At 38.9% G+C, this 214,040-nt stretch overlaps 4 protein-coding genes across 8 annotated transcripts; 1 reads left to right on the top strand and 3 right to left on the bottom strand.

Annotated features, from left to right (window-relative positions):
* Window positions 1-33,109: 33,109 nt before the first annotated feature.
* On the bottom strand, window positions 33,110-36,270 carry GTF2H5 (general transcription factor IIH subunit 5). Of its 2 annotated transcripts, none has more exons than XM_025895704.2 (3): window positions 36,227-36,270; window positions 35,944-36,063; window positions 33,110-35,253 (listed from the first exon to the last, which is right to left on the bottom strand). In XM_025895704.2, the coding sequence occupies exons 2-3, from the start codon at window positions 35,976-35,978 to the stop codon at window positions 35,073-35,075; spliced, it is 216 nt and encodes a 71-aa protein (XP_025751489.1). In that variant the 5' UTR covers window positions 35,979-36,063; window positions 36,227-36,270; the 3' UTR covers window positions 33,110-35,072. The 2 variants fall into 2 exon arrangements, with proteins under 2 accessions (XP_025751489.1, XP_025751490.1); XM_025895705.2 differs by having other exon boundaries at window positions 36,209-36,257.
* A 3,586-nt stretch (window positions 36,271-39,856) lies between these two features.
* SERAC1 (serine active site containing 1) lies at window positions 39,857-63,890 on the top strand. 3 transcript variants are annotated; one of them, XM_018078265.1, is made up of 17 exons: window positions 39,857-39,948; window positions 40,480-40,616; window positions 41,302-41,338; window positions 41,670-41,806; window positions 42,114-42,203; window positions 43,093-43,224; window positions 45,158-45,279; window positions 47,278-47,406; window positions 48,749-48,862; window positions 50,474-50,636; window positions 53,375-53,525; window positions 54,316-54,457; window positions 55,224-55,324; window positions 58,278-58,375; window positions 58,915-59,097; window positions 59,579-59,722; window positions 61,585-63,890. In XM_018078265.1, exons 2-17 carry the CDS (start codon window positions 40,517-40,519, stop codon window positions 61,719-61,721), a joined length of 1,980 nt encoding a protein of 659 aa, XP_017933754.1. In that variant the 5' UTR covers window positions 39,857-39,948; window positions 40,480-40,516; the 3' UTR covers window positions 61,722-63,890. The 3 variants fall into 3 exon arrangements, with proteins under 3 accessions (XP_017933754.1, XP_017933755.1, XP_017933756.1); XM_018078266.1 differs by having other exon boundaries at window positions 39,858-39,948; window positions 40,439-40,616; XM_018078267.1 differs by lacking the exon at window positions 40,480-40,616 and having other exon boundaries at window positions 39,861-39,948.
* A 3,191-nt stretch (window positions 63,891-67,081) lies between these two features.
* On the bottom strand, window positions 67,082-137,026 carry SYNJ2 (synaptojanin 2). Of its 2 annotated transcripts, XM_018078244.1 has the most exons (27): window positions 136,906-137,026; window positions 126,249-126,335; window positions 114,941-115,211; window positions 112,286-112,511; window positions 103,915-103,998; window positions 102,099-102,160; window positions 99,008-99,104; window positions 95,865-96,037; window positions 95,379-95,460; window positions 95,014-95,163; window positions 94,751-94,916; window positions 92,696-92,887; window positions 90,541-90,625; window positions 89,247-89,387; window positions 86,305-86,497; window positions 84,385-84,543; window positions 84,007-84,163; window positions 81,393-81,510; window positions 79,374-79,592; window positions 78,075-78,153; window positions 76,672-76,840; window positions 76,114-76,263; window positions 73,475-73,609; window positions 72,177-72,289; window positions 71,635-71,743; window positions 70,137-70,339; window positions 67,082-68,238 (listed from the first exon to the last, which is right to left on the bottom strand). In XM_018078244.1, the coding sequence occupies exons 1-27, from the start codon at window positions 137,024-137,026 to the stop codon at window positions 67,456-67,458; spliced, it is 4,524 nt and encodes a 1,507-aa protein (XP_017933733.1). In that variant the 3' UTR covers window positions 67,082-67,455. The 2 variants fall into 2 exon arrangements, with proteins under 2 accessions (XP_017933733.1, XP_017933734.1); XM_018078245.1 differs by lacking the exons at window positions 112,286-112,511; window positions 114,941-115,211; window positions 126,249-126,335; window positions 136,906-137,026 and adding an exon at window positions 104,224-104,645.
* Window positions 137,027-152,047: 15,021 nt separating this feature from the next.
* Window positions 152,048-194,901, bottom strand: SNX9 (sorting nexin 9). Its single transcript, XM_008932331.3, has 17 exons — window positions 194,818-194,901; window positions 192,414-192,488; window positions 191,134-191,256; window positions 177,972-178,155; window positions 177,058-177,211; window positions 175,539-175,623; window positions 174,898-175,023; window positions 174,499-174,616; window positions 171,675-171,805; window positions 170,767-170,870; window positions 168,067-168,170; window positions 165,305-165,382; window positions 159,596-159,672; window positions 158,561-158,650; window positions 157,036-157,150; window positions 155,508-155,599; window positions 152,048-154,130 (listed from the first exon to the last, which is right to left on the bottom strand). The coding sequence occupies exons 1-17, from the start codon at window positions 194,893-194,895 to the stop codon at window positions 154,083-154,085; spliced, it is 1,782 nt and encodes a 593-aa protein (XP_008930579.1). The 5' UTR covers window positions 194,896-194,901; the 3' UTR covers window positions 152,048-154,082.
* Window positions 194,902-214,040: the final 19,139 nt, after the last annotated feature.

Raw genomic sequence — 214,040 nt, 5'->3', positions numbered from 1 at the left:
AGAAAACGACAGAAGTTACCAGTTTTTAAAATTCCTAAAAGCCTCATAAACAATAATTATTTCTGTTGGACAGCAAGACACATTTAAATCAGAAATCTGATAATCGCTGAGAAGCAGTTTGTTGCAGCAGGGAAGGACGCTGCATCAGCCTGCAGGGAGGGAGCTCTTGGTGATGCCTCCAAGCTGCACCACAGCTGGGAAGAGGACTGTGGGTATGTGCAGTCCTATGCTCACCACAGGCTGCTTGGCTAGAGCTATGAAGCAAGGCACTTCTCACAAAGACCTTCAGTGGGCTGGACATATGTGTCTGTATGTATTTTTTTAAAATATAAAAAGACAAGAGTTGCATTTTGCAAAGAAGTTGGGTTTCTCAGTCTTTGGCTTTGGGATCAAGAACTTAACTCGTCCTGACTGTCCTCAAATGTGCCACAACTGAAGATCTCAGTCTGCGTTAGAGGACCTCCACTCACCTCACAACCACTGCTTAGAGGTCTAGATGCAGTGCACGCATACTCCTGCCCTTGCAATAAAGAAGTGCAAAGCTAAAGAACAGCTTCATCTCCTCCCCATACCTTTTGTCCCCTTTTGCTTCAAGTTACGCGTTTGTTTCCTCAAGGTTCTGGAAGTTTGTGCCAAGGTCTCTGGGTTAAAGGAGGCATACAATGTAATGGAAACATACTAACTCAAGGAGTGGCCACTTTAGAGGTAACCTTGATAAGAGAGAATCACTGCAAAAGCCTTTGTAAAAGCCAGGAGCTTTAAATGAATGCTTGGAGCACAGCAAAGACTTCTGTACAGAAATGAGTTGTTTCACTACCACGACTCAGAAGGTATGAGATCAGCTGCATACACGTCTTGTTGGTAAATGAAGTTTTCAGTCTGCTCTGTCTGCAAAATCATGCCAAGTGTTGACTGGCCACCTGTCCAGACAGAAGCAAGGAGGCCAGCAAGACACAGGTGTCCTCTAGGCACAGTCATGTTCTGGTGGGTGAGCTGAAGGCAGGAAGGCATATCTGCACCTATGCAAATTCACAGAGCAGTCTTGTGTCCAAGTAGTATTACTCTGTAGAGGCCTTCACAATTCTGATTCTCTCTTCATATGAAATACCTAGGTAGATAAAATGTAAAATTTTGAAGTGGGGATAAGAAACAGCAGTATGCTGTAGTCGCCAATAGCTCAATCCCTCCTCATGCATGACTGTGACACTACTACCTTTCTAGTAAGAAGCCTGTAATAGGTAAAAATCACCAATTACAGATGTATGTGGTGGAAGGATGGCTATCAATGACCGTGTCTTCTACTTTCTTAAGCATGAAAAATAAATATGTGTTAAAATGATCATAGATGAAAATGAATTAATAGAAGGAGTTTCAGAAACACTAGAAAAGTACATTCAAAGAAAAACAGGAGTTAATTTAAGTAGGAATTCTGAAGATTTCACTTTAATACTCTCTGTACAACTACCAGATAGTGCTTGCTTTAATCTCTACAAAGTTATGAAAATGCTCTTCCATTGAACAAATATTCAGGTTTCATCAAGAAAGTACGCAAATGTTAAAAATTTCTGTGGGGTGTTTTTACGTCAAAGTAATATTCTCATTACTTGCTAGTTGGGTGCTATAATTTTATTCCTTTTTTTTTGCCCCAGGAAGTTATATAAGTGCAGCAACTGTTAAGCTACTTGGACCCAATTGTTTCTCTTCCTCAATAGAAAACTCTCAATGCTTCTTTAAATACACCTTTACCTAACCTATGCTTATCAGATTTTTTTTTGAAGCTCAGATTCAGAATCTACCAACAGAAGAATCAAAAGGAAAGATTCATCATCACAGTTAAATCTGTATCTTTTAGATATATCCTCACACAGAGGTAATGCATTCACATATAATCAAAGCTAAAGCTATGCATGACTAAACAGGAGGAAAAAACATTCTTTCTTCAGATTTTCTTCTTTTCCATTGCCAAGTTTCACCTTACTGCCTTTTCCAAGGAGCATGTGGATCTTCAGATGAAGAGGGTAAACTTCTCAAAACAGCCATAGAAAATACTGATTTGGCTGAAGAATGTCAGCTTCAAACATTTTCTATTTCATTTTGAAAACTTGGATTTGGGGAAGTAATATGATTGCACTTAGTAGATGTTGTGCTACTTAGCAGACAGCTTCTGCTAAATCTGACAAATATAGGTCATAGTCCTGCAATCATGCTTTGCTCAAGCACGCTTTGCCTTTCCTAGACAAAAGTAATAATAAGAAGATAAAAGCAATCTGAGGTCATTTCATAAGTAATTTTGACCTAAAATTTTATAGCTATCTCACCTAGCCACTCTTTTCCTTCTATGCCTAAATTAGATAAGCTTGTTTTAGTAAAATATTTTTTTTTATTAAATAAGTACTTCACGAAGTACCTCCAGAGGCACAAAAAAGCCTCATGTTTACTATAGTATGAGCTACTTCTGTATGTCTATGTGAAGGGGTGAAAAAGCAGAACAGTTAGAGAAAAGAAACAACATATAATCCACCTTGATAATTCCCTTTGTAAAACTCAACACCTGTACTGAAGGTTCCTATTCTGTATTAAAAAAGCTTGCTTGCAAACTATTAAAGGAAAATTCTACTGCTTTTTCTGGTAAGCAGCTTGGCAAGGTAACATCATAATCTTGCAGTGTCAGTCGTCCCCTTGAGCTTGCAAAGTCTGTTAAAACAAATTACATGAAAACATCTTTTTCAGGATTTCAATTCAGTAGCTTAAGAGGATCAGTATATTCCAGTTTCTTCTTAGATTCAAGGAACATAAGACAGTATAGTACTTCAGTGTCTAAGGCTGCACTGACACCTTAATACTTTCTCCATTAACTGTGTATTATGCAGAAACCACATAATAGGAGGTTACTGTGAGAAAACTATATACTTTCTTGTTACCTTTATTAACTAGATTGTATGAAATCAACAGTTCAGCATCTGCTGAAACAGAAATTACATTTGATCTGTAGCAGACGGATGTACAAAACAAAGATTATTTAGAGAAAAAGGTAACAATACACTACTTCATAAAGCTGATACAAGGCTTCTGAAATTAAATACCTCAAGAACATTTTAAAAAAATTCTACCCAAATAAGTAAAATCATATATTACTTTTCATTTACTCTTCTACTGAATGACAGCATGAAACAAAGACAGATGATGAACATACACAAATTACAATGTCAGAATACAAAAATTCTATTCCTAACTATTAAAAGAATTAAATATCTAAATTAATATGGGAAAATCTATTACTCAGTGACTCTAAAACCTCAAATAATATCTGACACAGCTGCTGATCTAATTGAATTGTCAACCCACCAACTCAATATTAGGCTGCTTGATGTAAGATATAAAACAAAAAAAAATCTATTATACTTCATCTATAATCCAAAGATTATATGTTTGCCTGAAATCAGCCTATTTCTTTATAAAAAGATACAAACCAAGACATTACATGTAAATATACTGCCTTGTTTATAACTGCAGACCATCACAACACAGTTGTTTTACTGCCACTGCTATTTCTCCTTGCATCTATATTGTAATGTATTTCTCTTGTACAAGGGGCTGTGTAATGCTTGTGTCACTGGTCAAAATAGAATACGGAAAGTTGCTAGGATTACCTGGGAGAAAAAAAAAAGAATAACCCACTCATTGCATTCCCAGGATGAGCAATTCAGTGCATTAATAAAACTACAAAGCCAGCGTAAGGAGGTGCCATAAACTGTTCCAAGTATGTTAAATAACTGAAACATAGAATCAAATGGATAAATGTTCCACAATACGCTTGCAAAAAAGCAAACCTCTAAAGACAATTATCATATAGAACAAATAATTTCACAAATTAAGGCACCTGAGAGATATGTAATATGCCAGTTTTATCTTCCAAATACTCCCCACACCGTCGATCCTACAGTAATCCTTCCAAAATCTATCACTAAGAATGGGAATAAATAACATTTTACTGATGGATAACCACAAAACCCATAAAACACATATTCCATCCTTTCCTGTCCATCCCTACTGGACACAAAGTCCTTAAGCAATTGAACTGCAAAAGATCCTACACATACATGACATTTAACAGACCTGCTAACAAAACCAAGTTTTCTTCCCCTTGCTCTAGAGAATGACCAAAGTATAGCATTAGGTTTAAGAACTCTCTAGAACATCTTTCCTGTTTCCATCCATGTAGAGGGAGATATTCAACCCTTGGTATTCCAAGACAGCTACAAATTATCTGCAAAGCCTTTCTGGTCTGTTGAATTATCTTGCCTTTTTTTTTTTTGTTATTTCTATTGGGTATGTAGGTAGGAGACAATATTTACAAGTTTTATGGACTTTCCCCTCCCTTTGGGGGCAAAATGTCTATAAAATAATACAATATCCAATCTATATGATTTTATCTGCTTAACTACAGTTAGCATCTGAAGCAAAGTACCTTCTGGAGTCTTATAACGAGTTTAATCAAAAAAGGCTAGAAAGCTGTATTATGTTGATTAAAGCTTGAGAAGCTAAAGCTCACATTCACAAAATAGTTAAATTGGTATATCAGTTGACTGAAACCAGTAACAAGGCTTTTTATAGATATAACTCACGAGCTTTATTTTGCACTTGTTATGTTTACCAATTTTCATTTCAGATGAAGAAATCCATCTCACAGAAGGCAATATGAACCATAAAATAAAGCAAGACAGCGCTAGATTCTTGACAGACACATTAGAGCAACACAAAGCTACAGGGATCTGATTACAGACTATCTTCTGCTAGGCAGTCAGTCTCCTGCTGGGATGGGGAGCACATACGCTGGGATGTTCTACAACAAAGCAGTGTTTGTTTCCTATATAGAGCCTTACAGATGTCACAAGATTATTCCCTCTCAATGCTTCAACGTTTTATCAAAATTTTTAAGCAGAGCATAGCAAGGCACTTACTGTTTAATAACATTACCCCATGCAATGTGTTCTGTGATTCTTGGATCTGTTGCTCTCCTTGCAAGAGCCAAAAGCCAAAGCACAAAGCAACTGCTCTGGGTTGATAAGGAATGCCCTTTATTGCTGATTCTCAGAACAGTACCCAGAATATCAAGAGTTCTAACAGACTAAAAGCAAATCCAAGTCTATCTTCTGGAATGTCACATGCAGATGCAGACAAAATCAGGTGCATGCAGGTCATCTGCTCTGTTCAACACTTGTTATTGGTTTTTTGCTCAGAAGCAGAGCTACAAGTAACTGACACCTTATCCATTTTCAAATGAAGCTTCTATAATTACATTGCTATGCCCTACGGAAACACTACTGGGTTTCTCATAGCAACCTTCAATGATTCAAACACATAGCTCCGCTCTAACCACAAAATTACTAATACTAAGAGAGCTTCATCATTCTTCAACAGAAGAGTCAACATGTGACTGGCAGTTACCAATGTCAGTGGTAATCCAACAGCTTTATCCAAGTCTTGTCTCCTGAGAAATAAAGCTTTATGGAAAAAGTAGTAGTAAATTCAGTATACAGTAGGGTAGGATTGCTTCTATAAGATCTTTATCACTACTTGCAATGCCTTGAATGCCAAACTACAAAGTCTTTTTAGCAACTCTGTCAGATAGGTAAGTATGATTCCTTCCTAAAGGTACAGGCCCACAAGACAAGCAAAGCATTCAAAGCAGCCTATGCCACAGAAAGACTTCTTAATCTCTACCACCCCAATGGCCCACTCCAATTTCCCTTCCTAGATCTGGTTGGCCCTCATCCCCCTTTTCATTGCTGGGTGCCTGTCTGTCATGTCCTTGGGCAGACTCAGTTTCCTAAAACATCAGAAAATAAATATTAAAAAAAAAGTGAGAAATACTCTGTGGCCTTGGGGAGCTGGATTAAAACACTGATGGGTCAGACGAGTGTTGGAGTTGAAGTTAAGGAGCAGGCACAAGACTTAGGTGCAGGGAGACATTTCAGAAACAGAAAGATGTTAGCTCAGCTGCACCATGGAACTTCCTCCACAGGACAGAGCTGGAGCACCTTTTTTAATACTGAAGGGAAAGACAGCATCAAATATGAAGGCAGAATTTACCATTACTGTCTTCCAGCCTATGCTACCATCCTATCACCATTGAGTGTAGCTCATCTGCTATTTTCCTGTCAATTTCTATCTTGTTTCAAAACTTCATTGTCCACTTCTATCTTTCATTCAAAAAAAAGAGTGGTTAAATGTTCCTTCTCATTTTCTGGACCAGATGTTCTCCAAACTGCCATCTGTGCCCCACTGACACACTGTATCTGCATACATAACACTGCAAGTACTCAAGGTACTCTGAAGTGTTGTAAGACCCAGCTTAGAACAAGAAATACCACTGACAACAGTCCAAAATCCAGTGTCAACAATGTTGCTGGGGATAACAAAACAAACCAAAACCAAAACCAAACAAAAAAAACCCGCCAAAGTATTTTAAAGGATTGCATTTCAGGATTATCTTCCAAAACTCAGAACCGTATAAAGTTACTTTCAAAGGAAACTAGAATTCCATTTACAGATATCCAAGTTTTACAAGATTTAGAGAATGTTACTAATAAAATTACAGTAGATTTTTGGACTCATATGCCTCTATTAATCATGTTTTTCACTGAAAATTGAACTATTTATTTTAAATAAAACAAAGAATTATCATTAGTTTGTGTACTGGGGTGACTTTCTAGACGCTGCATCACTTCATCAGTAGAAATAGCTGATCTCAACATCACATTTCAATTTTATTACATTGTGTAGGAAGAAAACAACCCTTTTCAGTTTCTCCTTGAAAAAAAAAATGGACAAACTATACTGAAATAAACACAGAATTTTTCATCTATGAAGAAAATCTGTTGCAGGCTGATCTGCCCCTTCAGCAAACTGAATCCAACTATTTACTCAACAACTTCCCTCACTTTAGTGGTCTGATACACTTTTAAAACTTCAGCAAAAACATTTAACCAATACATACTCAGATTATTTATCAGCAAAGATATTTTATTTAAATTTGACAACACTATAGGCTAAATTTACTGTAATAGACTAAGATTAAAAGTTACACCTAAAAACAGTATCTTTTCATATCCATTTTTAGCCACCCTGTAAGTGCTCTCTGACATATAGTAAAAAAAGACTTCTGGCAATGGTATTGTCAGAAAGGCTTCTCCTCCATCAGGGACCCACGATTTTGCATGTCCATCACAACACAAAAAGGTCCCAAATCTCAGTTTAAAAGCTGATAATGAAGATAATACCAAGCCAAAAAGCCAAATTCTAACATAAACTGCATGAGGTACAGGCACACATTCTCTTCTAATCATCCAGCAGTAGACTGGCGACAGTCTCTACCAGGTATAGCAGGAGAAGACATAGCAAACTGACAAGGTCAGACTTTGTCAGTCTGACATTTTGTCTGCTTTACAGACTAAAAAAGCAGACAAAAAATAGACGTATTAGTTTTACTTATTTAAAACTTCAGGAAAATACAGTCTTTATAATTCCAATCTCAACATCTACAAGATTTCAGATGGATGAATATGGCATGAACAATGCATATGTCCAGTTCATAACAGAGGTGCTATGCAGAAATTGGTATTTCTACTTCCCCTCATTCAAAGCCATCTACATATGCAACCGTGACAAGAAAAATTGTAATGGTTATTTGCCAAATCCTGCAGTCATATGCAGCAGTGGGTCAATCTTTCAAAGCTGGTTCCAATCTGACCGGTGACTGATCTGCTCCCTTCCAGCTGAGGCATCAGGTCACGACAAACATTATCCCAGTCATGCAGCTAATGGCAGAGCTGGAGGGAATCCCTCTAAGAGGAAAGTAGAGACACAAGGAACAAGTTTCCTTCTGGGAAAATGGGATGAACTAAGGCTGAACTAAGGCTAAGGATGAGGCAGGTGGTTCACAGGGTAAAAAGAGCACTAGATCAACATGTGGAATTCATGTAGTTTTATTTTGAAGCCACGATGCTACAGCTCTTGGGCAAAAAGCCCAAATCAGATTTCAGGTATGGTATTAATTTCCTGGACTGAGTAAACAGGTCAAGAGCCTTACATACATACTAGAGTGTCATCTGCCATCCTGTACAAGGGATGCTTAATTAGCTTAGTAAAGATACAGGGTTTGGGGAGGAGAGAGGTGGCAGAATCTGTATCCTTCAGACTAGTAATAGCATTTGTAGGACACATGCAAAAAAAAAATTTAAAAAGGAAACAAAACCAAAGTTATTGAAGCATTTTTTTTATTAGCACATCAATTAAATGCTCAATTATTTGACATCAGAAATTACATGTTCATAAAATCCACTATGCAAGACAATCCTGTCTCAATAAGTTAGACAGCAGTGTTATTAAAAAAAAATGTGCAATCAGCAATTAAGCAAAACAGACACAAAATGCTGATGAAAAAATTAGGAAGGCAGTGATTCCCTTCAAATTATTCCCGTAAAGACCTAACTGATAGAAATATACAATATGTGTCTGCCTTAAAAAATTAATGCAGATTGCAAACTCCTGAGAGGAGAGAGTGTTATCCTCATGCTGGACTGTTCACAGACATATTTTTGGCTACTACTGTAATCACATAACATGACAGGGGCTGGGGGAACAGAACACGACGTGGAAAAATACCTCCTTGATAACCACTATACTTGTCTCAACCCAAAAGCTGTGTAGCTTTGCTTCATTTTTGTTTCTGTGTGACAGAAATATGCAACAAAAACAGTGGAAAGCAGGAAGCAATCTTTTCAGCAGATCAAGGCATAGGTTCAGCAAAATATGCTTTTATATTCTCAAGCTACAAACACACTATGAAACCTTGCTGATTGTGGGTATAACCACAAAGAGTCAAGGCATTTGACCCAAGGATGTTATGACTATGCTATATACAATCAATTTCTATGATACTAAGGATCTAACAAGCCCCTGACAATAAACAGTGCTTTTCTAGATGAGAAAGCAAGCTGCTGCATGGCAGCATTTTCAGGCTTTCCACTGACATCATGCTAAGAAAGAGGTAATTGTCCCAAGGCAGATTTTGACTTATCACCAGCATGAGGGAATGCCTTGTTTACAATCCTTAAAGATTTTGAATCTAGAGGAAAAAGAAAAAAAAGAAATCAAACACAGACTACACAAACCTATCAGAAAAAATTTAAACTTTTGTCCACTTAGTTTCTAAACACCAGAAAAATTCTGCAGAAGATACTCCATGTGAATGGGTGCTAGGGCAAATAACTCACAACTTGAAGTATCACATTTATTAAGCCTTTGATCCTTCAAATAGTAGAGTATGGCACACCTCTATATTAAATAGTCTGACAACCTTAACATAAGAAGAGAGACTATAGGTTTCGGAGCAGTAGCCATTTTTTGTCTAAATAGTGTTTTGACCAGAGTTCTGAAATTTTCCAAAATAGTGAACAAAAGCCTGTCAGTTCACAGCAAGAGTGCTGCAAAGTGCACTAGATAGCCTAATGCTGCCAAACAAGCTGCACACTTCTTTGAATCCAGCATCTCTCGCAACTCTTCCCTCCCTGTTATCGCTTATTCATACTTTGAAATATCCTGCAAGAAAAGCTTGAAAGAGAAGGTCTGACTACCTATGGTACAGGCCACCTAACAAACATCAGAGTTTAGAGAGCAAAAACCTTAACGGTCTCACTATGAGGAACTGTGCACAGTATCAATCACACAGCCACAGGAGCCTGTCCTGAAAGAAAAACTCAAAAATGCGGAGGGAAAAGAGAAGAAACATGACAGTGCTATCATCTTTTGATGAATTTAAATCCCTGAGAGACCCCTGAATTCACTCAGGTACTCAAAGAAGGCAAGTAAATCTGTGAAGACAAAGTATAAGCCCTTCAAAAAGTAGAAAGAAAAAAAGATAGGTGAACAAGACATGTTACAAAGAGAGGTGGCAAGCAGCTCAAGATGAGACACCCAGGGAGCTTCACACCACAATTTGAGAAACCTAGTGAAGAAAATTATTACAAAAGAATGCAATTTTGCTCACTGCATTTTTCATGGTATGTTTCATTTTTTTGGTTTAATTTGTTCAGAATAAACATTTGCACCAGAACTAATAAGCCTCAAAACAAGGACCTTCTTGAGTTTTCTTACCCCACTCTCTGACCTAAGAAATTTTATATTCACCTTTTTATCTGGAAGTACAGTTCTTCACAGCGTCTCTACCTATATCCAGATACAAGAAATAACGGTCCTATTACCAGTTAACTGCTAACTGTACTGCTGCAGTTAACTGTTAACTGTAAATGATTAACAGTTTGTGAGAGCAAACTTCATACCTGCATCATGAATTTAAGTCTCACTTTCTCAGAAAAAACCACTAGTTTAATGTAAGCACCCAACTTCACTTATAATGCAAAGACAGTGCTGTGCAGAAGTTTAGGCACATAACCCTAATGTTTAATTTTCATCCTAACATCAACATCAATAAATTCTATTTAGTATATTATATACTACACTGTTCAAAAATAAATCTGGGGCATCGTAGCTGAGTTAATCATTAAAGAATTAAAGAAAAATGTTATAGGAATTAGTAATCTGTCCTCCAGAAACAATCCCAAGCAGGTAGGATAAGACTTTCCAGCAAAAGAGCAACCCTGCTTTATTTGTACTGCTTCAATAAACACAAACATTGCTGTGAAAATGAAAACTCCCACAACCTTACATAAATATCTGCAGCCAAAAAGCATCTCTGTGGATAAAGCTGAATACTCTGCAGATGTATTTTCTAATACGCAGGGGAGATAGAAATGCACTAGCTTTTCATCACAAATACACTCTGACCAATGAATGAATGATCTCATTGCTAACTCCCAACACACCATACTCTAATCTAATGACACTGTGGACTCCTTCCATGATTCCCTATCCAGTACAAGCACGTGCAGGAATCCTTCAATACAAGACTGCTTCAGTGGATATGTCCAAATACATGCCCTATGTGTATACCTCATCCAGGTAGGCACTTTTGTCATTCTTATGGTTTTAAAGTATTGTAACCTTAGCATTGTTTCTGCGTCTGATGGTTTACAACATTAAGTGACAAGCCAAGAGTTTATAGCCTCAAGAATCAACTAGAACACCAGGAAATAAAGAGTTGCATACCTGTATTTATAGCTTAGCCTGTCCTGTTTCAGTCCCCTCTCTTTCTGGAACATTTTTAGTTTAACTGGTACCCAGCCTAATCACTCTCAATTGAGTGAACATTTGACTCAATTCAAACTACACCATGATTTCTTTTAACATGAGCCTGAAATTTTGAACCTTTTATCCAATGTCCTAGGAGTGCTTTACCAGCCTCAGTGAATCCTACAAGAAGTAGGAAAATAGCATTATTCTCATTATACTGCTGAGTAAAAGAAAATTAAGCATCTCAAGGCAATACAGAAGCTTATGGTAGAATTGAGAGAGTACAGAAGTTCTGACTCCCAGCCTGCTGCTGTAATCCTCAACTAATGCACAAGAAAAATAAAATCAAAATTTAACTGTTACTTTAGACTGATACAGGTTGGTTTTGTTTTTTTTAAATCACCATTTCATCAGAACACTCATCTACATCAGGTTGCAGTTGCCTTTTAATTTGCTGTACTTATATGGCAGCAGCGTCCTACAGCCTCCTTCACCTTTCCAACCACAAGACCCGCCAGAGTAAACACCAAACAGAGGCAGAACTTCAAACACACTAGGAATTACTGGAATACCTGGGGTTATCTGAAGATAAGCATGGCCTCCCTCACACAAATGATTCTGAAATCTGATCCAGAGGATGCATTCATTTATCTATAACGAAGGACTGGAAAAGATGTCAAAATTCATTAGGATGTCTCAAATGAAGGAAAAACTCTGGATCACTAAAATTAAGCAAAAACAAGACAGAAACCTTTTTTAAAAATAGATCTTGCTGTGCAGCCAAGTATGCCTGCATGCAATTGTTATTTATTTTTAAATTGGGGCAATTTTTCAGGTAAATTTTTAGATCAGCTAACACAATGAGGTGCTTTAAAACTAAACAACCAAAAAAAAAACCAAACAAGATTTATCTCCTGATGATACTTGTCAAAACTGTGACTACACAGCCAGAGGAAAATCAGTATGATCCAAAACCTCACGACATATCTGTCCCATTATATCTTCCTTAAAGATGATGGACAACTAGTAGCAGATCTACTCCTGAAGACACTATAAAAATCCTATTGCTATTTCCAACGCAAAGGTCATTTGATCGTTTTAGGAGGATTTTGATTAAAGCAAATGCTGGCTAATTCTTGGTTTCCCCGTGAATCCTTGGATGACAAGGATGGACACAAATTCAAATCCAATTCAGGGATCAAAGTTTTCCTAGTATTTCTGAAGCTTCAATGAGCAATGCTATTTTAAAATTCAGAATCACAGAATCAGAACCACAGAATATCCTGAGTTGGAAGGGACCCGCAAGGATCCAACTCTTAACTGCAAGCACTACAGCACTGGACAATTAAATCACAAATATTTTCTCTCCAAACCAGCTAGAAGTTTCCTCGCACTAGAAATATTTAAAGCAAACTCCAAAGGGAGAAGGGGAAGACAACTATCCAACCATTGGAATATAACCTCCCTATGACAGGGACAAAAGGCTTTACTGTTGCATCTCATGGAAATAGGAGGCAATCTTTTGTGAGATCTTTCAGCATTACTGGTCACTTTTAGCCCAGAACAACCACTATTCAGGTCATCTGTTTTCTGTATTAATAATGACTGCAAAACCCACCAGCATAGTACTGAAAATGAAACTGTATTATAAGAATTTTCCATATAATCTTCTTCCTCATCTCCCTAGCTACATCATCACTATCTAATCAGTGGTCTTTCATTTAAATCCTTGGAAGAGAGAGCAATTTCCAATTCCTTTGTTAATAAAAATAAGTACTAGTTTGGTTTTGGTTTTTTCCCATTATTAACTTCTTGTCCATAACAATTAAGAAAACAAAGTCCTCTATAACTCCTTAATAAGATTTAGAAGATACCATGCAAAAGTCACCGAAGCCAGACTCTAAAATCCTTCCTTTAAAAAGCCATTGTGAATCCTGCCTCTAAGAGTCAACATGGTTATTAAATCCTCATACTGCTTCATGTCAGCCCTGTCCATGTGTCTTCACTGGCTTCACCATCTCTCTGTCATTCAGGTATTGGATATTTATCCATTGGATATGGGTATTTTTTGACTGAACATGTTTCCCTAATGAGGACAGTCAGCAACTTGCTACTAGGAAGTACATAATACACAATTCTTGTGAGTTACTTACATTATGTGGATGAAATGTGTCTGTACGCATCATCTTTGCTCTGTTTCCCTTATGTCCTCACTCCATGTCCATTTCCTCTGCAGAAGAGCAGACTGGCATCTTGCTAGTAAGACTTACAGCATGTAAGCTTAGGCATTTTCCAGGAGATGCTGTCAACGCATTTACCCAGCATGAGCCCCTGATGCTTCTGGGAGGAGGGACTAATACTGTACAGCCATCATACTCCTAGCACTAGTATTGAGCTCAAATTATACTTTTTTTATACAGTACACTTTTCTCAATCTCATTACAGCTCCAGTGAACAGACTTTCAAATTCAAAAATTCTCTTTGCAACACTAGGAAATAACTTATATTCGATTTAATACATGTTCCACAGGGTTATTCTGCTGGTATAAAGGAAGAGAGAATGTCTCCTCAGTGGGCTGGCAAAATCTGGTAGGAGTCCACCTCTGGAAGGTCTGTAACTCAAAGGAAGAGGACTTAACCACTTAATCTTGTGATTTGTATTTGCTTTTAATAGAACCCTGTCGATGGATGAAAGTTTTTTTTGTTGAGAGAACAGACTAATTCCTGCTCATAGTGGTTTATTACAGTTCCCAATAAGATGATACAGATATCCTTAGAAGAACCGTGTCCCTTCCTCCACTGCTCTAATCTTTTTTTAATCTTTTTTATATCTTTATCTCCATTTTGGAAAAATGGCTCCAAAGTGCATACCTGTAACACGAGCTGGTATAATTTTATCACCTGATTATTCATGCAAGATAGCAGATTTCCACTGCATAGCTTCCCATGTCATTATAAAATTCAAATACATTTATTTAAATCTCTCCGCTTTCACTGTTTCAGTTAATTGAATTAATAAACAGCTAATGGACAATGGAAGCTGTGGCCCCATTTTCTGTTCTGACAAATTAAAAAAAAAAATATTTGCCATAAAGCATCCTTTGCCTTAGACATCATTAAACATCATTAAAGATCTGCTAACAAATCCTAATATTTAAGAGAAGGAAGTAGGAATCCAAACCAGGGATAAGTTCATATCAAACTGCAAAAGTACTCAACAGACTCCAGAGCAATCCAAGTCCGGAAATGCACATCAAACCCATTTGATTTATATCATTGTTTCCTCACAGATTAAGTGAAAATTTGGGTATTGACCATCTCATCTCATTGCTAGGCTTCGCAAATGAAGATTTGGAAAGGACTCTACCCACATTTGCTACAAGTGCGCTGGTGGCTAAAGAGGCAAACACGAGGTAGACAAGTCCAGTTGCAAAAGGCACAGCAGAAAGACTCCTTAGATGGTAGCAGCGAGACACAATTCTTTCTGCATTGTCTTTTCTCCTCTCAGTTATTGACCATAGGAAAGAGCCATTTCATTAACATAGTGTTCTGTTTCCAAATTATTCAGGAATGCCTTACTTTTTTCTTGAATGACCATATGACAAATACAGATATGTGTCCTCTGCTACTCAATTACAGAAAGTTCACACCAAAATCTCCATCAAAACTTCCTTTATTCTTGTAAAAAATTACAAACTTGGCAACTACTTTTCAAAGGCCAGTTTTTTATAGGTAGAATTCATATAAAGATGTGAACACCATGGTCTTTACAAAAAGACACATTGCTAAGAGCAAAACTGGCTATAAGCAGTTCTCAGGTTCCATGTTAAGATAAATGCAAGGTGTAAATAAACTGGACTTTACTGGAAGTGAGATTTTATGAAGACTTCTTTTTTTGTATTTCTCAGTAAATGAGAGTTCGCACACAGGGCCTCACATTCCATATGTACACATCAACAACTCAACTTTATCCATTAAAGTTTCGTATAAAATTTTACAAATTGAAAACAACTGCGTTTTACTCCATATAAAATGAAAGGAGTGGAGGATTGTAACTCTTACAGTGGCAACAGTCTAACTAAAAATGGACACTTTAAACTTCTGTCATTCTTGTGTCATAGGATGTAGCAGATGCTAAAGCTAACACAGGTTCAAAAAAAAGATGCATAAATTCGTAACTTTTACAACCCATGTGATTAATTACCAAACCATCTGCCCAGAGACCCCTAAACTGCATCCTGTTAGAAATCAGTGATATTTCCCTTCAGACACTCAGCTATTTGCACATCCTATGATACTCTTCCCTGGGCATTTGCTATCATTCACTGTTAAAAACAAGATACTAATGTAGAAACATCTCTGGTCTGAGCTGATATACCATTCTTAGGTCCATATTTTTGTGCCTGGGAAAAAGGAAGGTACAATATCTAAAGCTGGTTCAACACCTACACTGTTCAAGTCCCTCATTTCCAAACACTATGTAGGGCACTTGTATGGCAGCCAAGATATTTATATAGTAACAGTTCTTAATATACTTACATGACTCGTGAGAGCTGGGAAAGACACCACAAATATAAAACTCTTCCTCCTTCTCCCTTAGCTGAATTCACTCCCCCTTAAAAGTTTTACTTAACACTTAAAATAGCTTTATGAGTAACATTTTTTTATATTTTTATACAACATTAACTATTATCCACACCTCCTATGATCTGCAAGACAGGATTTATGTTAGTCAATCTCTCTTCCGGGTATTTTATTCAGATTTTAGACAGGCAGATCTCTAGGGTTCTGTTTTATTTTTTAGGTATTTACAACTGAAAGGATTTCCTAAAAGTCATCCCACCTTTTCCTTAGAATAGAGAGATCTGTTCTTTAAAAAGCACAGGTAGCGATAACATTGCTACTAATGCTTGGATGCCCAACAGATATGGGTTCCCACCGTACTAAATACTGCACCCAAATGAGAATAAAAGTGAGAGTGCTTTCTCCCTCTCACAACTTAAGAATTTTGTTAGTTATGGTCTTTCGACAACTAAAGAGCCTCCTGTGGACTGTGATCCATTATGATCACAGCAGGCAGTCAACCTTTGCTTTTTACAATAACTTTATTTGCTACTTATCTTCAAAAATACTGCTCTTCTATCATATTCTTACTATACATGCAGAAAGATTCTCTTTTCATATTGTGTCCAACATTCATGGCTCCTTTCTATGTTTTTGTCTGCTTAAATGGCACCAGGTACCACTGGTAAAGTATTTGCACGAATTTTCTTTAGATGGATGTGTGAATGGATTTGGTCTTCTTTGAAATTTTACATTGCGATTACCGTCCAAACTAGTCAAACAATAGATACATGAAGACTTTATTTAGAAAGCAGTTAAGCTGCAAGATATTTGCTTCAACAAGTATTTAGTGAAAAGACTGTCTTCAAAGGAGAGGAATCTATTCCACTGCACATACAAAGCAGAGGAAGAACTGATTGGATGGATTGATATGACTATTGAGAAATGCTAGATCTTTATATTCTAATGGGAGAATCATTCTTCAAGTAAATGTTTTGCAAAAAGTATTTTGCACTAGACAAGGATGTTGGAGACTGTTTACACCCAGGGAAGTGTATGACTACCAGTTGGGTCTGCTAGCTTTCAAACTATGCAGAAAGCAACAAAGGACCTCCACACTACACAAACAGCCCAGCTTTCCAGTGGGAGATTCCTAAGACCAGCTTTGATATAGCTATCAATGGTATGGCACGTAGCTGAATAATACTAAGGTCTTTCATAGGTATAAGCACAAAGTGAAAACTATTATCACAGATCATTTAAAACATACTGAAGTTTTTAAGTACTGCAAAATAATGTAAACAACAGCATTAGTTAAAAATGACACAACATAGAAGTAATGGATCAAATACAAAATAATGGTTCAGTACAAAGAGTCATACAAAAATGAACACAGCAATAGGTAGTTTCTTGAAACTGGACTTCTCAAAACATTTCCTCCATGTGCCTGAGAGTATCATTCAAAGGCTTCTTGAACTCTGTCAGGTTTGGTGCTGTGACCACTTCCCTGGGGAACCTGTTCCAGTGACCAACCACCCTCTGGGTGAAGAACCTTTTTCTAATATCCAACCTAAACCTCCCCTGACACAACTTCAGGCCATTCTCTTGGTTCCTGTCACTGGTCACCACAGAGAAGAGATCAGTGTCTGCCCCTTCTTTTCCCCTCACAAGGAAGTTGTAAACTGCAACAAGGTCTCCCCTCAGTCTCCCCTTCTCCAGGCTGAACAGACCAAGTGACCTCAGCTGCTCCTCATACAGCTTCCCCTCGAGGCCCTTCACCATCTTCATGCCCTCCTTTGGATGCTTTCTAACAGCTTAATATCTTTCTTATATTGTGGTGCCCAAAACTGCACACCATATTCAAGGTGAGGCCGCACCAGTGCAGAGCAGAGCAAGACAATCCTCTCCCTCAACTGGTTGGCGATGCTTTGCCTGATGTCCCCGGGACACAGTTGGCCCTCCTGGCTGCCAGGGCACTGCTGACTCATATTCAACTCTCCATCGACCAGGACCCCCAGGTTCCTTTCCATGGCACTGCTTTCTAGCACCTCATTCCCCAGTCTGTACGTACATCCAGGGTTGCCCCATTCCAGGTGCAGAATCCAGCACTTCCCCTGTTAAACTTCATATGGTTGGTGATTGCCCAGTCTTCTGATTTGTCAAGGTCTCTCTGCAGGGCCTTCCTGCCTCTGAGAGTCAACAGCTCCTCCCAGTTTTGTGTCATCTGCAGACTTGCTCAGTATCCCTTCCAGTCCTGCATCCAAGTCATTTATGAAGATGTTGAAGAGCACAGGGCCTAAGACGGAGCCCTGTGGAACCCCCCTAGTGACAGGTCACCTGTCTGAGGTTACCCATTCTCTATTACCCTCTGTGCTTGACCATGAGCCAATTGCTCACCCACTGCATGATGTGTTTATCCATCATGTTTATCCATGTGTTTTGTCCAGCTGTGTGCTGGACATTTTGTCCAGAAGGATCCTGTGAGAGACAGTATAGAAAGCTTTACTGAAATCCAAAAACATGACATCGACTGCCTTCCCTTGACCAGCTAGGTGGGCTATCTTGTCGTAAAAAGAAATTAGGTTTGATAAGCAGGACTTTCCTCTCATAGTTCCCAAGCTATAATCCTTCTCTTATCAAACCTTTCATACATTTCCTAACTTGTATATTATCCCCAAATAGCAATGATTTAATGTATTGTCTTGAACTTAAAAAAAGACTTTTCATCCTATTTTGCAAAATAGCAACTGAGTAGAAGACCTCAAGACCTAAACTAAACTATTCACATGCACCAATAATATAATTAGTAATAATCATCTGCACACCCCAGCTGATAGAGGTAGTTGGAAAACAAGGGTGTGTACTTCACACCTCTAGCATCAGAAGTTTGTTCTGCTACCAGAGTATTACAAAAATGGAACACTGATCGTGACTGGAACTGGTGGTTCCAGTCAAAAAAATGAAATGTAAGATTCTGTACTATTTCTACCAGCTCTGCGTGGTGGAGATGAAGGAAGGAGAAGAATGAAGGAGAAGAAGACATGAGGATACTGGCCATGTAACCTCACATATTCACGCACTTTTCTTCCTGATAGATATCAAGACACATATATACTAACTCTCTTAGCAGTCAAGCTCACTGGTAACTGAGCTAGAGGCGTGCACCATTACTACTTCGATCACCTTAACAGGAACTGTTCTGAATAATTTTCTAACTCATCAATGAATTGGTTAAGCCTTCAGCAAAGTCTCTTCTAACACTAAGAAGAGAAGTCTGTTATACGTAAAGCACAGGCTTAGCTTCCAACACTGGCATGGAAGGTACAGTATGAAATTACCTCAGTCTTCATAAAATGAAATAAAAATGCTGCAACAGAAAACTGTACAAAACAGAAAGGCAAGTTTGTGGGGGTTTAGTGTAAAAAAATCTGATTTTATTATTAGACCTTCTTATAGAGTTTCTTATAGCAATCACAGGCAGACAATGATCTCTTTATGAGCACTAGATAAGATGATAATAATTACCCTAAGATAAGAAGAGAATAATTACACTGAATTCTTTTGCAAGGTGCTTTGAGACCTAATAATGAAAAGCACTGCTAAAAGCTGTGTATTATAAGTATGCTTAATAATTACATAAAACAAGTACAACTTTTTCTAGAGGCTAGTCATAAACAAAATTGATTTTATTTGAAAGTTCAGCTGAATAAATCTTTTTTTGTAATAAAAAGGAATCAGGTGCACTAAAGAGCTTTCTTAGTGCAAGGTTATAACAGAACCATTTAAAGCTATTCATCACCTTACTGAAGGAAATATATTGAATATTTTAAACAGCCCATCATGAGCTCAGTATAGTTCAACATGAGCAGGGTTTTCATAGAATAATGAAACATGTTAAGGGTTTTACAATAAACATCTGTTGACTAGGTGAGAATTCTACAGTTGTTAGAAGTGATGTACAAAAAAAATAATCATCGTTCTATGAAAATCATTTATAACACTTATAGTTGTCAGTTTTGTAAGCTATTTTTAATCTTATATATCTATCTATACACACACACCAACCCACTATCTCCTTTCAGCCCCCAAGAAACTGATAATGACCTTCTTATAAAATTCCACCGGGGGCGTGGGGGAATATGCAGTTTTTTGAAATAGCTCTACTTTGCTTGACATTCATATTGCCTGTGAAAAATGAGGCCCACTTGTGCGAATGTTCCTTATAAGAGCAATCTTAGGAATTACTGGCATGAAGCTATTTCTTGAATTAGGATTGCAAGATCAAGTTGATAGCTAGCATCCCCAGGAATCACTATGTTTTTGCTATTGTGGAAACATCTGTGATGGTATTATCACAATTATTTTACCAGAAGTCTTGATGTAATGAGAAAACAAGTTAACCCTTTAAGCTTAAGTATAAATAGTTAAATGTTAGGGGTTCATATAATCATCTTCAAAGCTGTCAATACTGTGTTTCTGGTAAAACACCCGATATTTTGACACAGCTCTTATTATACTTAATTTTATTAAACAGTTATTTTTAGTGTTAAGATTTACATTTTGCAAATTATTTGTAAAAGTAGACATTAAAAACCAATTTTTTTATTTACAGCTTCCATATGTGTAGAAAATATCCACTGCAAATATCCCTTACCTATTCAAAACACAGGATGTTGCTCATCAATCAGTAATCCTTGGACAGGCAAATGTAATATAGGCAAAATGAAACTACCTATGACAATAACATGACCACAATTATATTTTTTTTAAGAAAAAAACTTTTCTATATAGAGGCCTTTGCCTTGCTCTTTTTTGAAAACGTGTATATGTAAGTTATGGAAGAAAAAGGACTCAAATACTAAAACATCACATTTGACTCAGGCAGTCCCTTAACCTCAAATTGCTGGAGGCCTGGCTGTTTTCCCAAAGATTCACAGCACGCTCACCCTGTTGTTATGGTGTTTCCTAAACATCTGCTACGTGCCACTTGCAGAAACGGGAATCCAAACAAGGCGGACCTTTAATCTAACCCCATACAGCTGTTTTAATTGTATGTTCTAATGTCTACGTCAAATTTAAGCACTGAATAGGCAAACGATTCGTGCACTTTTTTCGGAAACCTTTAGGAAGCCAATGTGCTGGAACACGTTCGCACACAGACACTTATTGAAAGGCACGATGAGAAAACACAACACGAAAGAATGCGAAGGAGTTGCGCTCCTTGGGCGAATTTTACCATATCGTGGGGCACATTTCTTAACCGTGTGCCCCCAGACCTTCCCGCCCCCCTCCCCGTAAGGGGGTCTGGAGAGACGTCGCAGAAAAAAAAAAGAAAATAAGAGAATAATAAGACGGAAAAGACAATAATGTTTACACATCGCAGCGGTACGGGCGGTGCGCGGAGAGTCACAGGTGCTGCCGGAGCAGCGCTCCCCTCGCCGCCGCCCGCGGCTCCGGGGACCCCCGCCCGTCCCGAGTCCTCTGAGAGAGGCGGAGACCCCCCCAGCCTCCCCGCGCCCAGTAGCCGTAGTGCGAGGGAAGTCCGGAGGTCCGCGCTACCCCCTCGCCCTCGCGGCGTTTCCCGGGCTCATCCGCACGGTGCCCGGGCGCGGGGAGCCGCTCCCGCTCCCGGCAAGACGGCGGCTCGCGAGCACACGACCGGACGCGCCGTCCCCGGCGGCGCTCCGGGACCACCCCCGCCCCCAAGAGAAGCGGACCGCCCTCGCCGGCCGCCGGCGCCACCGGAACAAAAGGAAAATGACAGCCCCGGATGCCGCCCGACGGGCCCCCGCACAAGCGCCCGCCTCGCGCCCCCCTCGCCGCACTCACCATCGCGCGGCGCAGCGGCCGAGCGGGCGCCGGCCACTGCCGCCCGCGGGCTCCTCCCCCCAACACTCCCTGCTTCCCTCCATCCTTCCCTGGCGCCGCCCTCCCGGATCGTCTCTCACCGCTGCCCGGTAACGAGCGGCGGAGCTGGCCGGCTCCCCCGCAATCGTGATCCCCCGCCACGTGACCGCCACACTGCCCCGGCGCTTCCGCCCCCGCCGGCCGGGCTGCCGAAGCGCCCCGCGGACCGCGGAGGGCACGGCGAGACGGGGACACTGCGGGGCGGCGCGGTAACAGCGCGTCTGACAAGGGGAAACAGCCGCCACTGTCTCCCCGCAGCCCCTCACCCCCCTCTGAAACAGGAGTCACAATGGCCTGTACGAAATAGGGGTTATTTGACAACAAAGCACCTACGGCTGACTTATCCCTCCTGCCTTTAGGGCCGAGAAAGAAGGAAAAGAAGTTGGTGCATTGTATCTGGGGCATTGAGCCTCGTCACGTACCTCACACTCCTCCCTGCAAAAATCACAAACGCTGACGCCACTATATTCCTGAATTTTTGCTCAACCCAAAAGCTACAGTGAGTGAAAGTTAGCTGTGCTGACCAGTGTCCCATGCTAAGTGTAACCTTTGCTCCGAGAAAATCATGCTTACAGTAACGGGTCAAGGGGGTGTCTTGCAGGAGAGAATGCCTCTGTCCTCAGAATTCAGAATACAATCTAGAGATATCAACACTACAAGACCTGGGGGAGCCTCAGTAAAAAGGGGACTGGTGTTGGAAACAAATTTTGATGCTGTATTCTGGTATCACATTCAGTGCACATTCACTTTCTTCAGAAAGGACCAACAAAATGCCCAAACAAAAGAAGTGTGGAGCACTTAGTAGTTTAAGGAAACCAGGAACAAACTGTAATTATCAGCTCTAGAAAAGCCATCCAAAAAATAGTACACGGAGAGCAGGAAGTGAAAAGGCCCAATACCCTGCTGGCTTTAGGAATTACAACTTATTGAACATTTGAGAAACTAAAAGGGTAAATATTTTTCACACCATTCCCCACAGTTCCATAAGAATTTTATATTACAACCTACAGCAATAACGAGCCAAACTTTTGACAAGGGCCAGCTAGGTATGTGAAAATCTGGATGACTTGAAGCCTGAGATAAGGTATTAGAGTTAGGCATAAATTTCATCTGTTAATATAATCTTCATTTAGAAAAAAAAAAGTTGCTTTTTTATTGAAGATTTTCAGTTACCGTACATAGACTAAACCCTGGGGCAACTCTTAACAGATCCTATAGCTAAAGTGCAGTAAAAAGTTATCAGGGAGTTAGGGCTCCATTTCTGGGTGCATTACAGCAGTTGTTCTCAACTGGTGAGCTGTGGAGACCAGGGTTCCTGAATTACCCACTAGATATCTGCAAAAGGCAACCACCACCCCCAGTAGGCCTACATTTCATATATTTTAATTACTTCTTCAGCAGAAAATTTTAAGGAGCCAAAACAGTTAAAATCACTGTATCACTCAGTTCCTGTGTTTAACTTAGCTCGATTCCTAATTTACAGGCCATCATATCATAAGAATTTAATTTCAGTACTAAAGCAAAAAATATCAGAGAGAGGTGTGCAAAACACCTCTGCTGCTTTAAACTCCTTTGTAACCCTGTCCTTTCCACCCAGGTACATTAAGTATGGTGCAACAGTATTGCCTACTAGACCCTTCTCTCAGTTGCATTAGAAGTTGTATCTGGGTTCATAATCACAAAAGAAAACTATGTGTCCCAGTTGTTCACCAGCCTTTGCAAACTATGATCATGACTGAATGATACCTTGCAGGAGTACCACTAATTCTGCCCCGTTACCTGGTGAGGACTAAATAAAAATGCACAGAAAAATGCACGTTTACTATTGCTGCAGCTCACTCTATCAACATAATAAGTTTATGGTCTTGTATCTCTCAGGTGTAATCATTAGCAGGTAAGCAGAAACATATTTAATGTTGGCATGTGGTTAAATCTGCACAAGGCTGACTATTACAAAAACTTGACAACACCTTTGGGTTCCACAAGCTCAATTCAGCTACGTATGCTATACAACTGAGAAGCCTAAAATTGCCTTTAAATGTTGTAAAAAAAAAAAAAAGAGACACAGAGTTCCCCTTGCAGAACACTCTCCCACAGGACCTAAATTAGAATAGGTACTGAAGTGTCTTGTGTTACAATGCAACAACTGCTTTTGTAGATGCCTCCGTTATTCTACTTTCCTTCTTCACCTCTCTCTGAATTTACAGCATAAATGACTACCCCATTTTTAATGCATTGGAGAGTTTCACATGCAAACTTACTCATTTTTTCCCATGCAAATCTATTCACTTGTACTTCTTCCACATACACACTTAACTAATTTTTGTTAGCTTTATATGCTCAAATGATTCCAAAAGGCATTTCCTTTTGATGTACCTCACCTTTCAATTTTCTTCCACCACAGAGGAATACATCAGAGAAAGAGAAACAAAGCTTGCTTGGGCAGATTCCCCAATAGAGCAAGGATATCCTCAGTAGCTGAGGAGAATAGCCAGGCTGAATGAGGATTAACTAAACCCTCTAGTGGACTGGCTGTTCACCCCAGCTGTCCTCCTGCCTCATTTTGTCATGGAAGCAGCTCCAATCTTCCATATATATTTTTGCCCTGCTTCTTCGAGGAGCTTAATGCAACCTGAACAGGGAAAACAAGATGTCATCCCAGGATACAAAAAGAACTGACATATTAAAAGCACCAATAATCTTTTTAAGTCTATCAACTCTAGCATATAAAAGAGAAGAGACTGTACCTGTATTCAACGAAGGGAACAATAAGGGTAAGCTCAGAATTATCCATCTGGTGTGAATGACACATAAGGATTTGAAAAACATTTTTAGAAAAGAACAAAAGCACTTTGGTAAATGGGAAAATGGGGCAATATAGACTAAGTTGAATAGAAATGCATTTTTCTTCATCAAATGACTGATATCCTAAACAAGGGAAATATATTCATGTGGGTTTGTTTTTTGCTTTTTTAACTTGACATAGTATTTCACATTATGCCACGGAAGATATTAAGATGAAGAAATGAGGATTAGTACAGATGGCAAGGGATGGGAACTAAAGTGTGGCAGTGGATGGTGCTCCAAAGAAAACAAACTGAGGAGATACAGTAAATGGAGTCCCTGAACAATCAGCCATGATACTTGCCTTTTCAATATTTTTGTTAGGTGACCTTAAAACAAAAACATGAGTGTGGTAATAAAGTTTGCTGACAACACAAACTTGAGAATCAACAATACAGCCTAGAATCAAAATAGATATATCATTCAGAAAAGAATGGATGACCCATGGAAGCAGACCACTAAAAAGAATAGGATTAAATATGATAGTACAAAGTTAAAAGTGATGAATTGAAGGACTTACAAATGTTCATTTTCAACTGAAGACATCAAGTAAAAAGAGAGGAGGAGAAAAATCTGTATCTTTCAGTCAGCAAGAGAATACCCACAAGGCATCAATTTGATGAGATCCTGAAAGAAGTTAATATTCCCAGAATTTCAAAGAGAGATCTGAAATGTAAAAGTGTTGCAGTGGTATTAGGAAGACTTCACCCAGAGTTCTGCATACAATTGTGATCAATTACATTAAAGCATGGTAAATTAAACTTGAAATGGGCACTGAGGAGGGCCAGGAGAGAAAGACGTGACTGTCTATATGTTACTCTATTAAACAAACACAGTATTTTTTGCCTATTTTATTTGGTGCATTGGGGTAGGGTCCCTTCTTATGCATTTCATAAAAAGTTTAGCATTATAAAACCCTAGTTGTTCAAAGTGAGACCTTTGAATATGTCTACAATATTAAAAAAATCAATTAATATAACTTGCTCAACAAAGACCACATTAGAATATTAAAATAAATAGCAGCTGGTGGAAATACTTCCAAAGTCCTGAGGCTTTTCAGACAGGTGCCTTAATGGCTGAGATACAAATTTATATCGTTTTTAGCTTAAATCTACAGAGACCCCTGCCATATGTCCTTTCTTCAAAGCCTTTTATCATTTCTAAGTGTGGTCTCATGAGGAGTTTAAGTAAGAGGACAGCACAGCAAAGCTTAAGCAGTCCTTTTTTGTTGTTGTTGTTGTTGCAAAGTTCAATGGAGACAACATTCAAATATAGAGTTCTTGAAAAATGTGAAAGAATAAGGGAAAATCCATCAAAATATTCAAGGTCTTAAACACAATTTATCACTAGAGTCCCAAATTACTTCCATGCTATCACCCTCCATAATAAAAAATACAACAGAGGTTGCTGCAAGATCAAATGTTAATTCTTAAAAAGAAAAAAAACAAACAAAATAACAAAAACAAAACCAATATAATTACAGCATAATGCCTCCATTACTGTGTGTAGTTCTATAAAGGAACATGATCAAATATTTAAGTCCTTTTACTCCACTGAAAAAATAATTTCAACCTAGACTTAAGTATAGAAAAATACACTGCAAGAATATTACGAATATACTGAGGGGTTTTTCTTTTTTCCTTATGGTTTTCACGAAATATAATACAATGATAGAATGCAGCTCTAGGTCCAAATAAAATAATTTCAAAAACATCCCGTACTTTAACAAATACCTGATTAGGGATCTCACTGATCATTTTAATCCTAGTTTTAGAAGGACACAAAATGAATTCCAGATGTGAAAGGTCTGGTTAGCCTTATTAGCACCCCGGTTTCCTATGTTTGTTCCCCCTTGAAATCCCCACCACCTGCTTGAGGCTTATAATGCTACTCAGCATAAGGACTCCAAAACATCCCTTTATTCTGTAAATTGTAAGAAATATTGTTGGGCAATGAAGAGTATCTTTCTCCCAAAAGGTGAGCATACTGTAGAATCATACAATCATTAAGGTTGAAAAGGACCTCTCAGATCATCAAGTCCAACTGTTAACCCAGCACTGTCATATTAACCATTAAACCATGTTTCCCAGCTTCCACATCCACATGCCTTTTCATGCCTTTTGAACACTTCAAGGGATGGTGATTTGACCACTTACCTGGACAGACTGTTTCAGTATGCCTGACGACCCTTTTGGTGAAGAAATTTTTCCCAAGATCCAACCTAAACTTCCCCTGGCACAACTGAAGGCCATTTCCACTTGTCCTATTGCTTGTTACTTGGGAGAAGAGACCAACCCCCAACTCACCACAACCTCCTTTCAGGTAGTTATAGAGAGTAATAGGTTCTTCCCTGAGCCTCCTTTTCTCCAGGCTGAGCAACCCCAGCTCCCTCAGCTGCTCCTCATAAGACTTGTGCTCCATTCTGTTCACCAGCTCTGTTGCCCTTCCCTGGACACGCCCCTCAATGACTTTCTTGTCGTGAGGGACCCAAAATTGTGCACAGTATTCGAGATGTGGCCTCACTAGTGTTGAGTACAGAGGTACAGTCACTTCCCTGCTCTGGCTGACCACAGCATTGCTCATACAAGCCAGGATGCCATTGGCTTTCTTTGGTACCTGGGCGCACTGCTCATGTTCCTGCTGGCTGTAACATCTCCAGGTCCTTTTCTTCTGGGCCACTTTCCAGCCACTCATCCCCCAGCTTGTAGTGCTGCATGGGTTATTGCGAGCCAAGTGCAGAACCTGGTACGCCTCACTGAACCTCATACAGTTGGCCTCAGCCCATCAATCCAGCCTGTCCAGATCACTGTAGACCCTTCCTGCCCTCCAACAGATCGACACTGCTGCCAAACTTGGTGTCACCCACAAATTGACTGAGGGTGTCCTCAATCCACTTGTACATATCATTGATGGAGATATTAAGCAGGACTGGCCCCAACACTGAGCCCTGGGGATCACCATTTCTGACCAGCTGCCAGCTGGATGTAACTGTTCACCACCCACTCTGGGCCCAGCCATCCAGCCAGGATTTTACTTGGCGAACACTGCACTCAGCCAAGCCATAAGCAGCCAGTTTCTCCAGAAGAATGCTATGATAGTGTCATAGGCTTAACTAAAGTCCAGGTAGACAACATCCATAGTCTTCTCTATTTGTTTTTATGACTTACTTTGATTATGATATTCATGTAACTGCGAAGATGATGAAAATTGCACTCCTTCTCTATTTCAAATTTAGAGGTGTAGTGGGTTTTGTCTTGTTAGCAATTCAACCAATAAAAGTTCTTTATATGACCTTCAGAGTTCCCTTTGTTTTGTAGTACGTTAAAAAAATGAGCTACATGTTGAAAAGGCAATCTCAGCTTGGTCTAATTTTTCATATTTGTAGCAAACAACTTCAGGAACCAACTTCTGAGACACATACACCCTCAGAAATCCTTCCTTCCCACTCCATACAGCTCATTCTGACACACGACGAGCTAAAGCGGCAGAAATAGCTTTAAAAAATGCTACTCAAAGCCAAAAGGGGAAACATTTACTAATTCCAAGGCATCAGGTTCTCGGGGCAACATGACAGAATTGTTCAGATGCTTAGCTTTGCCCACACATCTTCCCTATTCTGTTTCTCCCCTTAAATGCTGTTTGCAGCTCCTTCTGCCCAAATGCTGACCTGGCCAGTAGCAGAAAGCTGTCACAGTCCTCTATCACACTGACCTTGTCATGGCTGTGCTTAACAATATCCATTCCAAATATTCCTTAAGAAACCACGCCTCTTTTGTCTTCAGTTTTATACTGACTTTATAACTTTCCTAAAATGAAAACATAATGTTTGTTTTGACCAAAAGCAAAATCAAATAGAGGGAGCATGCTTCATTTTACAGCTGAAGAGAGATTTTTCTTTTGTATTTTAATTTCAAGCTTTTTGATGATACAGAAGGCCATAATTATTCCAGGGTTACTCATCCCTGCTGAATCTCTAGCTTCTGGAATATGTGTATATCTAATGATATACATACAACACACGTGCAAAACACATTTTATGCTCAGTAGAGTTGCCAGTGTTGGAGAATGCAAAGATTAAAAGGAAGTAAAACTACACTATCATTGCATGTGAAAAAGTGGTCCCATCCAGGACAGGTAAAATAATAGGCATAAAATTAAGAAAACTTGCTCTCCCAGTCCTTGTGTTACATTGGCTCTGATGATAAATACAGGACCTTCTGTAAACCAATTAAGTTCTAGTTAATTGTAAGTCTATTTTTGGATACAAAATTAAAATTAATTTGGTGTAATCTCTTAGTCTTTATGCTCCTTCTGATTTTGTTCAATTTCAGAATTAACAGGAAATAATAGTTGCAATCCTAAAACACTCTTCCCCTCTTTCCTGCCTTCTTGCATTTTCATCCTCTGATCTCACCCCTCTAGCTTTAATATATCAGGAACACAACACACAAAATGGTGACAGATCATAGGGCCTTGTTTGGTATGTGCATCTCTCACTACTAACAGTGTATCACCTATGCCAGCATTGTAGAAATGCAGAATACTTCCTTATCTGCGAGTGATCTCTTCACAGCTGCAAGTGTACCCAATGCTCTGCATGTCCTGTAATTTACAATGGGGTCCATCTTTTCTGTAATAGAAAAATGAACAACTGTATAGCTCTGACAGACAAATCCTTCAATCTGTAGTCATCCAGCAATTTTGCTTGCTGTTTCTTTCCTGAGGGGCTAGTTATGTGGCTAATCAAATATCTGTCAGTTTTGATGTTGGATGGATTTTCTTTGGTGTGTTCAGGCACATTCCTGCATGGATATTATGAGTCTGCTTTTATTTTGGAAAAAGAAAAATATTCATTTGAAAATGACCTTTCAAGAACCTTATACTTGTTACTAAAAGGTAAAATTGCTCAAGTACAAAAAGCTAAAAGCTTACAGTAATACTCTAAAATTTTCACTTTTAAAATTTGTTCACTGACAGCAATGTTATAATCTGTTTCTATTCTGTAGTTAATTTTCTTATTACTGCTATGCAATCAGAAGTGAGAAAATTACTTTTTCTGTTTATGTGAGAAATACAATCACTAATATTCAAAGTCTTGAGGGTTTTTTCCCCTTCTTATTAAAACTTAATTGGTATGTGTTGTGGGGGTATTTGTTTGTTTGTTTAGAGAACATACTGAATTTTACATTTATATAGGTGTAAACCAATAAAACTATTCATTTTGGGGGGAGGCAATGAGGGAAAAACTTTCCATGTGTCTCATCTCCATGTAGTGATAGGGATAGGGATCCCAAATTTTCGTTCGTGAAGCCTAGCCATGATGATGAGGGATAGGGATGCAGAAATCCCCAGTGCAGACTGAAATACAGTAAGATTGAATGTTGTATATGTCTTCCATACAGTATGGTGCTTGTGCTCTGAGTAACAGGTACGCTGCAACCACACGCATTTTGTATTGTGAAGAAATAAAGAGGGAAAAAATGCATAAATGTTACTTCTTATAAACAACATCTTCTTTTGATTTGCACCCATTAAAAATTATTTAACTTAGAACAATTCCTAAAGTGGGATCTTGGTGTGGAGATACACAGACCTACCAGTTAACATTTGAAGGGAAGACCATACTTCAGACTCATCCTTTTAATGTAACATGACTGTGTACCTAAGCACAGAAAGAAAAAATTGGATAACTAAACATCTAAGAAATTTCTGAGCTAAAAATACTACATTCCAAAATCTCCTACAGCAAATAACTTTTTAGAAGGATCCTTTGAAGTTGAATGTTCATCTCTAGCTGAATGCCTATCTAATGCTCCAAAGCACCATAAGTCTTTGACTCACCGCAGCCCAGGCTGCAATTTTTTTAATAGCAGCTTAAAATGTTGGTAAGAGCTCCCCTTACTGGTCTGTCTTCAAATTGTCAGCTGTTCAGTTCTGAAAACCTGAAACAGCAATGTGTAGAATACTACTTCTATTCCACATAAAAACACCCCAAACCAAACAAAAAACCCCAAACAAACAAAAACCCAACCCCCCCCCAAAAACCCGCAAAACAAAAAAAACCCAGCTCCACATCATATTTCTGTCAGATATCCTATATTTTAAAGTTCTTATTAGTCGTTAAGTCATGAGACCAAAGATAATGACTTAGTTTAGGAAGAATTTGTTCTTCCATCACCATGACTTTCAATTTATTGAATCCTTAATTTTGTATAATCTAATTTTGTAGGCCTTGCCACAGTCTGAATTACAAAACACACACAAGACACCCAATTCTGACATATTGAGTAATGCCTCATTTTACAGTAACCACTACCAGCTTTAACAGGATCATTTGTGGGATAATCAAGGACTCAGGGTGGAAATTTGTGTGGAACTTGGAACTGCAAAAAAATTTATTACAAAACTTTACTGTTTTCTTCAATTGCTTGATTGGAAGAGCAAAATATACCTCTCAGACTGTGTTGGTTTATATGAAAGACTTGTTGATTTATATATATATATAAACATATACACATACACATTACATACATTTATATATGCTTTTTAGAGTCCTACTTTTGCAAGTTCAGCCTAGGGGCTGACTGAAATTGGACAGTTTTATGGTGATGATGCCAACTAAGAAAGGTTAACACAAGTCACTTAAATGATACCATGAAATACCATTATTTTCAATTCAAAGTAAACAATCCTGTTAATGCATAAAATACATGTTCTCTAGATTGTTCTTGCATATGTGAGGTGGCCCTGCAGAGTTGAGTGAGAAAAAACAGTAAAAACTGTTGTTATGGCACATTAGGAAAAAAAAAGAGACTCAGAAGATATGCTTTTGAATGCACCCTATAAACCTGGAAAGACTGTAAAATAGGATTTCTTAATGTACAACAGCACTTGGAGAAGGTTTAGTGTAGCACATCATGCAGCCACCTAGATCTTTTTGTGCTAAATAGCAAAAAAACCCCAAACTACCATTATAAGCACATTAAACAAATAAACAAAACCACTGTAATTTCAAATGGATTCAGATGCCTTCCATTTTCTGAAGCAACACTGGCAGTTTAGCTACAAAATCAAATCCACTCAGTCTGGGTTCTCTCAGATAAACTGGTAGAATTCCCTGAAGCATTCTCCATTTTCTTTCAATACAGTTTTCTTTCTTGATGCAACATCCATTGTTGGTTATTGTTGGTTATTTCCTCCTTTAGTTCACTGGACAATTATTCTTCCTGGGCTAGTTGTTGTACCAGAGAGAAGGAGAGGGGATTTATGAATTCGGCACAAGTAAACTAAGTTATTATAATTCCTATCTATACCAACTAACCAGGATCATATTCATTGTGCTGCCAAAACCCATGCTAAAATAACTCTCTCCACAATTAGCTGATCCCATAATTTGTCTAAGTATCTAAATATATGGCAGCATTTAGGCTTGTTTGCTTTTTACACGGCTTTCTTTGAAGCCCGTTAATAAACTTCAAAAAAAAAAAATATCTAAGACTTGAACAAAAAACTCAGAATGCTCAATAGTATAATTTTCAATAAAAATGAGGTGCTTTAACAGGAAGCTGTATTTTCAGTTTCCACCTTCTCTTCCCATATAACATACTTTGTTTCAATTATTCAAATTCTCTTACCTTGCTTTAGAGATCTCTCATCTTTCTGTCAAATATTAGTCTTTAGCTTCTGTATTTGTGTTAAGGAAAGCAGTACTTATGACCGTGTTCAAGTTACAGTAACTACCCAAGTGCAACTTGGCTTACATCACAAAAGGCAAATAAATGAACTTGCAATCTTTTTTAGATTTAAGTATAAATAAGTAGTAAATAATAAATGAAGTTCAAATAAGTGTCCTTTAGGTAATTGTTCTAACCAAGCTCTTCTTCCAGTAGACAAGATATTTTCAACTCAGACTGAAAGCAGAAAGTGAGATAAAATTTGGTGCTTTAACAAGCAGCAACAAGAAGTCTGTCGTTCGAGTTCTCTTTTCATTGCTCAAGCAAAAGCTGAGCAGAGCGAAGTTCCTGTGCTAGATATTAGCAAAAAAGTGAGCTTATTAGTAATAGATACAGATGTCAAATTAACATAAAATATTCAAATAGAGTGAGAGCCAATTTTCTCACAATATCAACTCTATAACCAAAACATGTATATACTAACAAAGATCTCCTTCAGGTTTTTTATTCTCAAATGCTTCGTCTTTCAAATGTATTATTAACATGTTTCACTCCAAGCTCTACTCATCAAAATTTCACACCTAAATGAAAAAGTGTAAATGGTGACTACCTCAAAATGTCTTGATATTTTCAACACTCGTATCTACTTTGCTCCCATCGGAGCAATATAGATACATATTTTTTAAATTATTCTTTGTTGTTAAAGCATGCAACTTCCAGGCTTATATGCATTTTAAAAAAACCAAAACCTTTCAGAGGTCCAAGTTTATTCAAATAGCAGAAACCGTTAGGTGTTTTGTTTGTTTAATTCATATACTTACTCAAGTTTCCTCACTGGATTTCCTTCACCATACTATGTGATTTAAGACCCTTTTTTCCCTAGGGACTACAAAGAACTCAGTCCCTTAGACCACATACAATGATACCGATTTGCTTCTTTACATCGTTTGTTTATTCTTACAGTACAGAATCAATTAGGCCTTGTTAGGTTGCAGAAAGGATCAAATTATTGACAGGTTTAGAAGTTAAAAGTCCATCAACTTGTTTGCTCAAAATAAGAAAAAAAAAGTTACAAGCAGAGTATAAGAATGCATGCTTATTTAGTTTATACAGTTTGGAATTTCTATCTGTCTGTATTACATAAGCCATTATCAACTGTAAATGTAAGCCAAAACACAGGTAATGCAACAGCAAAGCTGTGCAATTAACCAGGAGAAAAACCCAAGAACTGCAAGAAGTTTATTATAGACCTAAAAGGAAAATCATAACAGAAATGGAGCACTAGACATGCTAAATATAGAGAAGCTTAAGAGGTGGAATTCCACACATGACTTTTCAAATGCTGTCATTTGAAGGAAGAGTGGGGGATGATTTACCTTTCAGCAAAATCTGGATGGAAAACAAACAAGGATTCCAAAGAAAGGAAACAGAAATTACACAATGCTATATTCTACAAGCCTATTTGCTCATCCACATGAGTCTGAATATATGCAATTCTACAGAACTTTCTTTGGACAGCTTTTTGATTAAAAATATCTAGCGAAACTTTCTCCTGAAGTTTCCCTATTCCTGAGGGGAAAAAAACAAACCAAAATAACCCCACACACACACCGCCCCCCAAACCAATGAGCAACCCAAACAAACAACAAAAACAAACCCACCAACTAATCTGATAGCTACTGGACAAGAAAAAAAAGCAGCAGTGGGAGAGTCAGCAAGGAAAACTGTTCCTTACAAAAGCTTTTCAATTTATACTTGTTTTTTCCCCGAAGATAAAAACGTGTCTGATGTACATGAGAAGCTCTGAAAACCAAGCTTCCCTTTGATGTAATATCCCAGAATATCAATGATTACTTATAGATCCAATAATTTTTACTATTTTGAGTAGGAAGTAGGATAAGAGAAAAAGTAATACATATTATTCTTCTTGTTTCTGTAATCTGTATGTGCCTGACCTGCAAAAAGGAATCTTCACAGATTCCATTATCATACACTAGCTCATTTACTAAATAGAGTTACAAATACAATGTGAAAACTAAAAACAAAAACAAAGCAAAAAAACCAAAACAAAAACCAAAAGACTATGAAACTACGAAACTTTTTCCTTTGCAGCAAAAAGCAATAGGGGAGGAAGAGCTAAGCTGAAGGAAAAAACACAACACTCAAAAAAAAAAAATCCCAAACCAGCTTTCCTCTTTGCAGGTAGAGCACGTGAATCTCCTTCCTGATCACATAGCTTACTGTGACCAAAGCAATTATATATAGGATTGATCTCCCATTTCTGTTACCCCTTTAATTTGTGATTTGGTAAAAGTAGGCAAGTAGTATGGGGCATTTGTTAAACTTTTGGAAAACAAAACAAAACCACAACAATAAAACAGTCGCACTGACTTTCATTCTGGTGTATAAAACCCCTTAAGTTAAAGCACTACCTGGCCATGCCTTCAACTTACAGAGATGTTCCAACAAGCACAGATCATACTTTAACAGATATGCTTTACTTTCTTTCAGTCACACTATAATCAGAGTCAAACAATTCTACAGAAACATAGCATGTCAGAGGAGTCCATATAGCATTTCAATGCATAAACACTAATTTTTGGGTCACACCATTTTGCAAGATAAAAATCCTAAAGGAAAAACACAGAGCATGCATCAAAAATTCTTTAGGCAAGTCCTCAACTGTAGAATTTTAAGGATTTTAGTAAAGATACCATAATCTTTCAAAATAAGAAACAAAATCCAGTTCCAGAGTATTTTGTCTATGAAAATGATGCATTTTTCAGAGTAGCCACTTCTATGTAGAACTTACAAATCACAGTGTTATCTATTAAAACAACCCATGCTATTGAAATTCACTTTCCTTCCAGTAATCCCATTTCTCTTGTCTTTTCACTTCTGAGTAATAGGAAATGAGTTCTGATCCATTAACTCGCCTACTCTCTCCTGGAGGAAGTTAACCAATTCAGCTAATACAAAGACATGAGTTTCATCCAGGTCTTGTATGATGAACTTCTTTCCCAAAGCATTTGACTCATCCAAGTAGAGCAGAAACTGCTTCATTGCTGGGTCACTGTAGAGACAAACATACATCAGATCTCACCCCAGTGTAATAAGATACAGTTACAAACAAAAAGAAGAAAACACCATTTGAAGACACTCCCAAAGATTTTAGGGAAATGATTACTAATCTCAAGAGTCACTCACAAGTTAAATACAGTATATGAAGCTTTTGAAAACGTTGTTTCTTTCACAGTACTAATTTTAGAGACAAAAATAAACTGATAAAGTCTAATGACTAGAACCAGGTGCTTGATTAGCAGAGAAGTTCCCCTATGCTGCTGCTAAAGCATCTTAAAAAAACCCACAAACAACTAAAAACCAAAAATCCAACCCTTAATAAACTAAGCTTGAACTTACATTTTTGTCTTCAGCAATAGTACTATGAAAACATGTTTTCTTAAAGCATACTTTTGTTTAAGGATAACCAAAACCCAGGAGAACACAGTTCTTACTCAAAGTAATATGGCATGGAGAAAAATTCAAGTATGAATTGTACATTTATCACACCCTAACTGAACAGTCACGATGTCACCTCTTAAGTTAAATATTTAGAAGAAAACGTTTCGGAATTATGGAAATTACAGGTAACTTAAACAGTTGCATCACAACAATTCCTTTTGTCCAGACTCTTAAGTTACTTAAGGTCTGGAGAAATAAGCAGGTTTTGACACAAGGGAAGGCGGTAAGCGCTGTCACTCACCACTCAATCAGAACACCTTTCAGAACATTCACCATCTTCTCGGTTCTCTTGCAAACGCCGGGAGGGAGAGGCCGCAAAAACAACCCCTTGCTTCGGGTCGCACACGCGAATGGAGCAAACCTGCAAGCACCAAAAACAAACAAACAAACAAACAACACTTTGGTTAAACTCGTAAATTCTTTAGACAGCTCACCTCCCCGGACCAGCAGCGCTGCTGGTCCCGCCCGCCTGGGACAGAGGGGCTCCCAGAAGCTCCGGTCCCTGCCTTGCCCCCGCCTCACACCGTGCAACTCCCACAGGCCGCGACCCTGCAACCTCCAACTCGCCCTGCTCCCGGACGCGGAAGGCCGCCTTTTCCGGCGCAGCGCGGCTCCGCTCCCGGCAGCAGCCCGCAGGGTTTGGCGCGTCCACCGGGCGCCGCGGGCGCCGCCATGGAAGCGGCGGCGGAAGGACGGAAGTGGGAATGCGCTGCTGAGAGCGGGGTGGGGCACATGGACGGCCGGGACACAGGGGATCACGGGGCGGGCACCGCAGGGGGAGGACGTTCAAGCGGTAGCAGGTTGTTTATTGTTTCTGAACCCCTTCGTAAAGAAGGCAGCAGAGCCCAGGAACTCCTGATGGTTAACGCCCCCTCCCCTTTATTCATCCGCCATTAAAATTTTGCGATGATTGTGTTTGGGTGTTTTTTTATTTTTTTTTGGTGTTTTGTGTTTTTTTTTTTTTTTTTGTATCTTTGTTTTTTTTTTTAAATAGCCGCGGTGGCGCCGAAGCGCTCAGTCCAACGAGTTAAGCGGCGCCCCGTGCCCACGGTGGGTTCGTGAACTAGGCAGGTGGGCACACCCACCTCCCGCGGTATGCGGGAGGGGCGTCCAGCTGTCCGGACCGGCTGTGAAACGGGCTGCAAAATGGGTCCTTTCGCGTTATGTTTGCGTATATCCCTAAACATAAAATCCTCAATATGAGCCGGCAGTGTGCGCCCACAGCTCAGAAAGCCAACCCAAATCCTGGGCTGCATCAAAAGGAGTGTGGCCAGCAGGGCAAGGGAAATGATTCTGCCCCTCTACTCTGCTCCGGTGAGACCCCACCTGTAGTGCTGCATCCAGCTCTGGGGCCCCCAGCGTAGGAAGGACATGGACCTGCTGGAGCCGGTCCAGAGGAGGGCTGCGAATTTGATAAGAGTACTGGAGCACCTCCCCTGGAGCCTGTGAAGACAGGCTGAGAAAGCTGGGGCTGTTCAGCTTGGAGAAGAGAAGGTTCCGTGGAGATCTCATAGCAGCCTTAAAGGATTTGAAGGGGCCTGCAGGGAGACTCTCCATCAGGAACTGCAGTGATAGGACAGGGAATAATGGGTACAAGAGGAAAAGGAGAAATTTAGTTTAGATATTAGAAAGAAATTCTTTACTCTGAGGGTGGTGAGGCCCTGCAACAGGTTGCCCAGGGAGGTTGTGGCTGCCCCAACCTTGGCAGCATTCAAAGCCAGCTTGGAAAAGGCTTGAGCAACCTGGTCTAGTGGGAGGTGTCCCTGCCCATGGCAGGGGGGTTGAGAATAGATGATCTTTAAGGTCTAATCCATGATTCTATGTGTGCTCTTGGACCTGAACAGAGGCTCCTGGCAGCAGAGAAATGGCACTCATTTTGGCCTCCTGTGTTTGCAAGTGCTTGTTTCAGATTGAAGTAATTGTGGCACCTGCTGTCACTGAACCACATGTTTATTACAGTTATAGACTGTGGCTAGGGAGAAGAATAAATGCATGTGATTCTGTAAATAAAAGTAGTAAAGGAACTGCCATCAGACAGAGTTTGGAGGCGGGAGAGGTGTCTCTAGAGGACTGATTATCAGTGTCTTCAAAGTGTATCAGTGTTGTGTACTCTGCTGAAGTGAATGGATAAGCACAATGTTGAAATGACGGAAGTCAAAAAGTAGTCTCCTGGCAGTGACTGTGGGAGTGCTGGGGTAATACTGACGTTTTTCAAAAATGCCCCAAACACAAGCAAGAGACAAGTGAAAAATCAAAACTTTTGGGGAAATGAGAAAAGAGGAAGACACATTAATGGAAGGAAACAAACAGAAACCCCTTGTTTAGAGGAATTGGACATTGACAATAAAAGTGATATAAGTGTTTTTCTTGGTCTTAAATTCAAGGAGCTTATCAGGCTCCCGTGTTTCAAGATCAGATTTACACAAGGGACATATTAACATTTTGAGTTAATTGTGGTTGTGGTGATAGAGACTTAATTTGTTATTTAATAAGAATGACTATGTTTCCAACATAAGAATTTGATTGATATGGGAGAGATATTGGGGTGGTTTTAAATCCACTTAAACACATTAACTCAATATTTCAGTTAGTATAAATGCATCAACACAGACACTAAAATTTCACTTATAAAATACAAGTTTCATGTCACTGCTGCAGTGTATGCAAAAATGGTGTTTTTGCGTATTTTTGTGATTATTACGTTTCATATTCTTTCTGGGTTTTTCCATAATGCTTGTGCTAAAAATACTATATGTTCTATCAACTAAGACTTGAGAAGAGGTCTTCGTCAGAAATAACATGCAGAACTTTGTTGTTATGGGTTGCCAAAGCCAGTTTTTAAATTTTCCTAATTTAGACAAGTTGTTCTTATATAAAGAAAGTAACTTCTTATATAAAGGCAGTAACTTTTGCTAATACATAAAATGGTAAGTATGTGTGAGTGGTAGGAACAGGAATTGGTGCTTTTGCTTGGCCTAAATTGACTTGGTTTTCTGTGCTTGACTAATGTAACTATATTTTCTTTTAACTTCCTTGTGCAGAGGTTAAGATACAGCCTTGATCAGTGGGCTAAAGTGCATAGTCCTTCATGAATAGTCCCACTTGTTACAAGAGTCAAGGTAATATCTAGAAAGTGTATGGAAGTTACAGCAAATTTTTCTTTACTCATCTTCCTGCCTATAAAACCAGGAAAATTGAGTGCCTAATCATATATATTAGAAGAATAAATCTTTTCATAATTCTGAAGGACTCTCATATTACCTTCATGAAGACTGCTACTGTCAAGAAAATTCATGCTTGCATTGGCTTGCCTGTACATTCAGAACTTTGGTAGTTCTAATATATGTATGTTTGTGACTTCGAAAAAAAATCTGGTTTTATTTCAGCATTCAATGAATACAGTGCAGTTATTCTGTTGTTATCTTGTGACTTCATAATGTTGAATTGCTAAGGTCTTAATTTTAGAAAGGGTTCTCTTCTTCGTGACTCAGGCTACATTCTCGTTCTTTTGCACGTTAGAACCTTTTCAGAATGAGATGCATGTTTTACCTGTAAGCATGCCCTGTGAGTTTCATGAGCCCATTAAGTCAGAGCATTTGAGAAACAGTACTAATTTTTAATAACTGCAGAGGTTTCACATTCTTTAAGTATTAGTTAGATTTGCCATTTAAAACCAAAAATATGTAGTAGTTCCTTGAGCCTTATTAATCAAAATGACTTACTTGCTAACACGATCAGTTATAAACTTTAAAAGCAGTTGATTGCTGAGTTGTATTAAAGCCCATGTCATATAGAGTAATGTCTTGATGGAGACATGAGCATATCTGGTATTTTAGGGGGAGTTACTAAGAAGTAGAAAAGGAAATTTAGAAGCAGAGAAGTTAATTGGACATACGTGCTTACTAAAATCAACAGTAACACATAATTGATGAAAAACTGCTTTAAACTTTTCTTGTAATTGAAATGCAGCCCATTAAATTAAGGAGTTTATAGACTTTTTTAATTGGAGCACTTTATAGGGAGTAAAAGGACACAAGTATGGTTTATTGGGACATTTGCTATCATGACCTTTTCTGTAAAAAGACAGGACAATCTGCTGCAGGTTTTCTGCTGTAACTGTCAAATCAATCATTGCTTTTTTTTTTTTTAATACGCAGAATGTCAGTGTCTGCTTACTGTATATTTTGCTACAGACAAATAGGAACCTCAGGTTCAGCCACGAAAACACACCTACCCTGGAGTATCAGTAAGTACAGTTCACTATGTATTGATCTGAAGTGTTAATAAAAAGGAATGGTATGATATCATACATTATTTAGAACTAAAGGTCTAAATCCCTGAAGACTTTGTGATTAAAAGCTCCTATTAACCTAAAGTGCCTATCTGCGTCTGACCTTGCTTTTCATAGTGATCTGTAAAAATGACACCAGCAGATTATTTGGGAACAGATACAAACATGATGGGAGGTCCTCTCCTCACTAAATGTGGTCTCATTGAACTATCTTAAACCTCACTTGTATCTGATTTTTTTGGTAACTTCTAGAGCCATGAAATAATTACATCAATAAATGGGGAATAAAGTTTGTTTCTATTATTTATTTTATATCGTGTTGTTAATTCTGCAGTCTTTCTTGCTTAGTCCCTGCTTTCTTTGGTGCTTTCTGCATAGAATGACGATTCTTGCAAATTTTATTTCTGAGCATTAAAGATAGGATATTTCAATTTCTACTCTACAGAAAGCATTGCATTTTTTTTCTTTTTCAAACTTCTCTGCCAGTTATTTCTTCAACATGTAGCTGCTGCCTCTTGTCTGCATGCCAAATTCTTATGGTCTCACAAAGACGGAAGCTGGTAGCAGTGGTTGTGGGGCAAATCTCCCAATTCATGCTGAGGAAAAGAAATTATTCATGATAGGTGAGATGGGTTCCATTGGGTTTGCTGCTACTGGTAATGATAAAGAGTTTCTCTGTATAGAGATCCTTATATTCAGATAATCAGATCAATGTGGTAGGGACAAAATAGCTGAGATCTGACAGGAATTATTAGACTTAAAAGGAAAATTGTTGCAAGTAGTATGTGTTTATTAGCTCTTTGCTTTATAAATTAGATTCAATGGAATTATTTTTAAAAATAATTTTCTTATGGAGACTGCAGGACTTTTCAAAGAATGTACATACTCCTGTATGTAATAATATACGTTGAAGATATAGCTACACCATGTAAGAAAAAATTAACTTCTTAAAATAATTTAGAGTTCAAAATGATTGCTAGTGATACAGGCAGAGAAAGTTTACTGTTGATTCCTGCAGCTGAGCAATGAATGCAATTGAGAGGTAGCAATACTCAAAGTAAATAGCAGTGGCAGGATACATGTTTTATCATCTTGCTTAGGAGAGCAGGAAATTCTAATCAAGTAATGTTTTCTCTGGTTGTAAATTTTGGTTAATGATTTCCTGAAAGGTGGAGAGCAATAGAAAAATTTTTAAAAGCTTATTCTTAGTGACTGGTGTTCTTACTGTTTGATAATCACATGGTAATTATGTTAATATTGAGGTGATGCACACAACTTTGTTTGACATGAGTTTTTCATTTTTTCAAGGAAAAATTGGAAAGGTAACTGGATCACTTATACTAGGGTAAGTTGTAACTGACAAGCATATAAGTAATTTATGTACACAGTTAAAAGTTTAATATGTGTGTCTCTCAAAAAATGTGACAATATCAGAGGATATTGTCCATTTCACCACAATAGACATGGTGGAATATAGCTGGGAAGCATAATTTCTGATAGTCATTACTTATTTCAAGTATTTTATAGCCTTTTCTCTACTTTGTGAAATGAAAATAATTTGCAGACTATTATGTATGTGGTAAAATCTGGATTATTTATAGCAAAGTGATTGTTAACTTTTTTTGCCATCATATTTTTTTAGTTAATATTCATATGCAGTTCTCTTTCCTTTAAAGAGGTTTTGTATTCATTACGTATGAAGTCCTGTCCTTAAATAAGTTGCTGCAAATTGATACTCAAGCTCTACATCAAGAAAAACTTAAATCGTATGTATACGTACGTACAGCTTCTCTAAATCCAAGTGAATATCAAGGTAAGGTGCATAATTGTTTGCATTTTAAAAACAGAATTTTAAGAGAATAGAATGTTTCTGGAAGTCACCCTTATATAGTAAAGAAAGTTATATTTCCTGAGATCTGTTATCAAAAAATGTCACCAAATTTATTTTAAGCTGGTGACTGATTATTTTTTTTTAAGATTGTTCCTTCTATACATAGTTCTCTATATATGAGATAATTTTCTTTATATATGTCCATATGTATATGTGTGTGTATTTTTTTTCATGTATTTACAAGGGAACTGTCTTTCAGACTTCCAGTAATACAAAAATACTCTTGTAGGGATCACATACAAAGCCAGAAAAGAAATCCATAAAGCAGTGAGGAAAATTCTAGAAACTGAAGCTAAAATATTCCGGAGACCTTTTAATGGTAGGTATTGAAAGCATGACTTTATTGGTTTTTAACAGTGAGAAGTAAGACTTTTAGAAAGTAAAATATTTTTTCTCACAAACTTAACATGTTCTTTTCTGTTTGAAACAGTGATAATATAACTTATAATTTCTATATTAATATGGATTATCGGTTGTCTATTTTCTATGTATTAAAACCATTCTTTTTCTTAAAGTAAACAAAAGCAGAGGTTAAGAGGGGATTTGAGGTTTGTTTTGTTCCTGCTTCAGAAGAGATTTAAAGCTTAAGATACGGGGCTAATATTTGATACCAGTTTTGTGTACAAAAGGTATTTGTGGGATGAAATACTCTCAAAATCTGATTATAGAAAAGTATGTTATGTTTTCATCAGAATTGATAATATTAACTGAAAGCAGCACAGTCTATTTGTAACAGTGTCACTGCTTTTTAGAGTAATTTACAATAAGAACTTCAATTTGTATAAGAAACTGTTCCTGAGGCATACTGTCTATTCTCATTTAACTGTCTGTTAAATAATTATAACAATATGCACCTCCTATGAAATGTCATGTCATCCTATGAAATTAATTGTTCAAGGTCAGAGCCTCAAAAGTTGCTGGTAATTCTGGTTGATAAGTGCCAGCCAGGGGTTGTCACATATATTTGAAATATCAACTTGGTGCCACTAAAATGAATTAAACCCACCATTTAAGGATCAGCATTTTACTGATGTCATTCTGTGATTGTTTATTGTACTAATTTAATATTAAAACATTACACTCTAAATTACTGTTAACAACTAATATTCAGATATTAAAAGAAATGTATTTCCTTACTCAACAAATAGCAACGTGACTGTTAAAATGCTCATTAATAATAACATGTTTCATTTGTTTCTTGTTAAAAGAACAATTCAGTACATTTGATGGAGAAGAGCATGAGTGTGCCTTATGGCTTCTCTTAAAGAGAACTCAGTCAGAAGACAAAATGGTCCGACTGCAGGCTGTACAAGACCTGGCAAGCAACAATCACTGGCGTGGTAATGTGTGCTGATGTAGCCTAATTCATCCCAGAAATGCAACAAAGTCTCAGTTAGCTGTTCCAAGTCTGCTGCCAACATGAAGAAAAGCTTGTAGCTGCAAGAAGCATAAATATGCTCTGAAATTTGGTCTAAAATGTGGGGGAGTTATTTACATTTCAAGTAGCTGTTCTTTCCTAACACCCTGACACAGAGTGTGTGTCTGCAGTGCAGGCCTCTCTCTGTTTCCCACCAGAGAATTCCAACCATTGCTCTGTTGTGGGAGAGCAGTTCATGCTCCTTATTCCTAGGGTTTTCTGTTGGGACTGCTAACACAGTCACTAGTTCTGACAGTGATTTTTTTATAAGGCTCTGTAGGAGTGAGTTTAAAGCCATGGTTAAGTTGATAAAAATTGGTTAGGAGCTGATATGTAGTAATGACAAACCAGAGGTAAAGGACTTGTATGTGTAAACATGATTTGTAAGCCATTTTTTGTCCTAATTATTATTTAGTAGTAATATTTGCCGCTCTAGCAGCAAATATCCTTGAAACACCAAGGGGAGGTGTGTGCGTATGTGAATATGCGTGTCCTTCTCCTCGCTCCATCACTAGGCCACATAAACTAGGTGACATTCTGTTCTGGATTCTCATTAGTCTGGTAATTCAGTCAGTTGAGGATCTTTCACTCTTCCAATGCAACTCCAAGCCATGGGATTTATTTTGTTTCAAATCACCTCTTTAAAAATCTAATTAATTTCCATGGGGAATTTACATCAACAAGTTGTGTTTGAAAACATTTGAAAGCTAGGATGTACCAAAACTGAAGCTTTGTGTACTAGTTTAGTGTAACTGTCTGGTGTTTGTAGGAGAATACTATCTGTTAGCGGGTGGTCTCAGGATCTCAGAGCACAGGGTGTCCAGTATTAGGAATTTAGTTGCTTTTTGTTATCTCCCTTTCTCTGTAGTGCTCATTGTTGTAGTATTTGGACGTTTCACAAACACTTATTGTTCTTGCCAACTGCCTTATGAGGGAAACAGGCTTTTTTTTAACCTAATACTTCAAAATGGAGTCCAAGAAAATTTAAGATTGAAAGTATATGCTTACTTTTCACAACTAGAACCAAAGTGTTCAGCTTGTCCAAAGCACAGCTCCAGTGAATTCAGTTTGCAGATGTAAGTGATCTACACTGAAGAAAAAATATGGCCAGTCTGTGACTGTGAAAATTATATTTTAAATGGCTTGTCAGTTTTGTTCTAGAATTGAATAACAGTAACAAGAATAGAAGCAAATTTTTATTTTCTTTCCCTTCAGTTTGCCACTGAATTTCAGTATGTAATTTTTATTTTTTCCAGCTTAAAGTAAGTAGGTTTTGGAAAGGGAGAGTAGTTGCTCTTTAAGTCTGCTTTCCCTTCAGAAGAGTAACTGAAAGTCTCTCTTGTATTTTCATTAAGGAAGGGCTACTTAAAACTGTACTGTGCTATCAATTTTATTGAAACGTGGCTTTTTGTGTCATTTGAAATTTGGGGTGATCTCTTTGCAGTATTTGGATTTAAGGCTCTGGTTTTTAATAATGTATGCAGAAGAGCACGCACGATGCCTTTTAAATTTTAACTCAAGCTTCGGTTTGTAGTTCTTGTATTCCTTTCACAGTGGCAATACTGAACATTTGCTTTTGCTTATGCTCAAATTATATCTGAGGACCTATGTCAAACTGGTCTATAATGAACAGTTAGTGCCCAGGTGTATTTCAGTTCAGCATAGTGCTGATCTAACATCTGCAGTTTTTAACTTCTGGAATTTGTGGTTTCAAAATCAGAACTTGTTTAAGTAGATTGCAGAGAGGTGGTTCTTTTTTCGAGTGTATTTACAAAGTAGATCAGAAACTTAATTTAAAACCAAATGAAATGTTTAAGGTTAGTTTTAACCCTAACATTGAAATTCTCGTGTGACAGATTATCAATATGGTACAGTTGCTCAAACCTGTGATCAAAGGACTGCTATAGGTTTGGCTCGATCTAAAGGTATTGACCTTCGCTTTTTCCTGCCTCCACCACCATTGCCAAAAATAAAGACTGTAAGTAAATGAAAAGTAGGTATTAGATGATTCTTAGTTGCTTATTTGTTTTTACTGCTTTTGTTATTGTTGTTTGTTGTTTAAAGTAGAGTTCTTCTAAAGTAACTAACTAGTAGTAAAATTAAGACTAAAATACAAAACTGTAAGATATGATATACCCCTGGGGTATATCTGCATTAGCGAATGGCATGATGGAAAGAAGTAAGGTTGAACACATTGCTCAATTACTGTATATCCACAGTATATATTTACCAGCAGTGAAGTCTGAACCAGTTACCAGTATGATACACACACTGCTTGTCTGTACCTAATGGGCAATGCGAAGAAGTCATCCTGGATTGCCTTGTTGATCCTGACAAAATCCTACATATAGGTAGTGTTCCTGGAGGCCTTTGCATCCTCAGTGCTAGTGTGGTGCTCTGCTCTAGACCCACCTCTTCATTGCCAGGTTTTGGTTGTCAACAAATCCTTATTGGATAAATTTGGCCTTGGTTTTTCTTTCTAAGGTAATTTTTAAGGGTGTGTATATATATTATATACATGATGGTCAGAGCAGTCATGCCATCATCAACTTCTTCAATAAACAGAATTGGCACACAAAGCATAATATATGAGGTGTTTTGTAATGCTGATAGAATGAATACTGGCAGAAGTCCCTGTCAAAAACTACCTGTCAGAAACTACCTGTATATGTTAACCAACAAAACTCTGAAACACCAACTTAGATTCATGGTGTTATGCTCAGTTTTTCCTTTTTTATCTTAGGTTATACTAGTATATGGTTGTGTATATATTTCTACAGGAGTATGATTACTAGGTGATTGAAGCTAGGAGTTCCCAATCTACTACTTAGCAAATTGAAGCAAATCATTGTGGCAGTTCTAATCATCACAAAAGTCTCCATGTCGGATTGCAGCCAGGATTAGAATAACACTGAACTCCATGACTGTGGGCAAATAAGCTTTGTTATTCAACTTCGTTGAATCTATCAATTGATCTACGGATTGTTAAATGAACACCTGTATGAATATTTTGAATATAAAAGCTTAAAAGAAATGTTGTCTTTATTTTTTACTAGTAATTTATACATTCATTTTAATGGAGTGTCACCAAAAGCACAGCATCATGAGCTAGTTGAGGAGGGTGATTGTTGCGCTCTACTCTGAGCTGGTGCGGCCCCACCTGAAGTACTGTGTGCAGTTTTGGACACAGCAACATAAAAAAGATATAAAGCTATTAGAGAGCGTCCAAAGGAGGGCAACAAAGATGGTGAAGGGCCTTGAGAGGAAGCCTTATGAGGAGTGGGTGAGGTCACTTGGTCTGTTCAGCTGGAGAAGAGGAGACTGAGGGGAGACCTCATTGCAGTCTACAATTTCGTTGTGAGGGGAAGAGGAGGGACAGGCACTGATCTCTTCTCTGTGGGGACCAGTGACAGGACCAAACGGAATAGCCTGAAATTGTGTAGGGGGTGGGTTAGGTTGGATATTAAAAAAAGACCTTCACCCAGAGGGTGGTTGGGCACTGGAACAGGCTCCCCAGGGATGTGGTCACAGCACCAAGCCTGATGGAGTTCAAGAAGTGTTCGAACAGAGCTCTCAGGCACACAGTGTGATTTGTGGGGTGGTCCTGTGCAGGGCTAGGAGTTGGACTTCAATGATCCTTGTAGGTCACTTCCAATGTAGGATATTCTATGATTCTAGGAAAATTACTGTGTAGTTAAGGGTGAACTTTTAAACTTCCTGTGCCAAGAGGAACATACCAAAGTATGAAGTGTAAAGTATGAAGCTTTTCATCACTTACTTGGTGGTTTTAGAATTACCAGTTTTCAGAGCCTTTACAAATATAACTACTAAAGAGTTGCAGAGCACTTAAGTCCAGGGTTCATAGTTTATGGCCTCATTAGTATGACTGATTCCATTACGTCAAATATTTATTTTCTCTGTGTTTTGCTTCATGCTTTGAACAAAACTAGAAGCTATTTGTGCTTACTTCTTGCAGGATTATCCCATAGAAGATGAGCTTCGCTTGTTGTTAGTATCTTTACCTCAGACTGGTCTTGATCCATGTGTCCAGTACTTCACATCTCTTGCTTTACGTGAAAGTAGCCAGACTCTTGCTGCACAAAGGGTGAGTTCCCATCTGCAAAGTAGAACTGTTTGGGTTCTTTGTTCCTGCAGAGCTCAAAGATATAAACCTATTTCCACATTTTTGAGCATTGTAAGAGGAAGAGAAATACAGAGACTTTGTGACCACAGAACATAAGCAAAATCTCTTCTAAATACAGACGGTCTGCTTGAAAGCTTGTTTGTGTTTCCCAGCTGTATTAGTGGAAAGATCTAGTGAAAGATTGTATCCTTCAAATCTTCCCATTAAGCAGATATTTCAACATTTTATCCAAAACATTCCTTTCCCTTGTAGTGCTCATAAAGTGATTTTTCACATTTTATCTTACTGTTGTTTGAATTTTCACTTACTGCAGGGATGATTAAACCTCTGTTAAGTCTTACTAGCAAACTAGTAGTTGTTAGCACACCTCAAATAGTAAAATCTGTTATATCACGTGGAAATTCCTCACTGTTACCAAACCAGAAATGGAATAGTCTAGTGGTCTGTCTGAACTTGGAAACGAGGGGTTCTTCAACAGTGCAACAGCATCTTTAGTGGCTTTAGGAACATCATTTAAAGTGCCATTATTGCTTAAAAATAATAATTGTAATGCCGCTTTCATCCACTCTTTCTTGTGAATTTTATTTTTTATTTAAAAGTTGTGACTTCTTTAATGAGTGATTATTATTTTTTATAAGATGCAATAGCAAACATGAATTCATTTTAATAGTGATGCTTGTCAGCCTACATTTGGAGATTTCTAAGTGCAATAACTCTATAGTTCCTCTACAGAGTTATGTGTATTATTTTTATGCTATCACTCCTTTATTTTTTTCACAACCAGAGCTCTTGGTACGAAGTGAGCTTTGGTAAGATACTGCGCTTGTAGGAATTTTGATTTTTGTTGAGGTTATGCTGGTCTTTCTGCTCTGTGATTGAGAGACTGGTTGTCAGAGGCTATGCCACATATTGGAGACCTTTTTTCCTCCTATTTTTAGTTTTGCAACTATGGAAGTCTAAATTTGGTTTGAGTCTTGCTTTTCACACTTATACAAATGATCTTAAAAGAAGACGTTCATTAACAAAATGAAAATCCTACATTTTTTCCCTTTATTTATGTTTTGAAGTTAATAGACTATGGAGACTACTGACTGAAAATCTAATTAATATTTTCAGTTAAAAACAGTAAATATTTTTATGGTGTACTGTTGTGTAGTTTGTACATTTTGAAAAGTGTATGCATGCTGTGCACTCTTTAAAGCCATTTCTATAGATCATTACACACTTAACGGTTCAGTTTAGACATCCTTGTTTTATGTAGCCATTTGAAGTGTGTTATGATTTTTACTGTTTCTCATTTCAGGGAGGCTTATGGTGTTTTGGAGGAAACGGACTTCCATATTGTGAGACATTGAGTAAAATCCCTTCAGAAACAGTGGAACTCTTTTGCTTGCAGGCTTTAGTACAGCATTCTAAGGTAATTTGTCCTTTAAACTATCACTGAAAAACTACATTTATAAACATTCCTTTTTAATGCTCTCTCATGTTTTGGGAAGGAGTTGCCATTTCTTTGTCTCCTGCCCCTCACTCCTTCTGTAAGGGTGTTCAGACAACCGAGACTGGTGTGAAACAAAGGCAGTGTAACAAGCTAATTTTTTTTTCTCATGGGGAAGTGTATGTAAGTTCTGTTCTTGTTTCTAATTAGCCCTTACAAGTTCTCCTGTAGTATACCTGTGTGTATCTTTCAAGAAGTAAAAGGGCAGCTCTGAGACAGAAAAGCAGGAGAGAATGCCTGAGGTCCGGGTGGCTTAAACGATTTCATCCTATGTGGGGTTACTTCCCACTGACAGCTAAAGTCATTGGAGATGGATATCATGAGGCAACAGTGTTTCCACTCTGCAGCTTCTCAGTAATCGAGATACTGATGATGTGAAATTCTCAATGCAAAGTATGTGGATTTGTGTGAGTGTACATCAGTTCAGAAAGCTTACAAGCAGGTCTCTTCTTGCGGCTCTTAATTCGACTCTAGTGCCCGGTTTTCACAAAGTAAAGTAGCCTGATGAATTCAAACCTTATCTATTCAAAAAACTCCCTCCTTCAGGGACCACTGCCTTTGGGCAGACTACTGCACAGCAAGCATCTAATACAGTGGCCTCCCAGGACCAGTCTGTTCTTTGCAGACACAGATGAAGAGTATGGAAGACTTTTTGTAACAGTGCTTCTTCTTGTTTCCTGTTGCTGCACTCTTCTGTGTGCACTTCATTGCTCAGAAGCTAAGCCACTGAGAAACAGTGTTGAGAACACCAAATTGTTATTGATAGTAGGGGTGGATAAAGTGCAGTTTGCTGGTATTTCTTTCACATCTTCCATATACATAGAAGTTCTGACTTAGTCTGGAATGTGTTATATTCCAGATTTTCAGTTTAAGCAAGTTGTGACTGTACTTGTTCGCACAAGTTGTGACTGTTGAAAGCCACAGACTTGAGGATATCAGCAGTTCGGTAGCTGCCATGCATTTTTAAGCACTGTAGACAGTCTGTTCAAATCATAAGCATTTGGCCAATATTGGTAGTTGACACAACTAATTAGCACATATTCATCTGCTTAGACTAAAATCTGTTGTTGCCCTTAGGATCAATAATGATAGCGGTACTATTTGGAAGTAGAAATACCTTTGCATTTCAGTGCATTTTAGATGGTGGACAGGAAGACAAGTGGCTCTGGTTGAGATAATGCTCTAACAAATGCAGAATATTGGCCTGTTTCAGACTCTTGAACTTAAGTTGAAATTTGATCATGCCAAGTGGAGAGCAATCTCATCTCCCTAAGATCTGGAGGAGAGTAAAGTGATGGTACTCAGTGTTTTCCAGGTTGTCAATTCATAGGAATCATGCATTTATCATATTAAAATATTTACTTCCTCTTTAACTATGGCATAATAAATTCTAGATTAATAATAATTTCCATGTAATAAGCGCTCTTCATTATATCGGCTCCTTGAAACTCCCTAATCTGTGACTTAACAGCATCTAAAGAACCTTTTGCAGAATATCTAATTATTATCACTGTATTTACTGTATAATGCTAGATTTCTTCTCACTGTGATAAAATTGAAGCTAAAGGAGGCCTTCAGCTACTACAGAGGATATACCAGCTACGTAAAGATTCAGCAAAGATACAGAGGAACATAATTCGCATTATTGGAAATATGGCTTTGGATGAACATCTTCATTCGTCCATAGTACGTGCAGGTAAAAGGAAAGCAAGTGCGAGTAGTCTGAATGTCAGATTTCTGTTCTGAAAATTTCTGAGGATTTGGTGCTTATATAAAATGAAGAGGACCATGGTAGTGGTGTGGGTTTTATATTTGCGGGGCTGGGGAGGTGTTGTTCGGATTTTTTAACACAAAAAGTTTAGACTGTTTAGACGGTTTTGATTAAGAACTCTTGTTTGCTGTCTAACCAATGTATGTCAATGAGAGCTGTCCAAAGTCTGATGGATGGTGAAAATTTGGATTTGTTGATGTTCGGTTCACATTACTGGCAAAAATCTTTTTTGAGTTTCCTGCTCTTACAGATCATCTACCTTGTACATTTTTTTTTTTAATTTACTGTGTTTTAGTCTTGTATGGGAACAGTCCAACTTGCAATCCTCACCTTTTGGAACAAAGTGAAACGTGATGCCTTTCCCTTCCTTGTTTTCCTACTAACTTCTGCTAAGCTTTTCTCTCATACCCCTTTTTTAATACCCTCTAAATATCACAATGAAAGTTCTGTACCAAATAAATAAATCTCAATGTTTTATTAGAAAATAAATAAATAGAAAATATCAATTTGCTGTTGTATAGGTCCAAGCTGGACCTTTTAAACACTGTGCATTTTTAATCTCTGTTACACAAGGGAGGACTAGCAAAGGCACAGGAAAACACTGTGAGGATGATGAAAAATTTGAAATGGCTGTGATGTAAAGAACAAATAACTAAACGGAGATGTTTAGTATGGAAAAAAGCGACTGAAAGAGAATACAATGAAGATTTGTAAAATTCTCTTCGCTGGCATAGAGAAGGCAAAGAGGGAATGGTCATCTGCTGTTTGTTGTGCTGCAAGATCAAAGGTTCTTGCACATTAAATTATGAAGAGACAGAACAAATAAATACATATTTTTCAATATATTGCATGACCAAACTAAAAATTGCCTTAAAACATGGTGATAGTTGAAGATTACAAAGCTTCAAAAAGTGATTAGACAAATTCATTAAAAGAAAAGTCCATAAAGTTCTACACATGGAAACCAAGCTGACTGCAGAAAACCAGAGGGTATAGAGTAGAATCAGCATTGTACAATTGTCCTTTTACTGCTCTGTTGTTCTATTGTTCTGCAACTTCCACACTGCTCACTTCTGAAGAAAGGCAGCTGGACTACAAAGGCCTTTGTTCTGAGTTGTAGCACCATTCCTAAATTCTTATGATTGTTAAAAGCATATATGTAGAGGAAGAGATTGAAACAGGAGAGTCAGCAGCTCTCTGGGACAGAGCTCTTAGTACAAAAGGAATTTTAGACAGTGAACCAAACTCCAGAGATGAGCAGTCGGATACTGCTGATCCAGAGTTGATAAAGCTTCTCTTTTATTGCTGGATAATGCATAAGAAGAAAGAACCTCTAAGGCTCTTTTACATGCAAAAACTGCTGGCACAGGAAGAGGAAGAAAAAGTGATGCCTTTTGTAGTAGCTGTGATGGGGTATCTGGAAACAGAAGGATTCTGAACACTATTTTTGACTCTTCGTCTTGGCTCATTTAAGAGAAATGCAGAACTGAAGTCTGCGCTAGTTTTAGTCAAACTGGCTTGGCAGTCTCCGTTGTACTCGGAGAACTGAAAGTAGACTTTAGGTAGTATTCTTTTGAAGGAGAACATGCACAATGGTCAACATATATTCTTCTTAGAAATGTAATTTAAATACATAATTCTTTTTAAAAAATTTGTTTGTTTAAATCAAAATTCAAATGTCAGTTCATTCTCTTCCTCAGTCTACAGTGAACTATCCTGAATTAGCAACTTACTGAGTATACTAGTAGTAACATAATGTACATGATTTTGAAACAATGCTCATGAGATATATTCTTTTTTTAAACCAACCTCCATTTGATAATCTCTCTTCAAGGTTTTCCTTTTGAACTTGACTGTAATGTAATTGTGATTTATAGGCCACTTTTACTAGCAGCAACAAGATTTATCCGGATTTGAAAGAGACATATATATTTGCGTGTACACATAAAAGATATTCCTTTGAATTTTTCAGTAGTCTATGAACATCCCCATCCATGTTTAAGACAATTTTACACTTTAGGTAGAGTATTATAAAGTGTTTGTAAGTCATGGTAGCTATGAATTAAAATTTTATTGACAATTGTATCAAATCTAATTATTATATGTTTCTGTGGTATAAATAGTATAGTATTTTTAGAATAGCAGGGATATTTTGATTCTATAATGAGTTTTTCATACATTGGATTTTAAAATAGAAATGGTTGTACTACTCTTACAGGGAACATCAATTTTTTTCACCTACCATTGCTCCTGTAGGTTGTTTTTTATGCCTCTCTTGTGCTTTAAGATTCATTTTCACCATCTTCCTTGCATTTTACCTGCAAAAAGAGACCTGAGATCTGTTCTCTCTCTGACAACTGTATTGACCTGCAGATACACTTCCTTTTTCTTTTGAGAAGATGTCCTCCTTCAGATCATAAGCTGAACAGTAGTAAAATACATTGCCTCTTTGCTCTCTGAATTTTTGAATTTTGGAGATTCCACTTATCTATCTTTGGCTTTTCTGAAGTAAAGAGTGGATTGAAATAATTTATTTTGATGTTACCCTTCTTAAGTTTTAACATCTGTTTTCACAAGTATAGTTTAAAGGGTGATGTTTCTGAATTCTTTCATTTGGGTGATGTTTCTATTAGTTAACCTGCTGCTTTATTTTCTCAATGTAGGTTGGGTTTCTGTACTTGCTGAAGTAATGAAATCCCCACATATCATTCAGTCTTCTCATGCATCCAGAGCTTTGGCTAATCTAGACAGGGACACGGTGGAAGAAAAATATCCAGATGGTGTTTATGTCTTACATCCACAGTATCGTAGCAGGTAAAGCAGAAGGAGACATTGTAAATGCTGTACTTCGAGTTTTTTACGCTGTTCAGTTACAAAACCTTGGAAGAGTTGAAATCAGAGTGCTGCTGTAGTGTTATCACCTGCTCCTCCTGTTTTTTGGTGGGTTGAAAGGACTGAATTTACATTCTCAAGTAGAAGAACAACAGGAGTGGTTGGAGTAGTCCATAACCATGAAAAGGGTATTACTGTAATGCATGGAAAATCTGAACACAAAACATGAGATTAATTACTGCTTTGCATGTGTTGCAACCCTTTAACCTTTGCACTACATGTCTTGGATACCATGCCTTGTAATTATTCTACTGGCATCAGCACGTGTTGGCCTAAGATGCAGTAAATTTTCATCTTAACCTCTTTAAATAGCAGTTGTGGATCTGGGACCGAAGCAGTCTCCAGCGTGCTATGTCACTTAGTAGCAACTATTCCCTGGGCTCATTGGTATTACTCAGATTGCAGTGAAGATCTAATTAGATGATAAAGCTGCATTAATAGTAGCTGGAGGGAAAGCTGGTTTTCATTATAGAAAATTACGATTTGTGAGGTGGGTACTTTCCATACCTCTTTTTATATCTCTTCTAGGTGTATCCCTGGTTTTTGTCTTGATCTGAGTGTACTCTTGGAAATACCATGATATACTGTCCACAAGATAAGAAATCACATGTAGTGTTAAGAGAAGTGTTTTGGCATCCCTTAGGTTAAAAGTTCTAATTTGCTAAAAGAATATGTAACACATATCTCTTAAAAATTCCTTTTTCTTTGTCAGTCAGCCCATCAGAGCAGACATCCTTTTTGTTCACGGTCTTTTGGGAGCAGCATTTAAAACCTGGCGACAGCAAGACATTGACAGGCATTTGGATAAAAAGGTCTCAGAAGGCGAAGAGGACTATAGTCAGTGCTGGCCAAAGGTAAAAAGGCAGTAACATTTTTACACATGGCTGCTGTTTTCTCATTAGTGAGAGCTGTCCAGAGCATCTAGCATCTGTCTGGCAGATGTCTTTTTTGAAACACATTAGTTGTAATATGTTATACAAGTAGCACTTTCCAAGTTCCTGATAGATTTTTTTTTAGTGAGTTGTTTGTTGTTTGTGCAAGGAAAAATCTCTGCTAAGTTTAATGCTTTCAACATCATTCACGTGCTAGTGAAATAGGCGGCCATGGCTGCTTTCCTTATGCTCTTTTTTTTTTTTAATGGAATGTTATTGCTGAGGAAAAGATATATAAAATTACATTTTAAATTAAGTACCTTCTCTTACATAGGTGTCTGAGTATGTGCAGATTGCTATTTAAGTATTGTCGGTGAATAAGTGGTTACTGCTTCAAGTGACTCACACTGGTATAGCCACTGAAGTAGCTCAGAAAAACTTGAACTGATCAGTCCTTTTGATAATCTTAGTCTTGTTTCACCCAGGAGAGGGAGCCAGGAACGCACGAGTTAGAGATCAGTTTTCATCCTTTGCTTACTTTGTGGCTGGGGAACAGCCTAGAGTTCCCCAGCATATCATAAGAATAATAATCCAGGTGTAAAATGTATTTGGGGATTAATTGATGAGTAAAAGTCTTGCTTGATATTGTCCCCATAGTAACATCTTTGCTTCATTGCTGGTAAGTTGCTTGCAAGAGTTTAAGTACCCCAATTATAAGGTCTTTGATTTTGCTTTTCTTTTAATTTAGACATGGCTGGCTTCAGACTGTCCTTCCCTTAGAATCCTGTCTGTAGAATATGACACCCATTTGAGTGACTGGAAAGCAAAATGTCCTGTTGAGGCTCACAGGTAACAAATATAGCATCTGCAGTTTAGAGGGGGGGCAGGAGGGAGACCTGTAAAGCTGATCCTTGGGATCTCCTAGTGTGAAACAGTGAATTTATGTTGTGTGGCATTGGAAAATCAAATTTGGAAAAAATTAATTATAGTCATGATATGCTTGATTTTTTTTAGCCTCATGAATTACTTCTGGCAATTTCATGAATTCTTACAGGCCATTCTACTCATGTTTAGGGGAGACTAAACTATGCTATTAGTTAATGCAAATCTTAAAGGGGATATTTCTTGAAGTGACCCTATAATGCTTCATAAGCACAGCAAAAAAATCACTGTACTGTGGCTTTGAACTCCTGATAAAATGAAGCATATATTTTCATAGAATTGTTTAGGTTGGAAAAGACTCTTCAGGTCATTGAATCCAACCATTAACCCAGCATTGCCAAGTCCACCACTAAACCATGTCCCTAAGTCACATCTACACATCTTTTTAGTGCCTCCAGGGATGGGGACTCAACCACTTCCTGGGCAGCCTGTTTCAGTGTTTGACAACCCTTTTGATGAAGAAATTTTTCTGATATCCAATCTAAACCTCCTCTGGTGCAACTTGAGGTTGTTTCCTCTCATCCTGTCATTTGTTACCTGGGCCAAGAGACCAACCCCACAACTGGCTGCACCCTCCTTTCAGGTAGTCATAGAGATAAGGTCACCCCCATGAGCCTCCTTTTCTCCAGGTTAAACAACCCCAGCTCCTTCAGCTATTCCTCATAGGACTTGTTCTCCAGATCCTTCACTGGCTCTGTTGCCCTTCTCTGAATGTGTTCCAGTGCCTCAAAATGTAGTGAGGAGCCCAAAACTGAACACAGGATTCAAGGCATTGCCTCATCAGTCACTTCTCTCCTCCTACTGGCCACATTATTTCTGATACAAAGATACTTTGTTCAAAAAGTGTTACTTTGACCCATAAAATACAGCAACTGTATCTGATTTGGTCAGATAGTGTAATTGTCAGAGGAGTTGCATTTTTGCTGTTGGTGAACTGGATAGGTCAAAGGAAGATGCAACCATCAAGCATTTTCTTCCTGAAAAATAAAAATACTTTGAGCCTGTAAGGGTTCTTTGGCTTGAATGAATTTTAGACTTAGTAATTGTGATCTTTAAATCAGAACCTAAGTCCTTCAAACACTTATGCAGATACTTTAGCATGTTACTAGTACTGTAGATTCAACTTGTGTACTTCAGTGGAGGTATGTGCATGACTGCTCACAGGTTAGGAATTTGAAAGTGGATTATGTTTCGTGCAGGGAAGAAAAAATTTCAGCATGTGTGTAATAGACTGGGAACTTGTTCATTCCCTTCTCCTGGTTGTATGAAAGCTCAATGCAATTATTGCATTAAAGAAGACATATAAGCAGGGAAAAAATAAGGAATGTATGACTGTTAATATGCCTATTTGAAATGAGGCAGAAAAATGACAGTAAGAAGCATGTAGGTCCAAAGAAAACTAGAAATGGCTTTAAGTTGTACCAGGGAAGGTTTAGATTGGATAATAGGAAAAAATTCTTCACTGAAAGGGTTGTCAAACCCTGGAAGAGACTGCCCAGGGAAGTGGTTGTCTCCCCATCTCTGGAGGTGATATGAAAATGTGCAGATATGGCCCTTAAGGACATGGTTTTGTGGTAGACTTGGCAGTGCTGGGTTAATGGTTGGACTCTATGATCTTAAGGGTCTTTTTCAACCTAAATGATTCTGTGATTCTAAGAAAACTCTTTTCCATGTCTGTCTGAAGTATGTTTAAAGAAATAAACATGTCTTTCTTTCACTAAGATTAATGTCTTTTTCATTACAAAATGGAAAATTAATTACCTGCTATTTATGGTCACCCAAGCATAGTATTTGATTATTTTATAATTTTATATGTTTAATAATAAATGAAAAATATCGAAGATATTTTTAACTACCAGGAACAAAGATGTGGCAATAAAATCATAAACTTGGTTTGCTTTTAAGTGTATGGTCTCATTCACTGTTTCAAAAGTGAATTTTTATGCCTCTCTGCTAGCCTAAAGCCTATTGTTCAGCTGAAAAGACACACTTGAGTATCCTTTTCATATGTGTTATAAAGCAATTTCTAGTGAGAATGCTGAGACCAATAGAGATGAAGTGAATTATTTTGCACAGTGGTTGCCCCAGTATCCTGATGCTTTCATTATCCAAAGACTTTCTGTGTTTGATTCTTGTTACACTGCAAGGCATAATGATGTTGCACTTTCAAGCTTGGATTGAGAATTGGGGTTGGTTTTGTTTTGGTTGTACCACAGATTCATTTTCAGCCTCTAAAGTGTAGCTTATCTTTTCCAGAGTTCAGTCTTTTCATTTATAAAGTGGAGATTGTTATGCTTTCATACTATTCCAGCACAAAGCATTTGGAGATTTTTGTCTGGAAAGTCTAGCAGACATTAGCTGTGATTTTTTTTAATGTGTTGGTTGATCATGCACTTAGTTGTTAAGTTTCTGTACATTGCTCCGCATTTGGAGCATTATTTAGCAAAATACATTTTTGTACAGACACTAGGTATGTTCCTGTTGCAAGGGATAAAGTTCATTATGTGTCGATGTTGCTTTTGTAAAATGAAAACATCATTTTGTTACAGTGCGTAAATGAAATTATTTAAAACTCCATAAAACAATTTGTCAAGCTAAGAGAAATGATTGGTAAGTGAAATTAAAATAAAACTTTCTTGCAAGAGCAAGAAACTGAATTTAGCTCAATTTCTGTTGTCCTTGTGAAGCCAACCTTAAAAAGTTTTTGGCATTTTTCACTGTAGCAACAATAATTAAATAATTAATGTTTCTGCAGCTAATTCACTTCCATAAACACACAGCACTGAAAATTCATTGTGTTTTAACGTTGCCTTTTAACCTATCATGCTTCATTATGCCTGTGTTCATGTTTCCTTTGCAGGAAATCTATTGCTTACCGGAGCAGTGAGCTGCTTGACAAGCTCAAAGCTGCTGGGATTGGAGACAGACCTCTGGTGTGGGTATCTCATAGCATGGGTGGTAAGCATGTTGCCTGTTTGATATAAAGTATTTGTTTGACTTTTTATTTCAGAATAAGCTGTTAAACAAATTCAGATTGAAATACAATTATTCAGAATAGTTTATTTTAAAATTTTGCAAAGACCTAAAAATGAAAAACAAATTTCTGTTTTCTTAATGTGTTATACTCAATAGCATATACATTTTGAAACGATTTTTATTGCTGTTTGGTTTTACATGTTGATTTAAAAACTCAGTGAGTTGAAATTCATGTAAATAGAAATCCAGAGGCAAAATTTTCTCCATGATCGGGCGTATAGTAAATGTCATTAGCAACACTTAAAACAAACCAAAATTGGATTTGCATCATTCATTGACATTTTGTATTAATGCCTTCTCAGGTTTGGTTTGGTTTTTCTTCAGCTTAATCTTATATATTTGACTGTCGAAGGACTAATCAATGAGGCAAGAATATGGTTAATTGTTTCATGGATAATATAGCATGATCATTATTTTCACAGTGGTTTAAATCCCTGCATTAATTCAGTTTCTGTTGCCAGGTCTTCTAGTCAAAAAGATGCTGGTGGATGCTTCCAAGAATCCAGAAATGGATAAAATTGTAAACAACACCAGAGGAATCATATTTTATAGTGTACCTCACCATGGTTCCCAGCTGGCTGAATATTCTATAAATGCCAGATATCTTCTCTTTCCGTCTGTGGAGGTTAAAGAACTCAGCAAGGGTACGTTCACTTTGCTACCATCTAACAACAGGGAACTCTGCTAATGTGTTCACAAAGCTTTGTTTTTTCCATCATGTTGTCAGAAGAAGCTAGGTAAAAACAACAAACCCCCTTTTTATGTTTTGGGTCGTGTGTTGAATTATTGCAAGTGATTCTGAGTAGATGTTTCATTGATTGCAGAGGTGAGGAGAAAAGGGGGAGTCAAAACAAGTTTAAAGAGTAGTTTGGGTCATTCAGCAAAGTAATAGCTAACATGTACCAGACCTTGGACTCTTATCTTCCAAACTAATTCTGTGCTATGCAGAATTAAACAATTGTTGTGTATGGTAACTGGAAAAAAGGGATTACAGACTAAATGCTACTCCTTTTCCTGTCATATTAATTTTTCAAAACCAACTCTTTAGCAATGCAGTCTTGTCAGACAAATGCTATAATCTTATGTTCCGGATAACACTGCAAAAATGATGTTGCTCTTTCTTAGATTCTCCTGCACTTAAAGAGCTGAATGATGACTTCTTGTCTTTTGCCAAAGACAAGAAATTTTCAGTGCTGAGTTTTGCAGAAACCTTACCCACGCACATAGGCAGCATGTTAAAACTGCATGTCGTACCTTTGGAATCAGCAGGTAAGTCAAATAGCCATGTAATTTATTTAATTTTGTATATATTCATGTAAACATCGATAATGAGAAAGGCTTATAAATGTTGTGGTAGAAAGACCTAGAAAAATGCATCTGTTATGTTGTGGGGTATTTCACTTAAACTTTTGTCTGAGTTTAAACTGCAGTTTCCCTGCTGAGATCTGAAGCAGCTACATTTAGATCTTAGAACAGCAGTTGATTGTTTTGGTTTTTCTAAATGCAAGTAACATTTACTTGTTGAAAAAAGAAGGATAAAACCTGGTCTAATGTTGCACTGTTGGAGTCCTTTCCTTTGGAATTATGACTAATTGTGGTTTATATTTGTATAGATAGGCTGAGTAGTGTTTCAGATGCTACTACAAATTCTAACTATTTCCTCCTTTAAGAAAATAAGACAGAAAATTAGTAAACTGCTAATGGAGAAAAAAATTCACAAAACTGGGTTTCAGTGTTAGGAATCTTTTAGCACATCTTGGATACTCAAGCAGTAGAGTTTTCTTCCTGAAGACTTTCCTCCATCTTTTTGCCTTTCATAGGAGGAAGGAAGACCAGACAGTTTTTTCCCTTGCTTTTTTTATGGGTGCTCAGCTTAGAGAATTGTTTTAAGTCTTACATTTTTGGGTTTTCATGAAGCAAAACCTTCTTTTGCTCTACCCAAAGTATCTGTAAGGCCCTGAACAGAAACCATTGCTTTGTTGGGTTTCATATCAGGCTTTCCACCAGCTAAATCCACTACCTTAAGTCCAAGGTCAGTTGCTCTGAAGAAGGTGAGCTATACATCCCTGTTTTTCTGAGTCAATATTTAGCAGTCTTTTTACAGTATGTCTTCTTGAGCAGCAATTGTTTGCAAAAATGTTGCTGATGCAATTTGATTGGCAAGGACTGAAAAACAGGACTTTGGTTGGTTTTTTTTTTGATTTAGCAAAATAAAATTAAAGAGAGGGCTGAATGACAGAGCCCAAATTAATACTGTGTGTGCACTTATAATTTTGTAGCATTTCTCCTCTTCTAGAGATGATACACAATGCACCATGTGAGCACTCTTGCAAACCTTTAGAGGGTGCATGACAGTTCGGCGGCACAGCACTTGTTCTGTTCAAAATGCAAGCTGATGAGCAGTACACTCCATGTTTCTTGCACGTGTGCTTGAGCACACAAAAGCAAAGCTTCATTCTGCTCTAGTGTAATTTTACATGGTTAAAGATACAGAGTTCAAAGCAAAGTGAAGGATTTCGAGGTTGCTGAGTGAATAGATAATAAACCGGAATGTGGCAGTCATGGCATCTTAACTGGAAAGTTAGTAGTGATAGCTGTCAAGAAAGAATAAATGCCATATTTCATTTGCCCAGAAATGTGTGTGGTGATTGTGGCATATTTCAGGTTAATTCTAGTCCAATTTTTAATCTCCACATCAAAGCGTTTTTGTGAGGAATATGGGCAATTAGTGGTGATCAGATTCAAGATACTGTGGATTAAACCCTATCCCTGATCATATCAATGCTTAAACCTCAGTCACAACTGTGCTGTCCATCAGGTGCTGGTAAATGACGTTTTGTGTCATCAGAGTTGTCTATATGAAAAAAATGTGTATCTCAAACAAACATGGTAGAACTCTGGCCTAATGGTTTACTAGTGTGGATTTTTGGCAGTGTATAGCTCTGTCTGACCGTATCAGTGTGCACTGATGTTTCTAGCACATTAAAAAATAATGAGGACCAAACAGTTACACTGAAGACAGGAGAAGTTGCTTTTGAGAGAGAAATTGCTAATACAAGATGTGCTTTTCAGTCTAAGTCATCTTATGAACTTTAGTAGTTTTTTCTTCTTTTTTTTTTTCCCTCTCCCAGACTTAGGAATTGGAGACCTTATTCCAGTGGATGTTAATCATCTAAATATTTGTAAGCCAAAGAAGAAGGATGCTTTCCTGTACCAACGTACACTGAAGTTCATTCAGGATGTTTTAGCCCAAGAACTTAGAGATTGAGTATTTGCTATCCTTGGCTATTTGTGTCCTCCATTTGGTGTGACACAGAAAGTTCTTATTTGTTAGGGGATCTGCAGAACTACACGAGTACTATGTCAATAGTATCTGCAGCTGAATAATTTTCAGTGCATCTCCAACTTAGACACCTCTGCAGTTTATTTCTAAAATACATTCAAAACAAATACAGACCTGGCAAAAAGAAAATGTGTGCCCAGGATATCTTCTTTTAGCAAAAAGAGACAACCTTGCTTTGGAGACAGGTAAATATACATCTGGGACAAAGTCTTATAGAGAGGATTAGAAACAATCACTAATTAAGATTAGAAACAATTAGAAACAATCACTAATTAAGGTGATTATTTATTGTGACAAAAAGGCAAAGAAGCTGCCGCAAAGTGTTGGTTTACTGTCCATGCTAAGTAGTCTGACTGGAGCCTGGAGAAACAATATCCAAATAAATGAAGGTAGCATTTTTGTCTAGTGGCCCAGTTACAGGAGATTTTGTCATTTACCTTTTCATTTAATAGAGCACCCAGATTTGTCAGCAAATATGGCATCTGTTTTCTGCATGAGAAAGAGATGGGTTGGTAGGTTGTCTTGCTTAGACAACTGTCATGGTTTTTACCTTGTCTGTATTAATGAAAACAAAAGAAAAGAAATATTCACCTTCTTGTACATTTCTCTCCTAATCTTAGCAAGGTATGAGATTCTTTCTTTAGGACAACGTGTCTCTGGTCAGACACAGGGCAGTTCTGTGCCTGTTCACAAGGAAGATGCAGAACAGAGGCTTAGCTCTTCTGCTTTACTCTTGGGATGTTCTGAGAAGATGGTATATGTTCAAATCCCTGGCTCCTGTTTCTCGTACAGAACCTTTTCTTTAGCTGATTTAAAGAAGAGCATTGAAAATGCTCAGGTGGATTAAGAAAAGTAGAGAAAAGTAAAGCAGGAAAAAATTCGGATGATCATAAGGCACCCCTGGAAATGTGGATCACCACAGATGTTTTGGTTTCTTGGGGCCCAAGTATATTTACTGGTGTAGATACAGAGAAAACCAGCAGTGTTGTCTTATTTGAGTTTGTTTATGTTTAGGGTACCTTAACAGTACTGATGAGAAATCAGTATTTTTAGACAAAAAAATGGCAGTGCACAGTCACTTTTTGAAGTCTTAGATAGTTTGCACTGTAGTTAAAAGCAGCCTGATCTAATTGTGGTCTCTTTCCTTCCTTTCTTTACACCCCCAACCCTCTTGAAAACAAGCATAGGCTATGATAAAGCTGTATTACCTTTGCTGACCATTTGTTAAGTAAGGCCTGTACTGATGACAGGCCTGGGGTGTCTCCTAACATCACTTATGTGAGATGGATCTAATGTTACTGACCTTAAAATTATGGCTAGGAAAGCTACCAGAGAGGTGGGATGCACCTCGTGGTTCTGTGTGGGCTTGGTTCTGGTGCCAGTGGGCGCTGCAGTCCTGCCAGTCCTGAGGCCACCTCGTCTGTTCCCACTTCAGAGCACTCCAGCCCAGAAAGACACTGCATTTTAAAATACACTTTTAGAAGTTGAGCCTTGACATGAGGGGGTCTGATACTAAAATTCACAAGAGCAGTACAGAGAATGTACAGCACTACACTGGCAAAAAGAGCATTTCCCCCCCAACCAAGATGTAGGTAAGAATGCTGCACTGCAGTATTTCATGTAGAAAATGTAACAGACCTGTTGTAATTTCTAAACAGCTTTATCCTTTTTACACTGTGGTTTGACTTCAGAGTCTAAATATATTAGTACACTTTGTATTCACAAAGAAGAGAGTATGTGGAATTCATTGTGAATAGACAAGAGTTCTAATAATTGACTGCTTGTTTAGTGTGACAAATCTATTGATTTTAATAGACTTCTTTGGCTTACAGGGATTCAGATCAATGACACTAAACATTAATCTTAGTAAATACATCTATGTTTTGTTACTGGAACTGGAATTCCTAAGGCAATGTTTTGCTTTTTGTAACTATTTATATATGTGTAACTTTTAAAACTAATATTTGGCAGGGGGGGTGTTGGATTTGCGTTTTTTGTTGGGGTTTTTTTTGGAATACAGTAATAAAATGTGATTTAAAAAATGTCTTAGATACATCACAAAATGTATTAAAGATTAATGATCTGCCAAATGAATGCTCTGGATCATGTTCACTTTTGTTAAAGTTCTGCATTATGGTTTAGTGATTGTGTCATGCTGGAAAAATGTAATGTTCATCTTCGGTACTGAGGGGCAGCTGGTCAGTGATACTTTGCCAAACTGATTAGTTTTTCAGTTTCGCTTTTGTATTTGCAGTAGTGCCTCCTGAAGCATTTACAGACATTGGTTCAAGTGCCAGCAGGTCTGTTTTGTAGCATTCATGTTTGCTTCCCATTCGGAACTTTATGTTTTTTGCTTCCTGGTGTCACATTAATTGAGAGCAGTGCCTTTATGTAAACTCTTAGATCTCAAACTATGCCCTTAATCCCATCTAGCCTGGGCCCCAGCTGCAGGTGTGGTTAGCGGATGTGTGTGAGTTGTCTGAGAAGATGGTGTTTCATCTGCATTGTGGCATCCAGGAGTAAAACAGTAAGACAGGAAGGGAGGGCTAATAGGGATTGGTCAGTCCTCTTGCACTTGTTGTCCAGTACTCTTGTATGACTGTACTGGTATTTCTAGTAGCAACAGTCATCGAGTTTTTAATGGCTGTGATTACAGTAGTGTGAACTGGCTTTCACTGTGATTTGTGCTTCATGGTGCCAGGTGGAGCAGCTGGCAAGAAATGAGAAATTCTCCATCTGGTGAAAAAGGCAATTCCAGACAAAAAGGAGGAAAGCAAAAATCTTGTTTGGTCATGGTGAAAGTTCCCAGTAATATTTTAATTTTGGTTCTCTTCCTTTTTTTTTGTTTCATTGATCACTCACCTGAAAAAACTAAATCAGGCAGTTGCTATACCAAGGAGAACCACTTCCTCACTCCAAAGCAGGATGCTTGCTGCAGCTTGAAGTTGCAGTGTAGTGTTAGTCTACTCTTCCCAAAATCTCTCATTAAATAAGCATGCAGACACTTGTATACTTGCACCTGGTAAATTATTCATACCTGGCTTTGCTGTCAACAGTTTTTAGATTCCCAATGTCAAGGAAAAAAGTCATGGAATAGCCATTCCCTCCCACCCATTATATGGCCCTGAAGACTGACAGCTGTCACTGACAACAGGAGTTTCCATTGATAATGTCTGAATGAGGATGAGCAGCGGATCTGAGGATAACTGTGGACATTAGATAACCATGTTTCAGGTTACTTGAACTCTTTTCTCATGGTGCTGGGGCCTGGCTTAATTCTGAATAAGAAGGAATGAATCGCTGCTTCCTGCAGTCTAGTTTTCTGTGGGAGTTTCCCAAACACAGAGCAAGTCTGGCCCTCCTTTGCTTCCCCTGACCATTGAAACTAGAACCCAGGTCACAAGTACCTGCCTCTGAGAAAACACTTGGCTGGGATGTTGGGCACCAGTGTGGAAGATAATTTATTGAGACAGGAGATTCCTCATTCTGCACTGTAACCTTTTCAGCTGGACTGTCTGTCCCTTTCCCTTGATTTACTGCGATCAAACAGTATATGCTGTCACTGACAGCATAAACCAGGCTAGCTGCTGGGATTCATACTTTACTGGGCAGCTTGCCACATACATAGACATAAGATATAATGCTAAAGGCCACATCCGTCTCTTATTCAAGGAGGGTAATAAAGCAGGTTTTATTTGACTTGTATAAATCCAGTTTAATTGGCTTTCCTGCTAACACTTTCATTAACATGTAAATTAGCTGTCCTAGAGCTGTTAATTATCTTTGCAGAAAATGTTGGATATGGTCATATAACGTACTCTTTCTTTTTTACTGCTCGTAATGTTTTATACTGAGGTGTGCCCATAAATATTCACTGTATTTTTTTTTTTAAGGAGGACAAAGAGGCAAAGGCTCTGTGTCATCTTGTAGGGAAACGATTATCTTACTTAAGCATTATTCACCAGCCTGCTGCCACGTTAAACTGACACTCACGTAAGAAGCTTAGCACTGGGTTTTATGGGCTTGGCCTTTGAAGGTTTGGGGGATTTCTTTTTAAGTGTCTGGCAAACGAGAGAGCAGAGGAGGATGACAGGTACTCAGACAAAGGTAGCATCCTCTCTTGCAGGATGCCTTGTGTTCAAAATTTGGCAGTGGCAGTGAAACAGGTAGGCATTACAAGGAAGAAAATGGCTGAATTCCCAGTGTCCTGGAAGCTGAGAACAAGCCAATTAATTTTCCTATGGGAAAAAAATCCCCACCCTTTTTAAATGCATCTTTTCTGAAAAAAAATTTCCAAATGAGGGTTTTTTCGGCTTCACCAACTGCTTAAAAATATTCTCCTTCCTTTAATAATAAAAGATCTTGATGCTTCTCTTAACAAGTTACCACGACAAGTTGCAATCTGTTTGGTTTTTTAGCTGCCTGCTTTGCACAAATGGCATCTATCTTGTGCAGTTTTAGCCCAAAGGCAAGGCAAAAGCCTGTGCAGCTAGAGCGGGACACATTTAGGTTCCAAGACCAGCTCTTTCCTCATCTGCACTGTAGAAATAAAATACTGACATGGCATTTGCTTATGAAGACACAGAATGGGAACAGGGACACAAGTACTGAATTGCTTAAGTGCCTTTAGCATAAGACATCAATAAGTCAGTGACTGTGTCATTGGCTGCTCTCAACTGTTCACCATATTTCTAAAGGATTTGCATAGATAATATACAAGCAGACTGTACCATTTCTTCCAAAAGGGACTGTCATTGTCCAAGTGCTTTTTCCCTGCAAAGTATGTTGTTTGACATGGGCTTATGAACAAAAACCAGGTGAGTTTTGGAACTGTGGTAGAAGACCAACTAGGGCTGATTTTGAGCTCACTGTAGGTGAGAGCAATGTTTTGAGAGGCAGCCCAAGCCTTCTGGTGTAGCTGAGGCACATTACTACAGTGTCATGAACAGTGCAGCACTTATGTCTGCTGTAATACAGGGGACCACTTGCCTGATTTGCAATAAAACCAGGCATTTCCTCCTGGTCCCAGGCACCACCTCTCCTGGTTCTGCTTTATATCCAGGAAGTGGTACAGACCACTCATTTTACTTCCAGAGAAGAATGTGTCTAACAGGGTAAGTGCTGCCAACACAGCCACTGGTAAAGACATATCTACAAGCAGATATGTCTGAGCCTTGTTTCCACAGCAGAAGTGGCAGACCAATACCAGTGTTACTGCTGTCTTTATACTTGAGTACATTCCCCTTCTGGATGTTCATTCCAGAATAACTGTGGCAATCTAACTATTAGAGGTAAGGATGCTTTATTTCAAACAATTGATTAAAATATAAATTCCACAGGAAAATGTTTTTCTTAATGTCTTTTTTTCCATACATCATTACATGTTCTTACATATGATTCGTACCCAAAATGAAATAAAACATCTTAAGATGGATTAATAAAAAGAAATAACTTAGAATAAAGAATTTTTCAAACAAGCTGTGGATAATGTTAGGCTGTTTGTACTCTATATACTTCCCTCCAGGGGCAGTATCTTTATCTTTAAACATGAAAATGAAATGTAGCATGGACAGATGATCTATTTCATTAAATAAAAAAGATTAATTTTTTATTTTGCGTCATAATTATGATTTCTATAGGAACATTAAGGAGGCAAAATTTACAATTCTAAATCAGTATTTGTCTTCATCAAGGTATTTTTGTTTTGTTCTAAGACAAGCAGTTTGTTGAACCCTTCTGACAATGCACTGCTGTCTTCATCATCACTAAATGTAACCCAGTGACTGAAATCTTTCAGGTTGGGGTGTTTTAAATTCTCTGAAGTGTGTGCTGAAGAAGTAGCTGATGTTGCCTTTATGGAAAGAGGGCAGGAAGAAGGCACATCCAGGTCCAAAAGACTGGTGTTCTCTGGAAGGGAGCTGGTATCCAAGCGTTGTGGATGCTGGCCTGCTGTTATAGGAAGGCCCTGGAGATTAGCATTCAGTTCTGCAGCAGTTGGTGTCAACAGTTTTGTTGTGCTGTTTTCTGGGCTGGTGGAGGCTGTAGGAGCTGAGCGAGCAAGGACATCAGTCTGGGGGCAGGACCCAGGGTTGTTGTTGTTGGAGTTGAACATTGACCCACTAAAATGTGGGCTGTCACTGCTCTGGAGAACTTGCAGATGAAAAGCTGCAGGAGCAGACTTCTTCCTTCGTGGTGGCACCTTTGGGGCAAAGGGAACGCTCTGGGGAGGCAGTACAATGGCCTCAGCCATGCTTGCTGAGGGGGGCTGCCTTTCAGTGTTTCCCCGGCTCTCCTGGGGCTTTCCAGCTTGTGGTGTTCTGGGTTTAGGGACTGGAGTGATCTTGGTTGGACAAAGAATAGCTCTGTCTTCTAGATGAGGCTCTAGCAAGCCAAAAGGAGACTGTACTATCTGTTGGTCAAACTGCTCTTCTGTAGACGTGGCCTGAGGGGAAAAAGGAAGAAGAAATGTGAGAAAAAATGGGTACCTTAAAGTTTGAGTCACTACTGTTGCAAGTCTTATTGATGGCGTTACAAAGACAAACTGGCTGTCCTGGAAGTCCAAAGAGGAGGCTTGACAGCACAGTTCTACACTGTACCTGCTGGGCTCTGTGCTCATGCATTGTGCCTTGCACCCGTGTTCATTTAGAGAGAGCTATTTGAGGACAGCCTGTTTACTCCCTGTGTGAGAAATATATCTCTTTCTGACCATCTCCCTTTCACATTAGGATTTTGCTCTGGGCCAAATTAACACAGTTCTGTGAAGAGTTATTTATTTGTGACATCTCTCCACTGACTAATATTATTTAAGCAAGAATGCATAGGGAGGCCTAAATTAATGGGCACGTGCCTTTGGGTATATCCTGATAGATAAGAATGAAGGACAATTAGCTAATGCTAACCCAATAAATGCATTAATGGCTCTGCCCTGTCTCACTGATGCTAGAAACTGAAGATTAAATTAAGCTCTTTGAGAGCTTACAGTCTAGCATATATCCACGATTTAAAAATGAGCCCAGCTCAGTCTAAGAGGGCAAGGGCTCCTTCAGATTTCTCACGCTTGGTGTGATTGAATGTAAGCATTTAAATTCTTTATTACTCTTGCATAGAATTAAAAGATAATATAATTCTAATGCAGGCAAAATATTTACTCTGTATTTCATGATGGACATATCCCCTGCCACTTCTGTCTATATGCTGTTGTTAAGTTGCCTACATTTGACTGCAAGCTCTTTTAGTGAGGTGGATTGGGTAGAGGTTTTCAAGTACACAACTCCCATCTGACCTCCCTCAGGTGGAGGAAGGAGTGGAATTCCAAAGCAGAATCAAACTGAAATGGATCTATTCCTGCAGAAGCTCTCACATAACTAACACCAAAATAGCAATCCCTCTCAGCACCTTTCAGGAGTGACCTGGGAATGGTGACAAAACAAACAAACTGACCACTACTTGGCATGTGCTTTCTGGTGGGTTTTTCTTTTGTTTGGGTTTTTGTGTGTGTCTGTTTTTTGCTTTTTTTGTGTGTGTGTGTCTTTGGTTCATTGGTTGGTTGTTTTTGTTTTGTTTTGGGTTTGTTTGTTTGGGGGGGTTTTGTGGGGGTTTTTTTTGGTTGGGTTCTTTTTTTTTTTTTTGGTGAATCTGCTAAGTAAAGATGGCACAAAGTCCATTACAGAGAAGGGGTGAATGCCTTTAAGACAGGAAGGTAATGCAGGAGCCCTGACAACTCAGAATAGAGTTTTCTTAGTAGAGGTTCTGTTAAAGGAAGAATATAAAAGGTTATATTTGTCCTTCTCTGGTACCTTAATTGCTTTCAACATTAAATAATTATTTCAGCAGCTCTAGAGGTGAACTGTTATCTTCACTATAGAGACCTGACAGAGATTAAAACCTGAACACCTACAGGTTTGTATTTTTAAGAACCTGAACTCTTGAGTAGACTCCAAAATTCAAATTGAAAGGCTGAATCCCATTACAAGGTGTGCAAAAAAAGCGAGGACACGGGATGCAGAACTGATGAAGAAGCTGCCTCAAGCCATTACAGAGTAAATCACTCATGGTCAAAAGTGAACACTGTGATGAAGAAGAGGTGAGTCTTAAATCCTGAGAAGGTTTAGACAAACCAGAAAAAAGGTAACAAAATCTAAGAGAATGAACTGAACTGACAAACAGAAAAGCGGAATATGGCTCTCTTTCCTTTCCAATCTTTCTTACATTTTATGCAAAATCATTTCAGTGCCTGCTGACGTGACAGGACTTCATACAAACTGTTTAACAGCCTACCCCTCCTGCCATTGTTCACATTGGGTAATGGAGGCTGGATGCATTTGGCTGCAACTGTCTTACATTTTCCACCTTGACTCCAGTCCTTTGCAGGGGTACTGGCTTCTTTGGAGTTGGAACTTTGGGTGGTGGACGGTGAGGCACAGGCACTGGTCCTGCCTGCGACCCTTGAAATGATGCTGACTTTAGGTTGCTGGGAGGAGGCTCGGGTTTCGTGAAAGTCTGGTTTCTGCTTGGAACAGGCTTTACTGCATCTTCCTGTAGTCCTGAAAAGCAAAACCAAATATGGCATCTCAGCCTGATGAGAATGCAGCTTCAAGGTATTTTCTTTCACGATCATCTTTCCCATAATGTTCAGGCCTAAAGGGCTGACTCAGGCCAAAAAGGTAGGTTTTAGAAATAAGAACAGACCTTTGCAATTCTATCACGTTTGTAATAATAAGCTGTTAGGGAAAAACTCCCATCTGAAATAATTTTATGTGAACTAGCAGTACTGTGCCACCATTTGGCCAAGTGGAAAAAACACTGGCTGGGGGTTCAGGAGTACTGGCCTAAAGTCCTAGTCTCCTTTTGCCCCAATCTGAAAAGTCAAGATAATGATACCAAGCATGTCTTGTAGAGTACTTTGGGAAAAACTGTGAATGCCAACTGGTGGTACAACATAAGGGACTGAAAGTGATGCTAACCAGACTAGTTTTCTCACCCACCTCAAGAGAAATGCTTAATGTGAATTTCAGAAGTAATGGGAAGTAAATCTGATTTCAAAATGAAATGAACAGCACTGAGGAACAAACAGAAGAATTTATGCCTTTATGATATTTCTAAATAAATGGAATTAGTCCAGACTACATTTGTTCTTTTTATAAATGAAAAAGTGATGTTTTTCTCCTAAACTGAGAGTCTTGCAAACTCAGGTAGCCATTCTCATTCATGCAGTGTCAGCAGAAAGACTGCATGCAACCCTGGAGGGTACATTCACAGTACCTAAGCTAGTTTCCTGCTCTAACTTGCCCTTGCAAAAGGCTCTCTTCTCCAGGGACTGGATAGAGAGCCTAAACACAGAGTATCCTGTTAGCTTAACTATTCAAGCTGAAGTGCTGCAAGCTTCTATCTAGGTTACAACTATACTTGCTGTCCAAATGTGAACAGAATCCAGGTTATTTCTCCTGCAGCTGTATTTGCTCTGTAGTTCTGCTTGGAATAATAAACATTCACTAAATAGAGCAGCAAATATCTTTTATGCAACTCTGAGCTAACACAGGCACCACTTTAGTAAGATCCCATCTTTATATTTTAATTTTTCTGACTAAATCTGGACATAAATAACCTAAGGTGCTCCTAGTAGCAGGTTCTACAACAAAATATAAAACTTTAATCATCTTCAAAAAAGGTTAATATTACCAGAACTGACAGAGAATACCATGTACAATTTTGCAAGAATGTGTTCAGGTGAAATTCTGAATAGAAATATGTGCATCTGGGCTATGATGAGATGGATGAATACACCTACAGTTTTCTTTATTTAAAGATTTTCAGAAGTCAGTAAGAAAGCTGTGCTCACCTCCTTTGGCTTCCATAAGACATCTAATAGCTTCTTCTGCTTCCTCAGCTGTGGTGGTTTTGATCTGCTTGACATTGTAAGGTTTGCTTATTCCAGTCCGGACTTTAGGCTTTAAAAAAAATATGAGAATGAGTAATCTTGAGAGAATTGATTTTTCTTTTACACCTGTAATTCTACAGCTAAGATCATACACCTGTAAAATTCTGTTCTTGCCAGTGGCAATTCAGAATTTAGTATAAATTAACTTAAGAATCTTTTGGCAAATATTACATTTTTGCTACCAGCACTATTCATTCTCTCTCTCTCTCTCTCTCTCTTTGGCCTTCCTAATTCCTGGCACTTTATTAACTTTTTTCTAGTGTCCAGCAGGGCCTACAGTCTGGTATTACAGTACTAGAAGTTATCTTAGCATTTTCAGCTCAGACATGTGATGGACTTCCTTCCTTGTATGACAGGTGCATCCTGTACATGATGCTCAGTGTCAGTGTAGATGGAAGAGATCAGGACAATGGCAAGAGGCCATGCTGAGCAGCAGGACTCACTGGCTGCTGAGGGGCTCCAGGTAGCAGCTTTGCTGTTGCCAGGATGGAGCAGGTGGAATGGCTTCCTGGAGAGAGGGAACCATCTGAGGGGGACTTTTTGACTGATGTTCCGGCTGAAAGAGGAATAAAAATAGCTTTTTACATTCAAGAGCTGGTACAACATTTTATCTGCAATGGAGCAAAAACAATGTGCTTGGAAACTGTTTGTGATAAATAAAAGAGATGAAGAGATGCCATCACCCTCCCTGCTCCTCCAGGGACAGATACATTAAGCAAGACCTTCCTGTAGGACACTGAGGACCTTGAGTCCCTCTGCGTGAGTGCCAAGAGTCAGACACTTTAATCTAGGCAGAGTGATGTGCTTAACGGTCACTGGTCTAATCTAAGGTGAAAAAAAAATCTCAACACAGAACAAAATGCTGAAATCTTGAACTGTTTCAGGAAGCAGTTTCCTAGTTAGTCTTACTTTCATTTAATTAATTAGATAACCTCAGTGCACTAACATTGCACACTAGGCACAGAAATACAGATACTGGTGTTGCCACTTCTGTGCAACAGACTCAGAAATGAATGGGAATAATCCTTCTAACAGGGAGCCTGACAGAACCTTTAATTTAAGACTGGAAAATGTACACAAAAGAGAGATTTTTGGGCTGCAAGAAAAACATGATATATAGCTTGTCTAAGACAGAAAGCAAAGATGATGTTGCTGATCTCGCAATCAGCATTCACCAAGAAGTAGCCCTAAAAAAGGAGCAGCACAGCACTGATGGCATTTCAGGTGTGCAGAGCTTAGGTAAAGAGCATCACTTCCCCTTTGTGCCTCACTGAAAATCATAAGCCACTTTGCATTTCTTTCATAAACACAAAAGCAAGCAAGAATTCCTTGCAAAGCAGGAAAGGAAAAACTGTCCGGAACAAGTATTTTGTCAAAGCTTTTTATAAGTATGATTACAATTAATTCAGAAACCACGAAACTGTAAGAAAACACTCAGTAACTTTGGAAGTCAGTAGGCATAAATACCAATATTTTTATTGCCACAAGGTGGCTGCTCAACTCACTAACCTGAGTGATGAGTTCGTGTGAAACATATAGGCCATTCTATCTTACTAAAGGCACTTTTTTTGTGGAGTACCTGTCATTCTAGAGACAAACTTCTCCCAGCAGCCATACTCAAGCTGAAACAGGCTGGGAGGCAAGTACAAGTACCTCAACAGCCTGACATTTCAGAACAAGAAATGGCAGGCAAAACCTGTTCAGCTGGGGCCAACACAGCATTAAAGAAAGTTAAACTCACCAGGAGGTGGAGGCCTCTGTGGCGGCTGAAGTGGCCGAGGCCTGGTAGGAATGGACAGAGACCTGCTTGGAATCCGGCGGTGGCATTCCCCACTTGCCTCCAGCTCCTGCTTCAAATCAGCCAGGTCTGTATCATCTATGGAAAATTTTTGAAGTATTTTTATTATTTATTTTTGAAGCATTATTGGGTGAAATGCACCAAATCCAAGTGATCAGGAGAGAGGTGACTGTGAATGGCTCACCTCAACCAGGTGTCTCAGCAACACAACATGGCTCCTTTCATATTGTTTTGTTCTCCCCCAGTGTCTGCCTGCTGCCACTGCAGGAAACATCTACCCTTTTGTCAAATGCTTCTCTCTCTCTCCTTTCCCACCATTTATTAACTGTTTGTACCAACACAAAGACTTGCTTGCATATGATTTCAGGGTTACTAGTCACGTTGTTAGATTCTGAGCTTTTTACAGCCAGACTTGCTGGCAACCTGCTCTCATTCAAACTGCCATGGCTAATCATGGCCAATTCCTTGCTCTTCCATCCCAAACACAGGAATTTCATCTGAGGATTAGACACCTTTTCTTGCTCAGGACAACTGTTTTTATGCCAGACAAAAATCTGTCTGAATGGCTCACTCATCACATCTCTGCTTTCCAGCAACATCTCCTAATAGGTACACCTGCCTCAGTCTGCTAGACTTTGGCTGCACCTTCCATCACTAAGTAATTACTGTCTTTCATCTCATCTAAGCCTCTCTGACAGCTGTAGAGAGGAGAAGTAAGGATTGCTTTATTGTCCCTGTCTGCTATAGTGAAGATTTTCACTTCAGTCCTCTTGCCCTGCCTCTGTTCTTTAGGGCTCCAAGACTCACTGGGTTTAGTTTCGTCCCTGTGGTTTGGAGGAGATGGGGAAGGAATTGTGTAGCAGCAGTCTCTCATACTTCAGGTATTTTTAAACAAGTTGTTGTTTTTCAGAAAGCTTTGTTCTGCCTCACAGCCTCCTACTCCCACTCAGCAGCGGATGGCATCCAGAGAGACAGAGCCTGTCATCTGCCCAGCCCACCCTCCCTCTTCTCTGCATTTTTAATACTTCTGAGCTGCAGAAACGAGCTCATCGGTAGGATCCAAGCAGTCATGCAGGCACCTAGAAGCACGGTTTGAAGTTCTGGCAGTGAAACCGAACGTGAAAAAACCAGCCATCACCACCCAATCCCTTCCCCCAAAAGGCTGCTGGCAGAGACATCAATTTTGTGAGGCTATGCCCTCCTCTGACCTCAGAAACACATATACACACTGTTGTGCCTGTCACTTGTTTCCAGCTGTGTCTAACACCAGCTACACAATCATCATACCTTCAATTAGGAGTTACCGAGGCAGAATTGGAAGCTTATGGAGGCATCTGAAATTGCAGACACTTTAAGATGAATTGAATATATCATATTTTGAGTTGTGTGAGATCATGACCCCATCCTGACCTCCTTCAAACTATACTCCATAATCTCTATTTACTTTGTGATATTTTTTGAGGGGAAGAGTTCATGTGGGTGACAAGAGTCACTGCAGTTCTCTGTGGCTTAATGAATCATCACACAGTAGGCCAGAGGTGCTTGGAGGGCAAGGCACCCTATAATAAAAGTGATTGGATTCACAGTATTTAATAATGATTCCTTGACTCAGGGCTAGGTTTCTGGGTCTGGCCACGCTGCACCGAGCCTATGACTCAAGATGGGCAAGAAAGCCACAAATCACTGTTGGAAAATCTGTCTATGTAAATGTAGGAATCTCATTTTATCTTTTTGAACTCTACTTCTGACTCAACCTTTGGAGGTATTAAAGTTTTCACGGTTATGTCAGAGGACAAAGCACTTCTGAGAGTGGAGAATCACAGCTACTGAATCACTTGGTGTCACAATCAAGTGTTTAATACGCAACCCAGCCTGTCAATGCTTGGCCACTAAAGCATGTCCTGATCACATCCCACTGGCTTAGCTAGTTCTTGGTGCAGTTTTTGTCAGTATTCTCTTCACAGCTTTATCTTCTCTTTACCGAGTCATGTCACAATAATGTGCAAACAAGCCATGTGGCCAAGAAAAAAGTTAACGCACTTATGAAGTACTACAAGAATGAATATATATTTTCTGTGAACCTCAACTTCCTCAGAAATAAATCAAATGGGAACAAAGGAGAAACTTTAGGCCTCTCAAGTAATATGAACAAAACAACCTCCCAGCTTACACCCGACTGCTTTAACACTGGTACTACTCAAAGGAGAGTTGAGCCCATCACTGAATCAAACAGGATTCCTTTGGTTTGATTTTGCACTGGGCCTAAGAAAACAACATACAATCTTTTTTTGCATGCTCTGCTGCCAAACAATATCAAGTGAATAAAAAGACTTAGTTTCTCATGGCTATAAAACAGCATTTTTCAGCACTCTTGCCTTGCTCTGGGCTAGAGAGAAGGAGAATCTAAGCTTTATTGCTGTTATGCCTGAGGGCCTCAGTTACAGTCACTAACTCAATGGGAGTTGAGCATGAATAGCTACTACAGGAGGACCTAGAATGAAAATAAAAATGAATAGGAAAATACAACAGGAGAACAAACAACAAACCTTCAGGTCTTACTTTAAGGAAGGTAGATACTTTACCTTTATACAGTCGTGGGTTTTGTCCAGATTTGTTTGAAAGAGCTATGGATGCACAATGTCCGGAGCCATCAGACATATCTTCTGCTGTGTCTGCTACTAGGTATTGACACAAAGCATCATCTAAATAATCATCTTCATCCTCTATATCACCTGGATTAAAATATTAGATAACACAGAATTAGTGAGCAAATGCATTCTCTATCTCTCCATACTACCAATGAATTAACCTATACTATCAATTAATTTAATACACAGGCTGGGCAAGATTCTTGTGTAACCAACCCATGTGTTTCATTACAGTGTGTCTCTATACAGACAACTGTACCATACACTGAATTTGCTAACATATATCAAAACACTAAATTGATAGGATGATCTAAGTAGCAGGTCTCTGCCAAAGTACAGTGTCAGGTCATGACTTTAGTTACAATCCTCTCTTAAAAAAGTGTGGCTTTGTTACAAATCAAGATATAACTGACACTCACACTGTACCTTCCCTGTGCAACCAAAGTCAGCAAAGCAATTTCTCACAACTTTGCTTAGAAACCTGTTGCTTACCTTCTGAGTCATAGTCCAAACTTGAAAAGTCAAAATTTTCTTCCAGAAGATGGGAATTTGCCGTAGGGGACATGGGGACAACGCTGTCCCGTTTTCGAGCAATTTCCTCATGAAGGCCCTTTAGCCAGTCTTTAGTCTTGGGCTGGATCTTCACTGTTCTGCCTCTAATCTAATGCAAAGAAAGAATTGTTCCCCTTTGCCAAGCAACTTCACAGAACAAGAACACCTGAACAAAATAAGCAAATGTTGCCTGCTGTACAATTGCTTCAGAAACTGATGCAACTTCAGAAGCTAAATGAAAAGGAAACACTCTTCCTAACCCCATAACCCTGTTTTCAGACTGTAGCAATATTCTTGAAAGAAAATGAACTTCACAGCTCAAAAGCACTGCTGCTGCACTTGGGAAATATTGGAGAAATAGGTGAAACATCAAATATCATCAAAAGGATACTATGATAGTAATATTGGTGTGGGAGGTTTCAATTTTTGAGTCAGCAGTTTTAAAACACACAAGAGTTTGTTGCCTGCTGCCATCTGTAAGGAGACTCTCTGATTATATATGGTTGATGTGTACGCAAAAGTATATTATTAAACAGGTTAGGACTACTGCTGTCTACCTGTGTTGCTCTATGACATTTGGGGTGAAATGTATCCAAGCCAGCAGGATATATTACGACAGGAAAATTAGCTTAAAAAGTTCTCAGCCCAGGTTCCCAGCACCTTCACACACTGTGTATATACAATTGTGTTTCAGTCCATGCTATCAATGGCATGAGTCAAATTAAAAGAGAAAACTGCAAATATTAAAGAAGAATGAGAGTTAAATCCATTACTTCAGGGTTGAGTTTACAGGGCAGCCCCACAAACAGTTTTATCAGCAAAAATGAGGGGGTTGATGAATTGCAGAGTACATGCGTGGGAAGGAAGAGCAGGGGATGGGAAGGTAAACGCCTACTGCTAAAGCTGAATTTGCCATGGAGGCCAATGAATCATGTTGTTCCAGCTTGGTAGAAGGAGTTTATTTGATACACTTAAGAGAAATGAAAAATCTCCAAACCACAATCATGGGGATGCTTTGGCAACAGTATAAAGTCACACAGAATCTCAGGAGAACTTCTTCAAGTGCCAGAACAATGACCAAGTCCATGTATTCTGCAGTGGTATCAGAGGCTAGATCCTAAGAACTGCTTAGGTGCTCCATGAAAGATCACCTCATGCCATCCTGAAACTGAAATACTGCATTGAAAGCCTCAGCAGTGGTGAAAGCTAAGGACTTTGTGAGCACTAACTTCCTTTGAAATAATGCTACTTGATTTACCTAGAAACTCAACTACCTTATTCTAAGCAGCCACTTTTGAGAAATTTGTTATGAAATTATTGTTATAGGTTTGAGAGAATCTTACTTTGACACCATCTATATCCATAACATGAAGAGCTGACTTGCTGTCTGCAAATGTCACCAGCATTTGACCTCCAATGATCCTAGTGAAAAAAGGCAGAGGAGAAAAAACAGTGCATTTTACTCCACAATTGCATAAAACCCTTAAAGGCAAGTATGATAGTTTTCTATCCTATATAGATATATATCTCATATGATATATATGTATCATATATATATATGAGATACATATATAGCTATGTATTTGGTTTTAGTTGTATTTTCCTTCACAATTCTATTTTTTGGGGAGGAGTAGGTGATCTGTGAATCCCACTTCTCTCCCTTCCTCCCTCGTGTGCTCCTAAAGCAGCAGTACAAACATCCCAACAGCTGTTGACGGGGCACCCAGTCCAATATCCACACTCCCTCTGTACTGACTTCTATGGTTCTGCATACCCTTCACCTCAGAGGACATGTTCCCAAAGACTAGTATACCACCAAGATCTAAAGCAATTAAAACGAACTAAACCAAAACCACCAAAGCATGTTCTTTTCTTGCTCATTTTCTTCACAAGCAAGGTGATGCTGCTGTTCCTGCAGGGCTGCTTTTGAACCCTCAGTTAATATTGGTACTTCACAAAACTACACAACAACAGGTTATCAGCTTTCTCCATTAATAAATGGATCCAATACAACATAAACAAGTTTCTGGTGGTGTTCAACTGTTAGGTCTTTTGCCTGTATTTCTCAAAACAGAAGTCTCATAGCTGTGCTGGAGCCCTGTACAGAATCAATCAGAATGAAATTAAGCTGCTCTGCCAGAAGGTATCACACTCTCCCTCTCAAACACAGCACGTGACAGCACTGCAAGAAGCTGTACTATTATCAAAACAGCAGTAGACCCCCAACAGAAAGGAGACCCAGCCAGGAAATCCTATTGAGTGTGAAAGAGTTGTGGAAGAGAGCAGATCTCCTCAGAAGAGGTGAAGCAGGGCCCAAAGACCCACCAGAAACAGAAATGCATGGAAGTGAGGCCTGAATCTAAAGGTGATAATTTACATCAAAGTCTCTGCTTTATGATGCTGTCTTGAATAAAATTCTCTTCCACTCAGCCAAGAGAGCTGTTAAACTATTTCTTTAACAGGTTGTTGTGAGGTATAAGGTATTCAAAACATTTGTATTACATTTCTAATGAAGAATTCAACATGCAGGAAAGGAATTAAACATAGTACCTTCCAAAACAAAGTTAACTCTGTCAGGACAAAAGAGATTTTCTAGTCTGTGCTTTTAATAGATAACATGCCATTTCAGATCCCAAACTTACCTGACCAGAACAACAGTGCCATAATCCTCAAACATTTGCATAAGCTCTGTGCGCAAGTCCTCAGGAAATTCATTTTTCTCTTCAGGTGTTGGTGATAGCAGATTTACCACTACTGTGGCATCCAGTGGTCCCTGGAAAGATGACACTTCCCGGAAAACACTCTCACGGGCAGCTTCATTAACCTCCTGAACTTCCACTTCTACAATAGCTAACACTGGCCTACGTGAAACAAAGTAAAAATGCTTATTTAAAAATAAGAAATGCTTATATAAATCTAAAGTCTATTTCAAGAAGTAGGGCAGGTAAGCTTCATTTTTCCTGCAGTGGTCAAGATCATACCTTGAGCACTATTAATTATATTTCCCAGCCCTGCATTACCTGAATAACAGTGAGGACACACCGTAAAGGATTTTAAATAACAGTTGTATGTAGCACTTTTGGCAAACCTGCAGACTAAAAATACCAGGATACTTCACTCATTATCAAACAGCTGTGTCCCAAAACCTCTATAGATCAGGATGGAAATTTATTATTTTCTGTTAGACAAGGCCACATAAAGATATCTTCTTTCAAAAATTAAGGACAAGGTACTCTAAGTGTATAATGTTTTTATGTAGCAAATATATGTCAATCATTATAAGCTGCCAAGGCTGCAAACTTGCTTCTTGAACCGTTTCTTACAAATTACCTCTCTGTGTGTTAGATCTGAATAAAATTGAGAGAGCTGTCTGAAAGAGTAAAACTCATCTCAGTTGAAGCAATCCACATTCTCAGATTTCCACCTGCACATACACACAGAGCAGTAACGGGAATGGCTGCTCTTATAACTATGTTAAAATTGCTGCCTCCTAGTTTTAATAGACCTGGCTCTTGAATACTCATTACCAGGGCATAAGAAAGCAACAATAGCAAAGCTAGAAAGGGATAGTAAAGGGGAAAAATGTATAGGAAGCATTACTATTTCCTTAAGCACTGTGAATCATAATGCATTTCCATATGTCACAAAGATACAGCTATGCCCTTTTTCTAGCACAGACTTTGGGAAAGAAAACCTGCTGACTGTAATTAAAAAGCAGTATTTGCAACCAAGTTTGCTGAAACAGAAAGCCATGTATAACAGCCATGTTTCACAGATTGCATCCTCAGGGTCCTGTATAATGAGTGCAGTAGCTCCACTGTGCTTTTTGGAACACAGCAATGTCAAAGCCTTGACAAGATAAATTGATTGCAAGAGGCATGTTCTTCCATTGCTGGAGGAATACAGAACAGTCCTTGCATGCAAGAGCACTATGAGAAGCACAGAGACAGCTCCTGGGGGTCAATGAGCACTGCTAGGAGGAACAATATTGTAGCATTTCCACAGGGCATGCAAGGGGTGAGACAAATATTATTCTGAATGGAAGGGACCTTTCAAAGCGTATTTATTACCAAATTTGTTTCTCAGAAGTGAAGCAGAGAACAAGTTTAACAAAGAAAGGTCATCATATCCCTAAAGAGAAGTTAATGATATGGATCAACCAGAAGCACTGGTCTTTGATTTTTCTTCCTTCTCCCATCTCCATTTTTAAGGGAGGTGCAAAAGACCCACACTTGACTACTGTGAAGAGGTCAAACCTGGCCCTATGTGGCCTGTCTTACACCTGTTCAGGTCACACAGTCCCAACCTCCTCCTCTCCTGCAGGAAGCTGAATGGAAGTCCATCAGAGCAGCTTCCTGAGGTGTCAGAGCTTTCTGAAACCAAGCAACAGAAAGCCCTGTTTTCTACACCTGTTGCTGCAACTTATCCAGTGTTTGTTGAGATCACAGTGCAACAAAAATAAATACATGACTGTAGATACTTGCCACCCTGGTATAAAACCCACTATGAGGGGAAAAAAACCCACCAAACAGGTACTGAACACAGAATAAGGGTGTAATTCCTGTTATAATTAGACTTGGCCCCTCACTCTGAAGGTGTAATTCAGTATGACACAATCTAACCTGGCAGTCCTTTCTCTGATTGTTTGCATAGGACTTTACCTGTGGTCTGATGCTTGCAGCTCTGCTCTCCCATAATACATCAAGGCTCCAGGGGTCCAGGTGTGCCTCACTTTAGTATCACCATTCAGATCACTGTCTAGAAGATTGATCTCTCCAGCTGTGCAGGACAAAACATGATTTAAAACTCACTCAAAGCTAGTTTTACTAACAGTTAAACACTATTTTATAAGAATGCTCTTCACAGACCCAAGTAGTGGGAGATGGGTTTTTTTGTTCTTGTATATAACATTCCAGGAAGAGCTTTTATCCTAAAAGATTTACAAATTAGGGACTAGAATGAAAAAATACAGAAAGGACTGGGAGTGCAACCAAGACAGCTGATCACTAGAATAAGAAACTTGCAAAATGGTTGACCTGAATGTCACCCAATTAATTACCTGTACTCTCTCTCTTTTCTGGGTTGATAGAGTCTTATTAGTATTTTGCCTCCTGTCCCATTACTGAGCATGGAAATTGTACTTGGAAATGACATTGCAAATCTGAATATTACAGAGGTATTGGAGAAATAACACACAAGAGGTGGGAGAAAGCAAACCCATGCACATCCAGTCTCCAAATACTTTTGCAATGCATTAAGGTGACAGAAAGTGCTCCAGACATTATGCTAGAGTGTTGTTAATTGTTCTATTGTTGTTAATAACAGGAAAGTTTTTAGGTCACTGTTTGGGCAAACGGATAACTATCTCTTTCTGTCGAGCAGAAAATGAGTTAATATGGAATATGGCATTTCTGCCGAATCACTCACACTGGGGCTACACTTCTTTCTCAGAAAGCAAGTAGGCTTTTAGCCTATAACAGTAAGAAGAAGCAACACAAAACAATTAGAACTGAGAGGCAGAAGAGCCTTGCCACCAGCAGTAAAGGAGAGGAACTCTAGTAGTGAACTAAGAAAAGTTTTGCAGGGCTTGGAAGTTGGGTGAACAGATAAGGGGTCAGTAATATACCCGTGTGAAATAGCTGTGAGAGGCCTACAAGCTCTAAAGAAAGGAACCTGCCTTGACTCTTGCAGACCAGCTAGTTAGATCCTACATTCTGTGTGTATTCCAAATACTAAAGTCCCCCAGGGGCAAGCTTTGCCATACAAAATAAGGAATATGCATCAAAAATGCGGAAGGGTGTTCCTTCTCTAAAATGAAAACAGTCAGCACAAGAGGGCTGTCTTAACTTCCTTATTATGTCTCACACAGCTTTTTTTCCCAGATTGCATCTCTTATCAACGGCTTAAGCTCCTCATTTTACTTTGTTTTTCATTCCTTAAATAAGAGTGCATAACTGTATCCCATTGACATGTACTCTCTGATTGCCCTATTTTTGCTTTGTAGTTTTTACACTTAACATAATCATGGTATGACTTAAATTCCAAGCAGAAGTTCCCAGGCATGTGAAAAATCACATCTGCAGGGATAGGCCAAATTAATTCTCCAGTGATTACACATTTAATATGAATTCATTCAAATTTAGAAACATCGGGGCATAGATTTTTCACAGACTGAGAGAATGGTTATGAAAACTGTCCCTGGATATGCAAAGAAATACTTCTTATTTTGTAACTGTAACTTTTGAAAAACAAGTGAAAACAGCCTTCTGTTGTGCTGGCCATTCATGATCTCAAAGTACTTTGTAAGCACTAATTAATGAAATCTCCCCCAGTTGCCAGCAGAAATATTCCTAAAAATTACCAAGATAGAAGAAATTACAGAAAAATGCTTATACATCTACTGAGGACAGCAGTTATAACAATCTAGCCATTATAAGACAGGAACTTCATGCGCACTAATGATTCTGCTGAAAACAACGGAATAATTTCTCCATTGCTACAGGTGATTTGTTTTCAGTTCTTCAGTGAGCTCCCAGCACCTTTTTGATCTGTAGCATGAAGCCTTTTTTCACACACTCAAGAAGAAAGAACTTTTTCTATCTCTGCAAGTTAATCCAGTGAAACAGAAGGAACATCTGCTTTAATAAAGCACCATTCACTAATTCTGGATGAATTCTAAAATAACTTTCCAATTACAGAATTACAGGATATGCTGAGTTGGAAAGGACCCACAAGGATCAAGTCCAACACTTTGCCCTGCACAGGATCATCCCCAAGAGTCACACCATGTGCCTGAGAGTATCATCCAAACACTTCTTGAACTCTGTCAGGCTTGGTGCTGTGACCACTGCCTTGGGAAGCCCGTTCCAGTGCACAACTACCCTCTGGGTGAAGAGCCTTTTTCTACTATCCAACCTAAACCTTCACTGACAAAACTTCAGGCCATTCCCTCAGGTCCTGTCACTGGTCCCCACAGAGAAGAGATCAGTGCCTGCTCCTCCTCTTCCCCTCATGAGGAAGTTGGAGACTGCAATGAAGTCTCCCCTCAGTCTCCCCTTCTCCAGCTGAGCGGACCAAGTGACCTCAGCTGCTCTTCATACAGTTTCCCCTCAAGGCCCTTCACCATCTTCATTGTCCTCCTTTGGACAGTCTCTAACAGCTTAATAACTTTCTTATATTGCAGGACCAAACTGCACACAATATCCAAGGTGAGGCCGCACCACTGCAGAGCAGAGTTGGACAATCAGATAAAGAAGGAGGAAAGATTCTACGCACCTGTTTTTTCAAAAGGCAGTTTCTTCCTCCACCAAAGCACTCTGTCAGTCCATGCTGGAGTTCTGCACTTATCACTTGTATCATAAGCCTCTGAGCCAACATCATATTTATATGTTGGTCCAAAATTAATAGTCCCTTCATGGAAGTCTTTAAAAATCTATTAAAATAAATAATATTTCTTTGAATAAGTTACAGCTGAGGTAGGTCCCATTCTGAAGTATCAATTTCTTTGCAAACAAATAACATACTGAGTTTTAAACAAAGTGTTACATTCACGTGCTACAAACAAGGGTCTGAAAACACAACTTCTTCACTCTCTCAAGGAACAAGGGCAAGGCAATATGCAGGTATTCAAGAAAATTAGATATACTGCCTTACTTTTCCACTGGATTTTTGCTGTTGCAGTTGATCAAATTCCAGAAGTGTCTTCCAATCTTGACGTTTGAGAAAATAAAAGACTTCTTCGTATGTTAGATCAATGCGATAGTTAAAGTCACCACACCAGAAGACATAGTCATGTGAGAACATGCTCTGCCCCTAGTTCAGAGGTAAAGAATACCGTTAATGTTAAATGACATTCATGAAAATACCTTTAAAATGCACTGAAATGTACAACTCAGTCTCTCTGAGTTACTAAATAGTAGACCCACTTGTCACGTTCTATTTGTTCAAATTCATCTTGTGGTAAAATAGAATGGTTCCTTCACTGTCCTTGGCATCCTGCTGAGCTGAATTTTGTAAACAAGAGTATCAGACTCTGACCCTTCTTTCCTGAAAGTATGTCTAAGCTGGAACCCAGCTTTATATTCACAATTTGGCCATCATGAATATTTAAGATATATGTTTGTTTCCCTAACACATTCCACATGTATATATTTACATATTCTAAATATAACAGCAAATGTATTTCTGCTACCAAGGCACATTCAGCAACAAAGCTCCTGAGTAAGAACAAGCTCCAAATTTGATCTTATGTGCACGTCATAATTTTATAAATGCATTGAAATAAAGCGTCAATGAAAATTCACTCCAGATCTAAATTTAGTATCCTGTCCTCTAACCAGTCTTCCCCCTTCCCTCACTCCGCCCCCCCCCCCCGCTAAGCTATAAACCTCCAAACCTGAGACATTTATCAGTGAAACCTTACGGAGCTCTTGCTGTCACAGCACTAGAGGGCACTCTTTATATGCGTTATACACACAAGGTACGTTTAGCTATTGCAGATGTAAAGGACATCAAATAGTTAATAAGGTATTAGAAGGAAAAACTACCACAAACACAACTTTATGGCCATTTGGAACAGATCGTCTATGCAGGACGTCCAGTCTGTCAGTATTAGCTCCTACATAAACCAACTGATTGATATGCTGCATGTGCCAAGCCTCTAAACCTTGCAAACAACAGGAAGTTAAAATTTTATGCTTTGCAACCTACATGCCATTTTTTGCTGACTAACCAGAATACAAAAACTGGTCCAACCCCCGCCCCGCCCCCCCCCCCACCTCCGGCTTAGGACCTCTCTGGAGAGGTCCAAGAAAGTTAGTATTGTGGAAATTAAAGCAATCAACATTAAGGGAACCAAAGGAGTACTGCTATCAAATCCCTTGGGTTATCTACTGGCCTGAGGAGACAAGCTGGAAATAAAAAACTAGGGTGATTGATTTGACACAATTTAGGGGAAAAGTTATTCATACAGACCAATAGTGCCTATTTGCCACACTCTGAGAAAAGCCAGCAGTTCCTTGACGCTGACACATTCACGAGGACAAAATGAAAGGAATGAAAAGTACCATGTCAGTGACCAAGAACTGGTATATCATACCCGAGCAGGAGCAGCTAAAGCACTGGTGTACTGAATAGCATGGATGGTCTTTCAGGAATTCTAACTAGTGCCAGCAAGAGCTATCAATATCATGCTCTCCGGCTCTAACCAGTCACTTAGATCTTATCCATGATGCCTTAGAGATGCCTCAATTAAATTGCATTATTTTGAAAGATTGACTTGAAAACTGTGCATAGCTGAGGACTTTTCAAGCACTGCAGTAACTCAAATTTTGAAAGGAGTAATACTTTTGTAAAGCAAGTGCTATACTGGGTGGTATCTAGTCTCCTGTGAAACAGTTCCTTACTGTATTTTTTTTAACATTTTTTTATCATTTTCTTTTATTCCCATTCTCTGTGGCACTGAGATGAATTCTTTGATGACCTGTCACCAAATACATCCTGAGGCCAGCTTTCACAATGTAAAGACACCACCCTTATCTCCAGTGCTTTTAGCATACATACATCTACACTTACCATTGGGAAGCTGAGTTTCTGTGTGATTTCTTTATAATCTTCATTCCTCTCTTTCACCTGAGTCTGCCCAGCAGTTAAGTGACTGCATATAAAGCAGAAACTGGTACTATAGAACTGAAAACGAATGCTCACTGCCCCTTTATTTCCAGCTTTTCCTCCCATTCCTGTTTTCACAGTGTCTATTGCTACATCCCTGGATTAAAAAAAAAAATAGAAAGAGAACAGAGTAAAGGACTGCAGGGACAAACATTCAATTAACTTTGACTGCAACATAAAGGAAAAGCCAGTTTACAACACCATGTTTTCTCCCCTCCAGAAAGCTTGCTGCTTTTAAGCACATCTTCTAGTTTCTTGATGATATTCAAGTACTTATGTTTCAAATTAAGTATAATACAATAGTACAGAAATAAAACTATTTGAAAAGATTTTCCTCCTCTACTTGTCCCTTCCAAACAGACCAGCAAGACCTGATTTCTGAAATACTGGGAATTTCTACAGAATATACTTTTCAAGTTTACCTCTACCATGATCCTTAAAATAAGGATAATAACTAAATTTACCGTTATGTTTCCTTTTACTTTTGAACATAGCAGAATCTGCTTCTCAGACATTTAAAAAATTAATTAGTGTTCATATGTATTGGAACCCAACTTCACAGTTCATGATGGATTTTTCATTCAATTAAACAGCAATAGATCATAATCCATAGTTTATTAAATCAGATGTGATAAAATCAGTGATTATTGGATACAACTATTTATGTCTAACTCCTAAATGAGTTCTGTACTCATGACAAATTGCTTAGGGTCTCTATGTTGTTAATTACTTAGTATTTCAATGTAGCATACACTTTACTACAGAAAGATAACTTGGTAAAAAGACTACCTGCTCTCAGGATAATTTCTCCCAGATATCCAACATGGCTGTCTGATCAGATAAGTAAATGATGAGACCATTGCTGTAACCAACCCCAGCATCATGCCTGTACTTCCCAGTGAGAAAATTTTACTTTCCAGAGAGAAGTCAAGTAGATCTGGGCTAGAATGTTACTGATTTTTAGAAGGGGCATGCAGAAAACTGCTAAGTCTCATTTGAAGTATTCTCAGAAATTCACGATCTAGATGATGCCGGATGTTACAGGTCCTGTTCCTCATGCCTCTCATTTTCTTCTCTCTTCCTCCCCCATCTTTTGTATCTTTCTTCTCCCTCTTTAATTTCCTGTCTTTTCCTCACAGTAGGACACCACCAGAAGACACCCTCAGGGAGGCAAAGGAAGAACATCTAAGTTTTCCTTGAAACAATGGGATTTAAGCACTCTGAAAGAAGCACATGTTCAGGCTTTTCACTCTAAAGAGTCCTCCCTTCCTGCTGCCTGCCTACCCAACTCCTGATTGATATTCATCTGATTTGCATTCACGGCAAAGGTTATGCTGAGACAACCCACTGTAAATTCACTGCTTGAATTTCATCAATCCTTTCACTGCTGTATAAACTTCAGCTACTGTCTCATTTTATTTCTCTATTCTCTATCTTATGTCTAAATCTCTTCAATCTCTGCAAGCACAGAAGCCTTTTTTTGCACTTCTGATCATCTTTGTTTTCTTTTTCTAGATATGGGACAACTACGCAAGCATACAGGTTAGGTTTGATTATGCTCACGTAACACATAACAGTGCATTTGCATTAAATGGTGAAACTTAGTCACTAAAATCAAACCCTTCCTTTTTTCTCTTGAGTTTCAAAAGGCTACATCCAATTTTTAGCAACTGATTCAGAGCCACTGTACTGTTCTGCTTTTGATTTTCATTTAAACCATGCACTTTCTACTGGATTACTCAAATTTTTCGTAAGCCAGGTGAAAAGTCAAAAAAACAGAGAAACACTTCTCCTCTGGTATGCTTCATAGCAGGAAAAAAAATTTTTTTTGAAGAAAGATTACTGGGAAGGCAATGCAAGACCATCAGTTACCTGGATTGCATTCCTCTGCCTGGCCTACAGCACCTGATGTCACACAAGCTCTGTTCTGATCTTTTCAGTAGATATGAGATCAGAGGGAAGAAACAGGCAGCTTTTGATATTTTAATCACAAAATGCAGTGGCCGATCAGTGTCCCTAATAGTAGAGAGGACTGTTTGAATCATTCTGGGCTTTATGGTCAGATGCTCAAAGATAGTTTTGGCTAATTATTCATTTCCTAACCATTTACACATAGCCTGCATAATTCTTGCCCAAGGCAAAGGCATTTTAATGCAGATATCCCTGTGGCTGGGTAATCTTGGAGGAGTTTGGTCACCCTCCAGGGTCATCTGTGCTAGTAACATGAGGATCTGCAGCTCTGCACCCTCCTGACTAGGCACATAGTTCTGGTTCTCTGTGGCATCTGGGAGGCAAAACACTTAATAGCTCTCAAGACAAATACTCTTTGCTCTCAACTCTATAAAATGTCAGGGGTCAAAATTAGGTCTCTTTTCCCCAACTCCCTTTCCACCTTTTCAATCATCCTTTTCAGATCTGGAACTAAACCTGTTTCCGTAAGGAAACAGTAAGGGGAGGGTTCAAAAGTAAAACCTGCCCTTCAGGCAGAGGAAGGCACTTGCCTTCATTCGGTGCACCAAACACTCTTGGACTTACTTGTCCAGGTCATTCCTTTTCCAGAAAGACAGTACCCAAACAAGGTGCTCCACCCTGACTGCCCACCTGGAGCATACCTAATGATGGACTCCAGACTACTGCCTCCTGGTAACATGTCTCTCTCCCACAAGGAGCAGAGACCAAAATCCAGGTCTGCATGACTCTCACCAAGCTGTAAAATCACTCCCATGCTCTCTGGCCACACTCCAACAGCAGGTGTTACTGAAGACACAGGTTGGGGTTTTTTGTGGTGGGGGTGGGGGGGGAAGTTGTTTGGTTGTTTGGTTGGTTTGGTTTAGTTCTTTTTTTACCTGATGAAGGGGACATGATATGGTCGTACAAAGATGAAAAGACAAACACCAACAAGTTGTGCTGATGTCAGCTGAATGTAGCGATGAGTCCTGGAAATAGCTTTTTGAAGCTGCTCTCCCCACATTTTTCTATTCGTTGTACTGGAAAAAACATAAAATCATTTAATGGAATCAAAACAAACCACATACAGTCAATAAAATGAACAGATTAACTGTGCCTTAGGTTTACAGACATCCCATTAGGCTGTAGAACTTGAGGTGCTGTAGGATGCATGGCAGAGACAGATAACACCTCCTCCTAAGCGAGCCCAGAGTTAGTAGGGTCAGTGAGCCCAAGAACAGCACACAGTTATCCTGCTCCTGGATGTGTGAGGGATTTTATTTACTATGGTTAGAAAGATCCACACTCACAAGACTCTTCATACACCCATTCACTGGAGATAACTGGAAGCTGATTATAGCAATCATAACTGTAAAAGCAAATATCCATACCAATCTCATGACTTGTAAGATTTCTTGTGCTCACAACCACATCTGTAGACTTAGCTTTTTCTTATCTCCAAATTCAACCAATCCATGCAGATATATCACCAGCCCTGCAGCCATACTAAGCACTGCTGTAAGTTGTCATTCCCAGAACAGATAACTAACTGGCCAGCCTGATGAATCAGCATTGGAAACATTATCCTCAGGGATCCCTCCCTTTCAGATTCAAAAGGACCAGTACACACAACAGCCTACTGTACATGCTGACATGCCAAGCTCCGGCTTTGCCTTTAACTCCTTCTCTAGCCATAATTTTCACAAATACAATTAGCCACAGAGACATTTCATTCATTTTAGAATTTCCACATGAAGGCCAATTGTGTTTGTAGTCACTGAGCACATTTTTCCAACATCAGACAGGGGTTTAAGGACAACTGTTAAATCAATGTCAAACATCAGAATTCTTATCTACCAACATAAGACTTAAGAGACTTAGAAAACACAGTGTATTCTACTGTGCAGAAGTTCACAGAGAAAGAACACTTCCAACACCATCCCAGTGACATTTGTTAACGGGAAACATATTTCCAGCTATGATTACAAGCAACAGACTTGGAAGGAAATATTCTATACATTTGACCATAAAAAAGAACATGGTTGGTTTCTTTGGGGAAGATGTTGCTCTTTTTGTTGGGGTTTTGGTTGGTTGGTTTGGTTTGGTTTTAGTTGCAGGGGGTGGGGAATTGTTTGGTTGTTTTTTTGGTTGGTTGGTTTCGGGTGTTTGTTGTTTAGGGTTTTTTTTACCTACCTGGCATTTACAATATTGCCTGCACTTAACTCAACCATCTCTTCAAATCCCACTGCAAATATGTCAGGAGGGCAGTTATCGTAATCTGTTGGCAAGAGGGAAAAGTCATATCAGAATTACTATTTTGTTGCTTCTTCTAATGATTTGTATTCTAATTTCTGTCAGAGATCCTTCCTGTAGTTCTATCCCCTGCCAAGCTATACATATTCATAGCTCCTTTAATCTAATCTCACAAAACAACCCCTGCAGTTCCTCTGAATTTTTTTCCTGTTTTTCTCCCACCAGTTGGTCTCCATCTCTTGCAGGAAGCAGTTCAGAACAGAACATTATATTGTAGCAATGTTAAGATGGGAAAATATTCAATGTTCTCTCTCCCTCACTCCACTCATCACTGAAGCCACAACATCCCACTACCCACCATTTTTACCTGCTTGTCATTTTACCCAACATGCTCTTCCTTTTTGACACTGATTCCTATGTAACTGAAATTATTGTCCACATACATGGATGGAAGTATGTCACTTCCATCTCAATGCCTTCAGGAAGTTTATCTACTAGTTTAAGGAAGCTTTTGAAGTTTCTTCTTGTCTTCTTTCTTCCAAGTCCTTCTTAGATCACCCGCACTTAAGGTTAGGTCACTCTAGAGCACAGTGACCCCTCCCTTCCCTGGCCCAGGCCTGTGGATGTTACCCTGGTAAAACAGCAAAGATCAAATGCTCTCATATAATAGAGTGAAGAAAATCTGTTGACCTATCAGGTCTGTCCATTGCCTAAAGGGTTTTTATTTTTTTTAAACTGTCATATGACCATGGTGACAGTAACTTGATTCAACATGAAGACCTAAACAGTAGAGAAACATCAGATCTGACTCAGAAAGCACAAATGGAAAGAAAGGTGAAATATACAGCAACTCTCTGTAGACACAAAGATGAAACTAGCCCATGACAGCTAGCCTCCTTTATTGGTTTAACATGACAGGCAGTGTCACGTGTATTTCCCATTAATAATTTTGGACAGTTGCCTTTGAATACTTACACATTTGTGCAGGCACTGCACTGATACTAACATGAATGCAGACATTTCCACGGTTGTACCCTAACTCTGCCCATTCATAACTCACTTGTCTTCTAAAAGCTGCTTAGACCTATCATGTTATGGCTGCCTGTACCATGTAGTCCTGCTCCTCTGGTTCTCTCAGGGGAAGGCCTGGCAGGGCTAACACATGACAGGCTCTCAACAAATTATAATATCATGGGCATAGTCATGTGCTAACACATCTAAAGTGTTTCTGAAACAGACTGAACCAATCACCTACCTAAGCTGCTCAGACAGTGGTCTGCACCTAATCAAATATCACTCAAGTACTAAGGGTTCAAACAAGACAACTTGTATAAGTAGCCAAGGATTTGAGGAATGAATTCCTGACCTTCAAGATTAGGTACAGAACTATCCCCGTGATACCTGCAGGAAGCTAAATATTCCACTCCAACAACAAGAGCACAGGTTTTGTCACAGTTTTGTAACTACTCGGTTTTTAAGTGACAGAAAGTTCACTTTTCGTTTACCTTCATAAAAATCTGTAAATCAATGACAATACCTGACCTTGTTGCATAAATAAGAAATTTGGCTGCCAATTTCAGCAAGGTACAAGCACAATAATTTTCTATACTACTAAAAAAAAAAGGAAATCACCTTTATCATAATAAATCTTTTTGTCTGAAGGCTTTGATAGTAACATTTCCAGACAAGCTCAGATTGTACAGATATGTTTAGCTCCATATAGACCAAGGAGATGTTCTGATGGTACCTATGCATGCAGCTCCCTCTCATGATAAAGAACAATGAACAGAGATATGGAAGAAGAAAATAAAATATGGGGTGCAGAATAAGCAGATACATCTCACAATTGACCTGCTGAAGGTTCAAAACAGTCACATGGTATAGACTCAGGAGATACTCTGACTATCAGGAGCCCTTCACACACCATTCCACTTCTGCAGCGAGGCAGCACAAGTATGGAGGAACTGATTACTCCCCCAAGAACTGAGAGAAGATACCCTCCAAGATGCACTGCTTTTGAAAGTCTGGTCAAGTCTTGTGTCCTGACTCACTGGACAGAAAATACTGCTTGCACATTTTGACTGTGAAAACTTACCTTGAAATTCTGAAACTCCAGAGAGCTTGGGAGAATCCAGCAGCCAGTCTGTCAGCTCACTGGTACCAAGGATGTTGCTTCGAAACTGCTTTCCCCCATTCACGTTCCAGGTCCCCGTGGCAACACGAACACGCTTGAAGCTTGTAAATTCAAACTGACGCTCTGACATGGCCTTCAAAATACTTGGAGTTACTGACAAAAGAGGGGAGAGAGAAAGAAGGTGTGTAAAAGAAGAATGTGCTATAAAAGGACAGAAGCCATGCAGACAGCAGCAGCACAGTCACTGTGAAATAATGACATTACCCTAGCAGCAACAACACAAATGGCAATAGCTACAAGATAACTGGAGTTGATGTCAGCAATTTCTCTTCCAGAAACCAGGAATCCTTTGAAAGCTTGTGAAGGGCTGGTCACTCACTTTCACTGTACATTTTTCTGTACTTCTTCAAGTAATAAGCAAAAAAATTCTTCTATCACCCATAATCCTTTCAGTTTAGTCTACAGCAATGTCATAGTTTAACCCCATCTGGCAACTAGTGCTTAGTAGTGCTTATCCAAGCCACTCACTGGCTCCCTGCCCCCGCAGTGAAATGGGGGAGAAAATCACAAGAGTAAAAGTGAGTTGAGATAAAGACAGTTCAATGGGACAGAAAAGGGGGGAAAAATGATACTGATGATAAAATTAGAATACACAAAACGAGTGATGCACACTGCAATTGTTCGCTGCTTCCCAACCAAAGCCCAGCCAGTTCCAAAGCAGTGGTCTCCAGTCAGCTTTCTCCCCCAGTTTATATACTAAGCATGACAGCATACAGAAAGGAATATTCCTTTGGCCAGTTGAAGTCAACTGTTATGGCTGTGTCCATTCCCAACTTCTTGTAGCCCTCCAGCCTTCTGAATGGGAGAGCATGAGAAGCTGAAAAGTCCTTGACTTAGTACAAACGCTACTTAGCAACAACTAAAAACATCAGTGTGTTACCAACATGCCATGGTTTAAACCCAGCCAGCAACTAAGTACCATACACTCATTTGCTCGGTCATTAGTTTCATATTAAATCCCAAACACAACAGTATATCAGATAGTAGGAAGATAATGAGCTTTATTCTTGATAACAGGACAAGCAATCAAGCACATTACCAGTTATAAATTAAACTGAAGCCCTGAGAAGTTTAGAACATGGAAGGAAAGGCGGAGAGCAGCCCAGAATCTCACCTCAGTCCAAATCTAGCACTATCATGGCTCTCTAGGTTGGTCAGACATCCTCACAGGAAACTGCTATATTCACTTATTTTTGATGAGTATAGAAATTAGCAGTGTGCTTTTGTTGTGTAAGCGACCAAAGTAAACTTAATCTTAATTACCTGACTTGCATTGGCAGTCAGGCACAGAAAAGCTATCTATATTTTCCTTGTGGTCTGCGTTATGGAACAAGCCTAGGATTGAAGTGGTGCTGAATGATGCTCTGAAGTAAACTGACCACCCAATACTGCTTATGGGTGAAATTATCCTACATTTTGCATGTAAATAACTCTTCAGAGAGAGCTGCATTTACTCTAAATTGGTGTAAACAAATGTGTCTATGTTGTGGACTATCAGGGACCTGGAGTAAAGCACAGAATGAACCAAAATACAACTGATATGTGCTTCTAAAGATTCAAATGGCTAAAAGCATGTGCAAATAGCAAGGAGAACAATAAAGAGATAAAAACGCTGAACTCAAAAGACTTCCTCAAGACAAACTCAGGCAGGACCAGACTGGGAATATGGGTATATAGCCCTAAAATCCTTCCCCTCTGGTCCAACTCTTCTAAACTGTCAGAGAATATCACTGTCAAATAGCAAACAAACATACTCAAAAGTTCAAAGGAAAATATGAGAAATAAGCAGAGAGTGGTGCTATGGTCATAGTGTTGAAAGCAGTGTTTTAAACAATAGATTTGTGGGAAAGTAGCTTATTTATTGATTTTTTTTTTTTTCCAAAAGCATACAACTGCTTGTATCTGACAGCTAAAAGCAAATACAAAAGAAAAGTGAAGGATTTACACTGGCCTTACCCAGCAGTGCAGTCTGGTCCATGAGCATCTTGCCTCTGTCTGCATATTCCTCCCTGAAGAAGTCACCCATGAGTAGCAACTCAATAGCTTCCTGCTTTACTGCGTCAAAGAAATTCGACTGAATGGTGCGAGACACAGAGCGGGCACCATCCTTGAGCTTCCCAACCTACATCAGACAGGAATCATCAGTGCAAGTGACACTGAAGAGTAAATATAGCAAAACTGTTTATTCATAAGTAAAGAAAGTTGACTTTTTTCTTTACCTTGTTTTTCCCCTCAAGGGCACGATTGCCACTAAATACCCTGCTCAGATTATGACCATTGAGAGTCCACATCTCTTTGTAGGATTCCACAAAGCGCTCAATTATAGATTTAGAGTTCAAACGAAGGCTCTCTAATTGAGCAAGCAGTATCTGGATTAGGTGCAGGAGACAAAAAACAAACAAACAAACAATACTGTTCTTAAATGTGTTTTCGCTCTTTATGCCCAGCCAGCACCATTCTGTATCATAAAGCTGGCAAGACAGACTTGCACAACTGAGATTTAGGCACTCTTTCCTGTCTTTCCCGTGCAACAAACAATGTATGCAGTACAGATATCCCACAGAAGGTCCTCTGACAAACTCACCTCTAGTGCAACGAAGGACTGTACGCTATTAGTACGATCCAGGCAGTCCAAACAATTCACTCGAAAAGTACCTGTCTGCAGGCTTCGGTAACCAAACACAAGAGGAGGGAGGAAAAAATGGTATATTTTAAAATAACATCTAATCATGAGTTGATTGAAGAAGATCATCAAATGTTCAGCCTGAATATACCCACTCACATTTTGATGCTACGAGCATGTTGTGCACAATGTATTTAACACATCTAATTACTTCACTACATCTGTAACACTGTATTAGCAAGTCCATGCACTGGTAAATTTGCAGATTTGAAACAATAGAGATGCAGTTAAGCCAAATAATCCATTTAGCACCAAGAGTACACTTTGTCTCAAAATTGTATTTCAAGATGGTCATTTACGGTCATGGTACAAACACAGCAAGAAATCTGGGAAGGCCAGGACAAACTGTGCCTGGCTCTGCTGGGACAGAGGGGTGGAGACACTCACCGTGGATTTACATGTTCGCCCTTTGTGAAGATTCCAAAGTCTTCCCAATGCAACTTCAGCTGGGGCCCCAGCAAATTTTCCAGTTTCTCAGCTTTCCCACCTTTTGCAAATTGATGGTAGTCAAAGTTTATCATGGGAGTGTCTTCCGCATGGGAAGAGGCCCATAGCAGTTTCTGTTTAGATAAAGAATGAAGGAAACACATCCTGCTCAAGCCACCTGTAAGGATTAATACCACCATGCTTTTTTCATTACTAAACCCTGCTAATTACATAATTCATAGGGAATTCTGAAAGGCCAGATGTGAAAAAAGCAATCAAAGTTCCCCGTTTGTTTTCTTCACAAAAGTAAACCTGACTGTTAGATCCCAATTTCTGCAGGGGAACTCAAACTGTAACTGCAAAGTATATATCAGAATTGTGCCTTAGCTAGTGGCAGCCCTGCTGCTACCTCTGTGCATGAGGGTGTACAGCAACAGTAACACTCCAGGCAGTCTCAGGGAGAGGAAGTAAGATCGGAATTACGTCCCAGGAAATGTACTATAAAAAGTTCGTGGTAAACTGCAAAAGTGAAAGAAGAGGCACAAATAGCCTCATTATTTCATCTCCAATTTTAATGACCTCACATGATTTTCTATAATCACCACAAATTTAATTAAAGTATCTGTAATAGATACAACAATAATACATCCTGTTCTCCAAAACAAAGCCAGAGAGAACTATTAGATTAACTCTAACAAGCCTTTGTCTATTCCTTTCCCTTCTGCACAGTCTCACCCCAAGAGATGGATGCTTTTTTCCACTTAGATTGTGACACACACTGGAAAAAGATAATCTGACACTACATTAAAAGTGTACATGCAGCAGCTACACCAGCACAATTGTATCAAGTAAGCCATTAGGCCTTCCTTGCAGAAGCAAATTTAAAGGTAGTGTTCGGAAACAGATGTGTAAAATGTATTTCATTACTGTTACTGTTGACACTTCAACTTGCCCTTACAGCTGCTGGCACTAGCAATGCATTTGAGGATGACATTTACCCACTGCCTTGGTGTAAATCATTGTCAGAGTATTTGCAACTCTACATTACAGCATTGCTTTTACCGTAAACATAATTACATTTGTTACAGAGAATGCTTATGGGAGGAACAGCGTTACTGGGAACAATATTGATTTTTGGTCTGGCAACAGCTTATTCAGGTAACAGATGCTGCATAAATGAATGGTAGTGGTGCCATTCCGATCAGGAGAACCCAGCAGCAGTAATTACAAGAATATTTTGAACCAATACTTTCAAGAATTACTAAGGTTGAAACAAGAGTTGAGAGAAGAGGAAGGAATAAAGGCAAAAGAAAGGTGGAGAAACAAAGAAATAAACTAATGACAGAAGATAAACTTGCATTCCTAATCATATCCCTACAAAGAACTTTATTTTTAATTCAAGCCCTTTAAAATCAACAAAGCAAAAATTAACTCTATATTCTTTCCTAACATCAAATTCTTAAAACATGAAGGTAAAAAAATGACCAAGAGGGAGTAATTTTGAATGAGTACAAAACTTTGGTTTTCAGTGCTGTCAATCTAAATTCTTTCAGCTAATGGGGTACTTTCATTTATTTTTTAAACAAGCAAAAAGTTTAAAAATTTAAACAAAATAGGTCCTTGTTTAAATTAAATTAACAAATGCAAGGTCTTTATTCTAGAGATGACCTATTTCTGACCTAATTTCTGGTTGCATGATACTGGCCAGAACATGATCTTCAAGAATGTGAGAGTTTGAGAAAATATCAGAATTAAATTCGCAAGAAATGTTGTATTTGTATCTTCCTTCAGAAGTGATTATCTGTTACCCTTAAATCTCAGTGTGTTTTGCAAAACAAGCTAGAAAAGCTATTTAAAGAGAGGGAAAACAAAACATTACAGAGGTTTGGCTGTGTCATGCAGAAATTCAGTAAGAGGCTGAAAACAGAAGCTAGGACCAGACTTCACTTCTGTACCTTTGTCATTGCCTTGCAAGCTTTAGTCATAATCACTTTCTCTTGCCATATTCTGTGCAGGAGGAAACTTCCACTTTGCCACTTTCCACTGGGGAAGCAGATAGTCCTTCCCAGCTATTTTGCAGGAGGAGGAAATGGCCACACAGAAAAACTGACAAAAAACTTGACACTCCTTTTGTCTCAGGTACATTATTCCAAGAGAGAGGGAAAGAAATCAGGCCCCATTATTTAACTACAATTTTTATTTTGCTTATTTTCACACAGTAAACAATTCAACTCAGAACTACTGGTATCATTCTTTACCAATAATAAATACCCAGCACTTACTACAGGTGTGTACTTAAACCATATCTTATGATTAGTTTTAGAAACACATACTCCGAAGTATCTATGTCAGATTGCTAAAGCAACAGGTACTCAGGAGGCAGATTTCCATCAGAACTCAGCAGATTCAGGCACCTATTGCACTGCTGCAAATCCCACTCAGTATCAACCTGTGGCTTTAAGTTCATAACTGTTTTAAAAATCTAGCCATGAGAATAATACAGTAGAACTCAGCACAGCTTTTATTCTACAAGGCCTGACATCCTTGCTTTCAGGTATTAGATGTGCCTAGAGACATTCAGGGGCCAGGAAATTCTCTCTCCATACACCAAACTATCTTCTGGAGCTCAGGCAGACAAATCCCAACACAATCAGTGCAAGATAGCTACTTCCCATTACTGTCAGAGCAAGACAGCTTAGTGATGCTAAGTACCTATGCTCAGTGAGCAAGGCTCAGGGCCTGGCCCCCAAGCAGTTCTGGCAAATTCACGAGGCACCTGACTGCACAGGTGGCTACACACTCTGCCAAAGCTGACCAGGATTCATTTTTGCAAAGGTGAACTACTCTTAAGAGTATTAGGACAATTTCTTTTAAAGTTTGGTTAAAGAGAACGTACATAAATATATGAAGAAGTAAGCAGAAAGGAAGGGCTGGAAATTAAGCCATGAGACTAAGAAGCACTATTCTCTCAGTCTGTAATGTAGTAAAGAGTTAACATAATTTCTTTAGATATAGTATTCATCACTTCCTGGGCCAGAAGGGAAACAGAAGAACATGGAGGCTCAAGGGAAATCAGTGGTTAAAAAGAAAATTATTGCTTTTACCTTAAAAGCTCTGTTGAGCACCTCCTCTCCTCCTCTGCTTCCCAACAGGTTAACGATCACTTGTTTTCCATACTGCTCTTTGAGAAGCATCATATGCCTACAGCAAAAGTAACCATAACAGGTACTAAACAAAACCATGTTATGTTGCCTACTACCATTTTCAAAATACACAAGTAGAGATCACTGGTTGTTTCATCCAGCAGATAATTTCAGCCACATCATCTACAGAAGTCTCCCTCAGTTTCCTTGCAATCAATTATTAAAGTATAAATGTTGAAAGTATGCAATTAAGGGATACAGTATTTTGTAGTGTACATAGAGAAAGAAGCATCTTAGGAAAGAGGCCTCAGATCTTTTATGTCACTGTTAGCTTTGACATTGCCCTTTGTACGCTCCCACCTCTTGGCTGTCAGCCTGGGAACTGCATAGGAAAGACAAGAAGAGAGGAAAATGTATTACACTTCAACAGGAATTGCCGAGCATCTTGCAGGGCTGAGACTAAGAGTCAGCAGCAGCAATGGGGCCTAGAACTCCAGTGCCAAGGCCAGAGAGGCACAAACACACGTCATAGGTCAAACATCTTTGAGCTACTACAGCATTGAGACATTCACCTCAGCTTAATTAAATCAAGCAGGAAGGTTAGTAATCGTAAGAATTGCTGCACTGGGTCAGACCAAAGATCCTTTTAGCCAAGTTGTCTGGCCCAGATTCTTCAGGAAAAACACAAAATAGGACAAGCAAAAAGTGGAGTGGTTTTTTTAGTCTATGCCACCAAACTCTCAAAGCTGACATTTAGATACTTTAAAATCAAGAGCTTTTAGCCAGATGCAGAGATACCCCTTCTCCCCTCAATACATCATTTTCAAGTCTGCATGCATGTGCTACAGAAGCCATGCCAGTCCACCAGGAAACAACTAGATCTTAAAGCCAACTTCCATCATGTACAAACACCACCTCTGTTTTCACACAGTAAACAATTCAACTCAGAACTACTGGTATCATTCTTTACCAATAATAAATACCCAGCACTTACTATAGGTATGTACTTAAACCATATCTTATGATTAGTTTTAGGAACATATACTCTGAAGTATCTATGTCAGATTGCTAAAGCAACTACTTACTACTTAAGTAAGTAGTACTTAAGAAGCAGCTGGATAGACAAGAAGAATAAAATAAACAGTCACACATATGAAAAGTTACTACATGCTGCAAAATTACATGTAATGACAAAGTGTCAGAAAAACAGCAAGCACACATCTTCTGGCATGAACCTTTAAATCCTTTAACCAGAAATAAGTTCCACAGAAAACCATGGAAAGGAGAGAAAAGAAAGAAGTTATCAGCACTGCCTTCAAGAAATACAGCTAAACATATTTTCTGGTGCATTTATGTTCTTGGTTCTGCAACCAGTTCGCTGTATGCCAACTCTTCCCATACCTTCGCATCCCTCTGATCCCAACATCAAGATCCTACCTCTCTGCCAAAGTTGCTTCCTTACAATGAAACTACTGAAGCTCAAGTCACCCATTTGGGTACCGTAAGCTAAGTTTCCTGAGGATTTCTCAGGGAGACAGGATGAAAAAATATCCACTAACAAGATTACCATTCACTTCTCACAGAGCCTTCTCAACACAATAATCTATCAGATGGTTAAATGTAACAGGCTAAATCCACTCTAACACTCTCAGAAAAGCTGTAGCAAGTTGTTAAATTCCAGTGTATTTTTCCATATAAGCAGTCACTTATTCCTTGCCCATTTTCAAAGGACTATCTTTTGCAAATCAGTAAGCAGAGATATCTCTAACTTCATCTAATCTAAAGGCACAAGGGGAAGAAGGAATAAGTGCAAGTTGATCCCTATGTTCATGTTTCTGACAAGAAAGCTATTCACCAGTTGCATTAGGGTCAGGGCTAAATGGTCTTATGGAGTTGTTCCTTCCTGAGGTACTCTCAATTTCACAGGCAGTACAAGAGGATGATTGTTTTCCTCTTACATGAAATATCTCTGCTGTGGAATGCAAACCTCTAAGATGGAGCTTCAGGGACACTGGCAGGGCAAGTTATCATGGCACCAGATGGCCACGAGACTATGAGTCTCAAAGGCACTTGAAGTCAGTAGAATTTAAGAGCTCTAAAAGCTTGGAAAATGTAGGTCAAGAACCTTTGAAAGAGAGACTGCTATGATGCCCAGTCCCTTAAGATTCTAAGCCCTGATTCAGAGTCTTCAGTGCTGCAAAACCAGTAACAGACACTAATGTCCTGTTTCCTAACAGTTGCAGTAAATGAAATCAAGTAATTAAGAGGCCTTATTCAAAATCAACATACACTCCGATCTGCCAAAACCTAACCAAAACAGAAATTTATCACATGACATGGCACTTACAAGGTGAAAATTTCCCACAGTCCAAATTCTTCATGTCCTTTTCAGGCACTGTTCCCATGGATTTCAGTGGAAATATGCCCTTAAAGGACAGCACTTCATAGTCAGACATTCAAAGGAATCAAGGTAATGCATGTCTTTTTCTACAGTTTCCAGCTGACACAGAGTCTTAATGGCTTAAAAAGGTATACAAGCCAGTCCTTGTGTAAAATAGAAAAGCATCAGCATAACAGCATCATACAACACTGGTCATGAATAAGACAGTGCTATTTCTGTATACAGGAGTAAAACAATGAGGAGAAAAACAAATCCAGAATGGAGTGGAAGCAGTGTTTACCCTTTAATTACCTGGGTTACAGTGGTAGAGTACACATGATATGTGTACCTTAAATGTAAATTCACATTTGTTTGCTCACAAAGGGTTACAGAAACCTTTCTTTTGCATATCACTTAGTATTTCTAAGATTTTGCAGAAACAAGCCAGAAAATGAAATTAATTCAATTACCACTGAAAACAAGAAGGAAAAAGCACAAAAGTAAGTGACTAAATTAAATAAACCAATTTAATAATCTGCAACACCAGGGGGATTGGCCACATCATCTGAAAGATGTTTCACATTATCTCAGGATTTTCTAGGCAGACAAAGCTGTGGAATCTTGGTTAAATGCCAGGCTGCTGTGTTACTACCAAAGCGGAACAAAACCTACCTGTCAAAGGCAGGTGCATTAGCTTCCAGACCTCTGTTAAGCCTTAGATGACGGGAACCAACCTAAAATAAAATATTAGAAGAAAAAGAAAAAGAAATAATTTCTTAAACTGCTAGAGTCCTAAATCACTAGATGTCTCTGTTTTTCCCTCAGAGTAAAACATCTTTTTTAACAGCACCAGATACCTCTAGCTCCAACCACCTCCACACAAAATATCCTTAATACAAAAGCCCCAGCTTTTATTAGACAACATTTACAATTACAAGTGAAAACACAATTATCATTAAGCAAAGGGATACCTACACATCTTTTTATGGCCAAACAAATCACATTTCTTTGCCACCTTCCTCTCGCAAATAGCACACACTGCCTCACACGAGCGTACTGTGTGCCCATTCCTACTGCCCTTGTCTTGGTAGAAAAGGCTGAAATTACACCAGTTCCATGGGTTGTATGTCCTGAGTTCTTTCAAAAGAATCAGAACAGTCATTCAAATATATGAAGGATGAAATCCTGTGCCATCAAACTAATAGGACGTTTAATATGGATGTCAACAACAGTAGCCTCAAGCTTCTTTTGAATGATAGCTATTGTTATTACAGTATGCAGAGGGCTTCTTTCCTCTCCAGAAACTACACTACTAAGTACTTACAGGATCATGCATTGTTTCCTGTACTTCATCATCTTTCTTTGTTTTTCATGAGGTTGGTTTCTGCAATTTTTTCTAACGCCAGTGCCAGTACATTCACATCCAAGGAGTAAGAATACATAATCTAATCCAGATTAGGCAAAAAACCAGACCTACTAAAAAGCTGAAAATTCTGTTTAACTAGAGATATTACTCACCAGACAAAAATACTCGAGGAAAAGCTCAATGGCTTCATAACATACAGAAAAACAGTGCTGTATACAGCTACTTCATGGGCAGGATGTGCACAATCATACAGACAGACTTGCTTTATAAAAAGAAATAAGTATTGCACTGGATGGTGCTAACACGCAAGAACAATCCTTTAGTCATTTCCTTTTGTGCTAAATCCAGTAGCTCTGAATAGTACGGTGCTTAGATTTAATGATTTTTAAAAATGTATCAAATAACCTTTAAAGTACCTAAAAAAAACCAGCTACATGATGCGTTTTCTGTACTAACATATATGTGCATACTCATTTCAGTTGCTTATCCCTCTGTTAAGAGAATGCAAAGAGTGGTAGGATGATTCTTATTTGGGTTTATAACTGTGTATAAACTGCAAGTCACAGACCATTAAGTTTGACACAATAACCTCCTGATGAAATCCTACATCTCTGCCTTGCAGAACATCAGGTTAGATCATTATCACCCTTTTGACCGAAATCAACACACCATCCAGATATTTTATTTTGTTTCAAGGCAGCATGCTTCTACAGAGCTCCTGGTATCGGTAGATACTTCAGTTTTATTGTGGAGGTCAGTATGATCAAGCCAAGCAGGCATTTCAGAAGAATAGGTTATTCCAAATCAAACTGAAAATGTTATAAAGATATTGCTGTAAGCTTCAGTTTATAACATTAGGACATAGTCCCTTACAAACAGTTCCCTGTAGAGGCACTCAAACACACAAAAATGTTAAACTTCAGTTACCTGTAGCCATTTGTCTGGTGTAGTTCTGTCTATCTAAGCACACAAAACTTCCTAAAATGAAAAAGCTCAGCATTTCACAGAATAAGCTTTGCAGCTCATTTAATGAAATATAAATAAATTAAATTTCATGTTAATTCTAAATTATAAGTAGCAAGAGAGAGATAAGCAAAGTAGGCTTTTTGATTATTTGTTTACCTGATGCCCTGTTTGCTCCCAAAACAGTGGAACAGAACCTCTGATCTGCACAAAAGAAGAGACGTCATCATCCAAGTAAATTGTCTGCAAAAATAAAATAAAGGAGTTCTGTAGTTAGATCTATCAGTCTGTGACCCCTTCATCAGGTGACAGTTAAAGACATTGAACTCAAAGGGTAAAAAAAGTAAACCATGTATCTCACTGTATCCACTTACTGCTCAGCTCCTTTTCCATAGTGTCACAGGCAGTGGAACAAAGAACAGTGTATTTGCTTTCATGTCATCACAGCAGATTCAATTCACTACTCACCAGAAACAAGAGAAAATTTAAAACATCACCACTGCCAAGAAGGAAGGAATCTTTCATGCACAATGAAGATGGATTTGATCTACTGGTGGAGATACTCAGACCAGCTATATACTCTCCCGCTGTCTCTCTCACAAAACTTAACCGTGCAAAATGTCATTGCTCCTTGTGACCGATGATGGGTAATGTCAGGTGTGGGATAAGCTTATCTCCTGCTGTATTTACTATTTCTTATTTCACTGTTGTGCCTTGTCAGAGGGTCCAAATAAAACTCAAACCAGCAGTATTGCCACTCCCACTCCGAGATACAGTGAACAGCATGCGATCTACTTCTTTTCCAGGAGGCTTACAGCAAGAGGCTCCAAACCCCCCATTTCCTTCTCTAACCAGACCTCAAGCTCTCTCTTTACATGTGTTCCTATGATCACTGTTAACAAGTTGATTTTGAGTTAAATCTATACGAAGTACAGACTGATTTCCCCTTTTGCCTTCCCTCTCCACCAGCCCCCAATCAAAGTGTTACATTATATGTTAACCTAGCACAAAAGGTGCTATCTTCAGATTCAGTGTGACCACAGAGCAACTGTGCAAAGCCCAGCTCCCTCCCCTAGGCTATACTTAGCAGCGGAATCCTGGCTGTTTTCCACGGGGGATACATGATACACGATACACATCTCCGTTATCCCATGCATGACAATGAGTGTTCTGCAGCCCTTCAGAGGAATGGTATCCAGGTTATCCAGGTAGCTGCTCTCTAACCACACCATATCATTTAGCACAACTGCTGCCAGCTGGCTAGTAGCTCTGAAAATAGAACAGAACATGAAAATGGGTTCCTCTACAGCTTTAACGTGGTTTGTCCTTTTGGAATTTGCCACTAGATGTGGCAAATGGGTGGCTCAGGGAAAGTGCTTGACCTTGACCTCTCATCTTCATAAGCACTATCAATGTACAATTTTTAGAGCTACATATGTGAAAAGAAGTAAAGCTGCACTAGAGAGGTAAGTGTTTAGATAAAACTTCTGACAGAATATTTAAGTATTATTTACCATATTTTTTGAAGAGCACTTAAAACTGTCTCCATTTCACTAAGATGAAAGATTTAAGTGGCTTTGTTATGGACACAATGTCAGTGTTGGAATGATAGCCAGCCCAGATTTGATTTTGATTACGTTTTGATTTTTTTAACCTCTCACCAACAAACTAAGAACCCTTTCTCTGTTGCATTGCATCCCAGCACAATCTCCTGCAAGGGAGGGGAGTACTCAGAGAAGCTTTCTTGAAAGACCTCTCTCACAGTTTGAGTAATGTCGCTCTAACGTGCTCTCCCATTAAAGTTTTCTGAACATTGCTGGTACCTGAGTGCAGGAGCTAATTACGATGGCAACACATTGGTGCACCTTTTCTTTGCATTTTTATGCTCAGAAGAGTTCATGCCTCCTGCAGCTGGACTACAAGAGGAATAAGCAGACCCACCTTCTTCCTCTTTATCACATTCTCTCTGAGACAGGTTGTGCCAAAATGAGCCAATGACTTCTCCACACTGAATCATCTTTTCACTCACAGTCATGGGCCCAGAAGAGCTCATTCCAAGGTAAAGCAAATTAATAGCACTACAAATTAATAGACAGTCCCAGCATTATCCTGACTAATATTAAATGAAGATCAGGTCCTGAATCTATGCGAAAAAGATTCAGGACTGGCTCACTTAAAAATTTGACAAACATCATCACCTTAGCAGTGAATGAGTTGAAAGGAATCATCTAATGATGACAGATACAGAAAAAGCTTTACCTGAAGTACAATTTGTCCACTCAAACAGCTTGCTACAGAGGATCAATTTTCTTTACAATCTTCTGGAATGTCCTTGTTTCCACATCTAACTGCAAAACTGACAGCTCAAGTATCTCTTCGACCAGGTCTTCTAGACATCCAGCTGCAAATTCTCTAAACCCCACTGATTAACAGATAATAATTCCAATTTAATACCTGCAGTTTGACATCTTCTTGAGCTACAGTTTTAATGGAAAGTATTTCATCAGTTACAGATTATGAATATATAACCTTCTTCATGCCAAATACAGAAGAAAAATACTGACCAAACATTTCTGCCTTTCTGCATTAACAGATGCTCTATTTCCACTCATTAGTGAGTTAACAGATGTTTGTTGCTACTATCACTCACATTTTCTGTTCACTGGTTTTGACCCATTTCCTCTTCTGTTTTCTTCTCTATTAACCTGTCCATTCAGACAAATGAACAAACATCAAAATATTCAAACTACTTGGGGATCATTCCTGTGAGCTAAACAGGATGCCTAAATCTTGAGGCAATAGGTTGGGGGATCCTCTGTCAAGCTGAGGTCTAATACAGTATGGACCCCCATATGATGACTGAGCATTTTAAAGAAACTGAAATTTTTATGCATATTGCCATGTAGCTTTTAGAAATCAGCCTCTCCAACACAGTCATTCACAAGAAAGTACTCCACATTAGCACCTTTTTTTTTCTGTTCACTTACAGGGCTCATCATTCTGTTCTCTGGAGCAATTCTCTGGATTTCTGCAATCCTTTCACCTCACTCTCATGATCCAGAAGAATTCAACATTATTTTCTTCCAAGCTGCCAGTGAATTGGAAAAAGACCTAGTATTTTTTTAATGAGTGGGAGACTCAGTAAAATTACTTTGCCAGCCATTCCTTCCTAAACAAACTGGAACCATTTCATTAAGCATTACGACTCTGCAAATCTTCCCCCACTACCCTTCATTCACCACTCCAAGGAACATGACCCCTGATCCTAACACTGCCTTTTAGCATGTCCCTTGACCTTACAATATCAGTGGTAACAGACTTTGTACTAGCAGACTTGTTAAGCAAGGAGGTTTAAAGACTGAGACTAAGAGGACTTTTCAGATCGGGAATGGACATAAATAATATCCATATACACTGTAACTTTAACTATTTGTTAAAATCTTAAAAAAGCACTGATAATACATTCAAGTTAAAATTTTACTAATAAATAACAGATTCCAACTTTGTCACTCATGCATGGACAAGTGCAGAATTTCTTTTCTCATATTCTTCACAGCCGTGATCATTTTTTGTGCACAATATCATGTTTTCTACAGCACATATCTGTCCCACTTTTTCGTCGTTCTATTTTTGACTTTATTACCCTGTCCTCTAGCAGATCCATCTCCCTTATTCTAAGGTACTAGACAAAAGATAAAGAGTTGTTTAAGAAAATAAACTTAAAAAAAAAATTAACAGCACTTTGTATCCAGAATTTTCCTGTCCTCTGTTTTCCTTAACTCGTGGACACGAAATACATCCAAGAAGATCATACTGGTTTTCCTCTAAAAGTTCAACAAAAACCAGTTACTTTTTGGACAATGCTTTGTCATTAGGATTGATGTATACTGCTAAATCTCTGTCTTTGGGCTTCAAAAATTATTGTGGAGTCTTATCTCTTGCCTTAGATCCAAAATGACAGCAAGTTGTTGCCTACATGCCCCAGGGAGAATTTTCATTCCTATCAAAACACTTGAAGACTAATTCATTAGTCTCAAAGAGTCTGGCCCGTAGTACAATCCAATCCAGTCAGATGCATGAATTTTCAGACAGGTCTCCTGAAGTGTCCCATCAGATATCATAGTAACAACTGGATACTCAAACAATGTAGAAGACCTCTTTGCCTTAATAATACATTGCTTGTCCTGTGACCCCCCTGTGTTAGAATTTGCCATGTTTTTCTTTCAATTCCTGTTGTCTTTTTGGCCTCCTTCTCCAGCTCCAGTATCAAGGGTGATAGTACTGACAGTTCAATAGAACATTTTTCAATTTTTCTCTTCTGTTGCATAGGGCCAGACCTTGCTCCTGTGATCCAAGGATTCCTCCTGGTAACACGACCTTCACACACAGGCACTGCTAGTAAGCTTCTGGGCAAGAAGCAAACATCTGTCAACCAGTTGGTTCTAATCCCAGCATGCCATGCCCATTCATTGCTTGGAATAATTTATTCACTAATCTCCATCACTCAGCTTTGTGAGAAAGAAATAATCATTCAATCAAAACTTCAAATGGCAAAATTCATTACAGACTCAGGGGGCACACAGAGACATAGCCCATGATGAAATGGATACTTAGATGGCTTATTCTGGGATCCCCAGCTCTGCCACACAACCCACAAAGAGCATGGACAACAGATGGCCTAAACATACCAATCTGTGTGTCCCTTTAGCTCAGACCACAGGATCCAAGGATATACTTGCCAAAATAATCCTTTTTTTGCCTTGCCTGAGGTAATACTAATTTGATCCAGAAAATAAATTAACCACATGATTGCATCCATTCCTCTCCTGGAAAGCTCTCCAAAACAATCCAGGAGTTATTGTGAAATGGGGATCATTTTCCTTAATCCATGCCTGACATTTTTTTCTTAAATTGGAAGAAAGGAAAGGTTAATCCAAATTCATGGTATTTCCTTTTAATGCTTTGTCAAGGTTTCCATTTTCTTTACTGAATAGTTCCATGAAGGGGAAAACAAGTGAAACCATTCATTTACCTTTGGTTAATTAGACTTGTTCCCTCTAAGTCACACACTAAGATACACTTTTAAGTGTAGCATGACTGTAGAATAACTGTGGGAGGGGTTGAAAAGTAAACAGTAACAGGCACACAAACTAAATGAAGAATGCATGCCAGTTTCTCAAAGCTATCAGCAGAAAAAAATTAAAAGAATGCAACACAGTCTCAACTTCAAAGGATTACTAGGAGGGGAAGAGAAGGGAAAGGGAAACATTTAAGCTACAGCTGAGAAACAAAGACTGAATTTAAAATTACTTGAGGATTAACTGCAAAGTTGCAATAGAAAGGGCTACCCTCCCATTACAAAACACTGTCAGCAAATCTGGAAGTACACATTAGAGAGATTGCCATCTTTTCTCTTCCCTTCATTTTGCTTTTCCTTAAGTGTTTCCTCTAATTTTTGTTTTCTTCTTTCTCTGTAAAGATGCAAGCCAAATGATCAAATATCTGAAAGACCTACTACTAGCTTTTCTTTTTTTTTTTAAGCAAAAGTGAAGTAAGATATTTAACTTCTCCCCTCTTCTTCTCAAACACTGTGAGTCACAGCAGTTTAGTGAGCCCACAAAAAAATGACTCATTGCAGAGCTAAAATGCCACAAGGCTAACTCAGTGGGAGACCAAAGCATACCATCTATGCATAAAAGAGCTGCCTGGAGATAAGATTAATTGTTTCTCCCTCTTCTAAAAACAGAAAAATGTTAGAAGCAATTCCTACAAAGGGGCGAAAAAGTCCTGGGTTTTCAGAATCCTAGGGTGCTATTTATCCATGAAAGCACATAGCCAGCATGCCATTATACTGTACAGGCTGCAGCAAATGGAAACAAAATGTTATTCAGCCAAGATATTACCTCATAGGAGATTAGTCAGTAGTCTACTATGAAAGTAGGAGAGAGTTTATTCTAGGACTCTTCCTTCCTAATGTCAAGGGGATGCCAGCCTGAACTGGATCTCAGGTATCCCAGTGGTTAGCCCAACTTTGCTTTCTTAGGACATGCAGCTTGGTAAAACTAGCATTTGGCACCAGTAGGAACAGCAACCTTCTTTACTTCTTTTAAAACAAACCCAAAGAAAAACACACAATCCTTTAGAACTGCAAACCCTTGCTATAACTTAGAACCTACTCGAGCCTTTCATTCTAAAATCATTTCACTCTTTCACTTTTGCCAATCCAATTTTAAAAAAACACCCCAAAGCCTTCAGTCCTGCACTTCAGCCTCTGGTTGAACAGAAACAAAGCACAGCAGTTCCCATGAAGAGCCCAACCCAGCCCCAGCTAAGGGAAGCATTAGCAATCAAGTACTGTTTGAGGAGCCAAGCCTCAGGTTCTCTGCTAGAATGGAAACACCATCTTATTTTTCATGCTAATCATTTGCAACATGATGTACTCCAGGAATATAATTAAACAGAACGAGTTACTTCTGACCCAAATAGTGAGCAGGATAGCAGAAGTATTTCCCATAATTAGATAACTGCTAAGTGCAGCGCTACGAATGTGAGACTGATCTGAAAGAAAGCTGATAACCCTTTCTAACATTTTCTTTCCTTTGCATTTCAGCAAGAGAACATTCTTCAAATCCTAAGTAACATGCTCTGCAATAATGCTCATGAGAAAATACTCAACTAAAATAGCAGAATGCATCAAGTTATTACTTAAAGTGGCATATCTCCCTTCTGTTCCCAAGTTCCAGGGGAAAATTTCTCTTTTCAGTAAGTAGTTCCATCTGCATCCCCCAATGCACTGACAGACTTTCTAGAAAGATGTAGATGCTGCAGGACTTGACTTGTAGTTAGTTTGGAGCAGAGGCGCAGAAGAGAATTATTACCAGAGAATTCAGAGGCTGACATTAGAGAACCAAGCACTGCAGGGGAAGAGTTTAGCATCCAACAAGCAGAATTGGAAGCTGGAGCACTAAGTGGAAAGCTGTCAGCCTTCCTGAAAATGCAGGCAAACAAGGAAAACAAGGGACATGAGCAAAATGTCATCCACATCCCCATGAGAACTCTGATCACTGGGCAGAAGTCACACATATAACACTGTCCATGCTTTGAGCACATCTCGGGAATCAAACCTCACAGCAGGATGGGAAATACCAGTCTGCAACCCCTCCAGGCATTCTCCTGAGGAACAAAGCACTGTCAAATCTAAGGTAGCTCCACCTGTGCCTTTAGGCAGAACCAGGTGAAGAGGTTAAAGATGCAACATAAAGGGAACATCTTAGAGGAAATTTGGAAAGTACCCAAATATTGCTGCCTGTCTCATGCAGTGGGATAACAAAAAGGACCACATCAGGTGTGAGCTGCTACATTCATGCACTGCCATGAGGAAATACTAGTAGTGATGAAGTATGGGCACATCTGACAGTGGATGCCATCCTCAGCCACGAGGCACAGTCCTGCAATGACACACTTTAACTCTTCTGGAACAAGCAATGACACAGCTTAAGTATCTCTACTGTGTCATGCTCCCCTTATGAGCATCACATAAGCAATCTACTTTCACTGTACATGCACCTAGATATATAGACACATATATACACATACAAAACAATCTATGCTACATGTGCAGTTGTGTAGATCTGCCCAGAAGATGCTGAAAACAACCAAATTTTAGGAGTAAATCCTTATCCTTTGTTGAAAACTACCAGTCATTTTTCTATTCTGTTTATAAAGTCATCCATTTCAGTATGATGGTTCTGACTGCTAGTAATTACTACTTCTGTTCAAAAAGAAAAAGGTGATTGTAATTGAATAAGCACTCATTTCAGCTGGCACTGAAGGCTTCAGATTCTTCAGGGTCCAATGTGTTTTACTGACTTTCAAGGTAGGAAGCTAAACCATGTGTAATAAAACCAACTGACTCTGTTATTTTGTTTGGCAGTGCCAATCAAGGGAGCCTGCTGAATGCATTTCACACACATATTTTGTCTCACCATCAGCTTTTACCATATATGTATAAAACTGTCATACCACCTCTCACTGGAGAGAATCCCCCACAAATCAAAGAGGAATATAAAGCAATCTCTTCCAAAACGAGTTGAACTGGAATTTGCCTGACTCTGAGATGATGCTATTTTTTCTACATTTTCTTTAATAGCAAAAGATGATTTGACAGTGAACTTTACTAGCCAAAGATGATTTTCCAGCAAACACAGCACCTTTGCTGGACAGTTTACCGAACAGTTTAAAACCTCATGTCTATATTTCACTACAGTATCAAATGGCCAGACTTTCGCATTCAGGGAAAAAATCAAAAGTATGTGAAAATTGTGTGAATGTAAAAGTTAGAAACACAGAAGAAGAGCAGATCACACAGAAATGCTTAATGGGCAAGAACAAATAGATCTGCCATGCAGTGATATTTTAAATATTCTTGGAAAAAACACTTGCTGAACTCCTTTAATTCTTGTTGGAAATTATGCCCCAATTAAACACGAGTGGACTAAATTATTCGAAGCCATCAGATACATCCACTTACCTGCTCTGTCTCAACAAAGTTAGACACATGTCCATCATCATTGACTCCTCGAACGTGGAACCGGACACCAGCTCGCTCACAGCTGATGCGAGAGATGAGGCAGGCTTTTGCCTTCTTGTGAGAGGCATAAACAGTGCGAATGTCCACCACACCACAGATCACTTTCAGCAACCAGTCAGAGCAGTTCACCTGGTAGTGTTTGAAGGGCACATGCAGTAGCTGGTTCCTGAAAGGTTCGACAACATACAGACACATTACTGAATAAAATAAACAGACAGGCATGGGTGCCACCTCCCAACAATTACTAATTGAATAAATTAATGTTTTGTGACCCCTTTTTTGTTATACCTTTCCTTTATCCAAAACCAAGAAATATAAGGTAGAAACCCTTGTGAATTGCTACCGTGAACTGAACATGGTAAATTTTAACACCACAACTACCACCAAGGTGCTGCTATCTTGTACCTGTATTTTAAATTCAGGTGCAAATGCCATCTCTTTCAGTCCCAGAAATACATTTCTATTTAGTAACTTTTTTGAAAAATTACAGCGCTGTCAAGCTAATTATTTTTTCGAACATTACTGCCTGGACCTTAGCACTCACTACAGGATGAAGAACCAGTTCAAAATCCACTGGGATTTTCAGACAAAATTTTCCAAGCAGAAATTGGAAGTCAACAGAGATACTGCAAAAAGTGCTACTAAAATTAATAGAAACGCCTGTTCTAACCTTCAATTTATTTTAAGATCAACAACCCAAGAAACCTATCATGCCTGGTTAACAGTGACTAGTCTCTTCTATTATGATGTTTTTCCTCATTTCACTTTTCAAAATGTGCCTTTAGTCACATAAGAGGGCCAAGAAAATCCCGTTTATGATCATTTATTTCTCAACAGCAGATCTGTACAAGAGTTATTACACCTAGTAAAACCTCTGAAGAATCGTTCTTCTAAAGTACAGCATTTGTCTGAAAAAGGTGCAAGACATTCTTACATTTTTAATCCAAATATGTAACTGAAAAAGCAGCTCTAAAACAATTATTGCTCTTTCTTTCACCTGTTTCTCCTAGTTCTATTTACAAAGGAAGTCCTCACTCGGACAAATTCCAGTAGAATTTTTTTTGTTGCAGTTCATTTAACGAGCAGTTTGTGTTGCTTATAACTAAAGTCCTCTGACACTTTTCATCGTGTTACTATTTTTCTCATTGTTTACTTTTCTCAAGAATCTATTGTGTGGTCTCAAATTTCCCATATCACCTAATCACCTCAAGATAAATTTTCTTTGGAAATCTTTTTGCCCTAAATGTGATGTTGTCACCATTCATCTCTGTTCTAAAACACATAGGAGAATGGAACCTCTTCAAGGGCTACATCTAGATTAGCCAGAAGCAGCAAAGAATGAAAGTTCAAATATACTTATCTTCCAAGAGGAAAAGTTTCAAAAGACAGCACAGGGGAAAAAGTTACTTTAAAGGTTGTTAAGGGATATTTCCACCTTTGGAGACTCATCATCGGAACACAGCTCATTTCTGCCATGTGTCTGACTTGTCACGCTTGGTCAGATTTTTGAGATGGATGCATAATTATCACAGTTGAAAGCAAATACTATATTTCTCTCTTTGAAGTTAAATTCAAAACACTAGATGTTACCAGGCAAAAATCACATCATAGCTAGAAGGATTATTTAGCCTAACTGAACTGCTCTCTCATGTTAATTTATCATCCATTATGAACTTTTTTTACTTATTTAATATTCACCTACTTTGGGCCACATGACTTATCGCACATTCTAGCAGCACACCCACATTTAACCCTGCCAGTTATTTTCCACCTACATCAAACCCTCATTTATTTCCATTACAGCTATGCCTCCCATGTGACTTTTTGTTTAGAAAGAAATGAAAGAAAAAGAAAAAAAAGGATATAGAAATTCAAGTATTCTGCCAAAGCTTGTAAAGCAAACCAACCAAATTACATCAATTGCAAACCCACCTAGGGAAGACAAAACCCAACACTGTGTTTTTTCCTTTCCCCTCAACCAATACTTACCACAATAAGAAATACTTTTTCTGTGCTTTAAAGGCACAAGAAAGTAAAAAGCACAGAACAGTGTATCACAGGACTTTCCTTCGTGCAACATACACTTGCACTGAACTGTAAACATATTAATATTGATGTCTGCAATATAAAAACTAGGGCACATTACTGAAACATTAAGCTACAGACTTTAAACACACAAGCTATTCAGAAATAGAAGATACTTCAACACAGATTTATGGAAAGGGATTTATGAAAAGGTCAAGTGCAGGTTTCTATTAGATAACTTTAAAGTAAATTATTAGAAAGAACTGAAGGGGAAACTATTAATGACATGTTTCCGTAATGTGAGCAATAAATCTTGTGTTTCCTTCTTTGAAGCGTAAATTGTCATTTTATAATTACTTTTCACTGTCAGAGTATTTTAATTAACAGAAGTTAATTGTTTGACCCAGGTTTACCATGAATTCACTAAGGCCACATGCCCTCTAAAATGACACGTCAATGAAATGAAAGAAGGTGCACCTGAAAGGCACGTTCATTTCCCTCTGAAAGTGTCTGACCAGTAAGATATAGGTGGGGACCACACAAAACTCTGGTGTAACATGCAGTACTAACCAGAAGAACGAGTTACCAGATTCACAGTCGTTATCACCCTGCTTCTGAGCCCGCAGAGTCAGGTCAAAGTTTGAGCCTGCATTAGGCCATGAGAAATAGAACATCCCAGAGTTCAGTATTTTCTTCAAGGCAGTAACACGCTCATCTTCCTTAGTTTCTTCCTGGAGAGGACAGAAATCTGTTCCAGTAATTTTATAAACTTCAGTGTCCAGGATTTTTCCCACTGACGTACAGCCTGTCACCAGAACCAGAAAGTGCAGACGAGTGTTCCCTAGAAGGTGACAGATAGTTACAAAAGGGTTACATACAGGTGAACACAGTTTCTCATCGGTGCTGTCACATGCAATGCTGACAAGGCTCCAGCAGAGGCCAGCGTCTTTACTTCACAAGATAAATACAAGAGACAGTCATGCATGCTGTGCTCTTTACATTTCTGAATTCCTCTTAGCTGCGGGTGACTGCAATTGCACAATATTCCACACTACTTATCCATCCACATCCTTTGCTGCATTAGTGTTTTTCCCATTGACTTTATGAAAAGTATTTTTTGAAGCTTGCTGTTGGGACATTACTAAAAAAATCAAATGTCACCATCGTAGAGAACAAACAGCATTCAGATTCTTTACTGGCTTCAGCTGAAGCTGGATGTGTTCAGTCATTTAAAAAAAATCAGTATTATCAATTCTTGAGATCTTAGTTTTTATGTCACAAAAAAAATGTACACGATTAGACTACATCAATTATCATAAAAAGAATTACAATTGCCATGGTTGTGAAGCAAAATGTGAAATCATAAAGCAGTTGAACTTTGGGACCCCAAAACTAAAAAGCTAAATTTTGAAGCTTCAGAACACCACTGTAATCTGATCTCTTGTACACAATCTCTGCTCATTGTCTCTGAAATTATAATTAAGAAACAGTAAAACAAGTGTTCTGAGAACATTGCTTTTGCCAGGAAGAAATTGTTTGATTCACTTAAATTGGCCTGTAATAGAAACAATGTCATCCTGTTCACCCTAGTTAGTAAGAAAAGGTGGAAATTAGCCAAGATTTATTAATTTAGCATAGCAGAACCAACATCTGACCTGCCAAGAGCAAGTTAATCAGCTAACGGCACAGTGACAATCTGGGACAGTATGGCTTCAGACAGCAAAAGGGAACACATTTTTTAGGATCACTTTTCAACCCTCCAGGGTGACCCATCATCTCAAAACACAGAACAACATTCACACAACTATTTTCTTTCTGAAACACCAACAGAGGAGTCCTTGCTTTGAGATCACAGGCTGGCTACAGAAACTTGAGTTAGGGGTGGTTTTCAGCAGGGACAGAATATTTGCGTAGGCACGTGGGACTGGCATGGCAGGACAAGGTGGGAGATTAGATCTTATTCATTCTGTTCTGCTGACTCCAGTTTTGCATAAAGGCCAGTGTAGGTGGTATTTACTAAAAAGCTCTGTTCATCACATTTCTTTCTGTAACAAGAGCATGCTGTGTTCTCCTTCTTGAGTGCTTTCAAGAAGTTCATCTTCTGTGCTTTTGACACTGCAGCAGAGTGCTAGAAATACATAAAACCTGACAGTTTATTCCTCCTTTGCACATGACGGTGCATAACTAAAAAGAATTAAGAATAGGAGACACATCAGCTATCATTATGTAGTTCATAACTGACTAAATACCGTCTTGCAGCCTCCAGAAAGGGTTAGGAGGAGTTAGCTGTCTCTCGGGATAGCAAAAAGCTTCCATGACTTAGTTGAAACCATGCAAAACCGATCAACTCAAAGTAAACTTCAACCATGACAATTTGGGAGCAATGTAAAGAAACACTACTACTATGCCTTACTATCAGTTAGCCTCGGGGACAAGAATAACAGTAGCGACAGACTCGGAGAGCTGGCTGGCTGGGATGCTGAGACAAAGAGTACAAGTCCTTTCAATGCCTTCAACGAACTTAAAGTTTCCTAGACAGTTCAGAAGAGATCAAATGAGAAAGTCAACATTAAAATAGCCAAAGAGAACAAAAGTTTAATAACAGTGAGCTTGTTATCTGTGGTTCTGTCCTTTGAGAAGCATGCAACAGGTAGAAAAATAACTGAATCTAACAAAGTAATCCTTTAAGAAGACAATGAGTAGGAATAAAGCATGACAGAAAAGCCAATTAACAGTATAGTTTTGCCTTACCTAGAAACTTGCTATTGCTCAGCAGAGACTCTAGACTCTTTTTACTACCTCCTCCACTCAACCCCCAAATGGAATACACATCTGCACATTCAAAGGTCCAACATCTCTACTCCCCCAGATCACTAGCTAATAAGCTCAAAAAGCAATCATAGCTAGGAAAATACTGAATTGTTCCTGAAGCATCAGGAGATTGTTTTCTTTAAGCTGTAATACTTTTCTGCCACTGTGCAGTAACCCCACATGAAAGAGTTGGGGTTGTTCAGCCCGGAGAGAAAGGCTCTGAGAAGACCTTATTGCAACCTTTCAATATATAAAGGGGGGCCTATAAAGAAAGATGGAGAGAGACTTTTTACAAGGGCAAGGGGCAGCACTTTAAAACTGAAAGAGGGCAGGTCTAGATTGGATGCAAGGAAAACGTCTTTTACAATGAGAGTGGCAAAACACTGGAACAGGTTGTCCAGAGAAGTTGTGGATGCTCCATCACTGGAAGTGTTCAAGGCCAGGTTGGATGGGGCTTTGAGTAACCTGGTCTAGTGGAAGGTGCCCCTGACCATGGGGGGGGGTGGAAGTAGATGGTCTTTAAAGGTCCCTTCCAAAACAAGCCATTCTACAATTCTATATATACACACAATAAGTCTCTTTACAGTACTCCAAATTACGGAGTAGCTGTCACGCACTTCTCATGATACCTTTGGACAGAGACAGGCTGGCAAGGCCAGTTGACACTTACAGCCCAGAAAACTGGAGAAAAAGGATGAAAAGAAACAAATAGATTTAAGGTATGATAAAGCTAGCTTGCTTTGCCATTTTGTCCTCCGAGGCTGCTCTGTGAGCTGAGGTGGTCTTCAGATCAGCTCTAATAACCTCTCTTATTGCTTAAATCACTCAGGATATACTACAAAACCAGTCAGAATACAGAAACCCTAAGAACATCACAGCCTCAGCTTCACAAAAATCTCTCTGAATCTGCACCTTGGAAAAAAGTCCCAAGCCCCATCCTCTAGTATCACTTTCATTCCAGGTGGTATTTGGACAGAGCTCTTGGGAATCAGCTCTGGGCTATCATTGCACTGTCTGCAGGAGGAAGATCCTTACCTGATGCACATGCTGCTCTTGGCACAGGCTAATCACAATATCCCACTGACAGTGCTCAAGGCCTGTGTCCTGCCCCTTTTTATTCACAGCACAGATGTAGCCATGGGGTTCTGAGCAAAGGTAAAGCTCCTGTCAGCATTTCAACCTTTTAGAAACTCATAGAGCAGAATTAATGCTACCAAAACACTACTCCACTATTCAACTTTTAATCATGTCTCCATTAAGGTGTAAGAAATTCCTCAACATTAAGCTATAGAGCTACACACAGAGAAAGCTTTCCCTGTCTTCCCTTCTTTACCAGCAACATCAGTTTATGCCTGGGAATCAATTCTTTCAATCCCAAACCTTCATTCTCACACTCCTTTCTCTGAACCCAGGCTGCCAACGTTTTTATATATATTGATAAATACACTGAACAAGTTTGTAATAGAAACTATAAATGCACTATCTCCACTCATGCTTTCACTTAGGCATTTTTTCATATTGCAAATGTTATTCCAAGGAATAAAACAAAAGGGGATACTAAGCAAGTTTGCAGATGACACAAAACTGGGAGGAGCTGTTGACTCCATCAAAGGCAAGGAGGCCCTGCAGAGAGACCTCAACAAATCAGAGGACTGGGCAATCATCAACCATATGAAGTTCAACAAGCAAAAGTGCCGGATTCTGCACCTGGGATGGGGCAATCCTGGATGTACGTACAGACTAGGGAAGGAGACACTGAAAAGCAGTGCCACAGAAAGGGACCTGGGGGTCCTGGTCGATGACGAGTTGAATATGAGTCAGCAGTGGCCAGGAGGGCCAAACATGTCCTGGAGGGCATCAGGCAAAGTATCACCAGCCAGGCGAGGGAGGGGATTGTCCCGCTCTGCTCTGCACTGGTGCGGCCTCACCTTGAATATTGTGTGCAGTTTTGGGCACCACAATATAAGAAAGACATTAAGCTGTTAGAGAGCATTCAAAGGAGGGCAACAAAGATGGTGAAGGGCCTTGAGGGGAAGCTGTATGAGGAGCAGCTGAGGTCACTTGGTCTGTTCAGCCTGGAGAAGGGGAGACTGAGGGGAGACCTCATTGCAGTCTACAACTTCCTTGTGAGGGGAAGAGGAGGGGCAGGCAATGATCTCTTCTCCGTGGGGACCAGTGACAGGAACCAAGAGAATGGCCTGAAGTTGTGTCAGGGGAGGTTTAGGTTGGATATTAGAAAAGGTTTCTTCACCCAGAGGGTGGTTGGGCACTGGAACAGGATCTCCAGGGCAGTGGTCACAGCACCAAGCCTGACAGAGTTCAAGAAGTGTTTGGATGATACTCTCAGGCACATGGTGTGACTCTTTGAGATGGTCCTATGCAGGACCAGGAGTTGGACTTGATGATCCTTGTTGATCCCTTCCAACTCAGCATATCCTATGATTCTGATTCTGTAATAAGGCAGAAACATAACATTCCCAGCCATAGGAAAAATGTTTCTGGTTATTTGCCCATCTCTGAAAGTCTGATTATTATGAACTTACTAAAGCAAAAAAAAGAAAGAAAAAAAAGAAAAAATCCATTTATTTCTCAATTTAAACTTCAAAAAATCATTGTGGTTTCTTTTCTGTTATGTAAGTGTCAACAATCCATAATCTTTCCTCTTGAAAATAGATATGCACATGAAAACTGCTGTAACAACCACAACCTAAATGCACTTAAATTTAAGAGTAGAAATTACTTAAATTGCTTCAATCAGGATGTATGCTGCTACTGGAACAAGTAATTTTTATAAAAAGCATAATTAAAATCAACCTTCTCTATCCTAAAAAATTCAAATACTACATTATTTGGCAACTGTTAGGTCATTGCATGGAAAATAACATTTTTAGCTGACAATAACTTACTGAAAATTTCTTTTAGTTCCTAAAATATTAGTTTTTATTATCCAAGTAAATTTCATAAAAGAATGCACAAAGTTGCACTCCTGGTTTGCACCCCACAAACAAACAAATAATCCTGCTGTGAAAACAACATGGAATTTCCTATGGTAAGTGGATCTGCGAGGCCATCATACAAGGAAGAGAAGATTTTTTAAATTGTTTTTGCTGCACAAACTGTTACAATATCACAACTTTAATGAAATAGATCAAACAGAAACATCCAGATATTCCTTAGACCCAGAAGGTATTTCCTCTTAAAACAATCAAGACTATTCCTTTAATCCCTGCAGTCTTAACTTTTTAAAACTGCAGTTCACTACCATTTCCAATTCTATAATGAAATTAAAAATACTTCTCCTTTTAAGTTTCCAGTAAAATTGTTTTATGCAAGTAGCATTTGAAGTACCAGATTAACACCAATCACAAGAAAAAAACATCAGCTAGTCCAACCCGCCTGGCAGCATCATCAGGAAGCATACTATGGGGTTACAATTTTTAAAAGGAGCTAAACAGTATTCCAGATATTTATGGTTCTTCTGTTCAGAACATGAACAGCAACGTTGAAAGAAAAGTGCTAAAGTTATGAAACGAGCAGTCATCCCTTAAGTGCAAGCTCAAATAAGACTGAAAGTTGAGTTTTAAATGCTGGCAATGCATCCTTGAGATCAAAGGGAGTATTAACGCTAAATGAATTCCCTAAAGTTGGTGGCCCTGCCCGTACTACCACTGCAGCCAGTCTACAGAGGCTCCCGGCTCTCAGGAGCTCCCTGCATATCTGGAGCATGGGACAGGCCAAACTCATCTTATATCTTGAAACAGGAGCCCAACAGTTCTTATAAAAAAAAAAGTAATTAATGGAAATACACTGGGTGGAAAATTTATGCTAATTTCCTCTTGATTTCATGTGCAACACAGTAGCAGAAAACATGTTACATTGACCTGAGAGCTTCAATGTGCATCATGAATGGGACCAGCACTAAGGTCAATAAAACACAATAAAAAAAAAAGGAAAAGGAAATTTTTTTCCTATCAAGTGATCAAGGCTCCAGGTCTGGCTCTTACATTTCATTTTGTACCAACCACCACATCAGTTGCAGACTACTTACTGTCCCCCATCTTGGAAAGCAATTTTTTTTTCCTTTAATTTATACAAACAGTTTTATGTACAATCCTGATTCATATTAATCTTTCTAAACTGTACACATAGGTAAAAGTGATTTAGGAAGGTAAGAATTGCAACTGAAGATCAGTCCTTGCGATGCAATCTGGAACATTCTAAAGAAATCTCTGAAATAATTTTAGAGCAAGAAATGAAGTGTTCCTTATTGGTCATTCTTTCTACAGCAACACATCCACGAAAAAGTAAGACCCACCTACAGTACTAAAGAAAAAAAAAATTCTTTCAAAGCTTATTGGTCAAACTTTCACCTCAGATAAATGGGTAGAAATGTTCATGTATTGTGACCAGGATCATTATTTTACCCCATTATAGTTATAAATCACAATAACCACCTGTAAAGAACACTTTCAAAGAAATTGAGAAATGTTTTGCTCACAGCGATATGTGCTGAATACCCTTTGATTAGGTTGCACAAGAGAGGCAGAGGATGAAGAATATTAGGCACAGAAACAAGACAGTAATTTCCATCCATTTTTTCAAAAGGTCTTGTGAAACCAATTGCCTTTATCCAAGTTGAACAGGAAACGGACTTCTGGAACGTCACACCACACAGTAATAAGCTGCACTTTCTGTATTTAACCTCTTCACATGACTCAAAGCAATTGTTTCCCCTGTAGCCTATTATGAGCTGTGGTGAAAGAGGCAATATTCAATTCTTATTTTGTCCTTCTTAACTGTAAATATTTCACTCAAGACTGCATTTTCCTTTTAGAAATGAATTTGCTCCAATTTTTGCTCTTTCTCTATTCCATCACAGTCATGCCACCACCTTATGTTCCCTCAGCCTGTTCCATCTCCACTCCATATATACCTCCACTTCACTTTACGGTCCACTGAAAAACAATTTGCAAGGTATTTTTGGCTCTTGTCTGTCTTCAAAAATAGCAACAGAACACAGCAGAGCAGTAGATTTTAACCCCCTAGCTAAGAATTTCTGAGGACATCTATCGCAGAATTACAAAAAAACCCAAGATTTTTCCAAACTACCATTTTAGTCTCAAAGATACTCCTTCTCCCTCTTCTAAATACAATTACATTTTCAGGAAATGTGAAAAAGCAATAGAAGACAGGTACTTAGTTGTCCTTTTTGCCTTTGAAATTTATTCCTCTCAACGACACATTGTATCCATGCAAGAGAGAGAGTATATACACGAATGAATTCAGAATGCCTCCCCAAATACAGTAGCTGTATTAAACTAAACAACCTATGCGGTGATGGTGTTAAAATACCACCTTACATATGCATCTCTTCCTGACATTACAGCCTAAACCCAATACTGCAAAGCCAGCTCTTTTAACACTTTGCTTAAGATGTATTTGTCACTGCTAGATCCTTTTTGGCAGCAAAAACTTGGCTAAGATACAGCTCAGAAACACTGTACAATTCATCCTACTGCCATCCATCTCACAAAAGAAAGCAGAAGAACTTAGTGAGTCATGTTAACAGACATAAGTACATAGAAGTGAATGTTATTACTGGTGGGAAACATTAACTTTGTGAGTCAGTTTCACATATTTCATCTACTTTCTTGTGAAAAGCACGGTCTACTTTGGCAGGCATACAATGTGATTTATTTGGATTCCTAAGTAGAGATATTTACAGATTAATTAAAGTTTTCAGACACATCTTTCATTTCTTGGCAAAGAGTCTCCCCTTCCGCTCTACAAAGATACTCTTAATATCCCAGTGGAATGCATTTTCACAAATATTTTCAGTTAATTTAGTACTTACGGTCTGCAAGTTTCCCGTAGTAAGAAAAAAATACTGATACTCCCGAACAAAGTCTGTATGATCACTGATGCTCATTGAAGAGCTGGCCAATTATGCCTTGTTTGAAGCAGCTATAATACACTATATAAAGAAAAAAAGTTACATTGCATTCCCATGGTGGGTTGACCCTGGCTGGACACCAGGTGCCCGCCAAAGCTGCTCTGTCACTCCCCTCCTCAGCTGGGCAGGGGAGAGAAAAAGTAACAAAAGGCTTGTGGGTCAAGATAAGGACAGGGAGAGTTATGGGCAGAACAGACTCGACTTGGGGAAATTAGTTTAATTTATCACTAATCAAATCAGAGTAGAATAATGAGAAATAAAACCAAATCCTAAAAACACCGTCGTCCACCTCTTCCTTCCTCCCAGGTTTAACTGTACTCCCCATTTTCTCTCCCTCCTTCCCCACAGCAGCACAGGGGGATGGGGAATACGGGCTGCAGTCAGTTCATCACACATTGTCATTGCTGCTTCTTTCTCCTCAGAGGGAGGACTCCTCACACTCTTACCATGTTCCAGCATGGGGTCCCTCTATGGGAGACAGTCCTCCACAAACTTCTCCAATATGAGTCCTTTCCATGGGCTGCAGTTTATCAGTAACTGCTCCAGTGTAGGTCCCTTCCATAGGATGCAGTCCTTCAGGAACAGACTGCTCCAGACTGAGACCCCCATAGGGCAAAAAGTCCTGCCAGCAAACCTGCTCCAGTGTGGGCTCCTCTCTCCACAGGGCCACAGATCCTGCCAGGAGCCTGCTCCAGCATGGGCTTCCCTCAGGGTCACAGCCACCTTTGGGCATCCTCCCGTTCCCGTGTGGGGTCCTCCATAGGCTGCAGCTGGATCTCTGTTCTACCGTGGACCTCCATGGGCTACAGGGGGACAGCCTGCCTCACCATGGGCAGCACCACAGGCTGCAGGGGAATCTCTGCTCCAGCACCTGACACACCTCCTCCTCCTCCTTCCTCACTGAGCTTGGTGTCTGCAGAGTTGTTTCTCTCACATAACTCTCACTCTGCTCTTTTTCAGCTCCAGTTGTGCAGTTTTTTTTCTCCCTCTTCTTAAACAAGTTAGCCCAGAGAAGCCACCACCATTGCTGATGTGCTTGGCTTTCACCAGTATTTGGAGCCTGCTGGTATTGGCTTCAGGGGACATGGGGGAAGCTTCCGGCAGCTCCTCACAGAAGCCACCCCTGTAGCCCCTCCTACTATCAAAACCTTGCCTCACAAACCCAGTACAATTCCTTTGTAGTGTTACTTTCTTATGTCATCATCATGGCTGGGCTTCGCAAACGAAGATTTGGGAAGGGCTCTACCCACGTTTGTTACAAGCACGCTGGTGGCTAAAAAGGCCAATGTGAGATAGGCACATCCGGTTGCAAAAGGCACAGCAGAAAGACTCCTTAGGTGGTATATTCTGCAAGACATGATTCTTTCTGCGTTGTCTTTTCTCCTCGAGAGTGATCCTGCGTGCTTTCTCAAAGGCATCAGCAGTGTTATAGATAGTTATTGCTCTCTTATGTAAGCAATAGCTAAAGGAATGGAAGTCACTTCTTGTAAGATGGAGACCTAAATAAGACCGTGACAAAAACCTGGGCTACCTCTTGAATGGTGAGATAGCAGACAAGCAATCATCTTTGCTTTTTTTAACATGTTCAGCAGCAGAAAACATTTGCTTACCTTTGCTTATGATTGCAGCATGACCCTTCAACTTTTCACACTATCATAATTAGAAGTTTGCCTCTAGTAGTTAACTTTTTTATCAGATTACTGATAAAATTTTAACAATATCTTCCAAAGGAAGTCCTGTACCAGAACTTGTAATTTAGAGCAAGACAGAGGTGCAGTGACAATGCTCAGAGAAAAAAAACTTAAAGGGTACTGAAGTTAAGCAGATGTTGTTCAAGAAGAAATAAGACATGAGAAAAAGTTAAGGTGAGAATATTTCACACCATATTTGAAATCATTCACCTATTAATATACCTGGATATACTTAGTTCCCATCATGTACAAGAAACCACCCTTATCTGTAGCTTGAAGAGTTTGAATTCAATAGGTACATTCCTTTATTACTACAACAAGTTTCATTATAGTTCTTTGAAGAAAAGCAGATCCAAGTGCCAAGAAAAATTAACCACAAGCCTTCTATTTATAATTACATTAACAAATTGATATAAATCTCCAGAGAAATGCCTAATTAACTCCACAAGAAACAAAACAAACAAAAAGTACAAATCCACATTAAAAGACTAGATGGGCCTACATAATTTAAATTATGACACACAAATCCATCAGATTGCAGCTGCCTGCCTTTTCAGATCAATCTCAAGTCATACTTCTCAGGCTGCAAAATGGCAAGCAGGCTATAAAAAACCACACCTATTATTGGCCTAAATACACCAGTGCTCACACCACCACTGCCTTTGGTAAATTCCTTGACCAAGCATCAGGTTATATGGAAAAGTCTTGTCATTCCTCCAAGTGAAAATTAAAGAAGACCTTGGGAACGACACATATGGTACTTCTTTTATTCATGCATCTAATTCATCAGTGGTTTTTAAGTACTGTGTAAGGTATTATTACCTTCAAATCCATCACTGTAGTTCTGTTCTTCAAACCTGTTATTTCCATTAACATTCCTGTAGGCAGTGTAATAGCAAGTCCTTTGCTAAATCAAGATTCCCAAACTGTACAGAGATTTACAGCAATGACAATAAATATTCCTCACTATACTAATGGAAGCTAAAGACATGCTTCTGCAAATCTTTATCCATGTGAATCACCCAATTAAAGGCAACTGGGCATTATAGCAAGAACTGGCAATCTGTAGTACTGTAGTCTCAGACGACCCGATAATCAGTGTCTAAACATGATCCCTAAAGAAGAGAAAAAGTAAGAAATCATAGCTTGCCTTGGAAGACGTGGCAGGGAAAAAAGAATGGCAATTATCTTCAGGCAGCTAAGAATGTTAGACAAAACAAATTAAGAAACAATACCAAACTCTTAGACTATCATTAAGTGATATCCTTTAGGCACAGAACAGAAAAAGAAACAATCTTTTCCAGACTGTACATGACAAGGTGCAATTAGCTTTCACAATTTAAGGAATTGGGCAACTTTAGCCACTTGTCATTTATCATAGTCTGGGCATTTTATAATCTCATTCATACAGATGGCCACTTACCACATTTAAGCTGAAGCTCTCCTAAGCAGCCATATGCATCTATGAGTTTTTCATATTGTCCTTTAATTGCATCCTTTTCTTCTGGAGCTGAGCAACAAAACAGAAGAGAAACAAAACAGCTGAGAAACAAAAAGAAAGGCAAAAAATTTAGTTACCCAATCTTTATAAAATGTTCACATTGCTATTGCCTACACCAATGCTTCCCACAGTTGATTTTGCTCAGTACAAAGCTAAGGGTAAAATGCTTTAAAAAGACAGAGATTAAAAAGTGAAGGGACACAAATGCACAGCCTCTCCACACACCAGCCTAGAAGAAAGAAGAACACTCACTAAATTTTCAAGCAACATGTTTGATTCTTATTCTATGGTACAAATGTCACATCAGTTCCAGAATAAATAAAGAAATATACGGGCACATGTAAACTTTACACTGTTCTAAAATAAGAACAAAAAAACCAATTTGTCTGGCCATAAGCTAAAATATACTACCTTTTCTTGACGTACAAAAAGAGAGGGTTTATGTTTCCAGATTCTCAGTCTAATTTCAGACAGAACTGAAAATTTTTATGCAAGATAACATAATTTGATGTAGACACAATATCAGATGTTGATTTCCAGAGGAATTAAACATATTTTAGTGAAGTAAGAATCACCTAATTAAATCAATAAAAGGTGAGATACTGATGTTATATTTGCATATTTCTGCAACAAGTGACTTCAACAGGCATACAATGAACATCTAGATATTAAGCCAGAACACAGATCAAACTTGTCACTGGCTACTTTAATGTAAAACCAGCACACTTTCTGAATGAGTAAGTCTGCATTTTGTATATATTTCCCAATGAGGAGAAAGGTTAGCTTCCCAAATGAGGAAAAAAGCCTGTAACCCTCAAATATACTTTTACTTCTTGAACTACAGATAAACAGCAACATGGTAATTTGAGAGATTTTGTAATAATTTGCAATCTTATGTTCCTAATAAACTTCAGCATTTAAAAAACCCTGAAACCTCTGGGTATAAAAAGTATAAACTGAACTGCTTGCAATGGATGCTAGAACAGAAGAGACTTCTCTTTATAAATCTCAAGAGGCAAGGAGCTCAGTGAGAAGCATGGAAAACAAATAAATATCCCACATATTGCTTACATTTTGAAGTGAAAGAAAGGACAATTCCTCTCACAGAATTCCTTAGCAGGGGCAATCCCTAAAGGAAATTAGAACGTTTGTCTCAATTTTTGCACTGATGACAAATAAGGAAGAGTGGTTAATTTTTTCTTAATTTTGTTTTTACTACCATACTTTCACAACTTACCTATTCTGCTTTCTTAGAACCCTGAGTAAATCAGGAGTAACTTGTAAAATGCTGATACCACACACCAGGAAAACAAAACATAAGCAACAGACAGAGGATAAAGTGATTTTTATCAAGTAACCTAAATCTATGGACAGTAACAATTTAAATATTTAGTATTAGCACATCTTAAGAGCTGAGACTATGCAAGCTCAATTCTCAGGCACTTCAAAAAAAAAAAGCTTCACAAAACCAGTTTAGATAGACTATAACATTTCCTTTTTTGAAAAAAAGATTCCCTGTCAAGACTTCTTTACATATTAAAAAAAAAGTACAGTGATACTCTTCAAAATAGAACTACAAGTTAGAAAGTTGGCTGTTAAAAGTGTCTGGTAAGGTCATGATCCAAAAGAATGGAATTTATTTCAGCATGGAAATAAGCAAGACACAACTCATGCCACTACTGTCAAGAAGCACCTGACACTGCCATGTATGGAAGCCACTAAAGTTTCCCAGGTCAAGCCAGTGGCATCACACACACATCATCTCCTGGCACAGGACTTCTCCAAACACGCAGACAAATAGCTGTGTTTTGCCAGTACTGGTACAGAAATATGCCGCTGTTCTGGGCAGGCCAGTTGTCAGAGCAATGCCTGCACAGTAGCATCGGTCGGGGCATCGGCACCGGCACAGCTGCTTGGAAAGAAGGAGCAGGCTCCCAGTACAGAGCTCCAGGAGGACTCTGGGCTGCATTGCCACTCTTTCTGGCTGACTAACAACTTGCTAGTAACTTCTACCACATGGTAAATTCTGTTATTTATTCTAGGGTTCATTTTGCTCCCTGAAGCAATTTAAATTCAGAAACCAAAAAAGCAACCAAGTGATCTTTCCTTGACACCTCCACGCACTCTCTAAAGACATGGCATGCACCAAGACCTCACCTGTGGTTAGTTCAAGAGGAAAGGAACATGCCAAATAGACACAGCTACGTCCATGGGTCATGCAAATGGAGAGGTCAGAATGTTTTAGTGCATATGGATCAAATTTATTTGTGTGTGTGCATGTGTGTGTGTGTAAATTCCCTTAGTTAAAGATACTGCTGGAATTTCAAGTCTCCTGTCCCATTACACTCCTCGGTGTTGCACAAAATCCTGAGATGCACCATGACCATCGTCATTTTGTATGGGTGAGAGCAGGGTCCTCAGGCAGCAGAGGTCAGGCAGCAGCTCCAGCATGCTGCACCTCCTCCACAAGCCCTCACGACTGGGGGGATGACTCCTTCATGCCTCACAGCCTCCATTCTCCATGGCACCATCTTGCTCCATGCCCTGCAGGTGTGCAAGCAAGGATACAGGCATCACCCCTCCAGCACTGTGAGGTCCTAACCGGATTCTGACACACCCCAGCCAATTTTTTCATTATTTTGGAGGGGCAGAAGGAGAAGGAGGAGGAATTCCCAACAGCCATTATAAAAAGCAATTTATAGAAAGGATGACTAAAGGGTGACATTATTGCAGAGGTCTTGAGATAGGTTCATATCTCACTGTTAAAAAGAAATACTTATAAATCCCAAAATCTTATTGAAATCACAAATAACTGTCATCAAGACCTGGTCTGAAACATCTCCTACAGCATTTGCAAACAGTGCTAGGACACAAGAGCCAGAATCAGAAAGGGAGTGACTACACAATAAACTAAACTAACTGATGTGCTACTGCCTTTGTTGGATGAACAGAGTTAAATGGAAAAATTACTATGAAACTCTAAAGGATTGTGATGAACAGGGAAAATATATACCGATATCTGATAAGTTTCAACAATATAGAAAATACAGTTTTACCACCATTTGGCAGCTATATGTGCTTAAAGACATAGCACTTTTCGGTGCATCTCATTAATGCATATAAATATCTCAAAGGCAGGTGCCAAGAGGATGGTGCCAGACTCTCCTCAGTGGTGCCCTGCAACAGGATGAGGAGCAACAGTCATAAACTAAAACACAAGAAGTTCCACTTCAACACAAGAAAGAACTTCTTTCCATTGAGAGTAGAGCACTGGAAGAGGCTGGCCAGGGAGGTCATGGAGTCTTCCTCTCTGAAGACATTCAAAATCCACCTGGAACATTCCTGTGTCACCTGCTCTAGGGGACCTGCCTTGGCAAGGGGGTTGGACTGGATAATCTCCAGGGGTCCCTCCCAACCCTAACAATTCTGTCATTCTGCGGTAACATGAAAATTATTTCCATGTTTCTCTGTTAAATGTTCCAAAGTCATGGAGTTTATTTTGTAACAGCTTTCATAAATCTCTAAAATGCAGAGACAGTGAGAGTGGTCTGCTTGAAAACCTAAGATGAGGATTCCATGTTTAAATATACTCTGCTCACATGTAAAATCCTTCCTCTTTCAAGCCAGCCAACTTGAGATACCAACATACATACATAGTTAATGCACAATACAGCTACACAAGGTGATGAAACAAAAAAGTTTTCTACTTACAGAACAAGCTGAGTTTGAAATAATGTAGTGCATTTGTTTACTAGTTAATAATAACTCAGGTAACTTAACAGTACGCATAGTAATCACCAAACTCCACTAAAGCTTCCCATTAATACTTTTTTAGTAGTATTTCCTTCCACTAAGCACATAATTGAGTATCGACCCTTCTGCAATAATTACCACAGTCGTACTGTGTTCATAACAGCTTTATGGATCTGCACATGGTCTGCATTCCTTAAGCATTTTCTTAATTACGAATAAGCTCCTGATATAAATTATATGTAAGATTGGTACATCAGATCAACATTTTAACCCTTACAAATCATGAGGCACACAATAATTCAATGAGACTAAGCTGCAATAAACTCAATTAAAAGTGAATTTTTCCACGCATTAAATATTTCAGAGCAAAAAAAAACCCCACACCATGAGAGGACATACAACTACATACACCATATGGTTTATCCAAGTGCAACTTCCTGCTTGTAAAACCTGCAAATTCAATTTAGCCAGCAGGAACTGGTCAAACACACGCAGTTTCCTTTATTCAAGTCCTCCTTAGGGCTGATCACCCAGATTTCAGCAGGAATCAGCACAGCTCTCACACATATGGAGCCCAGAAAGGTCAGTGATCAGAGGAAGAGAGCAGAAAGGTACTATAGTGCCAAGTCCAACACCAGGGGCAGACACACTACTACCTACAACTTAAACACAAAAATGAAGAAAGAGCTCTTGAAAAAGAGTCTGGGACTGGGTTATGGATTCTGTATCTCTCCTGTGATTCTTAAGCCGGATTCTTGAAATAGACACCTGCTTAGCTGTCGGTGCTGCTATACATATATTATCCAAAGCATATTTCTAACATCGGTTTGATGTGATGGGGGGCTCTATTTCCGTCATTTAGCATTTTGGGGAAAAAGATGTGAATTTTCCCCAGAAACAAGGGAAATCTACAATCAAACAGAAATTTCATGCCAACCCCCCCATATATACACTACCATAACCATCTTACCAAGAAATAAGTCCAGTGTCTTGTATTATATGAGTTTAGACAAGTTATTTGCCTCCAAATTGTGTTTTCTGTCATCTGCAGACAGATTTAAAGTTGTATTTTCAATATCTTTCATCACTAAAATCTTCCTATTCACATTCAATGCAAGCTACACAGGCACTATGCAAGTCAGCCTGTATTCTGAAATATCATATAGGTAAAGCAGTACAGAGCTGGGAAGAAGTCTGTGGTCAGTCACATTTTAGAGAGTCCAAATATTTCAAACACTAAGCAATGTATTTACCAATTTTCAGGTAAGAGGTATTTCTGGTTGAAAAGAACAAACAAAACAGCAAAGTGGCATTTTGGAATGTTTACTGGCTTTATATATATGATTGAGAACATTCTGCTTCTAGTAAGCGATTATGTTTTCATACTTGCATGTGCATATATAAATATATTAATTCACAACCAAGGAAGAATGGATTCATAAAACCACCAGGTTTCTACGAGCCAGCTCAGTGGACTGCAGGCAGTCAAGAAAATAAAAATAAAAGAGAAGTCCCTAAGTTACTTGTCTGAAGCTTGGCCATTATATTTATGTCGTTCCTGACATATATTACACATATTTACACAGAAACTTGCAGTCACTACAGACATACCCACAACATTTATCCCTCACAACCACTACCAGTTTCCATAGAAAACAAGTCTTGTAATCTACACTCTACTTTTACACCAATACCTCTTCCCTCTTCTCTGTACCCGATTTGCATTTTGACAGTAGTGAAAGAACTGTAACACACTTTTCTCTATAATCTATTGCAGTGAATTTCAGCCAGAGAAACCACAGTTTCCAAGTGCCCACTGCCAGCAAAACTAAGGAAGGCAAGGTTTCTGCTATGTAGATTACTCCCTACAAGTTCTCCAGGGATCCACAAATGGAAAAGTCTGAACACTACCAAATCACAGAAAACTTTGTAAAAATTTGAACCAGCTTTATGAATATTCTGACATAGGAGTAGAAGTGAGTCACGCTGTAGGCTCATTGTTTTGGATAGTGTGTAGTACTTAGAAATACATTCACAGTATTCTTACACGGGTATTGGTGTTTGATATTCATACCCCACTCAGTGGCATAGTTGTCCCCATAATACAAAACTAAACCTAACTGTAAACAGTGAATGTACATATGACACAAAAACTGCACTCTGTAGAAAAAGATAGAAGGGTAAATATGGTTTTGCAAGACTGTACCCTGATTTCAGTCAGCCACATCAGGGAACCACACAGAAACACACCTGCAAGCGAAGCTGCAGAGCAGGCACAGAGCTGCTCCTCAGAGCATACACACACCTTAACTCTGCATAAAGTTTCTCTCTATTAAAGGTCGACTTCCCAGATGTGTGGGTGAAAGACTGGAAGAAAAACTTCAGCCTTATTTGCAAAAACACGCACTGTATCAGCTTTGAAGTTCCGTACTTTCAAAATACCGCGGTCATTTAAGATCCACCATAACAGGTATTGTAACATCCTTTACAAAAACAGTTGCAGAATCAAAGAGCTTGTGGAAAAGAAAGAAAATCTGTGCACCCTTTGGCTCTGCCCTTGAAAAAACATTATTACGCTGAATTTCAATAGCAGAACACTTCTGTTGACAGCCTTTCACTGAAATTACCTGTTATAATAAGGTTAAATAACCATATTTTCAGCACTATAGCCTTAGTCTAGTTTAGCAACTGCCTTGACAGCAGTCCAGAACTACCTTGTGCACTTCATCTGTAAACCATTGAAATTGTAACGTGTTTCAAGCAGAAACAGTATCTGTATTTATACTCCCTGTTGTATTAAACAAAAACTTCTAAATCAATGCCAATTTTTCTTCATCCCTTGTGACTCTAGGTTTCTTCCACAGAATCTATTGATGTTCTAGTTCAGAGAATTCCTGGAAGAATTGTTTCAAGCTGTCACCCATCCTTCTGGAGGTGACCGAAGCTTGAGGATGGACAGTGGCAAAAAAAAAAAGCCTCTTGGAAAATGTGCCATTAAACTCAAACCAGTGAGTTTTACCCTCCACCCTACAGTGACATCATGAGAGGAAGAAGAAAAACTCTCACCTTCAAAAACACAACTTATGATAGAACAGAAAACTGTACTGCTGATATACATCACTATGCAGATTAAGTTAATGGATTCAGGGATATGTAACTAGGTTTTCTGCAGTGATTTTTGATTCCGTGATTTTTCCAAAAGTTTCTTAGGTTAGGTTGCCATTACAGGCCAAATGTTCTCATTTTATAAATTGCTGACATCAAAGACAACTAGAGATCTCCATAATACTTTATCACTACTGATATAAAGGTGCAAATATTTTTCAACTATTAAATCTCCATATGCAGTAAGGAAATTCTGAAAAATAACCAATTTACAACTAGAACTGTCATCATAATCTTTACAACATATTGAGAGAAGAAAAAATCATCTATTCACAAGACATCATCAAATTGTTAGTTTACATATTTGAAAGTGTTTATTTTCATTATGAGTTTGCCAGAGGTTTATGGCCTGTATAGACACTGTGTTTATACAAGTGTGTGGTTTTTTCAGATTTCATTTTTTTGGAACACCACTTCTTCTAGGACAGTTCTCACTCCCTTCTGCCACTTGAACTAGGTTAAACTCCACATTTATTTCTTCTAGTACAAAATTATTATAGAAGCAATTAAACTTTGAAAAAGTGTAGATGTCGTGCCTGTTCAAGGGCAGAGATACTTAGTAATTATGGAAAAAAAAAAAAATGAACAATGACTAAAAATTGTTCTCAGGCCTTCACTGTCCATCTGTCATTATTCTTCTCTACAATTCTATTGACATGAGGCTGCTATTGAAAAACTGCATAAACTATTGTACAACCTAAGTGCTCCAGGTATACGTATCTGCTTTTATTTAGTGTGGAGGTTCGCACAAGGCATAGTTGCACAATTCCTCCTCACAACAGATATGCAATTTTTTAAAAACTTTATTTTAGAAACAGAAAATTAGACAGAGAAGTCAAACCTAACACAATCCTTGGACGAGTATGTCTGAAACCACACATATGCAAAGTTTATGTTACCCTTCTACTGTAGTGTTCTATGGTTAATAACAATCTAAAGGCAAGTCAAACAAAACAGAATTAATGTTGTTTCTATTACCACCCTGCTGTTGAGCTTCCTCTTCACAATTCTTCTAAATTTACCATCACAATATCTACTACTGGTTTTCCCTCCTTTTCTTATACTCTGCTGCATAAACAGAAGAAACGAACTGAACAAGCTTCACTGGATAAACTCGCTTTTCTTACCATACAGGAACCAACCCAGGTAGGAATAGAGAAATCAAATGAAACAAAATTATGAAGTTATTAACATGGAGCAGGCTGAATGCCAATGCATGCATGATCACAGTTATCTCAAGAGGTGATATTGGACTTCCAAAAGGCATGGCAAACCAGTCTTTTACACTAGGCACTATCACTACACAAATCACTACTTCAAAATTTTTCTAACACACATTTTAAGAAAGACTATATAAATTCTCTATTCATAGAATCACAAAATCATTCAGATTAGAAAAGATCTCTAAGATCATTGAGTCCAACTATTAACCTAGTACCATCGTGTTCATCATTAAACCATGTGTCCCAAATTCCACATCCACATCAACTGGATCACTTTCAGGGATTGTGATTCCACCTGTGCAGCCTGTTACAATATGCCTGACCGCTGTTTCCATGAAGAATTTTTTCCTAATATCCAATTTAAACCTACCCTGGTGCAACTTGAGGTCATTTCCTCTTGTTCTATCACTTCTCACCTGCGAGAAGAGACTGACTCCCACCTGGCTACAGTCTCCCCCCAGGCAGTTATAGAGAGCAATAAGGTCTCCCCTGAGCCTCCTCTTCTCCAGGCTAAGCAACCTCAGCTGCCCCAGCACTCCTCATAGGGCTTGTGCCCCAGACCCTTTGCCAGCTTCTCTGGACATGCTGCAGCATCTCAATGGCTTTTTTGTAGTAAGGGACACAAAACTGAACACAGGATTCAAAACGTAGCCCTCAGAGTAAACAGGAAAAACCACTTCCCTGGGCCTGCTGGCCACACTATACAGTCCAGGATGCCACTGGCCTTCTTGACCACCTGGGCACTGCTGGCTCACGCTCAGCTGGATGTTGACCAGCACCCACAGGTCCTTTTCCGCTGGGCAGCTTTCCAGCCACTAAATCATTTTAATTATAGCAATTCAAATGGGGGATGGCAACACTGGGGGAGAAAAATCTACTTTAGGTTGATGATTCCTTTAATTAGTGAGATTGCAAATCATTCCACTGGTCATACAAATGGCTCAGGGCCAGCTAGATGAATATCGGTCTCTCCATTTTATTCGTGCACACTGGCTTTAGGAAGTGGAGCTGCTTTAGATTTGTATCAGAATAATGAAATACAAACCAAAAGCCACTGATATCAATATAGAATTCCAATGTCAACAGATTCTAGAATCAGGGAAAGTGAGTAAAGTGCTGCTCAGTACTGAGACTTTTCACTGTCAGTTCATTGAAAACTGACACAAAAAAAAAAACCTATAAAAATGTAACACATTCATGCCCATTATTACCAAAGAATTTAACAAGAAACTCCAATAAAATAAAGTAACAAAAACAACAACAAAACCTCACAGTGTGGCAATAACATCTTTTTCATGACAGGTCAAAATTTTTCCATTATCAGAAATATTCTCATGAAAATCAGTTGCTACCTGATGACCTTTCTGGCTTTCTTCATTCATGAAGCCCCCAATACCTGATGTGGTATTAAGCATCTTAGTCTGGATGTCCTGCCACTGTACATCGTGGAAGATTCAGCTCAGTGGACCCTGAGCTGATGTTGTGACGGACATTGTACAAACCACAACGTACATGCAGTTCTTACTACAACACTGCAAACAGCAACATGATTGCAGGCACAAGTTAGTATTACACGGAAAACAATTTAAGAACACAGTACAAGCATGTATTCCCTTGTGTTGCTTTTTGCATCTTACACTCAGTCACCTCATTTTTTTATCTGTCTCAACACTAGCAACATTAGCATTGTGTCATGCTCACGAGTGACAAGTACCAAAACACAAGGTGAGACTCCTCCAGCAAGAGCCAGACACTTAAGGAACCATATACCTTGAAAATCACAAGGGCAGGTTTGGCACCACAGCAAGAAGCCAGTTGTGTTTTTTTTAAGGGGCACAAATCTCAAGTCAGTTATCCAAAACAATCCCTACTGCGAGCTGGCTGTCTACATTGGTGGTGAGAACTCGATGCAGCTGAGTGGAAACTTCAAAAGGCAGTGGGCCTCATCCCTTTAACCTGGACTCTCCTCTGCTGTCAAGGCTACAGAGGATGTCTTGCACAGTAAAGGTGCCCTGCGCCAAGACCCCACCAGGCGGGCGAGTGGCCTCTCCTGCTTCTTCCACCCCGGCTGCTGGTGAGGAGGATAAAGACATCCGGAGCAGGGAACGGGCCGGTCGGACGTGGATCGGGAGGAGATGCTGGTCAACCCTCCATGCGTGGCAGAGCACGGGGGGTCACCCAAACGCGACAGCACGTGGCCAGGCCTGGGGGGCCGTGCTGGAGGTCGGGGTGTAAAGCGAGGAGCTTTCCTCAGCCAGCGTCCCACCGGGCCCGAGGCTGCGCTCTCCCCTTCCTCTCTCCATGCCACGGGGGAAAGCGCTCCGAACCTCCAGGGAATCAGCCGCTGCCACCGCACCTCGGCGCCCCTTCGCAGGCACCGGGCGCGCACCCACCGACACGGCACCTCCCCGGCACCCGCAGCCCCCCCACGCACTTACTGAGCGCCGCCACCGTGCCGGCCTCCAGCAACAGGCAGTCCTGGCGGGAGCGCGCCTCCAGCAGGGCGCTCGGCCCCGGCTCCTGCTTCCAGAGCAGCCGCAACCCTTTGCTCAGAGCCATGAGAGCCGCCGGCCGCGGGGAGGAAGGCGCAGCGGTGCGGGCGGAGGGGGTGGCGGAGGAGCCTCCGTCCCCTCGAGGGCGCGGCGCTCCGGGGCCGCGCGGCAGCCCCAGGAGCAACTCCGGACCCGGGTCCTGCCCGCCGCTTCTCCAGGGAGGCGGCAAAGGGGGACGGCCGTGCCCCGCTCCCGATCACCTCAGGAAGCCTCCGAGCGCTTCCAGTGCGGGGACGCCCAGCGGTGAAGGGAGCGGAGCGTTGCGCTGCAGTCCTCCCGTGTCCCCCACGGCTCCGCTGCTTGCCTCCTCCTCCTCTCCCTCTCTCTCTCCCTCCACCTCCTCCTCGGAGAGCCCCCGTATGCGGTCAGGGGGTCGGGAGCAACTTTCCCCTTTGCCCTTTGCTTTATCCCTTCCCACCCGCGGTAAACTTTCCAGAGTTAACTTTGTCCCTCCGGCTCCGCGGCTGCGGCTCCTCCTCCGGGACAGGTACCAGCCGCCGGCGGGGCGCTTGCCGCCCGCCCTGCCGCGATTGGGAAGGGAGGAGGGGGAGAGGGGGGAGGAGGGCGGCCGCCACGGGCAACTGCCGAAAACCGGGCGGGTTCTGTGAGGGTGCCGGGCCCGGCTATTCCCGGCCCGGCCGGCTCGGCCCGGCGGCGCCGCTCCCCACCCCCGCGGGGGCGCGTCCGGGGGCGGCCGCGGCGGCTGACGGGCGAAGGTCACCGTCGAGTCCCTTTGGCACGCGGGGGCGGGCCAGCAGTGCCTGGATAGCCGGCGGTTGCTCCCGCCGCTGGCGTGGCAGTGCGTAGGCTGCTCTGCTGGCTCTGCCCGGGGAGAGGCCGCGCTCTTTCCCGCTTCCCGCTTCCTGCGGGGAGCGGCCGCCCGGGCTCCGCGTCGCTCCCCGACAGAGCCGGCAGGGAGCTCCTGTTGGGGGGAGTTGACTATGCCCTGTCCCACGGGCTGTGTGTAAAGAGTCTCGGTTAAAAGGCACAGTGCACATTTTAGGTTCGCTAGTAATTCGAAAGAGGTGTTTCTTCATATAAGAGAGCGCTGTCCTCCCCTCCCTCCGCCCTCCCCCCTCCGCCCCCCCGTATTACAGGATTCCCATCACAACTCCCTGTTGAGTCTGCAGAATGAGTGCTACTTTTTTTCCAGATTTAGCCATAAGGAATGGATCGAGGAGGTAGATACAGGTACACAAATGTGTTCAGAAGAGAGAAAACTCGCTTTAATTTCTAGCAGATAATGTAGTCGTATGCATACACGGGTAAACCAAGCAGAATTCTAATTTTATAGACATTATTAATTATACTTTATATGTAGAGAAAACCGCGAAATTCAAAACCACACAAACTACCAACTGTTACTGTTGTCTCACATTTGCCTTGAAAACATCGGTCACAGTTGTGCTCTGCCAGGTGGAATGTAACAGTCCCTGCTCCCTTTGAACTTGATGGAAACAAACTGAAAAGCAAGTACTATCTTCCTGTCACAGACCTCTGGTTTATTTATTTTCTAACCAGTAGTAATTTGGAAACGAGAATAATTTTAGTTTATGGTGCCTCCTTAAAACAGCATTTTGAAAGGATCTGATAGGAAAAGTGGGATTGGTATTTGTGTAGGCCTTTTTTCCCCACACGATCCTAAACTTTGACTACAGTACGTTGGGTGAGATTAAAAGTGTTGGGTAAAGTAAAGTAAAGGATCCAGAAACTGTAGAAACTAAGTGACCAGGATGAAAAATTGAGACAGCACGTAGTTCAAAGTCTGGGGGGTTTAGAGGATATAAAAATGTAAATTAACCATGTTCTATTTTAAACAGCAAAGGTATGCCTTTCTTACAGCTCTCCTTTGTGAATGGCAGACCAAGAATCAGTTTATGTCTTTAACATCTTTCACTGTGACCTTCTTCCCTAGAGAAAAGTGCTCACTTGAGATGATATATTTGAAGTATCACTTAATCAGAGCTGCCTAAGACAGTTATATCACATTATTTTAAAGAAGTTGCCCCTGCATTATATACTTACATATTTAAAAATAACAGCAAGAGAAAACACACTTTTTTTTTTTTGAGTTTGTGTCTTTGCCTCTGAGGAATAATTCTTCATTTTGCCCTTTAAACTCCATCATGAGAGTAAACTTTCACTTAAAGGACACTAGTGTGTCACTCTCTATTGCCTGTGTTTGTAACTCGTAAGTAATTTTTGTCATCAGTGCCTTTCACTGCAAATTCCAAGAACACACAATTTAGGATGGCTAATAAAAAACTTACTGTCAGATTTCTTGGGTAAAATACTAGAGAAAGGACTGTTGCACCTGGGATAGTATTTTTCAGCACCTCAATTACGAGGAGATGAGGGTGTGAGAGGAAAACTCAGATGAAGGTGGAAAGCTGGAAGCCTAAGTGATGGGTGTGACAAAGCACTGCATCCACAGCTGGCTCTGTGACTGTGTCCTCTCTAATCTGTTATGAGCTGATCTCTCCAGTGTGTTCTGGTTGCAAAACATCCACAGCATAGAAAGATGCATTTTTAACAGTGTGATGTCATGATTACTGAAGAAGCAGTAAGTCAGTTAATTAGACTTTGTGTCATGGATCAGTTACCTTAGACACATAAGCCTGAGAAAGCACTGAAAAAACTATCAGAATATGGTGAAGAGGAGTGCTGAATAAAGCCATTCAATTTACAAACCTCTTTCACACACAGAATGACGTCCAAAGTGAGAGCTCAGATAGGAATCTTGCTTTATATATTAGGAGTGTGTGCAAAGGTTTCCCTTTGATAAGATCTTTTCATCTAACCAAACTGTCTGTGTTTCAATGCATGGAATTCCATTTTCCAGGGAAAATGTTGAGATTGGCAGATCATCTTTTAGCTGATATTCGGAGCTGAGCTGTCTTACTCTGGAGCTTATGTATATGAGTATCATGGAAATGGATTAATTCCTGTAGTCATTTGAGGAGTCCCTCAGGTGAACTCTCTCTCTTCCACAGCACCTGTTTTCACCCAGGCCATATACCCTCATTAACTCATCAGCAATTTTCCATTTCATCCTTCTTTCTATGTGGATTTTTCCCTTCTTTTAATCTTCTGCATTTCCAATCCCATCTCCTACCCAGCCCCTTGTTTGCTCTGAAACCTGCTATGCACTATAATGACTCCTGCCCCTAGATCTTTATGGTAGTGGATGTTTCCAGGGTCTGCATAACTGCCTCACTGAAAAACAGTTCTGTGTGCTGATTTTGGCAGGTGGCATTGTATGTTTGTTTGGAGACCATCAGAAGAGGAACAACAGGAGTGTTGCAAAACAGAGTTAGCAGGAGGGAGTATAGATAGCTGTTTGCTATCTGTCTGAAAGACTTTGGGGCATAGAATGGATCAATGTTCCTGTAGTACTACTTGTCTTACTATTGAGTGAACTTTGCAGTCTGGGACTCTACAAAAAACTTTGGTGATAGTAGTAACAAACAGTAGCAACAAACAAAATATACTTGTTGTGTCCAATATTCTGCTACTGGAATAAGTGGTAATTTTTTGAAGCTCGGAGGTTAAATATAAATTTCACTTATGACAGCATTTCCTGGAGATTTCTGGCCACTTGCACATAGCCTCAGTGGTCACAGATTCCTCAGGAAGTGTGTGCGCCCACAAGGTCATTGAAAACAGTTTGGGTTTTGCCTTTTATGAGAAGCTTTTGACTTCAGCAAGTACAGAAAAAATAGAGGAAATATCTCAGCATAGTTTTTCCTGCACATGACATTCGAAACAACTAGTAACTGCTGCTAATATGCAAAAGCTTTTATTGTTTTCACATTTTCCAGTTAATATTAGAATAAATTTTATTTAAAGCTGAATTTGACACAAAGAAGCATTTACAACACTGGTAGGCTAAAGTGCTCAAAATGTTGATTTTAAAGTAGCTGTGAGGTATTAATGTCACCTCTTACACTGTCAGTGAAATTGAGAGAACAGCTTTCATTTCTAGTTGGTTACACTTCTCTTGACCTAGTAAAGAACTTCGTGTGCAAAAATGTCTGGTACTTTGTTACAGAGACAGTCTGATATACTTTGAGTTAGGTCACTATTTCTCAACAAAATCAACAGCATTTCCTTAAAAATAGCTCTGAAGAGCGTAAGAAGCACGAGTAACAAATTAGTATGTTTTATTTGTGTGTTTAGATTTTGACTAAGATAGTCTGACCTTGCCATGAGTGTAAGAGGAGTGACGGAGAGACATTTTCTTTGCTTCAGTCAGTGACAATGTTTTGGAATTTCCACTCCTATTTACAACCTTTCCTGACAAGCTCCCCTTATTCCTTTCCCTTGGGGTCTGTGATCCTTACAACACGAAGAAAAACTTAATACTAATAATTCTGTATCATATTACACTTTAACCAATTATTTGGAAGGGAGAGGAGTGGGTTAACAAAGTGGACCTGAGCTTCTGGTTCAGCAGGACACTAAAATATATGCCTCACTTTAAGTATATCAGTAGCCTAAATCTCACAGCTCCTTGCTTGGGTGACTTCTCAAGTGAATAAACAGTGCAGGTTCTGCTGCTAAAGGTGGTTGGACTGGAAGCAAACTAGCTTTAGCCCTGACTGAGTCAGGGCCTATCTGGCTGCAGAGGGTAACTCCAGATTGGCAGAAGATTGGGTTGTAAATTCAAGCTCTGAAGATGTACCAGAAGTGGCTGAGAGATGCTCTGGTGGAGTGCTAACAGTTTTAGAAATGCTGCTAATGAAAAACTGTGTTTGAAATGTTGCTGAGAGGTCAGTGGAATTTCTCACCTCCTCTTCCACTTATATTTTAACCCTGTGTGTGCTAAATGAAAGATCTCTAGAGAGGCAGATTGACTGCATTCACAGACATTAGGCTTTTCTTATTAAGAAACTATTTTCAGTAACAGCAGCTGTTTTAAAGCTTAACATTCTTCATCCTAAAACTATGTGCAGATGAGCAGCATTAGTCAGATGGCATTTATTTAGGCACTAATAGTGACCAGACAACCAGATAAAATTCTTATTCTTTCTTCCAGACTGACATGCTTATGATTAGTTGTAGGTATCCCTCTCTCGTGTTCAAAGGACTAGGAAGGCACAGAGTTTTCCACTGCTTCTTACCTAATTTTCTGGAACTCCTGACAGGAAAACCAAAATGCTTAATAAAATAGAAAATTTGAGTTTAAAGTGAACTGCTTAATATCTGCACAGGAATAGCTGCAGAAGGTATGTTGGCAGTTTTTCTCAGTGAGCATATGCCTCTTCCTATTGTCTTAAAAATTATGCACACCTCTGTTGGACATCAACAGTGAAAGTGGAGTTTGTTGTTTACCCCATATTAAGGGATATGGTTTTGAAGAGGCAGAAAAAGACATTCCTTTTGTCCATGCATCAGCTATGAGGAGAACTCCAGAAAGAGGCAATCTCAGATTACCTGTTGTGGCATTTCACTGGTATATAGTGGCCATCATTGTCACAGACAGAGTACTGGAAAAGACTGCCTGATACAAAGTGATTCCTAACTTCATTCTTAAATAAGATGAATTTTTAGAAGATATGTGCGTACCTTCAGAAACAGGAATTTGTCAAAAAAACACATTAAATCAATGCTTTCCAAAAGAAAAAATGTCATTAACTTCAGAGAACACAAGGGATAACAGTCTATTGCTATTGTTTGACACTTAGTCATCCTGTGAAAATGAATATATTATCAGTATTTTACTGTTTCATACTTTTCTTCAGAAAGATCTCACAAGTCTTTAAAACTGCTTTAAACACAGTGTGTGGCAGCAGTGATCTGTGCAACACAACAGCTATCTAGCAACCAGTACCACCACCCTACAATTACTGAGAAAAGAAGCCTTTTATCTCTGTAATGAGTAGGTTACTTTCTCCCAAATCTTAAATATAATCAATGGGAAACATTCCCCAGGTGTAAGGTTAAGGATTTGTTTTCTGCGTCTTCCTTAAGATACAGAATTTCTAGATAATGCCTTTGATAATGGACTACTGGTTGTATGCCAGATACTAAACCCATGTAGAAAAAAAAGCCATGTATTCAGTCACTGTCTCAAAGCAACACAATATGTCTTGCATGCATAGATTTGCTCTGCCATGATCATATGTTCAACATTTTTTCCATTTTAGTTGTTTCCAGTACAGCATATGTGGTGCTTTTAAATTGAAGTTAGACTTCTTTCTTTCATTTAATTTTATAAACAGATGCTTTGTGATATTATGCCTCCTCATGCTTTAGAAAGCCTTGTCCATTAATTTTCATATTTAGGAGGGATTCCAGACCAAAGAGCAAGGGGAGCAAGAGGCAGTGTAATAACACATTCCCACGAAGGAAAGAGAACATATTTGCTTACCTGGAAGAATGGGGATTTGGGGTTTTTTCAACTGCTTTTGGTAAAGTTTGAAAAATCTTGTAGAAATGTCACTGAGCAATAAATCTCAGATGTTCCTCTCCTTCTCAGCAGTTCTATGACAAGATGACTTAGACTGAATAGTTTGAAAAGACAGTGATATGAACTAGTTCAAATCAGAGTAGTTAATGGAGTTCCTCAGTACAACACTAGACACAAACTGGAAAAGGTAAAACAAAAGCTATAACAGTAAAATAACGCCAACTAGATAAGAAGTGAAGCTATTTCGCAGCCCCATTTGGGGTGAAGGTGGAGTGAATAACATATGTTTTCCTTGAAAGGAAAGGAGGACTGTAGAATGAGGTGTTATCTCTGTCAGTGCTGCTGTAAAGGGGTAGCTGACAAAGCACAGTATGTGAATGAGGGGAAGAGACCAGAAAAGAGAACTGAAGTCATGCCACGGTTTGAAGTTATTTGAACAACTGTTTTGGTATATTACATTATTCTTAATGCACCGGTTAAATCTACAGACTTTGTGCAGGTGCAAGTAAACATAGGTAGGTTTCACTCCCCTTGCTAGTCAGTGTTTGTTTTTGGAAAATTTGACTTGTTTACTTAGGTGTGCCGTTCTGTTCTGCTTCACTAAAACAAGATTTTGCATTGCTTTTACAAAAAGAATTACCTGTACTTCTTATTTGTGCCACCTTCACCATTAACATATAAACCATTATGGGAGTTTGAGGTTGACTAGGAACGATAGATTCCACCCCCAGGGTGCAGGTGACTTAGATTTCACCTGTGCCTGTAGCTCTCATGCAATCCCAGTCAGCCTGATGATTGGTCATGGCACACATAGCAAAAATGATTATTCCACAGAGTTGAATAGGCCAGTCTAGGCCTTGCTGATTGAAAACAGAGACAATTAAAGCTAAACTCGTTTGTGGGCTTCTACCCTTTTTTTTTTCTCCAAATATGCATGTGTGCATGTGTGTGCACGCACCTTGAAAATTAACCAGGGTGAAAGGGCGGTGATAAATCATCTTTGCTTGTAATCTGCACTCTATTCCTAGGTCATTTCCTTGCTTTTGGTACCAGCCAGGACCACAGGCACCCCCATAGTACCAGTGACCTGGGAAGGCTGGTGGGTGTGGGAAGGGGTAAGCACAGATTGTGGGCAAGCCAAAATAATTTCAGCAACTTGGTAAAGCAGGGAGGTGGTGGTGGGGAATGGGGTGGAGTGGAAAGACATCGTGTGGGTGCGGCTGGAAAAGCTCAGCAAAGCTGTGGGTTTGGGGGGAAGCCAGCTCTTGGGGTGTGAGGATTACTATGCCGTGTAAAACTAACTTTGGAGGGCAGGGGAAGCTGGAGCACGACAACAGTGCTCATGTCAACCCTCTGAAGCCAGAAGTAAGAGCCTTTCTTCTGTTGCACACCCAGTCCATTACCGTTCACCTTGTGCAAGGTCTGTTTGCTGCTGTTTTCATTATCTCTACTTCAGTAACTCTTTGGATTGCCTTCCTTGCTGCCCTCATCACCAGCTTTATTTTCCTTATTTTCCTATTACCCTTTCTCTTCTTTGTCCCTCCCCCTGCTTTGTTCTCTGATGCTTTTTGCCCAGTTGGTCCCCGATGGTTAGATTCTGTTATTAGCGACCCTCCTACAAAGAGAGAGTTACTGCAATCACTTCCTCTGTCTTTTTAAAAGATGGGTGCAGTGACAGTTTTCCTGTGCTGCTCTTACGGAGTAGCTATCTTGAATAACGTTCCCTGTATATTTTGGTAGCAGTTCAGCGGAATACTCTCTTTACTGCTTCCAGAAATTTGAAATAGACTGTGTCTGGTCCTGGAGATTTATTGCAAACTACATGGAAGGGCCAGAACTGGTGCAGATCCTTTCCACATGGAAACACTGATGCGGAGAGTTCGTAGTATGCTTGAATAAAATCAGAGATGTTCTGTGAGCTTAAAAATGCCTCTGAGAAGACAGTTACTAAATTCAGTTTAATCCTAGAAGCTGCTGCTCAGAAGATCCTGCCCTGATACAGGAACAGAAGTCCTGGATGGGCCAGGATACAACATATCGCAGAGAAATCTTTGTAAAATGACTACTTTTAAGCAACCTACTGCCTTAAGAGGCAGATCTATGCATGTTGATTTATTAGATTACTATTTTTTAATTATTTTCTGCACTTGAGTGCCATAGGGGAAAAATCTGAGGTATCCTGAGACAGATTTCTTGGACTGTCTACTAACCATGCCAGAAGCCAGCTACACTCACACTCAATGCCCTCTCTACCTTCAGAGCCACTAGCTGCCTAGCAGAGCCTCTTTGGCAAAGCACAGATCAGCACCAATATGCTTCATTAGATTTTAGCTGGCTCCACACAGAGCCAGCTGAGGTGTTGTTGCATCCTGGGGTTGAGGGGGAACCAGACAGTGACAGCACACATCTGTCTTGTCTTTCTCCATGCTGCAGAAGAGTTTATCACCAGACCCGTGTGCCACACACACACCTGGACCCAGCCAGGGTTCAGCAGTGGACCTGAGATGATTACTGCTCTCTGGCTCCACAGCAGTGAGAAACAGCCCAGAGCCCCTGTACAGCTGCAGATGTCTATTCAAGCGCCCTTGCAACCACCCAACACAATGTTTATTTGTTGGGATTTTGGTTTTTTCCCTTCAGGAAGGGCTGTTTTATTTAAAAATTGCTTAAGACCACTAGTCATTTTTATTAGATACTAACACTAATTACAATATAAACTTAGCAGCTCACACAGAGGGTAACTGTACCAGATAGCACCTACAAACAGCTTTTCTGAACTCAACTCTTGTTCTAGGAGCAGACCTTGAAACCACTGCAGTCCCTGTGAGTTGCCCTTTTCCAGTGCTGATTTTACATCACATTTGAATAGATTCCAACTCCTACAGGCATCCTGCAGACTTATTTTATATAGCAATTCTTCGGATAGCAACCTCCTCTTACTGATTGTGAATTTGGTTTAAATTTGGAAGACTTGCATAAACATTTGCATTGTGGGTTTATTTGTTTGTGGGGGGTTTTTTTGTTGTTGTTTCCTTTTAGCCAAGCATTAACGTCATGTTTATAAACAGTAGATAGACCGGCACTAGTTGTTACCCCAGTAAAGTCTATCTATTGCCAAGTAAGCATAAGCATGCTCCTAGTAGGGAAGAAGTGTTCTAGACCTACCTTCTTCCCAAAGCTTTGTAATAATGTCCTTGCTTTAAGTTTGGTGGGTGCCATTTGTAACCAGGTAGAAAAGCATCACTGCTTAAACAGGGAAGACAACTGAAGAGTTTTTGTACTTCTCAGCTTTCTTTGCTGGCATAACCAGTCCTGAGCAGTGCAGCCCTGGTGAGTGCAATCCGATAGCAGCCTTCTGGGGCAGTGCATCAAGCTCAGCAAATCCATCCTAGCAGCAAGCAGCCTGATTTATATGTTACTATATTGCAACAGATGCTATGTTTAAGTTTTCACTTCTCTTCCAGCTGTTGAGTTTTTAAATAAAATCTTTACTGAGCTTAAAAGTACTACTCAACTAGTCAGAAACTAGTCAACAATTGTAAAAATGTCCCTCACTGCTGTATGGCCCTTACTTTTGAGGCACCTTCTCCTTTGGCAAGAGCTTGACTCGATGCACCAAACTTGACAAGATTCTCTGTCTGGCTCAGAAAGAATTTGATTAAAACTAATAAAATACAGACCGATGAGCATTGGATAAACTGTCTTGTTTTGTGCTTTGGTTCCAGTGTGTCGTTGGACATTATGGTGGCAGGTTTTAAAAAACCAACCAAAAAAAAAGATTGGATTCTGGCATAAGGATTTTAAGGGGCTCTAAGAAATGCCAATAGATATTTCAGATTCATAGTACAGTTGTGAGTGCAGGTAGTATTGTAAGGGGGTGCCATCCCTGCCAAAGCCCTCAAGACAGTCTTAAAGAATGACAAGAACATAGTAGCAATGACCCCCTCCCTGCCCTAGCAGGAGATGCAGGGTCTCAGAAATGCCAAAAAAGTGAATACGGGGAAATTTATGTTAGGAGTGCAGCAAATTTTGATGGGGCCAGAAAGGTCTAGATAAGCAGGCAATGCACAAGGAGCAGGAGATACTCTTCTCCCAAATGTAAAGCAGAAAAGCAAACATAATGAAGTGATGCATTTAATCTTTTCATTTAACAAGATTAAGAGAGTAATTTCCATCTAGATTTACAAACATTACGAAGAGTTTGTTGAGCTGTGTCTGAAACAGTAATAGTGTTTACTGGTTATTTTAACATGATTATTGTTCTAAGTAATTCATAGTCCCAGAAACTGCTACCACTCCTGTATACCAAGGGCTATAGAGTACAACAGCTAGTATCTTAACAAACCTAACTCAGTTATCTTGATGTAGTTAGAGATCTGAATGAAGTCTGATAAATATTTGGCTTCTCCATTGGAAGTGCCATTATATTTAGTATCCAGATTCATCTATAACTGTCAGTTTTTATTTGCACAGACAGATTTTCTTCAGATATTCTGTTATAAATGGTCAAAAATAAAAAGCTTGTCTCTCAATTTATTACTGCCCTGTTTTCAACCCCTTTATCCTCTCCTTTGATGCAGAAAGGGAGTATGCTTTTCACAATCTCCATTCTATAAACTCCAGTCTGCTCTCCCACTGTTTTTGCATCTCCTGTGGGTAACCAAATTCATTAGTCATTGAAGTATTATATAGATGAACGTGGATGTGAATGGATGCTCTGATGAGCAATTTAACAGGTACTTCTTGGATGTATCAGAAACTTGACCACTGCCAATTGTCAGGAGCTTTGGAATTGGGCATCAGCTGAAGGGGCTGACAGGGAAGGCCCAAGGGAGGAGAATGAAGCTGGGTAAGAGTTAGGGATCATAGTCTTGGATTTAGGTGAAATTCAGCATCAAATTCTTTCCTCCGAATTAGCAGTTGCATTCCATTCTCAGCCCTCCTACCTTCTTGGCATGTAACAATTCATTTGTCCCTCAGTTTCTTTATTAGTGAGACAAGAGAAAAATCTCGCATCCTGGTACAGGCATCTGACAGTAAAAGGTAAAAATACCTGTCTGTCTGTTCATCCCCACACTAATATTTCCTGCAAGGAAGCCTATAGGAAAAATCACATTCCAAGCAGGTCAATTTACTGAAACTAATAACTGGAGAGCTCGCCTGGTACTGGCTTGCATATTGCTCCAATCTTTCCTAGTTCAGGGCAGATACTGTTTGTGGGCAGGAAGAAGTCTGAAGAAACAGCAAAATGCTGAAACAGCAGACACCAGTGTGCTCCCTCGGCCAGACACCCATTTAGCTATGTTTCAGTCCCAGGGCACTTGACTTGCTTTGTTTTAGATAATGTGCAGTGCTCTTCCTCCCTAATGTGGTCATGTTTACAGACATAGCCTTTATGTCAGTGGCCCCTTCAGGGGAGTGTACAGCTGACCAATTCCACAGTACTGGAGCATCAGGACCAACCTTTCACTGACCCTAAACTCACCCTTTCTAGGCAGTCCAGCATGGAGGCATTTTCCCAAGAGATATGTAACAGCTGAAGTGTAGTTATTTCTGGCAGAGACCCAACAGCTAAACAGAATTAACTGTGCCGCTTCTCTCATTGCTTCTAATCTTTGGGCAATTTTTTTCAGGAAACCCTGAAGAGAATTCAAAACCCTAAAGGAGACCTTTAACTTTTTTTTATTAATCCCCCTCTCCAGTCTCACAGACTTTCTCTGCCTTTCCAAAGTCTTCAGGGAATGCTCTTGCACTTTCCAAGCAAAGCCTCTTCTAAGCTGGCCCATGACAAATGCTCTCTTCTGTATCCCTCCCTCCTCCCTTCTCAACTCTGTTAGATGGTCAAAGGACCTGCCTGGTTACCGACCCACTTGGCAGATCAGTTTTCTCTGATGCCTTTCTTTGCAGACTTGCCAGCCCCCAGGGATTGGCTCAGCAATCTTAACTAGCACAAACACTACACATTCCTGCATGCACATGCGTACACATGGATCATTTGTCCCCTGCTCCTTGCTCTTGGTGAGTGTCTTTGGGGACAGGTTAATAACTAAGGTCAAATAACTAGGATACAATTCAAAAGAAACCAAACCACTTAATACTATTTTTAAAGAAGTTTCCGCAATCTTTCTGTATTTTCTATTATTTTTATACTTTCTATTGTTTGTCATTATTGTGCTGAGATAACCTCTAACAAACCTCTTGGAGCTAGCAACTTTAAACATCTTTAAAAATAAGTATTTTTAAAGAAAACTGTTCCTTGGAATAACACTTCGTCACAGTATTTGGGTTTTTTGGGAATGACATCTCACAAGATTTAAAAAAAAAACAGTGAAGAGTAACAATTTTAGATTTTGATCCACAGAGATTTAATTGGAATGGAAGGCAATGTGAATTAAAAGTGACCTTGCATTGACAATTGTGTGCGAAGACAAAATTAGTTTAATAGCAAATATTTTTAAAAAATGAATAGTCTTTAAAGATGCTAGGTATAAAAGGAAAACTAAGGGTAGCAAAGGTCTGCTGTTAACAGAAAATAGTACGATATGTCGCCTTGCTTCAGCCCTGACAGAAAAATGTGACGTACAAAAATCTACTTTAACAGGAGAATACAGCCACAAGTAAGAATAAGGGAACAACAGCGTTCAGTAAACATGAAAAAGCTGGTTTCAGATTGACAGGACCAGTTCAAAGAAGCTAATCAGTTTATCATGAAGCAAACAGTTTTTAACTCTGTATATGACAAGAACCTAAAGTTCAGAAAGTTCAGCAGGAAGGCAGTAGGCATACTAGTTGGAATCTGAAGGAAGGCAAAAAAATTAGGATAGTTTAAGAAAATCTGACCAATTAGGAAAGACTAAAAGGCTCAGACAATTAAAAACAGGCAAACACATTTTTTAACTTTATAAAACAAGGATATTAAGTCAGTTTAAATCCAGTATCCCAAAGTTATTGCAAAGATCCCAGAGTCACAACTCATGTGCAGAGAGCCACAGGAGAAAAAAAAAAAAAAAACAAAACCACCCAGCTAATCCAAGTCTGTGTATTTGTGACTCAGATATTCTTTAAAATAGCATGGGTGTAACTGATACTGCCACGCTACAGGATGGGTGGATTGGTCACCAGCCAGTCCATATATTTCTAATTCTGTAAAGTTGTTCTTGTTAGGGGTTCTTTAGATAGAAAAAAACCCAGCTTTTTTTCTGCTCAAGTGATTACCTCTTCTGTTCTGTACTTGTTTGTTATACCAGTTATTAGCATTAATTTTATCAGAAAAGTTATAGAAAAATATGGAAAATATGTAGAGTGGAAAAAACAACTGACTAAAGACCCCCCATACACCACTAAGTGGCCTCTCCGTGGTGCATGCTCACAGGCCTTAGTGTGAAGCACTAAGAAATGCAGAAGCAGCAGTAGCAGGACACTTGCCTAGTGAATGCTTTCCTTGCTGTGGGACGACTACACACCATGAGGCTATGGAGGGAGTAATTTTGGCCAACCTAACTGGCAGAGTGTTTGGTGTACGTCAAACTAAGCCATAGCACAAAAGCTGCATCTCTCTCTTTACAAGGTTGTAAGTCTGAATTACTCTTTTAACAGACTGAACTAGACTAGTTTTGGTAGCAATAAAATTGATGTATATTAATTAGGATTTATAGAATGAAGTGTATGTTATGATCATATTTTCTCAACTACCTTGTCACAGAAAACAAAATTGCTGTAAAAATTTCAGTACTCATGCAAACTTAGGCCTCATTAAAGAATACTCTTTCTTACTGCAGTAGACAGTACTCCTCCAAAACTGTACCACTGTAGCAAAATCTGCTGCTGCAGTCTAATCCCATGTCAGATTAAGTGCAAACAAGAAATACAGGTAGCATTTCCCTCTGTAGAGCTACATTTTTATTGGTTTAAAATTGAATGTAGTAGCAGTAATGGAATAAGCAATTAAAATGTAAAGTTAGACCCAAGAGCTAGGGCATTTGATGTCTTTTATGGAGTCACTGAGCTAATGCTAGTGTTTGCCTCACCCTGGAAGGAAAACATAAGCCAGGAAACAGTATTTATGCTTTTTGATGCTCCAGACACTAATTATTGAGCTATGACAAACAAAACACAGGAGGGCATCACTCAAGTCTTATGCTACCTTGTTATTCTTGTTTAATGACTGCATCTTCAGTGTGCAGATTTTCTGTTGCCCCCAACTAACTAAACCTAACTATGCTACTATTCATGTCTGATTTAAAAAACAAATATCAAAGACAATCAAATTTCTATTCTGGGTCAACACCATGCCAACACAAAGCCAGGAATACACAAAGCCAGGAATACACAGTAGCACTGTGCTCTACTGCTTATTTGCAGTCAGGAGGGTTCCATCAACCACAAGCTGGACTGACCTGAATAATGAAAGCTTAAAACATATGCATAGCCTTTGCTGGTTTGCAGTCACTAGCACTATTACACCATCCAGTTGTGATGCCTGCTTTATGGAAGACACATGGATGCTTTCTCATTCCTCAGCTGGCCAGTATGTGTATGCTGGTGAAAATTGCCTCATACTGCATTCACCCTGTTAAAAAACAACATGATGATTCCAAACAAAAAGATAAAATAGTCTGGTGGATATACATAAATATTTATTATCAGTTTAACTTCATTTTACTAGAAGTCTTTAAACAGTTTTTCTTTTTTTTTTTTGCCAAAATGTTGCATCTATTTGACAGAGTTGCTACTGTCATAGCTTCCCTGCACTGGGAATGCACAGCTTACACTTAGATTCCAAAACAGTCTATTTAAGATAAAGAACCTTCAACTTTAGTGCATATGGAGCTATTTAAAGATTGGTAAGAAGAACTCCCCTTCCCCCTCCCAAATTAAGAGTCTGTTACAAAGATTTCATTATCAAAAAGTGAATATACAAATACTAAAAAAATGCTGGCTTGAAAAAGTGATTTCAGAATTTACTGTACACATTGTAACAATTTATTATATAAGCTGCTTCTACATGCAAGCAGATCTTACATTTGGTGTAAAACATTTATACACATTCTTTACAATTTGTACATATTTAAATGGCTGTATCAAACAACACCGCGCTATGGAATTTTGGAAGCAAACAACTAAAATTGGGAGGAGAAAAAGACAAGGTTTATAAAATGTGAACAAAACTCGTGACACTGAAAAGACTTAGGCTTAGTCTCGTTTGGTTTGGTTTCAGGTTATTCAGGCAGACCCAGATTTTACTTCTAGCATACAAAAGTAACACCAACGCAAAACAGAGTAAGGCAACTATTGAACCAGCAGACTGTACCCATCACTTAGAATGGCTTATAGGTAAAATGCCTGTTTTAGGATTTTTCTTTCCTAAAATGTTTATTTTCTAGGCACATTTTAGCAAAACTGCATTTTGGCTTTCCTGCTTGCCTATGGCAAGAATTACTGTAGTTGGTGCCCATTGTGAACACAGGTGGTGGTGGCTTTTTTGGTTTGATTCTGTGAAAAGCCAAGGCCTCAAATGGTATTTCAGTGGTATGAAAGAGGACACTGATAAAGGAGGATGATCAAAGCACAGAGTTTGTGTGATAACTAATGTGGTTATTCAGTACTTTTGCCACCTTTTAGTTTGCATTAGAGGGCAACGAAAAGTTAACCCGACCCAATAGCATACCATACCACTACACAAAGACCTGAGCTTAGTTGGAATCTGGGGACTTCTACTATTTGTTGTTAGATGTGGCAGTGTCCCCTCTGCTGAAACACTTCAAACTCTCAGAGGGGAAGCTGGCCCTGTACAGCACTAAGGAACACCAGTGCCTTATGACATAACATTGGGGGTGTCAAAGTGCTGGTATGGGAAACTGTTTTTCACATCTTCCTGAATGGCTCGTTCCTTATTTGTACTTTGTCTTCTTAGAGAGTGCATAGTGAGAAAGAGTGAGCCTGACATAAGCTCTGAGTTGGTGTGCCACAAGTACAAGATTTAGTTAGAAGGAAAAAGAAGAAAGGGAAGAATGAATTATATTTACCAGAAGTCATAATTGGAACGATGTGCCATGGCTGCATATGGGAAGCAAAACTTAAGAACAAAACATTCATTCAGGAGATTATCATGAACATGTGCCAGAAACATACACGAATATAATTCCTCCTGGTTACTGAATTGCTAGAGAGGTCAATTGAATATAATACTATTAGTTCATTTTCTCAAGTTTGTCTCCTTTCCCACTTAAAAAAAAAGGATACAAATGCATAACTCTGATGTTGATTACAAGATTTTGGAAGAACATCTAATAGACACAAGTCTTCAGTAAGTCCATGGCAACACATCAGTTTGATAATTTAGATCCCTATAACTGACAGCATTATCTAGCTGTTTTTATTTAAATGATGATACAAATGGGAGAGCATTCAAGATAAGAACACCTTATCTTATGATTTAGACTGATAAAGTAAAATTTAAATAACACTTTTTTTCTACAACTGATTCTTCTTCTTCTTCTTGGGTTGTTTGTTTGGGGTTTGTTTCTGGTTTTTTTCCAGGTTTGGAGGGGTTTTTTTAATTTTCTTTTTAGCAAAGGCTTTTTATTAGCATTGCCCCCACATCAGAAAAGCACTTTGGAGTTGTTCTTTATTGTTGACTACTCCTTATCCTCTACATCACAGGAAAGCGGCTGAGTGCCTGCCTCAGCTTCTGTGCAATCTGAAACAAAGAAACACAACATATTTAATATGTAGTTACTTTACACTGTGCAGAAATATGATTGCAGAGTAAGAAATTAATTGTTTTCTCATTTGATGAAAAACTGCAGGTTTTACTGCAGGTTTTGTGTATGTAACAAATGTGGATAGAGCCTTTCCCAAATCTTCGTTTGCGAAGCCTAGCCATGATGATGATGTGTATGTAGGACTCTCAAAGCATTCCATTATAAAGACTTTCCTTCTCATATATACACTTTCTGCCTTGCTCATTTTGTACCTTCACTACTAAGGTTGTGTTGGAGAAAGCATTGTAGGCAGGGCTGTCATCCTGCCTATTTGCTTAACTAGCACAGCACTACACAGGAGAGCTACAGGAACAAAGCCAGATTTTTCAGGAAACTCACTTCCCTACTGAAACAAGGCTGAAATATCAGAACAGAGCTTCTGTGCAGTTCCCACAGCTCTCATGGTAGCCAGTATCCCACATATGAACAGGTACTGGGGGAGAGAGGAGTGGTAGAAGGAAACTGGTGAGGCTGCAACCAGGAGGGTCGGAACAGACTGGACAAGAGTCTGAAAGAAAGTAAGGGGAAACCTATGCCTAACCTCCATCAGATGTGTCAGAGAAAGTAAGCAAGGTGACCTCATGGGGACCTAAAGTTGTCGTCCACTAAAGATACCTCAGAAGTCCCACTGACAAATTTTACTGCTGTGAAGGACAACCAGTTATTTATGAGACTCCTTTAAATGATAGAAGTCAGCTTCCAGCACACTTAGACTTGCATGTTTTACCAGTATACCACATAAGAAAATTTATTTTCTGGTTTAATTATAAAAGCACAAGGAATGAGAAGAGTTGTAGGCCGAGTGCTCCATGTTAACATACTGAATGTCACCTAAACCCCTCCTGTCCCTTGTGCCCCACACTTGTGTACATTAGGCTTTAAATCACGGAAGCTTCCCTTCTTGCTCCCATCCTATGGGAGGAAAGTTCTGTTCAAATGTTTTACTGTTATATTCAGTGCAGTAGGCCTTGTTTACTGCACATCAGAGAACTAAAATTCTTTACCCTAGTAATGGCATTGAAAAAAACCCCTTAAGCTGTCAACAATAATGTTTCTGAAGACTGTTTTTTAGTTCTAATAGGTATGATAGTCATGTACCTAGGACAGTATCTGTAGGAAAATATTATTTTAACTCATTCTTTGGGATGTGGCTTTTTTAACAATACTTTTTACAATTTTTTGTACAATTCTTCAAATATCTGCTCTATGGGAGAGGTTCATACAAAAAGATGGATTAAGCACTGTGAGTATTTCTTACAAAAGTAGCAGCACAGCACATTCCAAGAAAACAGCACTGAAATACTGCATCTTACCGTTTCATAAAACTGTGCCTGCTGCTCCAGATAGAGACGAATGACGCTGTTGTAGTCATAAATCCGGTTACTGTGGAAGTGATTCATCTCAGCTGCAATGAGACCCAGGAGACAAATTATTTTAGAGAAGCATTTGTAATTAGGAACAGTTGCACTCAGTTCAGGTTGGTAACTGTGCAACAGACTCAGTGTCCAGCCCTGCCAGCACAGTTACTGTTCTCATGCTTCCACAACCTGTTTTGCCTGCAGCAATCAAGTTATAATGGAACTGTTTGTAAAATTGGTAGGGTGTCGGTTACACACTGATAAAATCTGGACACTTCCTGGACAAAGACAGGTTCTTGTATTACAGTACTCAGGTGCACAAAGATTCAATAAAAAACACAAGCAAAATTTTCTCCTACTGAGGTAACTGCTCTTTCCTGAAGTGTTTCCAACAGATTTTGGCTAGGACATTCAGATTTCCAAGGGTATGGATATCAAGTCATAAGCCACAGCTGTAAATATTTAGCTCAAAATAATAATAATAAAAAAAGATACAGCCAGTACTGTCTGACCCATTCTCGAATGAGGCTATTTCAACAGATACCTGAGAACCAGCATTACTGAATCCGTAACACCTTACATCACTTTCTACATCTCTTGTCAGATCACAGCTTAGGGCTGAAAGAAAAAGTTAAAATATATTTTGAGATATCAATAGAGGGAGAAGAAATATTCTAGATTGCAAAAGTCATCCTAGAAGCCTCTTCCACAATTGCCAGGTATACAGCACAATCCTCTTCTGTTGCTGTGACCAGGAAGAAGGGGGTGGGGAGTTTTCTTCATTGTTTTTAAAATCAATTTTGTGTGCTACTCTGACTTTGTCACATAAAATATTGAGTACTCTTGGCTTTAAGCCAGCTAAAAAAAGATGCAACTCCCTCAGCAATGAGTAATCTCACTGAAGTCAATAAAAGGATGCACTTAAGGGCTTGATATCCTGCAGGACTGAGCCCTGACTCCTCACTTTCCTGGTTTTTCAAGTGCGGTGTCCTGCATCTCATATTTACAACACCTCTAACCTAAAGAGGAAAAAATTCATTCAGTGAACATCCAGGAAATAAAATCTTATTCACAAGAACATGAAACTCAACTGAATCATCTGACTAAACCATGAGTCAGAAAAACACCTCTGCACATGATGAACTGCTTCTTGTACCAGGGTCAATGCTTTTAATTTGAGACATTATCACTTCAAAATCAAAGAATCAGCCTGGGGCAGTTGTTTTGGGATTTTTAATTGCATTTTCAAAACATGTATCTTTTGCTATAGCAATGTGAGATTTAAAAAAAAAAAAAAAGTAGGGGGAGGGGTGCAAACTAACTGCAATTCAAGAAAATCTAAGCAGGTTACAAAAAAACCACTCTACAAACAACCCATGCCTAGCTCTTATTCCAGTACAAAGATTTTCTTTCGAAGTATGTTACTTAACAGATGTCTTTCAGAGGTCTATAACTTTGCCATTTAGCTCAAAATTTGGTTTACCTTGTAGTGCATAAGCCATGGTGCTCACACGTTTCACCATGTTCTGTTTGTCTTGTGGCGTTATTTTACTGGTTGCAACTAACTTATCACTTTCCTTCACTCTTTCTATTGCTCCCTGTAGAAACCAAATGCAGAAAAGATTAAAACAGTAGTCAACTTAGAGGTCTCTGTAGTAAGCTAAAACACCACTAGCCACATTTTGAGTTTGCATGCTATACATATATATACACACACAATGACTGATTATGCCTTCTCACATTTTCATCCAAAGTTTGTTATTTCACTTCATTGCCTTCAAGAGTCCTTGCAAAAAGTGAATTCGAACACAGGCATGAATAGTCATCAGCAAATTGAGTTTGGTTCAGGCAGTAATGCACAAGGGTATATACAAAAAGGACAAAAGGACCAAGTTTCAAAATACAGCTGACCAATATAAATGACATCCAAAAGCCTCAAATTATCAAATGTCTGAAGAACCTTATTTACACATTGTACAAGATGAGGCAACATAAACTGTTTTTCAAGAGACTACAACTCATTGCAATGCATAATCATCAATTCAGGAAAATCCTTGTATCACGTCAATAGCGAGCATAAAAAGATACGCCTCCCCTACACAATGTATTTTGCCAAACAACATTCAGCAGAATCTATTTACATGTCTCTTGGCTGTAAGTTTATGTTTCAAGCTTTAAAAACATTTCTCCTCTTTTTATGGTATTTTTCCCTGATGATTCTGTGGGATGAGGGACTGTAAATGTCCTGAAGAAAGAATACACAATCTGATATGCATTTTTCTTTGTTGCTCTCAGAATTATGTTCTTATGTTTTAGTTTTATACATTTAACATTTCAAGTGATAAAAAAACCACAAGCACACACTTGTGTAATTGATTAATACTTCACAATTTTTATTCTCCTGAAATACATTACAGTAGGCACATGACCTTAAGGAGATCTCTAAGACCAAAAAAAAAAGGCATAATATCCAAAACTAGACAGCATCATTTTTGTATTAGAGAGAAACAAGTGGTTGTTTCTTGTTGCTGGTGTCTTGTTTTGTTTGTTTGTTTTTTCTTCCTCCAGAAGCCCTAGTCTGGTTTTTTGATATTAAGAAGCTTCCAGGCAGTGCGTGATTATTTATCACATATCAGTAAGCCAGCCATGTAAGTGTACACAAGTTTTCCTACAATACTGGTATGGTTTTAGTATCAACCATCACATAAGACTCAAATATTACAAATTTACACTACTGCTATTCACTACACTGGGACATGAAGAAAGTCATGAAGCTTCTACTGCTCTCTTATAGCAGAAAGTCATAATATTCTCAAATCTTGAAAGAAGTTCTAGTTTCCTTCCCCTCTAAGTACTTCTTATTTTAAAAATCAACACATCAGTTTCACAGAATGTTTAGTGTTTCTAGAAACAGGGGCCAGGCTGCAGCACAAATGCAGTGCACCAGACCACCACTTTTGCTGCTGTCCCTACTGCCCAACCCTTGAAAGGAAAGGCTCTTCACATACCTTATGAGCTGCTATGATGTCAGGGAAGCAACCGAGAAATCCCTTATATTCATGATTCGTTTCCATCAAAAAGTGAAGATCTTTCTTTGGCTAATAAACAAAGTATAAGCATTAGTAAAACTGTCTGTGGCATGTTAACAATCACAGAAGAGAAACTATGATGGCAAAAAAGGGTGAAGGGGAAAAAAAGGAAGGAAAGAATACAAAAAAACCAAACCAAAATATTGTTTATTGAAAGTTTTTCTTATATGAAAAGGTTTTTATTAAAATATAAGGTTTTTAGAGAAAGGCACTGAGCATCAGTGAGCAGATACCTCTGTTCCTTGTTTTACTCAACACTAGCTTATGAAGTGAGGGGTTTTGCCTTAAATTTTCAAGCAAGATGACTTACCAATACAATCTCATTACATGTACAATCTCATTACATATACAAATATGTACAGGCAAAGGTGCATCTTCTTAGTTGTCAACCAGGAAAGCTGTTTTAAGAATCTTGTCTCAACCTTGAGATAAACAGGATCTGCATTTTGGATACTTTAAGCTTAACAGACTAAAGATCAATTTATTACTTGAACACCAATCAAGGTTTATTTAAGATAGATTTTTACTGAAGCAAGCAACTGCATGTCAAAGCAATGAAACACAGCCAAGATCTGGATCCTGCTGACATCTGGAGAGTGCACAGGGAAGGCAGAAACCCTATCCTTGGTTAATCATTGTTTAGTATCAGTAACAAAGGCAGCTCACTGACATCAGAAAACAAATATATTTAAAGAGGAAGTAAACATTTTAGTATTTTAGAAACCAGAATGTGGCTTTCTGATCCAACTGAAATACCCTCACATCACATCCCCTCTACGCTGAAGCAGTGAAGAAAGGAAGATGAAAGTGCATTGGAAAGTGTTAATAGCAATTTCATTTAACTGGCCTACAGCACTAGCAGTTATGTTTTAACAGAAGAGAAAAAAAAGTCAGAAGCATCCAAAAGGTGACATGTTTGTACACAGTATGCCAATGCATTCATAATACTCCTACCTGATCTGCTACAAGACTGGCAATTTCTTCATAGGTTTTCCCTGCTTCTGTTATTGCTCCATTGAGATCAGATTCTCCTAAAAGTAAACATAAATGTTCAAATTACATTAAGTCAATTACAACAAGAAACTTGCCTTGATTAAAGGCAAATTTACAAAATAGTTTATTTAAAGTAATAAATACCTTGCCATCCTTTTACAACCAACAGTAATAAAGAATTTAGAAAAATATTAAAGGAGGAATAAACTGTAGAAAATGAAAGTTCTAACACAGTATTAGCACTATTTACTTTGACATTTCATATTTTTTGTAGTTTAAGAACATAGATAATCCCCCATATGTGGCAACAGAAGTGTACCAGAATGGAAAGGAAGGAAGAATAAGGAGGGTGACAAGAGAAGATGAGCTAACAAAACTGAAGAACACCTGATGTTCTGATTTTTAGTAAATGATTTTCATACCTTATAAGCAGTCAATTCTGCACAATGCCCTACAAAATAGTGATACTATTCCTGAGCTCTCCAAGAGTGCTGGACCATAGGTCAATGGCCAGATAAGCAGAAGGAGGCTCGAGTAATTTTTTTCCTTGCCAACAAGATTTCTGACCCTTTAGGGAACTCTCAGATAAAATTTTCAAGGTCTGTAAAAATCACTGGCTTTCAGAGTGAGTTTCTAACTTTCATCATCATACAAAAGAGATCAAAGGGCCCAACAATCTACACTTAACAATACAGACATCACCACAAATCCTAAGCTAGACAACATCACAAGCACTCATAACACTGTATTACTAACAGGACAATACTATGTGGGACAAAGATGGAAACAAGCCTTACATTCTTGTATTTTTCATGCCACTTCACTTTCCCAAAAGACCACAGACTTTTTCCATCCTTTTTAGCTTGTCCAAAGCATGTAGTCAACGGTACAGAAAGCAAATTGAGGTAGAGAGTAGAAAGGGGAAGGTATAGTTTGCAGATATCAAACTTTGGTTTAAGAAAAAAATATGTCTTGATATTAAGCAGGGGTTAGTCTTTTATGAACGTTTTGGTTTTATTCTATAGATATTAATCAGTGACTTCATTGAAAATTACCATCGATTTCATTAACGATTAATCTGAACATTAGTATCTTTTACTATAACATATGGTTTAATCTATGTTAGAGATTTATTATATAGGATCCCTTCATTTTAGCATGTCCTAAAGGAAACAATGACTGAATGTTGCTTCAGGTCTATCAATTGATTCTTACTTTCCATTAGACTGGTTTCATAAAGTTCAAAACCTTTGAGGGAAAGTGACCGATCCTAAAAACTAATAAGTCCAGTAACAAAACACTGCTAAACAAATCATTATTTTTCTCCTATTTGAGCCTATTAGGATAAAATAAAACTACCATAAATTCCCATTATGAGATCTAAGAGGTATATAATTCAGAAGATAACTTTGCCTTTTTTGTAAAATAATAAAAAAACCCTGGAGGTGATCAATTTCATTATTTCAAGCAGGCTTAAATAATTCAGTATTTCACAATTCCCGTGTCTGCTCAGAAGGAACCTGGAAGTAACTCCTGCTTTTGCGTTAAAACATGGGGTGGATTTAGAGTCAGAAGCCAGGTTGGTCTAGATGATGCTGTTCATTTTATAATACCGTAAAAGACAATGACTTTTCCTATCTGGACAAAAAGAAAGAGGAAGAGCATGTATATTTAAGTTGAAAGAGAAAATCCTCCCTTTCTGTGCAGAGCTGACTCAAGGAACCTTCATAGATTGGAGCTTTAAGGAATCTGGACACACCCTCCCAACACTGATCCTCTTTCATTTGGGGCAGCAGGGCACAAAACCAGCTTGTAGAAGGCACAGGGTGCATTAAGAGTTTTTTCTACTAGCAGAGGCATTCATATGTCTCCAAAAGTAGGGCTAAGGGATAGTATACCTAAAAGTTGTTCCAAACAGTGGATCCCAACAATAGATAGGCACACCAGTGGTAGATAAATTTCTGCAGCTCCTCAAGCTGCATCCTTTTGTTCTACCGTCTCTTTTTTGGGTAGTGCTGGGGCATTCTTAAAGAGTCAGAGCTCATCTCTCACCTGAAGCACCCGTCAAGTTACACATTATCAGCAGTGTCATGCCATGCTCACTTGTGTAGGTCACTCCCTACACCAGTCCACCTGTCAGAGATACCACTTCCAACTTGCATGGCCATCCATTAGAACTTGAATTCCAGCAGCAGATTGCTCACAATTACATTTTCAGCATGGGTTTTGGTCAGAGTTTTGTTAATTGGATAGGGAAGAGTCTCTAGCATTCTCAGCTTCTGAACTGATGCAGCTTCTTAACTCAAACCACGAAAGCTGAGCTGAGTCCTAGTGAAAGGGTATACCAGGATGTCAGGGGTTCTTTAATCAAGAGAAAAGTAGAAAGCCCCAAGCACTTCTGGCATTTATAACAAAATTATGCCAGTGTGCAAGAAACAGAGGGGGCTTAAAAGCATTGACCGAAGGTAGTTATAAAAAGAACAGTTAAAATGGCCAGTAATATTCTACAGATATTTTAATCCAACCAGAAGGAGAAACTGATATTTTTGTTTACAGACCTGCATACTGTCACAAGGAGATGAAGGAAGATGCAAAACTATAACAAGCCTTTTGGAGATGTTTGATAAAGCATCTCTTAGCAGTTCAACTGCTTTGTAAAAGCCAAGGATAATAACTTCTGAAGGAATACACCAGATGTATTGAGGGAACTAATAATTTGTAAGGTTTGACTGGGACAGCAGAATTTTTTTTTTCAATAAGTGTTTTTGTTTTCTTTTCTTTCAAAGCATGTTTTAATATAATTCAATGAAAAAATTGTAAAGTTTGATGTACTGGTAGCAAATTCTTGCAGCAAAATTTTTCTTGATAAGCACATCTCAGACTGATGAGTTTAGCACACAAGAAGATCTTAAGGCAAGATTTGCTTGTTGCTAGCTGGCAGGACAGTGAAACTTGCATGTAACACCCTAACAGAATTCCTGAGGGGTGATGTGGGATTAAGAGATTTTACTATGGTTGAATGGCATACCCATCATTCACGTTTTCTTAATATAGGAGAAAGTCTCATCCAGATTTGGTGCTGCAAACGAGAAGCCATGCTATTTAAGGCTGTGTTGACCTAAGAGCATCATACGATACAGTAAGATAGGCAACATACTGCCAGGCTGAAAGACACTTCCAGGCATGTTCTGGTGCTGTCCAATATGCATTTTTAGACAAGGATCATACTTGCCAAACACACACACATTCTTAAAGCCAATTGGACAGTATATAGGCCCAAGGATAATTTAAATCAGAACCTCTCAATGTGTCCTTAATAGTTTTAAAGGTACCTTTGCCTCTGCAAATACTGGGGACAGATTGCTAATATGCACTGTGGCTGGCAACTAATTGATAAGGCTCATTCTGTAGCACGAGAAAAAGAGCTCGTGTGAGTCAGATTAACAAGTGCATCTTGCCTGGTGCAGTCTTAAACATTTTAGGCTGGAAATCAGAAAAGGCAGTAGACATTTGCAGAGCAAACAGGCAGCACTAATGAAAGTGGTGAGGACAGTAGATACGTCCCATCCTAACTATGCAAATGAACCAACTAACAGTGTATTCAGTATGTCAGAAGTCAGCTATAGGTAGCTGGAAGTGTTTGTGTCATCAAATCAGTCGCTGCAATCTTCAGTATGCTTGAACTTCTGGAACTCTAGTATTTAAACAAACCAACCAACCCCTCAAAACAAACAAACAAACCCACAAACAAACAAAACCCTCAAAACAAACAAACAAACCAAACCCAAAAGGCAACGATGAAGAGATTCAGTTCCCAACAGAAAGTGAACTGAGTGCCTTTAAGCATGGCTGAATGAGCCCTTCCTCTTTACTGATGGTCCAGAAAAATCATACCTCATACTCAGCCTAGATACTACTTCTTCATTTGAAGGAATGTGCCCTCTTTTAAATACTGAGATCAGGAAAGCTGCATCCTATCGGTTTAAATCCAGGTGTTTACATCTCTTGCACAGAATTGGTTTAATCCACAGACCTGTACCACACGGAATGATCAAGTGAAATTGTACATGAACAGCAGGCAGGACAAAGTGAAGGCAGCAGTGATGAAGATATTTAAAAGCCACATGTCCATTGTACTTGCTCTCTCTTCCTGGGAACTCCAATTAAAAAATAAAGAATCCTATATATTATTAATTCAATAACTGGTATACCAGTTATTGAAAAGAGCAAAATATATGGAATCAGAGCAAAGGCATGTGTGGGAAGGGAACTTTCTGCAACAAGATACTAGGGTGCAACCAGACACAACTGAGCAAACAGCAAAGAGACATCCTTGCCTTGTTCTCAAGCATCATGGGATCTATTTTTTCATACCATTCCAAGATGCTGGAAATCAAATTGAAGCTTTCCTTCACTTGCTGATCTGCAATTTTGTATCCTTGCTTTAAGCCATATTGTTTTCCCTTTACCCTGGCAAAAAATGTGTGCCATAGCTCAAGCAATTTTCAGTCCTTTTCCAAGAATTCTTGCTGCAGATTCCATCCAGCTAGGACTTACAGTTTTCTAACCCATGCTAAGAGTACATAACCATGCAAATCCTTTACTTCATTCTCACATCCAAAAGTAACTTTTTAGGCAATATGCTGTGCTCCAATTCTAACTAAGCAGTCATCCTGTTGAAGAACAGGACACAGATGAGAGCAAACTACAGGGACTATGCCTATTTCCAATGCTTCCAGCCACAGAGAATCTGAGTTTCAGAAGGTTGTACTTTAATACATGGTTTATGGGGTAAAATGTTTTAAGAGTACAAAGCAAGAGATAAATGAGTAATCAGAGTAAGTACTGGTCAACTAATAGTTCAAAGACAGAAACATTTCAGGAAGCCTCTACGCTATAACATATAAGGTTTTAGAACAGAGTAAATTTGCTATCAAGTCTAGAAAAAAACCCCAAAAGCCAAACACATTTGAAAGGAGAATTCCAGAGGAAACTGACTCAATAGGCTTCCTCTATATATGAGGAAATATTTTCCAGTTATCTGGAAAACATCAGCAAAGCTTAACATATCAAAGCAGGATTTGAAGTTTGATCTAAAGATTACATTTTAGGAGAACTTTGAGCAATTGATGCCCTCCTTTTCCCTCCCACAACTTTCATACCTAAGATGACAGGCTCTAAGGGCTCTTGAAGAGAAGCAAGGGTGAAGGACAAGAAAAGGCTACAGTAGCCAACCCTCCAGCCCACATAATTGATTACAAAATACTGTAATAAGTTTTCCATTCTCATGTGGAGTTGTTGTATCATGAAGTCACACAATAGTTCTGTGACAACTATTTTCTTCCCTTTCCTTTTGAAATCACAAAAAATGCTACAGCAGGTTTTGTCAGTGAGGTCAGTGACCAGATTATATATTAAAAGATCAAGCTAAACTTCTCCACCACCACTAACACACCACATGATTATACAGTGAGAGAAAACAAGACTGCAAACTAGAATATGAAAACCCTATAATATATACAGGGAAACAAGTTTTCAATATGTTTTCCGGAATCATGTTTGACATCTAAAGCTCAAAGAGGAAAGCATTAAGGTCTTCAGAAAAAAAAAAAAGTAGCATGATATAATTAAAATACCTCTTTTAAAGTACAAATGAAGCTATAGAAGTACCTTGGTATCCACTAGTGCTGAAGACCAGTGCCAGGGTCTGCAATGCTTTTCCTATCTTCTGGTATTCCTTGGGTAGTGCTGAAAGTGGGAAAAGGATAAGAAAAAGAGGGGAAACAGAAGAAAAAAACCCATAAGGGTAAGTGAGATTAAATCTGCAGCATTTCCAAAACTTGATAGAAGCAGATGTCAAAAATAAGTTTCATGTTTCCTCTAGTGACACATTTACAATCATGTTCTTACCCCCTCCCCTGCTATACATGTTACAAAACTGGATAAAGCAATTGCAATCTGTACTCTTGAAAGGTACAAACAGTTAGGGGAACAGTGTGTGAATGCTATTAGAAAACAAAAAAAATTCACTGCACTCCTAGCTCTGTCCTCCTAAGCAATTGGTGAGATTTTTTTTTCCCTCCCCCTCATGGGGGGAGAGGGGAAGTGCAGGAACATGATATGGAGATTTTAAGGGAAGAGATTATTGTGCAGATCTATAATGTCTAAACTCTCCTCAAATCATGAATTTTATATTTAAAGGCACCAGAAATGAAGATTATCTAGGGATAAAAATTAATGCAAGTATCTGAATAATAAAATTGTTTTTATAATCTGTTTATTGAACATGCATGCATAAATTGCTTCATCACAATTAACTCAATCAGCTGTGATTTATGAATGCATTCATTATTAACACTTTGAATAGCACCACTCCAGAAGCTTAAAAAGCAATCTGAAAAGCAAAAGCAATTTTTTATATGCTACCTATGCTAGCAGAAAAAAACCCAAGTAGATGTGGATTTCCTTATTAAATATTTGTATTCAGAGGGTACACTGTTCAAGCAAATAGAAGGTTTTTAACTGCCCTAGCATTAATTACAACCTGATTTTTACAGAAGATTTTTACCTTTGTGTGGTATAAAAAACACCACAAAAACCAAAACCAAAAACCAAGGCCCCCAAACTACATAATTTTATTGATTATCTTTGATCAAGCTCTTGTCCAGAAGTTAGACTATTTATGAGAACTGGTATGTCTTATACAACAAGTAAAATTCAGACTACTAGAATTCTCTTATCAGCCATTAAATTGTTACTGAATTCCCACTGTAAACTTTAGTGAAGATTGGTTTCTTTTCACTTGCATTTAAGAAGTTTCCACTGCAAGTAATTTTAAATATCATTGAATGGAAGGCACGTAATTATGGCTCAGGAAGTGCCAAAAATACTTCTGATTAAGAGTCAGGACTAGAGCTGACAGGGAACTTAAAACCTAAGAGACTAATAAAATCCTTCAGTTTTGCATGTCCCAATTTACTTGTCTCTTTTTTTGTATTCAGTATGAACGTCTGGAAATTAAAAGTTAATTTTTTTGACACAGTCATAATTGTATTACTGCATTTATGCTAACTAATTAATAGCTGTAAGTATTAGAAGAGTCATTCAATATCTTAAGCACTAGTGTCATAAGTGTAGGAAGATTTTAGCGGTTAAAATAATACTGAATTTCTACTGTAAGCACAAGTCACAAGCCAGCCCTTTGTTTGATCATTGCTTCTATAACTGCAAAGCAATACCATTTTTCTAGTCTCATCTGAGGAACCTTATTCCTTCCCTGCTCTTCACTTTCCTCTCAATATAATTTCCTAATGAAGCAAGATCTGTACCATGTTAGAGCTCTGTAATGTGTTAGACTATTTTTGACCAGCAGGAATGTCAGTGACATGTAGAAGGAAACCCTCTCATTCAAAGTGGGGAAACATAAATAATTTAAAGTTAACATCCTATAGATGCTCAAGTCTACTGTAATCACTGCCACAAGAGATGGGGCTTCTATACTTCCCATCCTTTCTGGTCAGCCCCAGATACTCAACTGCAGTGTTAGATTAGAAAGAGGCAAAAAGATAACTCAGGAGATGTACTTACTCCAAAGTCTGGGGGCAATGTTTTTTTGTGGGAGTTAAAAGGAGGGGGAAAAAATTAAGGAGATTTATGTGATAGATCTTTGGTTGCCAGACACTACAGCCTGCCCTGAAGTGCTTCTTATTATGATCCTCAGCTGTAGTACCTGCTTCCTTTCAATAGCTGCCTTGTGGTGGCCACAAACACTGAACACTGCTGTGGACTAGGAAATTAGAGCCCAGGCAGAGTCATAGGGACTTGAAGTTCTGCAACCCTAAATATCTGTGGGAAGGAAGAGACAAGATAGGAAAAAAAAAGAATTGGGCTAAAGATTAAGATAGAATCAAGTTGGTTTTTCTTTTCTTTTTCTCTTAAACTCATTTCATCTTTAAATCACTCCTCCTGGCATGCAATAATCCTAAATAAGGGGTTAATAAGATGCAATTATTTATGATTTCATCAAATAGACAGGTCTACTTTGCCCATGTCACTAAAATGTAGATAAATGACAAATATATGTGGACACGTCCTACAAGGGCTTTAGCTACATTGCTAGAATTATTTAACTTTGAATATTTTTAAACCTATGGGCAGGGACCAGATATTTCTCTTATGAGATAAAGAAAAAAAAAACAACCCAACAAAAAAACCCACATCAAACATAGCAACAAAAAACTTGCACAATTTATACTCACAGACACTGAAAGCAGCCAGAATGCTGCACAATTCTCATTATAATTTAGGATTTCCTTTAGTTTTAAGATGTGCCTTGAATTATAGACATCAAAACCAACAATAACAACAAAAAACCAAACCAACCAGAGAAAAATCAAGACAGAAATGACTGCTGAGTTCAGAAGGACACTTACGCCCTGTACACCTCTTCCAGTGCTCTTGTCCCACGGTCAGCAGCTCTTTAACTCCATCATCCATTGCTTTGGTGAACCTACCCACTGCATCACATTTCTGTTCTCTGTGGCATTTTAAAAAAGCAGAAACAAAAACCAGTTTAATAGATGCATAATGCTAACTTTAAACACAATACTGAAATGTTTAGTAGTGCCAACTAGGTCTTAAAAACATATCGGAGAAATAAATAAATTCCTTCAAATCTCTGCCATTTCACTGAGTTCAGAATTCCCCTCCTTAGATAGAGGCATTGTTCATTTTGTTTTTCACCCTCTGCTAGAGACAAGGTACTGGACTATCATTCCTGTTATGGTTAGGCACCTTCCAAAAAAAAAAAAAAAAAAAAAAAAAGTTGCTGCCTAAATACCCAAATATCCTCCCCAAAGAGATCAAATCATAACAGAACAGCAAAATCTGATCTGAGGATGATGCATGCCTAGAGCACTTAACAATTAAATATAAGGACCCCACATTGGTGGGATTTACATGTTAGAGTAACAGAAGTAGTAAAATTCTTACAACAATGAAAAAACATTAAGAAAGTAACTGTTCCAGATGTTTTACTGAAAGTCTAATATAGGTGAATAAAAGTAATGTAGCAGTTTTCCTAGGGAAACATATAAGCATAGTTTCATATTATATTGACAATACCATTGTGCTGAGTTGTATTATAGGGAGCACAAAAAAAAAAATCAGTGATGCTCTAAAGAGAATTCTGAACTAGTACGTGCCTTTTTACTCTTCTTTAGGCATGTTTTCATGCAGCTATCAAAGTTTTCCATTAACACAGCTCTGTGTACACAGTAACGATCTGTGAACTCTACAGAAGAAAACTAAGCATTTATAATTTTCACTGATAATTATTTAAACTGCATCAGATCTTACAAATACTCTCAGCCAAATGCAGCATGAGACAGCTTTCATAGCAAGGTGACACTGAGCAACTCCCTAGAGCCTCGGCAGCAGCTCCAGCTGTGGCCCAACCAACTAAGAGGCTCTCACCTCCCCACCAGCACTTCCTTCCTCAGCTGGAAACCCTACACAAAGAGTTATTTGCACAGAAACAGCACCTGGGCTTTCCAAGAGACTCTTGTTTTACTCCCCTTATCCCAGTAGCAAAACATCTTTTAATTTTCTGTACTTCATACTTTATGGTATCATGATCACAGAAAGAGCTCATGAACCAGCACAGGATTATCACCCTTCAATCAAAACCAGGATGACACAGGACTGTCAAAGTATTAACAGAATTGTTTCAGTAAATAGTATCTTTGCACTGAAGAACCTAAGAATTATTGGACAAGACGGTTTGTCCACTTATAGGAGTAATGGCTTTCAACTGCATTCATACACTTTTAAGAGCACTCCCAGGCACTAGAACATGTGGACATCTGAGACGTTACAGCCACCCCTGCAATTGCTTGGAAATAGGTCTTCAGAACCAATCCAGGCTGCTAGCCCCAGCCAGGAACCCACACCCTCTGGTGAGCATTCCCCACAGGCTGCTTGTCTCCCCTCCATATTTGAGGACAAACTGTTTAGCAGACCATATGCTGGTCGCTCTCTGCCAGGGTTCTGTATGTAGTACATACTCTCTCCTAAACCCTATGCATGAAATCTTCCTTCTCGTTCACCCCTTCAGCTTTTATGCCACTGGGATATACATAAACCACATCACTTAGGAAAAGTAGTCAAGTTTGAAATCCTCATGTTCAAAGTGGAAGTGACCTAAAAATGTCCATGTTTTTAACTAGTGCAGATCTGCTACCACACAGCTATTATACCTGTCTTAATATGCACTGAGTTACTTGGATAAAGCCTATGCTGCGATATTTCCAGTTGTAGGTACATTACTGCTTTGCTACTATAAAAACTTCTATCTAATTTATCGACACAAAGTTTCTGTGTTCTACAACAGCAAGCAATGCGTGTCATGCATACTACAGATCTTATAAGAAAAATTATTAAGCCTAAAGGAGAGAAATAAAGGCTGCAGAATAAATCCGATCTTTCGCACTATGAAACCCGAAGGTCTATCACCAAGAGAACTATACATTAAGAAGTGTACAACATATACATATATAAAATAAATATATCCATTTGAACTTCCAGAAGGATATCTCAAAAAATTTATTAACCCATTTAAAATGAAATTTGGTAATTTAAATCACTTTTAATTTTTAATAGCTTTCCATGGATTACAGATATTAGAATCATACTGTGAGTGCAATATATACAACTATTTTACAGAAACACTGTTTTCCTTATTGGTCCACCTACAGTTATCCTAAGCTACTTGGTAAGTCTAGCACTTTTTTCTATTGTTGGAGGATTAGAGATCAAAATATTCTTCCATGGCAATATAAAACATAACTCCATAGGATATGATAGTACTCTATTCCATCAACTAGGTTTACATAAATTGTTTTAGGTTTAGTATTCTGACACTGAAGTCAAAGAGACATCACACGGAGTTCCACCAAGCTTAGGAGGGCTTGATATGAAAATCTCATATTTAAACAATTTTTCAGCTCTGCCTTGATGAATATCTCTTCAAATCCATGGATATGTGTGCACACTTACTATTTGAGTTTTGTACTAGCTCAGTATCAGTTGTATACCCAGATACATAATGCCCATGCAAAAATAAACCACCTTACATTTCTACCATATCCAAGTCAGGAGCTTCTGGTTCCATTGTAGAAAAGATCAGGACTCCTACAGTTTCATCTTTTTCTGCCTTCCGCTTTCCAGTTTTCCACTCCTTAAGAAAAAAAAAAAAAAAAAGAGACAAAAGAGGTTTTTAAGACCAGATTGGATAATTTACTCTTTCAGCAAGATCTATGTGTATTTAGAAGTGTGATTATTTTGAGGAGAAAGAAGCAGAGTTTTCCTGTTTATTTCCTCATTTATAACAGAGTTGGAGCTCAACCATAAAGAAACCGTTATTTACTGAAGGTTTATTTACTTTATTTATTATTTAGTGAACATATTAAAACCTCTTTCTCAAAAAAAGTATAAAATAAAATATGTGTATGTGTAATAAAAAAAATGGCTGTTTATATCAGACTGCAGCGTAATGCTTTGACAACCCATTTCAGTGAAAAATTGTGGGTTTGAGGGAGGGTTTTTTTTTAGATACCATATAGGATCAGACACAACCTAGATCTACTATGAAGTAGCTTTTGTTAGCAGAGCAGTAACACTCAGAGGATCACAGTGATTAGTAAATCCAGCAGAGACAGAGCAAGGCAACAGTCAAAAGAGTATGTATTATTCTGTCCTCTGATGGAGGACACAAACTGTCCCTTAAAAGACTGGCAATAAAGCTACTTTGAAGAGCACAACTCTGTTGGAATGGTATATAGCATTTCACATGAGCAACTTCATGCCTTGTTTTGATCACTCAGCTGAGTTAGGAAATGCAGCAGTTTCCAGCCTGTCACTACTGCCCACAGGGACAGTATGAGGCAAACACGGCAACTACAGAGCTGAACTCTTGGTTTGAAGGGAAATTTGAGGGGGACAGCAGTGCCTCAGTCTGTGTATGAACTTTTTTATCTCCCACCTTCTCATCTCGGAAATTGAGGAATTGCTGGAAAACTTCACTTTCTGAGACAACAGGATGGCGACACATTCTCGTCATCCAAGCTTGCAGTCTCTCCATACGCATTTTGATAAATTCTTCTTCAAAGCGCCCTGTTATATATTGAACAATAATTATTACATTTCTACTCTAGCACCCTCAATTTTTTTTCTTTAATTTAAACTGAAACAGAACCTGTAATTCATCTGGTGAGTTATTAACCATTTAATGACTCAGAACTTACAAGAAGGAAATACTGCTGACAAATCAGAACAACCTTAAATTACAGTATAGTCATTACTGACCAAGAGTCCTCCTTTTTAAGACTGCCATGAAATATAAAAAAAACATAACATCCACCCACAATTCAAATACACTTTTGGGTAAAAAAACCCAATAAACTTTTGGATGGAAAAATTAGGTATTCAGATGACCAAGAGAGAAACTAGCCACAGTCTTGGAATGCAGATATTTTTTCTGATACAGTCTGGTAAACTTATGGTCAATGTCAGGCTCAAACATTGAAGAAAAAGGAGCTAATTACTTTACAAGTTGTCATGTACTAGCTACAAAGCACTGAAATTAGACTGTTAAAATCAAATCACAGATTTAAAAAAGCAGCACGTCCTAAAAATATATTTCCATATAGGTAAATTGGGGAAAAAGTAAAAAAATCTCAATAAATCATATGCATAAACTGTCTACATACATGTGAGTGTGTAACTGAGTTTTTTGTAAAGATATTTTTAACACAAACTAAAAAAGTAACCAGTTTTTTAAAAACCAGTAGTGCATCATCACTGTGTATTTGTAAGAACCTTTTAGTTTTAACAAAAACTGTCTTCTTGAGAGAATCCTTTATAATTTTAAAAAATGCATGACATCAGACTTCTAAAGCATACAGTGAATAGGATGTATTTGAAAGGAATGAGAGAATCCTCCAGCACCCAACTCTTCTAATTTCCATAGCAGCACAGATGACAAGCCTTGAACGCATGTACTCTTTCAATATAATTCTACTTTATAGTTACTATGGCAGCAGTTCTACAAGGGTGAGTTGTTTGTGGTTTGGTTTTATTTATTTATTTATATTTATTGCAAATATGGAAACTAGCAACACTAGCAAATAAAGAACACAACTAATGAAAAATGAACTTTGGGTATGGGTCCTTTTCCTGCAAACTAGCAAAAAAAAAAATAATCATTATATACCCTTCAGTAATACTTTATTTCATCTTTAACCTATACAGAAATCTCCACAGCATTTGTGCAAGGAATGCAAAGCAACAGAACAGTAACATTTGGAAATTACATGCTGGTCATTCAGTATATCAGCAGCAGCAAAAATAGGACCCTAACAAAGTCAGTCTGTAAAGAGTCTTGTTTCCTCAAGACCAACAGACAGAAATACTTCTCTAGACAATCTTTGGAAAGAAGCCTCCTAAACATAGTGAAAGATAAGCACCATTTTCCCCCAGAGTATCCCTGTAGTATTTCAAAAAAAGAGACATGCTTTTCTTTTCATTTTTAGCGCGAGGGAAGTTACTCTCTCCCACGGACTCCAGAAGACAGAAATCCACAGGCAACATTTAACTGTGATGCCAAACTCTTGAGTCTCTTAAGTTACAGTAACAACAAAATCTAGAGACCCCATCAGGTCTTCTGGTTTCCTTTTAGTCCACATGCACATGTTTAAATAAAAATGCTGGTCAATTCTAAACACGAGGCTAAGGGGAAGAAGTCACTTCCTCACTTTTCAGTTTCCTCGGCATTTATCCCAGCAACTTCATCAATGCTTAGCTTTCTTCAAATACAGCAGAGCTGCTGCATTTTCAGTGATGCCCACAGCCACGTGGTTGGCAACATGCCGGCACTTGTATGTTTGTTTTTGGCTGGTTGTCTTACAGACTGTATAAAAACTCTTACCAGAAAACATACAAGAGGAAATAGGCAAAAGTAATGCAATTCCATCCTATACAGGTGTCCATTCTTTTCTTGCATTCTAGAATGTCCTTCTAGAAAGTAAGCCAGAGACTTCTGAAAATCATAGGCATTGCCATATTCTATTGCAATGACTGAACTTCTGTGCATTTAAAGGGTCCAATCCCACTTTTCTTGAAATCAGAACAAAGGATTTCCAGAAGCTTCAGAGAGTTTGGTCAAGCTGAACTGACATCAAACCAGAGCAGAATGCTATACAAATGAAAGATGCTTTCTAAATCAAGTGTGAAATCAAGCAAGAGGAGAAACACTGCAACATTTCACTTCTGAGTGAAAAAGCCAGTTTGTGTGGGGATGCTCCCTCTCTTCTGGGAGCTTTGCTTCAAAGCTCTGACAATGTAACATATGTGCAATCAAATGTAAAAGAAAAAAACCCAAACAAAATAAAACACAATGTACCCCTTCCCCTCCCTAAAATAAAAAAAGACCAAAAAACCCCACTTAAAAACATTTGTCCAGACAATCAGCAAATATGCAGCATAAATAGTTATCTCTTCTCTCCAATAATAAATATTATCTTATGTAGTAATTAGGGAGAGTTGTTTTGTTTTGCTTTTAATTACCATTTTTTTTTAATCGCTGGACTAGATAATTAAACCTGACTTCTGAAATTATTCTCTTAGTACTGATCTTTTATGATCAATTGGCCATAACAATTCATCGTAAATTTTGAATGATGAAAGGTTGGGGTTTTGGACACCTTCTTTAAAAGTAATGGGAAAAACAAACAGTAAGAAATAACTGAACCTTAAAAAAAGTGATCTCCTTATTTCCCATTCCATGAATTCACAACCATGAGTATTACCTGTTACTTGCTTGTCTGGAAGAGAAGGGATTGGAATGGCTAATCCAAATTTAACCAGGAGCCGCTCATACAACCAGTCAAAGTGCTTGTATCTGTGGTTGACAGACCGATTAGTGTTCTGTAAGAGAAACACAGCTCTGAACTTTGACAGACATCTACAGATGGTGACATGAAACATGACCAGAATGGTAACTACATGGAATGTAAATACAATTTATGATTTAGAGCCTTATTACAGATGAACTTGAAATGCTAGAACAAAGCACTACTCTTTGTGGAAAAAAAGTATGACAACTACCACTTACTCTTATGATGGTCTTACCAAGTCACACAAACTATTATTTATGTGTAAAAATGACACATTTGCAAGACAATAGATCCTGTTTCAGATACACTTACAGTGCAGGTCAGCTGGTATTCAATGTAGCTCTTGAGACCATACATTTTAGAACCTTTTTTGGGATCTGCCACCACACAGTCAAATGTAGAGGTAGGATACACCCACATAGGGCCATAATCACCAATCTGTAAGAAATAGCAAATATTATCTTTAAATATATCATATTGTACAAGCTGCAAACAAGGAGACAAATATCTTCTCTCTTCATTTGACAGTTGCCATTGATTTCAGTGAGAGAGAGAGTCTGGAAATAGAGGGGTTTCTTGCAACCAGGGATGATTGACCATAGTTGAGTTTATCTTGCAAAAATTTCCCAAATAGCAAAGGAGTGATGAATTCCAGGGCTATTTCAACCACATTTCACAAAACAGCATATATCCAGAAGAGTTTGTTTTTTAGATCAGAAAACGACCTGACCATAGTATTGAAAATAATAAACACCATCATCATTATCACACTTACCTGTTTTATTATGACAGTTCTATTTCTAATTATATGTTCAGTGTCAGTTTCTTCTGACCCAAATACATATAGCAACCCTGAGTCTAAAAGTTCAGTTGGAAAAAACAAATAAAAAACCTAGTCCCAAAACAAAGCACACCACCCACACAGAAAAATTACACACATGTCCCCAACTTACAATTATGGGAATTTTCTCTTTGGGTTTTGCTAGCTGCTTTGCCAACAGATACTGTTCCATTCCAGGTTTTGCAAATCCAGGAAATCTAACAATAAAATGAAGTGAAAAGTTTATTCCATATTATCTTTCATTTGACATATGCAGAATTACCAGCCATTATGGGAAAAAAAAAAAACCCTAAGTATTTCTCAGGTATAGAAAAGAATTAATGTGAATTATTTTAACAACCAACAATTTGCCCTGAAAAAAGCAGAAAACTTTTAGCTACTGACATGCAGCTTTTTCTTTTTTGTGTGTGTGTGTAATACGGGCCCCTTCTTCCAGAGCAAAGTGCTATTTGAGCTCTGCAGGCCATCAGAGCAAACATAATAGGAAGACACAGAGTAACATCTGTCACTCCCCTGCAGCCCACCGTCTCTGAAAATACACACACACACAGATGCTCATGCACCTGAGATTTCATATTATGACAAGTAAAACCTCTGAAAGAATGATAAACAGCAGATTTATCAACGAGTTATCTCAAATAATTTATCCACTGATTAGAAAGAAATCTGCACAAAAATCACTGTAATGTCCTTGAAGTCTTATAAAAAGCTTTATAAAAAGCAAATTGTAGTGCTCTTTCTAATTAGGAAGATAATTAGCCCTTGAAGTATTGCCAACCTACTGCCTGTTTGCAGAAACATGAGGAGTAAAATGGGACTTACTTCACAGACAAATAACACTCTTAAATAAGGCATTTTTGTGGGTTTATAAGTAGATGCCACAACGATGCAGAGTTACTCTTGCACATTGGACAAAAACCCCACTGATGAACAAAATTAACAAATAGTCATGAAGAGACAGTTGATATTAGTTACACACCCAAGGAACCATTATTCTAAGATTTTTTCCACTCTGCTTTTATCCACTTAGAGATTACTACACAGTAGCTCTAAGAGTAACAGTAGTTTTAGAAAACAAACATTAAGTTGTAACATAAAATAATGCTAGTATAGCCCTGACAAAGCTTGATGCTACTGGAAGATTTTTATATAATAATCAAACTTTCTGTGGCTGAGGAATCAACTTGGATGATACACAGTAGAGCAGAACCTTTTCCCACTGGAAACTCAAATTGCTCAGGAACTCTGGGGCAGCATCTCTGATCAGTCTCTACTGCATGGATAAGACATCCATCACCTTTCATTTTCATTAAGAACACAAACTGTCAAAGACAGTTACATTTTAGAGACCAGTAGGTCCAGAAGTTCAGACATTGTGAAAGGGTCCTTTGCTTGTATAACACCTTGAAAAATTATACAACTTTGTCATGTACTTTCAAACTTTCATGGATCTGTCGTGTCCTCTGATCACTCAGGGAGTATGCTGAACTACAAATCCATCTTCTCTTCTAACCCAAAACTGTAATATTTACATTGCATATTTCAAGAAGGTTGAATGTCACACATTTACACATCTTGACAAATTCCAGTCCTCTTCAATATATACACATTCCCCCTGCATTTTCAATTACTTGTTAAGTGGTAACTTCATAGCAGCTGCACGAGAATTTCCACGCTGGACCCCCCCAGCCTCTGATGCCTCAGTTTCCTTGTAACCAAGGTAAGACGGTGAAGCTGATTTTGGGTCATCCCAGTCATCATCCCAATCATCGTCATCAGCAGCTGCTGAAGTACAGGAGGGGGCAAGGGGATAGGGAAAAGGAGAAAGTTAAATAATTTCTCTTCATAAGAAGAACCAGGTACTTCAGCACTCAAATAAATAATCAATGAGGTAAATATATTAAGATCTAGTTCAGCCTTCTGTTTTATGATTCCTTCTCAATTAGCACTGTCCTCACCAAATACAACCTGCAAAGCAGTACACTAGAAATCCATTGAGGGAGAGCAAAAGGAAAAAGAAAATAAGAAAGAAAAGATGATGGTTTAAGATTAATTCAATGGGTTCCATACTCACAGAATCCAGGTTAGCATTCCCCAGTTATGGGTTCACCTCTTAATTTAGGCTTTTACTACAAAAAGTAGAGAAGCCTTCTGAAAGGTTAGTCACTTATTTAAATTAAGTATTTAAGAGACTACTTCTTCACAAGCCTGAGGGCAAATATTCAAGGATGTTTAAAAGTTCCAGTTATGCAAGATGAACTACATGCCTGAGAATAGATCATGTATGCACAACACTTTGGTTTGCCAGATTTCCATACAACTTTCATGTGTCTGTTTTGATCTGATTTTAAAAAAATGTATTTCATTTTCAAAAATACTATTATTTTAGTGTCCAGATTACCCATATGGCAATGTGCTACTAGGAAACTGGTTTCATTGTTTTTTTAATAAAGCATGTTCTGTAGTTATGAAAGATTAAATAATTCTTACCTCTACTGTCCACCTACTCTAATTTATTAAAAAAATAAGAGCATTATTAGCACACCTGGTCCTTGATAAGCCTGTGGATGACCAAATGCTGCTGCTGCCTCCCAGTTATTTGAAGCACTGTTTCTCTGGCCAGCTGCACTTTCAGGTTTCGTCGCCCAGCTGTCAATAGCATTTCCATTATCCCAGTTCCCAGACTTCCCAACATTCCAGCTGGACCAAGGATCATTGGCAATGCTTGCCTACATCGTATAAAGACAAAAGTAAAGAAGCAATTGCTGAAGAAATGAGCAAAAACCGTGTACTTTCCTCTTGAAGTCTTTGATCTCCTGCTAATAGGCTATGAGTTTGCATTTAGCACTTCACTTGTTGATTTAGGAGCAGCTGTCAAATCTTATGTTTCCAGCTACACAACTTTTACATGCAGCAAGCACCTGGAAAAACTGACCAGCTTTTCATCAATGTAACACCAATACATACTAAAAAGAGTGTTTCTCCTCAGGGAAATTACCCTGTCTTTTGCAACAGTGTTAGGAAGCAATCTCACATGGTAATTATTTTACTCTGACACCATAAGTATGGTGCATGTGAACTATTAATTACCTAAAGCCATGGACTAATTAGAACATTTAAAACAGGAACTCGGAAGTCAAGGATTAGGTTTTTGCAAATACTTATTTTATCAAACTCAGATTATTTGCTTTTACTAAAAGCAAATCATAAACTGCCCACCCACATCATTACTATTGATATGACAATTAGGGAGTTAAGGCCAGCAATCTGCTGAGCTACCCTGTCAGAGCTTAACTCATTCACAGTGAAGATGAGAAAATGAAACAAGCATCTGCCAGGGAACAGTCTGGCATCTCCCTGGAGACCTACTCTCTCAGCATAAGCTTGTGGTGAAGGTAATCACATATACCCTTCTGCTGATGCTGTTGTGGAGGTGGAAACCTCAGTGAAAGAGTGTAGAGCACACATGCCTCTAACTACTGCATCAATTTGTCAAGTTCATCTGCCAGTTAATCCTGCTCAGCTCCTTGATTTTAACACTACACTTTGAAAAAACATTGACTAGTTAAGTGCAGTCTGCTTCAGACACTTAGTACAGAGACTTGCTGGCAGAAAGAAAAGATTGCACACATATCAAAACCCGCATACCCAAAATGTAAGAGGAAGAAAGAGGAGAAGGGAAAAGAAGGCAAACAAAGCCAAGAAGGCTTGTCTTGTTCAGCAGAGAGAAACTGGGTTTTGTAAAAGGAAGACTCAAATCCTAAAGAAGTTAGTGCATTATTTTTATCATGAAGCAGCATATCAAAGAAGAGATGCCTAATATAAATTAATTGCTACTAGACTATAACATTTACATGTATCTCAGAACATTTGCGGGAACAGAAAATTTAATAGAACTCCCACTAAAAGCCAAATTACTATCTGCAAAAATATTGGATAACTTTTTCTTACAGAAAAAAGGTACAGCTACTCCACATCCCATTTTTCTCCACTAAACATTCTCTTCTCTCATTTCAGCTTTGATATACTACTTAGGAATAAGAACTCTCACTTCAGTTTTTCAGATTTCACAGACACTATCTAACCTTAAAGACTTGAAAATTATGCTGGTATCATATAACACCTGTCCTTTAGGTTCACAGTCCCCAGGATCTGGAAATAAAGACCAAGCCCCTGGGGAAAAAAATCACCATTCAGAAAACTCATAAGAGACAGTCGATCTCTAGGAACTGACGGAGAGAGACAGATTATGTGGACAGTTTCTATATTGACAGTTTGGGGACTTTTTTTTTTTTAAGGATGAAACTGATGCAAGAACACTACCCTGTAGTGGAGCAATATCATTGAGGTCTACCTAATTCTTGGATAGCTGATACACAGTGCTACTCTCAGCAAATTACAAACAAGTTGCTGGTAGCTTATACCAGTCTGCTCTCTTCCTGTGATGTTCACCTGACATGAGTTTATGTAAAGTGAAATAACCATACATGGCATTAGTTAGAGTGCACTATCTTTGCTAAATGAAAACACATACACTGGGGCCCAACCACACGGAAAAGCATGCTTGCTTCTAACATAACTTACAGTACCTAGAAAAGAATAGTTTGCATAATATTAATTTGCCTATACTTCCACAATATATGGTGTGCTGATTACCAGCAAATCAAAGCCCAGAAGTGGGATGATTGCCAGAAGAATGAGTAAAGTTTTCCTCTTCTCTGTAGTAGTTCATGTGAAATCTGGTACATGAGTAGGCAGCAAAGAAACCTTAAAATCTGCTGTGAAACAAGGGGGAGGCAATAATATTAACACTGGGTACACTACTAAAGAATGACTGTCAAGAGCAATCATCAAACTTGCAGATAGTTGCTGATATACAGTAGATTCTGTACAGCAACGGGAATTGTATTACTTAAATTGCACTCTCAGATGTCTTAGCTCTGTGTACCTATATGGAAGCACTATTCAAATCAGAAAATTTTACTTCTGAGGTGTCCAAGAAAGCTCTGGGATAAGCTCTTGCCCTTAGGTGTATTGCCCACAAGCTATAAAAGGGGTGGAATAGGCTACTCCCCCTCAGTTCCTTTCAGCCAAAGGGTCTACATCTCTTTCTGAGGCACTGGGGACGAGCGCAAGAGGTGGGTTAGGAATCTCTATATACAGACAACAATTTTCAAAGAGCAGGACTCCTTTCAACTTTCTTGAGATCTTTGCCTACACACTGTGGACACTCCTAACTGGTAGTCAACAATCAGTAAACATGGAGAAGGGTTCAGGAATCAGGCTTGTCATCCTCAAGGTTCTAGGGCATCATGGAGGACCAAATAAAGACACATCAATTATTAAAAGGGTAATCTCAGCTCCAGTCAGCAGTTCTGTGGATTTCAGCAGCTGACAAATGCTATACAAGAAGGCACTGGCATGGCCTGGCTCTGGTTGAATACCCTAATTGAACCAGCAAGTATTTTGCAAGTGATTAAATTACATGTTCTTACACCTTTAGTTTTCCATAACTGAAATTGCCAACCCTCTGATCTCTTCTTAGTCATCACAAAAAATGTGAACAGTCCTTGCAAGAAACTGATATTTAGTCAATATTATTTGATACAACACACCTAATATCCAAGTATGCAAGCAATCTCAAATGCAAGCACACACACAAAAAAAAATGCCGTACCACACAACTAAGAAACTAATCATCCTTCAAATTAAGCATTGCATCTCTTCGCTCCCAAAGGTAACATGAAACAAGTACATTGAGATCAAATTCAAGGACGAACCCCTAAAAGGCAGCTGATTTTCCTTTTTGAAGGTACTATGAACTTGCTCTCTTCTACTGTTCTAGGAGAAAAAACAAGACAGAAAGACTATATGGGGAACGGACAACAGAGGGAACCATTACTGAATATTTTAAGAGTCTTCCACCAAGGGCAGATTCAAAACCACTACAGAAGCAGATCGTTACTGGCAGGGGGCTAGGAGATGGGAAGAGAAATCTATATCTAATAATAGTTGAATGAGAAAAAATTCCACCAAACAGAAAAATACTCAGCTTGGGAGTGGAATATCAGTATCTTTACCAAATAAATCATTAATTAAATCGGAACAGTGACATATTTGCTACTTTCCAGAGAATCCAAAGCTATAGACAGTAAAACTAAGGTAAAGCACTGAGGTGTCCCTCTGCCCTGGCTAAAAATCTTTATTTGATCTCATAGCCAACTAAGTTGTTCCTGGCAGACTCCTTCCTCATATTAATGCATGCTCCTGAGAGACAAATCATCCATTCTACCCCTGAGGGACAAAAGCCAAAACAAAAACAATGCTCAGATGCTAAAACTAATTTAAGTAACTAAAAATACCTAGGTAACTGTGCCATCAAAAATAATGACCTCCAACTGTAAGAAATACACCTTGAAATCTACTCTGAGAGACAGAAGCCATGCTGAAGCAGTGAATAGAGAAAGTAAGTCTGATCAGATCAAGGGAAGTTCAGGACAGTCAAAGCTGCAATGTGAAGTGTTATGCTCTTGAAGGAGGGTTTTAAAGAGACAGACAGTACAGAGCAGTGGCAGAAAACACAAGAGAAGTCATGGTGGCTCAGCAGAATAGCTCACAGGAATGAACATACTTCTCCAGTTTTATAGCTGCCTTAGTTACCTGCATGGAAACAAAGCCTTAGGCATACTCAGACATTACACTAAACTTCAGATCTTTGGCTAACAATCTCTGACAGATACATTTAAAAAAAAAGTAAGTGAATTCATAGATAGTCACCCTAAAAATCAAGTGTTTTGCTCCAGGAAAAAAGACAGAGGGTTGAAAGCCTATATTAGCAGATAAGTGAAGTAGCTGCCATACCCATGATATTTTATGGCTAAGCTTTCTTAAAGGTAAATCATAACCTTAGCATTGTGGTGCAGGACATTTTTTTCAATTCTGAAGGAAGGTCCTCTTTCCTATAGTACAACTTAAAAACTTACGCATCCTTAAAGAAATGCTCTAGGAAAAGCAAAAATGGAGATGGGCTAGATTTTAGAGGATAATCAACCTTAAAGAATCATACTAGAATGTTCCTGTGGATAAATACATGAAAGCAACACAGGAGAGGACCTCCAGAAGCAGCTGACAAGGAGGCAGTGGCAATGCTGTCCTAGGAATCTATTTGTTCCTCAGCCACTCCTGTCACCCTATCAACTCCTGATTCAGCTCAAAAAAAAAATCCATATTTGAAGTACAAAATGTTCTTTTAGAAAAATACCTAATTTAGACTTGAGAAAATAATATTCAGTGATGGGACAAGGGGAGGCAAAACACATTGTCACCCTCACCGGCTAAAGGAAATGCCTTTTTTTTTTTAAATTAAAGTCTGCTTAGTTTCAAATTTCAGACACTAAAAATCCTATACACATTTATTCAGTGGAGCTCCCTCAAGCTTATTTTTTTGTTACTCTAAATGGCAATCAAATCACTTCTTTATATCCTTGTCTTCTCTTGAGCTGATTTCAATCCCTAATGGCTCCTTCTTGAAACACAGATGAGAAATTTCAGACAGTTTTTCAAGTACCAATCACAGCAATGCCAGAAAGAGAAGAAAGGCTCCCTGTTTCTCTCTGATGTTCTCTAGACATCCCAGGATCAGGCTACCAAAATTAAATAAGGCTTTATCCTTCCTTTTTTTGGGAAAAGCACTCCCTATTTCTGTTTGGAAACAGAGGACAGGGGTTACCCTTGTTGCCTTCTTTTTGGAGGAGGAGAAGTTGGAGAGTATTATTGGCTAAGGTTTTTTAGCTTACCACTTTCAATTGCAAATGCCCATGATTCCACTTTAAAATAAGTGCTCAGTGAACAATAAAAATTAAAATCAGGAAGGAAACTATATACTGCAGTAAGCCCCCTGCTGAGCTGAAGGGGATTGTGCAACACATGCGTGCCATCTGCCACTGTGAGTGTGCAAGCAAGCAGAAATGTTCATAGGAGGGCTGACAAGATTGTCAGCATTATCAAGTTAAAACATTCTTTATATAGTCAGTGACAAACTGCTAGATCACAAGTTATGATCTCATGAAATAAGAAGTCAAATGAAAAAAAAAAGGGTAATGCAGGGTCCTGCAGAAAAATAACTGGATACCAGTACAGGCTGGGGGTTGACCTGCTGGAAAGCAGCTCTGTGGAGAGGGACCTGAGGGTCCTCTTGGTGGACAACAAGTTGTCTCAGTTATGAGGAAAGGCTGAGGGAGCTGGGCCTGTTCAGCCCTGAGAAGAGACAATGGAGAGGGGACCTCATCAATGCCTGTAAGTATCTGAAAGGAGGAGTGTCAGGAGGATGGAGCCAGGCTCTTCTCAGTGATGCCAAGCAATAGGACAAGAGGCAACGGGCAGGAACTGATGCACAAGAAGTTGCATCTAAGCATGCAAAAGAAATTTGTTACTGCTCAGGTGACTGAGCACAGGAACAGGTTGCCCTGAGAGGCTGTGGAGTCTCTCTCACTGGAGGTATTCAAGAACCATCTAGATACAATCCTGTGCTATGTGCTCTAGGATGACCCTGCTTGAGCAGGGAGGTTGGACCAGATGACCCACTGTGGTCCCTTCCAAACTGCCCCATTCTGTGATTCTGTGAATCATACAAGAAAAAAAAGCATGCCAACACTCTAATTTGTGGAAAACTATTTCAACAATCAGATTTTGCCTCAGGGTATGGTGCAGTTGAAGATGGGGAGTGATCACAGTACTACAGCAGTTTAACAGCTTCCTGCCTGAGCCTTTGCATTTCACTGGGTCATCCACAAAAAAGCTCAAGACAATTCTATAATTGGAATTGGTACAATCACTGTCACGTGTTGGATGGTTATTTTTAAATATGTGAATGTGATTCATTTCAAAGCAAGCAAGCCACTATTTGCAATACTGTAGAGAAGCCATTGCCTTGTACTTAAACAAGAATTGGTCACAAATTCCTGTTACAGGTCTGAATGCAATATTGTGATTGAGATGAGGGAGGGGGAAAAATTGCTTTCAAATTACACATTTCAATAGAGGATGTTACGCTGTCATTATCTGTAACAGGAACTAGAAGTTATGATTGTAATTGTAACTCTCATAGTTAACCTACCCACATATTTTTAAAGATAATTTAACATACTGGTTTAACAAGATAAACTGGACTAAACCAAATACAAGTGAGTTACATTTCCCATGGTGATACTTCTACTTTACTACACACACAGAATCGTCAGAGAATGGAAATGCTGTTAAAGGAATGCAATAACATACATTTCAAAATTTGCACGAAAGAACAGTGCACTCTTAATAGCAGTGCTGTGTCTATTTTCTTCAGTCTTAGCATTTATCGCTACTCGTAGCAGTTCCAGGAAGGGGAGAGGGGAGGGGGTGTTACAGTATGCAAATTTAACAATGTCAATTTGCCTTTTCAGCACTAAGTTGCAAAAAATGAAAAAAATATGAGGTAAAATTATGGGAATAGCTTCCTTAGTGTTCTCCTTATGCATGTTCAACAACTTGAGTCTACACACCAGGTAACTTCAGTTGCCTCAACTCCTGCACATCAAATTATGTGCTTCCACTACTATTTATTCATCCTGTCTGTACATAAGTCCCACAGTTTTCTGAAGGAAAAGGGTTTCCTACACATAGGAGTGCATTTATCTTATTTTTCTTCCGAGAGAGAAACTATTCCCAGTGATTTCACACTTACAACTGGATAAAACAAAACAAACATGAGAGGTTTCTGTTAGTTGCTTCCTGTATCTACTCACGGGGCCTTATTGCTCTGCCCACAACATAACTAAGAACACAAAACGTGGATTCTCTAAGGTCAACAGCAATTAACTGAAAAATCTGCAATTCACAAAACCATGAACTCTCAGGATACTTATTTTATCCTGAACTATGAAGAGCTGTACAGCCATCTTCATACAGAAACAAACCTAGTGGTGATTAGAGAATCAGTATCAAGAAAAGGGAACAAACTCCTCTAGAAACGCAACTTAGAGTTAGCTACATGAACTATTTTTGAATCTTAAAATATAGGGAAGCCACATCTACAGCTCTTACGTCAACATAGCTGATGATCCACTTCCACCCTGAAACAGAGAGGCAGTACTCCAATCTATTTTCGTGTATAAGTTTTTAATACTAGCTTTCTATTCTGCAGAGAGGGGGAAAAAAAAGGAAAAAGAAGGGCTAGACTGAGCCCTAGAGGGAAGGGAGGAGAAACTATACAAACTAAAATATACAATATATTAAAATTTATAGTATTTCTATCCTATGTTCAAACCTGTATGTTACATATATTGTAAACAGCCAAACTACATTATGGCTAATTATACATACAGTCTGCTTACAGACCACTAATGAGATTACTGTACAGATAGCATTTTAACTTCTTAATAAGAAGAACTAGCTTGGGCCAATATGACTGTAGCAAAATCTAAATAAATCAGATAAACACTACTGTTAAAACAGAAAGCTGATACTTGTTCACAGTTTTTAAAGCATTTTAAGTTAGATAAATTAAAAACCACCACAAGTTGTGGTACAGAATGGGGAGAGAGATAATTGCTGTTAAAACAGCAGCTTCTGAACTTGCAACATGAGCAAAATAAATGCAAGTACATCTATGACTTGAGAAGATGTACCAGTCTTGACCACAACAAAAAAACCCCAAACCAACCCAGTTGGAGGAGACAATTCAGAATGAATTTTACATTAATGATTGTATTTCCATACATAGTAAAATTATGAAGTATTCAAATGCCACCAAGCTAATAACCTCTTGGTCAACTGCAATGAGAAGCACTGTGCAAAAGTGTGGATATCCATTATTGCTACTGCCCCTGGAAGAAACTTGGCATCAAAGAAATACTACAAGAGAAAAAACCTCCATTCATTTTTTGTCAAAAACAAGAACTTTTGTACTCAGTGTATTTTTCAGATTCATTTGGTTTAACCTGACAAAATTTATATTTATTTCAGTGCCATTATTGCCAGTCTTATTCCAATACCAGAAAAGTTTACAGGTAAATTACTTTACTATTTATATGCAATTCTAAAAAACAGAAAAAACATAGTGCTGATATACTTACTCACTGGCTGTTCCAGATGACAGTCTAAAATTAGCACCCTGCATTGCCACTCAGAGGAACAGTGGACTGACAGAGAGGAAAGATTTCTCATTCCCTCTGCTTCCTCTACTTGAGGGCTACCAGGTCAAAACAAGACAAGACCCACACAAAAGCCTAGGAACAGCCTCCATCTTTGGCAACTAAGGCTTCCTTAACTTGTATTTTCTTGAATCATTTCTAAAGATTTTTGGACAATAAACTACAAATGTTATGGGCAGATGCAACATTAAATTCTCCTATCTGCTTATCTCCTGCTGACTGTAGAAATAGTCACCTTGAGTAAATTTTTTTCCTCATTTTGTGTTTGATTAGCTTCATTGCTTCCTCTGATTGCTTTCCTGTCCCAAAAATCTTTTACAGATATCTTTCTTCAAAAGAGCAGCTGCAAGCTTTACCAAAGCAGCCATTGCTGGGACACCACTGATGCAAGAAATGAGCTGGAGAGAGTGAACTGCCAAGGGTCAGGTAGAATTCTTCTCCTTAGAATGTATCTCTGTGCCCCTTTTCTACTGCCACTTTACATCTGTGGCAAACCCAGGTAAGGTACACTACTAAAGTGTTGCTCTGGTTATTAAGGCTTTATCGGTGAAGAAAAGGAAGGAAAAGCAACTGCTTTTCATTATTGCTTATTAATTACTTTTCAGGAGATTATTTACTGAACAACGACAAAAAACCTTCTTAGGAAAAGATAGTCAGGGAGTAGGGCAGTGTTTGAGTCAATGATATTTTCTTAACATCAAAAAGTTACAGTTTCCAGAGCAGGAAATCAAAAGCCTCTTGTTTGCCTGGAAAGCAAATGGAATGGGGGACGAAGGAGGAAGAGATAGTCAAGTGATGGTATTTGTCTTCCCAAGTAATACTTAAGCATGATGGAACCCTGCTTTCCTGGTGATGGCTGAACACCTGCCTGCCCATGGGAAGTAGTGAATGAATTTCTTATTTTGCTTTGTTTGTGTGCACAGTTTTTGCTTTACCTATTAAGCTGCCATTATCTCAATCCATGAGTTTCCACATTTTTATCCTTCTCCCCCATCCAGTTGAGGGGGGAATAAGCAAGCTGCTGAGGGGGTTGAAATGACTACCAGGGTTAAAACACACCACTGTGGCTTAATTGGTCTCTTAAAAATAGAAAATAAATAAGCACCACACTCACATTTCAAATCAGCCAGATCTGTTATTTTTAATAAAGCTTGGTACTAAAAGACTACACAACAACCTGTGGGTTTTTTTTACTTATTGTTAGAAGAATGGAAGGAATTCTAAGAATTAAAACATTTGGCTTATTGAAATTGGGGAGTTGGGGCATTGTGTAACTATGTCTGTGTTAGAGTGACTTAATGTTTACAGAAAGGAATTTCTTCAATGCAGTAGTAGTAAGAAAAATCCTAAACCATCCTATTTATTTAGAATTGCTTTTATAAAGATTTCTCAGAATAAGCTTTCAACCCCTGATGTTATTATAAAATATAAGATACCATAAAATATCAGCATTTAGGAATACTGCTATTTCTTACATAGTCTACCAGACTAATCTATTTGCGAACATTTTAGTTTCCACTACTGTGCCACCTCCAGCATCAATTCCCTTTACATTGACACATAATTTGTCAGGTTTTTTTCACTCTCCATAGCCTGAACAAGAATTTCATTTAACATTAAAAGCTTTGTATATTGACCTAGTCAGTTATTAAAGCACTTGAAAAGGCTATGGCAATTGCTTACAACTGAGCATCTGAACACAAAACAATCCCAAGTGTCTCAGCCAGCTCTTGTTACACAATATAAATGTTATCATAACCAAATGCAGCACAATACCTCTAGGAAGAAGGGTCATACCAACAAAGTAGAAGACTGTATTCTCATTAGCAGTGGCACTAAAAGAGATGCCAGTATGCAGGGGATGAGGAACTCAGTATAACCTGCTGACACAGTATTACAGGAACCAATGCAATCTTTATATATAGGGTGTTTCCACACCTGCATAGCAATGTCACATCTGTTTGACACCATGCAAAGTACACAGGAGCAATGCACCTGTTTTACAGACAAGTCACAAGATCAAAGTGACTGCAGAAGAAAGGCTGCTTTTTTCCTAAGAGACGGAAAAAAGTGTCTTACATGAGACAGACAGGATAAACAGAATTTCTTCATTAAGAAGACAATTAGCCATAGAACTTTTGCAAGGAAAAAATACCTTGCACTAGAGAGCTCTCTGACCTGGGAGAAATGCCTAAGAGCCAAAAGTGGAAGCCCAAATGCCTAGTGTACAAATCAAATTCCCACTAGCAATAAGCCACTGGAAAAAACTACCAGATATATGTCAGAATCTGAAGAAACCAGTCTTTAAATCAAGATCTAGTTTTTTTTAGAAAATATATATAACCATACAGCAGTTACTGAACTCAGTTAAAGAAAAAAGACTTGAGAAAAGAAAATTACTTATGACATAAAATCCTGACTGCACAACAGGATGGTTTATGCTATTAAAAAAAAAAACAAAAAAAAACAAAAAAAACCAAAAAAAAACCAGGGAAACTGAAGACCCAAATACACTAGGCCTGAAGAAATCTGTTTCCTCTCCATGTTGCATGGCCTTGGCTGCATCCAGGTGCACACTCTCCTCCTCTCTCTCTCCTATGTCAGCAATATAGTTTTACTATAATGCACTGTGGTACACTGTTTTTTCCAGCTGTTTCACATAGCATTTGAAAGGAATAGGACACTTATAAGAGTAGGGCACTGATGCAGATGAGACAAGCTGTTTGCCTGAAGTTGCTCCTTTCCAAAACTTACTATGGAAATACCTGCAATTTGTATGTATTATAGGCACAGTATACTGTTGACTCTGTGTAAACAACATTGCAAAGTGGCCATATCTTCAATCTTTTTGTTCCTCCAGAAACGTAACTTCCAAGACTATATTGCCATAGTAATTCTCTATTATTTGGAATATAATAAATACCTCTATTTTAACCTTTCCCTCTACACAAGCAAGAGCTTTTTTCTCCCCTTCTACAAGAGCACAAGTACCTTGTGTTAAGCACAGAACAAGCTGTCACAGATACCTCTAGCACCATTCAAAATATTCTGTTTATTATATTAGTAAGTAATCCTTCCTAGATCAAATTAAGTTATATGTTTCTCTTCTGAGAAACAGTATTCAGATTTGACAGAAGTAGTTACTGCAAATATCTCAAGCTTCCCCAAAAGTAAAGTTTTGCTAGAAACTTTATAGCAGGAAAAAATGGGGCAAGGATAACAGACAGCACAGAAGAGGTTTCTCCACTCTACCTTCAAATTACTGTAAGTTTTGCTGAGGGAAAACTAACCTATAATTAATACTTTTGGCTCAGTCTGACATGAGAAATTCATGAGGTATTTCAAAGTTCTGTGTTTAGCCTTACATATTAACTGGGCATCAATTAAAAAAAAAGTTATAAACGTTGAGACAGTCACAGTGAGTTCTGGAGTTCTCTAGTGAGAACATGTGATCACAGAATAACAATCCTGGCATTGTCCAGCTGAATACAAGGAAGCACAAATCAAACATTCACTGTCATACAAAAATGCCCCATGTACGGTTTTCAAAAGATCTCACTTCATGTCAAAGTCCTGTGGTGCAATTAAGAAAACTAACTGATATTTAACTGACCTACAAACCAGGTGCATCCCTCCAGCTGTTACAATAAGTAAAGCATTTACTTTCCAACACAAAAGACCTTTATGTATTGCTGTTGAAAAAAAGCAGATTTTGTTCTTCCATTGACCTATGGACTTCAAAATGTTTAACTTCCTACATGTGGGACATGCAGCAGTCGTAAACTGCAATGAACAGTTTGTGTTTAAGATAATGCATGTCCTCAGATATCTAACCTGAAACTAAATATTTGCTGTTTAATGAACTGATACACCAGGCAAAAAGCTATGAATAGAGGGATTAAAAACCCTACAAAAATATTCTTGCAGCAAAACAAAAGTCAGTCTCTTCTCCAACTGACTTGGGACAATGCACGAACTTGCTTCATCTTTTTTAATCCAAGAAACAACTCTTAAACACTGAAAAAAATATATCCTGAGATTAGTTCACTTGGTTAGAGGCTGGTGCTAATAACACCAAGGTCATGGGTTAATCCCTGTAGGGGCCATTCACTTTAAAGTTGGACTCAATGATCCTTGTGGGTCCCTTCCAACTCAGAATATTGTGTGAAACCTCTGACACCCATTCACTCTGGCTGATGATGTGTAGACTACCCAATTGTATTAGAGATAAATTTGCTCAGAGTGCACTTACAGAGACTGCAGTAGGCACAGATTTATATTATTGCAGACTGGAAAGAATAAGAACATTCCATTTCTGAAAGTGTTAAGACTACTGAATTTTCCAGCAGTGACAGTATGTGAGCAGTCAGACATATCATCAATATTCAACAAATTGTTCCCTAATGAAAACACAATTACTTTATTGAGTACTTTTATGAGGGTTCACAAATATGGTACTGCAAGCAATTACATCAAAAAAACTTTCCATGCCCACTGTCTCTGAAAAACTGTGAGACATACCTGATTAGTGCTTTTTGCAGCAGAGTTGGTCTGAGTTGTATTTGAAGAAAGGGAATCAAAAAAGGCTTGGTCAGCTAACGAGTTACCGCAGCTAATGCCGTCTTTTGCACCTTCAGTTATAATCTGGAATGGAAAAGGTTGTAAAAGATTTTTCATATATAATAATATATATATTATTATATATGAATCATCATATATAATCATCCTAACATCGTAACATTCATATCACTAGATTTTAAGATGATTGCATATAACATTTTTGAATTCAAATTCAATAGAACTTTAGACAAGAAACTGATGTGATGTTCTGGAAGATTTACTTCCACAACAGATGGAACTGGTTTGCATTGTAACTGTAACACACAAGATTGTTGTGGCAGTGGACATCTATCTATAAATTCCTTAGGGATTAAAAAGTTTGTTAACATTACTGTTTGGAGACTGGGAACTCAATACTCAGAGGAGGAATTTGGGACAGTAAGTTTGGAGAGCCAAAATCTACTAGACCATGAGCTAATCAAATGAATAAAAACACAAGGCCATGTGAGCCAGCATAGTCCTGCTTTTCCCCTCCCTTCCTCTCCACTTTTATTTTTAAATAACACAGCACTGGAGAAGGAAGGGAGGCACGTGCCTTAAGAGGCTGCCAGAGTCTTCACCTAACTGGCAACCTACAGACATACAGACACAGGCCCTCCAAGTGTGAACCAGGTTCCAGTCTTTGCATTGAGATCCCCATTCCATCCCCAACCCAATACCACTAGTCTTCAAACAAAAAACAGATCAACACACACTGAAGAGACAGCAAAGGCCCTCAGTAAGAAAATAAGCTGAGTAGTCTCTGGGCTTGGGATCCCACATCCTGAGCCCTAGAACTGCGACTCTATTCCAGAGATTTATGAGAGTGTGACGAATCTGCCACAGCAACACCGGTGCAAACTTGCATTACTCCTTTCTCTTCCATATTTGTATCGTCAGAAAGGAAAAGAAAACAATTATTGGATTATGATTCAAAACAGCTCATGTTCTGCAGATCACTAGTATTTACTCCAGACAACTTACTGTTGCATTTCTTGGGAAACTACTAAGAGGCACAGCAGCTTTGCATGGTATGTTTGCACTGGTCTCCAAAGCCAGATACAGCTGCAAAAATATGATTATATATCCCAGGCTGTAACACTGATAGTTTTATGTTTGAGCATTTCAGTCTGATCAGGAAACCACAGGATGGCCTTTTTAGTAGTTCTACTTTCCTAATGCAGAGCAGTGTAGTTACTTACCTCAACATAATCTGTTGGAACAAGTCCTCTCTCACCTTGGCTGTTTTTTCCCTCTAACCAGCCTCCACCAACATCCTAGAAGAAGTAATATAGAAATAATTTTGCTAGATGGATCCCACAGTTTGCTTCAAACAGCTCAGAAGAAAGCACTGTCTCGCTGTCAAATGCAATGTTCAAAACACAGTTATGGCTGTATAACCATGAACAAACTCACTTAAAGCTGCTGAAGCAGCAGATACTCATTTAAACAGAACATAGACTGTGCCAGTTTCACACAGCTATTGTGGACTTTAGATTTTAGCAAGCATGAGAGGAAAAAAAGGTTGGTTTTTCAGCACTTCTCATCATTTATGAAACCACAGTCAATTGTCTGAACACAGACTGCATAAAAACAGAGCTATTATCATGTCCATTTCAAAGCATTAGTTTTAATCGATAGACTATAAAGAAACAAGACACAAAGAATTAAGCTATTGCTAATATCTGTAAAAATCTCTGCTTCCTTTATTGAAGATGCAGAGATATGTGATGAGTGAGAGCTATTACCTGCAAAAATGTTAAGGGTATTCTCAAGATTAAAAGAGCCACATGCCATACAAGATCTGGAGACACTCTTTCTACTTCACATTTATTTTCAGAGGCAGATCTCATGCTATTAGTTAAAAAAGAACTAACACAGTTCAGCTCTGATCTCAGTGGGGCATCCTGATACTGTTTGGTTTTTTTAAACATATGTTCTACATACACTAAGAAACCTCTGCAGACCTTTTCAGTTAAGCATGGTTAATTCCAGGACAACATTACCTGGAATAACTCAGTTCTGTTTTAAATCAAACTGTTTATGGAACACATGTCAAGCCAGCTCACAGGTGAAAATTGGAACCACACATGCTAGACAGCAATTACTGAATTTTACGTTTTCTTAATTTGCTTTCTAATGGATATATTTGTTTATTCACAATTTTGTTCTTTCATTTGGAAATTTTATGTAATCCTGCACTTAGCAGAACTCTGTTTATGTATTCAAGATTTTAAACAGTAAAGATCAGTTATTGAAACAACTTTCCTTTACTTTTTACTCAAGAACACAGAAATAATTAGACATCTCAGATTATAAATTCAATTAGTTTGGTTAAACTGCAAGAGCAATGACATCTTAATCCATAAGTCATATTTGCACTGCTACACTTAAAAGCAATCTTCAGTGGACTTGCATGACTTACCCTATTGCTGTCTAAATTTATCATATCAAAAAAGATCAAGAGCCTTTGTGGAAATCTGTCATGGACAGCATAAAATAAAGTGTAACTTGGTTTTAAGTATACTGCCTTAATCCACAGATGTCTTTTCAGTGAGAACTAGCTTAAAAGTTGTGAACTATTTATTTATATTTAGTCCTACTTTTGTGACATGTCATTAAACTCCTGAACTCATTTAAAATGTAACCTCTGCCACAGCACGGCACAGTATCAAAGAGGGTTCTGGTTCTACTAAATATCTCCTTCAAGTATTTAAGATCAGTGGAAATAAAAATTATAAGAATTACACATGACTAGGCTCTCCAAAGAACTAGTTTATTCTGCAGAACCTATGCTTCCTATACAATTAAATAAATTAAACCTGACTTTAAAATCAGGTGGGTTTTGTTTGTATATGTTTTAAAAGCAAAATCTATTTGCTAAGCCATATCACTAAACAAAAATCAAAAGCAGAATGAATCAACACCTTGTTATCAAGGGTAAGAATTACATAGAATAAAAGTGCATTCAAATTCAAAATGTCCACATAAATAAAATACCAGTGTTCAAAACTACTGTTCATTTAACAAGTGCCTGATAGTATTATCAATAGTATTTTCACCACTTCTTCCCTGTGCCTTATTCATATTTCTTTAATTATGAAAGAATACACAAATGTAGTAAGAAATATTTGGACTGAGTTCTTCAACAAGCTTGGAATGTTGCAGTAATTGATTAAGAAACTCAAAATCTAGAAGGGAGCTGGCATGTCACATTTAAATGCAAGTGGCAAGCACCTGAAAGATTAATACACGCAAAATGTGGAACATTAGGCACACAAAAAGAGATTAATTCAGATGTAAATGTTATCACCATCATTAGCTCTTTCCTCTTCCTTGGCACTCTGCTCTGTTTAGAAGGAAACAAAGCTGAGCACATTCTTAAGTGTGTGGGCACAATTTGAGAATCCCCTCTCCTCCAAAACTTCTCACTGCATTTTTTTCCCACAAAACTATTAGAAAATTCTTTGTATTCAGTTTATTTGCTCATTCTTCAAGGAAGGGTAGCCATGGCTTCAGATGTCATCTAGCACCATTTTTCTTCCATCTGCTAGAAGTAGGTCAGGAAAGTGCACTGAAGCCCTGATTCCATCTCGGTTTTCTTACCGGGTTGGTAATTGTGATGATCTCCCCTTCACTGACTGTCAGCTCGTTGTTTCCAGGCTCAGCAGCAAAATCATACATAACACGAGCCTGTATGTGAAAAAGAATATAACAATGAGCCTTCCAGCTTATTTAGAAGTATCAGCACAACTTATTCTTAACTAACAGAAATAGTAAGTGAGGTCAGGCTGAAAGTACAAAGAGCAACTCAGCACGCAAGATGCTAACATTTCCTAGATTTGAACTCCAAACGGAACAGTAACAAAAACTTTACAAGATAAAAATCTCACGTGGAGCTTGTTGGAGATAATTTACCAGAAGGATTCACAGTTCAAGGCTGGCTGCCATGTCCAGAACTATCCATATGACATTTTCCAGGGGAAGAAGGAAAGGATTCTAACTTTAGCGAACAATACAATTTTTTTTCCTACAAGACATATTCTAGCTCCAATTTGGGTAAAGGGAACTGTTTCACAGAGCAAGCAATTCAGAAAAAGAAAAACAAATAACTGCAGATGTAAGTAACCACTGCTGTACATAAAAAGTAATATGTAAAATTATGTTTTGAGACTATATGGGAGGAACTATGCAAACACACAAGCAATCAGTGAGAGCAGGCCTGTTACATATTGCCATGTTGGGGAAGGAAAAACAAAACCAACCTAATTTTTAAGTGTTTAGATGCACAAAGGCTTTGCTATGTACTGACTCTGCTACTACACTACATAAAGAAATGTTACTTTTGAAACACTGACAAAGTCGCCTAACATTTAAAGAATATTTTTGCTCCTTTATACCAAGAACTGTGACATGACCTAAGATTATATTTATAAAGATATTTTCATTGTCTTCTATTAAATTCCTTTCCAATCTAAAAAGTAGAGGAATTACAAAGGGACTGTATTTACTTTCTCAGAAACTGTTGAAATGGATGCATAGAGAAACTATATATATTTTCCCCATGGAAAAGGAAGATCTAGAATCAGATTTTTAGCTTTCCATTTAAACTGGCATATTAGAAAACTTTTAAACCTGATCCTTTATCTGAGCTTCTCTTCCCTTTAAATAAAACTCATCACAGTAGTAGAATTCATAAAAGATAAAACTCTTATTATTTACACCTCAAGTCTTTATGTTAGTCAGGTATCCAAGAAGTAATTAATACATTATTTTATCTGATTGATGCCAATGCTGGGGTATTTAAGAGCAGCAAAAGGGAAAGCTAGACTCTTGGTCAGGAAAGGCAAACAGAAAAAGTACAGATTTTCCCAGACAGTGCTGACACAGAAGAAAAATATCAAACTCAATGTATATTGCATCATAGCCCTTATTTTTACAGGTCATACAGGATTTACTGTAGCAGAAAGTTTACTTCAGGAACTTCCCTAGCACTTCCCTAGCACATTTTGAAATGCACATTTGCTAAAGCACATGCTTTAGCTACCTCAGCTCATACAGAAGTGAGGTTTGTTCCTGCAGGTTAAAATATTAAATTTAAGACAAAATAAAATTTTATATTGGTGTTTCTAATAACATCAGACACTGTACAGCAAAGAGTTCCTTCTTGTACTTGGGGCTTAAGGGGAAGGAAAAAATCACTAAACAAAAAGTAATTGGTTCTGATAGAGATGACAATGTAATAATGATTTCTGTTGAAAGCAAATTATGTGATAGAAAAAAAAATTACCATTCACCATCAAGTCTTGCCTGTCTCAAAACTGCAAGTTGTTATGATTCCCACCTAGACACCCCTTTTTCTGACATAAAACCATAAAAAGCAGAACTTCCCACCCCCACATTTTAATTTCATGAGTATTATGTGGAAATATTTCTGGCTGGTCAAGTGATACTTTACTTCAGTGTAAATAAAAACAGAACTGAGAAAAAACACATATGTTGTAGTTCAGCTGACAAAGCTTATCCTGAACCATGTGCACAATAAATCAAACACTTGGTCTTCTCCACTAGAGCAGCACAACATTGCAGAAAACCATGTGTCCCAAACACTCTGAATGCTTCCTTGCATGAAGGCTTTTCCCTTAAAATGGAAGGTTTCAACACTTTCAGATTATGTCACACAAAACCGAGACGAAGAGGAGAAAACTGTGTTCAATAATAACACTGCTTTCTTCCCAGCAGCACATCAGGTCTCTATGCAAATATAAGAATAAGCAGCATACCTTTTGAAATACAAGAACATTTTAAGTAAGGGTGTAAAAAGCACCACTCTCCAGACCTCTTCTCTCAGCAGTAGTAGATGAAGGTGTTAAACATGTCTTTTTTATATCAGGTTACTAATATTTATCCAGTTACTAATATTTATCTGCAAGTCCACAGTGTCCAGATGCTATGTATCTGAATCATGGGGAAAGCAGCTTTCTTAACCAAGGAGTCTTCTTAGCCTTATTCAATAGTACACCATAGTATTAAGTTCTTGCTGCTATTCACAGGAATGATGAAAGTTTACCAGGACAAAGGCAATAGGCAAATTTTACCAGCCTTCAGAGAAACTGGCAAAACATCCCACAGTAATGACCAGACTGGAAATGTAAGACATATTTCTGTCTAATAAAAGAACAGCTGCAAATACTAGATTTCCTGACTATAGCAGGGAAATAAAGTTATTCAGAAAAATCTGGAAGTATTCAGCTTGTAGGGAAGGAAAGGCCAAGGGAGATAAATAGAATTTAATAAAGTCCTTGTGCCAAAGTCCATCTATTCACCTGCTTTAGATGGCTGCTAAAGTTGTTTAAAAAAGTAGAAGAGGGGAAAAAATTACAAACAAACTTTGCTTACTGCAGTTTAAGAAATTGAAAATTAAAAAATATTTGCAATATCACATAAATGGATTATTACAGAGCATTAAGAATTGAGGTACCTGTAACCTGTTGGAGGTAATCTGCAACCTGATCCATATACTGACGTCTCAAATAAATTCCCCAGCTTTTTCTGCCGGTACTCTCCATTCCACTTGCATTTCTAGGCTCACTTGCCTAGGCTGGGAATTAAGTCCCTAAGAACTTCTGGTAAGCTTTAACACTACCCTCTTACTGTTGAGATTTAATGGGGAAAATAGTATAAACTCAACCAACTCCAAAGTAAGTAAAATTAAGTGACTAAATGTTTTCCCTCAATTAATAAGTGTACTGTTAACAATGGAAACCCCCTGCCCCTTCTCTGGGCAGAGGCTTCAGCCCGAACCTTATTTAAATTTCTAACAATCAGTTCCAAAGTACTACAAAATGGAAAATGGTTTGGTTTTGCAATGAGCTTTTTCCTTCTTACTGGCCACAAATATTGTATCCAAGTAGCAGTTAAGGCTTAGAGATAGATCTTTGCAACTTATGCAAAATAGCAAGTGGGCATGGAGAAAAGCATTTAACAAGAAAAGCGTTTTAGCTCCTAGGCACTGCAACACATGCATTGAATGTCTAAGCTTCAAGACACTTTGAATATTTATAAAATGAGAATTTCTGATGAATTCCAGATCACAGAACTAACACCACGAAGACAACTTCTTCAAAACAGAGATTAAAAAAATATAAATAAAATACTTGCTACAGTAACTATTGTGCTTCATATTTACTTCTGATCATATATAAAAGGATCAAACAATCCAAGAACTACGGAAACCTCACAGATTCAAACATTTTGTTGGTGGAAATAGAAAGGAAAGCAGTAATTCTCGTTGTTATATCAATTCTTTGGAGCTGGTTCTAACTGCTGTAGTTACAAGACTGGACTGCAGTTTCCCAATTTACAGATTTACTGAACTTATTACAGTCTGAAGTCTCTTAACACTGAGAAGTTCTAAGCATTGCAATCAATCCCTATTACTGTCTTTTTAGAATTATAATAGTAATCATGCCTAAGCATATTAAACCACAACAGATTCTCCACACTAGAAAGCAGTATCTAGATTAGTAAAAGTATTATTCCTCTGCAGACCCAGAGCAGACTTAGCTTTCCTCTATTACTTCTGTCTCAGTTGAGTACCTCCCCCTTCTTTCCATAATACTAAAAACTAAGAGGGAAAAAAGCAACAAAACAAACAACAAAAAACTAGGAGCATTTGCCAACTTATTTCTGAAAGCAGACGTAAGACTATGCAACTATACCTGTCAGTGTGTCAAGACTAGTAAGCGTAAATTAAGAGGGAAAGAAGTTGTCTAGCAAAAGTCACTAAAATAAAATTCCAATGAAGGGTTACACTATCTCTACACTAAGTTACTAGATGAGTATCCAAGATCTCTGCAAACATCCTGATCCACTGGCTCTTCTGTGTGTCCCCCAGAATCTTGAAAGAGATGATAAAGCAACAGAAGCACCTACTTCTCATAAGAATCTTTCTGCCTTTTCCAAGGTGTTTCACTCAAGACTAGGCTCAGATGGAAGAGCAACTTACCCCCAAGCTGGACAACCCTGATGTGCACAGGCACACGCCTGCAATACAGTTCCCCTGCAGCAGGCTAGCTGTGCCCAGAGAAGGACAAGGAAAGCTGTGTATTCCTCTCTATCCATAAGCATACAGGCTAACAGCAAATGCACAACATTTGTGCTCAGAGAAGCTTTCCTAATAGCTTCCCTGTCTAAGCCTTTCTTGATAAGAATGACTAATGATCCATATGAAGCGATTACTGGATTTTCTTTAAGGTCACCCTTCTGAACCAAAATGTTTTTGTAATGCTGGACTTCCTGATTGTAACACAACACTCCTGCATCAAAGTATGCTTTATAGCACCAAAGTTGGAGAAGTCACTCAAAAATTGGACACACCTTTGAAAATGCTTTCCCTATGGACATTGGTATTAGAAAGAGCTCTTGTGTAATGCAGTAGATTCATCTGTTTCGGCCACGTGTTAGAGTTTGGGAAACTTGGACCACAACTGCTTCACTTGGTCAGCTGGCAGCGGCAGATAGTACAACGGAAATATCCATAAAAGTTTCATAGCATGAAATTCTCATAATAACTGCATGCCTTCCTTTTTGTAGTTAGCCCTTCAGCAGTTCAGTGTTTCAGGCACCCAGCAGTGCTGTTGTCAAGAGACAAGGATTCACAGGTTTAAGTTGCTTGGTGCCACTGTCAGAAATTCATCTACTGTATCACAGCAGCAAGATGGCAACACCTTACAGGTTCATGCTGGTGGCAACAGTTCCCATATTCACAGAAAGAAGGTCAAATTCCATACTTCTGGTTTGGAAAATATATGGGGCAGATAAGTGTGGGTTTAAGAGAAATCTGCATCCAGTGGAAAAGCAGAAACCATAATTTGGGAAGCCTGGTAAAATGTCAAAAATCAAATTAAAAAAAATTTTAAAAGAAAGAAAAGTCCATTATTAGTGCTTTTCCCCCTCTTTCTTTACCTAGGACTCTTCTGAGCAAGTCAAGTCCTTAAATTTTAAATAGCCTTGATAGTAAGACCTGAACTTTTCTTCTAGGATGGCAGCTTAAGCTTTTAGCTGGAATGAACAACAAAGGGCTTTTGATTACCTCAAGTAACTCCAGTAACATTTCTATTACAAATAAACTTCAGAAAGGTTTGCTATAAAAACTGCTTCAGTTAGTAAAAATATTCTTTGGTAGGTCTAGTAAGCATAAGCCTTTGAAATCTGCTGCTTGTGAAAAACTGATAAGCAATATGTTGATCACACCTGGAAACACAGAACAGGAAAATGCATTTCTGTCTGCCCAGACTTTGTTTTATTCATTCTCTGCTACAAGCTTTTTGTATGTGGGTTTGGTTTGAGTATTTTAATACATTTTTGGCAAGGTTTCTTTGGTTAGTTTTTTTTTTTCAGAATTATTTTTTCCCAACAGTATTGTTTGTAGAAGGAAAATATTTATTCTGAAGGGCAGTTCTAAGAGAACAAAATAGAAATAGCATATGTGGGATATAGGTTGGGATCCCAGGATCAGAGAAATTGAGGAAGCAGACAGAAAATAATAGAGATGAAAACCTAACTGCAAATAAATTACTTCAGAAATTGGTAGTTTATTTTAATTACATCCAAAAGAATGGTTCAAAATTAAGCAATTAATCTATAAAGTGGCAATACTCTGCAAACAAAAAGCAAAAGTTTGAAAAAACTCTCTCCAAGTCAAAACACATGCCAAGTCTCACTGTGGATATTATTAAGGGTACTGCAAGAAGTTTAAAATAGCTGGTGTCCAAAGAGCTCAGAAAAACAGTAAGGAAAATGCTTCAGAAATACGGACAGGAGCCCCTCACCTCTTTCCCACCTCAGAGGACTGAGGACACTAACATTCTTCCAACAGTGGTTAACATTTAGGCAGATTTAACCATTTCCCTACCCTTTATCCTGAAACCTAAGCTCATTCCAAAAGCTAAGTTATCCAAGTCTGAAGAGATTTTCACCACAGCATCTGCAACGTTGAATCATGGAATCATAGAACAGTTTGGATTGGGAGGGACCTTAAAGTTCTTCTAGTTCCAACCTCCCTGCCATGGGCAGAGACAACTTCAACAAGACCAGGTTGCTCAAAGCTCCATACAACCCGGCCTTGAAAGTATAAAAAAAATTTATACTAATAATAAGGGAAACACCTGGGGCTATGATTTGACAAAAAATGCCTTTTCATTTTAGTCTATCACAATTGTATCAGACTGCTAGGCAAAGTGTGCATTTGAATAGTCTATACAGAAATATCAAGTGGCTCTCCAAGTGCCTGTGGCTCAGCCTGAAAAGGCAGCTACCTTCTGTCTTGCCACAGTAAAGAAATCTCCACGTTTCTCTCACAGGCTTTCCCTAAGAGACAAGAAGCAAACAGAAAACTGACGATGGAAGCATAAGAGGACACTACAGGGATATTGTCTTCTACGACAAACTCCTACAGAAACCTTACCTTAGGAATACAAGAGATTACACATTATAGTTGAAACTGCCGGTTAAAAATGATAAAGATTTATTATAAAGAAGAAAAGACACCAATGTTTATCTTTTTAAGTAATACAAAGCAAATGGAGAAAATGTATATTGCTTCTATAATGCTAGAATCACTTTTCTTGTCTATGTGCTCAGTATGTGCTTAGGAAAAAAACTACTAGTCTGAAAAAACAGACACAGTTGATACTATGATTTTATTAAACAACATGCAAAAAATAAAATTCACCTGTTTAATTAAAACTTCTAGTATTGCATTTCTTTTCTAATACAATTATGTTTTGCTTTCAGCAACATCAGCATTAAAACAAACTCATCCAAAACGTGAAACTAAGTTCAGTCTGGACTAAGAGAGGTCACACTTGTGGACTAAGAGAGGTCACAATATTCACATATTATTTACACTGAATTCCCTCACCAGCTGCAACTGCTGGATCCTCACACTACTCTAGAAATTCACATTAAAAATGTCTCTTGATCTGCTGGTTCACTTTCCTCAGAACAATTTTTCAACACTAAAATAAGTTCAATAGCCTGAAGCTAGTCATTTGAATTCAACACCACTGACTATAAGCACATTAGAAGCAAATTAAATACAGACAAAATGCTAAGAAACAAGGACTCACATCATTTCTTCCTGCTAATAAAACATGCTTGCAGACAGAGGAGACACAGAACAGGGAGCTTCCCTTCAAGCCTCAGAAGCTGCACGTACCTACAATACTTCAGTCAGATACTTAATTAATTATTCACACTGGATTAAAAGGTCCATCTCATATTGGAAGTAAATTGATAACAAAACATGAAGAGTTTCCAAAAAGCACAAAACACGAAGCACAAAAGCACAAAACCACTGGCACTTTCAGAATTAGAATAAAGGTGTAATAAGCTTCTCTTGAAACCATTTCTGTATGATTTTGTCTAAGAAAGAAGTGAATAGGCAAGTTTTCAAGTGTTAAAAAAACTTGGAAATGTTTTCTATAGTATTAATAACTAACTAGCCTCTTTAGCAACTTGGGTTTTCCTCAGTGAGGACAGATTAGCTCTTTAGATCTACCACACAGTACTGTCTTGCTGAAAATCACTTCTCGGTCACGAAAGAAGATCTGAACTCTGTTCAGGCTAGTCTAACTCATTTTTGGTAACATATCTTATTTTTGATTCACAGAATGTGAACTTCTTTATAGCTGTCTACCTGCAAGCAAGCATCAGCACGTCCCAAAGCCCACTGAAATGTGCTCCTGGTCAGCATTACAGGCAGCATGCACACCAAGAACTTACATTCAAGTGAATTCCTACGCAGTAGGCCCTTTCTTCATCTCAAGCATCTAGGACTAAAAGTTATCGATGCAGTATGAGGGCTCAAGTGACAGATTTCTTAAAAAGTGTTAGAAAGTAACAGATCTTAAAATCCCAAGGTGTTAAAACAAATTACAGCTTCTGTTCATGCAGTTATAAGTCAGGTGGGTAGATAACCACTGCCACACAGCATGAAAAAAAGCAAAGAGAAACTGCAATATTTTCCAGATTTACAACAGTACTTAAGAATGTTAAAGTCTGAGGATTATCTATAAGCAGTTCGGGGGTTTTAAAAAGTAGCATTCAAATTCTGATACTTTCAAAATAACCATCACAAACTCTTAAAAGATGTGCTTGGTTACCTTTTGTAGTGTTCCTACAGGCTTATTTAGGGGTACTGTCAAACCCAGTAACAGAATCCCCCGGCACCCAAGCAATACAGAAGCAAGGGAAATTCACTTGTAGAAATACATGCACAACACCCATGTGATTTAGAGATGTTTCCAAATACTGACTCAGATACTCCTCTGAATCACATCTGAGCTTTCAGTTGGGTTAAGCACCTGAAGGTTTTTTTCCTTGTTTAAAACATTACTTATAAACAAGTTATCAGTTATTAAAAATGTACAGCAAATCTTTTACTGTAAGGAGTTCCAATGATACCACCTCCTTTTCAGAATCAATGACCTACACTGCTCTAAGTGCCCAGGTTTCCCCATATTTTCCTTTCTGGATACCAACCTATTCCAGATCTCCAAATAGACTGGGGACTAAACAGTTTTAAATTTGAGAACATGAATTCCAGTTTCACCAGGACATACAACTGCAGCAAATACAGAATGGGTTTGTATTTAGGTATGTTAGGCAGGATGCATTTATCTCAAGTGCGATTAAAATCTCTGCCTAGATTAATCATTACTGCGTTTCTGAAATCAAACTGCAACATTTGCAACTGTTTGCTGAACCAATATTTAACAGTGCGTTTTAGAAGTCTGTTGTGTCAAGTCCCCTGATGTTTGCCTGAAACTTTAGGGCCATCAGTATTGTACCCTCACTGTTCTGTCCCCAGAAAACAAAGCCAGTAAGAGGTGAAGGTTTCAGAAAAAGCCTGCAGCATTCACCAGAAAAATTGCCACATTGTGACCTACTCATTAAGACAGCTTGTAGATACACAATAGCATCGCCTCTATGAGAGCAGAGATTAGAAAAAACAGTAATTATCCTAATAACTGGAGAGGCACAAAGTTTCACTAAGGTTATCTAATGAACTTCAAGCCTTTTCAGACTCAGCACACTATTACACACTGTGCATCTCAATGTACCAGTTACACAGGCCAGTCTACGAGTAAATGAATACTGAGCAAAGCAAACTATCTGCATGTTAAAATGATGCTACTTCAAATACAACCTAACCCATAAAATACAGAATGGAATAGCTGTACTACTTTGAAGTCCCAAACACTGATAAATACTAATAGGAAAACAAGTACTATTGCATGTTCACTGAAGGCAGCTGGGAAGGAATCTGAAATGCAGCAGAACAAATTCTCAACATAGAATTCTGCTAAATTCTCTGTTACTTGAGTAACCAACATTAATCAATATACTAATGTTTTGGTATGTCTTAGCTCTTATTAGAAACACTTCTTTATGAAAGCCTGTGTTTACTTTTATTTTATGAACACAAGTGAGGAAACTGTTATACCAACATCAATGCACTACCATTCTATCAGAGGAAGCTTCTTTATTCCAGAAACGAACAAAGTTCACATTTTTTGGGTTCTAATGTATCCAAGTCTAGAGCTATTTTAAGCTTTTCTGTCAGCAGCGTTGAAAAGTACAGGACCCTGTAAAGTTACAAACTGGTCATGATAAATGGCAGCTCAAATAAGCAAAGCTCAGTCATTGACCTGGCTTGAGAACACCTGGCACTTGAACTGGACATTAAGTACCTGCAATTTAATGCAATGTGCACACTAGCAGTGATGGCCTATCACACTTTAAAACAAGGAGAAAAAAAAAAAAAAAAAGAGAAACAATTCCTGAACAGATGCAATAACAAAAAAAGGAGATATATCTCTGATGTATGAATGACAGAAGTGGATTAAGTCATAAAACACTTAAAGTTTAATAGGACAGCACACAAATTTTTCTTGTACCAGCAACCTGTACAGTGACAGAAAGCATCAAAGAAGTCTGAAAAGTAAGTTTGAAGTTCTGCTTCCTTACGAATTACTAGAAAATGTGGCAGCTTGACAGAATGTGACAGAGTTGCCGATAAAAAAATTGTAATTCAACAACCTTCATACAAACTTCCAAGACTATGATCTAGTTATTTGCAGAAAGGAAGATGTTTAATTTTGTATTCCATAAGCAATCATTTTCAGAGGACAAATACAGGGCTATTAAGGGAGGAAATTACAGTACTGCTGAAAGAACTGTGCTGTAGTTAGGTAAGGACTAATTACATTATGTTATCATATGTTATTGCAATATTCAATTACCGAATTAAACCTTGACCCCCAAAAAAGAATTAATGCAGTGGAGGAAATAAAACATTCAGGTTTGACTCTCAAATCTGATGAAGCTGTAGGTTGAAATGAAGCACCTCATCTGACATGACCTTACTGCTGAAGAAATGTGAACTGTATAAGCTCTCCAGGCAATATCAGGATTTAAATCAGAACTAGAAGGAACAATAAATGTAATAGTGTTATATCAACTGTATTTCTTCTGGAAACCACTCACATAATCATTGTAAAGAAAAAAATCCTCATACAGAAGAGAGAAACAATTTAAAGCTATTCTAAGGAAATTTTTATAGCAGTTCTTGAAAATTAGCCATTTTGTTCTATCAACCAAGAAAGAAAACACTTTGTTTGAACTGAGACGACAACTTATTTTTGCTCTGAACATTAAGTACTGCAGTCTCCTAAGGCTGGGAAAAGCAAAGCAAGTCCAAAACCTACTGTGTATAAACAGAGATACCATATGAATACACAAAATAAAAGCACAACAGTTCCCTTGCCAAGGAGGAGCAGATGGCAACTCAGAGTAGAAGTCAGTAACTCAATGACAAGTCAGAAGAAACCAGTACACCAGTCCCACTTTTTCCAAGAGCTAAACTGAATGATTTCACCTGGGCAAGTCCCACTTGCAGAAACCCCAGGTCAGACATGGCTACCCCTCCCCAGAAGCAGCTGTTTTGCTTGGGCTCCCCAGAGACCTCCCACAAGCTGCACTGCCTGCCTCCTTACCGCCTCCTCCTCCTTCCAGCCACCTATTTTGCACATTGGAAACCCCTCCTGTAAAGTGGCTTCCTTTAAGGGGCAGGGCCTGGGGGGAAGAGCTGCACCAAAATACAGGAGGCAACAGAGCTTTTACCCCAAAAAAACACGTTCACACGCAGAGTCGCTGGTTTGACTTTACCAGCACACTTACCGTGAGCCCGCACCCTGTCATTAGCAGTGCTCAGGACGGCTCATGTGCCCTTCATATCGAGTCATGTCCTGCATGTTTCCTCGCAACTACACAACAGCTGGATCAGCCTGCCTTATGGCAGCTCCCTGCAGGAAGAGCTGTCCCTCGTGCCATTCTCCCTTTACTATGGGTCTCACAGAAGACTAACTGTCAAAGTTAAATGATTCTGGTCTTAAAAGTTTTTTGGGTTTTTTTGGGGGGGTGTGTGTGTTTTTTGTTTGGTTGGGTTTGGGTTTTTTTTTCGACAGAGGTTTCTTATCCATATGAAGCTCAAAGAGAAAGAGTGCTTTGGAAAAAAAAAGGATAAGGCTCAGAAGCTTAAATTAATTTTTCCAGTAAGCAATATCCATATATTTGCTTCTCTTCAGCAGCATTTAAATTTTGCTTATTGGACTATTACAAGATTGCTTTGTTTTTTGAACTTCGTGTTACTTGGGAAGCTCTTTTCCAATCATAAATTGCTGAGAAAGCAGAAATACAACTAAAGAAAGTAAAAGCACAAGTTCTGATTTTCAGCTCTCAGAGAAGTGTAAAGTGACTTTGAATGAAATTGTGATATGATCTTTGAAATAGAAGAGGTTTAGCTTTATATGCTGAGCATTGCAATACCTATTTATTTAAAATAATTCTAGATAACTAAATGTCGATCTAATGACATTTCTGGTTGAAACAAATCACTCCCGCCATTTTGGTCTCTATTACCTGCTTTTGTAATGTTTTGCAAGACTGCTTCCAACACCATCCATGTTGCAATTGCTTGTCAGTTTAATACAGGAAGGAATCCATATATTTAAAATGGCAAAATTCTCATATTATTTTTCCCTTGGTGGTCTCTGTAAACTCTGAAATTTGCCAGGTACCCTAATTAAAGGAGGAGTTTATTGAATATTCACACATTCTTCTGTTTATATTCTAGGAATTTTTTCATGAAAATCTGAGGTTCTAAGGGGAAGATAATTTACAGAGGAAGACCTTTAAAGAATGGAGTAAAATAAAGCTTTTTCCAAAGCTGCAGTTAATTGTAAAGCCTTCTTGCTGAAATAATACCAATGTATGGAGAAATTCTACCAGAGTGAAAATCTGAATCACTGAATCTATAAACCAGATGAAGTTTATGACATCTGATACCAGACTTCCTTCTCTTTAGCTGCTGCAATCATGTTTTTAAATGACGACCTCTGGTAATGAGTCTCTGATGACTCAATGCCTAGGTGCTTAAAATAACTTTGAAAAACTGAGTCAGAGCAATCATCATCCAAGCACAGCATCACATAGAATCTCACCAGCTCTCCAGCACAGAAATGAGAAGCCTTGCACTAGTAATTGCTGCAATGTAACATAACCCACTTATCACTGAACCTTTGAAAAAATCATAAGGCCTGACAAAGACAAAAGAACAGAAAACCTGTGTCTTCATAAAATTAGACAGTATCAGTTCTCGTGCTCATCCTAACACCTCACCCCTTCAATAGGTCAGGAATCTGTGGTAAATTTGCATAGCCAAATATTTTCACCTTTTATAGTCATTTTGTTGCCCCCTAGAAAACAAACCACCAAACCAAAATACTCAGAAAAGCCCAGGAAGTATTTTCACATGTACTTAATCACAGCCTAAAAAACCAAACATTTTCCACATGATTAAGACCAAAAAATCAAAATTATTACTTTACCTAATTAGTTTTGTTCCATCACATCTTACATATATAAATCAACTGTGATCTCATTCTTTGCATTAGGTCTTAAATAAATTTAAATAATTTAAATTTAAATAATGAATTTAAATAATGGAACATGTTGAACGGATTATGAAGTGATCTGCATAGTAGAAGTTCATCCCAATTCACAGATAAATTAAGATTTATTAACTGAATATTCTTTTAAGATGAGATTTCCTAGAGGAGTTTACTTCCAAAGTTATGACAATACAGAAGGCAGACTTGCAGAACACAAAGTCTGGGTATTTTAACGGGTTTAGCACAGAGAGATGCTTCAATTCCCAGCTGCAAATCAGAACAAAGAATTGTTTCTGACCAATTCATAATGCAAACATACAGATTCGTGATGGTACAAAGGAAAATGTGGGACTTCTTTGGGGAAGCCTTACACTGGTGAGAGCAACAGAGAATCAAAAAGAAAGATGGAAGGAAGGAAACATGCTAAAGGATAATAATCTTTATTTTAAGTCTAATGTGTTGTTACCTTTTCCTACCTGAAATTTTCATATGTAAATCATGACCTTCCCTCACCACAACTACAAAATCATGCTAAATTCAACTATACCTGGTAAGTGGCATTCACAAGAGAAAACATGATTAGATGGACAAGAAAGCCTTGAACAGCATTTCCACGTTGTAGAAGTATCACTAAGTTATATCTTCTTTAAAGAACAGAATATTCAGTCTAAGCTTTCATCTCAAGCGACTTCCTCCCACAAGAAGGGCCCAGTCCTACAAACAGAATCACCTAAATGAGTTCTCAAAGCAGACAAACCATTGAACAATCAAGAACACAATGGTGAGATACAAGTGCCCCTGAAGTCCCAAAATAAAAACTGTTGGTATTGACACTAAGAGAGGCTTTAACCTCATGAAGCTTATCAATAGTTGCCTTGTGAAATACCTCACTTGTGAAAGTGATGTCACCAACTTCAATGGTGTTACTCCTATAAATCAGCTTCTAGTTCCAACTTCAACTTTTAAATTAAAATTCTCACTGTATGTTAGCAGCACAGGTTCCAGAAGAATTGTCTTGCCCATCAGTGTGCCATAACTTATCCAGTTCTTGTAATAACATCACACTTCCTTCTGAAATCAGGACTTAACAAATGGCAAAACATCAGCCTTTTCAAGAAAAGGACTTGACTACATTTCAAAATAAGTCTAAAAATAGACTGAGGTAGGGAGCACATTATTTAAAAGCCAGCATATTGCTTCCTGGCATTTCTAGCTCTCCCTATTGAATGAAGCTCAAAAACGAAAGAAAGGGCATGAGTAAAGCTGGAGCTTTGCAAACTCTATTGGGGAAAAGAGGAAAGGCCAAAGAAATCAAAAAAGAATAAAGAGAAAAGTAAGAATCTCATCTGCAGCTTTTGTAAGCAACTATCACAGAAACACATTTACAAGACTGCATTTTCTTTGCGACCAAGTTTTGAAAATTTTTTAGGCTCAGGTACTTTCTGCCATCATTTGTGATGCACAGTTACAAATAAGGAATTAGTAAGGTTAACTCTGTTTCTGAAGGAAACATCCAAACTAAAGTATCTAGATTAAAGAATCAGTTCTTAAATGTGGATATGAAATTGCTTACCTCTGAAGTCAGGTTCAGTTAAATTACTGTAAAACTTTGGAAATTAGCTTCTCCTAAACCATCTATTTTTTTTCTTATTTTGATTAGGTTTTTTTACACTTGCTTCAGTTTTTAGAGCACGTAACCTTGAGCAAACCACAAAATCCACTCCCAAGTTATAGTAAGGATCTAGCCAACCAAAGAACTGCCTCCAGAAGCCTCAGATCATCCATTTCCCACTTATATTTCTATCCCTCATTATATTTCTACCCCTTCACCATGAAAGTCTCCCCCCAGCCAACTATGCCATCCTACTCAACCTTTTGTATCAGCTCTAAGCAAACTTTCAGCTACTGTAACTCCCTAGAACTTGAGAAAATGGCCCTGCCGTTTCCGTTCAGTGAATTTTTCGCTATTTCAGCAACTTACTGCAGCTCAAAGGCAGGCCTGACTCCTGGCATGTACGTCAGCACAGGATGAGGAGCGAGAAAGGAGAAGGAGTAATGGAGACTGGGTTTAGCTCATGGCATCAGAGACAGCCTCCACAGCCTCCAGAGTGCCACGACATCCCCTTTCAACAATAGACTCCCTACCAAGTTGCCAGTTAACAAATATGCAAGGAAACTATCGGTAAAAGCCTCTTGGTATGAAAATAATAGTCCTTTCCCCTGAAAGTTTTTATTATTTCAGTAAGAAATGCATTGAGTTTGAATGGTACAGGGAAGAGCCAGCACACTACACAATTGTAGATCATGTCTTCACACTGGAAAACTCCAGGAACTTAATTGCTGTGGTTTATCAAAGTGGGCGGCAAGAAAACAGACCAGGGTTTACAAGCTAGTTGTGGAAGAAATCCCTATTTGCATCCTCCATCCCCAGGAAATCTAACACTTTCATACAAACATTTGTAAATCTTGTAGACAAAAGTATAAAAACGAAAACAGACACTGGGCAAATTTCAATTCAAAACAAAGAGGCATCCAGCAGCAAGAGAGTGGATGGTTTAAAAAAAAAAAAAAAAGACAGACTGAATTTTCCATCACTGAAAGCATTCAAATCAAGACTGAATTTTACCACAGCCTTCCTTGGAATGTATACTTTAGTTTAAATATGAATTAATTCAGAAAGTGCTAATAGCCCAAGCAGCATAGGCCAGGCTGAACTGTCAGTCACCCCTACCAGCCATATAGGATTTGATATCATTAAAGTTCAAAAAATTCATACTCCAGATAGCTAATTACAGTTTAGGTTTTCTAGCATTTCACTTACAAAACAAATACACCTTGCATATTTCTTTTTTAAAATAGGTCATTTTAGAAAGAGCACAAGCAGAAGGTGAGAAGTTTGTTTCCAATATAAAAAACAAAATTTACTTTCCAAGTGAAATGGTGACTGGTTAGTAGGCCGATTTCCTAAAAACTGTTTTTTGAGCCAGTTACTCCCTTATGCAGCTCAAAAAATGATGTATGCTTTACTGTCACTGATGTTTTCACAAACTGAAAAAATTAAAATCCAAATCAGGGCCATTTGCAGAGAGGGACCCATCTCCTGGGTAGAGCTCACAGAAAATAAAGTAACCTTCTCTTCTCTGCTGCTCTCAGTTACCAGCATAACAAAATAATAACAATAAAATACCAAGTCTTTACTGACTACCACTTCCCAATTTTAGCCCCCAAGTTAAAGCACATTACCATAACTTGCAATGTGTAGAATGAAAAAAAACTGCACCACCTGATTTCAAGCCAATCCTAGTTAGGAAGTAAGAAATTATACACCCTTCAGTGTGGGGCCATAACAGTTCCAAAAAAATATTTAAAGAAAAGCAAAGTGAAAATTTCCAAATGTATGAATAAAATGGCTTTGTGTGTTCACCACAGAACACAGGATCCCATGAGGATACTGCACCTCAAACTGAGGAGAGAAACAGTAAACTGGTTTAGTACAATATCTGCCTAACATGCTGTGTATCATGTAGTGTATGTGCACCAGAAGTCATGTTCTTGCTACATACAATAGTTACGCTGATTACAAATCATTCATACACGCATCTCACAAATCACTGGAAATCACCAATACTAAAACCAAGTCTATCAACAATATTCTAAAAGCTCAACAGAACATAATTTCACTATATTGACACTTTTTAAACTGTCTAAGTGGTTTTGAAACTTAGAATCAATTTCCCTGTGCTACTGAAAAAGTTTACTAAAACATGAGTAAACATCAACGTACATGGTTACAGAGACAGCTACTTTTTGACAAGTTCAAGATGTGGAATTTTTTCAGCACTGAGAAGTACAACACAAATAGTGCACTTCCTCAGTAAAAGGAAGTTTAAAACTGCTAGCCAAGCTAATGGAGTCAGGTGACTCAAAATAATACTTCAAATACCAAAAAAGTCTTCCTGAGATACTTAGACAAGTCACAGATGAGTTGCTGGTGGATGTTAACTCACACCTACACAAGCAGAGATGCTTTCATCAACCAATGTAGTAAACAAATATTTTTTTACTTAGAAAGTTTCAGATAGGATAAGCTAATTTTGAGTGTTGCATTAATAGCAGATACTGTTGAAGAACTGAACAGTATAATTTAACTTCCTGCCTCTTGTGTGTGTGTGTGTAAAATCAGAGCTTACTATTAAGAGGTCGCACAGTGCAGACCCTGGGCTCCCACACGAGACACAGCACACCCTTCCCCCGGATCCACCCGAGGGGGTCAGCATCAGCTGCCCTGACGCGACGCGAGGGCCAGGAGGGCGAGGCGGTCGGGCCGGCCCGTCCCAGCCCGACGGAGCAGCCGGACACCCGGACCAGGGGCCTGCCGCGGCAGGGCCTTCGTTCCCCGCCACCGCCCGGTTCTCCGGCTCGGTGCGAGCAGGGCAGGGTCGCCGGCGCTGCAGGAGCAGCACCCTCGGCCTCCGGCAGCTTTTCGGCCCTACAGCCGCCCCGAGCGAGCGGGGGGAGGCTGGGCGAGGAGCGGGGCCAGCGGGGCACAAACACACCAGAAAACAACTTTCCCCCGCCCCGGGGACGTTGCTGCCCCGCTGAGCCCGCGCAGGGACCAGGCGGCGGGCGCGAGGCCCGGAGCGCGGCGCTCCCTTCCCTGCCTCCCTCCTTGCTCCGCGGCGCGGCGAGGGGCAGGCTCCGAGTAGGGCACGGCTCCCGCGGCCCCCGACACGCCGCCCGGTCCCCCGCGACCCCCGTCCGCCGGCCGCTCCGCCGGGGCCCGCTCGGCGCGCGGGCGCCCGGGCCGCCTCCCGACCCCGCGCTTCTTCTCACCTTGCGTGGCCATGGCGCTCCGGCGCGGGCTGCGCTGCCGCTCTGCCCTCCCTGCCGTCCGTGCCGTGCCGCGGCTGCTCTGTCGCTCGGTGTGTCCGGCCCGCCGCGCCGCCCTGGGGCGCCGCGCAGCGATCCTCCTCAGCGTCCCCCGGCCGCCGCGCCGGCCTCCTGGGCCGCTGGGCAGCTCAGCAGCCAAGCCCGGCGCTTGGGCCGCGAGGCTGAGAGCCGCACGGCAGTGCCCCGCCCGAGCGCCCTGTCCCCGGCTCGCTCGGCACCCGGGTGCAGGTGGGCGGGGGCTGTCTTGTTCGCCGCCTCTCCGTCAGGGGCCAGCAGGGAGGGAGGCACCCACGGCGCTCGATGATCCCCGGAGGAGCCGCCCCGCCGGTCCCCGGAGTGCGGGGGTAGGCGGACGTGCCCCCCACACCCGGTGCCCTCAGCGGCGTCGCCCTGTAGTCAGTGTTTGCCCCCAAATCGTCGTTCGCGTTGGGGAGAGGGCCCGCAGACAGGCGTTATCGGCCCCTCGGTTGCTTTTGAACGGAAATTTTGAAGCGACTGTACAGTAAGGAAAGCGATTTTTCCCCCGGCCAGGCTCCATCCGCAGCTGTCAGTGGGCTGTGCCTTGTCCCTGACCTGTTGCAGCCGGGCCTTGGTGTACAGCAGTTAGCAGCAGCAGTAAATAGCCCCAAGGAGCTGCTCAAGGTCGGTAGCGTTCCTGTTGGGTGCTCTACAACCGTCTCATAAAAACTGTGACCCCACTTGATTTCCAGCCTGCAGGAGAGGCGAGATGGGAGGCTAAAACAAGGGGAATATGAAAATCCAGTGGCAGTGATCATGCAGAGTACTGCACCATCCAAAAAGTGCAGCTTCTCATTTGTATATGTATAGTGGTTGGCCTGGAATCAGGAGACGCTTCCTTTCTGTAGAAGGAAATACATGGTGTAATTGTCACGGATGCCAAGGAGAGCCCTAAGAGGCAGG

This window comes from Manacus vitellinus, unplaced genomic scaffold (genome assembly GCF_001715985.3).
Source record: "Manacus vitellinus isolate BGI_N305 unplaced genomic scaffold, ASM171598v3 scaffold_4_pilon, whole genome shotgun sequence".
In the NCBI taxonomy this organism is placed as follows: domain Eukaryota; kingdom Metazoa; phylum Chordata; class Aves; order Passeriformes; family Pipridae; genus Manacus; species Manacus vitellinus.
This window is presented reverse-complemented; position numbering and strand designations above follow the sequence as displayed.

Bases quoted from the DNA above. Each gene is read 5' to 3' on its own strand.
- SNX9 (XM_008932331.3), bottom strand. From the start codon at position 194,895: ATGTATGATTTTGCTGCTGAGCCTGGAAACAACGAGCTGACAGTCAGT. The intron at 165,383-168,066 runs GTAAGTGTCCTT...TCCCACTTTCAG, and splicing joins CTGGAAGAGGTGTACAGGGC to CACTACCCAAGGAATACCAG. The intron at 159,673-165,304 runs GTACTTCTATAG...GTTTACTTTTAG, and splicing joins CAGCACTAGTGGATACCAAG to GAGAATCTGATCTCAATGGA.
- SYNJ2 (XM_018078244.1), bottom strand. From the start codon at position 137,026: ATGGCTCTGAGCAAAGGGTTGCGGCTGCTCTGGAAGCAGGAGCCGGGG. The intron at 103,999-112,285 runs GTAAGTGGATGT...TTATTTTTGCAG, and splicing joins ACTTTGTTGAGACAGAGCAG to ACAATTTACTTGGATGATGA. The intron at 84,164-84,384 runs GTAAGGCAGTAT...TTATTTTAATAG, and splicing joins AGCAAAAATCCAGTGGAAAA to ATTTTTAAAGACTTCCATGA.
- GTF2H5 (XM_025895704.2), bottom strand. From the start codon at position 35,978: ATGGTGAATGTTCTGAAAGGTGTTCTGATTGAGTG. The intron at 35,254-35,943 runs GTGAGTGACAGC...TTGTCTCTACAG, and splicing joins AAAGGTGTTCTGATTGAGTG to TGACCCAGCAATGAAGCAGT.
- SERAC1 (XM_018078265.1), top strand. From the start codon at position 40,517: ATGCCAAATTCTTATGGTCTCACAAAGACGGAAGCTGGTAGCAGTGGT. The intron at 45,280-47,277 runs GTAAGTAAATGA...TACTTCTTGCAG, and splicing joins CATTGCCAAAAATAAAGACT to GATTATCCCATAGAAGATGA. The intron at 54,458-55,223 runs GTAAAAAGGCAG...CTTTTAATTTAG, and splicing joins ATAGTCAGTGCTGGCCAAAG to ACATGGCTGGCTTCAGACTG.